Source organism: Megalops cyprinoides, chromosome 2 (genome assembly GCF_013368585.1).
Source record: "Megalops cyprinoides isolate fMegCyp1 chromosome 2, fMegCyp1.pri, whole genome shotgun sequence".
NCBI classification, from domain to species: domain Eukaryota; kingdom Metazoa; phylum Chordata; class Actinopteri; order Elopiformes; family Megalopidae; genus Megalops; species Megalops cyprinoides.
The window spans coordinates 27,471,570-27,759,927 of record NC_050584.1 but is presented as its reverse complement, the minus strand read 5'-3'; the positions used below and the strand labels follow the sequence as shown (position 1 = coordinate 27,759,927).

General features: G+C 44.5%; 8 protein-coding genes and 2 long non-coding RNA genes across 14 annotated transcripts; 6 read left to right on the top strand and 4 right to left on the bottom strand.

The window, feature by feature from the left end:
* Positions 1–12,965: 12,965 nt before the first annotated feature.
* On the bottom strand, positions 12,966–62,806 carry cnbd1 (cyclic nucleotide binding domain containing 1). Its single transcript, XM_036518450.1, has 11 exons — positions 62,771–62,806; positions 58,966–59,094; positions 30,628–30,773; positions 28,291–28,388; positions 27,850–28,005; positions 26,455–26,587; positions 20,745–20,854; positions 20,329–20,479; positions 20,102–20,169; positions 19,340–19,399; positions 12,966–13,085 (listed from the first exon to the last, which is right to left on the bottom strand). The coding sequence occupies exons 2-11, from the start codon at positions 58,983–58,985 to the stop codon at positions 12,966–12,968; spliced, it is 1,062 nt and encodes a 353-aa protein (XP_036374343.1). The 5' UTR covers positions 58,986–59,094; positions 62,771–62,806.
* A 2,672-nt stretch (positions 62,807–65,478) lies between these two features.
* Positions 65,479–87,116, top strand: LOC118770678 (cyclic nucleotide-gated cation channel beta-3-like). Its single transcript, XM_036518441.1, has 18 exons — positions 65,479–65,568; positions 67,001–67,061; positions 68,934–69,045; positions 72,610–72,770; positions 72,996–73,343; positions 74,173–74,381; positions 75,277–75,327; positions 75,553–75,639; positions 76,241–76,305; positions 77,362–77,484; positions 79,748–79,889; positions 82,572–82,731; positions 83,192–83,289; positions 84,382–84,465; positions 85,375–85,493; positions 86,232–86,384; positions 86,666–86,816; positions 87,090–87,116. The coding sequence occupies exons 1-18, from the start codon at positions 65,479–65,481 to the stop codon at positions 87,114–87,116; spliced, it is 2,241 nt and encodes a 746-aa protein (XP_036374334.1).
* A 3,105-nt stretch (positions 87,117–90,221) lies between these two features.
* On the top strand, positions 90,222–106,933 carry cngb3.1 (cyclic nucleotide gated channel subunit beta 3, tandem duplicate 1). The gene is made up of 17 exons (XM_036518432.1): positions 90,222–90,300; positions 92,479–92,593; positions 95,045–95,205; positions 95,528–95,848; positions 96,772–96,980; positions 97,690–97,740; positions 98,303–98,389; positions 98,805–98,869; positions 99,509–99,631; positions 100,352–100,493; positions 101,045–101,204; positions 103,479–103,576; positions 104,631–104,714; positions 104,978–105,096; positions 105,379–105,531; positions 105,992–106,124; positions 106,907–106,933. Exons 1-17 carry the CDS (start codon positions 90,222–90,224, stop codon positions 106,931–106,933), a joined length of 2,127 nt encoding a protein of 708 aa, XP_036374325.1.
* Positions 106,934–109,487: 2,554 nt separating this feature from the next.
* On the bottom strand, positions 109,488–129,748 carry cpne3 (copine III). 3 transcript variants are annotated; one of them, XM_036520906.1, is made up of 17 exons: positions 129,626–129,748; positions 128,301–128,450; positions 127,363–127,542; positions 125,205–125,279; positions 123,316–123,387; positions 122,884–122,964; positions 121,763–121,852; positions 118,471–118,569; positions 117,029–117,115; positions 116,525–116,584; positions 115,702–115,835; positions 115,135–115,189; positions 114,809–114,860; positions 113,847–113,980; positions 113,165–113,401; positions 111,449–111,563; positions 110,552–110,629 (listed from the first exon to the last, which is right to left on the bottom strand). In XM_036520906.1, exons 2-16 carry the CDS (start codon positions 128,430–128,432, stop codon positions 111,453–111,455), a joined length of 1,599 nt encoding a protein of 532 aa, XP_036376799.1. In that variant the 5' UTR covers positions 128,433–128,450; positions 129,626–129,748; the 3' UTR covers positions 110,552–110,629; positions 111,449–111,452. The 3 variants fall into 3 exon arrangements, with proteins under 3 accessions (XP_036376798.1, XP_036376799.1, XP_036376800.1); XM_036520907.1 differs by having other exon boundaries at positions 110,555–110,629; positions 111,429–111,563; XM_036520905.1 differs by lacking the exon at positions 111,449–111,563 and having other exon boundaries at positions 109,488–110,629.
* A 3,956-nt stretch (positions 129,749–133,704) lies between these two features.
* LOC118772515 (copine-3-like) lies at positions 133,705–155,007 on the top strand. 2 transcript variants are annotated; one of them, XM_036520904.1, is made up of 17 exons: positions 133,705–133,834; positions 136,775–136,916; positions 137,397–137,576; positions 142,196–142,270; positions 143,716–143,787; positions 144,103–144,183; positions 145,501–145,590; positions 148,695–148,793; positions 149,248–149,334; positions 149,771–149,830; positions 150,142–150,275; positions 150,528–150,582; positions 150,823–150,874; positions 151,605–151,738; positions 152,182–152,418; positions 153,319–153,433; positions 154,235–154,312. In XM_036520904.1, the coding sequence occupies exons 2-16, from the start codon at positions 136,785–136,787 to the stop codon at positions 153,427–153,429; spliced, it is 1,599 nt and encodes a 532-aa protein (XP_036376797.1). In that variant the 5' UTR covers positions 133,705–133,834; positions 136,775–136,784; the 3' UTR covers positions 153,430–153,433; positions 154,235–154,312. The 2 variants fall into 2 exon arrangements, with proteins under 2 accessions (XP_036376797.1, XP_036376796.1); XM_036520903.1 differs by lacking the exon at positions 153,319–153,433 and having other exon boundaries at positions 154,235–155,007.
* Positions 155,008–160,497: 5,490 nt separating this feature from the next.
* On the top strand, positions 160,498–168,160 carry rmdn1 (regulator of microtubule dynamics 1). The gene is made up of 10 exons (XM_036522233.1): positions 160,498–160,679; positions 163,213–163,318; positions 163,511–163,598; positions 164,416–164,575; positions 165,294–165,383; positions 165,819–165,874; positions 166,564–166,651; positions 166,846–166,876; positions 167,038–167,171; positions 168,017–168,160. Exons 1-10 carry the CDS (start codon positions 160,563–160,565, stop codon positions 168,059–168,061), a joined length of 915 nt encoding a protein of 304 aa, XP_036378126.1. The 5' UTR covers positions 160,498–160,562; the 3' UTR covers positions 168,062–168,160.
* Positions 168,161–169,818: 1,658 nt separating this feature from the next.
* On the bottom strand, positions 169,819–203,433 carry LOC118770658 (NEDD4-like E3 ubiquitin-protein ligase WWP1). The gene is made up of 25 exons (XM_036518422.1): positions 203,309–203,433; positions 195,061–195,120; positions 192,740–192,830; positions 192,406–192,544; positions 187,436–187,560; positions 186,807–186,968; positions 186,294–186,357; positions 183,662–183,891; positions 181,972–182,302; positions 181,788–181,883; positions 181,013–181,187; positions 180,373–180,427; positions 180,076–180,160; positions 179,661–179,789; positions 178,726–178,798; positions 178,556–178,627; positions 177,995–178,083; positions 177,647–177,806; positions 177,182–177,315; positions 176,428–176,568; positions 175,491–175,611; positions 174,861–174,965; positions 173,357–173,453; positions 172,955–173,027; positions 169,819–172,165 (listed from the first exon to the last, which is right to left on the bottom strand). The coding sequence occupies exons 3-25, from the start codon at positions 192,807–192,809 to the stop codon at positions 172,066–172,068; spliced, it is 2,826 nt and encodes a 941-aa protein (XP_036374315.1). The 5' UTR covers positions 192,810–192,830; positions 195,061–195,120; positions 203,309–203,433; the 3' UTR covers positions 169,819–172,065.
* Positions 203,434–231,375: 27,942 nt separating this feature from the next.
* Positions 231,376–235,445, top strand: LOC118769041. Its single transcript, XR_005004471.1, has 3 exons — positions 231,376–231,502; positions 231,601–231,764; positions 235,360–235,445. It is a non-coding gene; the product is annotated as an uncharacterized LOC118769041 (long non-coding RNA).
* A 19,348-nt stretch (positions 235,446–254,793) lies between these two features.
* snx16 (sorting nexin 16) lies at positions 254,794–275,744 on the bottom strand. Of its 2 annotated transcripts, none has more exons than XM_036521507.1 (8): positions 275,598–275,744; positions 272,802–273,297; positions 269,769–269,855; positions 264,420–264,568; positions 263,153–263,222; positions 262,281–262,417; positions 261,872–262,000; positions 254,794–258,007 (listed from the first exon to the last, which is right to left on the bottom strand). In XM_036521507.1, the coding sequence occupies exons 2-8, from the start codon at positions 273,159–273,161 to the stop codon at positions 257,899–257,901; spliced, it is 1,041 nt and encodes a 346-aa protein (XP_036377400.1). In that variant the 5' UTR covers positions 273,162–273,297; positions 275,598–275,744; the 3' UTR covers positions 254,794–257,898. The 2 variants fall into 2 exon arrangements, with proteins under 2 accessions (XP_036377400.1, XP_036377401.1); XM_036521508.1 differs by lacking the exon at positions 254,794–258,007 and adding an exon at positions 260,738–260,888.
* A 9,913-nt stretch (positions 275,745–285,657) lies between these two features.
* On the top strand, positions 285,658–286,810 carry LOC118795961. Its single transcript, XR_005005832.1, has 3 exons — positions 285,658–285,734; positions 285,915–286,012; positions 286,096–286,810. It is a non-coding gene; the product is annotated as an uncharacterized LOC118795961 (long non-coding RNA).
* The last annotated feature ends 1,548 nt before the right edge of the window (positions 286,811–288,358 follow it).

Genomic DNA, 288,358 nt, shown 5'->3' with positions numbered 1-288,358 from the left:
AAACCACTGTCAGAATGTGTTTATAAAAATGAGTGCTCACAATGCATTAAAAAAGATTATCTTCAATCCTCCCTATAGAGCTGCAACAGCGTCACCTTCTTTATGTTGCTGTTGGCCAACAGTAAAGCATGTGGGAAACCGGAGCTTCCCAAGCCCACTGAGATGTAGGGAGGATCCGAAGATGGAAGCGTCCATATTAAAGTGTTTAGAGTTTTCCATCTGGTCCACTTTAATCGTCTGTGTTACTGGGGAGGTTACCACTCCAGATACATTATAAGATAGCACTGTATGGATATTAAACTGTCAATCAGCTAAGGGTTAGTGTGTGTGGGCGGGTGTGAGAGAGAGAGAATAAGAGAGCATGTGCATGTGTGTGTGCCTGTGGGTGGGTGTAAGAGGGAGAGAGAGCCTGTGTGTGTGTGTGTGTGTGTGTGTGCCTGTGGGTGGGTGTAAGAGGGAGAGAGAGCCTGTGTGTGTGTGTGTGTGTGTGTGTGTGTGCATGCCTGTGTTCACAGCAGGACCCTAGGAGGCACAGCCATGTCTGCCAGCTGTCGAACCAACAGTGATTAAATCAGCCAGGGTCTGGATACATTTCATTATGGGACTGTTTTCCTCTCCACGGCCTCCAGTTTCTCCAGTCTGAGGATGAAGTGCAGACAGGGAGGGAGGAGGGGAGAGGTGCTCAACTCCAGGCTCTGCCCGTAAGTACAGGTGCAGGGTCTGGGTGGAATTCTACACTCTCCAGCCTGCAGAAGTGGGTCTGCTGTGAGCCAAAACAGCCTCCTGTTTTCACCCAATTCTTACAATTTGTGGTGCAACGTACTTGTGCAGACAAAAAAGCAATCCCTCCCCATACAAGAAAAAGTACTAAGAAGTAGACAGAGTATAGATACCTGGAGACAGGTTCTTAGCATTAAGCATTTTCCAGAAACACTACAAAACTGTTGGTAGAATGTTTGCTTGTGTTCCCCCTTTTCGTGCAGGGAACAATACCCTGGAATAGCCAGTGTGTCGAGAAGACAAAATGTCGAAATGGGTGCATTTGCATAATTGGTCCATTTGTACCTGGTTGACATGGGGACCAAGCACCTGTTCCCTATGGAGCAGCTTGTTTCGGTTGGTGCCGGGGAAACAGAAGTAGGTTAGGCACATTGGACACACTCTCTTGTTAAGGACTTTAAAGTCGTAGAGGTTCCAGTTAGGATAATTCACGCTGCTTCTACCCAGGCTAATAATCATTTAATGAATGATAGCTGGTCTGGGTGTGTCGTTGGTGTGATCACTTATATACCATCTACCAAAAAAAAAAAGAAAATGCTGTCCTTCTTTCAACGAAAACCCATGCTATCAGGAGGACAGCAGAATAAGGGAGGATTGGTGTACCGAAGTCATTGGACAGAGCACACAGCTCGCCCATTCCCATTGGTTGAGGAGTACAAGAAATACTGATGTGTCACTGGTCCATTCCTCTGCTCTCAGAGAATGGAAGCTTGGAGCAGGGTGCCTCCCCTGGGGTGAAGTGACCTTTCGGCCCTCGGTCAACGCCTGATTCGTCAACTTTGCACCAGTCGCCCACCCGCCTCCGCTCACTTTTCATTCCGAGAGTGCTCCCTGTGTTCACACTTCACAGTGTGTCACAGGTGGCTCACCTCCCACAATTTCCCATTGGACCACAGGGCAGAGAGACAACACAGACTTCCATGCCAGCATATAATTCAGAAGAGGGCGAAGCAGAGAGCCACCACAATGTCACATGCTGCTCATGAATCACACCAGAAACACTTCAGTAGGGAGGAAGTGCCTACGTGTGAGGTGAACAGCCCACAAGCTCTCTAGCATCAAAGCAGAAAATACCCACAAGGTCGCTGGGCCCACAGATTGAAGCTAGCTCAATAGATGCCTGTGGTTTTAACACGCCACTGTCAGAACAGCCGAATCACTCACCAACAGCAACACCCTCCTAGGAGCACAACCCCTTTCTGCTGAACTGAGATCAGTCCCCTGAGCTATACTCCTTATCATGAGTACAGTGTATCACTTGTCGTACTTACTCCTGGATTCAGTCACACCCACTAAGCCATCTTAAGGGAAAAAAAATAAATCACTTTGTTGAGATGTGATGCCTGATCAATCTGGGCAGGGTGTGTTTCTCTCATTTCCAGAACCAAATTATCTCTTAACCCCCAAATCTGATAAAAGAGGTTTGTTGAAAACACAAGTTCACACCTGATCTTTGACGTAAAGGGGATTTGAGTGTGCTGAGAACAATTTTTATTTCAGGGGGCTAAGGCCATTTTCAGCTCAGCATTTGTCAGCAGGTTGTCAGTTCTCGGCATTTTTCACTAATAGAACAGGCTATCAGAGAGAGAAGAAGTCCAGGTAGAAAATAATCAGCCGTCACGACACCGTCCACAAGAGTCAGACCATGGCATCATTTGTAATGTTCTTGGCTTCCCTTGTCTAGCCAGGGTGCAGAAGTTAACTTGTGGTAGTGCTTGAATGGTGTTATGCTCACAGTTTTGTTAGCCTGATCTGACACTGTTGCTCAGTCAAGTTGAATGTTGTGCTGGAAGTCACTCTGGATAAGAGCGACTGCTAAATTAATGTAATGTAATGTAATGTAATGTAATGTGACTTTTCTAACCAGCAAACACCACAGTGTAGCAAGGGGAAGAGAGTAGCCCACCCCTTTTGACACTGCTGACAGAAATCCTTTTGTTCTTCAGCAGATTGATCTTGTCACCTAATGAAGCAGCAACAGAAACCAGGTTTTCTTTATAATCCGATGTTTAATCCGATTGAAAAAGGGAATTTAAAAGAAAAAAAAGAAAACAAAACTCATTTTAAAAACCAAGCTCTCTGGGTGCTGCAGCGGCAAGAAAATTAACCAGCTGCTTCTTGCCAGACGGCTGAACCAGTGAATCACAGTCACAGATTTCTGTCATCTCAGAGGAACAAAGAAAGAAAAATACTATAATTGTGCATGGTAAGCACAGGCAGATGGAAGAGACACTCTGCCTCTGTCCCAAAATCACATGACCCGCTTTCAAAGCTAGACTCCGAAGGGCCTGAATGTTGCCGGGTAGGTATAAGACGTAAAAATGCCACTTAAAAAAAAACAGAAGAAAAGACAAGGAAAAAAAAATGAAAGGGCAGTAAGCTATTTAAGTGGCCGAATAAGGGGTAGCAGTAATGTTATGGGTTATATTGCCCAGTCTGTCTTCGGGAAATCCAGCCCTAACAGCTCACTCGAGTTACAAGGAAAGAACACCCAGGTTGAGCCCACTGGGGCAGTGAGGGCTGTCTGTATCCTCTCTCTGTTTCTCTCTCTCTCCCTCTCCATCTCTGTTTAGTTTTCACCTCCCTCCCTCTCTCCTGGTCACAGCCGCTACCATTGCTGCCAAAGCTGACCTTTCCTCAGCGGATCCAAGAACAGAATTATGTTGGAGGTAAAAACAGAAAGAGAAGGAAAGAAGTTATGAGAGAGGGCTTCTGTTGACTCTATCTGACTGGTGCCTGGTCCTCTCAGCCTCTGGGGGGATTTCCAATGCTTTCATCAGCTGAGAGGAGAGAACAGGGCCGTGTGCTTTAAGAGGAAGCTGGACAGAGGTGTGGCAACCCCCCTCCCCCCAACACCCCCACCCCAATGTTCTTGTTCCAATGATTTGTAGATGGACGCGAGGACCCCATAATTAAAAACAGTTGCTGACGAACATCTCTCACCACCACGCTGAAGCAGGGGCCCTTGTTCTCTCCCAAAAACAACAGACACTGGAGAAAAAGAGGGGCTGAGGTCACATGTTCTCACAGAGTGGTGCTGAGGAAATCTCCCGGCCCACGCCGGTCACCCCGGGAAAGAGTGGGAAAGGTCTCAGAGATCTCCCAGCCTTTCGGCAAGGAGGCTGGCACATTACCAAAACACCGGATGGAGCCTTTCTTATTTATTTTTGCTGGCAAAACAAATTTCTTTACAAAATGATAAATCAACGCAGCTACAAACAAGTCCAACTTATCACATCACCATAGAAACCTTAGAATCAACATGCATCTCTTTCTTGAGACTTTTATTGAGATTCATCCAAACTTTATTTGAGCAGTAAATGTCAAAATCGCTTTGGAGGACTTTATTTTCTTAAAATGGATTTAAAAAATACTACACTGTCGATGTTTATTGGTGTTCCCTGTCCGAAATCAACTTACAAAGAGAAAAGTATGTCCAATTGATTTCATCCAGAATACATGAAATTGTCCCTCCTCACTCTGCTATCTTCCAGGATAGAACAAGATTCAGATACACGCCTTAACTGCCCCACCCAAACATAGAAGAGTATGTGCCTAATCCTTAGATGACCCTTGGCCGTGACCCTTGGAGTCAGTGAAGTCATCATACACCCATACACACACACACACACACACACACACACACACGCACACACACTTTCCTTTCTACTATAATAATTCAGTGTACAATGAGAACAAAGCAAATATCAGAGACAGCAAATGCCATCAGCATGGCCAATGAACTGCCCTCATCACCTGCCAGACATGTCATTTGACTGTGTTCACAGACCGCCAGGACCATACATGCATGTACCTGCTCAGTCCTTCATACCCCTTTGCCCCCCCCCCCCCTTTGCTTTGGAGCAGACAAAACAAAGAAAGAGGAAATTAATGGGAATGAAAAAGAAAACACACGCACACACAGACTGCCTCTTTATTTCTCCAGCTTTTGAATTGTTTTTCTGGCGTTCTCCAAGGGAGCAGCACCGAGAGGTTTCTGTGTTTGTTTCTGTCGGAGCTTCAGCACAGCTCATTCGTCATGGTCACAAACGTGTCACTTGTCAAAGGCGGAAACACACTATGAAGTCTGAGCGGTGGGAATCCCCATCCCCCTTCACAACTGTGTCACACACAGCGTCGCTCACCTACCTTCCTAATATTGTAGCCGCATTGAATCTGCCGCTGTTACTATTGACCAATACAAGTTTCATCCGTCCACTCCAATCTCACCAGCTGTTTCCAAATCAAAGACGTTCTCCATTATATTACTATCATTTATTACATTACATTATTGTCTAATCCAGAGCGACTTACATACAGTAGGTTACAATTTTATCCATTTATGCAGCTGGACATTTCCAGGTAATTGTGGGTTAAGTACCTTGCCTAAAGGTACAACAGCCCTAGCAGAGAATTGAACTGTAAACCTTTTGGTTACGAGCTCTGCTCCTTACCACTACACCTTACTGCGGTCCTCCATACCCACGTTCATCAGCTGTTCTTTGATCTGACAACACAGGCTTACAAGAACAAGCCACGCCACCCCCATAAACAGCCCTATCTGTAAAAGTACTCAAAACGCTCCAAACAAAGGTGTCGCAAGAGGACACAAGACTCTTGTCCGGCACGCAGGCCCACAGACGGGCCCTCCTGCAGTGTGTTTTCTTGATTTTTCCTTGGTTTTGACTTTCAAACAGGAAGATGGGGTGTTTATGTGGGACTCGGGCATCTCGGACACACAGTCCTGCTCTCAGCCAATGGCGTCGCTTGCCTCTGACAGCCAGGGGGGAAACACAGCGGTGCCACACTCGGGAGGCACTTTGCAGAGAGACAGACCCTTACGCAAAGCCTCTAATTTACTTTCCGCATAAACATCTGATGGTGCCCAAGGTACCCAGCAGCACGTCTGCCTTCCCCCGCCACAACACCCCCCACTCCGCCCAGCTTCCCCACCGAGAGTCAAACTCAACATCAGTTGCCATTCACCAGCACAACTGTTAAAAAAAAAAAAAAAAAAAAAAAAACTACAGCGTTGCCACACAACATCACAGTGAATTTAAAATATATCACTTAAATAATCCTATTTTTAAACATGGTGGTGAAAAAAAGACAAGGAATAGTCTTGCTGTTATAATGGCATGTCTACCCACAATCCCTCAGTCCGAGGCAGGCAAACACATGCCTGGCTGCTTCTGCTGTTCTGGGCTGATGGGGATTTTATGGCAGTAAAACTGTAAACTGAATTTTATGGTCCGGCTGTATGTTGTTCTCTCACTGTCACCATGTCTCTTTCTCTTTCTATCTCCCTCTCTCCCTCTCTCTCTGTGTCTGTAGACCACTTAAATCATTATGTGAATTGAGCTTCTCTGCATGTACGTTTGGTTTTTATGGCAGGTGTAAAGTTTCTGGGGGACATGGCAGGTTTATCAGCCAGGGACAATGAATGCTTGCTTCCGAGGCATTTTTCTGACTTTAATAAGGCCTGACAGAACATTCCCTCGCCCCTTGCCTCCCAAATCCCACGGAATGCTCACAGAATATTCCTTTTGTAAAAAGGAAAAAAAACACAACTTTTGATTTTAGGTGTAGACATTCTTGGATAAGAGGTGACAGAAATAATTTGCTTGGGTCAGGGTTTTGATCCAGTGGTTGGGAGCTGGTTCTCAATTGACACAGAGATAATAGTCTTTAAGGATCACCACTTCCTTCCTGTGCATTTGAAATAACTTCTTACTTTGTTCTTGTTTCTTTCATATCATATTAAGAATAATCACAACCGATTTCATCACTTAGGGTAGGGCACATGGGTTAACTGTCACAAGAAAGGAATTTGATTTTATTTATTTAGTTTTTTTTCCCCCAAAACTGCTCTTGCCTCAGGAGAAACGAGACTGAGGCACACACAGAAAAACATATTAAAGGATATCTTGCAGTTTGCTTGACTTATGCCGTGTGCTATATCACAACTGTCAATCTCATCTGGAGCAGGAAATGAATTTTGGGTGGGCAGGAGAAGGAGTGGGGATGCAGGGGAGCAACAATACCCTCTGCCATTAACTTGCAACTCCCAGCAAGGTGTTTTAAAAACTCAAAGCTCAAATCTTCTGAGAAATTAAGAGATTCAATGAAGAGTCTGAAGAGATATTTATGTACAGGAGATTTAATGGGGAGCTCAATGAGATACAAATGTAGCAGAGCTTCATTGAACAGTTCAATGAGATTTAAATGTAATAGAGATTCAATGCAGAGTTTAAAGTGGTATTTATTTTATAGGAGATTTGATGGGGAGATCAATGAGATATAATATATCGGAGATTCACTGGAGACTTCAATGAGATACCAATGTATCGAAGATCATTTGGAGAGTTCAGTGAGATGTTAAGGAATCAGAGATTCAACAGAAAGTTTGATAAGGTATACATGTATCAGATATTCAAAAGGAAGTTCAACGAGTTACAAATACATCAGATTATTTGATGGAAATTTCAAAGAGACAGACAAATATCTAATTGAGATAGAGAGTGATCCTCCAGCAGTAGGTCCTCATGCTACATTGAGCCATTGGAGCTTCTCAGAGACGGGCGGGACCATGTCCCCATCATACACCTGTGTTGTCCACAACAGACTAATTGGAACATAATTTACATCCTTTTAAAACAGTCTCACTGTCGCCAATAATAATAAAAAAAAAAGCTTGGGGCAAAAGATGTCATACCCACAAATGATTTTTCATTAAGAACTCATTCATTTGGAATTATGGTGAGCAGCATATTTTAAATGAATAAACACATTGCTTTGTATGCATAAGACATACACTTTCATATGAATGGTGTCCTTGGCAATCTGAAAATTCCCAATGAAAATTTCTCCCAGAGGCACTTCGAAAAAAAAAGATTCTCATGATGTTTATACAGTGCAGGTCATTCAAGCACGTAAAGTAATCACTATATAGCATGTATATTTTCGTAAGGCCTATAAATATACCCAAATTTGGACAGAGAGCGAGACGCAGGTCAGAGACCTTGAAGGAGAAGTGGGCTGACCTAAAAAAAGGGAAGCCTATTCTCACAGACTAAACAATAGCTGACAATTTATCGAGTAAATATTATTCAACTGGTGAGATTTTGTTGCCTTTTTAAATGTGATGGCTGGGGGGGGAAACTTAAGTTTTACATGAAACAGAAATGGAACATTATAAGTGCAATCGCTGAAATGAGCAGGACTGCTAGACATACGTATATGATAACCATCTAACAGACAGGAAAAAGGGGGGAGGATTTTAAAACTTAAGCCAGAAATCCAGTCACAGTGGCATAAATTGGTCGTTCAGCCTTCGTCCGATTTATTTTTCCTACATATTTATTTGATGGATTCGTGCACCGGAGGGCATATAACAGAATGGGTAAGACATGCTACATTTGGACTGAGTCACAGGAAGAGAGGGACTGGAGTTTGTTAAAAAATAATAACGTTGAAGAAAGCATTTGCACTGGAGTCCTTGAATCGCCGGTCTGTGCATCTTGACAAGCACAGCCCACATCTATCAGAAATCAATGTGAAGTTTGATGTTTTTTGGTTGAGGAGAAACTGGATCCTGATTGGTCAGATGGTCCCATGCATTGTTACATCACATTACTGGCATTTAGCAGACGTTCTTATCCAGAACGACTTTCATAGGTTACTCGATTTTTTTCACATTACCCATTTTTATAGCTGGATACTTACTGTAGGGTACCGCAGCAGTGCCCCAGTGGGGATCAAACCAGCAACTTTGAGTCCTGCTCCTTAACACTGTGCTACCCTGCTGCCCTGTGCTTCGTCGTGGGAGAGGGTTATGGTGGGGTGAAGGAGGGGTGGTATTGGGAGGGATTGTCATGACCTCCACAATGTTTCAAAATATGAAATATTATCTGACATTGAGAGGAATAATCCACAGAAGAGATTTTGGCAGGTCGAGAGTTGAGAGTCGAGAGTAAGATGTCACAGTGTCAGTCATCCCTCCGGCATGCCGCAGGGGCTGTCCCAGCATGCAACAGTGATACACCTCCTCCCAATATGTTATAATGTTGATCAATCTCCCAGCATGGAAGAGTGTTGTGCCTCCTGTCAACAAGGATTATTTACATGAACTACTGCTGTGCAGATTCTCTATAGCATCTCAACTGGCTGACACAGTGGGATCAATGCATATGATAAGCCATTCAGATAAGTTAATGATGTGGTGTGCCTCTCCCCAACATGTCGCAGTGTAGACCAATTTCCCAGCATGCAACAGCATCTATCCCAGCATGGTCCTTCCCAGTATGTAGCAGTGACATGGAGAGAAGGTGCAGAGGGAGGAGCTGGGTGGCTCTGGGTGGCGGAGCTGGAGCAAGCCGTGCCCTCTGAGACTTCTCTACTTCCCCATTTCACCGCACTGGTCTGACATACCTTTTCACTCAACAAAACAAAATCTAGGCATACTAGGCAAAAAGAGCGAGTCCAGCTCATATCTACATTAAATTACATGACATTTTTGACAGTTAGCAGTTGCTCTTATCCAGAGCCGACTTACATAGGTTACAATTTTTACATGTTATCCATTTATACAGCTGGATATTTACTGAGGCAATTCTAAGGCCAAAAAAATGCACCCATTGCACAAGCTGTGTTGTTCTTCTTGATAGTTTACAGTGGGGGAATTGAGTGCAGAGAAGCATGCAATCAATCAATAAGAACTCAAACCGGATGGGACTCAAACCCACAATCCTCAGCTCCCCAAGCTGATGCCTTATCCATTAGGCCACTGGGTCTATGCAGAGCTGGCTACTATCATTGCCCTTGGATTGGCACAGTGTCTAGGGCTTGCCGGAGAGGACATGGGGATGCCATGAATACTCTGGGACCAGCATGAGGATGAGGGGTATGTCTCGGTAGCCTGGTGACGTGGAGAGTTAGGACAGTGACTCTGTCTCGCTTAAACAAACCTGACCATCATACACAGTGCATAAGAGATCTCTGCACCAGTAGAGGTTGAAAACCACTGGCAAAAAGAGAAAGAACAAAACACACACAGGGTGATCTGACACCCTCCAGCTTCTGTCCATTCATGTGTGGTGCAGGGGGTAAGGAGCAGGGCTTGTAACCAAAAGGTTGCTGTTTTAATTCTACATTGGGGTACTGCTGCTGTACCATTGGGCAAGGTGCTTGCTCAAGTACACAATCTCTTCAGTAAATATGAAGCTGTATAAATGGGTAAAATTGCAACCTACATGTATGCAAGTCACTCTGGATAAGAGTATCTTCTAAATGATAATACTGTATCGTAAAGTCAAGTGCTACCACTGCCAAAGCACTGTCTACATATTCAATGCATTTCTTAAGAAATCTAAAATGCATCAAAAATGTTCTCAAGTGTCCTTGATATCAAAAAACTACAACATTTCAAAGCTGCAAAAGTTAAAAGAAAGTTCCTGTCTCTTATTTCATGTTTTCAGATCTCAGCAGTAAGATTCAAGACAAACTCCCAGCAGAACAGAAAACCGATCCTTTGGAGAAAGAAATCAACTGAAAGAAAAATACAACCATAGAGATTAATCATATCAAGTTTTAGTGGTTAGTGGTCTTTCTGGTGCAATGGTCGTTGATACAAAGGTCAACCGCACAACAATAATAAATACTGTGTAATATTCCATTTCCACTATTTTAATTAAATTGCATCCTGAGGGATGACCCACTGTCTTTTGATTTGGTTTCTCTCTACAAGTTCAATAGAAGTGCATGTTTCGTATATCATAACAAATTCAAACTGTGTCCACATTCCTGAGGTGAATCCTGCCACAGCCATAGTGTTTACTGACAGACTGTAACACGCTTTGGGTTGTGGGTTGTGGCTAGAGCACAGGACCCTGGACCTTAGAGCCACTGGCATGAATCACAGGTAAGAAACTGCAGTCGGTTCTGAGCATGACACTTTACCTCAAATTTTCATGTACAAATCCAGCCCCATAAATTGGTTATAGGAGGTATGAGATGTCAAACTGCATGTTGTGTCTGCAAAGAAAATACTAATAAAAATCTAGTAGTAGTAGTAATAAAAATAATAATAATAATAATCATCATCATCATCATCATCATCATCACCACCATCACCACCATCACCATCATCTAGATTAAGAAAGCACTGCACCATGGACCATAAGACGACAGTTCTCACACCCCCTTGCTTTTAATATTCAACCTCATTTTTATAAAAATGTGTATGTTCCTCACCTTTGCAAAAACAAGCAATCCACATGGAACAGGGCTTTTTCATTCTGCATGCCAGCTACTGGCAGCAGAGAGGAGCAACGCTGTCAGTTTCAATTGGAATTTTGCAAAATAACGAAAATCCCTGCAAAAAAGCATAAATGACACAGCCGGGAGAGCACAACCAAATGAAAATGCTTTGAGGGCTAACGTTCAGATTAAAAAAAAAAAGAAGAAATAAAAAATGAACTTGATGCAAAGAGTCTGAAGTGAAGTGCTCATTTTGTTGTTCTCATTCACCAGAGAGGGGAAATGTAACATTCAGTCCTCAGAGAAAGTTAAAAACTGAGGGACAAAAGGTTCTCTGTAACCCCCCCCCCCCCCCCCCCCCGGTAAGGGAAAAGCTTAAATATACATTTGTTTTGTCGTTCGCTGCAGCTTTAAAAGACCTGTGGTTCTGGCCACCCTAAAATTCCTCCAAAACATCAGATTTCTCTGAGAAAAAAAAGAGTAAAGAGAGAAAAAGAGTAAAACTGCATGGGCAGAGATCACATTAGGTCTTTTAAACTACCTGCAATTACAAGTAGGAGTGGTGTGTACACATTTAAGCTTAATATGTTCCCCAAAACACCCCGTACAATTATTAACCCAAAAATAAGGCAATTTCCACTTAAAACATGGCAATATTCATTTAAACCTGTCAGCTATTTGTACAGTACTGCAGCAGTTTTGGTACGAGAATAATTACAGCTAATTATATGTCAATATCAAGTGTCACTTTGTACACCACTCTGTGAATGGAGGTAATAATTAAGCAATTAAAATCAACTCCTTTTTTTCCTTCAGTGTGCAGGAGAAATATACTGTCATCACCTCTGGAAATACTGTAATGGTTCAAGTATAGTATCTACTTCAAGATTGTCTTCTCTCACTTCCACAATGAAGTGACAAAGCACAGAAAAACACTGGATAATTAGGCTTAGCCGCTTCCATTCATACCACTGATGTGCATTACGTATGTAACATTTCTGTTGTGCAGCATCACAAAACATTGTTTCAGAAAAAGTAGTGCTTCTATGGTTTAGGATTAGAGGAAAAACATATGGAAGAAACTGGACACAATGCATTAGCTACATGTAACAGGAGGTCTCTTGCCTTTTCCCAGAGGTGTTTTTAATGACTCATTACTGCTATGCTTGTAGCAGCTGTGACTGACAAGAAGAAGCTAATAGCAGAATAAAGAATGTTACAGTGTTACATCACATTACAGCCCTTCTCCACTGCTCTGCCAGTGTGGGTCCGTGTGAACCAGGCTGCAGACCCATGGCCTGGCTTGTATTACTCTCTGTGTGGAGCTGTCAGTCCGAACGGGTCCATTACAGCATTACGCTTTGCATCTCCTCTCACTTGGGGCCCCCTGGCATCGCTTTAGGAAGCAGTACTTGCAGACCGGCTGGCTGATTGAGAGTAATTGCATGTCCTTTCAGAAGCTTTTTCTGGGGAGGGGGGTGGGGTTGCTTTTATGATGACGTGAAGACTACAGCTGGAGGTTTTTAAAATTCTGCTGGGTACAGAAAGTGCAGAGATGAGGACGAAAGTCTCCTGGCGAAGACCAGGGTTTGGTGTTAGCAGTGGGATCAAGAAAGGGACTTGGACTTGAAACGGCAAATTAGGGCTTGGCAGAGGAGGAGGCTCAGCTGCTTTGAGTGGAGAGATTTGGTTTGCATCTGTACCGAGGCAGAGGATGTGTGTGTGAATTCTGCATGTGTGGGTGTGGCTGGTTGTACATGCATTAGCATGAGCATGTGTGTGTATGTACAATGTGGTTGTGTGTGTGCACAATATGAGTATGCATACAACATGTGTGTATATGTGTGTATGAGAGTATGCATGTGTTAGAGTGTGTACATATGTGTGTGTGTGTGTGTGTGTGTGTGTGTGTGTGTGTGTGTGTGTGTTCACATGGAGAGAGTCCCAGGCGCACCACACTTGTCTTGTCTTCTGCCTCTGATCAGGCTCCACTTCCCACAGCCCTGTACGATCCCATTGTAGAACAGAGCATCCGACAGAACTCTTTTCTGAACAAAATACACAAGAGAAAAACAAAACAAAATGATGATTATCCTTATTGCACTGTGTCTGTCTAAAATGCCTGGTGTTTTACATCAGACCCCTACACCCTCCCACAAGCATTTGAGGTCCTGTTTGCAGACGTCATAGAATGTAAAGTACAGATTGGAGCCAGACACAGAAATACGCCCACTCCACTGAGATCAGTCAGTTTACATCATTCACCTTGACTTGGGTCAGCCCATTGTCCCCTATTTCAGCACGTTGTACACATAACGGCTCCACTTGACACTGCCTTACTTAACACCTTGCTTAGCGGTTTCAGCTCGAGCTAAGCTGGAGCTGGCACACACACGCACGTGCGCACGGGGCCGCGCAAGCGCATGCCGTCGGGAAACACAAACAAGGTGAATAAGCAGGTTTAGTGGTTTTGATAAGATATTTTTCCACCCGAGGGGACCATCTGTTCACTATAATTTCAACACGCAGCGGGAAGACACCGTATGGAACTGGCGGAAACAAAATGACGCGCGGATTTATCATCGCGTCAGAGCTCGGGACACGGCTTGCGGTAACAATATGCCGCATCCCACGCGGGGATTAAAAGACGATGACTCCCTCGAAAAAAAATAATAATAAAATAAAACACAGGTCAATATCGCTCGGGTTATTAGCATTCTCATAAAATACCTTATCACCGTACATCACATCAACAACATAAATGCATTTCTTGGAAGACTCCTGTGATAAGTCAGATTAAACAAAGACTTGAGATATAAAGCTTTCTGATTCAAAATACGTCTCCCAGTATGAAAAAGAATTTTTACATTCTGCTCAGATCAGTGTCTCGAATAGGCACTTACCTGCATTGTCTGTATTCAGGAAATATTGATTGCTTCTTGCCATCTCTTTGGTGCCTCTGCCAGAGGAAATCATTTATTTTTGTTTCCCGATCCAAAAAAAAAAACAATATTTGGTGCCAGTTATTCTTCAGAAGGGTCTGAAATGAATGATTTCTAATATATTGGTGGGAGCACAGCTTCCATTTGTTTCAGGAGGGAACGCATTCATTGTTAATACTTACATTTGTGCGTCAACATCTTGGAGCAAGCGTCCGATTTATCAAAATGGCCGCCTTTTTAATGCGTTGCAAGATTGAGCCATTTCTCAATTAAGCAGCTGGGAAAATTAACCGTTTATCATGAATCAGAGCACAATAAATTACCTGTTTACAGCTTTGTCTAAAAAACAACTGGGGCTGCACTGAGGTTCATCTGGGGGTGCACCTCTAAGTGCCCCCATAGTGGCAGGCCTGGGCTGTTGTACCCTTGAACAAGGCCCTTAACCCTGACTGTTTCCCTAAACGTTCAGCTGTGCAGTTAGTACGTCATAAAAAAGTATAAAAGTATAAAAAAAAAACTGCATGCATTTCTATGAATGAGGAAATCTAGCCGGCCAATAGAGAGCACATCATGTATCAGCATATTGTTAATTCTGAAGGCGTGTGGCAAGTTCGGTTTCCTTCCACATCCTTCCTTGCACATCCAGAGCTGTTTCAAGGAGGAAGTGAAAAGGTTACAGAATGTATGTATTACATAAAATGAGATGGAGTGAGAGAGAAAGGGGGAGAGAGAAAAGGGGGGGGGTAGAGGGAGAGAGAGAGAGAGAGAGAGATAGACAGGGAGAGAGAGATAGACAGGGAGAGATTTGGGTAGAAATGAGATTTAGGGAGAAATTACTTATGACACGATGTGCTTCCACACGAGGCGCCTGCTCACAGAGTTAATTGCCTGATGCCGGATAAGGGGGGAATCACATGGTGCGGGAGACTGGAGGGAGATAATTGCCTTATATCTGTCAGGAGGTAAGGACGTCCAAGGGAGAGCTTCAAGCACGCCGATCGCTGCGCTGCTTTTTATAGCCATTTGCTGCCATGAGCGGCATCGCAGAGCAGCGGATTGGGTTGCGGGTTCAAGCCCCAAGACCGTGCCATTGTACCCTCGACCTGAACTATTTCGGTAAACACCCACCTGCGAAAATGGGTAATGCCAGGGATTTAACTCGACTCAGAAAATAAAGTGGGTGTATGTCTGTGTATGTGTGTGTGCATGTGTGCCTGGGTATGAGTATGTGTGTGCATATGTGAGAAAGAGAGAGAGTGTGTGTGTGTGTGGGCAAGCATGGGCAAGAGTGTGTGTGTGCATATGTGAGAGAGAGAGAGAGAGAGAGAGGGAGAGTGTGTGTGTCTGTGTGCGCATATGTGTATGTGTGTGTGTGTGTACGTGCCAAGCAAATGAATCATGCAGCCTGTGCCATGCACCATGAAGCTAACCTCACCTGATAAAAAGCTGCAAAGCACAGAGCTGGAACTACCGATTGTATCACCTTTAATATCGTCTCAGAAACAAAGGATCACAGCAGGCTGAAACACAGTAGAATGGAACGCACCGAGATTCCATCCAGCATGATGTCTGAGATCTTTCATGTTTCCATTACCAAGACACTTGTGTTTTCTTTTTTTTTTTCTTTTCTCTAACACTGAAAGGTTGAATTCTGTACTTGTAAGCCTTCTTGCCTCCATTGGTACAGTACATCTTCTGGAATTAGAAGTCTTGGTACATTGTGGGAATGTACACTACATTAGCTTTGCAGATGACACAGCTGGATATTTTACTGAGACGATTTGGTTTAAGTGCTTCGCCCAATGGCACAACAGTGGTGCCCCACCCAGGAATCTAACCAGCCACCTTTGGGTGACAAAAATAACCTTCTCCTTACCACTACACCACACTGCTGCTGTGCTAAGTTACACACCCTAGAGGACTGCAGAATACCTTATGGCAAATTGGGACATACTACAGTAAAAGGGTCTAATCTTAGAATAAATTCAATCTACTGTACACTTTTAGGGCCAGATCAAATAGGATACTCAAGTTTCCCAAGCATACAGTGGTGTCTTGGTAGAGACCGTGTCCCACAATGCAGTTCTACGGGTATAAGGCGGATTTGCCTGTTCCAGGTTTTGGGTTGCTCTAGCACCAGAGACGTTCTTCCAAACAAAGGACCAAAGAGGACAAACGCTCTCTCTCTCAGCCTCTCTGACCGTGTTTACAAGCTTTCAGCCGGCAAACAGTCCGGCCACAATTACAAGTGCCGAAGCTTTTGTCTGCAATAATTCAGGAACGTACAAATTAAGACGTGATTCATGGCTCATCTCTTTTTATTTATTTCTTTTTTTACCTCAGGCAAAAGCAAAAAATAAATAAAAAACTCTTTTCCTGGCAACTGAAACTTGTAAAGAAAAAAAAAAAAAAACGCTATGGGGAAACCTGACTGCAGAGATACATTCATCAAATCTGCCTGAGCCTTCCAGATGAGATCATTGTGACACAAATAGACTACATGGATTTTAGACAGTAGGAAAATTATACTGACCATAAAACAAACGACCGAGCGCTGTATCATTTGTTAATCTGTGATTACGAACTGTACACCCCTCACTTGCCACTCGATTTGAATATTTTAATGTTTACATCATGGAGGGCCAATACAAACCATTTACTTAGTGTTTAGGCTTCTATGAAATGTGGTGTAGGAGAGGAAGATAAGGGAAAGCATGTTAGCAAAAACCACGAGTCAAAAAAGGGGCCAAATATGGGCCAAGAACTTCTTAGTGTGTGCCTACTTTCAGCCTCCATTTTTCTTACCACTGTTTATGTAAATATTCAGCACCAGCGAATGGTGTTATGACATCATACCCTCACTATGACGTCATAGTGGCATTTGGACACTATGGTGCAGTGCAGACTGCACAGCTAGGAGGCAGAGGACACAATGTTGTAATAAAAATATTTTTTGCTGAAACCTTTTGTGCCGAAACGTTATCGCAAAGGTAGAGTGTTGCCGTGAGAATGGCGAAGGTTTCCTGGACTCCCATAAAAAGATGGGGCTGTGAACACTAGAAGCAGTGCCTGTCGAATTAAGCTCAGGCCTAAATCCTTTCCGTTTGGCCGGCACTTCTTTCCTGCTATGCCACAGTGTTTAGGAAATCCGGGCAGGGGACGCAAGGACCACACACGTGTGACTGACGGGGACAGCTGCGCCAGGGGTTACCCCCCTCCCCCACCTCCCCCTTTCACAGACCCATCACACCTCATTTCTGACAGATTGCACAAAGAGGATGTTCTCACAGCCAGCAAGAGGCGTGACCCTCGTGGAGGGGAGAACATGAAAAGCAATACTCCTGCGAAAGAGTGAAAAAAAAACACACACAGTGAGAGAGAGCGGCACCTGCCGGGTCCGTCCGTCCACCTTTGCTATCCTGGGAGAGCCGCGGAAGCCGGGACTGCAGCGCTGGCCCGGTTAGCATCCCGTAATGAATTTCCACAGTGGGATTTTGCCGTAACAATAAACAGACAAGCGAGAGAGGGAGCCGCGGCGTAATCGTCTTTGAGAAACTGGCACAGGCGCCGCTGCTCGGGGTCCGTGAGAACAATGGGGAAGGTTCCGGGAGACGCGGAGAATCCGTTCCCAGCCTCTGTAAATATTTCTCAATTATTATGAGGTTATACAGAGCCCCTAATTTGAGCCTTTGATTTCAATGTTGCTGCGGGTCCCATCTCAGCAAACTGGAGATAAAGACCCTGCGAACGCTGCTACTGAAGGATTATGTCTCTGTGTACACTGTATGACGCAATGGCTGGTGTTGAGGAGAGAAACACAACAAATCACTGGTTATGAAAAAAAACGTTGAATACATTTCAAAACACATTTATGATGATTATATGCAGTAAAATATCGTCCAAATATATGACGACGCTCGAAATGGAAAGCCCAAAATATAATTCTTTAAAACAGTTCACAGTAGGATCTGCACTCTAGACTGAGTCAGTATTAAAAGTCTATATTTCAACACTGAGGCAGAGGCAATTATATAATGGTAACATTTGGTCCCCTCTTTCATCAATGGTGAGGTTGTGGGGTTCTGAGAGAATAGGATCCCCTGTGGGCAGGGTTCACATGGGGTGACCAATGGCAAAGCTTCACCATACATACCTTCCTAAAACACTGAGAAAGCCATTCACTGTTTGAATTGAACCCCCCTCATAAAATTATACCAATCAGCACTGAATGCTATCTACTCACCCAAATTCAGACAGTGTTTAATGCACAGTTGGAATTTCCACTAGAAGACCCATCACTCACCGTGATTTTATTTTAGCCAACATACTGTGTGTCCTATATCCTTATACCTTTGCATCCAATGCTAGATAATCTAGAAATCCTCTGTATAAAATCATTACAAGACATGTGCTATCTATTTACTACTAGCTGTACTAGCTTTATACAACCTGTACTACATACATAACCCACTGCTCTTTGAACTGTAGTAAAAACACACACCATATTTGCAGATATAATTTAGCTACCTGCATATGCAAATTAACTATTGCACATGCAAATTAGCTACCTGCCAAATAAACTAGTAAACTAAATTTAAATGACCTTTATTGAATAGGGATGTAACGATGTATCTAATTTCGCGATATCGAGATGCCGTTGCAGGACTGTGACGAAATCTACCAGGATATTACATGGTTATTTCGCTAGTATAGCTGCGTTCTACTATCTCTCCTTGTCGAAAATTGTATTGTTTTTGTTTGAACAGCAGAGGGCGCAATCATACTAGTCAAGAAGACAGACTCCCGTCATCCTTTGCGTGCAAGACAGACCCAATGAGAAAATGGCGGATGAAGTAGATGAACGTGGTGACAAACAACAAAATGAAGACTTTCACACATCAACTTTCAGAGCTGATGTGTGGCAGCATTTCAGTTTTCCCGTTTCAAGAAATGACAAGGGCGAAAAGGAAACTGACAAACGCAAAACAATTTGCAAATACTGCCGGATGATGGTCAGCTACAAAGCAGAAGCACTTTAAGTTTATAGGAAAAACAAATTTTATACGAATAAAAAATGCTGATTTATTATTTAATAAAGGACATTTTTTCAAGTCATCATTTTTCTTCGTTTTTTAATATCGTGATAAATATCGTATTGTGGACTTTTATCATGGTATTATCGTGCCGTGAGTTTTTGGTATCGTTGCATCTCTTAGTATTGAATACGAATGCAACATTTATATGACCTGTACTGCAAATGTATGCAACCTTTATATGACCTCTACAATATATAGTCCACCTTTCTGTGACTTATATTGCGTGGTATGTGCTGTAGCAGGTCCGTTTGATGAGCATGTTACCTTTGTGTTTTCCCACTCCCTGTGTCTCTGCTGTGTCAGGTACTCCTTCTCTATCTGCTCCTGTGGGACACACAGAGAATAACACAGATCAGAGACAATTAGGTTCGGCTGGAGGCCTGATGTGATAGAACAGTTGGGACAGACCACATGGGCCAGGCCTTAAGACGCAGTCCTCTTCATAACCAGCAACCCCCTGGATTTTGTTTGCCCCACAGAAAGTTAGCTTGCGTCATCAGCCACCACAATCATATAGAGGGTTCGTGCAGCATTGCACATGCCATGCAAGCAGAGCAGAGGTGTCAGTGAGGGCAGAGCTTCAAATACTACACTGATAGAACAATGCTAGCATGGTACAGTAGTCAAAAACAGGGTTTGGAACCCAAAGGCTGCCAGTCTGATTGCTTTTGTAAATACCCAGCTGTGTAACTGTAAAAATGGTAAGGTATGCAAGTCACTCTGGATCTGCTGCATCAAGAGTATCTGCAAAGCAACTGTAATGAATGCCTTACAGATGGGTGTAAGGGATGAGACTGGGGTATGCAAGGTTTTGGGGGTTTTGAAAGTGGGAGGAGGTATAGGAGTTTGGGTTTGGGGTATGTAGGGGTTTGGGTTTGGATTTGAAGGTGGGGAGGGTGTAGGAGTTCAGGTGTGGGATGTTGGGGGATGTAGCACTTTGGGTATGGGTTTGAAAGTGAGGTGCAGGATGTGGCCCGATAAAGGCCGAGACATTTTAAAGCGATCTGTTTATATTTATTTGTTTACCTGGCTCAGTTTCCGGTACATTGGCTGGGCCGTCTGCACCATCAGAGAGCGTGTCACCACATCCATCCCTGCCCAGATCAGACACACAGCAGACCTTTACCCCACAAGCAGGCAGGCACACAGATAAGCCTACAATACGTCCCCTCTGTAACTGAATGCAGAAATGCATCTCCGACGCACTGACTGCAGAGACTCCAAAACCGCGCAGGCATCGGCCCGGCCCTCACCTTTCAAGGCCTCGGGAAGTATGACCCCCATCTTCACCTCTGTTGCCGTGACGACGCTGCAGGGAGACGGCTGGTCCAGCAGGATGCTGACCTCGCCGAATGACTCCTTCTCTCCCAGCGTGCCCACTACCACGTACCTGGCCCTGCTGCCCTGTGATGAGGAGACACTTATAGGGGTTGGGAGAGAGACGGGCGAGTGCCGAGCACCACAAAGGAAAGGGCAAAGGTGACCCTACCATCCAGGCTCTGCTCTGAAATTCCTATCACCACTTAGACCTGGGCCTCAATGGCTGCTCCATTCAACATTAACACACTGTTCGATTCACATGTTCCTCGTCAAAGCTTCAAGCTGATGTGTTAAGAGTTTCAGCAGAGGGGCAGGAGGGTGGGGGGCCCCTTTTTTTTTGGAAGGTCACCTTCTTTCCGTGTAGTTTCCCCTTCAGAGCTCCGATGTCCTGGAGAACGGTGCAGGCACCCGTGCGGATGTACCCCACGAAGGGACACACCTGCCCCTGTGTCACCAGCACTGCGGAGACAGGAGGAGAGCTTGAACACAAATAAAACACCTTTCCACCTTTGCTTGTGGTGCCTCCCTTTATCCCCTCCCCGGTCTCCTTCCAGGCTGTGCCTGATCTTACTGGATTGGGGATGCGTGTGGTGAAAATCAATCCCAATTCCCAACCCAACACCACTGATGTTGTCACCCCCATGCCACAGCTGGCATAAAAACACAGTGCAGAGAGAGCTAACACAGCAGGCCAAACGAGAGAGAGACGCGCTATAAATGGCAGAGGTGATCTGAGCGTTGGCAGCAGCACCCCCCGAAGACAGAGTCAGGGTTTGGGCTGCAGAGGTGAGCATCAGTCTGATTTACAGAGGCTTTCATCTGTGGGGGAAACACCGTACGTCAGCGCTGACAGCTCCTCTTGCATCCCATCTCTGCAAGCCGCTCCCTGCAGGAACGTTTCTCCTGTCATCAGCTCACAGCAGGTGGGGCAGGACAGGGCGGGGGGCACAAAACGGGACTCAGACAGCCCGCATTGGCTCAGGGCCCCGGTTTTGCCCTGGTCCTCCCACAGAAAGACACAGTCATGCCTCTGCTCCTGCATCTAACCCCTGCGGATTCGCTTTGCCCTGAGTGACAGCCGTGACTCCGTACCACTATGCCACACTGCTAGCCATGCTACTTTCATAGCACCACTGCGCTAATCACCGTTATTAATTTTTCTGCCAAGAGGGGACAGCCAAATGATTCCTCCTCCTCCTCTTCCTGCTGTCTGTTTACGTGGGAGATGGGGTCTTAACATGCACAGGCAGTGGTGGTGCTCTTCTCAATGTTGGGAGGCCAGGAGGGAGGGGGTGGGGGACCAAGGGGACCTGCGAATTAGGGCCTAATTCCCCCCTAATAAGCGCCTATTACCACATTTGAGCCCCTCGTTCGGCGTAATGAGCGTGCTGAAACGATAATGGCCCGGTGATGTATGGCGCTCGCCCCGGTGCAGAGAGGACCCTGGAATGAAGATGGAGTGCAGCACAGTCCGCTCCGACAGCTGGGAATTCTCAGGGAAAGGAATGCCCCAAAAACAGACAGCTTGTTTGGTTAAGGAGATTCCTTACCGGACCCCGTTCCGTCTGGGCCCAGCCAACCCCCCCGCCCCGCGTGACCATCAACCCAACCTCCACCCCCACTGCAATATCCCTTAAAATTGCCTCTACAGGGTGGCTGCTGCAGTCCTTTATTTATCTACCCAGTGCACCGAGACTCTGGCCGACTACCGCTCTGGCAGACGGGCAGCCCAGCCAGCAGACCCGCCGGGTCCTTCAGGCATCCAGCGGACGTCACGACGCGTAGTGCATAAATAAATCCAACTCCGCCGGGCACGAGAGGACAAACCCCCCCCCCCCCCCCCCCCCCCACAAGCATACATTCATGGGGAATCTCCACACAAGATTACTCCGTCTCCACAGTGAGTCACTCCCTGCTCTCAGAAAGCCCTCAAACATGTGTGCCAGCTTCATACATTAAACATGTTTACACCACCCTGTTTTTTCTTTAAAAAAAAACGCTCCACTGATCATGTGAGTAGATTAATGTGTCAGCCATAACATATTTCGTCAACACACACACACCCCCCACCCCCCCTTTCCTCCATAAGAGTGAAATTGAAAACAGCCAGACTCTCCTGGTTGGTGCAACGTGGAGCTCCACTCTCATTTTCCCAGAGTGGGTGTTTGGGGCGCTGAACCAACTCACACTGACCGGGTCTGACAGGGTAGACCATGACCCAGCCTGGCCCAGCCCAACCCAACCTTCTGAGGGAGCCGCTCCGGAACCCAATGCAGGCCGGAGGGACCACTCTGTCTGGGTCGGGAGAAGCCGTGTCGAGTGTGTGGGCTCTGCGTGAGGCAGAATCAAAGCACCGGGCCCTGAGGCTACCTTACGCTACAGGCCCAGAACAGCTGCCGGGCCCGGAGTGGCCAGAACCTGAGGTCCACAGCAGCTGCTGGAGAGTGCAGGCGAGCCAGGGCCGATGATGTCATTGGGGCATGGCGGACAAAGAGCCACTGTTCGATAAGTAACCTCACAACAGTCTCACACTGGCTGAAGGTGTGGAGCGGGCCGGCGGCCAGGCAGACAGTACCCCGCAGGTTTGGGGTCTCAGTCTTCAGGCTTTTGCTATGGCTGGGTGATCCAGGCCCACACCAGAAGGCCACGAGTTACAACCACAGCTTCCACAGACACTATGTAACAGACTGACTTAGAGGCTCACAGACAGACTGAGGGAAACAAAGACATGTCTGCCTTCTTACCACTCTATCCTTGATGTATCTGTGACGACTTGTACTTAAGGCTGCAACAATGACAAGCAAGGCTCCAAAGGAATCTTCCATGACTCCTCCTCAATGTGTGAACACGAACGCATGAAGACATGAATACGATGGGATGTATCTGTAAAAGTTTATCGTGATGCCAAAACCTGACCGAAACGCAGGTATATTTTAGCAGTGCCTATGCAGGAAGGTTTTCTTGCATATTTGGAGCTCGCCTTCAAATACGGACATATGGGTCCAAATATTCCAACACCCAACATTGCCAACGTGCAAGAGCTAAGACGGAACACCTGGTCAGGTAAGACCTAAGCAGGTGGAGGCACCTGTGAAATGACAGAATAACTGATTGTCTTGCACATCTAAATATAGCACGTGTTATTGACTGTAGCTTTTCAAAATGACTGCTTATGAAGATTACACATTAAGTAGACGACAATAGTACAATATTGCTGTAAATTCTCAAGACAATGGATCATAATGTCTCCCTCTCTTTCAGTCGTTCTTTATCAATTTCTCTTTCTCAGTCTATCTCGGTTTCTCCCTGTTATTCTTTATCTCTGTCTTTCTCTGATCCTTATTTCTCTCTTTCTGTTGCTCTTTATCTATCTCCCAATCTATTGTCATTAACTATCTTGATATGTCTCTCTCTTCCTCTCTCTCTCATTCTTTATCTTTTTCCTTCTCTCTCCCTCTCTCTCGATCTCATGCTTTCTTTCAAACTGTTTTGTTCTTTGTCTATTTCTCTTGCTTGTTCTTTATCTGTTTCTCTCTCATTCTCTCTCTTTCTCTCTCTCTCCCTCTCTTGTTCCTTTTCTCTCTCTCCATTTCTCTCTCTCCCTATCCCTCTCTCTCTTGCTCTCGCTCTTCCACTCTCCATCCCTCTCTGGAACATTATGTGCTGGAATTAGGCTGGTGCCATGGATGAGGAGAGCATATACATGGGGAGCATATATGTCTGCTCTCTGAGTCTCAGGGAGCTCATTTCAGTTCATCTCCAGTTATAACCTGCATACCTGCCATGCTCTGGCGAGAAACAATCACAGCGCTCCACCAGAAGGAATCTCATGCCATTGTAGGATGCAAAAGTGCATGGAGAGAAAGCAGATAACCTCCAATCTGCCTGCATTTACATTTACTCACTTGGCAGATGCTTTTATCCAAAGCGACTTACAAGTGAGGTAGAGTACAACACAAGCGAAAAACCAACAAAAAAACAAGATTAGAAGTGCTGTATGACCAGGTTTCAATGGTTGACCAGGCAAGGTACAAACTAGCTGGAAAAGCTAACAAGTGTTTTATATATATATATATATAAATATAAATACATATATATATATATATATATATATATGTGGTGCTCAGGTGAGAGTGGAAGAGCTGTGTCTTCAGAGGTTTCTTAAACACAGAGAGGGACTCGGCAGAACGGATGAGGTGCGGAAGTTCATTCCACACTTCCAGTTTTCTTCTCTTCTTTAAAAGGAGCATACAGTTGTGGCTAATTCCTGCAAACTCTTTCTCATCAGAAAGGGGGGGGGGCAGTAAGCAGTACAGATTACTAGTCCAGTGCTGGGTTCTGTACATGAAAGTAAATAACATAAACACTTTTTTTTTTGGTGGGGGGGTGATAACTATCTAGAGGGATGATGGAGGCCAATGCACAAAATACATGAATTATGTTCACTGACATAATTAATATCTGTAGATTTCTTCTACTTTCTTTGTTAGCTGGATGCCTTTCACAATACAGACACATGGTTGGCTGAAAATGTAAACTGTATTCAGTATAATCTCCTACTAAAATGAAGCAGAGACAAATAGCTTCTGATGTAGTGAACGGACATATAGAGGAAACATGCACTCAGATATGTTTATTTTGGTCACTTTGGTCACCAGCGCATTTTATCTATGATAACTGCATGAATAAATATGTAGTTTCTTCTCATATTTATTTTCATGTGTTCTTCTAGTCATGTTTGTTTGTTTGTTCCCTCTGTTACTTCCTATTAAAGGAAATGGAGAGTTCTCTCTGACAGGCCTACAACTCTTGGAGAAAGAAAACACTCTCTCAGGAACACAAAACCGTAAGAAACAAAGCAGTCTCACCAAAACAAACCTTTCTCTGACAGACACATAGCCCTCTAAGATACATATGACTCTGTAAGATATAGACAACTCTCTGAGATACACACAGTCTTATAAGATACACATAGCCGTCTGAGATACACACAACTCTGAGATACACACGGCCCGCTGAGATACACACAGCCCTCTGAGATACACACAGTCCTCTAAGATACACATAGCCGTCTGAGATACACACAACTCTGAGATACACACGGCCCTCTGAGATACACACAGCCCTCTGAGATACACACAGTCCTCTAAGATACACATAGCCGTCTGAGATACACACAACTCTGAGATACACACGACCCTCTGAGATACACACAGCCCTCTGAGATACACACAGTCCTCTAAGATACACATAGCTGTCTGAGATACACACAACTCTGAGATACACACGACCCTCTGAGATACACACAACCCTTGCAGAGAGATACAGCTCTCTCAGAAACATGAAGCAAACACTCTGACAAACATGCAATGCAGAGGAATGCAGCGCTTTCTGATGCATTTCTAAGTTCTCCTGGATGGATCGTGTGTAGGTCTGACAAGTCACACTATCCCACACATGCGCTTCTGTGCATTCAAATAAAGGGACAGTAGACAGGACAAGGCCAGACTGGGTCTCTCTAGACATGAGAGACTACAGCACGGAGCAGGAGACACTAGAGCTCTGAGATTCGGACACACACCCATCCTGCAAGCGTGGCACCCCTCTGGAGGAGAGCCAAAAGAGTATGACGGCGCCCCCCACAGCTTGCATGAGGCATTTAATTGATAGCGTGTATGATAGCGTGCAAACAGCCGATCTCAAAGCCGTACGCCAGCTCCATATGCCAGCCTGTCGCCCTCGGGGAAGCCAGAGACAGGAGACAGAAGCCCGTTTCCTTTGTTTGTGTTTGTGCTGGGAGGAACGGCAGTATCTGAAGGCTCGCCGACTCAAATTGGCCAACTGTTTCCACGCCACTGGCAGCTTGCGCCACGAACTGGGTCAATTTGTCTAAAGTGTGGTGGACAGCTCACTCTTTAGGGCGCAAGCGCAAAACCCCCCCTTCCCCCCAAACCCCTGCCAGAGCAAGGCTGGATTCCCAGCCCTCTGCCTGAACAAGTTGACAAAACAGTGACCCAGACAGGCCTGTGGTGTGCTGCCCCCATGTGAGGTAAGCTTACCTTGATTTGCAGGCAGGATCCTCATCTGGATGAGACTGGCCAGTTTCTTGACTGACAGCCTGGGCCAGTGGAGGTAGAAAGGGCATGACTGGATGAGTGATTCCCTCAGGCTGGAGTTCTGGGCTGCAATCTCCTGCCGGGGTAGACACAGGCAAGGAACATGACACCTGCATATGGCTGGCGGCACGATTTCATGGTTAGGGAACTGGAGACATAACTAGGGTGCTCAAATAAAAAAAAAATCCAGCTGTATAAATTATTAATACGTAAGAGGTCAGCGGTGTCAATTGACTTTGGCTGGGGTGTCTACTGAGTAAATGGATGATGTAATCAAATGTAATAAAGGGCAGTGGAATTCCATCTAAATTCTGAACCCCCCCTCTCAAACACACACACACACACACACACACACACACATTAATCAGAAATGACAAATCCTGGCACAATTAGCAAAATAGTGTAATTGTATCAGGCTTATAATAATCACATTCAGACAACTGGCATTTTATGTTAATGAATACCAGGTTCGTAAAGAGCGATTAGTGGACAATTATGAGTGTGATTGGATTTCAGTCAATCAAAATTTACATTTATTTTAAAATGAACTGGGCAGGCAAATCACCAGAATATCACATTTTTTTGCTATCTGTTATGAGGACGGTCCGTAATTACACCATCTGTTGAAAGGACGGTTCCAGAGCAGTGCTGTCAGAATAGTCACTGCTTAGACCAGCCACCAGGCAGTAAAACGGCAGATAACGCAGCTGAAGAGCTGCCGAAAATGATCAGCAACATGAAACAATCCTGGAACCGTTCCGCTTGTATAATTTAAGTTAGGTTGAAAATGAAGAGCACTACTGGTCTTCCATCACATTACAGATATACAGTAGGCTGTACCCAGAGACTAGAAATGGGAGACTGAGGTTTTGTGACCCCCATCAATGAGTAGATCCATAATGCACTACCAATGAATCCCTGACCTGAACCAATCACAGAGTTTTCTGTAGAAAGCATAGTGTGTTGATTGGTTAATATGAGATAGTGATTGACAGCACAGTGGCTCCACCCATTCTGGAGTATCCTCACCCTGTATGGGGTCAAATTAAAGGTTTTGAAAAAGGAGGAGAACCGTCTGGATGGTTGGTTGACTGACTGACTCGTAGGTTGTTTGACTGGCCAGCTGACTGACTGATTGAATGACTGGCTGACTGATTTATTGGCTGATTGATTGGCTGACTGGTTTAATGGCTGATCGGTTGGCTAACTGAGTGATTGATTGGCTGTTTGATCGGTTGGTCTGCTGTTGAGTTTATCCATTACGGCATCACTGCGTGTGAGACACAGATCCCCTGGACCCTCTCCACTCTAGGCCTCCTGTGGGCACTTCCCTCTCACCTTTCTCAGTTTGGTGTACCCCGCCTGGGAGATCCTCAGCACCTCGCAGGCGTCCTGCGCTATGGCACAGAGGGTGACCACACCCGCTTGACCCAGGTCCGAGTCCGTGTCCACGCCTGCCTGCACCAGAGTCCCAAAACACCCGCCCACTCCGATCTATGGGAGGTCACACAAACCGACAGCCAATCAACAGCAAGTCTTATTCAGTGAGCTTGTGCTCACAGTGCCCACCCCCGGTGAATGCTGAGGGTTCGAATCCCAGCCAAGTCACTACAAACACCCACCCGCCTACATGGGTTTAGTGTGACAGTAATGGACAGAGGGAGTGATAATTATTTTTGATTGCCTGCGGCATGTAGTGTGTCACACAGCAACATTTTAGTGATGTGACAACATTGCTACAACATCACAGCAGCATTACGACAGTGTTACCACCCTTACCGTGGGAGCCTTCTGATAGGCAGTCACCTTCAACCCCTCTTGGGCGAGCAACTTCACCGACCCCTTCAGAATCAGGTAAAATCCACTGCACCCAAAAACTGCATAGTAGGACACACCAACAGGAGGTGAGGGCTAAGCTGTTGCTTTAGATGACCTTCTTTATGGGAACAAAAAAAGAATTAAAAAAACAAATATAACAGCAGGACATGTGACCTAGATCACACACACCTCCCCCATCGATACACCCCCGGGGCCCAAAGGTCATCTTCTTGGTTGTGTCACTGCAGTGCCACGTTGCCTTCAGGATGACGAGTCACGGATGAGAAGAGCCGACCCCGTTTGCCAGCTTGCCACCGATAGCCATGCCTGACCGCAATTAGTCATGGGCGGTCATCAGCTGAACGGGCCGATTCCCTCCCCCTCCCGTATCGCTGCGAGGATCAACTGCATGGTGACCTCACCAAATACCTCCCCACCGCAGCCCCCCACCATCACCATCTTTATCCTGCACGGCAAAACACAGAGCTCCATTCCCACACACCGCAGGAGAGCTCTCTAAACCCAGGAATGAATGGCAGATTACCTATAACTAGTGTAGAACTTCAGGTGGGACAGCCAGATTTGACCTCTATGCCCTTTTCTCTATCCCCCCCCCCCCCCCCAAAAAAAAGAGAGGAGGAAGGCACGCATGGATGGATGGATGGATGGAGGCTAAGCCCATAATGATCCACACTGCCCACTAAACAGCCACACTCAGAAGCCCCCCCCCCCCCCACCTGTCCTTAGCTCCATCACATTAATCTTCACAAAGGCCTTTAAATCAATAACCCTCTCATGTATTCACCAGCCCAAATAGTGGTGCATGCTCCATTGCCTCCCAGCCTCCCACCCCCACCCCTCCACCTGCTGGCTGCCATTTTAAAAGGAGGCCTGAGGAGTTTCACTCCAGGAGACAGGGGAGAACTGCTCCCTCAGAAACACACGCAACACAAAGTGACACTCTCAGAAGCACACTAATCCCTCTCAGAAATGCACGGCACAAATCAACACACAGCTCTCTCGGGAGCACAGCACAAAAATGACACAGAAATAAAAAATGCACATAATTCCCTTAAAACATGGCCCTCAACAACACAAAACATAACTGTATCAACACAATAACACACATTGGTACACAAAGTACTAAGCAACTTTCTCTCAGAAACAAGCAACATAACACAAAACAGCATAAAAAAAGCATGTTGTAAGATTTTATGGTAAAAAAAAAAAAACTATTGACAGCACGCAGTTTCAACAGAAACACACGATTCACTTACAACAACACAAAACACAATTTTCTTGGAGGAGCATAAAACATTGACAAGCATGTCTGGTACGGTCAATAGCATTGTCGAATTGATATACATGCTGTCTTCAAACGGCTAATGTCTGTAATCAGACAGAGGGCTTCGTTTTTCGATGTTTCATTTTATTTTATGAAATAGCCATCCCTGTCATTATTGGACCAATACCGCAGATGGTCCACGTCCACAGTCATTTGTGCAGGACGAGGCAGGCTAACTGGCCCGAGCCCCTTGCATTTCATTGACTCATAGACGATGATTTGTGTTATAATTCCAATACCGGACAGCGTCTCGTTCTGAGATGAGTCTCGCACACACACCTTTACGCAGGCAAAATAACAAGGAGACAGAGAGCTCCGGTCTGGCCCAGAAACGGTCAAAGCCTTCAGCTTAAGGCAAACTACCTTTTATTACAACAATCTCATCCCTTTCTGGGATCTTTTATTTTACTTATTATGCATCATTTTAGCACAGTCCCTCAGCCTGGGCGACTCGCATAGCTTAAATTATCTTGCCCTTTTATTCAGCTGGATATTTACTGAGGTGTTTCAGGTTGAGTGCCTTGCTTCCAGGTACAACTTAAGTGCCCCACCTGAGACCTAGTACCTGAAACCTGCGTACAATTCAAGCACTCGATCAACCACTCACTGATGCATCTCTCTCATTGTCTTATGGCACTCGATTGAGGTGTGTCTTAATTCTTGGCTTCTGTAAATGTGTTTTTATGAAACTGTCTAATGAGACACTACACTTCCAGTTGTTGCATACCCCAGCCCCCAACACATCCTTTTAGGAGGTGATTACATGGAAATAAGCATCAGGAAACAACAGAAATAACATATACATATGTTCAAATGTGTGAATGTGTGTTATAGTGTGTGAGTCCATATGTGTGTTTGTGCGTGAGTGTACTGTGTATGTGAGTGTGTTACAGTGTGTGAGTCTGTGTGCGTGAGTGTGTGTGTGTGGTTGTGTGTGTGTATACTGCACTCACCGGCCTGTCCTCTCTCCCAGGACTCCAGCACAGTGATGGAGCTGATCTGCAGCAGCTCCTGGCGGGACAGGTGAGCCGGCAGGGAGGGGAATGTGCTCAGCATCCTGCGGATGGCCTGCTGCTCTGCCTGGGACCTGTCTATGGGGCTGCGCGGGGCACAAAAACAGCAGGGCCATCGTCATCACCATCATCATCATCAACATCATAATCACCATCATCATCACCATCATTATTATTATTATTACAGTACCACCGCCATCATCATCACCACCATCACGTTCATCATAATCGTTGTCATCATTATCATTACAATACCACTGCTATCATCATTATCATTACAGTACCACCAACATTTACACAGTACCACCACCATCATCATTACCATCATCGGCATTATTATAGTACAACCCACCCCCATCACCACCAACATTATTACCATCCTCACCACTATCGTCATCATCATTATTACAATACAACCCACCCCCACCACCACCATTATTGCCACCACAACATTACCATCATCATCACCACTATTATTGCAGTACCACCACCAACATCGCCTTCATCACCATCATCATCACCATTATTAATACAGTACCACCACCATCATCTTCATCATCATCTTCATTATTATTACAGTAGTGCCAGCATCATAATCATTATTGCCACAGGCTCAGCCCCATCTTACAGTGGAGGGAAAGCTGACAGCGTTACAGCTGCAGGTTGCATTAAAAGTGTGAGCTAAACACGGCCATTTTGCACATGCAGCTTATTTAGGAACGAAAAACACTGTCACATCAGCAAGTAAGCTAATTAAACCCAGCAAACACTTCTGACCACCCTCAACCTGCCGCTAGGAATTTTGTCAAAAAAATAAAGTGCTCATGTACTCATATTTCAAAAGAAGTTGAAAAATTGCAGCAAAAGTGCAAAATGTTTGACAACTTCAATCAAGTTTTCAGAGGCTGATTCTCAAATAAATCTTTTTTTTTCCTGAAATAACTCAGTCATATCCCACAGGAAATACCTCTGCCACAGAGGGTGGGCTTCAGGCGTAGAATGCCCTCTCTCTCTCTGAGAGGAAATAAAATATAAATAAAACTCTGATCCACTCATTCCAAAACCTGCTTTCAAATTTCAGCAGGTAAAGTGAGCAAAACACCAGCTATTGTTAGCTACTGTTTGAGCAGGTGGGTGGGTCAAAGGTCAGAGGGCATCCAGCCCTGCATTTGTGTATATGACGTAAAGTGAGGTATGACCCTCCAGTGGACTCCAAAGTCCTTCACTGGAGTGGAGGAGGGATCAGATAATAATCAGGCTTATAGATATGCGGTCTTAGGTAGATGTCATCTATATCTCAGGGCTCCTGAGTGATTCAGTCAGTTCCAAGTGCAGGCTGAGCCCTGAGGCCTGGGTTCAAGCTCATATGAGTCACCAGCCAGCAGTGACCCACAGCAAGCTGACTCTGTTCGACTGGGGTAGGAGTGTGTAATGTACATCAGCGGGGTCTCTTTTTGTCTTCCTGCTACTTTCACATATCTTACCACCTGTCAGGCGCCTAAATCAGCTGACATCAAGGAGATTGAAACTGAGGGGGCAGTTTCACCCGTACTAGGTTCAGGCTTGTTTGCTATCACAGTGGGGTGTCGGTCAGGACACAGGAGTCAGGTTCCGGGTTCAGGTGTTTATTGGGGATTTTGAACGGATGGATACAAGGGTTTGTGGTGTATGGGTGTGTGTGGTTCCCTGCAAAGAGTAAGCAGGGAGAATGATAAGTACTGTTGGGTCCATTGAATGTAAAATATACATACAGGGATTGAGGCATACAGACTTAAACTGCGGAATGGCTATGAAAACATTTATACATTAAGGACACACTATCTTAATTAACATGCACACCCCTCTCTCTCTACAGGCAATTATATTACAACCAGTTGAAGTTAGGCATACTACTTACTTAGGCACAGACGCACACAACAACAGCACACTGTTTGGTCCCCAAAGGCTCGGTCTCCCCAGTTCTTCACCTCCCAAATATTGTTCCGGTACTGAGGTGGGGGAGGTCACTGCCACCTTTATCTTGTCCCGTATCCCCGGCCCTATTGAGGCCCTGATTGGTGGCCAAAGGATACGGGCAGGTCCGAGGGCAAATGGTGACCTGGGGGCCGTCCTTGGGGGTGCGCCTGTGCCTCGAGTTACCGGTGGGGGGCCTGCTGATAAGGGGAGCAGCAGGACCGGTTTGGCCAGGTTTCAACTGAGTCGTAAACAAGTGCCTGTGAGAGGTGGGGGTGGTGCGCAAACAAAGACAAAGACAAGGACAGAGACAGAAACATGTGGCCCTTTTCTACAGCCGCCCCCAAATTTCTTGTGGAAATTTGCTCATTACAAAGGGCCACATCATACACGTTAAGGGCGTCCGGTTGTGTTGTTAGGTCTGGCAGGGATCACAACCAGTCGGGCACTGGGCGGGTGTAGGTCTGGTCCTCGACCTGTACCTTTGCAGTCCGAACCAATCCGTCTCTGCCAGCTCCACCGGCGACAACACAGCCTCTCACACGGTGGAGGGTAGGCCATGTTGGTGGAGTTGGGGGTTTGCAGGCGAGCAGGGGGGAGGTCCGTCTCCTTCGGGACCGCAGGCTTAGTTCGCCGTCGCTTCCATTTCACGCTGCTCTGTTGGTGCCGTCGACTGGACCCCCTTCCTCGCAGAGTCCAGGACTTACGTACCAGGCTGAAGCCACTCGACCTGGGCGACAGGGTTGTCAGGTGGCTGCTGAAGGGCACTGGCTTGCCTGCTTCCAAACCAGTGGGCTCTTCCTGAAAGCTGCCTCGTTGAGCTCTCTTGAGGAGCTGGGCCTCTGCCGTTGGGTGCTTGGTGGCTGAGGGCTCACTGGCCTGATCAGCCGCCCCGTAAAGGGACGGTGCAGTCCCTTCCGGTAGCTCTTGGGAGCCACTGACTGGGCTGCCTTCTAGGAGGGAGGGGCTTGTGTTCCTTGCCACTAGCCCACAGAAGCTGGGTTCCTGCCGCTTTGCAGCATCCTCCACTTCTGCTCCACTTGGTCTCGCGGGTCCCTTATTTGCTCCTTGGTGGGGGAATGCAGCATGCTGGCCCCGTTGGCTGGGTTCAGCCGACCCCAACCGGGGCTTGCTGTGTGTACTGTCCTCTCTGGGTTTGCTGACTGAGGTCAGCAGACATTTGGGGGGAGAGGTTCGGCGCTGAAGGCGCTGTGCCGGCCCTTGGAGTGTCCAGCCCAACCGGGTCTTGATTGCTGCTGGGCCCCCTGGTGGGTCCAGACGCACTGGCTCGATGGGGGTGATCAGGTGGGTATAATCCGCCCCGATCAGCAGGAGTGGGCGCACTTGGTTGAGGGACTGTAGCGGGAGGCCTCTGAGGTGTGCATACCTCTTCTGCAGCTTTGCCACTGGATAGGAGTGCTCTGACAAGGCCAGGTGGTCAGCGGTGAATGCATTCCGTATCCAGTAGGTCCTCTTTGGTCCGGATGCAGGGGAGATCGTGAATGACACGGCCGCCGTGTGGAGGATATTGACCTCATGCCGAATGGTGCGGAGGGCCAGATCTTCAGCTTTGCCTTGCAGGTGGAGCTGTTTGGCTGCGGCTGGGAGGAGGATTGTCCGCTCAGAACCGTCGTCCAGTACCGCGTAGGTCTCTGTGGACCAGCCCTTGTGATGCAGGGAGACTGGGATGACTTTGAGCATCACAGGGCTGTGGCCACTCGGCCGGTCCAGGTACAGAGTCTGGACGGCTGGGCGTGTCCTCTCCCCGGATCTCTCATTCACTTCGTGCAGTACCTGCAGGTGCTTGCCGTTGCAGGTACTGCAGGGCCGCTTCAGGGTGCACTGCGCAGCCTGATGAGCGCGAGCACACCGCCAGCACCTCTGGTTCTCTTTGATCCAGGCCACCTTCTCGTCCCTGGAGAACCGCTGGAAGGCGGTGCACTGGCTGAGGTAGTGCTCGGCGTTGTCGCAGTAGGGGCAGTACGCGTCTTTCCTCCCCCTGAGGTTCCCAGCAGGTGGCGCTGCTGGCGATGACTTTGGGGCTGCGGTGCTGGTGGCCTGGTTGGCTCCGTGCAGGATGTTGGCCCTCCGCCTGATGGGCTCTGGTGCAGGCCACTGCTCCTTCTGTCCAGCGGGGGGGCGCTCTCTCCTTGGCTGGCAGCGGGCCTCTAGCTGGAGCCAGGTTGCAAAGTCCAGCAGGGTGTACATCATGGACTCGGGCCTGAGTCGGCTGATGTACCTTTTGAACCTGCTGAACTGCTCAGATGGGAGCTTCTCCAGGAGGCGCTCCACGTGCGAGCCGCAGGCTAGCTCAGCTTGGCCCTGTCCCCCCATAGTCTGAAGGAGTCCCACCAGGGCGTGGATGCGGAGGGCGAAGTCGTCAAAGGCCTGCCCATCCCCTGGCCGGATTGGAGGTAAGGCCATGATGGCCTTAATCTCCCGGAATGCCAGCTGGCGTGGTTGCCCATATCGGTCATCCAGCGCCTTCACTGCTCTCGTGAAGGGGTCTGGGGCCTTGGAGAAGGCGAGTGCCAGCCTCCGGGCCTGGTCGACCTTCAGGTGGTCCAGGAGGATGTGGTACTTGTACTGCTCGGTCTCTTCTGGATCGAGCAGGTTGTCAAGGGCCATCCGGAGCATGGTGTACTCGGTCTCATCCTCCTTGGTCAGGTCTGGGAAGGTCGGACCTTCTACCCTCCTGTAGGACCGTCTTCGCACAGCAGGGGGCGCTGTTCCTGCTGTCTGTGGTGGAGACGTCGTCACTGCTCCAGGGTGCTGCGTTGGCCAGTGGCAGGGCAGGGTGGCAACCGGTTGTGGGTAGGGCGTCAGGTATGAGGGCACGCCCATTACTGGTCCCTGCGGCAGATACTGAGTGGGCTGCAGGAGGACTGGGTTCTGGTCTGCCGTTACAGCCTGCATGGCCGGGGGAAAACTCGGCTGAGGCTGAGACAGGCTGCAGGGCAGCTGAGGGAGCTGGCCCTGTAAGTGCTCCCCCTGGTGGGTTGGGTGCACCTGCAGTGGCAGCAGGGAATGCTGCTGTGGAGGGGCTGGTTGCCGTGGCAACACTTGGCTGGGCGTGGCACTGTCTGTCAGAGTGCCCTCCTGCCCCGGTGGCAGGTGGTACAGGGCACTGGAGATGGACGCTGAGGAGCGGCTGACTGGTGGCGGCATCGGGGGCGATGGTGGCAGCTGCATCCGATGGAGGTGATCTGTCAGCTCCTGGACAAGGGCGGGGTGTGTTCCTGGCTGCACAGGCTGGGTGCGAGCCGTCTGGGGTGATGGCTGCCTTGAGCTCCGGCGTGAGGACCTGGCGCTGAAGGGAGTGGAGGTGGCAGAGCGCTGCAGCATGCGCTCCATGAGCTCGCTCTGTCGCCTCACGGTTTCCACGAGCTGCTGCACCAGTTTATCTTGACTGTGTGGGGCTGTGGGTGATTGACCCTGCCGGACTGGGGAACTCCTCTCTGGCGTCCTGAGGGGGGTCATCTCGGCCTGTCCCTCCTGCTCACTGGCATGGACGTCCGCAGGTCTGTGGGTGCTTTTCCCCACATACTGGACCTCGTAGCTCTCGTGGTGGACCGGGCGACGGGTCTCACGGCGAGCGCGGCTTGCGGATGGAGGAGCTGAACCCGGTGTGCCTGACATTTCCACTGCAACAGCACTGATCCGGCTCGAAGGACCACTGAAACTGAGGGGGCAGTTTCACCCGTACTAGGTTCAGGCTTGTTTGCTATCACAGTGGGGTGTCGGTCAGGACACAGGAGTCAGGTTCCGGGTTCAGGTGTTTATTGGGGATTTTGAACGGATGGATACAAGGGTTTGTGGTGTATGGGTGTGTGTGGTTCCCTGCAAAGAGTAAGCAGGGAGAATGATAAGTACTGTTGGGTCCATTGAATGTAAAATATACATACAGGGATTGAGGCATACAGACTTAAACTGCGGAATGGCTATGAAAACATTTATACATTAAGGACACACTATCTTAATTAACATGCACACCCCTCTCTCTCTACAGGCAATTATATTACAACCAGTTGAAGTTAGGCATACTACTTACTTAGGCACAGACGCACACAACAACAGCACACTGTTTGGTCCCCAAAGGCTCGGTCTCCCCAGTTCTTCACCTCCCAAATATTGTTCCGGTACTGAGGTGGGGGAGGTCACTGCCACCTTTATCTTGTCCCGTATCCCCGGCCCTATTGAGGCCCTGATTGGTGGCCAAAGGATACGGGCAGGTCCGAGGGCAAATGGTGACCTGGGGGCCGTCCTTGGGGGTGCGCCTGTGCCTCGAGTTACCGGTGGGGGGCCTGCTGATAAGGGGAGCAGCAGGACCGGTTTGGCCAGGTTTCAACTGAGTCGTAAACAAGTGCCTGTGAGAGGTGGGGGTGGTGCGCAAACAAAGACAAAGACAAGGACAGAGACAGAAACATGTGGCCCTTTTCTACAGAGATGCACCTATCCACTGGTTGGTGTCTGGTCTCCTGATGCATTAACACGACTTGTAAGGTAGAAAGTAGTTGTCGGTTACATAGAGCAGTTCAGCTCTGTGGTTCAGGGGTTACCATGGCAAAGGTCAATTCCAGAGTGCTTGTACAAAGGTGAGAAAGGTTGATTTCACCAATCAGAGCTTTGTCTGGCCTCTTCTTGTGAGAAGACACGGAGTTGTATCACAAACCACTTTTGTTTCCTGACCCCTACATCAACCAAGAAAAACTCCTTCAGTTTGCCTTTTGAGCGAAAAAAAATTAAACTGTTTATTCAATTTCTTTTTTTGTGAACATTTTTTTATTGGGTTTCAGACAAATTGACCGTGAACACAATCACTGCCTCAGACCCATAACAGCAATGTACCATGCATCAATACATCTTCACAGCCTTGTGAACTGTTTGTTTATTTTTTTTTTTATTTTTTTTTTTTAGTATCAGTGGCTGGGCTCCACTAAGCTGTAGAAAAAAAACTCTATTACAGAAGTCATAAACCATATGCAACCCTTATTTCCCTGTATTTTTCATTAATGTGAGCGTATGCATGCATCGTACTATATTATGCAACATGAAATGAGGTATTTAATCTATTTTCACTTGAATTTCCATAACGAGCTGCTGCAGCTCATGAGTGAGGGTGGAGGTGTGGCAGGGGGCAAGGGGGGGTTGCAATAAGCATCTGCAGTGCCTGTCATCTGGAGAGGGCTGCCTGCACAAATATACCACACTGCACAATGATAGCCTGACTACAGCATTAAAGACACTCTCCTGGGGATTGGGAGGCACCCATTCAATCTAACTGCAAAACACTCTCTACTTCTTTTTGGCTTTTAGGCGATGCATTTACACATGTTGAACTGATAGTTCAGTTGGACTCAATCCCAAAAAGGGGCTTTTTTTGGCATGAATGGGGTGCAAGTGTTGAAGAAACCTATGCCGCACCTGTGGTTGTCTATGGTGAGAGCAGTATTTTGCTGGACAGTAGTCCCTGTTATAGTATTTAAACATGTTACAATTTCTGTTTTTGCCATTAACTTTGGAGACCAGCAACCCCGTCACACTACACAATAAACAAGTGGAATGAAATTTTTGCTAATATTTTTTCACGGTCAAAATGTATTGATTTTTCAATAAAAACAGACCACAGCTGAGTTGTGTTTTTTGTCCTCAAAAAAGACGCTTAAACCATAGACCGCTTTGAGGAGCTTGGAAACCAGATGCTTTTAAAAAGACGCAAGGAATGCCAGCAGCCTGTAATTACCACATTGCAGGACCCTTGGTCACACCTTGAGCACTCACTAGTGACAAATTTCCTCAGATGTGGTGGCCTCATAGCTCTCAGAGCTACAGCTGAAGGTGGTCCTCATTCTGAAGATCCGCAAACCTTGGCACCCAGTAACCTCATCTGTGTGTGAAGCGGGTGACATCCAACCTACAGTGCCAGTCAAAAGTTTGGACACACCTACTATAAAAGGTTTTTTTTTTCTTTACTTTTTCCTGTTTTCCACAGTTTAGAATAACAGTAAAGACATGGAAAGAAATTCATACATAGGCATAAACTACACTATGTATATTTGTCTAAGAAACACATTTCAAGCATGTCAGCATAAGTCTTCAGATCAAAATGTCTTTGAGTGTATGTATCCCATTATCTTAAGCAGGTGTGTCCAAACTTTTGACTGGCGCTGTAGGTCTGTCTCGATTGTCTGGCCCATGCGCTAGCAGGCAGTCTTCCATTAGCGAAGAAACGCCACGCCGACAACAACCTTTGTCTCACCCAAAGATTTAAGTGGCAGATCAATGCCAGTAAATGGCGGCGGGGGTCAGAGCCGACAAGACCAATTACACAGCTTCGTATTTGCTCTGTTTGCCTTGTTTGTTTTTAAACAATCACCTGCATCCACCCCCTTCCCCAACTGAACGCTCCCTGTCCCCGGAAGGGGCAGAAAATGATTTCTTCACAGGCGCACAAAAAGGATTCCTTCTCCTTATCTTATGACATTGTTGTTGGCGCCGGCATTGATTTTCTCATTGACGGAACGCACGCAAAGACGCCTGGCTGTGATTTTAGCTTGTGCTGCACTTACAGGGACGACCGGGAGAGATTGGAACGCCCGCTGTCTCCATGGAGGAAAGATTACTGCTTCCCCATCCGTGAAGCGGATGAATGAAGGCAATTCTTCCAGGGAGGGGGGATGGAGCGCGAGAAACAGCCATCCGCGGGAACGAGGATGGAATGAGAGCTTTTTACTTGGTGGCAGCACTGATGGTCTTAAGAGGGGCAGCAGGTTTTGTGGACCTGATGGAGCACTTAAACAAAGGCGCAGGGCTGAGATGGCTTCCCTTTATCTAGTACTTAAGACTCAGCACCAGAGACACTCTCTGTGAAAGTCCAGTATTGTAACAACTGTGTAACATTACATTACTTACTTAGGAGATGCTGTTATCCAGTGATTTACACAGGTTACAATTTTTACATGTTATCCATTCATACCGCTGGATATTTATGAAGGCAATTTTGGGTTAAGTACCTTGCCCAAGGATACACAGCAGGAAATCGAACTGGAAACCGGTTACGAGCCCTGCTTCTTACCACTACACCACTCAGGCCTCTATGAGAGTTAACAATAATTAATAACAATTTTAAAAAAAACATGGGGATCTACTGAGAAAGCAACAATATATGTGTGGTGTACATCTGCTGTCATGTCTTTGTAGTTTCATAATCATAATCATCATTTCAAATTTAACAGCAGGTGAGGTGTTTAACTTTAACGTCTGAGACCTCCTGATTATATGCACAGCATGGCTCTTCCTGTGTGCCTGTTTTCTTTCCCAGTGAGTCACTGTCTAACGTCCTGATAATTAAAATTCAGAGGCTCCATAAAAACACCACCTTCCTGGCCTATAAAACGAGCATCTGGTAAGCCCAGAGAATGCAGAGAGAGAAAGGAAACACCCCCCCCCCCCACCACCACCACCACCCCACCGACACAGACAGACCCGACACACCACAAGCGGACCTTATTATTGTGACGTTCACTGACTCAGAATGAATCGACTCAAGCCGCTTATCGATCGATCTTCCTTTAATTGCTCGGTGTTAGACGTTGAGGAATGCTAAACTACAGCGTCTCGCGAAGTTAAAACTCTGTGGATCCGTGAGACAAATCCAAGCTTGTCTGCAGACCAAAGTCACACGTGCACAGACTGGATTGAATGAATGGGGCAGTGCAGAAGCGTGATAGGGAGTCACTGGTCAGGCCATTATTTTGCATGGGGGAGCCACCATCCCCAACACCAAATCTGTGTGCTGCAATCGGAAAGGGCACCTTACATTTTAAACCCCCCCTCAAAAAAATATAGGACGAACCTAAAATAATAATAATATAGTAGAATAGTAGAATACATCATCAAACATGTACCTGTGTCAAATCTGGGGCTTAGAACTGTTTCTACCTTATCTCCAGGATATGTGTCTGCTTGGCTTGAAGTTGTTGATCCATGATTAGTTGGACACCTCCAGCCAATCTCTGTCCCCAACTTTTAAGCTCATCTTGTTTCATTGCTAATGAGTTTGGAACGCTCACTGGATACACACTGCAAAGGTTTTGGTAAGTCCAGCCAACACCAGAATTTGTGTGTGCTCTGCAAAAAGGTAATACACATTTACCTCCATGTCAGCTTTTAAAACAAATGTTGACTGAATCCAGGGGTGTTTGTTAGGTATTTAACACAACTTTATACTTCATGACTGACTCAGCAAAAAATATGCACGTTCATGTACATGAGTTGGTCTCAACTCTCTGCAGCAATCATAAATTGCAATGTACACAGTTGAGTTTGTTTTTTCCTTATTTTGTTGTTTCTGAAGTGAGGGGAAAAATAAATGGGTTTATGGTGCAAATGTCATGTTTAACAATGGCAGGGAGCACCGAGCCGTTAAATTAATTTTCCTGCATTGCCCAGCCTTGCTCTCAGGCGTCCTACAGCAGGTGAGAGAGGGCCGGTCTGCAGTGAAGGCCAACCATGTCGCAGTTTTACCCTACAGTCTCACAGCCTTTACTGTGCTGTTGGCTTTTAAAGGGAGTGATAGTGAACATCAAATAGAATCCTCTCTGTAAAAAGGCATCAAAAATGTATACAGCATTCGTATATATATATGATCACTTATAAAATTACAGTTTCTATATAAGGAAAGAGTAACAGTTTGTATGTCTGTAAAGAAATACAATGTTGTGAAATGGCTGTCGGTTAGTCACAGCACATTTTAAACAGTTCTACTGTTCTGACAAAGGTAGAAATCAGCACTCGGTGCTACCTATGTGCACACGGACACTGAAAAATGCAGTGCTGAGATGAAGGGGACACGGCCCTCAACCTGTGTGACTGCACTCTGCTGCAGCAGTGTCATTAGTAAGACCTTCACAGAACACTGTGGTTTTACGCTCCGGCAATGTTCGTGCCATTCTAAGAAGGGAAATTGATCTTTGTGCTACTCTAAATTGCTTTTCCTACCTATACTGACAAAATGGACATAAAAATTGTGACTAAAATATAAGACGGGCACATTACGTGACAGCAAACTCCTGGTCAGACAGTTTTGTGTAAACGGATATTTGAAGACTAGCTATTGATGGTGAGCTAAATCCTTGCAATGAAATGCCATTACAACACTGTAGCTATGTACAGCAGCATATAAGTGTTGTGATAACATGAAATGTAAAATTTTGCAACCGCTGTCACAATGTGTAAAAGAAATGCTATTTCACCACAACTTGAATGTAATTAACCATAATTTCAGCACTTAGCAAAGCCAGGAAAGTAATACTAACAACATACAACATTACAGTGGAAACAGCCTTCTCCCAAACCTGCATTAACATTACCTGTCTAAATACAGGCTTCTCTTTTTTCCCAGAGATCTATGTTTATGTCCCATAATGCATTTGGGAATTTTTCAATTATTTTTCAGTCTGAAATCCATTAATAACTTGTGTATGGTCCGCTTGTCTGTGTTCTGAATATCGTATTCCATAATGAAGCCTGTTCAAAATGTAAGCTCTCGGTAGCCAGGTTTCCCTCCAGCGACCAGGGAAGAATGACAGAGGTGTACATTGCAGCTGACTGGACGCAATGGTCAACCCTGCCAAGCTTTCTGCCACAAGAATGATCACATTGTTTTCGGAGGAAAATTTTATTCATGTATTTAAAAACGGCCACACAGTAAGCAGAGGGCCTGCTGAGCGGGTGTCCCAGCTAGCTCCACTCAACACCCGTGCGGCAGGAAAAGGCCCTCAGGGGAAAGATGGGTGCAAATGCTGATTTCACCAGCAAACAGGGTAACAAGCCGCATTTCCCCTGACCTCTCCCACCCTTCATCTCTGCCGGCTAACGGCTAAAACCCTGAGCGACACGTCTTTCCCTTGTAAAACGCGGTGAAATGATTTCGCGGCCCAAGCCCTCTTTGGCAGCTGAATTACCGTGATGTCTCGTGGGCGGCCCACGCTCCAATTAATTTGTGAAAATTCTGGGAACTGTTGGGATTTTAAGGGCAAAAAATGAAAAGAAAATCGATCAAGTGTCCCCTGTTGCTTGCTCCGCTGACCCCCGTGAAACTCTCTAGAAACGGGAACATTCTGCTCTTCGCCTCTGCAAAGCACCGAAAAGGCCCAGTCAGACACACCTGAGCAAGCTCATTACTCTACATAATCTAGCCAGAACATTACTCTTTCAGACGGTCGCCAGACTCGACCTCCCCGACACTTTGAAAGTTCAAAAAAGAAAAAAAAAATAACAGGCAGCAGAGTTTTTGTTTTTTCCTGCAGAGCCTCAGAGTTAGAGAATGATTCGCCCCTGTGTGTGAATTTCCCTGCCTTGATATTCAAATAATAACATATTTTTAGCCTAAAATAATGTTTATGTAAGAGGGTGCAGTGTGTATCCATAGTTCTCTGATCCTGTGGTGTATTGCTACTTGTTGGTTATGTTGGGAGCTGAAATGTGAGACTGGGAAACTGTACATGGGTCTGTATTAGCTGCCCACTCACTACATGGGAGCCCCTCTTTCTCTCTCATTCTCTCTCCCACCTTTTCTTTCTCCCTCTTTCCCTACTGGGCATTGATTTGAACCCCTCTCAATCCCAATTTCCACATAGAAGACCCCCCTTAGTCATTTCTCAGTTACTCAGAGGGGAAATCATAGGCCTTGCCCTGGGCAGGTTTTTCCCACAATGCAATGCTGCTCTGCTGAATCTAACTCCTCTGTTGATTGCCTCCCAATTTATCATCTGTTATTTATTATTTATTTCTTACACACTCTCATTGAGGGTGATTTACAGGGCCATCACAGCGAGATACATGTACAGCTCATGCTGTAAGAGCAAACAAGGCACAAACTGGCAGGTAAAGCATCAGTTTAAATGTGATCTGGCTGGAAAACAGCGCTGAGACACAATCAAAGCTGTTTCAACCGCATGCTGAACACAGTGCTCCCTGTGATCATAAAAGGAAAAATCTTATTGCAGAGACACAGAGCCCAGCTTCCACTAAACCCAGCAACTTAAACTGACATCTCCCTGTTATTTCCAATTCTGATATGAATTTACTTGCATCTTCCATCATGAAACTGTACCAGCTACTGCACTTCTTACTCAGTCTTAGTGTATTTGGTGAATCCATCTCAAAGCTACACTGTAATGTATACGCTGTGACCCTGCACATAAGCAGAGTGCTGGTCTTAGTGTCTATGGTCCCTGAGTACAGAAGGTACCATTGAGTTGTCATCACCCCACTATAGCAACTGTCACGAAGCTCCACCTTTTTCCTGCATCCCATGACCAGACAGTGGTGAGTTGGGCTAAAGACCCAAGTACCTTGCCAAATGAACCAATCAGGCTCTTGCATTTAGGGAGTTCCATGACCTTCTGTTATGGATTCACACTTTTCTCTGAGCTCGGCCACAGTAACCCTGATCTCTGACCCCATGTCGCATCTGAACCTGACTCTCCTGTGTCATTCCTGGTCCCCTCATTCTCCCAGAAAACCACTTCCTGTCACAGCCGGTTGCAATCAGAGATAACAACATGGCTGGCTTGGGAAGCAAATGAAGTTGAGCTCTGTTGGAGATAAATGTCTCTTCCTTTCCGCGCAATTAAAGAAATAAGCATAATTAATACAGAGGAATAAGCGCAATTAGAGTGAGTGATTACATGTGATTGCAGTTTTCATTGTAAGTATTGCATTTAAGAAATCATATTAATGCCCTCACCCCTAACCCCAACACACACACACATACAACCTCTATTTCAGCAAAATGACCTCAAGCTGTATTTGTTGACACAAGCCATCCTGCAACTGACATGAGATCCAGAGAAGTAGTGTTGTGTAGTGGTACATTGCAAGGCTCGTAACCAAAAGGTTATAGGTTTGATTCCCTGCAGTGGTCCACTGCTGTTGTATGCTAGGTACTTAACCCAGAACTGCCTCAGTGAATACTAAAGGTAACAAGCTATATAAATAGATAACATGGATAAATCTGTAACATTTAAATTGTTCAGGATAAGAGTGCCCACTAAACTAAATGTAACTAAATGTAAATGTAAATCTGATCCAATAACAATGTGGATAAAAAGATCTTCCTCTCAATGGAAAAGAAACACCAGGAGTCACAGACAGTATATATGCAGACATGTATACATTGAGCATTCAGAGCAGAATTCTTTCTTTCACATGCACTGCACTCCAGCCAAAACCATTAATTCTCAGTTGATAATCCCAATTGTCATCTCTAATCCCCTCCTAATTTCCAGTTAACTGGATAGAGTTTTATCATTGTGTGAAGGGAGAGCTTAAAAATGGTGATTATCATTCATTTTTTCATGGAAAAATTCCATTTCTGCAAGTGTGATTGTCAAGCGGCCTGCAGGCCTGAAGGTAGCCTGAGGTTCACACACGCACGCACATGCACGCACATGCACGCACGCACGCACACACACACACAGGCACACATGCACACACACACGTGATTGTGCATACAAACATATCCAAACACACACACACACACACACACACACGCGCGCGCACACGCACACATGCACACGTGCACGCACGCGCACACATACACACACACACCCTTCGCCCAGCTAAAAGATGAGCACTTGCAAACAATGTCCCTGCAAACAGGACAGCAGGCTGTTTGCGAGGGCAAGCGCAGTCCCGCGGGTGGCGTGTCATCCTTCCCCTTCCCTCACACAGAGAGGACATGCACCAGAGGGACGGTCACCAGGATGCCGCTGAAGCCTCACCGCCCCAAATCCTCAGAGTGCCCCCCCACCACCCCCCCGCTCTCACCCCACCCCTTCTGGGCCCCATAGGAACACCCACAGTACTGACCTACACGAGAGACAAGAACAGGCAGTACCCTGGGCCTGCCACAGCTTCAGATGCACCTTGAGATGCGGGCACTGCACTTAATTTAAGGGGGGCCTTTATACAGTCAGCAAGGGACACCACCTCTCCGAGGACTGCCTGTTCACAGCCAGAAATACCATCAGCAGCTTCCTGGCTCGTGCATCTTGAAAACAAAGAACAGAACAGGTTCGTTCCTTGCTTTCCCCTGGTACCTGCAGACAGACTGCAGCTGTCATAAGTAAGGACACACAAAGGACTGGGAATCCTGTGAGAACACCTCTTCCATTGCAACAAAACAAAGTTCATAAAACTGAGCACACGTGGTCCATATTATGAAATACAAACCCTCATGGGATGCATTAAAATTAGAGCATTAAAAGTTTCGGTTTTTCTTTTTTGTGCATGTGAGCAATATTATAATTCAGAGCAGACAGTGTGATTCAGAGTGACTTACATAGCTTACATTTCATCCATTTATGCAGCTGGATATATACTGAGGCAATTCAGGTTAGGTGCCCTTGTTAATGTTATAGCAGTGCAACAAGTGGGAATCAAACCAGTAATCTTTGGGTTATAAGACCTGTTCCTTACCACCATGCCACACTGTTGTGACATACATGAACACACATTTCACCAGTGGGTTTGCGGCAGTTGTAGTCTGAAGGTTACAGATACTTTCTTGAACTTTCACTTTTATCCGAGACTGGGGTGGGGCGGTATCTGAGCGGGATTGGTTAAGGGGTTTCCACAAAATTCTCGCTGATCACCGGACGACGACAGCTCCAGCTCCACTACAAATATCTGTAATCGCCCCCCATCTACAACCCACCACAGGAGGACCAGGGAAAATTGCCACAAAATCTAGACCGTCTGCCGCCATAAATCACTGCGATAGAGTGCCGTTGATAAGAGCGATCTCACAGAAAGTTACAGTAAAGACGCAAAGCGCTTTTTATATGTCGGGTGGTGGGGGGGGGGGGGGCAGTGACTTAATTCAAATTCAAAGTGCCACTTTATTCTGGAGATAGTGCAGAAGTGTCCCAAGGTAATCAATTTAATCTGCAACCATGAAGTGCTGATAGCGTCCATTACTTTTTTTTTGTAGGGCTGTGTTTCTAAAACTCCTTCCACCCCACTGATGACACGTATATCTCTCGGACACCGTGAATAAAAAGAAAGTAATCGCCCTGTTAGATTTCAGAGTTCCCCAGTCTGTAACTGCATTTCAATTCCCTGGCTGAAGGCGATCAAACCTGGAGGCTGAGACATGGTTATTGGGAAAACGGTCGCTCCAACTAGTCCGGCACATCAGAATATTGCGCTAAAACCGTAGGGTCAGGTGAGCTTTTACCTGCTGCACTCTTTCTGAAAGAGGGATAATGGGAGAGATGTACATGAGAGAGGTTAGACGTCAAGGAAACATGTAGCAGAATACAGAGAGAAGAGGGAGATGCAGAATACAGACAGACAGACAGAGAGATTTAGAGCACAGAGAGATGGGGGAGATTTAGGGCACAGAGGGATGGGGGAGATTTAGAGCACAGAGAGATGGGGGAGATTTAGAGCACAGAGGGATGGGGGAGATTTAGAGCACAGAGGGATGGGGGAGATTTAGAGCACAGAGGGATGGGGGAGATTTAGAGCACAGAGAGATGAGGGAGATTTAGAGCACAGAGAGATGGGGGAGATTTAGAGCACAGAGGGATGGGGGAGATTTAGAGCACAGAGGGATGGGGGAGATTTAGAGCACAGAGAGATGGGGGAGATTTAGAGCACAGAGAGATGGGGGAGATTTAGAGCACAGAGTGATGGGGGAGATTTAGAGCACACAGAGATGGGGGAGATTTAGAGTACAGAGGGATGGGGGAGATTTAGAGCACAGAGAGATGGGGGAGATTTAGAGCACAGAGAGATGGGGGAGATTTAGAGCACAGAGTGATGGGGGAGATTTAGAGCACACAGAGATGGGGGAGATTTAGAGTACAGACAGATGAGGCAGATGATCCAGCGTGCTCTGCTGACCTCCATCTACACTCAGGATGCAGGAATGCAGGAATGTGGGGGCTGGGGTTGGGGGGGTTCACAGCTTTTAGGTTTAATATACAGAGCAATGAAGGTGGACCTGGTATTGTGGCGCTAATAACAGTGCATATGTCATGTGTGCCTACATCTACAGCGCATGTGCATGCATGTGCGTGTGTAGGTTTATGTGTGGTGTGTGTGTGTGTGTATGTGTTACGTGAGGTTGTGCATGCATGTCTTCAAATGCATGTATTACTAAACCTTGCAAAGGGTCAGCGGTTTTGCATGTATTATACACTCGGCGCACCCAACGAAGCCCTTCATGTAAATGCACCAATTTGCAGCTGATGACCGGAGGGGAAATAAGTCACAGTCATCCAGCCAGCCAATGCCCGTCCACATCACCGCAGTCTCATTATGGCAATGCATTGACCACAGAGCACCTCAAGGCATGACATCATTCTCTCAGAACCTGATGAGTGTCAATCGGGTATCTCTGACTGAGATTTAGCTTGACATTTGGCTCTTGGAGGAAAAGTAGCAAAAGCAGGCACAGTAAATGTGAATATGGCTGCTCTATTACCTTCATATCAGGCGTAAAGGCCAACACACTGCAGGCCCACGCAGGCTGTGCTGATGACCACTCCGCACACTCCCAGCACAGCAAAGCCAATTGCTCCAAGGCTGTCTCATGCTGACTGAGGATGACACCGAGGTTTATTAAAATTCTACTGCATTTCCTGTAAGTCCACACGCACCTTGTAAAGACCCATTGGCGGATAATAAGTTACGACCTATCTATAAGGATGATTCTGTAAACTAAAAAGAACAGAATCTTAGTGTTTTAGTAGCAATGAAATGGAGTCTTGTCATGGAAGCATGGGGGACATTTCAGCATAACCTCTGATGGCCGGATTATGTTGAATACAGATCTTGGAATCTAGGGTTCCAAGGAGAACACTGGATTCTGACAGCCCATCTAAAACTGCTCAAGGGAGATGGACCTACTGTGCTCCCAATCTTCATCCCTGATTTGAAATCGCCAGGTGGCCATGTTCCACTTGACTCACTGGTAGTTGTGTGCACTCCTTTAACACACCAACCCTCCACACTGGCAACTGCGGTTTATCATACAAGCCACAGTGGGCTGCAGGACAGTAAGCGCCCATTCTCTCATTGACTTTAACCTACATGCCTGCAGGTGCCTGGTGAGCCACTAGGGGGCGATGATAATGGTGTGATTCGAGAAACACGTAAGTGGCTCACATAAGCCCACCTTGCTTTGATGAGATGTAGTCAATTATGTCTGATGATGGCAAGTCTTCAGTCATAGACAGCTAAAGACTCAACTAAAAAGTCCAGACTCAACTAGCAATGTCTGGTCCAAAGGGCTCACCTTACACTCTGACATGGTGCCTTTGCCAATGAGGCCACTATAAAACCCATAAGATGGTCATCATTTTTTTCCATTGTATTTCTATCTACATGAACTATGCCCAACTCAGTTCAAAATCACTCCCTTATTAAAACGGCTACACGGATTCAAAGAATCATATCCTAGCCGCCTTGGCAATTTAGGCCATTACCTCCCTACTGGTGAGGGCTTGCGCTTGGGACTTAAACAGTCCTTCAGAGCTTGGCTCTGCAGACTCGGTACATGGGTTCATGAGTGCATATGAATTTCCTTCATTTGCACGGCCTTAAAAAGCACACACACAAAAGAGGTCTTGGAAATACCCCTGATTAGGGAGTCTTTCACCTCGGTGCCGTAGGCCTTCTAAGAAGTCACACATGAGGCCCATGGGGGGAAACGCGGTCAACTCTGAAAGTCTCCATGATTCAGCCCGGTGCCCGGAGGGCAGGGCCAGAGTGGAGGAGTGAAAAGGAGATGCAGACAGAGCCAGAGACGGCCCCCGCGGGAGCCAGCTCCCTTCGGCTTGTTTTTCCCTCTGTTTTCCTTTTGTTTTTCGGCTCCCAGCTCCCAGCTCCGGCTTTAATGAGTGACATCGGTTTGGCTCTGGCGGGAGAAGCGGAGGTTAACGGTTTTGCGATCACTGAGCTGGAAAACGTAAGGACGAGGAGCGCTCGGGGGGTGGGGGAGGGGCGGTGGTGGTGGTGATTAATGCACTGGGCGATGTTATTGTTTGGGAGACAGAGAGGGGGAGAGAGAGGGAAAAGGAGAGAGAGGGAGGGAGACCCACAGCAGAAGTGCAGAGGCACAGAGAGAGGTAATCCCGTTCACTGTATCTCTCAGCAGCTGTCCGCGCCTGGAACTCCGTCTCAACAGCTGGAGTGAGGTTATGCATCTCCCTGCCAGGAACCTACGGTCTTGACAATACGCCTCTTAAAACACAGATTATAATGATTATAACTCAGCTAAATGAGACTCCAGAGCCAGTCTGTGTGTGTGTGTGTGTGTGTGTGTGTGTGTGTGTGTGTGTGTGTGTGTGTGTGTGTGTGTATATGTGTGTATATGTGTCATCGAAGCTGAGGACATTGTTTATGGACCAGAAATGAGGAGTGGACTCAAACAAAGCCGTATTTCACAAACACATCCCTGGTAGAGATTGCATATGATTTTGCTAAACAAGCAAACTTAAGTGTCTTTTCAAACAAACCTGAATTGTCTTCGGGGCCCCTTAATCTTACAGTACATACGGGACTGTGTCATTTGCATATCTTATACACATTTTAGCCTCTTCTGCACAATGCAAAGGCAACTGTAGTATCATTAATGCTCAGGAAAGAAAGACAGTGTCATCATAGTCTTAAAATCACAAAAGCTGTGCCTGTGAAAAAAAAAATAATTATGGTAAGAGCAGTTGGTCTCTTTCAGCGAGTCTGTGGACTTTTCATCACACATGAACGAGGTTTTGCCTGGTCACCGCCCGCTAACGCCAAGTTCTGAATTTGAGGTTCTGAAATGATGAATTCTCAGTTCTAAGAATGTCAGTGTCAATGAGTTCACAACTTCTGGAAGAGCACCGATCGCTTCCCAGAAATGTTTTTTCTTTATTAATATTGTTATTATTCTTTTGTGTTGTTTTCGCCTGAAGTATGACACGCGCCATCGAAGTGCCACCAGTCCGTGAGCCGCCAGGCGGGCGCATCTGACCGTCCCCGAGGTCTGGCACGTTCCTTGCGGGGGGAGAAAGAAGTCGTTAAACCATGACGGCAGTCCTCGAGGTGAGTCACCAAGGACGAGCACATGGGATTTTTCCGAGCGCCCTCGTTTTTCCCCCTCTCCGAAACAAAAAGGCAGACGTCCTGCGATTGTTGATGTTTCCACTCCAGTGCAGACACTCGCCGGTATTTATGTCCTCTTTCTCTCCTGTTTTTTTACCTAATTTTTTTATTATTTTTTTCCCCTTGCAGCGTGCCAGGCTTTTCAGAAATACGATTTACAGACGGCACAGTGTGTCTTCTTGCACTCTCGTGCAGTTTCAAACCACTTCAGACCGAACCAGGTGCGTGGTGTGCACGCAGCCGCCAACCACCTGTCCCTGCATGCAGGGAGTGAAGCCAGACAGGCTGGGCACCCAAACCATGGGAAAATCAAGCAGACGGGTTTCCATAGTACTTGGATCACTGGATTGCTGAAGTGTGGCTCTGCCGCATGCCACAGACTTATCACATGAGCAGCCTAAGGGTGGGGTGGGGGACAGGGGGGTGAGGGGGGCAGTGTTTCAGGAATGATGGCCCGAAGTGAACTGCAAGGTGTGGGGGGGGGGGGGGGGGGGGGGTTGTGGGAGGGAGAAATGCTTCCGGGTTCAGAATACCTTTCTGGCCAAAGTCCATGTATCAAACCACATCTGCCGGGCCACATCAGCACACAAAAACAAAAAAGAAAGAGAAAAAAAGTGGGAAAAAGGAAAACTGGAGGGCTTTCTCAGAGCAATAAAAGCTGCCGTTCAGGTCTATAAGCGTTCTGGGGACAGTAAAAATCGGGGGAGCGTGATTCCGTGATGGTGTTTTCCTGAGCCTGCCGTCCAACAGAAAGGGCGCGGCGGCTAGTGGAGACGTGACTTACTGTTATTTATTGGCTGCAGAGCCTGTCTTATCCAGGGCAGCAGCCCCCGTTTCAAACATTATCCAGTCATGTGGCTGGATACTTTCTGAAGCAATCCAGTTAGAAAGCCTTGCTCAAGGCTGCCACGCTTCCAGAAGGTTGTAGGGTTGATTTCTCCCCCATCCGAGCATCAACCCTGCAAGCCCCTGGTTCCACCCACAATAGCATATCTGAGTCCTCAATCTCCTTTCCCCAGGGGATCCCTTTATGTTCCTGTCCTCTACACTGCTCTTCCACACTCCTGGGCAGCAGGCTAATAAGTTTGTGAGCCGCTTCCAGCATGGCTGAAGACCTACGATCTAAGTAAGGGGAATATCAAGTTTGTCCGGTGCTCTTAGATAAGGCAGCCTTCAAATCACTAATCACTCCATTTTCATTCTACCAACCACAAGATTCCAATTTTTACATACCGTTCACAGTCCGTCCTAATACATGGGTCTTGGCATATTATTCTTAAATGGGTCTTTACGGGGTGTATTTTGATGAGCAATACCTTACAGTTCTAATAAACCTCAACGTCATCCTTAGTCAGCATGAGACAGGCAGCATCTTTATCATAAACTTAAGGAGGTGTAGTAACGCTGAATCAGATCTGCATCTGGTTAAGGCCTGGCGTCTAAGGAGCAATAACACAACCCATTTAAGAGTCTTTGGCCGTCACTGCGCTGGACAATGAATCACCAATCCAACAGCCAGAGTGCTGGTGATCCACGCTCTCCTTTGGGAGAGTCCATGGAAACCTGTCTGCTTGATTTTCCCATGGTTCGGGTGCCCAGCCTGTCTGGTAAACACTGTTCTACAAATGCTGCTGGAAGACATTCAACAGGCAGACAATAAACCCGGTGAGGTCATGGGCTTGCGCTCCTTATTGCTGTGAGCTGCTGCTGTGCTCCATCCTGTACCACTCTGGCTATAACTTCCACTGTGGCTTCCTCATCTTTATCTTCATCCTCTGTCCTTTAACAGGTCACTGGGAACAGCTCCGCCACACTCTAACATGTCGAGCAATACAATGCTCTGTTGGTGCAGTTCTCTGTAACTGAGGGCAGAATTACATACATGAACATGTGCGTGCGCATGTGTGGACACGTACACATGTACACACACGCACATGCACACGCACACACACACGCACACACGCACGCACACACACACACACACACACACGAACAAATGCACACATGCACGCACACACACAATACAAAACACAAACACACACACACATCCACACATACACACACAGACACACACACATACAAAGTCAAACAGAGACACGCATACACAGACACAAAGAAACACACACACAAACACACACACCAGCTTTAAAACGTGGCTGGCAGAACATAAACCTAAATAATAAATTCATAAAGTCTAAGTAATAAATAACACTACTATAGGCTGTTAAAGAGGGGTAATCCAACATACGCCCTGGTGTTAGACATCATTACACCGTTCTTGTGTCAGATACTTCAAAGCCAGCAGGACACTCAGGTTCTGAAAACAGACGAGGGAGCGCACAGAAGGACCTAACGGGGGGACGACACGGTCTTTCCAGGTCCCAGGGCACCCGCAACGCTGGGACGGTCAGAAAGAGGAAGCCGTCCGGGGATGGAAAGCGGAGAGAGGGGACAGAGAGCTGATTCATAAAGAAAAATAAATAGGAGAAATAAAGCAAAACACAAGGAGGAGAAGTGCTGAGGCAGCAGATCACTCTCTCCCATTTCCTTCATAAAACAAGTGGAGGGTTTCTGCTGGCTCCTGCTCTGCCTGGGCCGGAGAGCAGGGACCAGTGGGGGGGGGGCTTCCTGAACACCCCACACCCCCCGAAGTGACACAGTGGGAAGCTCTCACGGGAACAGAGAACAGGGGCAGGAAGCAGGTCCTGCTCTCTCCTTCATCTCTGCTTTCAGTGTAACCGGTTCAAAGATGCACACGCACTCACACCCTACTCAGACATACTCACACACACACTCGCACCACACACTGGTTAGACACACACACACACACTCACACACACACACACACTCGCACCACACACTGGTCAGACACACACACACACATTCACACACTGCTCAGACATACTCACACATACGCACACTCACACACTGGTTAGACACACACACACACACTGCTCAGACATACTCACACACACACACACTCGCACCACACACTGGTCAGACACACACACACGCACTCACACCCTGCTCAGAGATACTCACACACACACTCGCACCACACACTGGTTAGACACACACACACACACTGCTCAGACATACTCACACACACACACACACTCGCACCACACACTGGTCAGACACACACACACACATTCACACACTGCTCAGACATACTCACACATACGCACACTCACACACAACCACACACATATACATCTACTTGCACTCTCACATACTCACTCGCACACACTCTCAGATGTACTCACATATACACATATACATGGACTGGCACATAGTCCCACACACACACACACACACACACACACACACACACAGGCCTGTGTCGGTGGATGAAAAGCTGGCTCTTTCATCCAGCAGCTCTTCATTAGGAGTGAGGCAACAGCCCTGAGGAGAACCAGAGGGAGGGAGAGAGGAGGAGGAGTGGGGGAGGGAGAGAGAGAAGGAGAAAGAAGGAGAGAAAGGGAGGGAGCAAGAGAGAGAGAGGGTGAGGAAGGGAGAGAAAGATAGAGGGGGGAGGGAGGAAGAGGGAGAGAGGGAGAGAGAGAGACAGTGATAAAGACAGAGGGCTGGGGGAGAGAAAGTGAGTGAGGGAGAGAGATGAAGAGAGGGACAGAGAATAATAAAAAGAAAGAGAGATAGATGGAGAGAGTAAGAGAGAGAGAATGAAAAAGAAACATAATGAGAGAGCGAGAGAGATAGTGAGAGCCCTGACTCAGAGATAGCGTCTTCTGATGTCATCTTCCTCTTCATATCTTTTAAAACAGCCTGCATAGTGCATACGCCATGCAGCCTGGCAATCTGGCAAAATCAGGTAACCAGTTTTACAACAGTACCGGTGACTCTCAGCTGGGTTGGGTTTCTGTCAGCTGCAGGGGAGCACGCTTCCGCTGTGCTGCTGTGCACAGCTGCCTGTTTCATGTTTAGCCCTGACATCCCTACGTTTACATTTACACATTTGGCACACGCTTTTATCCAAAGCGACTTACAAGTGAGGCAGAGTACAACACAAGCGAAAGCCATACATGGAGTCACAATATTAGACGTGCTGTGTGACCAAGGTTCAATAGTCGGCCAGACAAGGTGCAAGCTGGCTGGTAGAGGCACAAGTGCATTAAACCATTTTTTTAATGGAACACAGGGTCTAGGACATTGCATTAAGTGGTGGTGATTCAGGTGATTAGGTGAGTGCGGAGAGCTGTGTCTTCAGATGTTTCTTAAAAATAGTGAGGGATTCGGCAGAATGGATGACATGTGGCAGGTTTTACACCATCATGGGAAAAATTCAGAGAAAGTTCTGGATAGTGATTTTGTGCCACTATGTGATGGGCCCACCAGACGCTTTTCGGTAACAGAGTGCAGTGGTCTGGAAGGAACATACACTTGTAGTAGTGAGTTCAGGTAGGTCCCTCTGATACAGACACTAACAGAGTCACACTGGTGGACATGGCAACTTACAGTGCACACAATCAGGTATACCCCACAGACCTCACAGCCTTCACCTCTCTCCCAGTGAGGTGACAGTGTAGCGTAGTCGTAAAGAGCAGGGTTCATACCCAACAGGTGGCTGCTTCGATTCCCCGCTGAGGCAGAATTTCCCCAAGAATCTAGAATTGCCTCAGTTAAATATGCATCTGTATAAACGGATAACACCTAAAAACTGTAGCCTACGTAAGTCTCTCTGGACAAGACCGTCCATGCTAAATGGCTATTGGCTAAATGCCAATAATGTAAGGTAATGCAATATAACAAGCAGAGATAATATCTTTCCTCTGAACCCCACACTGACATCCTTAACTCTATCCTTAACTCTGTCCTTAATGCTACCCAGCATCAAAGAGGAGCGGAAACCGGGGAGGGGTGGGTGGAAGGAGGCCCCGGGGTCAGAGGGAGGGCCGAGCGATGTCACAGAGATGCGCGGCATGCACCGTAATCTACAGCCGAATCTACCGCAGCCGGCCGGGAGGAACACCTCACCTCATTAACCTCCACCTTCCTCAAATTGTCTCGAGGAACACTCCACCTACGCTTTGATGCAAGGCTCACACATCAGGCCCAGCCCAGCTTTGGGGCACTTTCGCACACAGCCACGGCAATCAAATGCACTTCTGTTTGCACCCAGCATTCTAATGGGTAATAGCTAAACTGAGTTTTTGGCTATTAAAGTATGGATTAAAGTATGGACAATTTCAATTAAAATTTAATTAAATAAGTGTTTTTTATGGTATTCACCAGTTTATCAAAATAAGTATGCTTATGTAATTACCTTATATTAAGGTAATTAAGTAGATGCTTTTATCCAGAGCAACTAACACAGGTTACAGTTTTTACATATCACCCATTTATTTGGATATTGGATTCATATGGATATTTTTACTGAGGCAATTCTGGCTTAAGTACATTGCCTAAGGGTACAGCAGCAGTGCCCAATAAGGGAACTGAACCAGCAACTTTTCAGTTATGAGCCTTGCTCCTTTCCACTACTCTACACTGCCATCCTAATTAATCACTTGCTCCTGATATACATTTCCAAACCTTTAGCCTAAGCTTCCCCACACCAGCTTTCCTGGCACTTGCTAGCTCAGACACACGGAGCACAGCATGTCCAAAACTTGACTTACACTACCACCTCAGTCAACAACATGACTTACACAACCATTCTATTCCATTTTTTTGGGGGGAGGGGGTGTTCTGGTGGCACCATTTTTCATAAAAATGAGCAGTCTCATTGCCTCGGTCAGTGAAGGAGTGAAGGGTTGGAGATTTTTTGGCTATCACTATGATGGAACAGGTTAAATTCAGACAGGACCTGACTATCCTGTAATGTGCAAGCTCTTTGCTCTCATCATTTCTTATGAGAATCATTTATTTGCAAAGCAGACACCTTTATTTAGGGTAAACTGACATCCCACCCATTCATACAGCAGCATGTTTATTGATTTCATTCACAGAGTCAAACCTACAAATCTTTAAGCTCCAGAAAACAGCAAAGCAATTGAGGAGATCTGACTCTCCAATAGGTCAGAATCTCACTGCTAGATATACAAAAGATTTTTCAAAAGTAACAGCTGATAAATAACAATAAATGCCAGCGGAAGTCAAGCTTGTAGTCTGTTAAAAAACAGTGAAAGTAGGGGTAAAAGGTTTCCTCCAATGGTGTTGGTTCTGAATGGTGCTGCTTGGACATATCCAACCATAGACAAACCATGTCACTCCAGTGGATTCGCACACCGATTTATTTTAGTGATATTTCTGCAAACATTGCATCAACACAGCAGTCCTCCCTACAATATCATATACATTGTTGCACTTTAACTGGGGCTCACCAAACAAGGAAATGCATCATATGCAACAGGTTAAGGCATGAAATACAATGCACATGCAAGAGACCTGCAGTTCAGTTCACAAGGACAGCATGGGCCTGTCAACCTTCACCCCAGCCAAAACAACCAATTGGGACGCTGCACCTGGAGCAGTCAACCAATCAGGCTGAGCACAGCCTATTCACCTTGTGGTTCTACTGTTGGAATGTGTCTGATAGGCAAATGATCTGTCCCGCCACGCATTGTTCTGTTGAAAAGAGAGCACTCCTGTACAATGCAGATTACATTACATTACTGTCTTATACAGAGTGACTTACATAAGTTACATGTTGCCTATTTATACAGCTGGATGTTTACTGAGGCAATTCTGGATTAAGTATCCTGCCCAGGCAGATTAATGCTCTGATTTATGGAGTGTCCCCCCCGAGACTTGTGAGCAAAACATCTCCCTGCCCTGCTCGCTCTGTGGTCCCTGTCAGACCCAACCCAAGGAAAACCAATAAAAAGGGCATATGGTAACCTTGGGAAACTCCTGAATCAAAGCGCGAGATTAAATAAATACATCCATGTTAAAAAAAAAAGATAATAATCACAAAAAAGTATCACAAATCCCAGAAACCCCAAGGAGAAAACAGGAGGACAGGGCTGCTCCTTCACCAGGTTACTCTGACTCAGAGATCAGCTTTACGTGTGGCCAAATAAACCCAAAAAATCAAATAAACATGTCTCCTCTTGGCGCGGTCGGGCACTGCTGTGGTCCCGAACAATGACAGTGGGGTGGGGGCAAAGAAAGGCGGGAGACCCCTTTTTATCAAATTTAATTAAAAAAATGTTTCTAAAAAGAATGAAAGTTGCTGAGAGCTTAATAATTATGTCTTGTGACAAGCTCCCTTTGTCAAGCTTAGACCAGATGTTACTGATTTTCTGCTCTCTGTGTGTCAAGCTTGCTCTCCGAACAAAAAAATAAAGATCATAGAATACATCTCCCTAATTTTAATGAAAACAATGTCTTACTTTTCTGGCCAAAGAGAATTGGAAATGCATGTACAGTACAGGAGAGACTTCAAATACACCGGTGAAAGGTAATAAACTGCCCTCTTCTGGCTACTGAAGGAAATGTAGTTTGGTGTGAGATGAAGAACTTAACATTCGTTTTATTCAATAAGATTAACAGTCATCTGCTGTTATATTTAAAACACTGTATACAATAAAATGTGATATTTATCCAAAATGTATATCCACCTCCATGACCACACCCACCCAACCTGTGCCCCACCCCCAATGTCACCCCTATCCCCTGCCACAGACACACATGGATTGTGTACTAATTTTTATTTACTGAAGTACTTTGCTTAATGGTACAGTGTAACAGCAGCAGTCCACCTTGGAATGGAACTGTCAGCCTTTAGTTGACAAGCACTACTTCACGACTGCTAAGCCATACTGCTACTACTAGCCAGGATGCAGAGAGGTATGCAAGCTGATGCCCATCATGTTAAGTACGGTCCTCAAACATGGGTATGCTGGAAACAGGTCGGTCCACGTACAGAGATTCCCTGCATGTGTTTTCACATACATGATACTTCTGAGGACCAAACCTGAAAGTATGCTTGGAAGCAGTATGTTTAATATTTAGGAAGGTGGGGTCAATTAGCTGGTTCAAGACAATCACTAAGATAATGACAAAGTTGTCTGCAATTAAATCAATCGGAACAACAGTTTTGTGGATGGGTGAAGGCTTCTCCTTCCCAACCCATGACAGCGTTATGACATCACTGCAGCGTCACACAACCCGCACCCATACCCACCCCTGGGTACTCACAGCTTCCTCAGTGCCTTCATTGCGTTGTTGATCAGGTGATCTCGAGCCAGCCTACGGTGCGCCCGGCTCCGGATGCCAGCCCATGATGCACTGCGGTCAATGCCCCTCTCTCTCCCAGGAACTTGTGTGCTGTTTAGGAAACAACAGCTTCTTTAAAAAAATCTTTTTTATTTTTGCACAGTAGATCTGTCTAGCATGGGACAATAAATCCCTCAGTATTCATGCAGATTTTTTAATTCTGCAGCTCAACAACTGATTTTACTTGATCGTGTTTAGAAAGACACCAAATTACTTACTAATATACCGCCACACTTGAGTGATTCGCACTCGTCTCTTTAAGGCCGTTAATAATGAAGGCAGGTAAGGACCCCACCACCACTCTCTGCGTCAGACTGGGTTCCACCCTGATGCTTTTGCCGGCTCCCACTAATCGAGGTGCTTGGCAGGCGCGTTTTCAGAAGGGGTGGGGCTCAACTTAACGTAAATGGACACGGCGGGCACAGGGCCCCCTAAGGCCGTGTAAACAGACCCCCGTTAGGCAAACAGACACCACCGAAACAGGAAGGAATGAAAACAAACGTCTTAATGAGTTTTAGGCAGCTTCCTCTCTAACTGCCTAAGTGTATGTGACACAGGAACAGACCCCCCACACGCACGCACGCACACACACACCGAGCTCATACGTGGCTTTGCTGCTTCACTGCGGAAGCGAAATACAGGGGGGTGCTCACCATTGGAATCCACGCGATGAATCACCCCTTTCAGCGAGGCCTCTCTCCTGGGCCCTCCACCTCCCACTGCGAACGGATCTCCACGCAAACCAATTAAAGCCGTGACTCACGCGTCGCGGCCCACCACGGCGCCCAGATTTTTTCACAGCCGGATTTATTCACTTATTTGTTTTCAAAACGGTACACGACAAACGCTACTGCCAGGTACTGCTGGCAGCTTTATTGTCATGTCGCGTTTGACGGGGAGGAGAAGCCGGGCTGTGCCGCTACGCTCTGGGAGTTATGGTTTAACTTAACTTATGCTGCTCTATTATACTACTCTACTAGCGTGGCAGTGTGGCGTAGTGGTAATGAGTACATTACAATACATTATTGGCATTTAGCAGACAATCTTATCCTGAGCAATGTACATAGGTTGTCCTTTTTACGTGTAATGTATTTATACAGCTGGACATTTACTGAGGCAATCTTGGGTTGAGTACCTTGCCTGAGGGTACAGCAGCAGTGCCACAGCAGGGAATCGAACCAACAACCTTTTCTTTCGGTTATGACCCCTGACCCTTACCACTATGCTATACTGCCACCCACAGTAGGGTTTTTAACTGAAAGGTTACTGGTTTTATTCTCTGTTGTATCCTTGGGGAAGGCACTCAGCCATGAATTGCCTCCATAAATACACAGCTGTATAAATGGACAATATGTAAAACTGTAACCTATGTAAGTCACTCTAGGTAAGTGAATCTGCTAAATGACATTAACTGAATGTACTACCATTATGTATAAATAAATGCAGTGCCCTCCATATTTATTCATATCCCTGATTAAACAGAAACAAAGAGAGATATAACAGAGTTAAACCAGTTAAAATATGTTCTACTTTAGTCGTAAAAGCATTGCACAGAGCAAAGTCGTGTTTTTCATTATGATGATGAATTTCATTCCAGAAAACAAAAAGGTTGCCGCTGCATTCTTCACAACAATATCTGAGAATTAAAGCCGATGTATATTATACAGGCTGCTTTTTCCCCTGCGAAGCTTCCTCGGCGAAGCTCGCTAAACGTGTTATAAGAGCGCGTAGGGACAAGCTAACCTAATGGACGAGTACTCTGACAGGTAGGAGTGGCTTACATTCAAACAGCCTAATCTGATTAAGCTAAAGGCTTGGGAGGTGTAATGAACTTTCTCTCTTGGCACCAGCGCACACTGGAGAGCGGGACGTGGTTTTCAGAAAGCGTGTCTGCTAAAAAAAAAAAAAAAACGTAGGCAGAGTTGTGCTGCTTCAGAAGGAGCACAAACGCTCATGACACACAACAGTTCCGCGATCACCTTGAGGATAACTGTTCGAGGCAGACGATCAGCAGTTTCGTTCCGTTAATCAAACAGCAGCGCACAACACGAAAGTAAAGATATTGGGTAGTTAGCGCAACCCCCGCACGTCAGAAACAAAAACACAACAGGTTATTATCATTTCCAGGTGATGGTGCGTAGAACATAACTTGTAGCCTAATTTAAAGTCAAGTGGATTTCCCCTGTGTCCACTTTAGGCAACAGAGGAGAAAAGCTATGTGATTCATGACATAGAGAGGACCCGCTCAAATCAACAGCTTCCAGAGAAAAAGTATTCAAAAAAGTATTCACATGATGCTGGGACTGAATAAGAAATACAACGACAGAAATACTCCTGCACGCGTATCTGTATGTTTCTTCATGCACTGACAGACTCCATAATACCAAGGTTCTTATAAAACAGTTGTTTTACACATTGTGTCTTTGCTGTCAGACTTTGGCAAATAGAGTAGTACACAGAGTATCCATCAATGAGCCCTGGCCATCTATCTGTAAACGTGTCACCTGCCTGTGAGGACAAAGTTACAGCACTGCCATCTACTGGACACTTTAGGAACCACAGGTGCATGAACTAGAAATGGTCTTACAACCTGCAAACCTACAGGGGGTTACCATGTGATAAATGATTCAGAAGAACTTGGGAATGTGTCATTCATAAGTTATCACATTGAAAACTATCTTCCACTTGCAAGTCACCGTTTGTCATATTGAGATACTGCAAGGTATAGGACGCGGCCAGTTGACTGGAGGTTGGGCCAGTTGGTCATAGTATCAAATCCCTGATCGAATTCCACAGCTGTGCTCTTGAGCAAAGAACTGAACTTACTTTCATTTGACCTGGAAACTTCCATGCAACTGAAGGTGGCACACGTAAACTGTATTTCCGCTGAGACGTGCACATCTGTATGGCGAGTAAATGTGGTATTAATTAATCAATATATCAAATTTGACTTAGCGTAGCATCTATATCAAAGTCACGTTGAATTGATTGGTAATAATGAATCATCATTATGTTAGAATATGCAGTAGGAGTATAGTAGTAGTAACATCATCAACTTCCACAGGCGTAGTACTGCATTATGCTACATTTCAAGCCTGTCAGTATTATTTGAGTTTCCAGAAAATCTAAGACTACTACGAGTTAACCTGACAGACTGTTGGGAAATAGGGGGCTAATACTCCGTAACGAGTTACAATACCAGAGATTCATAATGTGTATCAACGCCTCGGGACTTGGCAACAATTTCGGAGCCATACTGGCCGAGCACAGGTCACCGACGCTGCTCCAACATTGTATAAGGGCATAAAGCAGTTAACCATAACTTCAGGACACACAAAGTCACCTGCTGTTACTATCAAGCTGTCCGTCTATCTGTTCTTTTCTATTTTTCTGCCAGATTATGAAACTTGCAGTTGCATCAAATTGCAGGAGCAGAGAAATCGCCCTCACTCATAGCGGCTCAAGCCAGAGGCACAATATTAGCATGCACGTAGCGAATTTATCCTAGAATCGCAGCAAATTTGAAACGTTGTTTCAGTGACTGGCCTTTATTTTCTAGTTCATGCCCTGGATTAAATATTCTCAACTATTCCAGCTCAAAGGCATTAATGCTTAAAGAGGCCAAGTGAAAGCTGATTGATGATGCATGATCAATTTGCCGTTTATGAGAAGATCAATGTCTCGTTTAGAGGTGGATGTCTACAGTCCGGGTTTGCTCGTTACTTACGTTTTTCTGTCTGATGGATTCGGGATATACGGGATCGCTTTCTTCGGCTGGAGAAATATCTTTTGATAGGAGCTCATGAAATCGTTATGGGCCTCTTCTGTGGATTCAGAATTACTGCTGTAAAGAATGTTGAAAAGTTACACTCCACAGTAAAATGCGATAAAATCAGAGTGATGTCGTTGAAAAGTGCATTACTACAATTAAAGGTTAGCCTATAATAAGCAATGACTTGTCAGCTTTTTCTGATTAAACCACAATATATAGCACCGGTCTGATTTGCTTGGTGAAGTGAGTTTTGAGACGCTGCTGCTGTAACACTGATTTACATGGCAACAGTAAGAACCATAAGAAATGTTATGTTGCAGTATATTTCAGCATGACTGTGGCACCAGCATTAATGTCACGCAGTAGACTTCATTGCCAGCGGACGGATTTTCCGTTACGAATTTCAGGTATCCTCTTACCCATCTCTCAGTCCGCTGATTCTGCACAAGGCCTCCAGACGGGAGTAATCTATTCTTGTAATAATATGATTACCTGAAACAAACATTCAATTAATGGAATAGAGGTCCGCTGTTAAAGCCGGGAAATAAAGCAGGCTGTTTTTACTTGCGATGATGTAGCCTATATGAAATACTAACTGTAGCCGACTGGAGTAGTAAAACGGCTATTTATCGTGCTTATTTTTAAAGGAATTTATTGCCAACTTAGCAATGGCAGACCAGGCTGCAAGAGTATTTTTAATGTAGGCTGTTTGGTTAGCTAGTTAACATTAGTTGTCTACTTTTTCCCATAGCGCACGCATGGCAGTGTCCAACAAGTTAAGTAGCTGTAGCTAGCATTGCCGGTTTTATATAGATTTTCAACACAGCCATTTCATTTTTAAGACCATATGCTGTGAATATGTCCATTTAGCCTACTACTGGTGTTTGCGACTCCTGGATGATCAAACCCAGAAAACTGTCTTGCTAGTTCACAACAGCGAACAAAGTTACAGCTGCTCTGTAGCTATAGTCTAACTTAGCTAGTGTATTTTTTCTAGGGAAGTCCAAATGTTTACATACCGGTGCACTCCGGGCCGAGAGCGTTGGTCCGCAGAGGCATTGTATATCTTACCAGCAATGTAAATATAGCTAAAAGAGGAAAGAACCTAAACCGTGCAGACCGGGGCTCCCCTGTAAACCGGATACTGTTGCTGCCTGCTTCTTGCGCTGAAAAGACTTCATTCACACACGTGTTTTGGGTGGCTTCCTTTCGCCATGGCAACATACGGGGTCACGGCACGGCGCTGTTTTGACGTCGCGCTTTGGGTAAGGGACGAAATCGGGCGAAGGCATCATATGTGTCAGAGCAGACGTGCCCGAGATAATTACTGTCAACAAATGAATAATCGAAAGAGAGTAAAGAATTAAAGAACTGAAATAGAGGTTTGGCGGCCTGGATTTCGAATTGCATATTTTAGAATGCGGAGTCAACTGATCTGCACAGAGAGCAGCTCGTGTGAAAAATAAGATGGGAGCGGGGTGAATATGAGTCATGACATGAAACCTTGGACCGCGGATAGAGTTCCCAAACGTGTATAGGCGAGTACATGATATGATTAAAGGGCCCACTAATTAAACGATAACAGTTCATGGAAGCAATAACTGAAACTGTGTTTTAAAATCGGTAGCCAGCTAAATCTCATATAGTCCATGTCTCACAACTGAAATGTGAATTTTATAGATTTTCTTTAAGGGACCGTGCCGATGAAACATTTTCATATTTTCATAGAATATAGCCGGGGAAAAACAACTTAACAGAGCCTCTGAGCATTAGCATAATGTGGCCTAAATACAGAAGCAGGCTGAATAGCTGCTTAGGAGATATGTCCGCAAAAGCTGAAGAGCCGCGGGTCTGCTCAACCTGAGAGACCATAGCTCTAATCCTCTCACGAAAGATTGCGAGGGTTAATTAACTAAGTGGTGTATTTGTACGCGTACACTGAAAAAGCACTACGGAGAGAGTGAGAGAGAGAGAATTACAGTTTGAGACAAAGAGACATAGATAATTTCAGTTTGAGATTGGTAAAGAGGGAAAGGACTACACTGTTCTGGGGGGTGTAAGGGAGAGACAATTGAAGTTATTAGTATTTGAATTTGAGAGAGGTGGAAGAAAAAGAGTAGTACTTATGAGTTATTGGAAGAACTGGGCTGAAGAGCTGGACACTTCTGTATACATTGCTGCTCATCAGGTTTATACAATGCTGACCCCAGGGGGTTGGGATTGCACAGGGACTCAACAGACAAGCAGTCTTAAGAGATGTACACAACTGGCATAATGAACAGGGAAGGGCCGAAAAGCTCACAGGCAAAATCTATCCTTCATCAGGTGACAACAGATGAAGAAATCAAATAAAAGCATGGGAAGAGGGAAAAAAGTTATTATGAATGAGCTCACGTAGCATGGGAGGAAGGCATTTCCCATGGCACCAATGAGGGTCTTTTGTGAACAGTTTCCGGGCCCGTGACAGCGGACAGGGAGAATTCAATAAGCAGGGTGGCCACTGGGGGATGAGGGGGGGCAGGTATTAGCGGGTCTAAAAGCACTAATTGCATCAGGCTGTCAGGTTATGAGGGCAGCTGCCTGACAGGGGCTGGTGGGGATAAACCTGCAAGGGTGACAGTCTCCTCGTGCCAGAAGCCATTCTGTCCTCCAGCGCAAGGGACATGTTCAGCAAGCTGACGCAGCGGCTCAGGGGCAACTCCGTGGCTGCCTCGAACCCCGAGACTCCAACCCCGGCTCCAGCACCTGCCCAGGTGAGAAAACACCACCCCATCACCAGGTATATGCCTCTGGGCTCCCCTTGAGAAAAGCTCTTCTGTCGTCTTCTCGTCTGGTACTTCTTTTCTAGCTCTGCTCATAAAAAGTTTCAGAAATTGGAAAATGAAAACTTTATTCTGTAGGAATTGCTGTTGTAATATCATATTTTTTGCTTTGATTCTGTTTTTCTATAAACTGCTTTGTAGGGTTTCTCAGTGGGAAGTGGTGCCTGTGGCAACTCTCAGTGCATTTAGGCTGGTAGGGTTAACATCTGGGTTCCAAGAGATTCAGGGGTGTATGACTAAAAGGAAGGGTTTCTGCAGACAGGTCAATTGTCAATGAAAGATGTGTGTATTATAGCCTCATTAGAAGCTGTGAGGTTGAGACACAGAATGCGAGTGTATTCTCACACTCTGGTCAATGTTGTCACCATGGTTTTTACAAAAACAAAGCTCAGCATATTTCAGATGATGTTGTCAAGTATTTAATCAGTGTAGGTGCCAGTGTAGAATAGTGCACAGGGCTCATAACTGAACGGTTGCTGGTTCAATTCCCCACTGGGGCACTGCTACTGTATCCTTGGACAAGGTGCTTAACCTAGAATTATCTCAATAAATATCCAGCTATATAAACGAATAACATAATAATGTAATGTATGTAATGTAAATCAACCTCTGACTCGAACTGTCCTTGAATCACTGGCCCCAGCGATTATAAAGAGAACCCCAGGTTTCATCTCTGTCCTGTAGAGTCCAGATGAACAGCATGACTGTACTTAGTTTAACAGTGGAATTACTAGTGTGTTTGTTGCATCGCTAACATGATGGTCCATGCAGTGGTTTTGACTGTTGCTTATTAGTGTCGATGGATTGGGGTCAGTTCATGTTAAATGTTCTTACATGTACAATAATGACAGCAGAGAGAGGGAGAGAGTCATTTCTATGCTGACTAAAGAGTGTGTTTTGTGGGTGTCCTTCTAAAGTCCCCAGAATCTCTCTCTGATCTATTCTAACAGTAATGTGGGGAATACTCTTTGTGTACAAGTATCAATCATTTTGTAAATGGTGTAATCGCTGGTGAGTAAATTGTTTTACTAACAGTTCACATTGTTTTGTCACTCAAGACTAATCAAGCGCAAAGACCTTTTTCATTGCAAGGCCCTTTTAGTCACATATACCTTTATTGCTGTGGAATTTGTTTTAATTGATATGAAGTTGTTTGTCCGTGTTTATGCTTCAGGCAATAATTCTATGTCCTGAGAAGAGGCCGAGCATAAATTTGTTGATGGACATCTTTTTCAAAAAACAAAAAATAAAAAATAAGACTCATCCTTTTGCCCATAATAAGACCTTTGATTGTTCAACATGTAATTGAAATGTGTCCTTGTTACTTTTTGTTGCTGAGCTCAGTGTGATGTTTTCCCTTCAGGGAGAGAAACCTGCTGAAAAGAAAGATGAAGCCAAGAAAGGGGAAGAAGCCAAACCCGCAGGTGAGTCATTCGTTCAGGTGCAACTGGAGAACATGGGCACAGATATGACTGGGTCATATCTGGGGTGGCACTGTAGCATAGTGGTGGAGAACAGGGCTTGTAATAGAAAGGTTTGTGGTTCAATTCCCTGCAAGGACACTGCAGCTGTACCATTAGACAAGGTACTTATGCCACAATGACCTCAGTAAAAATCCAGCTGTACAAATGGATAATATGTAAAAACTGTAACTATTTAAGTCCCTCTGCATAAGAGTATCTGCTGAACAACAATAATGTAATGTATATAACTGGGAGGCTTATGTAGATGACTTATGTCAGTTGTCCAGTTGGAATTCCTACCCATAATTTAACTGAACCAGCTTTTTGAAGATCACAGCCACATGTCCTGAATATTTCAGCTCTTTTTGAAATGTGCCTCAGTATTGATTTGGGCTCCGAGGCGAGGTAACGTTTTTGTGCCAGGGCTTTGTTCCAAATTTGCTTTGCAAAATCAGAGAGAGGAGGGAGTCGTGATCTGCCAGGCTGTGAGTACCGAAAGTGGGGCAGAGAATTTTGGGAAAGTTTGAGCTGTTCAGGACGCAGGGTCCATCTGGTTTCCAGTCTGTTGCTGTAGTGGCTGCAGACGTGGAGCTATTGGGCTTCTGAGTGTCATTCAGCCCTGAGAAAGCAGGCTAGCAATGGGAGAGAGGGCTTTATCGTGTCCTATAAAAGGTGGAGCTCTCATGTGCCATCAATCACTGACTTGTATGAACCAGTCAAAATGCGTCGCTCCTCATAGCAAATCATTATAAGTGGTTCAATCAGCTGAGTCCCTGATGACATGTCATAGCTCCACTCATTTTGTGTATGATAAAGCTTCACTCTCACTTTCATGGAAGCACCCAGCTGGATGGCCACCTGGGCCAACCCCAGAAAATCATTTATTTCAATATATAGAGTGAAACTAAAGTTACTTGGCAGTTGGACATAACTTTTATTCTTTTAGAAAGGTATCACATTCTGATTTTGTAGGATAGTATGCCAAACATGATAGTGTCATCTATGTACAGGAATTACATAGTATTATGTTTTACGTTTGCTTCTTATTATATGATTTAAAGTGTGAGACTGGAGTTGAGACTTTCACTTCACCCTGTATTTGAAACATCTGTCCCAGAAAACACAGAGTAAAGGTTTTACTTATTCATTAATTCAATTCTTCGATCAATAAATAATTCAAACACAATGTGGTATTCAGCCAATGCTATGAGTTAGTGTACTGTGAGCAAGCACTGAGGAGACAGCGACCTCTAGTGGTAAAAAATATTGTTACTGCTGAAGTCTCTTGCTGAGTCCTTCACTAAGTTAGTTGGTCACAAAGTCACTGACTGAGGGACACTATTGTTTGTAGGGCTTCTTTCTCCAGTTGCAGCCAGAATTACGATGTACATTTTAGACTGTATACTGTGCATGCAGGCAAATGGTTGTTCAGCGATGTGTGAGGGCATTAGACTGTCCACCCCATCACTCCAGGCCCTGGCCTCAGAAATACAGTAATGTTAGGATTGAATATGTTCATATATTTGCACTGGAACATGATAAGACTCTATACAATGATCATCAACCGCACTCCCTCCACCCTAACTGCCCCACTGCCCATCATCACCACTGCCATCAGAGTATACTGATTCTTGTGTATTGGGAACTGTTCACTTTGAAGAATACCTACTGCAGCTGTGTGTTTATATGTTTGTATGTCATTTCTGTTCTTTTGTGCAGGAAGTCTCTGTGGATAAGAATGTCTGCTAAATGAATGTAATGTAAGGTAATGTAATGCATGTAATTGTTTTTAATTAAATAACAACACTGACCCCTGCTGGCATGATTGCATAGGGCCTGCCCCTGCCCCTGCACCAGCACCAGCTCCAGCACCTGCGCCTGTATCCAAGAAGCCTGAGGAGAAAGCAGCCGACCCTGGCATAAAGGATGCAGGAACTGCTGAGGGGTAAGAGGAACACAGCAGGCCTCCCAAAGGACCTGGTGAAATTTTGAAATTCAGTTGATCGAGTGACTGATTTATGGTAGTATTCTTGGATTCCCTTGTCTAGTTACGCAAGTTAACTTGTGGTAGGGCTTGCATGAGTGCCATGCTCACACTCACAGGTCTGGAAGTGTTGTTAGCCTGGTGTGACACTGTTGCTCATTCAACACAAATGGATACACCTCTGTTCTATTGTGCTGGAAGTCGCTCTGGATAAGAGTGTCTGCTAAATGAATGTAATATACTGTATTATGTAATGTAACTTTTATCCTGACGGAGGGACTTGCCTTCATTTTACACATAAATACACTCATTTATCATGCTTATGCAGGTGCACAATTACAGAATCTTCAGGTTAGTTTCTTTTTTTGTTAAAGGGTATAGTGGCAGGGTTGCCACTGAGATTTGAGCCAGCAACCCTACCTCGAACAAACATACAGCAGAGTGTGGGTGAATTAAGGCACGGCTGGATACTGTGATAATTGGTTGCATACCGATAATTGGTTAATGATCAGTTTTCTTCAACTTTATTTCCTTAAAGCGTTCACATCCAAAACCCAATTTATGGATGCAATCTCGGTTGCCAAAATACACCGTTGTGTTCTTTAATTCAGTGTGGCAGTTCCAAGTCACTGAGCCGTTAAATCGTTTTTTTAGTTTCTGATGATCAACGGCGTGCTTGTATTGGCACATGCTTTGCTGTAATTCAGCAACTGACTCCAGCAGGGGGTAAACGAAACCTTAGTACAGGGATCGGTCTCCTGTAAGAGGAGATGGCGATTACAGTACAGGAGCCAAAAGAGGCTTATAAGATTTGCAGTATTTGTGATTTAAGAGGATCCCGGGAGCTACTTAATGCTAAATCAATACAAAAAAAAAAAAAAAAAAAAAAAAACGCACACACACACATACACAGGGACAGCGGTAAAGCAAAAGTGACCTGTCCTGAGTCTTTTTTGCAAAGACATGCAGTATTAATTAAGGTCTGACCCAAGTTTGGCTGAGGAACTCACTTGAAACGTTGTCGCCTAAGAATTTGTGATTCTCATAGCCTCATCAGTGTTATGTCACAGGTCAGGACACACCAGGGCAGGCAAGGCTAATATGTAGTTTCCCGAGGCTGCGAATAGCAAAATCAACACTCTGGAAGTCAATCAAGCAGGTTATTTTACTCCCATATCAACAACAAAGGCTCAACTCATACAAACATAATATACTGAAAATATTGAAAATATATTTTAGAGAATGTATGTTTTATAACTCAATCAATATTTTAAAAATAAGCACATTATTGTCATTTTGGTATACTGGTATGTTCTGCTTTGTATTAATATGTGAATATATTTTAAATTTACCTGCAATATATTCTTGGGCTGAACAAAATATTTCTCAATCTATTATGATATATTTCATTTTTGTATGGGAATAAAGAAGTCTAGGTCTTCAAACTGTACCTCAGACTGTACACACATTGTGTTATGGTGATGGCTGGGAGGGCAGAGTAGATGCTACAGGATTTTATTTCTAAACAGGGGTCTGTTTAATTGTATCGTTTAAAACATGAGCCTAGTCCTGTGCTCATTTGAACCTGAGCCCTGCTTTTCGACACTCACTTCAGATGATTTTTAAGAGACCTTACAGTGAGGAGAGGAGACCTTGTCAGTTTCCTTTCATTCTCCAATAGTGTACGCTCATAGCCCAGGCTGAGGCTCTGTTGTTTCCACTGTAACATTAACTTCATGCTGAAGAGATCATATGATTAGCTCACTGCTCTTGAAGAAAGAGACTAGTAAATATTACCATGTGGATGTGCTTTGTTCACATAAACACAAACACACACACGTACACACATGCACACACACACAAACACATGCACACACACACAGCTCAACACATGGTACCATGAGCAGACAGAAGAAAAATAGCATCGTAGGTACATTTCCAGTACTGAAATGTAATAATACTGCAAATGATTTTGCAGTAACACTCTTTGTAATCTTTGTGTGAAATTGGATTTTACTCGACCGAACACTCACATAAGCCAGTCCTGGCCTCTCTGCTCCTCGTGTCAATTCGTTACCATTGCATGATAAGTGGTTTTGGCCAGCAGAAGTGATTACACCTGTCAGAACACTCAACAATCACCAATAAAGATGCACACAGACGTACAACTCATGACGACTTGCATGGAGGCAACTCGATGCAGTTTAACACTGTTGATAGGACTTACTGCTGGACATACCAAACTGCAAAACACACATCTGCCTGATTAAACATAATTGGATATTATGGACCACTTGTTGAAAGCACAGCATCTGCGGAAAGTGAGATGGCCTTTCTCGAGTGTAATGGGTCATTCAGCTGTGTGAGCCAAAGTGTCTTCATTGCTCTTGGAAAACAGGTGCAATAAAAAAGAATGAACAGGGCCTCTGAGTCCTCCAGGCCTGCAGTTACGCATTTATATTTACGTTTAGTCCGCTGTCGGGCAATCTCACCCGCTGCAGTTTACAAAGAAAGGGACATCAATGCATTTTGTCAGGAATGCAGCTGCTGTTTGCTGGGCTGGACACCAGATGGCCACATAACTTGCTTGTGTTCTCTCTGTCTCATTTAGTTAATCGTCTTTCACCTGTGGTGATGAGTTATTGTTCACGTCTGCCTTCTCTGTTAAGCCCTGCCCTTTGTTCACGTCTTTGCTCAGTCTTGAGTTGCCATACATTGTGTGTGTGAACTCTTACCTAAACCTGTTTGTATTTCATGAGTGTTCAGTAAAGATAACTTTATTTTTGAACCTGATCTCCTGTGTCTCGAATCATCTCTGCATTTGGGTTCACTCTTCTCCTTGTCACACATGTAATGAGGGGGCATGTACAAGAGTCTCTACAGACTGGGTCAGAAGGAAATGAACAAGTGTCAGTGTGTTAAACAGTGCTATGATACACAGGCCATTCTGAAAACACAGGTGACTGCTACAATAATAAAACTGTGCCTTGTCAATATTTAAATCAGAGTTATGGCATCCCCAAAGTGCTATACAAAAAGGCAAGTCTTCAGTCCTATAACAGTATGATGGAGAGAAAATTATTAGCAATCTTGCTAACAGGAAAGGGTGCTACCAAGCCATACCAAAGTAATCGTATGGCTTGGCACGGCAGATCACAGTGATGTTTATTTGGGAGTTTGGCAGCAGTGTGGTTTACTGGTAAAGGCCATCAATTTTGTGTTGAGAGTTCTGTTGCCATGCGGTAGTACTGCCTATGTGCAGTACTACCGCATGGCAACAGAACTCTCATGCAATAACAGTAAACACAGTTGATATAGGAGGACAGGCCTGTAATGTGATGGGCTGGGCTTGTAATGTAATATTGGAAAGTTTAATGCTGTAAAATGGGTCACATGGGTACTATCATTGCACCTTTGAACATGATGAACTGTTTAATGGATGCTGTCATGTAAAAATGTACAGCATGTTGATATCAATAAAGCACTGCAGCAGAACCGAAGCTCTGCCTCTACCTTCCTCTCCAGACAGGAAGCTGTCCCTCCCCCGCCATGCCCCATCGTGGTGAACAAGTACGCGGACAACCAGGTCCGTGACATCATCAAGCGCTTGAGGGACCGGACGGAGTTCTACAAGGAAAAAGTCACTGACCCCACGGCCTCCTCACCTGAGCCCAGCCCACCCGTCAGTGAGTGCCTTGCCCTTGGTGGCGGGAGGCCCATTCACATTGGTGTCAGTGCAATGTGGTGTGTGTGTGTTGGTGTGTGTGTATGTGGGCGTGTGTATGGGGCATGTAATTATAGGTTTATTATGTCATCAGTGTTATTAATCAATCAAAGCCGTGTTGCCTTAAGTGGAGGCTGATTGGTTTGAGTCACTCAGTGACTCTTTTTTTCTTTTTTTTCCTTTCTAGCTCCAGTGTTGAGGAAGTGTGATTGGCTAAAGAAACAGGAGGAGGAGAGGATCAAAAAAGAGGAAGAGGAGAGGAAAAAGAAGGAGGAAGAGGAGAGGAAAAAGAAGGAGGAGGAGGCCAAAAAGGCTGCGGAGAAGAAGGAGGAGAAGAAAGAGGAAAAGAAAGATGAGAAAAAGGATGAGAAAAAGAAAGAGGAGAAGAAGGAGGAGAAGAAAGACGGAGCGGCGGAGGAGAAGACAGATGACGCCATATGCCCGACAATCAGCTGTACCTGCATCGACACCCTGTTAAAACCGCTGGAGGACAAGATGGATGCAGTCCTGGATAAGTCATTAGACCCCTTCACAGGTATAACATACCCTGGACCTCACCTATACCTCCCTTCTCCCCCTTCACACCCTCTCTCCCCTCCTTCCCCTCTCTCTCTATCTATCTGTTTCTCCTCTCTTTCTGTCTCTCTGTCTCTGTCTCTCTCTGTCTCCCCTCTCTCCTCTCTCTCTGTCTGTCTCTGTCTCTCTTCCTCTGCCATACCACCCCTTTACTGTTAGTAAAAAGAGCTGCCAGTTTGCAGTAGAGGGTAATTCATGGACTCATTGCAGTCAGTGCCTTAGTGTCTGTTACTAACCCTGTAGCGGAAGACATATGTCCTTATATTGTAAATAGAAATATAAAGCATTGTCCTCAGAGGAGAGTGACCTGAGTTTTAATGTTGGATCTGACTTTCATATCATTCTTCTCGTTTCCGTCTCACTCATCAGAATTCCTTTTTCAGTCAGTTGTGGAATACACGTGGTATTGCAGCAGTGTGCCATAGTGGTAAAGAGCAGGACTTGTTACCACAATGTTGCTGGTACGATTCCCTCCTGGGGCACCACTGTGGTTAGCTGGGGCAAGGGTACTTAACCTATAATGGCCTCAGTAACTATCCAGCTGTATAGATGGATAAGATGTGAAAACTGTAACCCGTGTAAGTCACTCTGGACAAGGGCATCTGCTAAATGACAATAATTGGCTCCCTTTACTGTTCTGCTTCAATGACCAAATGAAGCTTTGCTAAAACTCAGACTCTTTCTCATTATGATGAGCTTATAAATTTAGGGTGATAAATAAAATTCAAGCTTGATTCTCTACCCCCCCCCCCCCCCCCTCTCTTTCTCTCTTTCCTCTCTGACTCCAGATCGCAGGTATATCGCTTGGCTAAGCATCGTCACTCTGGCCTACAACTACAACGCCTGGTTCATCCCTGCTCGCATGTCCTTCCCCTACCACACCACCAAGGCCATCCCCTTCTGGCTCCTGTGCGACCTCCTGGTGGACCTCATCTACGTCCTCGACGTCATCATTTTTCGGCCGCGTCTGCAGTTTGTCAGGGGAGGCGATGTCATTGTGAGTCACAGTATGCAAGACTGCTTTTTTTTTAGCTTAGTTTATTTGCATATGAAAAATTGAAATGATAAGGTAATGTAATGTATACATGAATCTACAAGTGTGTGCGGATGTGGGGAAAGCCCAATCAGGGTTTATAAGGAACCGCACAGGAAAATTTGAATGAATCACATCATCATAAGGACGTACATGAAATATTTAATAAAATACACAAAACATTCAGAACTAAGTTAAACTTAACAAAAAATCAGTTTCCAATATCAGCTGAGAGACAGCAACATAAAGTTTACATTTCACAATGTCAAATGACTGAAATGATAATTTAGTTTTTTGTCTGATTCCTAAAAATAAATAACAAAGGACTTTTTCATTGTTGTAATTCTTCATTGGTTCTGTATTAAAATATCCTGGTATAATAGAGTTCTGGAATAACTTTCGTAAGCATTTTAGAGGCCTTTGATTATGCTTTACATTAAGAAAGTATTACTGAAGCCTATATAAAGTATCTATAGCACCTTTGTTACCGCATCATGTGTTTATGAAGCATTAATAAGCATGTGCATAGGAATCAGGGAAGGGGGTTGAGAGCAGCATTTTACATAACGTGTTGTATGGCATCCCACTCAAAGCATTGCATTTGGTTATGAATGACTTATAAAGGTACTATTATGCGTTAATGAAGGCGTCATAAATGTTTCACAAAAGTTTTAGGAATACACACTTTACACAAAGTGTGACCATCATGCAGAGAGGACAGAAGCTTAGTGGAGGAACTTCATGACGATTATCAGTTTGCTTTATCTTGTGAACTGGTGCAGTTAATGTAACATTTGTGTTTGTGTGTGTGTGTGTGTGTGTGAGACAAAGAGATATAAAGCTATTTTTTACCTTTCAGACCGACAGGATTTTAACAAAGAAGAATTACAGGGAATCTCCAGGGTTCAAGGTAGAGTGCTGAGTTGATACTGTAAACCTAATATATTTTATTTTAAATGATTGAATATCTCTTGTTACCATCTTTCAACAATAACTTACCAAATCTCATACCTCTTGAGCTGTTCAAGTTTTCATCAAATCTTCAAGCACAGCTTTACTCTTTTTAATGCAGAGAATGAATGTTATTTTTAACATCATGCCTCCAGCATTAATGTTTGATTTGCTCCCTGTTTAGTCTGACGTCATTGCTGTCATACCCTTTGACCTGCTGTACTTCCAGTTCGGGTTCAAGTCCTTCTTAAGGGCCAACCGTCTGCTGAAGGTAAGTGTCCTTCTATCAGTCAGTGAAAGTGGTTGTGTCTTTTCCCTACCAGCAAGAAGGCTGAAGGAGAGAGCTGTAAATTATTTGTGCGCTGTGTTTTACTCTGATTAGGGGTCACTTTTGCTCTGTCGCATTTAGAGATGAAATCCTTATGTGTTTCAAGTTACCTTTACTATAACCCATGATCACAATTTCTATGTGGGGTCCTAATATCTAAACAGTACCTCTGTTAGCATGACATTAAGTCAGTGTCGCCTGTTCTTGTTATTATATTATAAGTGGTCATAGGTTGCACTGTTACCATTCTTATCATAAATGGCATCACCATAATATAAAAAAGTCATTATTGTCTCATATGGACACAAATTGAAACATAGCAATGCCTGCAACAGTCTGTGTCTGGTTGATCATTATGCTCTGCTTATTAAATAGTACTTATGAAGTCTGTCTGTGTGGGTTGGATCTTTATGCTCTGCTAATGAAGGCGTTACATAGTGCTTATGAAGCCTGTATGACACTTTGTCAAGAGTGTTATTAATTATGATGGTCTTTTCTCCCCTTTGAGTACAGCAATATCTAATCTGACTGCTTTTTTTTTCAGTTTGATTCATTCTTTGAATTCAGTGATCGTCTTGAGAGCCTCATGACGAAGGCTTATATCTGGAGGTAAGATGAGTTGCTCAAATTAAAACATACAAAATATGACCATGAATCAATTACAAGTGATTTATTTTCGTTAGTTCTCAATTTTAAACAATGCGGTGAACAACTGAAGTAATTATTGCAGTAAAAGCTGGAAGCTGGCAAATGACCATTAATTGACCACAGTTTGACCGTGATCCTGTATTTGCTTATAAAACCCCCTGCAGTAAATAACAGGGTTAGGCGGGACGGAACAATGAAAGCTTTCACTACACTAAAACCGGAAGCATGACATTTTGAAGGACCCTGAAATTCACATATGACCTTGAATTTACCGTGGTTTAATCATGACCCTGTATTGGGTTATAAAAATGCCACAGAGCATGGCATTTTGAAGGACCTTGAAATATATTTGCAGCAGTATAGCATAGTGCAGTGTTTCTCAACCCTTTCCTTGAGTACCCCCTGCCCTGCATGTTTTAGATCTCTCCCTGCTCCAACACAGCTGATTCAAATGATCAACTCGTTATGAACTCCTGAAGCTGCTTAATAACAAACTGATCATTTGAATCAGCTGTGTTGGAGCAGGGAGAGATCTAAAACATGCAGGGCAGGGGGTACTCCAGGAGAGGGTTGAGAAACACTGGCATAGTAGATGGGCAAACCACTTGTAACTGAAACGTTGCTGGTTTGATTCCCCGCTGGGAGCTGCTGCTGTACCCTTGGGCAAGATGCTTAACCCAAAATTGCCTCAGTAAATATCCAGCTATATGAATGGATAACAGGTAAAAACAAGTAATCCATATAAGTCATGATACTCCATGCACTGGTTTTGGCAGTTGCTTATTAGTGCTGGGTCAGTTCATGTTGAATGTTCTTACATGCAGATTAATGACAGCAGAGAGAGGGAGAGAGAGAGTCATTTCAATAAAGAGTCTGTTTTCAGGGTGCCCTTCTAATGCCCCCAGCATCTCTCTGTAACCGATGTAATAAGAGCATCTGCTAAATGACAGTAATGTAATGTAATTTGCACTGCACACTGTTGCAAGCATGACTAAAAAACCTTCTCCACTCTTGCAGAGTCATCCGCACCATTGGCTACCTGCTTTTCATCCTGCACATCAACGCCTGCCTGTACTATCTGGCCTCTGATTACGAGGGCATCGCCTCCACCAAGTGGGTCTACAGTGGCAAAGGCAGCGCGTACGTACGCCTCCTTAATTATCACTCATCGTTATGCACCTGTCCTAGACGCTCGGTATGAATGAGAAACTGTGGTCATCAGAAACATTCAGTCTCTACACTTCACACTGTCATGTTCTCCTTCAGATGATTTTGAGTCGTGTTATTTAACAGCATCACTCATCACCATCATTTCAAATGATTATTTTTAATCATCTAACGCATCATTCCATCATGTAATCATCATGTAATTTAACACTGTACTCATTTTAGCTTTCATTTTTAAGAGGTATTCCGTTTTTTATATAGAATATGTATTATTTTGTTGTGTCCATTTATTGAAAACCTTCCAATATAGGCACAACTGGAGACACAAGGAAATTTACAGTTAATCATCTAAAAACAGGTATATTGCACTGACATTTACTTGTACCTGTTAATTGTGAGTGCAAGTTGATGTTGAGTTTAGTTTTTGAGAAAAAGAAGCAATTGTAAATTTAAACCATCAGTCATCAGCAGCTCATAAAATATATGTGATAACAGGGCCTCCTAATTTTTTCATAACTTTTCTAGTATCACTCTTACAGATTTTATTCATTTTTATTTAATTATTTATTTTGATTTTTAATTTTCATTTTCTTTCATGGTGGCATTTGGTGGACACCCATGTAACACATAGCAGCTTGGTTCTTCAGTGCTGATTGATCAAGAGTGGGATTTTTTTTTGTTTTTTTTTTTTTTTTTGCTTTTTTAGCTACCTGAGCAGTTTCCTCTATGCGGAGAAATCCCTCCTGATGATCGCAGAGCTGCCTTTGCCCAGCACCTTGTTTGGCCAAATCTTTCAGATGACAAACTACTTTTTTGGGGCCCTCTTTTTATCCACATTTCTTGCTCAGGTATACACCTGTCTGTGTTTTTTCTATTTTTGTTTTTCATTTTTTAAGTATATCAGACAATATGATCCAAAGGAGACAATTTTACGTTTGGTTGTGTAACAGTTAAAGCTGTTGTAGAGGGCACTGCTGATTGGCTGTCATCAATCTCCATTGCTGATTGGCTATTACCAGTCTTCATGACTTGTGATAGGAGAGTGGGGTTTTGTGACCCCCCCCCAAAAAATGGAACTATCACAAGTTATCAATGACTCAGTAATTTAAACCAATGCTAATGGTTTGCCATGGAGAGCAAGATTGTTTGATTGGTTCATACAATTTCATAGCCCCACTCACATTGGGGTCCAGGATGCCTTACTTTCTCAACACTAAGGTCTGCTGAAAATATTCTTTTTAGCTGACTAAATAATGCCTGATTGATTTACAGCAAGCCCCAAGATGCAGGTGCTAAATGACATCTTACTTAACATTGTAACGTCATCACAGCAAATCAATATTGTAATGACTTTATGATGTGAGTAAAACCTTTGAATGAGCATTGAGTTCAGTTTGGATCATCTTGGATGAAGGAGCTGTAGGACAGTAGTCTTTGTATTTTTCATGGTTAAAAGGCTCACTTTTTAATTTTTTGTCTTTATTTTGCTTTTTTCTTTGTCTATGTTTCATTTCTGGTTTCCTAAGCTTGGTAATCTTGGTTTTTCATATTTCCTTTCCATTTTTTTCCATGTTCCTGTTCCATCTTCCATAGTATCTGGGCTGCTATCTGAAGAGATTATGTAAAGCTCACAGACAATGCCACAGAAATGAGCACATTTCAAACAGTCCCTGTGAAGACTTATAAAATAAAATAATGTTCCTCTCAGACAAATCTGTTTAAGTCAAGAAGTCAGCATTTGCACGCATGGTCACAATTTCATCACAATTTTTTTTCATGTTTGACGTTGTCAGTTACTATAATATTGTACACTGTCTCTCTGCAGCTCTGTTTTAAAAGAACAGTAGATCCAACATGAAGGGAAGTTCATCTGATACACATATTTACACCTGTCCTTGGAACAGTAGCACACTATATGTTGCTGTCAGATCGTGGCTACACTTGTGTGTTTAATGGTGTGTACCTTAAGGCTTTGCAGTTGTCATTTTATAAAGTAAGCAAGGGAATGCATACACACAAACACACAAATGCACACACAAACACGCACACACTTTCACACACATACATGTACGCACGCACACAGATATGGCACACATGTATTCACGTTCACATTCACACACATACACACACATGCATGCACGCATGCACACACACATGCACACCCGCATGCACACATGCACACGCATGCCAGCATGCACGCAAGCACACTCTCACCGCTCCGCCCCCCTCTCCGCAGGTACCTGCGCTGCTACTATTTTGCCGTGCGCACGCTTATCACCATCGGCGGCTTGCCTGAGCCCCACACTGTGTTTGAGATCATGTTTCAGCTGCTCAACTATTTCACAGGTGTCTTTGTGTTCTCCAGCTTGATCGGACAGGTACGAGCACGCAGTGTAGGGCAGGTAGAGGCTGCCATCCCCAGGTGTACTTAGAGACAACAATGTAGAATAGCCTGCTCCGTGGACCACATGGTAGTCTCTCTCTCTTTTCTCTCTATCTCTCTCTTGTTCCCTCTTTCTCTGTTCATATCTCTCTATCTCTCTTGAGACTTAATTCTCTCTCTCTATGTCTCTCTTCATCATTATCCCTGTCTCTGTCTATCTCTTGCGCCCTCTTTCTCCCTCTCTATATCTCTTTCTCATTCCTTCATTTTCTCTCTGTGTCTCTGTGCCTCTTTCTCACCCCCTCATTGTCTGTTTCTCCCTGTCTCTCAGATCATTCTCTCTCTCTTTCGCTCTCCCTCTTTCTTTCTCCCTGTCCTTTTTGTAGCCATGTCAGGTTTACCTTAGGGTAGAAAAGGTAGAAAAGCGTAGAAGTAATTAGCAGAGGTAGACTTGTGCAGTAACCCTAGGCAGAGCGGTCGCCAGCTCATATGGGCATCTAAATGAAACTTGTTGCTCTGTATGAAAAGGCTTATGCTCCACGTAAACACATTCATCCTCCGCATGAAAACATTTACACTGGATTCCGTGGTGACGCTGAGGATTCTGCAGCCCATACCCGGAGATTCCACATTGTTTGTTGTTCATTTTTTGTTTTTTTGACGTATTTAACTGGCTACTCATCATAACCTTCTTCTACTCTCAGCACATGCCAGACCCATTCGCTGTGTCTGCACGTGTTAGCATTTGTGCACGGCAGTTGTGCCTCTGCCAGGTTAGGCACAGTTTGGTACAGGACCATCACGGTGTGTTTGCATTCTGAGGAAGTGTTTTGCTGCGGCATCAACAGATTTTTCCAGGGATAGCTATATTTGCTTTTGTGCAGAGTAGCTGCACTTTTGCCGAGCTGGGCATGTCTTAGTACAAGACCATTGTGCTGAACTTTTTGCAGTGGCATCAACAGATTTTTCCAAGGATAGCTAGAATTTCTTTTGTGAACATTTCGACTCACGCTAGCTAAGTCATCACATAGCGCTCACACACAGCTGTCAAGGGTTATCTGAATGTAACCAGGGTTGTTTTCCCTGTGCAGCACTGCAGAAATGGAGGGCAGATGGTCATATATGATGGATTTTCTTTCATGTGCTAAAATTATATTCCACATCTGGTAAAAAATGAACTCCTGTGCTCCATCAGAAGCATTTTTATTCTTTATGTGGCCTCTGCCCCTGTCGTTTTGTCACCCAGCTCATTTTGAGGAGCAGTCTCCATTTTGAACACATGATGTTTCCTAGATGTTTGGGTATGAGGTTGTAATGAGGAGGGATCAACAAAAAGCAAAGAAATCAAGTGTCATCTGTTGGGTGAAGCTAAAGTTGACATTTTTATTCCTGTAACACGGAACAGTGTGAATCCAAATGCAGTGATCACTCAGACTCAAAGGTTCTTGGTATAAAAACAGGCTTAATGCACAAGAGCATACACGAAACATCGCAGCTCAAGACAGAGCAATGAACAAGTGAGCAGGCAGGGCTTAAATAACAAATTTAAGTATATAAATAAAAAGTATACATGACCAAACTAAGTAGACGCAGGTGTCTGACTCTGTATAGTTTTTCGCTTGTGTTGTATTGTACCTCACTTGTAAGTCGCTTTGGATAAAACCATCTGCCAGATGAATAAATGTAATGTAATGTAATGTAAATGTGTGACATTAACTACATGAGATGGCGAACAAGCAGGAAGCGAGGACATCTGGTGGTAGTCCTCAGAAACAGCAGCCGGAGACCCAGACAGGATGTTATGAGGATACCCGTTGTCATTGTGGAAAGCAGCAGCCGGAACCCTGACAATTTCACCTATGCTTCAGTTAATTTACATGAACTTTCTCAGTATCTCTGCCACTAGTGAGGAAAGCAGATCCTCTCTGTGTTTTTCTCTGTCTGTCTGAGCGCACAACCCCTTATCACTTATTACATCAGCAGTTTCCTTCTTTGGCTTGCCCAAATTGCTAAACACTTCACCTCTGCATGCATATGATAGGTTCTCAGTACTTTAAGCCTATATTAGAATGTAGCCCCAATAGATGTATTGTATACCCCTTGGAACTCAACCAACCATTCAGCTAATATTTGGTATCATGCTTTTGCATCAAATAGTCACTGGGCGCTTTGCCACGCACTATTTCCAGAAGGAATAATAATAAAAATAAAAAGCATTGATTAATGGAAAAATATGACCCCTTGCAAAATCCAATCAGGATAAACTCTAGGAAAATATTAGCAAAATTATATGAAGTTATTGACAGGGCCAATGCTCTTTAGAGTCAGTTGACCTCTCCTCATTCGTTGAGGAGTAGGCAACATGTGAATCTGCTGTCTGTGGGCAGCTGCTGGAAAGAGCACCAATCTGGAAGACTTTCATGGCATTACATTACATTATTGGCATTTAGCAGACACTCATATCCAGAGCAACTTACATAGGTTACAATTTTTTGTTACCCATTTATACAGCTGGGTATTTACAGAGGCAGTTCTGGGTTAAGTACATTGCCCAAGGGTACAACAGTACTGCTCCAGCCAAGAATCAAACCAACAACCTTTTGGTTACGAGTCCTTACCATGATGTTACACTGCTGCCCTTTTCATTTAGCTTTTTTGCACGCCTTTGCTGTTACAGATGAGGGACGTTATTGGAGCTGCTACTGCTGGACAGACATATTTCCGCACCTCCATGGACAACACTGTGGCCTACATGATGAACAATAGGATCCCCAAGCTGGTGCAGCACAGGGTACGCACCTGGTACAACTACACCTGGGACTCGCAAGGCATGCTGGGTAAGAGCCACCTATGACTCAGTACACTCCACAATACTGTGATTTAAAGAAGCTGCCCATCCACAGACATGCAGATTATCTAGCTCGTGTGCAGGGCAGTAAGAGCTGTGATGTTCACAGTTTTTTTCACCTACTGTAGAAGGAATGACAGTTTGCCGTCCTTTTTTTTACATAAGTATAAAAAACAATATCTATTCAAAAAAGACGCTCATTTGTTGATAATTATCAAAAAATCATAACCTCGGGCAAAACTCTTGCTTCTCTGTTTTTATTTAATATTACAGTTACAGTATTATAGCTGTTACAATTATACAGGTAAAATAATAAATTTGCTGGGTCCGTGCAACGTGGCGCACAACGCAAGCACAGACAAATGGTTTTGCGCTTGACAGGAGATAAGAGACATAGTAAGGGAGTGGAAAGCAGTGTTTTACATGTGACTCACTCCTGTCCACCACAGATGAGTCTGTGCTTTTGGAGCAACTTCCCCTGGTCATGAGAACCGCTATTGCCGTGGATATCAATCTCAGCACCTTCCAGAAAATTGATCTCTTCAAGGTGAGCACCCAAAAACACAGACTCCCCTTCAAACACGCCACACCAGACTTTAAAAGCTGGTGCTGAGTAAGCTCTGAGTTAGAGATGGTGCACCATATTGCTGTGTAGTACCAACAGGTTTTGGGGCTGGAACTTATACTTTCAGATAAATCTATTTTAAAGGCAACAAAATCATAAATAAATTATTTTTAATAAAAAAAAAACTGACTAATAAGAATAAACACTGTAGAATTGTGATAACGAATAAGACTATGACTGCACATCTGTACAGCTACATAACTACTGGAAAGTAAGCTTAGCACATCATATTTCCACAAGGCTGAGTTTCAGCCATGTATGATCTCACAGCAGAAAAAAAATAGATAAAACAGTTCAAGGTAGTCTCCTTGTTCCAACTTTTAAGATCAGAGAGAGCTTTCATGTTTTTGCTCAGCTTCTCCCAGTCGCCTTGTTACTTTAATTAGGTGTGAAAATTTCGTGAGACTGCGTGATTATGCAGAGTAATTCTCCGGTATGAGAAATTACAGTACAAAAATGTACCTGTTTTATAAAATTGCCACATTGTGTGAGAATTTTCTTCCCTGATCAAGGTAGAAAGAGTTTTGGATTGAATAAACAGTTTTAAAGTTTATGCAGTGAAAGGCATCCCAGACAGAAGCAAGCATTTTTTATAAGATATGATTGAATGTGAAATGGTCAGAGTGTACTAGAAGCACTGGGCTAGGAGTACCGATTGTGAATGAAAAACTGTGAGTCCTGCAAGGGGAAGGACAGACAGCCCCTGAGAGCCTGCCATAGCCTGAGAGACAATGAATAACCAGCAGTCATTATTAAATATTTGTAACCAGTTTAAGGCCTTCATTAAGTACATTCATTAGCTCAGATTAGTAGACAGTATTTTTTTTTCATTTTCTCTTAATTACCGTGTGTTGTATGTACATGTATATATGTATATCTCTACCTGGGCTGGTATATCTGTATGTGTATGTACACATGTATATTTGCATATTATGTGCTTTTGCAGTATGATCATAATTCATACCAGTAAAACAAATTTGAATTTGAATTTGAATTTGAGTGTGTTTATTTCAGGGCTGTGAGAACCAGATGCTTGTGGACATGTTGCTGAGGCTGAAGTCCATTGTGTACTTACCCGGGGACTTTGTGTGCAAAAAGGTGAGAGTGAACATGTCTGTATCAGATACAGGTTGAATGTCAGTGGTGATCCGACACCTTGCGGTTATTAGTTTGATGTCACTGACAGTCACAACGTGTGAAGCATGTCCTTCATTGGATGAGATTGACAGCCATGTGATGCATTGTGAGGTACCCCTCACAGTTTCATCTCTTTCCCGTGCTGTTGAGGATGCTTTGTGTCCTTGCTCACTTCCTGGTTTATTGTTTATTAGCTGTGCCCTTTATTACTTTCTGGGCTTTCTTTGCCACTTGGGTGTCCTCTTTTGCCTCTCTTGTTTCTGCTTCTTTGCAGTGTAATGTCATGTCTTGTTTCCTGGTTTCTACTTCTTTTTGGTTTCTACTTCTGTTCTCAATCCCTGGTTTCTGGTTCTCTAGAATCTCATTTCCCAGTTTCTGGTTTTTGACTATGTTCTCTAGAATCTCATTTCCCAGTTTCTGGTTTCTGGTTTTTGACTATGTTCTCTAGAATCTCATTTCCCAGTTTCTGGTTTTTGACTATGTTCTCTAGAATCTCATTTCCCCATTTCTGGTTTTTGACTATGTTCTCTAGAATCTCATTTCCCAGTTTCTGGTTTTTGACTATGTTCTCTAGAATCTCATTTCCCCATTTCTGGTTTTTGACTATGTTCTCTATATTCTCAGTTCCCAGTTTCTGGTTTTTGACTATGTTCTGTAGAATCTCAATTTCTGCCTTCTGGTTCCTGACAATGTTCCTGGGTTCTGGTTGTTGAGCAAGTACTGTAGTACCTCTTTTCCTGTTTTCTAACTGTGTACTGTGGTATCTCACATCCTGTTTTCTGGTTCTCAGCTGTGTTCTTTTAAACGTCCTAGTGTCCGTTCCATTCTTGGCTCTGTTCTCTCTGACTGTGTCTCTCACTCTGCTTATAGGGAGACATTGGAAAGGAGATGTACATCATCAAGGCCGGAGAGGTGCAGGTGATAGGAGGCCCCGACAATAAGATCGTGTTTGTGACGCTGAAGGCTGGATGCGTATTTGGAGAAATCAGGTACAGAGCTTACAGTCTGATTAGGATCACATTTATATTACCTGTATATTGTTGTTAGCAGTACAAACTACCAAATGAAAAACCTAGAGATATCTTGTTACAGTTTGTACGGTCACAGCAGTGTTTGTACCTGTCTGTTAAAGATGGACTCAAGGCAAGTTTACGTTTACTGTGGTGGACAGCTGGTTGAAAGTCATCTGTCCATGTAGCCTGTATAGGAGGTGCAATTCCAGCTGGGCAAAGCTGTCACCTAGTGGTGGGAGGGGACTGGGGGAAGAAGGGGCCCCATCCAAATGACAGTGCCTGTGGCTTATTCAAAGGGATTGCATTTAATTATTGGCATTTAGCAGACACTCTTATCCAGAGAGACTTACAATCGGTTACAGGTTTTTTTTTTTGTTTACAATGTTATCCATTTATACGGCTGGATATTTATTGAGGCAATTATGGGTTAAATACCTTGCCAAAGGGTACAGCTGCAGTGCCCCAGCAGGGAATTGAACCAGCAATCTTTTGGTTACGAGTCCTGCTCCTTAACCACCATGCTACACTGCCACCCCAAGGGGGGGATTAAGGGGGGTCATAGCCCCTCATGTTTGTGTTAAATATGTTTGCCAGACTTTGCCATGCTGGCTTCACCTCAGAGGTCATGTGTTAGAGTGTACCTGAACGCATGCTGTGCTGTGCCTGGGCTCCCACCCCTTGGCTCTGAGCCTGACTCTGAGCCTCGTCTATCAGTCTGCTTCAGTCCTCCAAAGACGGTGGGAACAGGAGGACGGCCAACGTGGCGGCCCACGGATTCGCCAACCTCTTCGTCCTGGACAAGAAGGACCTCCAGGACATCCTGGTGCACTACCCTGAGTCTCAGAAGGTGCTGGCCAGGAAGGGAAGGTGAGTGTCAGGGTAGGGCGGAGGCCTGGGCCCTTGACTTTGTTGCTGGAGGGTTACGGGTTCAAATCCCAGGTGGAGCTGCAGACACCACCTGCATGGCACTCAGCCTGGGAAACCAGCCATGTAAATGCACCTAGATAAAGGCCCCAGCCGATCAAACACATGAAAGGAAATATAACTTCAAGCTGCTCTTTTGACCTTTTAAGTTTTTATATCATAGAGTTTTTATATAGTATAGTTTTAGTATTTTATGGCTCTAACTTCCTAATCCTTCTCTAAAGGAAACTACTGAAGGCCAAGGGTCCGGCCGCAGCAGCCGCTGCCACAGACAAGAAGACGGGGATGGCCCTGTTCACCCCGCGACCCCCAACCCCAAAGATGCTCCGCGCCTTCGGCCGTTTCAACAAAACCGGCTTCATGGAGAAACTGAAGGTACCAACCCCCCAGAAGTTAAAATGCTTTGGCTCTCTGATGTCTGTTAGCCTGTCTTCAGCCTGATTCTGGATTTGCATACTTTTCAGTCCAAGGCTTTCACTCATGTACCCGCTAAGACTGTACGTATAACTTTTCCCTGCATCCCCATTGCCACAGTGAACTGCTCAGGATTTGTTGCCAGGCAGCTGATTTTCAGAAGCTACGGCCACTGCTTTGTCCAGGAAAGAGGGACATGCCTCAGGTGATCCGGTTTGTTTTGCTCTTTTTCAGGCTTCTGCCACCGGAGACAAGAAATAACGGAAAACATGCCACGCCTTCTTGTCTATCCTGGAAGCCAATTTGATTTCCTTTTCCCATTCATAACTTGGTTGCTCTACCGCTAAGTGTAACAGGGTACTAATGAGGTAAGAAAAGTGTAGTAACATAATAATAAGTGGCGGTTACCCTGAAATTCCCACAGAATGAGTGGACCATTAATGCAGAAACATAAAGGAGGGGAATGACACTGATTATAAGTGGCATCAGTTGTGAAGTGAAGTTATTATTAAAAACTGCATGTATATTTGTGTATAAAGAGATACGTGGAATACTGCCCCTTAAGAAAAATTACTCTGTAATTTAGATTTTGAAGTGAAGCTGGTATTGTGTTACACACTGTGTATTACTAAGGAAAAAAACTGAAAATATAACCGCAACTCTTTATGTACTTGTATATATACAAAAAGAGAAATGGCACAGCTTTCATATATCACATATGTGCCATCATTACTTTATTTATTTCTATTAGTAAGCAATAGTAGCAAAACACTGTATCTGATGGTAATAAACTAGTTATTTAAATAAATTTTTGCTCATAAAACTGTTCACAGTCAATGTGGGGTTCAATTCATAGACCCACTTGTCACAACTGGTATTGGATCTGTGAATAACCCTTTGCTGTTATTGGTCAGGAAGATGTTGTTCACTAGCCAATCACACAACAGCCTATACTGGGTTAAGGACTGCCGTGCCTCTTAAGTTATAAAGCTCTGAATTTCTCCAGCTTTTAATAGGAGAGAGAAGCAAACGTTTGCAGCTACCTGACTCTTTTGCTTATCATTTTGCACTTGATGTGGGTTGTTTGTTTACTTTGAAATAAAACTCCAATAAAGTTTAAAAAAAACATGGAAGATTATGAGTAATTGAATTATTTGCTGTAAGAGATTTTTCTGGCATAGGTTGTAACAAGTAGATCTGTCTCCTGGTATTTCCTTTCTTTGAATAGTTGCTTATCTGTTTGTCACTCAGTGAGTAGATAACATTGCTGGTCACCCAGCAACTTGACAGTGTCACTGGGAGACATGATGGAGACTGACACATCGTTCTTGTGGGTACACATGACCTGTCAGTTCTCCAAACTGGTCTAAACCATAGACCATATGTCCATAGACAATACAGGAATACCATCAGCTACAGAACAGTGGATGGAGGGAACACGGAAGATGAATATCTCATAATAGCAATAATAATAATAATAATAATAATAACAATAACGATAATAATAATAATAGTAATTGTGATACTGCTGCTCATTTGCTCATTCATTCTGAGATAACACTTACTTTACTCTCCATTTCTGGAAAAAAAGAGACCCAGACAGACATTTTTGCTCTGCATCATCTCACAGCATTCACATTCACTTGATTTAATTCCATCACCAGTTTATCTTTATTAATAGCATTGGTTGTGGTATTATTTATTATTTACTGTTTTTACCTTTTTACTTCACTTTTTTACCTTACTTATTTATGTGAGCTACTTCATGTAGAATTTCATCCACATGCCCCTTAAAACCTCGTAGTCTATGTCCAGACAGCTCTAAAGCCATACAGTCCACAATGTGGTGTATTCTTTGTGCTAATCCTGATGTAATGCTGCTACTATGTCTCAAAGGTATAGCACAAATAGCATTATGCGAAAATGGGTGCTGGGTCTTCCCTGAATCACTTTTTTCAGGGTTACTTTTCTTGCTGATAATAATAATTGTTACTTTACTAATAATTATGACTTTTATTGTATGAGCATTTCAGCACTTCTTCCTGTAACTTTTCAACTGACAAAATTCAGCTTTCAAAACTCAGTCAAATCATGGTTGATCCAAAAGTGCTGAGTGATTATTCAATTACTCTGCTGAATTAATCTGCTCACCCCAGCAACCCTGGCCAAACAGTTAATCTGTTTAGTGGCTGTTATCCCACCAAGGAAGAAAGAAAGAAACAGAGAGAAAGAAATAAATAAAGGATAAAAGGAAAAAAGAAAGAAACACGTGGTAAACCCAGTGAGCAGCTCTTTGCAGGAATGGCAGAGGTGACAGGGAGGGTACCCTGCGTCGGTCTTTAACGGTGTGGCATGAAGCCTGGGACAGCCCTCGGAGGAAGTGGGAGTTTCCCTCAGGGGAATTAATGGGACTAAAGGGGAATTAATAGCATCAGGCTGTCTATCAGGCTGCTGCCGAGGGGGGAGAGCTGGCAGATAAACCTGGACAGGACATCCCTCCCCGGGGTAGACGACACCAGGGAAGACAACGACGGGGACGCTGCTTCCAGCCATGTTCGGCAAGCTGAGGAACCTCTTCAGGTCCAGTTCGGTGGCGGCCCAGGACGACGGGGCTCCACCTCCAGGCCCAGCACCTGCTCCTGCCCCTGCTGCAGCCCCCGCACCTGCCTCTGCACCTGCCCCCGCCCCGGCGGCACCCCCACCTGCACAGGTAAGACAGCATCACCCCCAAACACAGAGGCATAGCACCAGGCTAGAGCATAGAAACAGCACCAGGCATAGAGACATATGGCACCAGGCTCAGCATAGAGGCGTAGCACTAGGCTTCAGCAAAGAGAAACAGGGGTATATAGAAGTACTAAAAATATAACTTTGAGAGTTTCCTCCTGATTGATTTTCTGTGAAAAATCCATTCTGTTTGGTATGGGTTTTGAGAGGAGGCACACTAAAAAAAAATTGTGTCAATACATTATGTTATGACCTACAATTATAATCCCAGCGTTTCCTGTAATCAGTGTAAATATTATATAAACCTTCAAACATCAAGTAACAAAACACTGATACATTTTATTTCAGTTACATTCTCTAATCGAATGTGTACCCTCAGCATGTTTCAGCAGCTATAGAGGTCTTTATCATTCTTTTTTACTATACTTAGGAGGTATCTTGTTAAACGGCAAATTTTCCTCTGTAGGATCTGAATACTGCTTGTTAACCTAGTGGGATGAACTGAGGATTCATATTCACAAAATATTCATTGCTCACATTATGTTTGTTTTAGATGTTATTTTAAAGCAAATTCGGTGTATATCATTTAAATATAATTGTGTGCCAATGTGAACAGTTAGGCGTGAGTAACTTGGCAATATGGCATTTACCCCACAGGAAGAGAAACCCGCCGAAAAAGAGGATGGGACAAAGAAAGACAGTGAGGCCAAGCCCCCTGGTATGTCATTATTTTATTGTATCTTCCCCTTATGGAATATTTGTCCCTGTTTGTTAATCCCTGTCTGACAGGGTGTCATGCACAATGCCATGGCCAACAAACACATCTCTATAAACAATACAATCTGTGCTCTTAAATGTCTTTCCAAATGGCTGTGATTGCTATCATGCATGCACTGTACCAGATATATAGCATTAGCTCCTTTCAAAGCAGAACTGTATTAAACCAATTGCATGGTGATTATATTTCTGTAGTTGTTATGGTCATTTTTTATTCAAGATTTATTTTGATATTATGAGGATATAACACTCATGGGTTACTGAGGAGGTAGAAAGTTTGCTTGTTGGAGCTGGGAGTCAAATCCTGATCTGATCCACAGATAAAGACCACTAAAATCCTGGGCCTCTTAGGGAGGCTGAAATTCACTGCTGCCAGACTATTCCTAGCTCCTTCATCCTGCACGACGTGCCATGATCACTATGTTATAAACAAACCTACAGTAGCACACCTCAGTACTCAGTAAATGTAGTCATATTTACAGTACTGTATGCAGTTTTGCCTGTATAGGTTCAATTTCCTGGGGAGTTTTACATTTATATTGACATCCAACACACACAGCTTACCATTTTCTCATGTTATCCTTTTACACAGCTGGATATTTACTGAGGCACTGTGGATTAAATACCTTGCCCAAAGGTGCAACAGCAGTACCCTAGCAGGGAATCAAGCTGTTAACCTTTGGCTTACAAGCCCTGTTCCTTATCACTACACCACACTGCTGCCCACCTGACCGTATAATTTTGGCACATTATGCAAAGTTCAGTTATGAATTTCTTTTCTTTGTAAAAGCTACCTAAATTGCTTCAAGAACCTGTTTGCCGGTGCTTCCCTGTTATTGTTCCATTTACGTTCCTTTTTGCAGTGAACAAGCTGGTCGAAAAAGCATTCCACTCCCATCAAAATCATTTCCGTTATTGATTGATCTCCCTAAAAGAGACAGTACAGTATTGCTGTATTACATTACTGTATTGAGGGTGATTAGAAATAAGGGGAGAGTATGATCTGTGTGTCTTTGAGTTTTGAATGTGGGGCAAAGAATTCTGGGAAAATTGAGCTGTTAAGGATAGAGGTCCATCTGGCTCCAGTCTGTTGCTGCGGTAGCTGCAGACACGACTGTCAGCTTCCCAAGTTTAATCCAGCCCTGAGAGCATAGCGGTACGTGTTTACATTTCAGGACACGTATCCCCGCCTGTATTTCCTTAGCGTTTTGGTGCTTCTGGTGTGCTTTGTGTAATCTATTTATGAAAGAGGTACACGGTCTGCTCTACCCAATGACCCCCCGCCTTTTGACTGTCATCACAGCCTCCATCCACTGACATTCCGGGAATATGTCTAGAGTTTGGATTAACCATTTTTAGCCAAACTAAATGTGGAAAATGTGGGACTATTTTTGGCACTGGCACTTGTTAGTGGCTTTGTGTTTGTGCAACCTTTCATGTCACTTTATTAGATGCACTATCTAAGTCACTGGATGACAGCATCCTCTAAATGACAGTAATGCAATGTAATGAAAACAAATATGAGTCATGTGACCATGTTTGAACCATGGTAGTTAACCTTCCTTGCCCCGCCCCCACACCCAGGCAAAGATTATGCTGTGGTATATTTCCAAGGCAAGAAAGAATTGGCAGCTGAAGTCTTTCGTTCTTTGAAGTTTTTATATTCAGTACCAGTCAAAAGTTTAGACACACTTGATTAAGATAATGGGAAACATGCACTGAAAGACATTTTGATCGAAAGATTTATGTTTAAATTATTGAAATTTGTTTCTTAGACAAATATAAAGGGTGAAGTTGATGGCTAGGTATGAATTTCTTTACAAAAAAATTGATTTTGAAAAAACATTTTTTGCTACTCTGAAGAATCTAAAATTTAAGATCATTTTGATTTGTTTAACACTTTTTTGGTCACCACACAATTCCGTTTGAGTTATTTCATACTTTTGATGTCTTTACTATTATTCTAAAATGAGGAAAATAATAAAAATAAGGAAAAACCCTTCTATGTGTGTCCATAGTTTTGACTTTTGGCTTTACATAGCCTTTTGAACAGTGCGGTACAAAGCAGCTGTGGTACCTGTATGTGACCTGTATGTCATGTTTCACCATGTAATTACAGAGCCTGGTCCTGCTCCAAGTCCTGCCCCTGCTCCCCAGGCCCCTGCACCTGAACCCCCAAAGCCTGCAGAGAAACCAGCCGACCCCCAAAACAAAGAGCCAGGCACTGCTGAAGGGTAAGAGGAAGTGCGCACAGTCACTGTGATGCAGACAGGGGTAACGATTATAATGTGTAATGTGGAGGGTCATTACAGAGCTGTAATAGTGAGACACAAGTGGGATGTAACAGGGGGTAATGGTTATGAAGGAAGGGGCATTAATACAGAGCCATAACAGTAAGAAACAGCTGGAGTGTAATGGGGGTAATAGTGCGAATGGAGGGGGGGGGGGGGTGTTATTACAGAGCTGTGACAGTGAGAAACAGGTGGAGTGTAACACGGGGTAACAGTGAGAATGGAGAAGGGGGGAGCTGTAACAGAAGGAGTTGTCATGGGAATGTAAGATAATAAGAATAAGAATAATAAGAAATACTTTATTAATCCTGAAGGAAATTTGAGTGCCACAACTGCACCGTCCGGCACACATCAAAAACAACAAAAGAATAAATTGAATACAATATATGTGTATGTGTGGGAGGGGGGGGGGGTTCTCAATGGCAAGTTTCATCCTGCCACAGACACAGAAGTAAATATTTTTCAGCTCCATTGATATGCTCAGGTATTCTACCCTCATACTGTGCTGCCTGTCTTCGCTCGATTCAGAAGGCTGACAGGAACATTGCTCACTGGTTCTGTGCTCTGTGAGAGACATACACTAAAGACTCCAGGAAGCCAGATCCACTAGTGTGCACACAACAATGATTTCCTCTCAATAATGAAACACTGTGTCTGCTCCTTTTCGCTTTCAAATCCGCCCTCACTGTCTGCCTCAGTCGCCACCCGCCCAGAGATGCTGAGAGCGGAGGAAAGGAGATTAGAGGATTGACAGTATTTCTGACTTAAGAAGATCACAGGCCAGGTGTCACATGTGAATCAGAATTTTCAACCTTGTTGTTGTTTTTGTTTTTGGAGCAGACGTGATATTCTCTGTGGCTTCATTGTTGCATGGGGAAATGCTCATCTGTAAGGTGTATTTACCTTGACACAAAAACACATTTCCTGCAGGGAACTGTCACTCATACAGTGGAATGATTAGGTTCTCTATGGTCTAAAAGACAGCTTCTCCAAGCTGCTGTGACAGCATGATTATTGTGTGATAAGTCCCCATAGTAATTTTAATTCCTTTTTTTCCCAGAAAAAGAAAAACTGTTGATATTGTTGAAAATAAGCATATAATTGCACTACTACTATTTAATACTTCTATGTCTGCAACACTACTCATAATATTTTTAATGAAATAAAAACTTGCCAATATTGTTAAGAATAATGACTTTATTACAGTGACAGCAGAAACTACAGCTATTACTACTGAATAATAATAATAATAATAAGAAGAAGAAGAAACAGAAGAGGAATAGTAATTAAATTAGTGAAGTATGTTTCTTCAGACCCCAGAGCGTTCAACACTTTGCTCTGATGATTCCCCATGGCTTCCCCTAACAGGCATCTCCCATGATGCCCTGGGAGCTGCCACTCAATCAATGAGGCAAAGAGAGCGGCCTTATTGAGCTCATTACCGTGGAGATTCCTGGGAGGCCAGGTTGAGAGATGCAGATTACGATCCGGGCCAGGACTGTAGAATGCCTGTGGTTGCTCTTTGCCAGGAGTACAGCATGATCTTTAATGGTCATGATTTCATCACCAGCTCCTAAAGCACAGCGTTCCCATCATTGCATGGGGGGGGGGAGAACACTGAGCTGACCCAGCAACCTATGCAGGTGCCCACAACAGCCCCTGCTAACGATTCTTTGGAACTCATTTCCTCTGAGCCAGCAAAACAGCAACCAACTCTTTGAGATGAAACGTTTCAAACAGGTGTCAAATATTTGAAAATATTTGAAAAATCTATTTTGGGTTATTATATTTCAGTCAGGCACTGAGGAAAAAAATGTTTAGAAATATTATACTGCAGTTTTCCTAATACCCATTTTCTCCAACTTCCTTTGAACACTGATTGTAAGATCTATAGCCCAGTTATATGACATTTTTACAATTTATACAAGTTCTGTTATTTGATGAAGTGGCTGTTTGTGATTGGCCCTTTTCATTGCTTTCAACACATTGGAGCTGAGCAAAGACCTACAGCAGACCTGGCAAATTGAGCTGAGGGAGGAGCAGTGTGGCCTGTTTATCTGGGCTCTGTGGTTGTGTGTTCAGATACCTGACAGTTTTCTGCTGGTTTAAAACAGGCTGGGGAGGGAGAGGAAAGAAAGGAAAGAAAGAAGGCAGGAAGGAAGGAAAATGAGAAAGAAAGAAAGAAAGAAAGACAGGCAGGCAGACAGTCCAATAGATCTGTAGCAATTGTACAAATTCTTATTAATGGATACTTAATGTACCATATTACGGTACTACAGTGATGTATTGAAATAATACACTTCATCCTTGGGGTAAAGTTTTTATCCTAAAAATAAGCCAATGAGTAGATGACCATGGTAATACAGCTGTGCTAATGTCTGTTGGCCCCCTCAGCCAGGAGGATGCCCCTCCTCCCCCTCCTCCCGTCGTGATAAACCACTACTCAGACGATCAGCTGAGGAAGATTGTCAAGAGCATGAGGGAGAGGACCAACATGTACAGGGAGAAGGTCATCGACCCCTATGCCTCCTCGCCAGAACACAGCCCACCTGTCAGTAAGTCAACACGCTTGCTGAGTGCAATTTCGAATGGCGGAGACAGGTCATTTTCTGTTCCCTGTTTCCTGTTTCCCGTTTCTTGTTCAGGGAATGGGAAAAACCCCCTTTTCATGTTGAAAAGATTAGATTCATCAGGTTCAATACAGTGTGGTGCTGGTTTGGCCAATTCTACATTCCATTTGTCTATCTTATTTTTTATTTTATTTTATTTTGTGTGTGTGTGTGTGTGTGTGTGTATGTGTGTGTGTGTGTGTGTGTGTGTGTGTGTGTGTGTGTATATGTGTGTGTGTGTGTGTGTTTGTTTGTTTTTGGAATCTAGCTCCAGTGTTGAGAAAGTGTGATTGGCTAAAGAAACAGGAGGCGGAGAGGATCAAAAAAGAGGAGGAGGAGAGGAAAAAGAAGGAGGAGGAGGAGAGGAAAAAGAAGGAGGAGGAGGCCAAAAAGGCTGCGGAGAAAAAGGAGGAGAAGAAGGAGGAAAAGAAGGAGGAGAAAAAGAAAGATGAGAAGAAAGACGGTGCGGAGGTGAAGACCGATGGCTCTGTCTGCCCAACAATCAGCTGCTCCTGCATAGACATCCTGCTTAGGCCACTGGAGGACAAGATGGACCAATACTTGGACAAAACCCTCGACCCCTTCACAGGTGAGTCTGGATGGGTGAATACCTGGACAAAACCCTCGACCCCTTCACAGGTGAGTCTGGATGGGTGAATATCTGGCCAAATCCTTCAAGCCCTTCACAGGTGAGTCTGGATGGGTGAATACCTGGACAAATCCTTCAAGCCCTTCACAGGTGAGTCTGGATGGGTGAATACCTAGACAAATCCCTCAAGCCCTTCACAGATGAGTCTGGATGGGTGAATACCTGGACAAATCCCTCAAGCCCTTCACAGGTGAGTCTGGAGGGATGAATACCTGGATAAAACCCTGCACCCCTTCACAGGTGAGTCTGGATGGGTAAATACCTGGATAAAACCCTGCACCCCTACACAGGTGAGTCTGGAGGGGTAAATACCTGGATAAAACCCTGCACCCCTTCACAGGTGAGTCTGGAGGGGTAAATACCTGGGTAAAACCCTGCACCCCTACACAGGTGAGTCTGGAGGGGTAAATACCTGGATAAAACCCTGCACCCCTTCACAGGTGAGTCTGGAGGGGTAAATACCTGGGTAAAACCCTGCACCCCTACACAGGTGAGTCTGGAGGGGTAAATACCTGGGTAAAACCCTGCACCCCTTCACAAATGAGTGAATGGGAACTGTGTGCATTCACTTCTGTTGCACTGGGAAATATGATTACTAAGGATTAACAAAATCCAAAAAACAAAATATTATTGTCTGTCTCGTTCTCTTTCAATACAGTAACATTATGTACAAGACAAGTAAACATCCAAAGCAAACGAAGCATTCCTACACAAACAACACAAGCACTTTAACAGAAACAATAAAATGTATACAAAGTTCAGTATTGTATTATGTACCTCCCTGTAATTATGTGGCCTTACACCCAATAAAAAACCAAACCACCTTTGTTTCTCTCTCATTCCCCCTCCCCCTCTGACTCCAGACCGAAGGTACATCACCTGGCTGAGCGTCGTCACTCTGGCCTACAACTACAATGCCTGGTTCATTCCTGTCCGCATGTCCTTCCCCTACCACACCGAGAGGAGCATCCCTTTCTGGATCATCTTCGACATCTTGGCAGACGTGATATACCTCCTCGACATAATCATATTCCAGCCCCGTCTGCAGTTTGTCAAGGGCGGGGACATCATTGTGAGTGAGGGCAGGGACTCCATCAGGGCTGGTTAAGATTTGCCCAATTTGCTCAATTTTTTCCAGAAATTTCCACTGAGGTAGATAGTCTTTTTTGCAAGGCAGCCCTGCCAAAGGGGGAAGCTGATGTTTTCCTGAGCATGACATATAACATCCCAGAACTGTCTTAAAACCTTTACGTGTTTCAAAATAATTGTCAGTTAATAGACGTGGTGATTGGATTATTAATTCAACTGGAAATATATTAAACACAAGACTTTAAGTTAAAAAGGTAAAAATTTTAAATTTAGCTGTCCCCTGTTTGAAGGAAAGAATCGTGTGTATGTGTTTTCCTGTATTATCAGACCGATGCTATATAAATACAAGGTAGCACCTACATTAAATAACATTCAAGGGTAAAAACAGAGTCAGAGACTTATTTCTACTGTGATCCTTTGGGGGCAGACAAAAGGTCTGTTAATGGAATTTGTGGAATTTATTTGTTTATGTATTTGGATTATGAGCTTGTTACAACTTGCTTAAATGCATGGTAAATTACTTTGTTGATTCAGTGTAAAGTTAAGCATGAGGCAGTATTAAACTTGCAGAAAGCATGTTTAAAATGTTATGTTCATTAAAAATGACATGATTGTGCATGTGCAAAGCCATGTGTGATAACGGTAGAAAGACTGACAGATTGAAAAACGTAACAATGGCCCTTCTCTTTCAGAAAGACAGGACCATGACAAAGAAGAATTATAGGGACTCCCCAAAATTCAAGGTAGGGAAATGTACACAGCGGTAATGACAATGTTAAAGAACCAGCTGCCATGCGAGTCGATAAGGCTTTTTGTCATTCAGTCTTTGCATTGTCATATAGCAATACAGGCTCAGCACCAGGAGAAAATACAAAGGCGTGCAATTGCAATCCACGTGGGTACACAAATAGTCATAATACTATACAGACATCAGGATGTAAGGAAGAAAATGGCATACTGAGACAACTGGGGGTGCACTAAGGTCCATCTGGGGGTGCAATGCACCCCTTATCACCCCTATAGTGCCAGGCCTGTGGCAATATACAGTGACTTCAGAAAGTATTCAGACCCCTTCACTTTTTCACATTTTGTTGTGTTATAGACTTAATCTAAAATGGATTAAATGTGTTCGACCGTCAATCTACACACCATAACCCATAATGACAAAGCAATTATTTTGTCTGAATTATTTCTAAAGTCACTGTAAAAGCCATTAAAGTTCATGTACTGTTGAGGATAACTGAATTGCTGGCCCTTCACAATAGTTTCAGTTAACGTTTCACTGTCTCTTACTCACCTGCTCAGATGGATCTGTTCACCGTCTTACCCCTCGACTTGCTGTGCTTCCAGTTCGGATTAAAATCTGTCTTCAGGGCCAATCGCATCCTGAGGGTAAACATTTTTACGGAAGTCAGTGAAGCTGGATGTACATTATCATTACTGATTGCAAAGCATGAAGGCTTATCCATGTTTAATCTTATGGGGCAGCAGTGTGGTGTAGTGGTAAGGAACAGGGCTTGTAACCAAAAGGTTGCCGGTTTGATGCCGCTGGGGCACTGCTGTTGTACCCTTGGGCAAGAAACCTGACCCACAATTACCCCAGTAAATATTCTGAGTAAATAATATTGGACTAAATTGTAATCTATGTAAACCGTAATTGTTAAAAGTGTAAAAGTTGTGATCTATGTAAGTTGCTCTGGATAAGAGCTTCTGCTAAATGACAGTAGTGTAGTGGTCTGTATATTTCTCCACAGTGGAGCACAGCATGCAAAGTTTCAGTAACACTGGATTTTCTCACTCTTTCCAGGTTGACTCTTTCTTTGAGTTCAGTGACCGTCTCGAAAGTATCATGAGCAAGGCTTACATTTGGAGGTACACTACTGAGTAAAAACATGGTGTAATTAAAACTAACTGACCAATTAGTTATTCATTTAACCTGAACTGGGTGCTATGGTAAAGACACACATGAAAGTATGAAACCAGCACTTATTTGTCCTTCAGAAGTTTCTGTACATCAGAACACCTGCTGTATAATCCAGCATTAACAGCAGTGTGGTATCTGATTCAGAATACCACAGCCTCCATGTGTGGCATTCTACACGTTGTATGTATAGTACCAGTCAAAAGTTTGGACACACCTGATTATTTTTAAGATAATGGGAAACATGCATTCAAAGATGGTTTGATCTAAAGACTTAAGCTTAAATGCTTGAAATTTGTTCCTTAGACAAATATAAATTGTGAAGTTGATGCCTATTTGTTTTTTCTTATAATTTCACTAGTGTTATTTCATAGTTTTATGTCTCTACTATTATTCTAAAATGTGGAAAATAGTAAAAATAAGGAAAGAAAAGTGTGTCCAAACTTTTGACTTGAACTGTATAGGAACAGCAGATGTTCCTGAGTTGTTCTGGTGGCAGAACAGTAAATTCCATTTAACGCCTTGTCTTCTGTGACATCACCGGTTCCCGTTAGCCAATGAGATGGCAAGGCTGTCCCTGTGTTTCTCAGAGTGACCCGCACCACCGGCTACCTGCTCTACAGCCTGCACCTCAATGCCTGCATCTACTACACGGCCTCTGACTACGAGGGGATCGGCTCCACTAAGTGGGTGTACGACGGGCAGGGCAGCGCGTACGTAAGCTTTCTTCCTGTTTCCTGCTTCCTGCCTCATAAACAGTAATAGCTGAGGTGTGTAGGTACTGTCATGCCAAGGAAGGCCCAGGCTCTAAAGGCCATATTACCTGGAATGACATCCATTGCCTTGGCAATACATTGGGTCCAGAAGAGGTCAAAAAATTAAAAATACACAAGTAATAATATGAGCTGTTGGTCCCTTGCTTTTCTCATTAGTTTTTAGCTTTTTTGCTCATTTTCAATTTTATTTTTTACTTGTAACAGATTAATATACCAAGACCCATTAATAAAGAATAATGCTAATAATAATACAGCTTCATGCAGGAAGTCATGCACAGTGCTCTTGACTGAAATGTACTGCAGATCACATTTAATTTCAAGGGCTTTAAAACAGAGAACACCCTTTAATCAAAGAAATCAGTGGTGTAAATTTCGCCAGTCATGCATGAATGCTGTCTGTGTACCTCACCTTGTTTCCTATTTGAAATTTTGAAACTGAATTTGACCCACCTTATCAGGAGGCAGTTAGCTTTTCAGGGATGTCGAGGGTGGCCGGGAGATGTGGCTGGTCTGACGTGTTCTGTGTGGGTCCAGGGGTAGCCGGGGGGGGGTACGTGGACAGTGACGAGTCTGATGCGAGGGGTAGAGAGACGCAGGTGTGCAGTCTGCTTTCCTGCCCAGGTGACCCCACTCTCCGCCCCGCCCCCCTCTCCGCAGGTACCTGCGCTGCTACTATTTTGCCGTGCGCACGCTTATCACCATCGGCGGCTTGCCTGAGCCCCACACTGTGTTTGAGATCATCTTTCAGCTGCTCAACTATTTCACAGGTGTCTTTGTGTTCTCCAGCTTGATTGGACAGGTAAGAAAATGACAGAGACAGGTACAGATAGATAGATAGATGGAGGGAGGGAGGGAGGGAGGGAGGGAGGGATGGATATAAGCAGACAGACAATGACAAAGTGTGAAAGGCAACAGAGATGACTTCACTGTACATGTAAACCATGAAAACTAAATGTAAAGGGTTTCAGCAGCACTGCAGTGAGTGACCTGCACCACAGGAATTAACCTTCATTTGCCTTACTTAGAGACTCTTCCTGTTAGCTGATCAACAGAAAGCAGGGAGAGGTTGTACTTGCAGTTAACCTGTAGGACCTTCATGCTGACCTAATGACCTCAGGGTGTGATTCAATCAACACTGGTCCTTAACTTTGACTCTTGATGAAACACAACCATTTTTTTCCTTAAAAAACAGTTTGACATTTTCAGCAATCATCAAAAACAATTAAATAAGTTCATTTTGTATTTACTAAAATAAAATGCCACCAGCATTTATTTGTGGGTCAAACTCAGGGTCAGATGTTGATTAACTCCAGACCTTAATGACATCTGTCTGTTCCATCACACTTACAGATGAGGGACGTTATTGGAGCTGCTACTGCTGGACAGACATATTTCCGCACCTCCATGGACAACACTGTGGCCTACATGAACACATACAAGATCCCCAAGCTGGTGCAGCACAGGGTACGCACCTGGTACAACTACACCTGGGACTCGCAAGGCATGCTGGGTAAGGACCTGTTTTGGCTGTGCCTTTAAAGCCTCACAGAAAGGCTTTTGGAATTTGTGAGACTAAAAAATGCAGGTAATCCCCTCATCTTTGGTACACAGGCTGAATTCCCTTGAAGGCAAATTACATTCTAAACTTGGAATTAAATGCATTGGGAAGTCTGCATAGCAAATCAGGAAACCGCGTGAAAATCCGGAAATCCACATAACACTGGAATCAAGCTAATCGTTTCACACATGAAATTTGCATCTGTATGACATCATCGACAGTCCAGGCAGAAGTGTCTTTCATCCAAATCATCTGATATCAACTTCTCAACTTCTGGATGCAAAAACAAGTAGGAACCCCCCCAAAAATGTCTGCTTTGCAGGATTACCAGACCTTCCCAGGATGGTCTTGTTCCCTGATTTTTGTGCTGAATCCGTTTATGAGGCCTTGCATTTTCTCTGCCTATCAGGACAGCCATGTGGAGCAGTGGGTTGAGGCTAGATAATTAAGCTCCTGAGCTCTGAAAAGTGGATGCAAGTTCCTTAAACCACATTGCCTCACTCAACCCCCCAGCTGCATTTAAACAGTCTTAATCTGATGACCGCCAGCCACATGGTTTTTGCCAAGGGTGTTAAACACTCACACAAATCACACAGTGCGGGCCAATCCTAGCAACCGTGACAGCAGCTACATCACCTGGTCACTGGCGTAAAGCACAGCACAGCCATGATCTCATCCTGACCTTTATGTCTCTGTGGCAACAGAATTTAACAAAGATGCACCCTGGGAAAAAAGGCTTATTTCTGACAGCAGGCTTCAATGAATGGCTTGCAAGTCTCTCCATTATGAGGAGAATTTTCTCTTGGCACCTTGGGAGTGAAATGCTTCTTTTTAGTGTTTTTCTTAAGTCTCGTCATAAGTGTGAAATTATTTGAGTGTATCTTGTTTTAGTCCGATATTTTTGTATCTGTGATGTTTTTCTTTCTTTTTCATTTGGATAAAGTCCAATAATTGTGACTGCACTGTATAAAAAAATAAAATTACTGTGTAAAAGTACTAGGCATTGCTTACATTATATTTACAGTTTATTGTGACATTTAACATTTGAAAAGTGTTTAAAATTATGATCAAGTCTTTGTTTTAAATCAGAAGATCAATCATGATTTTGTTTTGTTTTTATCATTTAATAGTTCCATTCTCCACACAAAACAAACACGAGTACAAGCACTCACACCAGCACACATGGAGCCATTTTTCCCACAGAAACCTTGGCTGTGATTCAGCGTCAGAGAGATGTTCGTTGGCTCAGCATGTCCATCTTGGGATGCATCTGCATTGTATAAAATCTGTGAGCCGATCAAATAGCTGGATTGCTGTTGCCCTGTTCATTGCAAAGTGGCACTGCGCCATGTTAGTTCTTAGACGGCCCTGTAGGAGCTTATCTGGACTTTTACAGGACAAATTAGCTTTACTTACAAGAACACTCCCTGAATAGATAGTCTGCTCTAGGGTCCTTACCCACAACACACCTCTGTGGTTCTGAGTTCCTTGCAGAGAGGCATCAGGGTTCCATTTTGGAACACTTTTCTGTAACTGGAAAGGGGGATGGACCCCTCAGCCCTTGTCATGTTATGCATCAACTGTGTGTTGCTTGGTCTTAAAACATGCAATACATAAGCATTACAAAATTACATGTGAGTGCTGTGTAGCTGTGCCATTTTGTATTTGTTGCACATGTTGTGTAATTACGTACAGGGTTAGGGGGTCATCTGTGGTTAGATTTCGCTGAGGAATGGCTTGACTTAGGAGTAGAGTTGGAGTCAGGTGAGGGTCAGGTCACATGAGAGACAGAGCAAGGATTATTCATATAACCCTTGCAGGTGCACAAACCACTCAAATCCCTTCCATATGCATTACTGCAATGTGCTTTTGCTGTTTAACAATATGCTAAATAACAAGAGTTCATAAAGCAATCACAGTGTTGCTATACTGGAATAAGATCAAATTAATCAACTGGTCAGACTTTGTCCCTGTCAAATATCCCTGTTGGCTTATTAAACGTAACCCCACCGTCTGAGGGAGAGGTCAATCAGATAACCTGTGTAGGTGCACAAACCACTTAAATCTCCATACTCCTCACTGTAATGTGCATTTGCTACATAACAATACGTTTTAATAAACTGTAGGCAGTGTTGCTACATTGAAATGTGAAATGTGAAATTAATCATTTCCCTGTTTGCTGATTAAATGTGTTGTCGTCCCCCCCCCCCCCCCCCCCCTTCACAGATGAATCAGAACTTTTGGAGCAGATGCCTCTTGTCATGAGGACTGCCATCGCCGTGGATGTCAACCTCAGTACTTTCCAGAAGATCGACCTCTTCAAGGTTAGAACCAAAAGACCTCTCCAAGCCCTCAGGACCCACTTCAAGCACCACAGTATTATGTTGGCTTTGCATATATGATCCTCTTGTCTGGAGCGACTCATAACACAAAGTGCTTTGAGACGATGAGAAAGACTACAAAGGAGTCGAGCTGGTTTTGATTGGGGAGATACAGATACAGCGTTGCTGATACCAGCAGCATTCTTTGATGCAGACAGATATCATTAAAATATATTTAATATTGGAAGAAACTTTTAAAAAAAAAACTAAGCTAGTATATTCAACATGAAGTATTTTCATGTTTAATTGTTTTCCATTGATGTCAATAATTCTATAACAAATTGCACTTATGGACCCTCCAGTAGAAAGGTATCCAAGTTATGTTCATTTGAAACTGCAGTCTGTGAACTTCCACTCTGAGGTTCGTCACCCCATACCACTTGCCCAGATGACAGACAGATTTTTCGCAGGCTCAGCTTTTTCTACTGTCTTCAGTCTACTTGTATCTGCTCGTAGATAGACTGCCCTCTGCTGGTGAAATATGTTCATAACAACCTCTGGGGAAGTTGAATGAGAAAAAGAGCGGTAACTCTGATCTCCTGCAGAGTAGATTACAGGTTTTAAACATTGTTTTTATCATTTAAATGTAGTAATTTGGCAACTGCTATTATCTACAGCAACTTGCAAAGCTGCAAGTTACTATATTGTATTGGTAAGGTATAGAAGATTTTGGTATTGTGTGGTTGGAGCAAGAAATCACTCGATTACCTCTTCAGATTGCGTGAAGGCTCTTCCTCCAGTTAGTGGCTGTTGGGAGTGGGTGTGTGAGCACTTACCGAGCCCAGCATAGTATATGTGCAAGGAGGATATTTTGCTCAGGGAGATCTGCCAGAGAGGGCTCTTGAACTTAGGAAGGAGGGGTAAAAATATGTGCAACCAGCACCACCCTACACAGATCTCTTTGCATTATGTCAGAAGTAACTGACTTGCGATGTAAGCGAGCATTGTTAAACGGCTGATGTATTAGCTGCAAACATTGGTTCTCAATGTGTTTCAGGGCTGTGATAACCAGATGCTTGTGGACATGTTGCTGAGGCTGAAGTCCATTGTGTATTTACCTGGAGACTTTGTGTGCAAGAAGGTGAGAGTGAACACGTCTCTACCACATGTAGGCTGAATGTCTGTATGGAACACAGGCCAACCCCATCTCTAGCTTACTTCACTTCTTTATTTACTCACTCATAGCTGATTATGGACACTAAAGTTATGAACTTCTTGCTGTGCTTTGGTTGTCTTCCAGTATTTCCCCCTCCCACCTCCTAATGACAGACAGAGATGTCTGTCCCCTGAGCCCTCTCTCACTTCCTGGTTTCCGTTTCTTGGCTTCGTCCCCTCTCTCTGCAGGGGGACATCGGGAGGGAGATGTACATCATCAAAGCTGGAGAGGTGCAGGTGATAGGAGGCCCTGACAATAAGATCGTATTTGTGACATTGAAGGCTGGATGCGTGTTTGGAGAAATCAGGTACAGGAGCTTGGAGCTGTGGTCTTATTAGGGGCACATGTAAATCTGTCAGTGGAAGCTAGCTCAGGATGAGAGGGATAGTATGTGGTTGGGAGAGGATGCTGACTGGATAATACTGGCTTCATACAGGTGGGTGATGTAGTATATGGTTGGAAGGGCGTGTGTCTGGATGTTATAGGCTGGATAAAAAAGTGGTCTATCTGAGTGGGCGGGGCTATGCATAGGTAGGGCATATTGCGTTCACAGGTGTAGGGGTCTCTTAACTCTGAGCCTCGTTATCAGTCTGCTTCAGTCCGCCAAGGATGGGGGGAACAGGAGGACAGCCAATGTGGCGGCCCACGGATTCGCCAACCTCTTCGTCCTGGACAAGAAGGACCTCCAGGACATCCTGGTGCACTACCCTGAGTCTCAGAAGGTGCTGGCCAGGAAGGGAAGGTAAGGGTCAACTTGAATGGATACACTTACATTTGATTGCGGTGGAAGTAGCTCTGGATAAGAGCGTCTGCTAAATGAATGTAATTTAATGTAATGCATTGTAAAGGTGGTGGGGGTATTCTCCCAGAGCTCCATTTACGGCGCTGAACACATGGTCTATAGGTCATGGGTTTGAGTCCCAGCTATAACCAGCCTTGACTGTAGAGACTTCTCGTGGGTGTTGGTCTTTTATGTAATGTTAACTTGCTCCTGCTGTGGCCCAATAATATCTCCCTCAGTGTTCAATTTTCTAATAATTTATTTTATTATTTTATTCCTTGGCACTGAAATTGCTATCCAAAGTAGTCCATTTGAAGGGCACTACCAACAGGACTTATGGAAACCACCTGTAAACCATCAGCTCTTTGCATGCTTTGCTCTCTAGCTAAACTCTTCCTCACATCATGATCTTCCTCCGAAGGAAACTGATGAAGGCCAAGGGCCCAGCTGCTGCAGCTGCGGATGCGGAGAAGAAGAAAGGGCTGGCCCTGTTTGCCCCCCGACCCCCCACCCCAAAGATGATGCGTGCCTTCGGTGGCATAACGAAGATCAGGGTAGGCACCCCCCATGCGGCCTTCTACATGCCCTGTTGTCCCTTCAGTGACCTGCCAAAGCCCAGAGCCCCACACAAACACAGGACCACAGCTGGGCTGAAACCCAGGGCCCCACACAAACACAGGACCACAGCTGGGCTGAAACCCAGGGCCCCACACAAACACAGGACCACAGCTGTGCCAAAGACCCAGGGCCCCACACAAGCACAGGACCACACAACCATTCATAATGAGCCTGCTGGCTCACCACAGGCAGCTAGCAAGCATGTAAAGCAGTGGCCACAGTGGTTGCACCAGGTTCTGAAGGCTCAACACTGGAATTGGGTTGTCAATTAACTGTGTCACAGTGGTCAGTTTACTGTATACAGTATACTCAGTATATTCTAGTCTCAATACTTTTTTTCCACTGTGCAAACGCAAGATATGGTAGAGCTTAGTAAGTTGTGTAAAATTTGAATCAAGTGAACTGAACATGTCCTCAAGAAACTACTGGGACCCCCCCCCCCCCCCCCCAATTCCAAAGGCCAAAAAAAGAAACACACCAGCCATTTGGTGAGGAAGTTCTGTCAGAAAAGTCAGGCAAACTTTTTGAAAGATACATGACAATTACATAAACTAGTAGTGTCGAACATGCCCCACATACAAACCGTTTTATAATCAGTTATAATTTGCGTACAGATTGCTGCTATATGTAAATGTAAATATGGAAACACAGGAAACAAGACAATATAAAGTGTGTATCTTGTGATGCTACTCATGCGATTGCTTTGTCCCTCTCCTAGGCCATGGCTGCCGAAAAAAAAAAGTAGCTGGGAGACAAAGAGAGCCCCTTCACTGTGACCCTGGAGAGAAAAGCAGAGGTGTCCCCTTCACACTTTCCTCACTTATTCTTCTGTTACGTGCTGTCCAATAAGCAGGGAGGGTGGGCGGGGCTAGTCCATCACATGTCTATAGTCTGCTAAATGTCCAATGAGGAGTGCGGGGTTGGGACTAATCCATGACATGCATTTAGGCTGTGAAATGAGGCACTGCTCTCTTTATCCTCTGAGGCAAAGTTTCCATTTGCCTGCAATGTGAAAGGATGGTGCTGCAATCCTCATGTATAAGGTGTTTTCCACAGAGGATTCTCAACCATTTGTCTTTGCATCTTGCTGTTTGTAAATATTGTACGTTAAGAACATGGATGTACACAATACGAAAAATAATGTTCAAATTATTTCCTTCTGAAAAACATTAAAAAAAGGGGTTTGCAAGTGAAACAAGGTTAAATAAAATAAAGAAAAAATTCCATGTTAATGAAACTGTGGTTGGGGGGCATGGGTGTTTGAGGAAAACAGTCTAACAAAGGTCATAGGGCAGGGAGCACCCTGAATTAAAGGAACATATGAAGGTGACAACACACAGCGCAACTTCTGTAGCCACAGTTTTTATTTATAATACTTATAATTAAAAACATACACTTGTATGCAAGGTTTGTCTTGGCATTTTGAATATTTGTGCTTGGCTAATCAGGAGCAGAACAGTAAGAAACACAGCAATGCTGTATCTACGTCTAGCTGAAAAACACAAGATCAGATAGAAATGTGTACAATACACATAGCGCCTAACAATTACTCTCAATAGGATCATAACACTGTCTTGCTACCATTTACATACAGCGTACTAGTACATTAACAGACATCTTGCTAACACAGTAAGAGTGACTAACAGAGACCTGACAGAACTGCATTTTAGCTGCTTTATCTGATTTCCCTTTGAGGTTGAAGCGATTGCATTCTCAGTGCTTGGCATAGGACATATCCATGTTCTGGGACCCACAATGAAATGTGAACAGAGGCGGTCTTTGCTTTGTGCCCGAACAATGGAAGGAGAGATTTGCGTGTTTGCAGCAGCCATAGAAAGTGAATCGAGGTTCACTGAAGGCAGAGAGAGGCGCAGTAATGAGGCAGAAGTTTACAGCCAGAGAAGCTGTAAAGACGATATGAGTCACAAGTTCGTCCCTGAATTAAGGGGGACCGAGCAACTGGGACAAGCATCCAAAATCGCGGTTCTATCCCAATGCCAGAAAACAAGGGCTTAAAAAGAGTTCCTAACCTGCCCCATATCAGTCTAAACCACAACTCTCCCTGAAACAGGTAATGAGGTTAGCAACAACATCCTCTTCACCAGAGCATTATACTGATGAGAATAAAAAGAGATGGCATGGAAAGGTGTGGACATCCACACACAGACATACTAAAAACAGTCTGTAAACCTTACAGAAAATCATGAGCGTATAATTAACACTGCATATGCAAATTTCTCTTTGGTCTGATGATGTCATTAGTCATGTGATTATGGCACTTCAGCTGGCACCCATGCATAGCCTTTAACAGCTCATAACAGTTACACAGAAACTCCCAGCCCTGATCAAGGGTCAGCCAACCCTTATGTCAAACCAGACCCCAACAACTTTGTGCAAAAAGCTCAAACTGTGTGTGGGGTACATTCTGTCTACACTCCCTATACTGTGCTGACGAGTTCTTTCAGTGTAAGGGATAAGCCCATGGAAACACTTAGGGTTTGTCTGACTACTTCCACATGAAATCATACGAAGACCAGGTAACCTTTACCCGATTTCACTTTCCATAACCAGTACTTTCTCTTTTGAGGTCTTCAGTGTTTATGATGAATATGATTGCCAAATGCACCTCAGATTACCAGGAAAATGGGGTTCACTCTGGGAGTAGAAGTATCCCTAAACCTCAGAGAATATCTGGGAAATGGGGTTCACTCTGGGAGTAGAAGTATCCCTAAACCTCAGAGAGTATCTGGGAAATGGGGTTCACTCTGGGAGTAGAAGTATCCCTAAACCTCAGAGAATATCTGGGAAATGGGGTTCACTCTGGGAGTAGAAGTATCCCTAAACCTCAGAGAGTATCTGGGAAATGGGGTTCACTCTGGGAGTAGAAGTATCCCTAAACCTCAGAGAGTATCTGGGAAATGGGGTTCACTCTGGGAGTAGAAGTATCCCTAAACCTCAGAGAATATCTGGGAAATGGGGTTCACTCTGGGAGTAGAAGTATCCCTAAACCTCAGAGAGTATCTGGGAAATGGGGTTCACTCTGGGAGTAAATGCTTTCTGCATGCTGTCATTAATGAATAAAAGGTGCCTCTGTGTTCAGGAAAGTGCATAAAAATGGCATATATATATATATATATATATAAAATCTACATACATAGCTACATCTACTGTAAAGAATAGCACTGAAATAAAAATGGCACTAACATGTCAAATAAGCAAAGTTTGTAAAAGCACAACCCTAACAGATAACTGCAGGAATTGAAATATTTTTTTAGGTAATACTAGAAGATTTTGAGGATTTTAAGCACAAGATGCAGACAATGATGTTGGAAGAAACAGCCCATTAAAATCTGCTCACATATTTCCAGTTAACAACAATAATTTGTTACTAGCAAAAATAACACAACACAGATAAAACCTAGACTTTGTTGTCTTTTCTATGTTTTATACAGATATACCAAATAGCAGGTCAGTTGTGTATAGGGCTCCTGTAATGGAGGAGGAAGTGTCTGTAATAATTTACCCATGATTTTGTATGTAAGCTCAACTATGCAGGGATTGGTCCACAATGGTGACAGTAAAGCAGAAATTCACCAATCACTACACCCGGCTGCTTCTCTAAGGATTGGATAATCTGAACCACCCAATGATCTGAGCTAAGGGAGTGGGGCTGGATTTAGCAATATGGTGAGGTCAGATCATTGATTATCACTGTAGTGATCAGTATCGGTCACGGCTGTTCCAGTCACAGGTGTCTGGAGTCCAGCCCGTTTTAACAGTCACCTGTCAATGCCCAAGCCCACTCACACCTGGGGATACCAGGTGAGTTGACCTCGTATCCAAACAGCAGTGCCTTTTCAACAGCTGTGAGCAAAGTGAAGTGAAGCAACAGATACAGCTGCAGGTATGCACCTGTCCTTCCCTCACCTGGTGCCAGGTTTGGAAGTGAAGACAGGAGGGGGCACTTTGCTGGTTCCATAGTGATGGTTGCTGGAGTAAAGCACTTCATTTCAGGATAAATTGGTGGGAGTGGAGAGCTCAGCTCTGTTAAGGCTGGTCTACAGTGCTGGAGTGGGGTACACGATATCAGAACAGGGTGTGGGATAAATGCTACCTAATCACTGCAAAATCAGATGGAGGGGGTGGTGGGAATGGGGGAGGCACTTTATTTTGCGAGGGCCGATCATTCAGCTCTGTTAAAGCTGACCGATTTAGGGATGGCAAGTGGAGAGGGTAATTTCTCTAAGTACTGTAAAATGTGTTGGGTGGAAGGGAGGAGGCCCTTTCTTTTGTAAGGGGGGGCTCAGCTCTGTTGAGGCTGCTCTGTAGAGGCTGTCTTGGTGGGGTTGTTGGGCGGGCTCAGTTTGCACATGTTGAAATAGGTCACCACCTGACCCGGGATTTCAGCCAACACGGACTGGGCCAGTGCCTCCTTGGGAGCCTGTGTGGGGAGGAGGAAGGAGAGAAGACCATTTGAGCAGGAGAAACAGGGGACCAGTCACCTAACAGCAATGGCTCATGGGTATTAGGAAGAGTTAACACGTACACCCAAAGAACAGGAAGTGTAACCACAGATATAGAGGAGCTACAGTGGTTCTGCTCTCTAAAAGCAAAAGTTACTACCAAGACCAGCTGTGCCACACTGGATGGGGTCAAATCACTATCTTTGTTCAAGTTCAAACGTAACCCTTTGTTAAGGATGGATTCTAGAACACTAGGTCACTATGACCTGTGTATGAGCATCACCATTCACTGGCCTTATCTCCAATCTGATTGGACAGTTAAAGATGGTATCTGTGCTCACAACTGTCAGCACTACATCGTTGACAGTTCAACGACAGTTCTGCTGGAACTTCTGACCAATCTACTCATCCTATATCTATGCCCAGAATATTCAGCATTCCATCATTGACCCCATCCAACGACAGTCACTGGGCGTCAGAGAAACAAACAAGGCTGCAGCAGACAGAGGCGAAGCCAACAGGAAACGCTCCATCAACACTTCCTGATGTCTCCGACAAATGGTCGCGCGTTCCCAACAGTTGCACTTCTGCCCAGTTTTAAGCAAGCACTGTGAAGGATGAAGGTCACTCCTGCTCTTAGGGTTTTAACGATGTGTCCATGTCACAATACTACAGAGACCACATTGTGCATTATAAGTCAGGCATGTAGTCAGACAGACACAACAGCCATGCCATCAACATGCAATCAGCGAATAGCTTAGCAGATGGAGGAATAACCATAAAGCCTTTTCCCCTACACGTCTACTCAGCGCTGGGCTCGTGTGGTGGCTGGAGTTTGTATAGATTGAAGTAGGAGACCACTTGCTGAGGCAGCTCGGCCAGTACGCATTGGGCTAGAGCTTCTTTCGGAGCCTGAAATGAGACGGACAGACAGCAGAGGTAACTGCACAGCTCCCTCTAGGGGAGAGAGGGAGGAGTTCAAGGCAGAAATGTTCAGCTTGGGGGCACACTGTCAATAACTGTCAGTTCCTACAGTCAGGGTGAAGCTGTAAGCATGCAGACTGCAGGAGTAAAAGCCTCGATAATCTTCAATAACCTTCACAGTGAGAAAGACATCTCTCACTGCAGACTATGGAAACAGAAGCCTCCTGCTTCAGTTGTGGATCATATTTGTACCCCCTTTTGAACATGGTTTCATTCTCAAAAGTGTATTACAGTTACCATGACAACTAATCAACCTCAGCTTTCCTAGCAGGACTCTGTTAAACCTGTCTGACTGACCAATGCACAGAGCAATGATCACATCCAACATCTAGGGCCTATATTTGGAGTGATAAGCACAGATGCACCAAACTAGCACCAGGTAGCACCAGCAACTACAGCTAGCACCAGCACCTTAGACATGTGAACACGGAATCACAATGAAACAGATGAATCTGGTTCAGTCCACACTGAAAAAAGGTATGCTTGAGTATCCATGATATTCATAATCTAACCTTGTTAGCCACAGGTGACACGCAAACCTGATCCATGTGTTCCATGTGAGCTGCTCGCTGCATGCCATTGTTTCTGAGTGAGTAAAAGCAAGACCATTTAAAGTATGACATAATGAGAAGACGTAAAGCTCCCAAGTGGCTCAGTAGCCAAGATGTTCGATCTGAACACAAGCTGAGCCTGGGTTCGATCCCGGCTGTGTCATCAGGCAACGGTGTACAGGAGCCCATAGCTGCGGAATAAAATTGGCTTTGTTCTGCCAGGGATAGGGGTGGGAAGGTTGGCCAGAGTATGTCCATCTCATCGCTAACCAGTGTCCTCTGCTGGTCACTCGAGCAACCACAGCCTGCCTGTGTAACACCGCGCTCATCCTCTGCACTCTGGGGACGGCCGTGTGAGAAGCAGCAGCGAATGACATCATGCGTGTCAGAAGAGAGCACGGTTTGTCTGCGCTCTCCTGGGTACAGTAATGAGCAGCAGGCAAATGACATAATTAGGCATTCCAATTTGAAGGGGAAAGACAAAAAAAGACATTACATTATTAGCGTTTAGCAGACGCTGTTATCCAGAGTAACTTAGATTGGTCACAGTTTTTTCATGTTATCCATTTATTCAGCTGGACATTTACTGAGGCATCTGTGGGCAAGTACCTTGTCCAAGGGTACCGCACCAGTGCCCCAGTGGGGTATCAAACCAGTAACCTTCCGATTATGAGCCCTGCTCCTTACCACTGTGCTACACTGGGGCACATTCCATTTTTTTTTTAAATAAGTGCTGAAGACATTCCGAAAACAGAATCTGATATTCCGTTAGGCTGAGGCCACATGCAAACATGATCCAGGTGAGTCAACCCAAGAGCATCAGAGCAAGCAGAGCCAAAGGCCAAAGGCGCCGGAGGAGACGTGGCCAAAGCTCAGAGGATTAGCCAAGAGCAGCCCAAAGCATCAGCCATCAGCAGTACTCCCCCCCCCCCCCACCCCTCACACCCCTCACACCCCTCACGGAGCAGCACCACTCACATTCTGGAACTTGCGGTACGGCACAAACTGCACGATGTCGCGCACAGCGACCTCGCCCATTTGCGACCGCAGCCGCCCATCATCTCCGTCCAGTATCTCCATGGCACCGAAGTCGGCCCCGCCCACCCCGACAATGATGATGGACATGGGCAGCTTGGAGGCGTTGACGATGGCAGCGCACGTCTGGTCCATGTCTGTGATCACGCCGTCAGTGATGATGAGGAGGACGAAGTATTGCTGCGCCAGGAGGAAGAGGAGAAAAAACAAAGGCACGCATCACTGGCCTGCACACTCGCCCTCTCTCAGTGAAACACTCTCTATGCAACTCCTACTATGAGCCATGCTTTAGAGAAACACCACCGGCAACCTGACTCAATACCGGATAGACATGGGTTTGAAACCCAGGCAGAGCAGTGCAGCCTTGTAATCTTAAGCAAAGCCTTTGAACTGAATTTCTCCTGAAGAAAAGCAAACAGTACGCAAGTTGTAAAATGTAAGAAAAGGAGGGCTGAGGGGGCTTTGTGTGGGAACAGCAGGGAACTGTGTTTGTGAGGGTCACAGACAGACAATTCGTAGGTGGAACTCTGCTCTAGCCTTGTAAAGACACGTACTGAACTTGGAATTGCCTGCTGTGTAGGTATATGACCACAAGTTGGCGGTATGGCCGGTAAAGTGCACTCACAGAAGCAGTTTTCTGCTGTGTTGCCTCGGCTCCAAAGCGGGCCACGTGGTTGATGATGGGGGAGAAGTTAGTGGGCCCGTACAGCTTGACCTGGGGCAGGCACATTCTGTAGGCCTCCACCACGCCCTCGATGCCTGAGGGTGGAGAAAGAGTTTAAGACATACATGCAATTTAACATGTGTTCATACATGTTTATTTCACTCTGCTTTGGCAACACTGTTTAATGTGTCCTGCCAATAAACTGACTGGAGAGAGAGAGTTAGAGATCGAGGGAATTAGAGGGCGGAGTACAGAGAGTAAGAGAGAGGAAAGAAGACAGGGAGGGGACAGAGAATGAAGGAAGGAAGGAAAGAAAGACAAAGGTAGGGAGAGAGACTGTTCAAGCCAATGAATCGAGTAAACAACACTGCTACAAAGCAAGTGTTTCTTTCCAAATACCTCATGTCAGAGGGCGGGATATACCTCGTCACAGACAGAAAAGGAGAATGTGACTTGATTTAAGTGACACACAAAATCATCAAACAAGTCACAAGCAGACACATTTGAGTCCCTAAAGCAGCGGTTCCCAAACGTCTCCTGGAGGACCCCTTGTCCTGCCTATTTTAGATCTCTCCCTGCTCCAACACAGCTGATTCAAATGATCAACTCTTTATGAACTCCTGAAGCTGCTTACTAACAAACTGATCATTTAAATCAGCTGTGTTGGAGCAAGGAGAGATCTAAAACATGCAGGACAAGGGGTCCTCCAGGAGAGGTTTGGGAAACGCTGCCCTAAAGCACAGAAGGAGTCAGAACCCTGTCCAGATCTATGACTCGAGTCAGCAACTCCATTACAAAGCAAGTGTGTCTCTCCAAGTAATTGACATTAAGAAGGAGGGATGTTATGAGTGGGAGGAAATGAACCAGATGCGATTGTACTGACAGGTTAGGAGTTAACCATAGAGACCACAATAGTGCCATACCTGCACAATATGGATTTGAGGGGTTGAAGTTAAGTGGGAACTCATGGGACACCTGCAGAACAAAAATCACAGGTTAGGAGGCTGGGAGGACCCTGCCGTTTACCTTTGAGACAAGCCTTACCTGCCTTCCACAGCAGGGGGCCATTTTTTAAATGAATCTTAAAATCAATCAACAAGCAAATCTTGCACGATACTTCTTGCATTACTCACAATGGTAAAATTAGGAGTTAAAAAAAGTCACATCCTGTTAAAATCAATGGTGTTTTGCATATCACCACTAGGCTCTTATCCAGAAATGCTCTCAGCATCTTAAAGTCTCTCTTTACCTGCCAGGTAGGGGGGACCTGGGCTCCAAATCCAAACGCAGGGAACATTTTATCACTGGGGGGAGAGAAGAATGGGGACAAGTCAAATATTACTGTGAACACTGACCTCAATCCAAACAAATATGTACGTTCTAACATACAAAAAGACAGGTTATTGCCACAGGGAACCCGCCTAAATCAAACAGAGAGTTAACAGGCACCTCCACATTTTATAAACAGAGGAAAAGCTCAATGTGACCTGTTAGTCTGATGGCTGATGTCTCGCTCATACCACACATGACGTGAGCTGAGCTCCCAAAATGGCCACTGAAGACCCAAAGAGCAGAAACAGCTCTAGGGTAAATATTCATTAATCAGATTACGAAGCAAGGCTACATGGATCAGGGATTACCTTCCTCTACTCAGCAATACAACAGCGCTGAATGTCAGGCTCTTTTACAGTGTATTAAAAGTGTACCTGCCGTAGTCCTGTATTACCTGTACGGTATGCTAACATGAGGAGAGGATAGTACCTGTCATTGTCCGCCATCACCTCTACTGTATGTTCAAAATAGGAGGGGACAGTACCTGTCGTAGTCCTGTATCACCTGCCCCACAGACCAGATGGCGGACAGATACTCATTGACCCCGTTAGGGCTGATATAGTGCAGAGAATCGGGGGACTGGGGGTTCCCGTTTGACCCAGTGAAGTCCACCCCAACCTGCACGCATGGGGGGGGAGAGAAAGAAACCACAGAGACAGTGTGAGGAAAAGTTGTATGCAGCCAACGCTGTTTCTTTTCTGCTGTTGCATAAAATACCAGGATGTGTCACATCAAGGTTCGTCAACACATACAAGCGATAATTATCTTTCCACATATGACCTCAATGTGAGGGAAAAACACAATGTTCAACCCTTTACATGTTTGTTTGAGAGTAGTGCTCTTACACTGAATTGCCTGTGTGAAATGAACTGGAATGATGCTAAAGACTCCTCTCAGACACAATCCCTGTCTGTGCTTGTCCTTCAGTGGCGGAATGAACTCCTCATGGGGGTCAGGACAGTGGAATCACTGGCAATCTTCTGACACGGACTGAAGACCCACCTCTTCAGACTGCACGCCGGTTCTGCTTCCCCCCAGCACCTGCTACTTGTTGTACTTGCTATTTATTTTACGTGCAGTATAGAGGTGTGATTTCGATTCTTTGATCTAGTGAGTGATGTATGGTAGTATACTTGGCTTCCCTCATTTAGTCAGGTTGTACAAGTTAACTTGTGGTGGGGCTTGAATAGTGTTGAATAGTAGTGAATAGTGCTCATTCAACTTAAGTGGATATACTTCAGTTCTTTTGAGCTGGACGTCACGCTAGATAAGAGCATCTGCTAAATGAATGTAATGTAATGACTCACAGTGAAGTTGATCTGGCAGCCCCCCATTATGTAGTCCAAGAAGGAGTACTCCTTCACCACCTGTGGGGAGGAAAAAATGTCAGAGAGCAGCAACATCTCTCTCTCTCTCTCTCTCTCTCTCACTCACTCACTCACTCACACACACACACACACACACACACACACACACACACACACACACACACACACACACGTGCACAACCCTGTCTTCAGCCAGCACCTGCTTCCAGATTCAGAGCAGACAGTAACTATAAGCATGAGGCTGCACTCTACCCTTCTACTGAAGCACAAGGAGAATCAAACTGAGTTTGCCTTTTTTCAGTGAGGATAAACCAACCAGACCAGAGTTTGCCTTTACTCAGTGAGGATAAGCCAATCAGATTGGAGTTTGCATTCACTAAAACAATCAGAAGACAATTTACCTTTACTCAATGAAAATAAACCAATGCCTTTCTGAGCCAGCTGCTGGGTGAATGAGTGATCTGACAGTGGGTGCGGTGTTACCTGGCAAAACTTCACGCTGACCACGCCTGAGTTCTTGTAGTTCTTCTTCTTCTGTTTCTTCTTAATGTTCACACAGTCAAACTCTGCCTACAAGGTGTGGGGGTAAAAGGGGGACTGGTTTGTTACTGTGAAGGTATGCTCTGCACTGGGAAAGACCACCCTAAACACATCTCAGTACAGCCTGAGACACAAAATATGCAGGGTCACTTCTTATGCTGATTGTGCTCTACATGATGTAACTATACCTCACAGTCTAACTGATGGTTGATAACTGATGCCTGTTACACTGCCTAAATGAGCACTGTGGAAGCAACGTACATAATGATAAACACGATAGACAGCAGCCCACAGGACCAAAGAAACTCACAGGAGCTTGAACACCACAAACATAAAAAATACACAGCAGTCATAACTAGGGTTGGGTATCGTCTGGGTTTTTTCCCATACTGGTGCTGAAGTGCTACTTTTAAAACTGTACCGGTGCCTGAACCGATACTTAAAAAAAAGCACAAAATGATGGTCGACGACATTAAAGAATTTATTGCTAAGGCAAATTTGAACTTGAAATTGAACAATATATTAACTGTTAACAGTTTAACCCTCTCGCACGCAACTTATTTTTATGCTACGTAGTGCGTGTTACGTTACATGGTTTGTTATGTTTTCATTAGCATTATTAAGCTTCTCATAGTTTTCAGTTAGCATTTGCTATTTTTTTTACTGTTAAATTGCTGTTTCCTCAAAGCTAAAATTAGCTAGATTTTTTCCAATCTAGTGCTCTAATCGCACCGGTTTTAGCATACGCACTAAACGGCAAATCACACCGATGTGACCGTACACGTGAAAGGGTTAAAGTATACTTAATATATAATATAATAATATTAATATTATTAATAATAATATTAATATACAAATATAAATAAATACAAAACACTTAACAAATTTACATAACAAATTCACACAATAAATAAAACCTAACCCAACTACAATAATTTAACACTAAATAACAGTTATAGTACTGTAACATCCGTTTCGGAGCAACAGAGGGCAAATATTTCAATTGACAGCTGACTCAGGCATTTCCGAAATGAGGGACCGAATCAGGGACCAAATTCTGCGTTGCGATTCGATCCAATAGATGCCGGTCGCATAGGAACCAGTGCCATATTGGCAGTGGGTTTCGGTACCCAACCCTAGTCAGGACACAGAAACAAAACCCGCAGTAACAAAACCAAAGTGACTAATGCAAAATGCACAGACTGACTACCGTACAGCAACTTACTCACAGTGGCTAAATGCACTGGCTAACTCTACAAACTGGCCGAAACACAGCAGCTAACAGACTCAGGGTAACATGTAGCAGCTAACACATACCGACTAACATGTAGCAGCTAACACACAGGCTAACACACTGATGTGTAGCAAGCTTCTCTGGGACTCACCGGAGCACTGCGTGAGGCTTGCTGAAGACGCTCCATATTGGTCTCAAAGATCCCAATGAGGTCATGTGACCCATCACTGTCATAGTCATAACACTCCACCTGCAGGACAAAACAGGAACAACATGCATAGACCATTTAAAGAGGAGCTGAGGGTGTTCTCTGAAAAAATGATCAATACCTTCCCTTCAGTGCATGTACCACAACTCACTATCTATGCAGTGTTTTAAAACTCTAAGATCTATATAAGAAGGATTACAAATGTCTGGATTAAATCTACACCCAGGGATAGTGTTTGTTTGGACAAACTAAGTGGATGGCCTTTACAAGCACTGATCATTATGACACGGATCATTAACTGTTGTGAGACTGAGGCTTCATGAAGCATATAATGGGTGGAGCTACCATACACTGTCAATCACTGAGCAGTACGTACCAATTAAAAGACAGTGCTCTCCATGGTAAAACCATCTGATTGGTTCGAATAAGTGAATCATTGATAGCATTTGACAGCTCTACCCAGTTCTGGATCCAAGAAGCATCATGGCCCTATCACTGAAGATAAAGGATTACAAGACCAACCAAAAGCTTCCCTAGAGTTTCCTTTGCCTCAGAGAACTCTTTTTCAGGATCGTAAGAGAAAATACAAAGAGATTACAGGTAGCCAGTACAGGTAGGGGACACATTCCATAAAAACAAGAATTCACAATGTAAATCGGACAAACGTTTTCTGTAGACTTGTGGATGCATTCAGACAGGCTAGACTAAATGAAGAATCACTTAATTATACGAAACTTGCTTAACAGGTGAACAAAATGAAGAAAGAAAGACAGTGAAATAACCATGGGGTGAGTACTGCCAACCGGCCCAACAGTAACCGGAAAAAAAGGCAGGGCTGCGTGGACTACTTGCTCTTTCTTAAACTACACAGCCCCGGGAGCAAAGACTGAAATCCTAATTTGACTAACTCGAGTTACTAACTAACCTGAACCTCAGCTGAACCTTCCACTTACGACACAGACAATGTTTCTGGCGAGACATAAATCTGTAAAATATTTACAGGCAACTTACAATTTGCCAAGACACAACTTATAGTGAAATGTATAATATATATTTGTTAATATTATATCAAAGGGAACATTATATCAAAGGGAAGCCACTGGAACCCATGTAAAGTGATGGCTGTAATGAGCGTTACCAGGGGAGATCTCCATTGGAAATAGTCTGTAACAATATAAATCACACCTGGCAACACATGAGTCTGTTAAAGGAGTCAGAGCTGTTAGAGCTGTTAGCATTACTATAGCAGCATCTCAACATGCAACTGTGGTAGCAAGTGAAGAGACCAGGTGAAGGTTAAAGCTTGATGAGAAATAATTTGTGTAGTAATCACTGCTTATTAACCGTCATCATCTTTCCTTTCTCAACAACACGGCAAGGCAGGACCTAGGAAACACCATGGGCTGAGACAAGATGACTGAAAACTTGAAACAAACACGCTCTCGCTCTCTTTCTCTCTCTCACACACACACACACACACAGAATGAGAAAGCACAGACAACACAGCAAATCTCCTACTGTATATTGGTGCAGATAAGTACACACAGCACAAATGTGTCACAGAGGAATGATCTGAAAACACAAATGCACAGCAAAGGATGATGGGAGAAGTGAGTCCATCATTCCACCATCTTAGACGCCACACCAGCCCTGGATATCACCCTCTGCACGACCTCACGTGCTGCCCACGTCCGGCCTGTGGCGGCCATCTCTGATTGACTCTCTCTTTGATAGACACCTGGGCTCTGAGGTCTATGGTGCTGTGTGATAACAACACTAGACATCATAACCAGTTCTGCCTGTTTCAAACCAAATCAGGGAGTGACTCAAAGAGGTGTGGTTCTGGCTCAGAAAGGAGTGTCACAGTCTCAAGTGTAACATTTTATAGCAGTCATAGTCATAGCAGTCAGTCTGCTACACTGTTTATTGTGTCTTACACTGTAAGCCCCTCACTTCAGCTGGAGGTGAATCACTGGGGCCAGCAGCTGGCTGAAAACAATCTAAAGATGGTTTTGTCTATTTTTCCCCACAATCCCCCTCTCTGGAGGGCATGTGGTGGAGACACACGCTGCAGGGCACACTGGAACTCACGTAACATTCTCTGAGGGCCACCACTTCCTTGTGCGCCTGTGTGGGCTTTTGCCACTCAAAGCTGGAAATTCAACCGCCAACGTCAACCCCATGCCCTGTACAGCACGGCATCAGCACTCATACCTGCTGCCACAGTCAACAGGCTGGAGAGTGTGAACACATCAGCACAACACCTACATCACTTACAGTACACAGACACACTTAGGCTCAGGAGGACACAGTTAACAATTAATTACTACCATTAGCATGCACAGAGAATGTTCATTATTATTTGTTATGTTATTATGTGAAAGAAATGACCATTTGTGGTCACTAAAGCATTCCACAGCATTTAATAAAACACATACAACTTTAGCATTTATGCTCTTCAGCATGCTACATCATTAAGGCATGTACACATATATCTTGTACCAAAACATTCACCATAACCACTCTGCAAAGGAAGTGGGACCCCTCACTGTTATTTCTGGGGGAGGGGGTAGAGTACACCAATGTACACATCTATCAAAGAAAACAAACTATACTCCTGCAGGCCTCCTTTATAGATTAAGCAGCTAAAACAACCAGTTTCAGCAGGAAGTGGGACAATTGGTTCTATTTCTGGGGATGGAAGGGGTGTGCACCAATTATACTAAGTACAGTAAACACATGCACAGCACAAACCATACTCTCACAGACTTCCTAATGGATTAGCCAATAAAACAGAGGTATTTAACTTAAAACTCTAACAAGGAGTGCCTTGATCTTTTGGAATGATTCTGCTTCCATTTATTGTTCATGAATTGTCACTTATTATTACTGCTATGTATTCATTTAGCAAATCATTGTCTCTTACACAGAGAATCATATAGAGTTGTCACAGGAAGACACATGTAAGGCGTATTGTTACAGTTGTGCAAAGGGTATTTTCATTGAGCTTCGCTGTTTTGCAAGAATGTGATCCAATTGGACATACAGAGGAGGCTAGTGTATGTACTCTGCTAGCCCTCCCCTAAACTAAGAGGTGAGGGCTGGAGGGAGGTGCTACGTATTTAAAGCCTGGGAGACCCCATGGAGCAGGAGTTTCCCTCAGATCATGGCCGGGTAGGCTGTGTGTGTGTGTCTGTGAGTGTGCGTTGTGAGTGTGCATGTGTGGGGGACCCACCTTGATGGGCTTCTGCATGTCCCCCCCACACAGAGACTGCAGGGGGATTCGGAATGGCCTCCAGGAGGGGTTCAGGTTGTTTTTGACCACCTGCACAAGAGGAGACACAGAGATGGAGCATTATACAGAAAGCAGCTCTATTCAGCAGCCATAGACCTTGCTGGAGACTCAGCCCAACTGACATGGTTAAATTAGAGTGCCCAGATCATGTGCTGTAGGGAGCAAGCACTGCAGATAAGGAACTATACTCATAACCAGATGGTTGTGGGGTCAAATCCCAGGTGGAGCTCTGCCAAAGTCTCATACAGGTACAGCCAGCAAAGATCCAGCCCTACAGAGATCTGATGTGTAAAAATGTAAGCTGTGCAAGCCACCCCAGATAAAGATCTCAGTAAACACAGAGTTGAGTGCAACTGACTGTCCTCTGAAATGTATGTGACCTAAAAAAGAAATTTGTTTCACCCTTGAAGAAAAATATTCTGCATGCTGGATATAAACCAGTCATGCGGATGTTTCCCCTAATTTTCACCGCTGTCTGTGAATGATCCTATGAGTCAACAGAAATCGACACTCAATAAAGCAATGGCCCAATAAGCTGTCATGCAATGTTCCTGATTACAACAGTGAACCACAGTTTAACCGTTGTGTACACAACCCCCCTGATTGACTCACATGAAAAAAGGAAACAGTAAAAGTCATTTAATTTAGAGGAACTTGCTAAAGCTCTCGGGCCAAGAATGTTTCCATCCTTCCACCACATACTATCCATTTTCCACAATAAATCTCAGAGCAGGATGAGAGGTCAAAGTTCAGTTCTGTGTTTTTATATATATACATATAGTTTATTTTTTTTGGGAACGCATTGCACATTTGTTGTACGGGTGGATGGGTGCAGTACTGGTTCTGTTTGGGACAGTGTTTGGGGGGGTGCAGTACTGGTTCTGTCTGAGACAGTGTTGGGGGGGTGCAGTATTGGTTCTGTCTGGGACAGTGTTGAGGGGGTGCAGTACTGGTTCTGTTTGGGACAGTGTTGGGGGGGTGCAGTATTGGTTCTGTCTGAGACAGTGTTGGGGGGGTGCAGTATTGGTTCTGTTTGGGACAGTGTTGAGGGGGTACAGTACCTCTGTCCTGTGGGCGAGCTGCCATCCTGTCTCGGTCTGCCTGTAGAACTCCAGGTAGGGGTCCGACTTGCCAAAGAAATCCTGAAATGATGCAGTATTATGTTTGCTGTCACACTGAATTCAGATTAATTACTTGCTCACACAACCAACGCATTTGTTGTAGTTTTTAATGTAGTTTTTTTCCCCAGTGGCAGTGGATCATGTTCTTATGTAGGCCTTTAAGCAGAGAGGAAACACACTGCTACATGAGGAAGACATTACCTGTCCAAACATGTTTCCTCATCACAAAGTAAAGCCATTAAAGACATTTTATTTTTATCGGAATATGAATATAGTCGTACAGCTTATAGTTTGTGCTTGAGGGCACTCCATCCTGTTTCCCAATGTTTGCGTTATGTGCCATCACCTGCTTATAGAAGTCACCAGTCTTACCTTGTTGTCTAGCTTCCTGGCTTCCACCTCAAAATTCACCACCCTGTTGTCCTTTATTTCTTCAGCACAAATCTATAATAAAAGTGAAATCAAATGGCACTGAAAAAATATAATATAAAGTTCTACTTGATGTCCGAGTTTCCACTTAGCATTTGTTCCACACTTACTGGGACTGATAATCATGGGTAGATAATTTCAATCCAATCCAAAGCTGAAAATAACAACTTTGTACTTAGTCCTCTCCGGATGCAAATGAGCACAAATTACAATGCACAAACTGTCAGAACTAATGCTCAGAAAATCAAAATTTAAACAGCATACTGACGAGTGAGTAGTATCCATCACAGGCTTAATGTTAATAATTCTATGGCAGACAAATCATTGTTTTCTGTTCCTCACATTTAGGAAGCTAGACGCCAAACTTTTTCAACACAATGACTCAATGTGGTGCTATATACGCACCAAATGTTGTTCTGCAGAGTATTAAGAGATTGACTGTGCTGGACCTTAATCTAATTTAACTAAATTTAATAACTGATAAATGCCTGCTGAATGTTTGTACAATTATGTTAGAAAACAATGAACCAAGGAATGAGAATTACCTATTTGAAAATCCCTATGAGACAGGGAGTATAAACTACCAGTGCATCAGGCAAGGCATTTATAAGGAGCTGATGAGATAATTATGCTTAATTTCAGAGAGAACAAATTCACGAAGACACGCTAAAAAATGCAAAATGTTCAACGTTGTCTTACAGTATCACAAACACATATCTAATACTGCATGCCTGTCACAAAGAGTTTACAGCAGACTGAAATAAAGGGCATCAGATAAAGATCACTGTACAGTCAGGGGCTCAATCTAACCTAAATACCTGAGAGGAAACATTGTAGTGGTAAGGTGCAGGGCTTGTAGCCAAAAGGTTGACGGGGCACTGCTGCTCTAGACTTGAACATGGTGGTTGACCCACAACTGCATCAGTAAATATCCGGCTGTATAAATGGATAACATGTAACAACTGTAACATATGTACGTTGCTCTAAATAAGAGCGTCTGCTAAATGACAATAATGTAATGTAACATACTGAAACACTAAGGAGCATCCATGGATGACCCCTGGCCCTCATGTGCGGAACGATGCTTGAATATGCCCACGCCGGGAAGGGTTTTCTGCCGTTACCTCACTCTGCGAAACCTTTCTTCACCATAAATGCGCCACATGGATGGAGAATTACTTAAGATTACTTAAAGCAAGAACATATTCACAAACAGGTTGCCACACTGTGAAACCTCTCTTCACCATAAAGGTGCCAGACAAATAGAGAATGGGTTTGTTCACATTGTTACTGACAAACAGCTGCTTGACAGTTTGACTTTGAAATACCGCTGGCTGAGTGACGGGGTTCTGCATTCTACAAATACAGCATTACAATGCCTACAAAAGCTACACTTTTCACATGTTTGATCCCACTGGCCATCAGTCACAGTGACAATTTTACAGTCATTAAACAGAATCGGAAGAACAATATAAAATACAAGAAAAAATCTTCCAAGCTCCAACTTCTGCTCCTTGTTAGTTAACTGGGCATGCTGCCAAAGCTACACTTTTAAAGAGACAGCTTAAAGTGGAAGAGCAAGGCAACTCTCTTGAGGACCCTGACCAAAACACACTGTTCCTTCCAGGCATTCCTTCATAACTGATGAACAGACGCTGGACGGGGCTCTGCAGATTTTCTCTGTGTGTTAATGGCCACACGCAGAAGCCCTGTGTAATATTAGCGCTGCGGTGCACACTTCGCGCTACACTTTCAGAGGGAAACAGGAAGCTCACAGCCGGGGGTGAAAGTGGACCCAGCTGAGTGTGTCTCCAGCGCAGGGTGGTGCTCACCGTGATGGTCCCTTTTCCTGCGGGTTTCTTGTTCTTCAGAACCAGAGGTCGGGTCAGCTTCCTGCTGGATACGATCTGAAATGCAGAGTCCAGCCCAGGTCAGTTACCTATGTTGCAGAACTACCAGCCTCGTTAATGACAATGCAGAGAAGATTTAAAGTGTAAATGTGGAAAATCAACAAGCAGACATCCAGTCAATAAGCAAATGTTGTATTTTTCAATGCCTTGCAGTAAACCCAGTTCGGCAAATACTGGCATTGAAAGAAAACAATGTAATGTAATGTACATAAATATATATTAAAAAAAAAACATACAATAATGACACAACCTTACGTTCCTCGATCAAAGTTAAGGACACAGACAGGACAGAAGCCACAGTGTGCTTTATGCATCCTAATATTATTTCTACATTTTAAAGCTGAAGTGACTGCAATTAATGCATAAAATTAAAATGAGAACTCAGATCTCTCCCAGTCAGTCACTTCTCAGTGAAAGTGAAAGTATCCCAAGCATCCAAAATATAAGATGATCCTTTATGTAACCGGGGGATCCCAGCACTGGAGAAACACCGGCTAATGGAAAGTTGTGGTGTCGGGTTGCAGATGACACAGCCTCAGTAAAGACCCGTCTCAGTTTTCTGCAGGTGAGATCAGGGCAGTCCGTGGGTGTGGCTGATTTTCTACTGAGCCTTTGACAGAAGGGTGGGGCATCGTGAGCAGAACTGGTCTGTTGAACATTACCCATTTTATTGACAGTGCTCATCCTGCACAGGTTAAGACTATAGAGAGGAATGAGTACAGTCTTCATCTTTTTCCACAAACACGTCTATCATTATCCTGATGTATTAACCTCCAGAGCTTTGTGAGGCATGGCAAACATGTGCCAGCAGGTGCACGCTCCTGCACAGAATCCATGGTGAAAGATCAGAAAGATGGCAGCACAAAAAAAAAAAAAAAACAGGACGTTCACACTGGATATGGCCATAGGGTACATACATATAACAAACAAAAGGAATTAGACTTTGCATCACACAAAACTATTCATGTGTTCATAATAAAAAGGTAGGATATATCTATGGATTGATTTCATTGCCCCCATGAGACTGGCAGGAATATTGATAAGATTATTATTACACGATAGAGTACTTGTAAGAGTCGTCTTACTTAATTCAAATATCATGTAAGGTTTCAACCACCTGTATCAATTTGTCTGTGTAATGCACAATGGCATGATCAAAAAGAGGCATTAAAGTGAGGTGAAATGTACGAGGTAGGGCTGGGCGGTATAGCCATCGCAGTATATTATATAGCTATTTTTAGCGCAATAACAGCTATCCCCAGTATGCGTCATTAGGTTTCTTCCCGTAGTGTTTTCGCTTTAGTCATACCTGATGTGGGAGCACACCTCCAAAGTTCAGTGAAATGTTTCCGGGGCAGAAAAATATTGCTTGTATCTATATGTTGGTTAACTTACCTATTAGCTTTGAAAAACACATAGCATATGTTTTCACTCTTTATCTTTGTAGCCATGTGTTTCTATCTACCACATGGGAGCAACATAGTGCTGTTGCTGTGATATCAACATTGAATAGATATGAGCAGTGGTGGCAGGTGAGCTGGAAACAGGGTAAGCCTGAACACTACCTTTAAAACTATCATTACTTTCAACCTGTTCCCCTTTATCCTCCTTGATTAACAATAAAACAAATAATTCACAGAATAATCTACACCAATTAGAATAAATGATTATGCTCGTGAAACACCACAGATTGTCTGAAATTTGTTTGCTATTGTGAAAGCTACAGCATGAGATTGTTTAATCAACAAGGATGGCAATTTGAATAATTAAGTGGCAAGTAATCCCAAAGCTTTCTCTTGTATAATGTTTCACATTATAGCTTTCTTGTGTTACAAAATTCAAATTACAAAACGGAGCTAAATTTAGTTAAATCGATTTAAATCACTAAGAATAAACTTTTAGGTTAGGTTGAGTGCAATGAACAATAACGTTTCTCGACCTCACAAAAGCTGTGTTGTGTCATGAGCATTTAACGTAGTTTAAATAATTTCACCCTGCTGAAGAGGACACTGCCAGGCTGCAGATGTGGAAGACCAGGCCTGCCCCGTCTCTACCTGTGTAAAAAGCCGAGAGGTCTTACCTGACCCAGCGTGCACTCCAGCTCCCCCAGGAAGTCGTCATCGCTGAGGTCGATCGTTTTGTTGTCGATGTCATAAATCCCAAACTTCATCTTCTGCACCAACTCGAAGTAGTAGTCGACGACAAACTTCTTAGCAAACTTTGGACTCAGGCAGTTCTTAACTCTCTCTGTCCGGTCGATCTGCACAGAAAACTTGTTATGAAGTACTTCTGTTTGTCATCTAATGAAACTGTACAACTCTGGTGGTATGAGAGCAATTATGGATTATTATGAGCACAAGGCCTTATTCCTTGAATAATGTAAAGCTGGGAGAAAGGGCACAGCTGGACACAACTCTAACCTGCTTTGAAAAGGCCCCATCAGCTTGGGTCCTATTACAGACTGTTTTTTACCTCCTCCAGCATTCAGTTATTCAGACACACCGACTGAACAAGACAGTCAAGCACTGTTCTACCACATCACCAGTGTATTACCAGTACAAAGCCTCATTCCCTGAGCAATGTAAAAATCAGGGGGAAATGATTAATCGGATATGCCAAGCCTTTACTTACCTGCTTTGAAAAAGCCTGCTCCTATTCCAGACTGTTTGTTCACCCCTTCCAGCATTCAGTTTTTTCAGACATACTAAACAAAGCCTCTCACACACAACCCTGAAACTACATTCACCCTGTCACACACAAACATGGAACTGTATTTACCCTCTCATACACCAACCTGGTATTGCATTCACCCTCTCACACACAATCCTGAAATGACATTCACCCCGTCACACACAAACATGGATATGCATTCACTCCCTTGCACATGAACCTGGAACTAGATTCAACCTCTCACAACAAAAAGACTTGACCTACATTCACACTTTCACACACAAACCTCAACCTACATCCAGCCTCTCACACGCACAGTTCTGAATCCCACTCCACTCGGACACAGACCTCATACCACTGCGCCCCTGAGGTGTTCATAAGGAGGACACACAGGGGATCCGATTTGGAGCCCACATCCATGTCCAGCAGATTCTCGCAGGACATGGTCAGCTCCACCTTGGTCACACACTGCGCTGCCATTGCGGCTTTTCTGAAAGTCTGACAGACAAACAGGCCAATATGTCTTTTATATTTATGTAAATATTTTATATTTATGTTCACACACACACCTGTGCAATATACCTGTGCAATAAAGCACCAACATTACCAGCAAACACTTGTGAAGTAATGTAGAGTCAGCATAGGTATTCTATTAACAGCTCAGTGGTAGGTAACTAAAGTTCAATGACGACGTTCGAGCAATTCACATCGCTTTTACAGAAAACATTTGATCGCGATCTGCAACAGTAACTTACAGATACCTGCTGTGTTTAGGATAATAGTTAATACCTGGCCTCAACCACTAAGTTAACTCAGTATGTTCATACCTAGGTTACCAAGCTGAGGGCTGTGATCGGGAAAACTAGATGCAGGGTTGATGATACTCAATCTCCAAGCTCGGAAAAGACACGCTAGCTGGGAAATGTCTCACTTGTGAATTAGCTAATTTATAGCTAGGATGCGTCACCTAATTCACACAACAAATACTGCCCCGCCCCTTTCCTGACTTGTGATTCCACAGTACCATAGCTACCTAACTCCTCCCGCGGCAAATTAACTGCATTGAAATTGCAAAATGAACGGACATATAGTTAAAATGAACACGTTCTCTAAAATGCTACACTAGGCTATCTACCTACTTTACCACTGTAGCAACTCCAGGATAGATTATATAGCTATCTAGCTAGCTAGCTCAATGGCTAGTTAGCTAACGTTGGCAACTTGTGATACAAGGATCTACCGTTAAGTGGGTAGCTCAACTACTACTGGCTGTTCTCTTCTTGGCGTATTAAGTCCCATCCAACAACCAGCAATCCTTCATCATGTACTGCAGCTGAACACACCACCGGCTAATAAAGTCAGTTAGCTAAATTATATTGAAGGCATCACAAGATGGAAGCGAAACAACATGGCTATAAAGCTATGCAAGCTAAATCTTTCAATGAGCCATACTTGCTGGCCCACCACTGTGTGGTCCTTTTTTAACAAATACGGTCCGCCTGAATCATACAACGTTAGCATCATTTTCCCAAACAAGCAGGCAGGGCTAACGTTAACGCTACGAGCTACCGTTAGCTAATTAATTACAGGTTTTGTTCTTCTGCAACAGGATAGCTAGTCTCACCAGCTAAGCTTGAGAACGATTTGACAGGAACTAACAAGCATGAACTTACCTAGCTGTCTAAACAGGTCTTTGATATGAGACGGAAAAAGTCCAAATGAAACGAGGCGATCAGGAGCGTAGAGGAACGCAAACAACCCGAACCACTCCCCACGTTACGAAGCGTAGGCTACACTTTGCTACGTCTCCGCCTCCAGTCCCCAGCGCTCGGCCCACCCTCGCATGGTGGAAGCGTTCCAGGTGACGTCACGTGGAGCCCCAAGGGCGAGTTCCTGCTCTTAGAATGCAACGTGTGTGTGTGTGTGTGTGTGTGTGTGTGTGAGAGAGAGAGAGAGAGAGAGAGAGAGAGAGAGAGAGAGAGAGAGAGAGAGAGAGAGAGATCGACCCACTATGAAACTGTACTCTCAAATCCTACAGTTATGGCGCAGTCTAGGAGGGGCTGTACAGTACCTGACAACTGCAGGTGGAGCAGCAGCGCCCCAAAACTGGGGCCTACAGGGGTACTTTTACTGGAGAAAGAACCTTATTTTTAGACGTTGGTCACACGGCATAAGCTTAGTGAATGAATTGCTGGTGTGAGAGTTATGAAGGTTTTCCATTGCCTAGCGGTGGGGCAATGATGAATTCGCGGGCACACAGTGAACCAGTAAAGACTTGCGCTGCCAGTCTGTAACTTACCGTCAGCTCTGTATATTGTGCAAGTTATATATATGTCTATCGTTGTATTCAAATAGATTACACATTTACGCACGTTAAAAATGGAACACAAGCAGACACAGACAGGACCCCGTTTATTTGTTTGTGGTTAAATGGATAGCGTGCTAATCTGTGGATTTTGTCTCAGTGAACTCAATTAGATGAGGTATGTAGGCCTACCAAGCACCTCATCGAGGTGAGAAAAACAGGATCGCGTCTGTAAAGGAAGCGAAGGAATGAATGCCGATATAATTGTAGCGCCTAACCGCGGTGATTAAACCAGAACATAGCTTTCACACGCTTGGATGAAAGCCTGTACAAGGACAGACACATCCTGTCTGCTGTGGATGGAAATACTGGCCTAGCTCGGTCAACGAAGGCTTCCACTGCTGGGTGCTGGCAGATCCCGCTATACGGACACTCAGCGCACTTATCAGACCCTGAAGGAAGGTATCGTTTTAAGAGACTGCCCTGTGGCATTTCGTCGGCACCTGAGCACTTCCAGGACCAATTAACATAGACGACGTACGGGCTGGAGGGGACAGTATGTCAAACAGATGACAGTCTGGTCTTCGGAGCAGTGCGCAAGTAGCGTGAGAGCAGGCGACACAAAGTGAGACTTCAACAGCAGGGAATGACGCTAAAAGAGAAATATCAGTTTGCTGTGAAATTTCCGGGGTAAGTCATTAGAAGTTACACAGGCAGGCGCAGCCGTGATCCGAACAGAAATGAGAATAGATATAGAAGTCTAGAAGAACAGTGTCTTGCTCTTATATTTTTAATCATTACACACCTCAAGGACTTCGTTTTGGGTAGAAGTGGAAGACTACCGGCAGAGACTGTAACAGCCTCCTCAGACAGACGTGGTTTACGAAAACTCAGATTACCACATGGCCACCTCACACGCAAAAATGAGGGGCGGCGTTCATAACCAAAAGCTTAGTGGTTCGATTCTCCGCTGGGACACTGTTGGCTAAGAATGTCTGCCAAATGCCAGTAATGTAAATGTCAATCAATTATGTTAATGATCTTAATTCCTATAAAACTCAAAGGTATCGTGCTTCATAGCAAGAGAGTAGGCCTACCATTCAGGCTGGGTGGATTCTGTTTCTTGTAATGAACTCAGGCCCGGGTGTCAGTACTAACTAATATTATTTGCACTACACCAACTGTTAAAACCAGCAGTTAAAAGATAGAAGCCTAGTATAAGTTACCGTTCGTCTATCTTATTAGATGGTAAATGGTCCGACCTATATGTGAGTCCACTATTATTTATTTGTTTGATAGTTATGCAAACTAATATGACATTACGTTGCATTGCTCGTGACGTCAAATAGAAATCGTGTCAATGTGCTTGGAAGTGACAGGGCAAACGACACTGTATATTTAAACGTTTGGGTAAGAGTGAACTGGTTTAGAGTAGCCTATGCTACCTGCTTCACATATAGGCCTAGTGAACTGGTTTAGAGTAGCCTATGCTACCTGCTTCACATATAGGCCTACTCGGTACACTTTTGACGGCTTAATGAACGCTACACGTAACAAACCGATGTTATTAAATTTAACCTACCTGTAGTTGAGGCACTGGCTTGACAAGTAGTGTGCGGCCGCCGCATCTTGTAGCCTACAGTATGGGTCGGTAGGAGTCGCCAGAGTACACTCAATATACCGACCAACACAGAGACAATTTATGAAAACAGACATCATTATTGCGTATGTTCAATTAATTCAAGTCATACCCTATAGGCTACTACACATTTACATTTATTCATTTGGCAGACGCTTTTATCCAAAGCGACTTACATAGGTTACAGTTCTTTACAATGTTATCCATTTATACAGCTGGATATTTACTGAGGCAATTGTGGGTTAAGTACCTTGCCCAAGGGTACAGCAGCAGTGTACCAGCGAGGATTGAACCGGAAACCTTTCGGTTACGAGTCCTGCTCCTTAACCACTATGCTACACTGCCGACCATACCCAGGGAGATTACAGGCCCTTCCAATACCCAACGCTCTGGTCGCCGGGATACAAGAGTAGACTACACTGCCCGCACTGCGACACACTTAATGACAAAAAAGTCAAAACCATAGCCTACTACACCTCAAGATCAAACTGCATCACACAGCTTTGTTCGCACTGTCGTAGTAAAACCACCGGTAATATTTAGGATCTGGTACACTCCGCATGGAGAGCCCCATACACCGATCAGGACTAATTAATACAAAGAAATCACATCATCAGTACAGATTCCTCGGTTAACGGACCACGAAACCCTATCGCCGGCTCTAGAAATGTCACTGAGTCGGGCCGCTCGAACGGGGCGACGGGGCACCGAACTGGGCGAGTGTGGGAACAAGCTCTGGTCCAGCAGAATTAAAAACGCAATACAAGCAGCAACCCTACTCTCAGAAACCTCTGTAGGCATCGTCTCCCTGGTAGCTGAGTCTACCTCAGCGAAGGTATAGCTGCAGACGAACAGCATCCACGAACGCCACTGAGGTTGCCCAGTGGAATGGGTGCTATTGTACTACAATTGTTGGTCCCATGTCACAGCCACATAATCCAAGCCACCAGCAACCCCGTCATCGTTCCTCCTCCCCATGCCTCACGATTGTTTTTTTCAAGCACTAACACAGAGTCTCGACAGTGAGCGCAAACAGCTATGGAAAATTAGTCTTATAAATGAATGAACAACAACATATAACACTCTTTAACAGATATATTATACTTTGAATGAATCGCAGTTACCACCTCATTATTATGGTGACTATTATATTAATGTTGGCCAATGGATTGTGCTGTTGAGATGGGGTAATATCACCAGCTGTATCATTCAGACTCTTTACTCAGAGATTTATAAAATAGCTCAAACAGATCCGGACACGTTCTGTGCCCAATGGATCATTTTGTAAGTAAATTACTGATGGAACCATTCCATATAGCTTCGGCGCTTTTGGGAGCCAAGATGTGTGTTCAATAAAGTCTAGGAACAGTTTGATCGAGTATGACCATAATGGTCTTTTTATTGATGTATTTCTCGGAACGCAGCAAAGATTTTCTTTCATATATAAAAATTATAAGGTTCACATGACACATTGTCACATTGCAGGTAATATTTAACTTAACGTTAATGCGGAACGGTGAACATTAGCAATCCCAACCAGCACACAAACAGGATGCGGCGCAAAGGAGTTTAATGAACTGTCCCAAACAGATGAGAATTTGACTAATGTAAACTAGCAAAGCTGTCGGCAGTTCTGTTAGAGTTATCTAGTGGCCATGGAAATCCCCATTGTAGAGATATTGCAATACGGTATACGATGCAACGCCAAAATATAATGACGCGAGACACTTTCCTTATGCCACTTGCCATACAGATCTGAACCTTGAGACTGACCCTCCCACCGCGAATGCAGATGTGGGGTGGATGGAATTGTTGCGTGAACGTAGGCTAGTGTAGCGGGGAGGCTAAGCAGTTGATTTTCTTGCAGTCCGGATTAACTCGAACTGTTTTTCTGGGATTTTTTTTTTCGCTTTAAATTCGGGATTTGAAAAAAAATCGGTAAGTAAACTCATACGTTTTTACTGATTATCAAATCTGTCGAAGGTTTCGTCAGCTGCGATAGTGGAAGAACCTAAAAAAAAAAAAAAACATGGCTAAGGTTCTCTGCAAAACTAGCGGTGTACGATGTTCCTGAAGAAAGACCGCACCGAGGTGGGGCAGCAAAATTGGTACATTCGGATATTTCGCTTGCCAAATTCGCTGTTTTGTTGTCACTTTTGTGATCCCAGTTACATAACGAAAACTAGTGATAGTTTGATAGGCTAACGTGGAGTGTGTGGCTATTGTGGATTACTGGTTGTTGGATTGGCCACTAGGCTATACACTGAAAAAGAGGTGACGTGAACATTACATCGACATTTGACTTTAAATTAGTCTAACTTCTTTATGGCTGTAATAATAATTTGTTTATTAGTTAGCTGGCTGCCTGATAGCTGGCAAGAACATATTCATTGCTAGTGTATGTAAACAGACATACAGTCTTGTTACGAGATACCAAATAACTAGACTGCGATCAAAACTCGCTAACCGGTCAGATATCTGTCTAGCACTTGTAAACCGTGTTGTCAACATGTAGCAAACTAACTAGATAAGTGTTACAACACCGTCAGTTTTCAGTGGGGGCAGTTCACATGAGCTGGATACATTCGCTGTGTGTAAGCAAGTCACGGGAGGGGCGTGGTGTAACTGGGAAAAAGCAATAACTGGAAGTGACGTGGTTCCAACAAGGCTAAAGCTCGTTCGTTTCTATTCACAACAGCTAAAAAAAATGTCTGAAAGTGACATACTTCCCAACAAGGCAGAAACTGGCTCCTTATTCACAGAAAGTTGTAACTTCAGTCTGGAAGTGACACGGTGCCAAACAAGGCTGAAACAGGTTTCTTACCCACGGATATTTACTCACATGTTCCGAGCTGCAGCGCCTTTTTCTGTGACGCAATCAACACATCGAAACTGGCTTTTGCATAGCAAGAAACGTTTTCGATTGGGACTTGTTCAAAACACATCGGCAACAAAAGTCCAAGAAATGGTTGTTGATTTGCGATGTACCGAAAACGGTTTTGTGGTCGTATTCACGCGGTTCTGGTTTGCGCATGGCAATTTGGCAGATATGGCCATTATGTAGTCACAAAGGAATTTTCTGTGTTTAAGGGATTAATTCATGCCATTTATCTGCCTCCACCTTAAAACGCCTACGCAATCTGGCAGACGTCACTGCCAAATGTCAGGCTGCTTAATTATGTCAACATTCCTTTTAAAGCAGTGAAAAATTGATGTCAATTATACAGTTACAGCTGGCTACCTAGTTTTTGCAAAACTCTCACCTAAGCTAGCTTACTAACTCAATAGCTGCTTACAAAGTAAACATATTGGTAGAGGCCATAAGTCGATCACATGATCCTAAACACACCAGATACTCATATGATGACTGTTGCAGTGTACAATTGGCCACATTCAATAAAAATGAATCACCTTGTGACTGTAGTCATCTTAACCGAGAAGAATCACCTCTGAATATGGGCAAGGTCATATGGTAATGGAGATAGACTACCACTATAAAACACTGCAAAATCACTGCCTATCAAATTGGTTTGACAACTCAGATTAGTTTTGAGAGAATCACCAATCACCATCCAGGGCATTTCTCTTAATATCTTATTGTGTATAGTATATGTAAAGGCAAAAGCACAAAATCAAACATACTGTGTCACTTTAGCAGTCTGTTTCGTTGTGTATCTAGGCAGCAGTTGTCACTGAGCTTTATGGTCACTGTCAGATCAGGACAGACAAACAAGATCTTGATGGGCTCCACACACACCCAGCACAAAGGCCACACAGCATATTAAGCAGTGTTCAGGATCTGTGATAGTGTGCAGTCGTTTATACAGAGTGCACGCATGCCGGGGGCCAATCCTCGAACCCAACTCCTTGTTCAATTGTAAATGGAGCTGTGTGAACACGCTCAGAGACTGCAAGAGGAGGGCTCTGGGATGTTTTCTCTTCTTCTTTGCCAGTTATAAAAGAGCTTTGTCATCTGACAGTGTTTGAATAAATGCCTTTGTGTACTGTACCATTTGTCGCCTCTTGAGCCTTTGTATCTGAGACACCTTGCTCTAGTCCCTTTTGCCCAGAACCAAATAAAAATTGATCACACTTTTGTTATTTTATCATTACATACCATAAATTAAAATCAGTTGTATATTTTCTGACATAAGAACTGAGTAATTTTAGGTGAAATTATCAAATACATAATTTGCTGAAGCCAAAAAATATTAAAACTATACACATTCTTATATTAACTCTTTTTCTTGGAGTTACAACAAAGGCTACAAAGATAGTCAGTGTCACTTAAATAAAAAAAATCTTTATATCTACTTTTCAGTAACATCCAGATTATTCAGAAAAAAAGAACTGCTGCACAATCAAGCTTGATATTGCTACAAATTACACTGTTGAAACCAGCAGAATTTTTAATAGGGGCCAGGTACAAACATAATGAACCATGGTCCAGAAACTACATATTTTCCTTTATTGCCATATTGCATCAAGTAGCTCTGTAAATTTTTTTTCTCATTTAGATGTTAACCTTGGCTTAGTCTAGCCTGTATGCTGGTTTTCATTCCCAACGAACTCTTACGTAATTAATCTTTATATCACCTAACAAGCATTGGCTGGGAGTTCTTTACTGTATAATTTTACAGATTGTCTTAGAAATTGAATCTAATGTTATAGAACTTTTTGGAAATGTTTAGTTTCTGTGGGGAAAAAGTATTCACTGAAGGTGAATATTTTGAGTATTATTTAAGCCTCTTCAACAAACAAGCAATGCAAACAAATGATTTATTTCCTTGATTGAGTAATTCATTTCTACCAATTCATGTAAATCTATAATATATTGAATATATTTTGAATTATGAATATATTTATTTATTTTTTCAGATCAGCTCCAATGGCAACACAGTGTGTGACCAAGGTGGAGCTGACCATGTCCTGCGAGAATCTGCTGGACATGGATGTGTTCTCCAAATCGGACCCCCTGTGTGTCCTCCTTATGAACACCTCAGGGGCGCAGTGGTATGAGGTCTGTGACCAAGTGGAGTGTGATTCAGAACTGATTGTTTGAGATGTTGAATGTAGGTTGAGGTTTGTGTGTGAAAGTGTGAATGTAGGTCAAGTCTTTTTGTTGTGTGAGAGGTTGAATGTAGTTCAAGATTTGTGTGCGAGAAAGTGAATGTAGTTCCAGAATTGAGTGTGAGAGGTGATTCTGGTGTGTCTGAAGAAACTGAATGGTTGGCGGGTGGGGGGGGGGGAAGGGGGCGTGGGGAGGGGGTCTGTAATGGGACCCATGCTTAGTTGGTGGGGCCTTTTCAAAGCAGATTAGACTTTGTATGTCCAGCTGTGCCCTTTCTCCCAGATTTACATTATTCAGGGAATAAAGCTTTGTGCTCATAATAATCCTATAACATGGCTGAAGGTTGCTTGACTGTCTTGTTTTCATATGACCAGAGATGTACAGTTTGATGAGATGACAAATGGAAATGCCTCACTTTTTTCTGTGCAGATCGACCGGACAGAGAAAGTTATGAATTGTCTGAATCCAAAGTTTGCCAAGAAATTTGTCGTGGATTACTACTTCGAGTTGGTGCAAAAGATGAAATTTGCGGTTTATGACATCGACAACAATACGTACGACCTCAGCGATGACGACTTCCTGGGGGAGCTGGAGTGCACGCTGGGTCAGGTAAGACCTCTCGGCTTTTTACACAGGTAGAGACGGGGCAGGCCTGGTCCCCTGGTCAGGCCAGGCCACATCGGCTGCCTGGCAGTTTCCTGTTCAGCAGGTTAGCGGTTCTCATTCTCATTCTCTCACCAACGAGGGCCCTGGGCTGAGGCCACACCCTCTGTAATGAGTGCCATTTATCGTACAAAAGATGCTGTTGCTGTGTCGTGAACCTGAATTTCCCTCCTCATAGAGCAACATAATGCGATTATGATAACTCTGCCCAAAGTAAGGCAGTGGTGGGTCATTCAGCCAGCAGAATTTCAAATACAGTGTGTTTCTGTGCTAATTAGGGTACAGGTTGAAAACTGTGGTGTTTTGGCTTGACTAGTGCAGACAGGTGGTCAGCACGCTGCTTTGGAAACAGAATTGTCTACTCATGAACTTAAGGAAATTATGGGTCATCATAATTGCTCTTTGTCTTATTTTAAACTTTAAAATGCACACTCCCAAATAGCCAGGAATGCTCCCAAGTCGTTAGGTTGCCAAGGTGCTTGTGTGGAGTGCAGGCCTGTGGCTCCAAGCCATGTTTTCTGCCAACATTGACCAGCACCTTTTAACTTAAATAAATAAATAAAATGTAAAACTTCAAACCCCTTGAAAGTAGCTTGGATGATGTAGGCAGTGTAGCACCCATCCTCTAGTTAGCCTCTACTACCCTGTGGTACACTGTAGGACTTGTAGAATTCAAAAAGTCACATTGGCGTGTATGTGTGTCAGAGACCTTGCCCTGTCCTTTTGCTGAGGTTGCTGTGGTGAGACAACTGCAATTGGTGATCACAAAAACAGTTACGTGAAAAGGGGAAAAAATAAATCAACAACAAAAGAAGAACCATGCGTAATGTTAGCTGAGTGCTCCGCAGTATTTGATGTACACTTTAAAACAAGCAGAGCACATACATTGTACATTGCTCATTGCCTGCATGGCTATTTGTGATTGTGGAATTGTAGAGCAGAGCGACACCGATAGGTAGAACCTTTTGAAACATATGGATATGCGTTCAAATCCTGTATGTACAGAATGCTGTATATATAGCCCTGCACAACATGACTAATGCAGACAGGTGGTTGCAACACCATTAGAGAAGCAGGATTGCTTACTCATGACTCCAGAGACAGGACATGACATCATGGGTTGGTCTTGGTCTTGTTGTAAAGATAAAAATGCAAATTCCTATAGAACAGAGCTCATACCCCTTGCATTGTACAATGACTCTTTTGATCACACCATTGTGCATTTTACATTGTACAGGAAGCTGGTAAAGATTTAAGTTAGGACTGTAAGTACAGCATTTTAGTTACTTCATGTGTATTCACCCTTGATCATGTGCATGAATGTGCACCTGGTGACACTTGGTGAGTTTCTGCCATGCCTCACAAAAAATGTGGAGGTTTATACATTAGGATAATGATGAATGCGTCAGGGGAAAAGAGTGCACTTGTTCCTCTAATTGACATTTTAACTTGGGCAGGGCAAGCAATGCCAGTAAAATCACTTAGTGTTGAACAGACCAGTTCTGCTCATGATGCCCCTCCCCTCTCACAAGACTCTAGAGAAGTGTCTCTACTGAGGCTGTGCCATCTGTAACCTGACACCAAAAGTTTCCATTGGCCGGGGTTTCTCCAGAGCTGGAATCCCCGGTTACATAAGGGATCATCTTTACTTTTGGGTGTCTGGGTTACTTTCACTTTCACTCAGCAGTGACTGATTGGGACAGATCTGAGTTCTCATTTTAATTTTATGCATTAATTGCAACCACTCACAATGTAGAAATAATATCAATGTACAGGTTTAGAATGCACAGGGGCGCAGTAGAGATTTTTGAAGTGGGGGGGACCAAACTCTGAGCAAAAGGTCTCAACTTTTAAGTTTTAAGCTTTAAGCACAAAGGTATCCCAAGTGGCAGACTTACATGTTTTTTAAAAAAGATGTCTGAAATGAAATGTTTTAGAAACTAAACTTGGTGTATGGGTTATTTATACTTCATTAAATCATTAGGGCATTGTGATAGTGAAAAAAAAGTTGCGGTTAATAGCATAGCCTACACTCTAAAATGTCTAGCTAGTAAACGGGGTGAACGGGAGACAGCAGGAAATGTGTGTGTTTGGTGTTTGAGTGGACTATAGCAATCACTTGCTGCGAGTAGCCTAGTTCGTGATGGCCATCACAGTAGGCTAAATGATGAGGTCAAAAATGAAGAGATCCAACCGTAATGTGATACTGCTCATTGGAAGTTTTTTTTTTCCTCAAAAGTGGGGGGGGCAGATTGGGGGTCCTATGAAACTGGGGGGGACATATCCCCCCCTGTCCCTGCACCCTGTATCTGCACCCCTGAGGATGAATAAAGCACACTGTGGTCTCCATTCTGTCTGTCTTTAACTTTGATCAAAAAACATAAGCATGTGTCTTTTCACATTTATATATATTCTTGGAAGGCTTTCCACAAGATTTTGGAGTGTTTCTGTTGGAATTTGTGCTCATTCATTCTGTAGAGCATTTATGAGGTCAGGCACTGATGTTGGATGAGAAGGCCTGGCTCGCAATCTCTGTTTCAGTTCATCCCAAAGGTGCTCGATGGGGTTGAGGTCAGGGCTCTGTGCGGGCCAGTCAAGTTCTTCCACACCGAACTCATCAAACCATGTCTTTATAGTCCTTGCTTTGTGCACTGGGGAACAGTCAAGTTGGAATAGAAAAGGGCCTTCCCCAAATTGTTGCCACAAAGTTGGAAGCATAGCATTGTCCAAAATGTCTTGGTATGCTGAAGCATTAAGATTGCCCTTCACTGGAGATAAGGGGCCTAGCCCAAACCCTGAAAAACAGGTGTGGCCAAATACTTTTGTCCATATAGTGTATGTATTCTTGGGCACGCTAATATGAACCCCTAAGATATTTTTGATTTTTTTCCATGCTCCTAAAGTGTTATAGTTAAAGTTATTTATGATAAAACTAGAGGTTCTGATTTTACATTTTGTGAACATAGATTAAAACAAGTTGTCCAGCCTAAGCTGGTAGTCCTCTATACTTATCCATGGTTCCTCATCTGATCTATTAATGATAAGGTTGATATAGAAGGCTCATGATGCATAATAGTACAGCTCAACATTTGGAAAATTAAGACCACCTTCTCTTCTGGTGTTTTGAAGACATTTCGTGCTAAGTCGATGGGTTTTGTTTGACCAAATAAACAAAGTAAACAGCCTATTAACATCCTTAAATAAATGCTTTGGGGGCATCACTGGTATTGCCTGAAAGGTAAATAGAAATTTAGGCAACCGTATCATTTTGATCAGATTTATCCTACCATTTAGATTTATGGGTACATCTGCCCATTTGTCTAGGCTTACTTTAAGTTCATTAATCAAGGAAATATAATTATCTTTATATAGTTTTGTTTTGTCAGAACATATGTAGCAGCCAAGGCATTTAATCCTTTCCTTTTGCAATTTAAACCTCGTCAAAACTCTCTGGAATGTTAGATGAGTCTCTAGTAATTTGCACAAGTTTAGTTTTCCCCACATTTATCTTATGACCAGATAGTTTAGAAAACTCCTCTATGACATCCGATAGCTGTGGAATAAACATTTCAATATTAGTACTTAAGTATAACATAAGATCATCGGCATTCTAATTCATCCCAAAGGTGTTCAGTGGGGTGGAGGTCAGGGCTCTGTGCAGGCCACTGGAGTTCCTCCACACCAAACTCGTCAAGCCATGTCTTTATGGACTTTGCTTTGTGCACAGGGGCGTAGTCATGCTGGACCAGGAAAGGACCTTCCCCAAACTAGGTAGCGCTCTTCTGGCATCTGCCAAACCCAGATTTGTCTGTCAGACTGCCAGATAGTGATGCGTGATTCATCACTCCAGAGAACACATTTCCACTGCTCCAGTGTCCAGTGGCAGTGTGCTTTGCACCACTCCAGCCGTCACTTGGCATTGCGCATAGTGATGTTGGGCTTGTGTGCAGCTGCTCAGCCATGGAAACCCATTTAATGAAGCTCCTGATGCACAGTTCTTGTGCTGATGTTGCAGCCAGAGACAGTTTGGAACTCTGCAGTGAGTGATTCAACAGAGGATAGGCGGTTTTTATGTGCTACGCACTTCAGCACACTGTAAGTTTGCAAGGGTCTACCACTTTGTGGCTGAGCTGTTGCTCCTAGACATTTCCACTTAACAACAATAGCACTTACAGTTGACCGGGGCAGATCTAGCAGGGCAGAAATTTCGCAAACTGACTTGTGGCAAAGATGGCATCCTATGATAGTGCCACGTTTAAAGTTGATTTTATGCACCTGTTTAGAATCGGTGTGGCTGAAACACCTGAACTCAATAATTAGGAGGAGTGTCTACATACTTTTGGCCATGTAGTGTATATATATGTTTTCTGTTTATGCCATTATGTGTCAAACTGGGTTTACTGCAAGGCATTGAAAGATTTGTTTAAGGACAGTGCCCATTGTTGACTGGATGTCTGCTTGTTGATTTTCCACATTTACACTTTAAATCTTCTCTGCATTGTCATTAACGAGGCCGGTAGTTCTGCAACATAGGTAACTGACCCGGGCTGGAATGTGCATTTCAGATCGTATCCAGCAGGAAGCTGACCCGACCTCTGGTTCTGAAGAACAAGAAACCCGCAGGAAAAGGGACCATCACGGTGAGCACCACCCTGCGCTGGAGACACACTCAGCTGGGTCCACTTTCACCCCCGGCTGTGAGCTTCCCGTTTCCCTCTGAAAGTGTAGCGCGAAGTGTGCACCGCAGCGCTAATATTACACAGGGCTTCTGCGTGTGGCCATTAACACACAGGGAAAATCTGCAGAGCCCCGTCCAGCGTCTGTTCATCAGTTATGAAGGAATGCCTGGAAGGAACAGTGTGTTTTGGTCAGGTTCCCAAAGAGCATTGTTTTGCTCTTCCTCTCTAGTCTGACTCAGTAAATAGTTGGAAGTAAATAGTTTTGGCAACACCTAAGCAAAATAAGCCACTTTTGAGAAGTATTTGAGCCTGTAAGTGCCCTGCTCAGTTAATTTTCATTGAACAAAATTTGGGGCTTGAAAGATTTTTTCCTGTAGTATACTTTATTCTTCCCATTCTGTTTAATGGCTGTCAGTTTGTCACTGTTATTATTGACCAATGGTGGTTAGATATGCTAAAAATGTAGTTTCTAGCAAACTCAAAATGAAAGAAAACTGGGACAGAGAGGCATTGTGACGCTGTATTTGTAGAATGCAGAACCCCGTCACTCAGCCAGCAGTATTTCAAAGTCAAACTATCAAGCAGCTGTTTGTCAGGAACAATGTGAACAAACCCAAGGTGTTTAGTAATTCTCCATTCGTGTGGCACCTTTATGGTGAAGAGAGGTAACCTGTTTGTGAATATGTTCTTGCTTTAATTAATCTTAATTATCTCATCAGTGGATCACTCTACATGCCACACTGGTAGTTCACACTGACACACTGGTAATTCATATGCTCTCTGTCTCATAGGGATTTTCAAATAGGTGGTCATCAATTAATCATCCCTGGTTTATTGTTTTCTAATGTGATTGTATAAACATTAAGCAGGCATTCATCATTGATTAAATTAGATTAATTAAATTACGGTCAAAGACAATCTGTTAATACTCTACAGAACAACATTTGGTGCATATAGTACTACACTGCTACGTTGTGTTGCAAAATATCAGCAGATAGCTTGTTAAACATTAGGGACAGAAAACAATAATTCATCCATCGCATGATTAATTTCCTACATTTACATGTGATGGATGCTAAACACGTTCATAGTTTTCACATTCTGAGTATGTTTAGTCAGTCAGTTTAGTCAGTCTTGTCAGTCTTGAGAACTTTGTTACTGTATAGATTTTTTAGCATTTGCACCCAGAGAGGACTTGGTTCAAAGTTGTTTTTTTTCTCTTAGAATTGAGTTTATCTGCTCATCATTATCAGTCCCAGTGAGTGTGGAACTAAAGCTGAGTGGAAACACAGACATCAGATACTGATATGAAACTCTTTTTCGAGTGTTGATCATGAGGGCTTATTTCCAGTTTCTGTTTGCATACAAATTTTGTTCAGTGCCTAATGCTTTTGCTTTCATCATAGATCTGTGCTGAAGAAATTAGTGACAACAGAGCGGTGAATTTTGAGGTGGATGCCAGGAAATTAGACAAGAAGGTAAGATAGTGATTTTTAGAAGCATTTTTAGAGTGCGTTTAAGTTACTCACTGATAGTTTATATCGCCTCATAACAGCACAGACTATAAACTGTAGAACTGTTCTCATATTCTGATATAAATAAAATGTTTTTAATGGCTATACTTTGTGAAAATGAAACGTGTTCGGACAGGTAATGTCTTCTTCAGGTAGCAGTGCATTGTGCCTACGTAAGAACATGACCCACTGGTATTTCGGAAAATGCAGTAGTTGTGTGAGAGTAAATAATTAATCGGAATTCAGTCTGACAGCAAACATAATACTGCATCATTTCAGGATTTCTTTGGCAAGTCGGACCCCTACCTGGAGTTCTACAGGCAGACCGAGACAGGATGGCAGCTCGCCCACAGGACAGAGGTACTGTACCCCCTCAACACTGTCCCAAACAGAACCAATACTGCACCCCCCCAACACTGTCCCAAACAGAACCAATACTGCACCCCAACACTGTCCCAAACAGAACCAGTACTGCACCCCCCAACACTGTCCCAAACAGAACCAGTACTGCACCCCAACCCCACTGTCGCAAACAGAACCAGTACTGCACCCCCCCAACACTGTCCCAAACAGAACCAGTACTGCACATCCTCCACCCCAAAATAAATCTTCATGAGTGATGTATATATTACATTCTTAAATGGATTCCAGCATGTGTTTGAATCCAAAAGAGAACAGCTGTGTTTTCTACCATTAGAAAAGACATCACTCCTTCATTCAGCTATCAGCTATTCAGCTTACGGAGGAGTAGGGACCCTGCAAAAGGTATTTGGCGCATAGCCTACCAGTGTGTGGACATGCCCTCGCCCTATACCAATCCCTACCTCAGCTATGAGTCAAATAGCACTGCTGCCTTGCAGCCCGACCCAGTCAAGGTCAAAGGCTAGGGGACCAGCCCCGACAGAGAAGGGTAGCTGAAGGAGTTGCGCCCTCAGTTTCTCATAGCAAGTCGACAAGATACGTCGCAGCAAAGCTTTTGTAATACGCAAGGGAGAACAAACTGCACCACTTCTGGCAGTCTGACATTTTAGAACAAACAAAAGCAGCTTCCTTCAAGGCATGGAGAGCATCCTGCTTTTTGATCTTCAGGATAGGCTTGGTGGCACCTACACAAAACTTCTCATGAGGATCAAGAACATATCCTGGCGAGAACATCGATTGGTGATGTACCACCAATTTCCACCATCATAGCACAACACAGAGCTAGATTTGCTGGTCACTTCTTGCGGGCCAAAGAATAAGTTGTCTCAGGCCTTCTATTATTGAGGCTCCCCTGCCATAACAGGGGTAGGAGATCGCTCAATTACATCGATGCCATTGGCAGAGACCTTCAGCTGCCAGTGGAAGATCCGGCCAGACCGATGGCAGATATGGATGCCTGGAGGCTTCAGGTGACGTCGATCTCGGCTGCGGCTGAAGGATGATGATCATGATGATGATGAGCTGTGTGCATTTCAGAGGAGACCTGGTTGCATTCAGTAATGTGTTTACTCAGCAGGGGTCTTTATCTGGGGTGACTTGCATAGCTAACATCATTACACATCAGATATCTATAGGGCTGTGTATTTACTTAACACACCTTTTAAAAGACCTGTGGTTTATTATTCACCAGCCAGGCCTGTGGCTGCTGAAGAGAGCTGGCTTCCTGTGTAACGCCCTGTGTCTCCTCCTGTGCAGGTGGTCAAACGCAACCTGAACCCCTCCTGGAGACCATTCCGAATCCCCCTGCAGTCTCTGTGTGGGGGGGACATGCAGAGGCCTATCAAGGTGGGTCCCACAAGCACACACACACACACACACACACACACACACACACACACACAGCCTGCTCTGTGGGGGGTCTCCAGGCTTTCTCCATGTAGCTTTCTCCATCTTCCCCCTAACCCCTACCTCCTCCAGTCATAGGCCAGGGAAGGGCTAGCAGACTGCATACACTAGCCTACTGTTTATGTCCAAATAAATCACATTCTCCTAAAACAAGAAGCTGGATGAAAATACCCATATGTTGCCCTTGCAGCTGTAACAGTATGCCTTACATGTGTCTTCCCGTGACAGCTTTGCAGGTTGTTTTGTGTAAGAGACAGTGGTCTGCTTAATAATAATAATAATAATAATAATATATAAAGAGGTGAATAATAAATAATGGCAGAATTTTCCAAAATGACTGAGGCCCTTGTCTTTGGAGAGGTCTAACGTAAAAAGCCTTTTTTTGGCTAATCTGTTAAGAAGCTGTAAGAATATGGTTTGTTTGATTGGATGTGTGGTGTGTGCCCTTCCCCCAGAAACAGAATAGTCCCACTTCCTGTGCAAAGTGGTTGTGGTGAATGCTTTGGTGTAAGAACTGAAATGTGCATGTCTGTGGCATAGCATGCCAAACAGCATGATGTTAAAGGGGCATGTGTTATATCCAATGCTGTGAAAGACTTCATAGACCACAAATGGTCATTTCTTTGATAATAACATAATAACATAACATGTAATGATAAACATTCTTTGTGCATGTTAATAGTAATTAATTGTTAACTGTGGTCTCCATAGCCCTGTATAAGTGTGTCTGTGTTAGTGATGTAGGGGTTGTATGAGGTATGAGTGCTGATGCCGTGCTGTACAGGGCATGGGGTTGACGTTGGCGGTTGGTGAATTTCCAGCTTTGAGTGACTAAGGCCCACACAGGCGCACAAGGAAGTGGTGGCCCTCAGAGAACGTTACGTGAGTTCCACTGCACCCTGCAGCGTGTGTCTCCACCCCTCCCACACACCCTCCGAAGAGGGGAATTGTGGGAAGAACGAATCCCAGTCAAAACCATCTTTAGATGTTTGTTTTCAGCCAGCTGCTGGCCCACCTCCACCTGAAGAGAAGGGCTTACTGTATGAGACACAATAAACAGTGTAGCAGACTGACTGCAGCTATTATAGAAGTTCCACCTGAGGCAGAGCCACGCCTCTCTGGATCAGAGCCATACCTCTCTAAGACAGAGCCACTTCTCCTCAAGCCAGAGCTGTCCCTCTCTGAGCCAGTACCTGATTTGGTTTGAAACAGGCAGAACTAGTTATGAAGCCTAGTATTATTATCACACAGCACCATAGATGCCAGAGCTCAGGAATCCGTCAAAGAGAGAGTCAATCAAAGTTGGCTGCTGCAGGCCGGACGTGCAGCACAGAGGTCGTGCGGAAGGTGATATCCAGGGCTGGTGTGGCATCTAAGATGGTGGAATGATGGACTCACTTCTCCCATCATCCTTTGCTGTGCATCTGTGTTTTCAGATCGTTCCTCTGTGAATCCTTTGTGTCCGTATCTATATACTTTTCAGGTTTCATTACCAGCACTCTGTATAGAAAGTAGGCTTTGCTGTGTTTTGTGCTGTGTGTGTTTTAAGCTTTCATGCTGCTTGTCTCTGCCCATGGTATTTCCTAGGTCCTGCTTTGCCATGTTGTCAGATAAGGGTTGATGGTAGATGGTAGAGATAAACAGTGATGACTACATGAAATTTCCTCATCAACACTCATCTGGTCCCATCACCTGTTACCATGGCTGCACTTTCAGATGGTTTTGCTCCTGAGTTTTAATTCTGTAAAATAAGGACAGATAAATGCCTTGATGTTATCTTCAGAGCAGATTCATTCTGCTTACTCTCATGACAGCCATCACTCAGTATTGGCTTCCCTTGATGCAAACTGAAAAAATACACAGTACACATTTCAGTGTAACTTGTGACCTGTCCAGTTATCCATAATGTAAAAATAGGTTCAAATCTTTTTTTAACACTATCAATGTTATTTGACTCTTTCATTTTCATTATTGCACATGTAGTGCAGAACATTCCTGTTTCACTTGCTTGATTTTTCTTGGTGAAACTGTGAAAGTAATTTCTTGGCTTTATATCACAGGTTGAGATCATGCCAGAAACTGGACAAAACTGGAAAGTTTAGTTAAGGTTCTGAAAAATCTGGCCATTTCTGTATGGTTTAAGAAAGAGAAAGCAGTCCAGATACTAAACTTGTGTGTTCAGGTGACGAGTCTCGCACATCATATTTAGGCAGGCCGGCCTCTCTCTCCCCACCTCTAGTTTACAGAGAAGGTGGCTTATATTCACCCTATGGTTATTTCATCATCATTTAATTCATTGCTGTATGTCACTTCCTCATTAGCCCTCATAATTAAGTGATAAGTTTCATTAGTTTATGCTGTCTGAATGCATCACCTAGTTCTAAGAGTATCAAAAAAGTGTGTCTGAGTTTGTCTTGTGTGTTGCTTTCATGGAATGCACCCCCAGCATAAATCAGCGACCTGTAGTCTCAGGTGATTTCTCTCCGGAAATCACCTGAGACTACAGGTACTTAGAGTTCTCTGAGGGGAAGGAAACTCCAGGAAAGTTATTGGTTGGCTTTATAATCCCTGATATTTAACGATGGGATTGTGATGCTTCTTTGATCCTAAACTGGGTGGAGCTGTTATGTGCTATCAACAATTCACTTATTCAGACCAATCAGATGCTTTTACCATGGAGAGCACTGTGTTTTAATTGGTTCATACTAGTCAGTGATTGACAGTGTATGGTAGCTCCACCCATTATAGGCTTCATGAAGCCTCAGTCTCCCAACACTTTATGATCCGTGTCATAACAATCAATGCTTGTAATAGCCATCCACTTGGTTTGTCCAAACAAACAGTATCCCTGGGTCCAGTTTTAATCCAGATATTTGTGATCCTTTTACATTTTGTAGATCCCACAGTTCATTTTAAACACCAGTTAAATTTTTGGTAAGTGGTGGTACATGCGCTGAAGAGAAGGCATTGATAATTTTTTTCAGAGAACACCCTCAGCTGGTCTTTAAACGATCTTTGTGTATTGTTCCTGTGTTGTCCTTCAGGTGGAGTGTTACGACTATGATAGGGATGGGTCACATGACCTCATTGGGATCTTTGAGACCAATATGGAGCGTCTTCAGCAAGCCTCACGTAGTGCTCCGGTGAGTTCCCGAAAAATTTGCCACATGTCACTGTTAGCCTGTATGTGTTAGCAGCTACATGTTAGCTAGTGCATGCTAGCTGCACTAGCTAACATGTAGTTGCTAACACATACAGGCTAACAGTGACATGTGGCGAATTTAGCTTGTGTTTGTTAGCTGCTGCACGTTAACCAGTGTGTTAGCTGCTACATCTTAGTCAGTGGGTGTTAGCAGCTGCATGTTAGCTATGCATTAGCCTATGTGTGAAAGCCCTTGCAAGTTTTATGCTGGTGTTTCATTTCTGTGTCATAGTTATGGCATGTTTTTAATGTTTGTAGTGTTTATGCTCCTATGAGTTTCTCTGGTGTTGTGGGTTGCTATTTATCTTGTCTCTGTCCTTGTATGCTACTGCATGTTGTTTCCACAGTGTTCATATACGCAGTGTTACAATGAACTTTACCTGCACACCTTGTAGGCAGAGTTTGACTGTATAAACATGAAGAAGAAACAGAAGAAGAGGAACTATAAGAACTCGGGTGTGGTCAGCGTGAAGGTTTGCCAGGTAACACCCCTACCCGCTGTCAGATCACCCGCTCACCCAACGGCTGGCTCAGCCTCAGGTCAAAAGCATTGGCGTATTCTCACTAAATAAAGGCAAACTACAGTCTGATTGATTTATTGATTCTGAGTAAATGTATACTCCAGCCTGACTGGCTTAGGCTCACTGAATAAAGATAAACTCCAATCTAACTGGCCTACTCTCACTGAATAAAGGCAAACTCCAGTCTGACTATCTTATTTTCACTGAATAATGGCAGACTCTGATCTGATTGGCTAATTCTCACTGAGTGAAGGCAAACTGTGGTCTGATTAGCATATTCTTTCTGCGTATAGGCAAACTCCAGTGTGATACTTTTTGACATGACAGGACTGTCATGTGTATGTGTGTTTGTGTGACATGTTGATGTTCTCTGACATTTTTCCCCCCATACCCTCAGGTGGTGAAGGAATACTCATTCTTGGACTACATAATGGGGGGCTGCGAAATCAACTTCATTGTGAGTCTTCAGCAGCACCGCAATTCATTTCACACAATCAATTCAATATCACAGCAGTCTCTCAAACAAGCATATAAAGTGTTTGCGTTTTTTTTCTCCCTTCATACTGTGGGGGTATCTGGAAAGATAATTATGTTTGTATGTTTGTGTGTTGCAGAAATGAGAAATCCTGGTAACTTTTGGAACAGTGGAATATCAGTTACATGGTTGACTGTACAGACTTCTGTTGTATTGACAGAAATGGAGGCTTTGTGGTTTTAAATGGTTTCATTTTGTACCCCCCCCCTTCCCTCTCTCCCTGTGTGTCCCAGATTGGGGTGGATTTCACAGCATCAAATGGGAACCCCATGTCCCCCGATTCTCTGCACTACATCAGCCCCCAAGGGGTCAATGAGTATCTGTCCGCCATCTGGTCTGTGGGGCAGGTGATACAGGACTACGACAGGTACTGTCCCCTCCTATTTTTAATATACAGTAGAGGTGATACAGGACTATGACAGATAGAGTAGAGAAAAGTAATCCATAATCCATGTATCTTTGCTTTGTAATCTGATTAATCAGTATTTACATTTGAGTCTTTTCTGCTTTTTTGTTTTTGTGGGTTTGTTTGTGGATTAGAAGATATGTTTGTTTGTTTGGATTGAGGTCAGTGTTCACAATGATATTGGAGTTGTTCCCGCTTTTCTCTCCCCCCCAGTGACAAATTGTTCCCTGCGTTTGGATTTGGAGCCCAGATCCCCCCTACCTGGCAGGTAAAGAGAGAGTTTAAGATGCTGACAGCATCTCTGGACAGTTGACTGGAAAAGTGGCAAAGTGGAAGATACCATTGACTTTAACAGGATGTGACGTTTTCTTTTTAAAACTTTTAATTGCAGGATTTGCTTGTCTAATTATTTTAAGTCTGTAAAAATGGGCCCTTCTGTGGAAGGCAGTTAAGGCTTGTAAACAGCAGGGTCCTCCCTGCCTCCTCACCTGTGATTTTTGTTATGCAGGTATCCCATGAGTTTCCACTCAACTTCAACCCCGCCAATCCATTCTGTGCAGGTACAGCACTATTGCAGTCTCCATGGTTACCTCTTACCCTGTCAGGACAGTTGCACCTGGTTCATTTCCTGCCGCTCATAACATCCCACCTCGTAATGTCAGTTACTTGGAGAGACACACTTGCTTTTATACCAGAGTTGCTGACTCGAGTCATAGACCTGGACAGGGTTCTGACTCCTTGCGTGCTTTAAGGACTCTGTCTGCTTGTGAATTGTTTGATCATTTGACTTGGCTTAAATCAAGTCCCATTTTGTCCTGTTTTGTCTGTGCCCAGCTATGTTGTGCATTCTAACATAAGTTATTTGGAAAGAAACACTTGCTTTGTGGCAGTGTTGTTGACTCAGTTCATTGGCTTGAACAGGAGTCTCTCTGCCTCTCTTCCTTTTTCTGTGCTCAATACTTTGGTCAAACGTGTGGGAACTTTCCAGAGGATGTGCTGTACACTGGGAATTCTGTTTTTGGGGTGTGAGGGTTGGGGGGAGTGGGGGGGGTTGGGTTGACAGGACTGTGGCTGTTCTACGTCCTTGTTCTGGTTAGATTGTGGTTTTCTGAAGAAGTGCCTTATTTACTGCTTTCGGAACCTAATTGAATAGCATAACAATTCAGTTCATCTCAGTAGTGCTTTGTTGGCAGGACACACTGCGACAGTGTTACCAAAGCAGAGTGAAATAAACATGCATGAACACATGTTAAATTGCATGTATGTATTAAACTCTCTCTCCACCCTCAGGCATCGAGGGCGTGGTGGAGGCCTACAGAATGTGCCTGCCCCAGGTCAAGCTGTACGGGCCCACTAACTTCTCCCCCATCATCAACCACGTGGCCCACTTTGGAGCCGAGGCAACACAGCAGAAAACCGCTTCTGTGAGTGCACTTTACCGGCCATACCGCCACCTTGTGGTCATATACCTACACAGCAGGCAATTCCAAGTTCAGTATGTGTCTTTACAAGGCTAGAGCAGAGTTCCACCTAGGAATTGTCTGTCTGTGACCCTCACAAACACACTTCTCTGCTGTTCCCACACAAAGCCCCCTCAGCCCTCCTTTTCTTACATTTTACAACTTGCGTACTGTTTGCTTTTCTTCAGGAGAAATTCAGTTCAAAGGCTTTGCTTAAGATTACAAGGGTGCACTGCTCTACCTGGGTTTCAAACCCATGTCCATCCGGTATTGAGTCAGGTTGCCGGTGGTGTTTCTCCAAAGCATGGCTCATAGTAGGAGTTGCATAGAGTGTTTCACTGAGAGAGGGCGAGTGTGCAGGCCAGTGATGCGTGCCTTTGTTTTTTCTCCTCTTCCTCCTGGCGCAGCAATACTTCGTCCTCCTCATCATCACTGACGGCGTGATCACAGACATGGACCAGACGTGCGCTGCCATCGTCAACGCCTCCAAGCTGCCCATGTCCATCATCATTGTTGGGGTGGGCGGGGCTGACTTTGGCGCCATGGAGATACTGGACGGAGATGACGCACGGCTGCAGTCACCCACGGGCGAGATGGCCGTGCGCGACATTGTGCAGTTCGTGCCGTACCGCAAGTTCCAGAACGTGAGTGGCACTGCTCCACGGGGCGTGTGGCCGAGGGGGCGGGGTCAACACACACAACATAACCATGACAATTGTCAGTTTCCTTGACGTTCATGAATGTTTTATCAGTTTTTCTGCAACATTACAGCACCTTTTAAAGGACACTGCATGCTGGCTTCTGTGGACCTGTAGATCTTGGCTAATTCTCTGAGCTCTGACCACGCCCCCTCCAGCACCAGTCTTTGGTCCTTTGGTGCTTTACTGTGCTTGTGCTGACACTCTTGCTTTCACTCACAAACAGAGACCTGTACCATGCAGCTCACCTGGACCATGTTTGTGTGTGACACGTAGCTAACAGAAGATTATGAACACCTTAAATACCCAAAGAAGCCTTTTTTCAATACACTCTGAATCAGACGCATCTGTTTGCGTTATGGGTCTATGTTCACAGTTGTATGGTATGAACTGGCGTTAGTTTGGTGCATCTATGCTCAACACTCCAGATACAGGCCTGGTTTTTAGATGTGATCATTGATCTGTGCAGTCAGTTAAATGGGTTTGATGAAGTCCTGCCAGGAAGGCTGAGGCTGCTTAGTTGTCATGGTAACTGTAATGCACTCATGGATGAAGCCATATTAAAATGAGGGTACAAATATGATCCACAGCTGAAGCAGGAGGCTTGTTGCCGTAGTCTGCAGTGAGAGATGTCTTTCTCACAGTGAAGATTATTAAAGATTATTACTTTTACTCCTGCAGTCTGCATGCTTACAGATTTGACCTGACCCTAGAAAAGAGAGAGTTATTGACAGTGTGCCCCCAGATGGCACATTTTCTGAAGGTGATTTTCTGCCTTTAGCTCCTCCCCCTCTCCCCTAGAGGGAGCTGTGCAGTTACCTCTGCTGTCTGTCTGTCTCATTTCAGGCTCCAAAAGAAGCTCTAGCCCAATGCGTACTGGCCGAGCTGCCTCAGCAAGTGGTCTCCTACTTCAATGTATACAAACTCCAGCCACCCCACGAGCCCAGCGCTGAGTAGACGTGTAGGGGAAAAGGCTTTATGGTTACTCCTCTGCCCACAAAGCTTTGCGCTCATTGTATGCAGTATCGTCACTTAAGGTTCTACCAACGGCACTTATGACCTGTGAACACTGCCACATGCCATCATTAACTAACTAATAATTATTAACACTTACTAAAAACAGAAGTGAGCCTCAACCCTCACAGTGCTTGCCTAAAACTGGGCAGAAGTGCAACTGTTGGAAATGCACAACCATTTGTCAGAGACATCAGGAAGTGTTGATGGAGCATTTCCTGTTGGCTTCACCTCTGTCTGCTGTAGCCTTGTTTGTTTCTCTGAGACCCAGTGACTGTCCTGTCCAAGGACGGAATGCCGAATGTTCTGGACATAGATATAGGATGAGTAGATTGGTCAGAAGTTCTGCTGGAGCCACACTAAACTGTAAGCAATGCAATGCTGACAGCTGTGACCGTAGATGCCAGATTGCACTGTCCAGTCAGATTGGAGATACAGCCAGTGAATGGAGGCACACAAACACAGGTCATTGTGACCCAGTGTTCTAGAATCCATAATTAACAAATAGATTAATTCGAAGTTGAACCAAGAAAGTGATTTGACCCCATCCAGTGTGGCATAGGTGGTCTTGTGTGTAACTGCTTTTAAAGAGCAGAACTGCTGTAGCTCCTCTACATCTATGGCTATGCTTCCTTCTTTGGGTGTACGTGTTAACTCTTTTTAATACCCATGAGCCATTGCTGTTAGGTGACCAGTCCCCTGTTTCTCCTGCTCAAATGGTCTTCTCTCCTTCCTCCTCTCCACACAGGCTCCCAAGGAGGCACTGGCCCAATCTGTGTTGGCTGAAATCCCGGGTCAGGTGGTGACCTATTTCAACATGTGCAAACTGAGCCCGCCCAACAACCCCACCAAGACAGCCTCTACAGAGCAGCCTCAACAGAGCTGAGTGATCACCCCTTCCAAAAAAGTGCCTCCCCCCTGCAAACCAACAGATTTTACAATACTTATAGCACTCATCCCCTACCAGTGACCCTCTCCACTCTCCATCCCAAATTGACCAGCCTCAATGGAGCCTACCCCCCCTGCCTCCTGAAATAAAGTGCCTCCCCACCCTCCAGCACATTTCAAGTGTCCTGCTTTGGCAGCTGCTATAGGTCAGCCTTAACAGAGCTGAGCTCTCACCCCCCACCAGTCCATCCTCAAATAAAGTGCCTCCCAGCAACCACCACTATGGAACCAGCAAAGTGCCCCCTCCTGTCTTCACTTCCAAACCTGGCACCAGGTGAGGGAAGGACAGGTGCATACCTGCAGCTGTATCTGTTGCTTCACTTCACTTTGCTCACAGCTGTTGAAAAGGCACTGCTGTTTGGATACAAGGTCAACTCACCTGGTATCCCCAGGTGTGAGTGGGCTTGGGCATTGACAGGTGACTGTTAAAACGGGCTGGACTCCAGACACCTGTGACTGGAGCAGCCGTGACCGATACTAACCAGAGATCAGAGACTTAACCAATGAATCCACCATATTGCCGAATCTACACACTTCTTCGTATATTCATTTTAGTGCATTTTCTTTAAACAATATAACAGACAAGAAATCTAGTTTTTATATATGTTCTCATGTTATTATTTTTTACTTTAACTTTTAAAATTATTTTTAACTTGGTTTTTGCAAACTGGAAATAATTTAGCACATTTTAATATATTTACAAGTATTCTGTATTTGTATTACTACATAAAAAAGTATTATTTGATAGTTCTTTAAAAAGTATGGCAAAATAACATTGTAGAATTGTACTAACATTTAATGCCTTTTTTATCCTAGCACCATTTTGTACAGTGAGTGTAGATGTATGAATATGAATGAATACATATATATATATAGTTGTTGTTTTTATTTCTTTCCTGTGCTGTCTTTCATACATCAGTGACAAAACTCATCTATTCCTAAAGTGAACTGCATTTCCCTGATATTCTGAGGTGTCTTTTGGGCCATCATACTCATCATAAACACTGAAGGCCTGAAAAGAGAGGGTACTGGATCTGGAAAGTGAAATCAGGGAAGGGTCCCTTGGTCTTAGTATGATTTCATGTAGAAGTGATTAGACAGATCATAAATCTTTCCATGTGCTGGTCCCTCGCACTGAAAGAATTTGTCATGGCTCAGCACTTTATGGTTTCAGTCTGAGCTTTATGGTCTCAGTTTTTTGCACGTGTTTAGATTTAGGGTTAGCTTATCCTTAGCTTCAGCAACAGTCACTGTAAAACCTCACGTGGTTTAGCTTTTCAACATTGTTACATTAAATCTGGATTTTTATTTGAATCGTCTGAGACAGTCAGTTCATCCAGCCCCACCCACCTGAAAACTCACTCCACCCTCCCACCTTTTCAGCTCTTTAGCAGTTTTTCCATACAGTAAATCTGTGAAACGGAGGTTACAATCAAACTTCTTTAACATGTCCCCAAAAGGCCACAAGGTTCAGTAGTCTACATCTATTTCATTTTAAATGTCATTTCCCCTATTGTTGCCGCTCCAGTGTCTCCCTTATCCAGAATCTCTGTCCAGACTTCTGAATTCCCCATAGCTTAATGTTTTTTGCCCAGGATGTATATTTTAGTTCTGGTAGGTGTAGTTTGAGCCTGAGCTTGCTACAACCACCTTCAGGTACCTAGGTATCTGGCTGGACAGTGCTTAACCATTACACACACATTAATAACCTTAAAGCTTAAAAATCTTGGTTTGGCTTTCTGTTTTGAAAACAAGGCCTCCTATATCTCTCCACAGAATAAACCTTAGTGCAGATGGCAATTCTCCCCATCTCAGACCATGGAGACTTTATTTACAGATTCACCTCTAGAAGCGCACTTGAGGAGCTTTTCGTTTAATACCACACTACCGTTTGATTTAAAAACCTCACTTCTTATAATACCCACATCTGCACACTCTGCAATATAGCTAACTGGCCATCTGCATATGCAAGACAATAAATACAATGATTGTCCTTTGTGCCTAAATTGCTTCTTGGTCTGACTTCCTCCTGCCTGAAAAACCTGCTGCATATTTGTGCCAGAAACCATATCTTGAGATCAGCCAATTACATACAGCCAAAGGTTCACACAGTCTCTGGCTGCAGTTGATTACAGTGTGCTGGAGCTAGTGGCTGGAATGAACTGCAAAAAGGTTAAATGAACTGGCCTCATCTCAATACCCATTTTGAAGTGAACATTTGTAAGTGTTGTCCTAGTGGATTAGTTTTAGCATGTGTCATGCATATAGCATAATGTAGATTGTGTATAGTGTATAGAGGTCTGGAAATGTACTTGTTCATATGAGTCTGTACATCCTGCATGTCTTGGCTACTTTGTTTTCATGGCCAGCACTTCATTGCAAACCAGAACTGGTGCTCATCTGACCCTCCTGGTTAAAGAACAATTGAATAAAAATAAAATAAACTAGCCATCGAAGGCTATTGCATGGGTACAAGATAAAGTGCCATAATTAGGTGACTGCTGATTTGTTTACTAACCAAGGAGAGAACAGTAAGTATTAATGAAGTATATGCTCACGATTTTCCGTAAGTACAATTGTCAGAGATTTTTTAATATGTCTCAAATGGCATACGTACCCAGGCCTCTGCAGAATGTCTGGTTTTTGTGAGCAACAGTGTCTGGTCTGTATAATGTATAATACTCTGATAAAGTAAAAAGCTGCTAAACTGACCTGTTTGAGGGGGGAGTTGTGAGGTAAGACTAATATAGGGAATGTTAGAAAGTGTATGTAAAACCTCATCTTCTGGAATTAAGGTGGAGCCACAATGTTGTGAGGCTCCACACTTTTGAGGTGTTTTGTACATCTCTGTATTTGCTCTGTATTTGTTGTTGACTTAGCTGATCATATCTATTTGGCGGTCCCTGTGATGTTTGTTCACAAAGAGTGCTTTCCTCTTGCTTCTGTTTTACTGTTTCATGCTTGTCAATAAATGCAGACCAGAAAACTTTATTTCCGTCCCACCATCTCATCACCGCACAGCCAGGTGTGTAATGGTTCCCTATCAGTTTCTGTGACATTTAAGTTAGATGAATTGCATGGTTCAAAGATAGCCAGGCGTGAATGTGGTCTATATTCTATGCAGAGACATTCAGCCTACATCTCATACAGACGTGTTCACTCTCACCTTTTTACACATAAAGTCCCCGGGTAAATACACAATGGACTTTAGCCTCAGCAACATGTCCACAAGCATCTGGTTCTCACAGCTCCAAAACACACACACACACTGTCAGTGTTAGTAGCCAACAGCCAGCACACTAGACTCCAGCCTTTGCGAAGTACTAGCCTACATCACAAGTCAATTCCTTCTCACATTTTGAATCACTGTAGGGTGGATGTGGGTCTTTACATTTTTACCTCTTTCTCTGTCTCTCAATTTAAGAGCCCCTTTTTTCAGATCCACCAGGTAAAGTAAAAGTTTTAAAGATTTGTAAATGACATACCCAAGGTGATGATTCAGGCCTCTCATTTGAAATGTTTAAGATGTTTTCACTGCTCTACCTGACCCTACTTGTATGAACCATTACACAAGTAGATTATAATACTTTACTAAGATAAATACATGTATGCAAATTAATTCAAGCACACACTTTTGATATCAAAATTATGAGAATTATATATAATTTCATGTACATATCAACAGTGATATCTTCATATGTCACAATTTTTGATATTATACCCTATACCTAGCTCTATGTGTCATTGAAACATGTTTAAGTACAAATTGCCAGACATGAGTCTTGTCTCAGAGACAGAGCTTGATGACCTCTAAGTTCAGACCTTCCTTTTATTATGTTCATTAACAACATTTCTCGAATGGCCTTCTCACATCTCGGGATTTCAAGAACTTTCTGTTCAGACAGAATGCTGTAAAACTAGCCCACACCTTTGTCAGGTCAGGACTTGAATACTGTAATACCAGACTATTTGCCCATTCAACTGCATAATTAAATGTTCGTCAATGGAGCCAATATGCAATATTCTTGAGGGGGGGGGGGGGTAGAAGGTGAAAGAGAGAAGGGGAGAGAAACAGAGAGGAGAGTGAGAGAAAGAGGCAGAGAGATAGAGAGAGCGAGAGAAAGAAATGAAAGGAGAAGAAAAGCAGAGTGAACACTGGGAGTTTCCCACACTGTCGGGGTTCGTGTTGGGACTTGAAAAGAGAGAGAGAGAGAGAGTGCATCGCTGAGGGCTATTCCAGCACTGCGGCATCTCATTAGGGCCCGGCGAGCACGCTTGTTTGATAAGAATTTAACACGAGCCGAGCTTTAGCTTTAACACGAGCCGAGAATATGATCATATTACAACTGTCCTGTGTTTATTCCACTGGCTTTCCAGTAGGAGGTACTTGGCTGGCTTTTAGGTGTTGCTCTTAACATACAAACTGTTTAAGAGCTAGTATTTTCCTATAACCCTACATGATTGCTTGGTTCAGCCAGCTACTCCATAGTCTCAGAAATAAATAAAAGTAAAACAGGACTAGTCCCAAAGTTTCAAATCAACTACATCTTCAGTCTTTAAATCTAGAATAAATACCCATGTATTTAACCTGTCCTATGGCTGAACTCATAAAATCTTGAATTAGGGCACCATTTCAAAGTCTTAACGTGCACCACGTGGAGTTTGACTCTTAACCTTGTGCTAATAACTGTCAATTTTGGTTGTAGTGGGACCTGACTCCCACATTGTCCTAAAACTGAATCAGAGTCACTTGAATGTGGTCCAACCAGTAGGCAACTAACGTGACTAAAGTTCTTCAACTCGTGCCACACTTTTTTTTTTTTTTTTTTCTGGGACGTGGGACCACTCTGTCTGAACTGCGGTTACCCAGAATTTTACACTGACAAAGATAGTGCTAAGATGCATAAATAATCTAATATATAGGGATGGTTTATAAGGAACGGTGTGATAATTCATTGTGAATTATTGTTTTGGGGGACATGGGACATCACATGTACTAATACATATAATGCATAACCCTGACACTCGGTTATTCTGATGACTGTTGAAAGTTCTCAACCACTCCTCTTCCATTATGTCACACATTTGAAATAACCAATGCTTCATTAGATAAATGTAAACGCGAGGCTAAGCCACATAGACTATATAAATTAAAAGGTGAGTAAACATGTCTGCAACTGATATGCTAGTCTGGTTGCAAACTATCGATTTGATCACGTGAGTTTATAGTTACTAAAGTTTGTCTATCACAGTAAAGGTCAATTCTATTCCAATTCAGTTATTCAAGAAATTCGTTGCAATTCAATTCATTAATTGCTAAATAGGGGGAAATGTTAAATTCATTAATTTAGTTTAAACTCGTTTCAGAAACTGAGTGAATTGAAATGGATTCGACCTCAAATCTGTTCATTAAAAACCTTATCGATGATTGGATCTTAAAAAAAAACTAACGAGATCAACGAGGTTTACAGGTCAATTAACGTTCAGAGATCAAGGACTCGGAGAAAGCCGGCCTCTATATTACCATTGATACAGCCGCCATTTCGCAACAGACCAAAGCAAATCAGGTGCAAGACACTACAGTGGAGATTATGTTCGCCTGTGGATTGCAACCAAGTGACTTAACTCTGTATGAAAGTGCACAACGTATCTCTAACTCAGCCAGCTAACGACGATGGATGTTGCAGATGGCAAATGGTGAAAATGAAGTCCGTCAGTACATTGACAATGGCATAAAAGTACAGGTTAAAACTTCAAAAAACCCATGTTTGTCTGGCTCGACTGACAGAGCACCTGTACCTAATTAGGGTTTGGGAGCGGTCACCTCACTTCGCACGACAAGAACGATTTAGCAGTCCACAGTATAACTATATTTTGTCATCACAAAATGCACAAATATGCACACCTCTATTGACAGTGAGTCTAATGATGTAGTCCCTCGAATCTGCTTGCAATCAAGAAACGTAACCGACCTTTGCCCTACCCCACCCGGAACGATGTTAGCTGGTTATTGTTTCCCGTCGTGACAATTGGGAGGAGGGGACGCGTTCGACAAACAGACCTTTTTAAAGCTACCGTGAGGAATGCTGTCTAGCAGTCATCAGCTGGTTTCTAACTGAGAAAGGGACATGGCAGGGGTTACAACACGGTCCATCGCTCGCTCCCTGCTGCCCGCTAGCAAGTACGTCAGGACCAAGGGATTCGCCAGACAGCACTGGACCGTCCGCAAGAAGCCCGTTCTTACAGTAAATTTGAAAACAACTTTTTTTTCTGCTTATCCAACTTTAAATTGCTTGGTAATTTGGTTATAATAACACTTGGTCTAGAGCGATCAACCTTGTCTCAAAACAGTCTTAAAGTTAATTTTAAGAGACTGGATGATCGAACATAACTGGCTGGCTATTTACACCGCGTTGTATGTATCCATCTAGCTGGCACCTTGCTAGCAAGGTATCTAGCTAGCCAGGTATACGTTAGCTTGCTAGACTACCTAACATATTTAACTACTTCTTGCCCAAGTTAGCCGTGCAGCTGGCAAGCTCGCTGGACAGCTACTATCCGATTATCACCACAGATGTGAATGATTGCAAGTAGCTAATTAAGTGGTTCTGTAGTCTAGTTGAATGGGTGTGTAAAAGAGTGTAGCCTTTGCAGTGAGCAAGTACAAGCTTTCATTTTACTGCGATAGCTACATTTGTCAAAATACTGTAATTTATATAACTAATGTCTAGTTAACGTTAGCTAATTGTTAATACCAAGAACAATTTTAACGTCAAGTCTCTTCGGGACAACAGTTTCTTAATTGGCTAATTAGCTACTCATAAATTCTGTCTGTCCTTTAGATCCATGCGTTTTGTTGTTAATTATGTGAGATCTTACAGCCTTGTGTTGCTGTGTACGTTATTTAATAACGCTTAATAACTGAACACCTTGTGCCAGAGGGCAGTTCCAGCAAAGTTTGGTATGTCAGCCCCGGGGAAACACTCTGGTTACCATCTGTATCGAACCAGTGCGTGTCATTGCGGGACAACTGGCAAGCAGCCTTGCTTTAAAGTTGCCTCTGAACTCTCGCAGTGTCCCGGCTACTCTCGGTCAGCGAGAGGTGATTTGACTCAGTTGAATCAACTACTCTTCCAGTCTGGCCGAGGTCCATTCCTAGGATTAACAAGCTTTTAACAAGGCTTTCACTTTGAATGAGTGAAATGCAGGCCATCTCAATGGGCAGTTTTGTAGTTGCGTGTGGAGGCTGATTTGTGCCAAAACGAACAAAAGTAAGTGAAACAGTGAATTTTTTAATCGGCATGGGGGGAAAATAATTGCAAATGAATATTGTATTATGGTATGCTCATTCGCATTGTTTACTATGTTGATGTACTTGGCTTTGCTCTTCAGTTGAAGTTGCTTGGTGGTTTATCCTGGTTACTCCTCTGGAGCAGGTAGAGATTAATATTCTAACCAGAGCGGGATGTGCTGGGACAGTGTGGTGAGTTCATTAATCCCAGAACCTTTGGACATCCATGAATCATACAGATCCACTGATTTTGTCTGAAAGCATGGTAATGTTATGTCCATTAAAATAGTGCATTTAATTCATCAGAGATGGGACATGTTGGATTGAAAGATTCTCACCGCTGTGCCATAATTTGACAATGCACAATGAGCAGAAGATGCAGTGAGTGAATATTTTGCTCTATATTGAGTTGAGATGTTGTTGGAGAGGATATGGCAGAGTATAATGGCTTTAACTGATGACGATCTCCTGCAAGGTGTAGTATCTCCTTTTCGGCCGCATGCAACACACTCTTCCCAGATTCACAACAGAAGGTGAAATTGTTGTGCTGGCAGCTGAAGTGACATCGACTCCAGCGTCCAGAGTTTTACAATTCTGTTAATGTGCTTGGGAAGCAGGCTGTCACAAGCCAGAAATTTATTCCAGGTCCTGAAATTTGTGATGCTGCTGCAGCCATTGCTGCAGGGCAGTGCTTTACATTTGATTAAGACTGCAGAGCAAATAAAGGAAAATATTTTATCTTCCAAATAATTTGAAAGACAAAAAGGGTATGCTGCTTTATTTTACATAGCCCTTCACCAGCTAGCTTTCTAGGTATTAAGACCAGACTTTACTGCTGTTATAGAAATGCTTCACTTAAATGGCCCTCCTTAGTTTGAAGCCAGCTCTCTACTTGTTATAGAAGAGAATTTTAATAACTGTCGAGGAAATTATATCAAACCACACTACGTTACATTATCGGCATTTTTAGCAGACGCCCTTAGCTTTTGTTATACATTACCTATTTATACGGCTGGATATTTACTGAGGCAAAGGTGCAGAGGTAAATCTTTAGTCTGTGATGGAATGGGTTTAATTGAATATCTATCATTAGACCTTGATAGCAGAGGCCATGTTTATGTGAATGTCTTGTGGATTGCCCCTCTGCTACTCTTGATGTTTGTAACAGAGTTCTCATGAGCAGTACAATAGCATTGGTGGTGTCATAGTTCTGTCTTTCCTATCTTGTGGGAGTGTGTGTGGGGGTTGTTTTGTAGTGAATTAAGATAATATGACACTGCTAACACTATCTTATGTCCTTCCTATCTTGTGTGTCTGTGTATGTGTGTGTGATGGTGGGGGTGTTTTGCAGTGTTAACAGTGTCTCAGTATCCTATCTCCTGGATTTGGGGGGGGGGGGGGGGGTACACAGCTATTGTAAACTGCTTTGTTCCCTGCTGGACTTTGACTTCCTTCGTAGCTCATTGTCTTTCTTGCTGTCCAAACAGGTTGGAAGAACTACATTCCTGGTCTCTCTGCCGGCCTTGACTTACCTGGGAAACGAGGCCTACAAGAGAGTGCAGAGTAGCACTGTGGTTTATGCCCTGGACAAAGGTAGATACCAGGCTCTCTGCACCAAAAACTGACTGAAGTGTAACAGTCAGAAGCACAGTATAGAGCAAACACAATAGCAGTGTTTCATTTTGATCATTTTGAGTGTGGCACCTATGCCCTGTTAGAGGAAGATCGCAGGTGAGATGTGGCAGCTCTGATTATGTGATTATCTTTCTTTGTGTGGTTTTCAAGCCCAGGAAGACTTGGAGCAGGCGGACTACCTGTACAGCTGTGGAGAGACAGAGAAACTCTACCAGCTCCTAGTGCAGTACAAGAACAGGTATCCTCTCACTGTATCACACACACAGACAGACAGACACATCTTGCCCCCAACCACCTTAGCATACTGGTTCTCGGAGTATATGCCCAGCACCGTGATGCAGGGTTTTGAGGAACGTTGGACACAATCACAGTAGTGTCCATCCCAAACCCCTAATCACTCAGTTGGATAAATTACACATATAATTAGTCCTAACAAACCACAGAGGCTGGTCCAACTTTAAATGCAGGCTTCAATTGCAGTCAGACCAAAGGAGATCCAATGGGGAGCAGAGAAAAACGTGGGTGTACTTTGAGCCCGCTGAAGTGGAGGGGCTGTTTTTGAGGAGCAGGCCAAAAAAAGCAACCGTGGCACCCACTAGGTCAAAGATGGCTTCTTTGCAGAAATGCATTTGTTAAATTGCTTCCATTGGAAGGGCCGGATACTCTGGATGAAATGTGTGCAGTTTTTCAATCGTCCAGCTAAAACTGAAGAAAAAAGGGATTAGTTTGATTGGAGCTTGTGCAGAGGCCAAACAGTCAATCCAAGATCAGCTTACTCAGAGCTGATCCTTGCTGCTTATCACTGTTGCCTTGTGTGCAAAAAAAAGGAAAATATCAGTAAGGAAAAGAATGTATGTGATGTTTTGTGTTAATGTTTTGCTTAGCTTATTATGCATGCTTATCTGATTTAGCACATTGCTCAAAGGTACAACAACAGCTCCCTGCCTTGGAATTGACCTTTGACCTAAAGTAGCCAGGCCTCTTACTGCTACACCGCACTGCTGTGAGTCTCTGGCCTCTGTCACATTGACCTCATCTCTCCCCCCCACCTCCAGTGATGATGCGGAGTTCCTGTGGCGTCTGGCCCGGGCGTCCCGGGACATGGCCCTGCTCCCCCATATCTCCGTACCTGAAAAAAAGCGCCTGACCTACGAGGCCTTTGAGTACGCCAAATGGGCCCTGGAGAGGAACGAGGCCTGCTTCGCTGCGCACAAGGCAACGTGAATCCTCTTCTCGAAGGGGAAGGGGGGGGGGGGGGGGCAGCTTTTTCAGTCCCAAAATGAGTGGTGTTTTATTAGTGACGAACCATACTTTCACTGGAGAGAAATCTCCGTTCAGACAGTTGGGGAAGCCTCACTCTTCTGAAAAACACAGCAAATTTGTCTTGCCTTTATGCCTGCCTAAATTACATCACGTTACATTGTCATTTAGCAGATGTTCTTATCCAGAGTGACTTAAAGATTACATTTTTGCATGTGATCCATTTATACAGCTGGATGTTTACTGAGGCAATTGTGGGTTAAGTACCTTGCCCAAGGGTACAGCAGCAGTGCCCTAGAGCAATGTGGAGCATTGTTTCAGCAATGTGGTTGATTGTAAGTCACATCGATGATGACATGTACACAGTCTCTTTATGTCATTGGTTTAAGGAATGTAAGGGCCCTGAGACCTTTTTGTGTCTTTTAATCACCACGTGATCAAGGTCTAACATCAGGCCAAATGCACAGCATTAGCTGTTACTTACACAAGAACATAAACCATTTCTTTGCTACAGTAGTTTGCTCATGTTATGCATACTTCCATAGATTTAATCTCCATCCTGGCTTTAACAATTCATTATTTTAATATGAAATGACTTTTGCCTGTGATGGCTTGGTGATCTCTCTGTGACGAGACAAAGTCTTTAAAAGTGGTATTTCTTTTCTCTAAACAGTGGTATGCTGTCTGCCTTAGTGATGTAGGAGAATATGAAGGAGTCAAAGTAAAAATTGGGAATTCCTACATTATTAAAGAACATTTAGAGGTAAGCTGTTCTTCTTCATTCCATGCATTGACCTGATTAAAAACATTTGTATGCTTTATTTTTGTTTGATCTTTATCTTACAAGGAAGTTCCCTTTGAAGTAAGGAATCTCTTTTACAAGGGAGACCTTACCAAGAAGCAGCACAATTGAAACATTTACCACAGAAAATTAGTACAAATAATATGCTTAAAACATGACTCTTACAAAACAAACTGGAAACTAGCATGGTTTAGTAACACACACGTGAAATTAAAGAACTTGCTGCCTGAAGCAAGATCCGCTTTCAGAGAGAGTGTCTTTTAAAATCATTCAATGAAATGAGGGATATACACAGGGTGTATATGTATATCTACTGTATTATGTAAGTGGTTAGTGGAAGCAAGATTGGCTGTATGTTGAAAACACCCTATAGCTCATGACCTCTCCCCTCTCTAGAGAGCGATTGAGCTGAACCCAAAAGATGCAACATCCATCCACATCTTGGGCTATTGGTGAGTCTGACTCCCCTCAGTGGAAAACCTTAGTGTTCCACATGGGTAATGTCTCACTTGGCCTCACAAGTAAATGTTGGCAGATTTTGTTTTCTTCGTTCAGTGAAATAACAGGATATCATTGATCAAAGGGATCAAACTATTACAATTTTCTCACCAGCTTTCCCAAAGATTGGATCCTCAGTCTTGTGTCACTGGTTATTCCCGCTTTTTTGGCGTGACAGAATTTCCCCTCTGCTATTTGCAAGTCAGCCAAATGAGAGTGCAGGATTCCCAAAAAAACAGCAGAGTAAATGTCACTGAGAGCAGCTAGTCCTGCATTTCATGGGATTTTAAAGGCTGTCTTTAAATGACACTTTGAGATGCAACGCCCCCTTAAATTCAGTGAGACTGGATCATAGATGGAAGATTACATTCTAGTCATTTAGCAGACGCTCTTATCTAAAGTGGCTTACCTAGGCTACAATTTTATCCATTTATACAGCTGGATATTTACTGAGGCAATTGTGGTACTTGCCCAATGGTACAGCAGCAGTGCCCCAGCAGGGAATGGAACTGGCAATCTTTTGATTTCTAGCCCTGCTCCTCACCACTATACCACACTGCCCCTTTAAGCACAGTGAGAATGGATTAGAGATGGAACAGGGCATTTCAGCAGTTTTTCCCTCTCTTTCTCTGTTCTCTCTTAGGTGTTACGCCTTTGCCGAGCTGGCGTGGTATCAGCGCAAAGTTGCCGCCATGATCTTCGCCTCCCCTCCCACTGCGACCTATGAAGAGGTGATGCTGACATAAGGGCACCTTAGTCTCATGAGAGAGCTAATTCCAGCTCTCAAGGTGGCTTAGTCTCGGGAGAGCCAATCCCATTGCTCACGTAGGCAGCTAAGACTCAGAAGAGCCAGTACTGCTTCTAGATTTATCCAATTGATTTTCTTCAGAAGACAAATTAAACTTACTGCGTCTTGCTTTTCCAGGCCTTGGAGTTCTTCCTGAAGGCAGAGGAAGGTATGGTGGAATAAAAAAAAAAAAAAAAAAAAACAACTTATGAACTTTAACATGAAAAGAATCCATTTTGAATGTGCTGCAAAAACACGCCCATTTGACCATCCTTGACCATCAGTGACTCGGTCTCACCTGTTTGTACCCTGTGTCTTTCCTCCCCTTAGTGGATCCAAACTTCTACAGCAAGAACCTCCTGATGTTGGGGAAGACCTACATGATGCTGAAGGACCAGGACAAAGCTGTTCTCTGGCTGAGCAAAGCCCGGGACTACCACGCCCACACCGCAGAGGACAAAGAGGTACCGGTGCCCTTGCACATCACTCTCACAAGGATGAGTGTGACAGCCAAAAGTCTCCACGGGCTACCCCTAGGCTTTTAGTTACCAGTTTGTTGCATGCATATCTACATTACATTTCAGGTTCCAAGGGTTACTTACCATAGGAACATCTCAAATGCCAGAGTATATGAGATCCACTAGATCATGTATATAGCAAACAACAAAATGACTGAGCCTTTGTTCACCGCACCACACAGACCCACCATGAAGCTGTTGCCTGACAGTAAGCATAGTGTGTTACAGCTTGGTAGCTAGATGCCTAACATTGAGTTAGCTACAAAGTGCACAGAACACACCTAAAACAATAATTTGTTCTTCAATTCATCTTGACAAAACGGAGTGAATTATAGCATGATATAAATGGTTAGTAAATTAGCTAGCATGGTGTCATGCTCTGAAGTGGAAATGTGGTGTGGATACAGGCACCTTTGCTAAAGTACTAGGGCTGAACACCAGCCAGGAATTTCCCTTATTCAAACGCTGTGTGAACTACTGAGGTGGTCCAAGCCGTCTCATCTGGACCAGTCACTGACGCAGCATAATGAGAGACTAAAAACAGTAATGGATTACATTTACACATAGGCCTCTCAAGGTTTTCAAAGTTCTTTACAGTGAAAAGGGGGGGAGGGGTTACTTGCATCAACCACTGATGTGTAGCACCTAACTGGGTGAAGCACTGGCAACCATTTTACACCAGAGCACTCACCTAACATCAGCTAGGCTGGAAAGGGAGTGAATACATTTAAGCATTTCCGCTCACACAGCACTACAATATTGCTTGCTTTCCTTCTCCATCTTTAATGCAGGTTCACAAGGAAGCCCTGGATCTTCTGAAGAAACTGCACGCATGAGGAAAGCAATTCAGGCTGAGAATCATGAACTCTACCATGGGCATTCAACCACTCTGAGGAACGACAGGCTCAAAACTCACCATTTTTCATCTATAAATGAAGCGGAATTCATCTTCTCATTCTAAAACACTTTGAGAGATTTTAAATAGCTTTTATAAAAATAAATCAACTTACTCTGAATAATGTATAGATATCAGTTTATACTTTTGCTGTAAGTACTGTATAACTTTAATAAATCTTTAATTGTACTATTCACAAGGGTTCTGCACTTGTGACAATGATGGGGATTTGGGCTCTGAACTCTTGGGTGAAATATCATGTAAGGAGTCCACCCAAACTGCACTACTGAATTAACCGCACCTGAAGTACAATAACAAAAGGCCAATGAGGGAAAGCATTCAGTCAAAACCCAATAACAGAGAGAGAGAGTAAACTAATGATCAGATACATTTATTAAATATGGTTCTTTCCACAGGCAAGTTTCAACACAAAAAAAAAAGAAAACATAAAAATAAAAAAAAAAGCTAACAGGGTGTATCCTGAGCCAGGAGCAGAGCAAAGTCTCCACCCCAACACCTGACACTCACAACGGAACATGGAAGGGCTTTAAAAAAATCAAACCAATTCATAAAACGGGCAAAGCAAATAGACATTCTGATTTCCTGTACGCATCGTCCAATGAGAACGCAGTCTGTACAGCGGTCCTGCTCGCAGCATTGTGGTTTAAACTCGATATGTTTCAGAGCTCTCGCAGCTAGAGAAATAGCCAAGCCAAGCCGTGCTGATGGTGCAGCTCTAGGGGCAGAAAATAAATATATAATCTCTACAATTTCCACCTTTTAGATTCTATTTTGATATAAACAACTTAAAGTACATGGTTTTCATTCAGAAGGAAGCACATTACTTTTAAAAAGTTTTTTGTATGGCAATTCGCACAAATGGCTTCAAAGTAATATTACTTCTTTATTCTTGAGCAATTGCGTATTGTCTGTTTTCAGAGTCGCCACCTCTGTATTTTAACATCATGACTTAGACTGGAGGATGAGTCTGGTGGTCGTCTACGAGACCGAGAATTCACTGTCCTCAACCTGTCCTTTGAATGTCCCTTACAACCCTGTGACAGAAAACTGAAGCTGAGGGTAACTTACCACAAGAGGAAACTGTCCCTTATGCCGGGGAGATGGCCTTCCTGTCATAAACCCTGAGGCACCAGACCAGGATTTGGTGGCATTTCAGAAACATCCTGACAGATGACAGCGCAATAGGTTCATTTCTTCTAGACAGACATGAAAATCCACAAAGATCAGCTGGAAAAATGTAGAGGTATCTTTCCTGTTGTTTTTTTCCTGCCTGATCTGACTGTCAAACAGCCTCAAGACCGGTAGGGAGAAGCAATTTAGAGAGGCAAGTTTGCATTTACTGTCTTTCAGGCCTGTGGCACAACACTAGAAAGATAGATCTAGATCTGAGGAGATGTGTGTCTGAGCAGTTACAAAAAAAAAAACAAACTGACTGTTCAAAAGTTCCAGGCAACAGTTAGAAAACAAAGGTGCTCATCTCTTAAAGTGAAATCATTTCTACTCTCAGAAAAGAAGAAACTGAAGAAAAATTAATTTAAAAGACTTAAGTCTCAGTTGATGTCAGCATCTAATCATACAACAAACACTACAGTGACATCCTCGCTCTTGCGCAATTTCACATCAGCCAAAGTAAACTTTTTATTATGCTAAGATATGAATTCACTGACACTGCTGAGGATAAGGATGATGATGCTCCTTCTGTTAAAAAAGGTGAAATTTAAGATATCATTTTATGGAAATTACCTAACGCCTACAATCTGTTATAGTCTCAACTTCAGACTATATGCTGTAAAGCATTATGTAGAAGAGCCACACAGTGTCCATGGAAAACTGCCATCAAGCCCAGAGTCAGTGTCTATTATTTTATTTTTGTTTCACCCGGGAAATTATTGCAAGATTTTCAGTCAAGGATTTTCATTACTCCAGTTCATCACTGTGGAAACGCACGTCACCATAGGCTACCGTTGCGGCATATTTAATATCTCCCACCTGATATTTCACCCATATATTATCTGCTGTCCAGAGAAACTCAAGTATCTGGAAAACACTCAACCCAAGGAAAGCAAATGGCCCTTATGCTGTCTGATAGAAAAGAGGTACGTTCCAACCAACCACTTTGCCTGAGTTGCCTTTCAGAGTAGTATGCTAGATTCCCTTTGGATCTCCACAGAGCGGTTTGTGCAAGAGATTGTTTTTATTTTGCCCCCCAATAAACACAAAAAAAATCAACAATACTGTAATAAATTAAAAGGAAATAATGTAAGAAAAATAAGTGAAACAGCACGCTGTAATGGCTTGAGTAAAGCTTAAGAGTGCCAGTCATCAGACCTGCCACTTTGAGATAAACCCCCTTTCCCGGTTTTAACTCCGACCCCCAACCCCCAACCCCATGTGTGTTACCCGTAAAGTCTGCTATATTAAGGGCTTTGCACACTGTGCCTAAGGGGCTTCAAGAGCCACCTTCAAGAGCTACCATTTGCTGTCAATCACTGACATGAACCAATCAGAAGACACTGCTCTCGACGGCAACAACACTATGATTGGCTCAAATCTTGAGTCACCAATTGCACGATATTAACGAGGTCTCGTTTTCTCATCATTAATGTGTTGCAGTATCTGTGAGCGTAACTATCGTGCAAAGATTTCAAAGAAAGAAAAGCCTCTGCTTTATCATACATCTTGCGTGCAGAATCCATAACTGCAGCATGACGCCATTTCAATTTCGTTTCTACAAAAATCTAAGCAGTGTGATTTGATCCAATCTGGATCAGTAAAAAAAAAAAAAAAAAAAAAACGGATGCAGTGACCTTAATTCTGCACCCATTTAGCCTAGTCCCACCAAAACTTTTGAAGAGGGGAAAACTGTAGATACTGTGACAACAGGCTTCTTCATGTGACTTACTGTATGTGTTCACAAGCCCTGCCGCACACAGCTGGAAGAGTCAGGCTCCATGAACCCTTAAAAGAATAGTGCCATTGTGTGACCAATGACCTACTTACTGTACACCAATCACAGTGTGTTACACTTCAGAGCAAAGTCCTCCGATTGGTTCATCAGAGTCTGTGACTGATAGCACACTGTTGATCCAACCATCACAGGGATCGTAGAGCCCCACTCTCCTATCACACACACACACATCAAGACTGAATGTATTTAAGAACCAGCTTATTGGTCATGTTTAAGTATGTGTGTGTGTGTGTGTGTGTGTGTGTATGTATGTGTGTGTGGATGGGGGGCATGGGACAACAAGGTAAACTAATCTTCCAAATAAACAAAAGAATGATAACAGTGCTTTGTCACAGTTCCTTATCAAAACAGAGATATGAGACTGGACACATCCGATATGTAGAGCCTGCTGTCCTGGGAACGTCTCCGGGGTCAGGGGTCGGGGCTGACGTAAAGAGGGCGGTCCGTTCCTCACTTTGACAGACAGCCAAGAAAGCACAGGGTCATCGTGGTAACAGTACACAGGACCGGTCCGAACAGGCCACGGCGCTAGAACCGGGGCCAGAGAATTGCCGTTAAAGCTCTATAAAACTAGAGCCACAGGGCGTGTTTCAGCTATAAAATCCTTTCTTGTTCTTTTTAAAAACCAGGCAAAAGAAAATAAAATATATATAGACTGTATACAGATTCCTGCTTTTAAAAGAGGGGAAAAAAAGCTGAAATGGTTTGCATATTTATGAGGAAGAGGTAGGGGGAGGGGAGGGGGGATTGCCAAACGAGGTTCTGAAGGAAGATTTAGTTTTAAATGAGAAAATAGCTTATGTACATTAGTAGTTAACTGTGCAATTTTCTTTTCTTGTTTTTTTCTCTCCACTTGGCTGGGTAAACTGCAAAAGAGCATCTTCTTTTCATCTTTTTTTTTTTTTAGATTCATTCAAACAAGGTCCTCGATGTGAAAACCCGACAAAAATCCCTGTCTACTCCTGGCCGAATCCTTCAGTCTCCTCGATAGCAAAGAGCAGCTTCTCCTTCAGTTGCTCGAAGCTTTTGTACGGAGGCAGGTCCAGTCGGTTAAAGCTGTGGGCAGAGAAGAAAGTCACATGATCCATTTGCTCCAATCACTCTTGAAGGGGCGTGTTCTAAAAACAGAACATTAGCACTAACAATAGCATGGGGCTGCAGTGAATCATAGTAGTAAGGAGCAGTGTTTGTAACCAAAGGGTAGCTGGTTTGAATCCCCTGCTAGGGCACTGCTGCTCTATCCTTGGGCAAGGTACTTCACCCTCAGTAAGTATCTACCTCTCTAAATAGCTAACATGTCAAGTTTTTAACCCATGTAAGTTGCTCTGGAGAAGAATGTCTGCTAAAAGGAAATAATGTAATGTAAAGCATGAGGACGCATACAGCCATAAGAACCTCCCTGCCGACAGGAGGGAAAGCTGCAGGAGCTGTTATCTGCTAATGATTAATGACATAAAACCCGATTAAAAAATGCACACTCAATTAAAGCAGCTGGCAGCACTACCCTGGCCTGGTGGTCGAGGAGCGTCTGGGGTGCTTTGTTCCATCTCAGCACTTAACTTCATGAATCAGCATATCTGTCCCTCCTGAGAGCCAAACACCCCTGCCTGCCCAGTGCTGAGAGCTTGTCTTGGCGCTGACAGCGGTGCGGCCAGGTTTAAGAACCAGTGCATTGTCAGAGCCTTAAATGATCAGGGCAAAGGCTTGCTGGATGGAGCTACATCTCTGCAAGTCCTCCACAGCAAAGCACCCCACCCCCCAAACCGCTGCAGTGATTCTCCCACCCAGAGAACCGCATAAATAAGCGAATCAATGAAGACATAAAAGTGGAAAGCGAAAACTCACCAGGTGTGACTCCTGGGTAACCAGGTGTCCTTGCCAACCTTCTCTATGCAGAATTTCTGAGGCCCATTGCTCCCTACAGAGGGACAGAGGGGAGAGGTAACAAGAGGGACAGGAGAGATGAGGAGGCAGGAACCAAGGGGTGGAGGGAGAGAGAGGTGGAAGAGGTCTGGGTGAGAAAAGATTGGCACCTGTGGGGCAGCAGTGAGGTGTAGTGGTAAGTAGTAATGAACAGGGCTCATAACTGAAAGGTCACTGGTTCAATTCCCCACTGGGGAACTACTGTTGTGCCCCTGGGCATGGTACTCAACCCACAACTGCCTTGGTAAATATCTAGTCATATAAATGGATAAACCTGAAACATACTGTATGTAAGGTGCAGGGGTCAAGTAATGGAAAACTCACCCATCAGCTCAGCGAAGCCCCCTAGTGGCAGCCGACAGGTCCCTGTGACAAACTGCATCAGCCGCAGCCGCACCTCGTTGTCCACCTCCTTAACCAGCTGCGGGGGGCGACAGAGAGACAGCCTTTTCAGTGCCCGATACTCACAGATGGAGAACCAGGCCTTTAGTGTATGCTTCACAGAGACAGACCTTCGGTATCAAACACACTCACAGGTTGAGAAACAGGTCCTTCACTGTCTGACACACTCATAGAGATGGGGCCTCAGTATCTGATCCACTCACAGACAGACAAGCCTTTAGCACACTCACAGAAACTCGAGTATCTCACACACGTACAGAGATAAGCACTCCCAGATGGACAGACAAACAGCTCTCCCTCCAGCTAGCACACAGAGAGAGACGGCTGTGACCCGACACACTCATTCAATTGGAGCTGGAATTGGGATGGAATGAGCTGGAGCTAAAGCTGGCTGATCCCAGTACAGCGCCAACACTTCTGCTGCATTACCAACAACCGCACCTGTAGAGAGCGATGTCACACTGAACTCTGGAATCAGAGACACACTGAGACAATGGGCTGGACTTTGATTTGGACTTTTGTCCGAGGCTGAAGCTATCCCTGTAAACAGCTCGGCTCTGTGTAACTGCTGTCTCTCTCCGGCAGCTCTTGGAGATCCCCGATGGCATTACATTCTCCATTCTGCAGCCCAGGAGCTCCAGCGGGCTGAGCTGACACGGCTCAGCAGGTCAAATTAAGAGAAAGAGTGATGGAGACTGCACTGCAGTAAAGCAAGCCAGGCTGGGTTCAGCTCGACAGGGGGATAAGGGGCTTGGAGAGAGCGCTTTCAGAACCACTCACAGAGAGACAAGCCTTCAGTATCACACACTCACAGAGGTAAAGGCCTTTGCTGACTGACAAACTCGCAGACAGAGCAAAAAGCTTCAAGTAATTAGTATACTCACAGACAGAGAGACCTTCATTGTCTGACAAACTCAGACTGTGACAAACTTTCAGTATCTATTACGCTCACACAGAAAGGTCTTTACTAGCTCAAAAAACTCAAAGACAGAGACACGCTTTTGGTATCAAATACACTCACAGAAAGAAAGGCCTTCTGTGTCTTAAAAACTGAAACAGACATGTTTTCAGTATCTAATACACTTACAGGCAGAGAGAGGCCTATACTGGCTGAACAAACTCACAGACAGAGAGACAAGCTTTCAGTATCTAATACCCTCAACAGACATAGAGACTTTTACAAGCTAACAAACTCACAGAGACTCACTTTCAGTATATAATACCCTCACAGACATAGAGAAGCCTTCACTGTCTGACACAATCAGACAGAGACACAATCTTTGAGTGTCTGGGTTGATTAGATATGTGGAGCTAGAGGAAGAGGGGTATTTTGCAGAGCTCTCTAGGTCACAAAGGGGTTTTGCACCTGTGTGCATAAACAGCGGGGTGAATAACCGGGTTGGATCCAGGGCAGGATAAGCCATACCTGCCAGAACCAGATGATCTGTTTGCTGTTCCTGGTGTAGTGCCGGTAGACTGTGTTCCTCTGCCAGTCCTGCAGGTCAACCTCCTGCATCCCACACAGCATCACCTGTGTAACACACACACACACACACACACACACACACACACACACATACAGGTGAGTCAACAGCTTATACACACACACACACACAGGCGAGTTAACAGCTTATACACACACACACACACACACACACACAGGCGAGTCAACAGCTTATACACACACACACACACACACACACACACACACACACAGGCGAGTCAACAACTTACACACACACACGTTTGCACCTAACACCTAATCCCACACCTCCTGCATCCCACCCCACACAGCATCACCTGTTTAACACACATTCACGAAAACAGCTTATACACACAGAGACAAAGACACAAGTGAGTCAATGGCTAACAATCACACTTCACATAAACACAACTGGTCTTAACCTAAAACACAAAACAAATGCATACCACACAACACAACATCCTGCAACCCCAGCCCACACACAACACACACCAGTATCACCCACAGTCACATGATCTGAGACACCCAGGAGTGCATGTACAACAAACACAGCTGAAATCAAATCAAAATCACCTCCAGCTCCTTCTCATCAAAGTACTGCAGCCACTGCAGCGGTACCACCTCATTGAAGCCATCCAAGAAAGCTTTGGTTTGTTCCTCCACCCCCCGAGAGAACCGCCACTCTGCCATCAGCCTGCAGCAAACATGAGTCCTCTGATTAGCCTCCAGCATACGCACTGAGTAATTAACATGTAATAACTCTGCATCACACAGATATAAGGTCAGTAATTATGTAATAACTATGTAATAACCATAAGGAATAAAAGGAGCACAATCAGAAATTATTGTAATAATCCTAGAACTAATACGTGCTGAATCAGCAATTACTGTGTGATAAACACAGCACAATGGCACATAGTGCAAGAAAAAACAGGATGCATATGACTAATTACAGTGCAAGAGCCCATCAGCACACAGACAGTCAGTAATAACTGTAAAATAACCCTGGAGCACAAAGGAGATAATTACTGCATCATAACTGAACTTGAGAAAAAGAGCCATGACAATGGCCACAGCATATATATAATGTGTAAATTACCAAATTTGCACCAACATGGTCATGCTTAGTAAATACAGCATACTAAGTGAACAGAAAACTACATTTAAAAAACCAAGACCAACACTGCAACACTGTTTATTACGGTAATAACAGCAGCTGAGGAGACCACTTATAGCATTGGACTCTGACTTCTCTGCTAGCTCTTACAGGGGGACACAGGGTAACAGTGATAACTTGAGTGCTTTCCAAAGCTAGGCCTTTACAAAGGAGAATAAGTAGAGAGAGAATAAGTAGAAGGACGAGTAATTTTCCAATTCCATGCAACACAGCAGGAATACTGAGCTTAAATTCAGGTCACACCTGCACTTCACCTAGTCTCCACAGCAACAAGGACACCCCACCACATAGCTGAGGGAGAGGAATGGGGAAATTAACACCTCCCCCCCTTACCCAATGTACTCCTCTTTGTTCTCCTCCGTCACCAGCACATTGACGCCGTCCGGCTTCAGGTCATGTGAAGTGATTTTTCCCAGGATCTCCATGTCCACGGAGAAATACATCTCAAGGCCGCACTCCTCGATGTTGTTGTCCCTGTGTGGGGGAAGGAACCAAAAAAACAGGGGTGTGGGAGATAGCCGAATGCAGGAATGCAAGACAATATCGCACTGTGCCCTGGGGGTGTTTCTCAAACTGCTCTCTCTCCCTTTCATTCCGACAAACCAGACACAACAGCAGAACAGCAGTATAAAAAGACACATTATCATCTGAGGGACAATCAGTCAATACGCTTATTTATTCAGTAAAGCACACATTCAAAATCAAAATCAAAAGTTTTAAAAAATTCTGATTTTTTTCCCCCTGAGCCCTTGCAAAAGGCAATGGAGATAAACATGGAAATATCTGAGAAAAGACATACAGTATCTCACACATACTCATATATGCGATATGAGTCATAAAGCTACAGTCAGTCTGTCACAGAGTGATGACTTAGGAACCCACACCAGGCTGAACTCTGGGAGATTAGTATTCAGTTAAAAAATGCTAGCATGCTAATGCTAACAAATCTGTGAAGACTGTGGCAAATCATACTTCTAATGTAATCATCCTCATGATGACAGTCAGGTGACCGACATGGTTAAGACAGAAAAGGGAAAAAAAACAGGCAAGCAGAAAGGTGGGCTCCAGGCCAGTGCCTGTGAGATACCTGATCCAGATGAGGGAGTTGTAGAACTCGGGGTCGATGGACTCCAGGTCTTTGATGGTGAGCTTCTTGTTGAGCATGCGCTTGTAGAAGGGCAGGGAGAAGCCTGTGTCAATGAACTTGCCGTGAAACAGCGCCTGGGGGAGGGGGGAGGAAAATGTCACTTCATGTTCAGTCAAGAGGACAAGAAGAAACAAAGCAGTGTGTGAACACATGAAGCCACTTTAAATGGAGAAGGGTTCAGTGTGTGTACGTTTGAGCAAATGTGTGTCAGGCTCTGTGTGTGTGTGTGTGTGTGTGTGTGTGTGTGCGCACATTTGAGTGTGCGTGCATTTGAGTGTGTGTGCGGGATTCTGTGTGGGTATGTGTCCGGTGTGTGTATGCGTGCATGTATGTCTGTGTGTGTGTATGTGTATATGTGCATATGTATGTGTGTGTGCGCATGTGTACGCCTGCGTTATGACTTGCCATGGCGATGAAGCGTCCAATGAAGCAGAAGTAGGACAGGTGGTCGGGGTTGATGGTGGAGGCGGGGTTGATTTGCAGACAGTAGTTGCTCTTGCCGGCATACTCAAACAGGCAGTACATGGGGTTCAGGACCTCGTGGGACAGCAGGAAGAACCACTCCCTGGGGACAGAGAAGGAGTGCGCACAGGCACATCACCCCCATGCCCGAGCACACACACACAAGCACACACAGAACCCCAATCCACACCCACATGCTCGAACAAGTAATCGGACAAGTAATCTCTCCGAAGAGTCTCAGTAATACTCTCTGAAAGTAGTTTCATCACAAAAACCACTGTGCCAACTGACCTTGCCAGGCCACCGTAGTCCAGCCCCTCCTCCCCCCTGAAGATGACATACAGCCTTCTCCTCAGGTCATATGGCTTCAGGGCCATGATCTGTGGAAACACGAACATGCAGAGAATCAAACACACAGGAAAATACACAGACAGACACACCCAAACATAAGGAAACACACACCCACACACTGCAACGAACACAGAAAAACATGCACAGACACAATTATTCACCACTAATCTTGTGTGATAACATTCTGTGGCTGAGTGACATTTCACATTTACAAATGCGGCGAATGCAGGAAAGACACGACAGAACAAATGCGGCGAATGCAGGAAAGACACGACAGAACAAATGCGGCGAATGCAGGAAAGACACGACAGAACAAATGCGGCGAATGCAGGAAAGACACGACAGAACAAATGCGGCGAATGCATGACAGAACAAATGCAGCAAAGACATGTCAGATAAATCCAGAAAGCACAGAGTCCGTGTGTTAGTGCGTCTGAGTGTGTGTGTGTGTGTGTGTGTGTGTGTGTGTTAGTTAGACACAGGACAGGATAAGGCTCTTACTTGCTGGAAAGAGTCTTCAAACAGGGTCTGCCGAGACACCGTGATCTTAACATGGCTGGGAAGGGCGTTGGACTGGAAATGAAGAAAAACAGACCAAGTTTTATGTGACATTTACTGTTTGGTTTCAGATCAACTCATAAAAGTCGGTGAATAAAATGAGCAAGCCTCACCTGGCACAGGTAACGGAAGTGAGCTAGCTTCCACCTGAAGCTGCGCTCATACGCTATCTGTGGGCCTTTGGTTCTAAAATAAACAGGAAATGACATCAATGTTAGGAAAGGTTAAGCAACGTGGGCGCTGCATCCTTACTGCAGTGCCCTTATTTAAAAGTTCAGAAAATGGATACAATCTTCAACCCTTTCGTACGTGACTTATTATATGCTATGTAGCACGCGTGTTAAGTTACATGGTTCATTATGTTTTCATTAACGTTATTAAGCTTCTCATAGTTTTCACCGCCGTATTTGCTATACTTTGTAACGTTAAATCACTGTTTCCTCAAAGATAACATTAGCTATAATTTTTCCAATCTAGTGTTCTAATCACACTGGTGTGACCATAACTGCCAAAAGGGTTAATTGTTATCTTGCATTACATTACATTATTGTCATTTAGGGTCTTATATAGGTTACAGTTTTTACATGCTACCCATTTACACCGCTGGATATTTATTGAGGCAGTTGTGGATTAAGTACCTTGTCCAAGGGTACAGCAGCAATGTCCCAGTGGAGAATCAAACCAGCCCCGCTCCTTACCACTATGCTACACTGCCACTCTTATTCTGAAATTGTGTGTGTAATTATGTAAATTTATATAATTGATCTAGTGACTGTGATGTATGGTAGTTTGTGTACTTCCCTTAGTTTCTAGGACGTCTAGTCAGGTTGCACAAGTTAACTTGTGGTGGGGCTTGAATGGTGTTATGCTCACACTAACTGGCCTGTGAGTGTTAGCCTGGTCTGATACTGTTGCTCATTTAACTTGAATGGATACACTTCTGTTTCATTGTGCTGGAAGTCAGTATTTTTACGAGGATGGGTCATTTTGAACCCTGTCCGTTGTTCGGACTGGACTGAGATGACTGGTGAGGCGGGCAGCCACTCACACGGAGGACTTCCCAGTGCGCGGATCGCTGAAGGTCGTCGTGCGGGTGTTGTGATCCACAAAGTAGCGGACGCCCTCGCGAGTGTAGCGGATCTCCCAGCCCTCGGGCAGGGGGTCCTCATTCTGCAGCCTAAGGAAGATTCGTTCGGGTATCACAAACACCATTATGAGAAACAAAGTCTAAAACCGAAACAAGATGTGCCACCTCCGACTCTGGACTTCAACTCCCACCTCCCATCATCTCTCACCCTGGGTGCTCTAGAGAATATCAGAACATACACAGCCACATACACACACACACACACACACACAAACACATTCTTATTTGCACACATGCATGTACGCCCACCCACTATCTGAATAAGCAGCATCAGAGAGGATTATGGGATTCTGAGGTCATTACAATGGGGTCTTACCCTTGTGTGCGGGGGTCTTCCCACTGTGTGGTCTTGGTGTTGTGGTTGACGAAATACACCCGATCGTTCGAGTCCACGCGGCGCTCTGGGGAAAAAGAAACGCACACAACCACGTGTGAACAACACGCACCTGGAGACCGAACACAACACAAGAACCACGCAGGCTGGCACGAAAAAACGCATCAAAACTCCACACAAGCACACACGCGCACACACATTCCCACACCAAACTTTACCCCCAGAAAAACAACAAAGGCATAGATGATGTATGCAGGTCACATGATCTACCATACTCACCCCAGCCAGGGGGAAGGGGACCAAGGGGGTCATTTTCCGCGGACATCATCGATGCCTGTCAGAGGAGGAAGAAAAAAAAAACAGGGAAGAGAAAATATATCACTTCCTGTTTTGGAGGGGGCAATGACAGAAGGGGACAGAGCTATGACAGAAGAGGATTTGCATTCATTCACTATTCCAAAACCAGTAAGAAAGGTCACAAACACACTGGGGTATGCAGCAACAAGTATCACTGTGGCTGACTGCAGCATGATTGGTCAGTAGATGCTGCAGTGCAATTCGCTGATAGACACATAGGTGTGGCTTTACTGGCCAATCACACTGCAGCCTGTAGCATAATTGCTGGGTAGATACTGCAATTTGACTGGCTGAGAGATATTTAGGCGTGGCCTTATAGAAGTATCTCTGGTTGAACTGGTGCATAGCTACCTACAACTAGCTGCTACACACTGCAGCGTGATTGGTCGACAGACGGTGCAGTGCAATTGGCTGACAGATATTTAGACGTGGCCTTACCAAGTACAGGTACCTGGCTAAATGGGTGCATATCTTAATGTATCTGGCTGCAATAGACTACGGTGTGATTAGTCAATAGGTGCTGCAGCGTGACTGGCTAAGAGATATGCGGGTGTGGCCTTACTGAGTAGAGGTATCTCTGGTTAAACTGGTGCATAGCTCCCTGCAGCTGGCTGCGCTGGGACTGCCACTGCTCAAAGTTGCGGACTGACTCCATGGTGGGCCGCTGCCAGGTGGTGGTCCTGGTGTTGTGATCCACGTAGTAGATCCGGCCCCGGTCATCAACACGCCTCTCCCAGCTGACAGACAGGGACACAGACGGGAACAGGTAGGGGGACACACAGACGTGCACAATTGGTCAGGAATGGGGGACAGACATTCACGGGGGTACAGGAAAGGCAAGGCCCTCCAATCACACACTAAGCCCATGACCCTGAACATTCTATGAATGTTAATGCGCATGATTCATGAAAATGAGTAGGAACAGTTTTATTAGCTTCAAAGTGGTCACTCTCCATTGTCTATGTATCACTTTAGACCGTATTAAGGTCATTCCATTTTTGCCCAAGGTGGAAAGTAAAGACAAAAGAGTGAGGATTCATAAATCCCCATGACAGGCAGAGCCACCATGTATAATCAAAGCCTGGTTGAACTGAACAAACCCCAAAATGCTGATTGGTCCATTGGTTGCTGACTGACAGGACTTGGTATCTCGACCTGTACAGGAGCTCATGAGGCTTCACTGATGGTGGGAAGAGGCCCCTTTTGTGATGGGAAGGGCCGAGAGAGGAGCACGGGGGCTGTCCCATCAGGCTGCACTCTATAGGTCAACCAGCAGAGCCTCCGGACATTGTGTCAGAGCTCCCAGCCAATCACGCCACGCGGGGGGCGGGGCTCACCCTGAGGGCAGCGGCTGTGGCCTCTCCCAGGTGGTGGTCCGGGTGTTGTGATCCACGTAGTACGTCCTGCCATGCAGGTCCTTCCTCTGCTCCCACCTGGAGGGGCATAACGCAGTCAGGTTAGCGCTACATGGAGCTGGAAATAACGCTGATTATGCACTGCAAGACAAGCCTGCGGTCTTACCCCGGCGGGAGAGGGTCCGTGGTGGCGATGCCCGGCTGCGCTCTGGGCTTGGCTCCATCCTGCGCGGTCTGGGCATCCGCGTTGGAGGTCGCCGAGGTTGAAGGTGCGGGGGAGGAGGAGGAGGATGAGGAAGGGGTGGCGGCCGCTGCTGCAGCCGCGCCGGCGGCTGGTGATGAGGAGGCGGGGCCTGGGGCGGGGGTGGAGTCGGCTGCCGAGGTTGACAAAGCACCGTTACTGCGTTCCTCCGAGCCGCCAGGAGGGGGCAGCTGCTCCTCAGCAGCAGGAACAGAAGCAGCCGCAGCAGCAGCAGCAGCAGGTGGTTCTCCATTTACTACAAGGAATAGCCACATATCACACACAACAAAACACACACACACATAGACACACACCTCACACACACACGTGCAAACGAAACACACATACACACATGCACATATACACAGCGCAAATGCAAAACGTCTCCAGGGACCACAGCAGTGGACACCTGATGGTGTAGCAGAAAGGTGGCAGTGTAACACAGTGGTAGGGAGCAGGGCTCGTAACTGAAAGGTTGCTGGTTCAACCCCCACTGGGGCACTGCCGCTGTACCCTTGGGTAAGGTACTTATCCCACACTTGCCTCAATAAATATCCAGTTGCATAAATGCATGAAATGTAAAAACTGTACGCTATGTAAATCACTCTGGATAAGAGCATCTGCTAAATGCCAATAATGTAATGTAATGAAATCACAGCGGGTCATGCCCTCAGCTTTCCCTGTGGGATGTTTATGCAGACAGGAGCCAAGCAAATTCCTTTTATTTCTACTTATTCAGCAACAAGCCACTGTGCAGGATTTCCAACACAATTTCCTTCGTGTTCCGCCAAACACGAGAGCTCCTCCCCCTCCGGTTTCCAGGAGACAGTGAGGGATCACGCGTCCATCAGCACTCACTAAACAGAGAGTGCAGCCGTTTCATGAGCACAGGAGCAGCGCCACATGCTAACACCCCGAGAGCAGAGCTCAGAAGGGGGGAGGGGGGAGAGCACGCTGCAGATATAACCTTTCCCAGCAGTGATTCGGACAGGTGTGACCCACCTCCAGCAGTAGGGCAGTTTCCAGAGCCCAGGAGCTAGCTTCTCATCACATTACATCACATTGTTGTCATTCAACAGACACTCTTGTCCAGAGTGACATACATAGGTTACAGTTTTACCCATCTATACAACTGAATATTTAATGTGTTAGTTGTGGGTTAGTTTGAGAAATGTATCTAAATATAACAAGCAAATTATTTGAAATGCCTAATGTCTAGGCTGCCACTTTTCCTGTCTGTTGGTGCTATTATGATATTCACTACACAACAACTTTCCTGATTTCTGCCTTATGTGGACTTAGCATTTCACTTACATCATTGCCATTTAACCGACATCTTATCCAGAGCAACTTACGTAGATTATAATTTTTACATCATCCATTTAAAAAGCTCGATTTTTACTGAAGCAATTCTGGGTTAACTACCTTCCCCAAGGGTACAACAGCAGTGCCCCAGTGGGAAATTGAACCGGCAACCTTTCAGTTAAGAGCCCTGCTCCTTACCACTATGCCACAATGCTGCCTCTAGTCTATCTCAGCACTCAGCTCTGTCGAACAGCTAAAATACTGAGCAGATGAGCACCTCAAAAACCACACGCTTTCAGAGCGCACTCACCTGCCCCGTTCCCATTGGCCACCTGGGTGTCCGTGGGTTTGGGGGCAGGGGTGGGGGTGGGTGTGTTCGGGGGGCTGGCTGTCTGGTGGGTGGGGGAGGAGGAGGAGGCGTCGCTGTTGCCGTTGACGACGGGGGCGGCGCCAGAGTCGTTCTGATCGGACGCGGAGGATGAGGAGGAGGGGCCCGGGCCGTCTACCCCGCTGGAGCCGGAACCAGGACCGGGGCTGGACCTGGCAGAGAGGGAGATGGGGGAGTTTGAGTCATGGAAGAGTCTGTACAGCGGAGCTCCACGCTGCACGGTGTTTAAAGCACCAGCCATACACACAGGTAAGACAGCCTTATCTTTCAGTGACCACAACCCTCCTGGGGTGCAAATTACGACTTCTGCCCAAAATGTGCAGCAGAGGGACAAAACCGAGACCCGTCAAGGCCCCCTGTTCACCCCCCCACCACAGGGGGCCCCATGTCTGGGTCAGTCTGTCAGTCCATGACCATAATTACAGCATCCCAGCCAGGCCGAAGTTGTACTGGAGGAGTGAGGGTCAGCTCTCTCTTACATCAGTTTTGTCATAGGTCACTACAACCTCTGTTGGGGACAACCCACACACAGTGAACAAACGCAGAGTGACCCTACAAAAATGCGAGCACCATATCTGAAAGCCGGGCAGCAGCTCTGATCTGGGAACAGATGCCAAGCTGGTATTAGACCAAAGGGCGAGTTTTAGTCAGAAACCGTAAACCCAGCAGTTCTGAACCGGCAGACTGAGTAAGTCCCCAGGTGTTATCTCACATCGCATTGTGTCAGGAATTTAGTAACAGGTACATGGAACTTGCAGTACCATCCTGTACCCATAGTCAGGGAATCATTTGCCAGCTTTCCGATTGGCTGTGGGTTTCTCGGCGCTGCACCCTGCCCGCTCCGATTGGCTGCCCGACTGGTACAAGGGTTCAGGGAGAGGACGCCGATGAGAGCGGAGGAGCTCTCAGACCTGCGTTCCCTCTGCAGTCAGCCGCTTCCTGTTTGCGTGACCGCGCTCTCCGCCTACAGCTCTGCATCTTCGCAGCTGGGGCTTTGCTCAGTTCAGAGGGGGTGTGGGAGAGGCATTCTTTCCTTGATGTGGCTGCTGCTCTCTAAATCAATACTAAACACACTCAACTGAACGCTGCTCCACACAAAGCAGCTCTACACTCTTAAACTCTAACATTAAGGGACTGTGAGAAATTCCTACATCACTTTGATAGATTGTTTCAGATACCTCCTGCGTTGTGACCATTTCTTTCTCAATGTGTTTTTTTAACCGCCATAAATTCTACATATAAAGCACTGCCACCATCAACAGTAATCAAGCTTTCGATGTAATGTGTTTACTTCAGTCTGTGCAACCATGCAGTGAGCCAGTCAGCCATGTTGCGGTTATCACCAGTAAGGGGGGTTGGCAAAACCAGGCTTCCTCATAGAGTGCTGTGCCTTTTTACAGCCCAGGCAAAAATGAGAGGAAAATCAGCCTCAAGGTAAATGAGAAACAACACAACCTGGATGAGAAAGCAAAAATACTGTGGGTATGAGAGGTACTCAAGCTTGAACCACAACACTGCAAAGAGTATGGTCATATTCTGTACAGGGCTAAAGAGCACAAATGCAGGGCCAATGGATCGAAATCTGGGTGCTGAGAACCATGCCAAAAGACACCATTTTTACCGAGGAGACACAGACTGACTGGAGTGTGCTGTGTCCGGTCAGAAAACCACAAAAAGTGTTTCCTTTCCACATCCATACAAGGTCAATGGCCTTCACAGCAACGGCTGCTGTCACTGTGGTGTCTCTGTGGCTTCTGATTGGCCGTGTGAAGGGTCATGACCCCTGGGGCACAGGCACAGGCAAGCGCGTGCAGAGCAGTGTGTCTGTGTTGACGGAAGACAGCTGGGAAAACACACTGTTTAGCGTGCACGTGTGGTGTTTGTGTGTGTGTGTGTGTTCTCTCTGACAGAGGAGGCAGTGGGGGACTAGGGAAACACTTTTCAGCTGGGACAGATGAGGACAAGGGAGGACGGGGGAGAGGAAGCTGAGAGGGAGTGTACTGCCAGGCTCCACAGCCTTCCACAGAGTTATGTGATGGCGAGGAGGAGGAGGAAAAGAGGAGAGGAAGAAGGGAAAAGGACCCGCGGGTCCCGTGAGGTCAGCGACATCAGCCGTCAGTCAGCTCTCCCTCCCTGCTGCCCGCGCTGCGTAGCTGCTTTCATTAAAGCGCGCTGTGCATTTCTGCGTTTTGGCAGGGGCGTGCCTCTCCAAGCAGAATCACGCTCTCAGCCCAGCTCTGTTCTATAGCTCATGGCTTCTTCTGACGCAAACCTCTGGAACTTCATTAGACTAGAGCTGGTTCCAAATTACTGCATGAACGAAAACACGTAAGGTTGCAACAAGAAAAACAACTTTACTGAAATCTTTTCGAAACAATCCCCACAGACATAAGACCAAGCTGTGGTCAGGCAGGGGGACGTTACCGGGTGAACACTGCCTTTGTGTGTGTGCATGTGCGGCCCGGTCACCTCCCCTTTCCTCTCCTGAGTGAAGGGTCAGATCACAAAAAGGAAGAGAGGAGTGGGGCCAGTCAGTGCCCCTGACAACACTGACCTGGTCCCGGCTCTCGAGGTCTCCCCGCTCTGCTCGTGGATGGCCTCCCCATTCTGCTGGACTTCTGTAGAGAGACATAATTACACAGTATTCATTATAATTACAATACCTCTGTATTCTACTGTTATCCCTACCCCCACCACCCCTTGCACACACGCACACACCCATTATTCACTTAATTTTTAGATGACTTTAAATCCCCAGACAGCAGCTATTAATTCCCTGCAGAGAGACGTGTGCTGATTTGGATGCTGAGCCTAGTGCAGATAAGGAAGGAGGAAGAGAGGAGAGAGGAAAGGAGGGAGGAAGGGAGGGAGTGAGAAAAGAGAGGGAAAGAGAAAGAGGAAGGAGTTAGGGAGAGAGGAGGAAGAGAGGAGAGAGGGAATGAGAGAGAGGTGGGAATGAGGGAGTGAAGAGAGAAGGAAGGAGGAAAGAAGGAGACAGGGAAGGGGGAAAGATAAGAGAGAGTACAGGAAGAAGAGTCAGAGGAGAAAGGCAGGCAGACAAACTCACTGGTGGTGATGGTGGTTCCGGTGGCAGTGGCCGTCCCAGCGCCGTTGTGCTGGGTGTCCTGTTCCACTGCCAGGCCGTCCAGGACGACGATCAGATCCCCCGCCGGGACCACGCCGTTCTTACTGTCCAAGGTCAGCTTCAGAACCTCCTTCACATTCTCCACTGAGGGAGTCAACAGCACACACAGTCAGCCGCAACACAAAGCATCCAGTTATTAATGAATGTAACCCAGAGAGTAATTACCTTCCCTGCGGACAGAATTATTACTGTGATACCGTCACCGTTCATATGCTATCCAGATATCCAGCTGGACAGTTTTAATGAAGCATTATAACAATGTGTGACCTTGCTCAAAGAAACAAGAGCAGTGTCCCATATAGGATATGTACCCATTACCTTCTGGATACAAGCCCAGAGTCCTAACCATTGGGATCAAAGGAATGCCTCCCTTTCTCTGTGTGGGGTGAGAAGTCTTACCCATGTTTTTGGATGTGTCCCCTACAGGATTTGCACCTGTGACCTTCTGGTTATAAGCCCAGAACCCTAACCACAGGGGTCCTAGGCATGCCCCTCTGTGTCCCCGCCCCGTGTCTGTCTAACTGAGAGAAGGGGTGCGAAGCGTCCCGTACGTTTTCGGTCGTGCTGTTCCAGGACCTGGTGGATGTCCAGCCCTGCCCTGCCCAGCAGTGCGTCGGCCTTCAGCGTGTGGTGGCTCCACACCTTGAAGTCCAGTTTGGTGTTGGGCGTTACATTCCTGAAATACAAAGCAGGGCCCAGGTTACCACGGGAACACACCACCCCCTCACGTTTAAAGAAAAAACACAGGAAGCACGCCGCTATCGCTAGGAGATACGGCTCAGTTACAGAGGATAATGCAGCTGATAGACTTTTTTTTATATCGCTTGGATCTAAAGAAAAAACTACATTTTTTTCTTTACACTACACTACTCAAAGTGTGTTCCTTTAAGCAGCCTCAGTGTGTCTGTGCTCCCTCTCTGCAGTAAAGGCTGCTTACATCAAGTCATGCATCACAGTCTGGTTTCTTTAATAACCCTGAAACTTTCGGGGATGCTCTCTGACTCCACCTCCAGCTTCACTGCAGTAGTGCAGGGTTAATATTCGGCACACGAGCAGGGACTGCACTCTCTGCTCCTTTGCTAAAACCCCCTCCCACACCGCACCCCCCATCCCCATTCGATCCTCTTAACTCCAAACAGCAGGGGAATTACTCTGGTAACACTACTGCATGTGACTGCAGTTTCCCCCAGGTCACACACCGTAATGCATATACAGAGGAGAGAAGAAGAGAGAGAGAGGGAGAGAGACACACAGAGAGGGAGAGACTGACACATGGAGAGGTTGGGAGGAGAGAGAGAGATAGAGACTGACACAGAAAGAGACAAACCGACAGTGAGACAGAGAGAGGAGAGAGAGACTGAGAGGAAGACAAACAGAAGAGAGAGACTGACAGGGCGACAGAGAGAGAGTGGAGAGAGAGAAAGAGAGATGACAGTAATACAGAGAAGGGGTGGAGAGAGGGGGAGGTAGAGAGACTGACAGTGAGACAGAGTGGGAGAGACTGGCAGGGAGACAGAAAGGGAGAAGGTGGGAGGAGGGAGAGAGACACTGACAGAGAGAAGGTGGGAGGAGAGAGGCTGAAAGTCTCTAACTATCAGTATCAGAGAGACAGTGAAAAGGACAGCCCATGCTCCTTTGATGTTTCTGTCTGTTACATCAAAATATGAGAATCCCTTTCATACTTCTACTCCATTGACTTATTAACTGCTCCTTTTTAAGCAGGCGGCAGTAAATTTGAGAGCTCGTCCTGCTAACGGGGGGAGGCCCGCAGAGAGGCGGAGGATGAGGAACAGGGGGGTAATTTAAATCTGGCTGAGAAGTGTTTTCGGCACAGAATCCATCACACAGCACATTTGTGCAGGCACTGAGGACACCGCGACTTTACAGACTAATGAGTCATCCGCAAGCCTGTTTTTACACAAAATTCACAGTGCTCCGCGATAAACAGTAGCTGACCTGCAACCATAAGGCAGTGGGTTCCAGTTCCACAAAGAACAAGCTTGCAGACTCATGACTAAAAGGTAGTGGGTTCCAGTCCCACATAAGACACACTTGCAGACTTGCAACCAGAGGGCGGTAGGTTCCAGTGCTATGTAGGAAACATTTGTAGATAACTGCAAACCCCTGAATGGCTCTGGTAAAACCCTGTGGTGCACAGTAAGAAAGGTGCAGGGGTGGAGCCCGCGGGAATACCCTTGAGCAAGGTTACAACAGCAGAGTGAAAAAACCGCACCCCTCTGAGGGGGATGAGGATGCCCATGAGGGCCAGTCAGTGATAAATGAGCACGATCGGCCAATCGGAACCGAACAGGCAGCGGTGGCGCGAGTCATTATCCCTGCTCTTTAAACATTAGCGCTTTTTTCAGGGCCATTAAGCACACTTCGCTGTGCAGTACCAGCGGCAGCAATGCGGAAACAGAGTGTGTGTGTGTGTGTGTGTGTTTGAGAGAGAGTGTGCTTGTGGGGCACTGGACTCTGGACCTCTGGCCTGTGGGTTTGGCACCCTCCAGCTTGCCTGCGTGTAAACAGGGCTTTGGTGAATGGTTAACAGTTTGTGTGTGTGTGTGTGTGTGTGTGTGTGTGTGTGTGTGTGTTTGTGTGTGTGTGTGTGTGTGTGTAAAACTGCTGTGCCCCTGTGTGGGGGCTCCTGTGGGCCTTAATGAAGCAGAGAGCAGAGCCTGCAGCCTGCGGAGGCAGGACAGAAAGCCGCTGTTCTGAACGCCGCGCAGTCCGTCTCGCTCTGTCAGACCAGAGCAAGAGGAGGAGGCGCAGGGTGGGAGACGCAGAGGGGGGGGCAGAGAGGGAGAGGCAGGGAGAAGGACTCCGAGAAGGAGATGCAGAGAGGGAGAGAGGCCATCAGCAGGCAGATGGAGAGGGGAGACTCAGTGAGGGAGACGCAGAGAGGGAGATGCAGAGAAAGAGTCAGAGAAGGAGACGCAGAGAGGGAGAGAGGCCATCAGCTCGCTGAACGTAGGCTGCTGGTCTGTGCCTCCTGACCAGATCACACAGAGAGAAAGCAAACTGCCCTGTTCCTTTCACAGGTTGCACTTCTCACTTCTTCGTCCATACATTTACATTTACACGCGGTCAGATGCTCTCATCCAGGAAAACAGCACATGCAAAATGGTTTGGCTAAGAGCAGAGGTGATACTACATCCTAAATGTCACAATCTGAGAGTGGGGGTGATTACGTAACACACCACACTCTGCTACACACATGCCTCAGAAGGTGCCAGAGGATGGATGATTTTGACTGACTGTCAGACATTGACTTCAGGTCTCCGCTGCTGTTTCTCTTCTTAGACATACTCTGAGCAGCAATGAATTGCATGCAGTTGTCACTAAAAATCAGTGAAACCCTCAGTGCAAAGCCCCCGGGGCTGGCGGAGCGGTCTTTTACCAGGCGGTTGCAGGTTCAAATCCCTGATGAGGCACAACTGTTGAAGCGGCTAAAGATCCATTAGTGTAGACAGTCTGCTGAGCAAGTAAACGCTAATGACTATGTGCAAACTGCTATGAGAGAGAGACAGAGAGACTGCAAGGGCTCGCTGCACACACACACACACACACACACACACACACACACACACACACACACACACACACACACACACACACACACACACACACACACACTCCTCATTGGAAACCATCTGACTCACAGATGCAGGCATCTACATCCCAGCCCCCACCGAAGCACGCCCATGTCCCGCCGTTTCAGACGGCGATCCGGCACTGCCTCCGCAATTCTGACTGGAAGAGTGACTAACACGCCTAAGCGAGAACCGTAGCCTCCCAGAGGCGCAGGGGGGTGGGGTTGGGCCCGTCTCCAAAAAACAATCAGGCTCACAATTACACTTTCATGTACAAACTGCATGCTAGATTACCACATACTGTGCTCTACTGCATACGTGATAACCACATATTGTGCTTTACTAGATACTGGATAACGGTATACTGTGCTTTACTGTGAACAGGATAACGGTATACTGTGCTTTACTGTGAACAGGATAACGGTATACTGTGCTTTACTGTGAACAGGATAACGGTATATTGTGCTTTACTGCATACAGGATAACGGTATACTGTGCTTTACTGCATACTGGATAACGGTATACTGTGCTTTACTGTATAGTGGATAACGGTATACTGTGCTTTACTGCATACAGGATAACGGTATACTGTGCTTTACTGTATAGTGGATAACGGTATACTGTGCTTTACTGCATACAGGATAACGGTATACTGTGCTTTACTGCATACAGGATAACGGTATACTGTGCTTTACTGCATAGTGGATAACGGTATACTGTGCTTTACTGCATACTGGATAACGGTATACTGTGCTTTACTGCATACAGGATAACGGTATACTGTGCTTTACTGCATACAGGATAACGGTATACTGTGCTTTACTGCATAGTGGATAACGGTATACTGTGCTTTACTGCATAGTGGATAACGGTATACTGTGCTTTACTGCATAGTGGATAACGGTATACTGTGCTTTACTGCATACAGGATAACGGTATACTGTGCTTTACTGCATACCGGATAACGGTATACTGTGCTTTACTGCATAGTGGATAGCCACAAACTGTGCTTTACTGGATCACCACACACACACAGCCCATTTTAGCACTGCTGATTTCACTCTACTGTGATATTTAATGGGTCCAAATCTCTATGCTTCCCGTCACTGGAACACATCTACCCTGAACCCACTGACTGCTCCCACATGTTTGTCTTGGGAGAAAGATCCAGGACAGCATATCAGTACTCAATAAACTTGTAATACGCACAACGTTTCAGTTATAACAAGTTTATTAAGCACTGTGCCACAGAGCGGCTTGCAATGTAGGAGTCATAGTGACAATGGGAAGGTGAAGCTGTGTTTAAGGTACCAGGACCCGATATGACAGACAGAGCTTTCTCTGTAACGCTGCTTTAGTAACGTCGTACACTGTATTTGATAGGCGAGACTCTACAATGTCGTGGCTCCTAGCATACTGAATCTTGAGAGACAGAAAGAGAGAGAGGGAGAGAACAGAGATAGAGACAGAGAGAAAGAAAGGGAAGGAGAGATGGACAGAATAGAGTGACAGAGACAGAGATACACACAGACAGAGAGAAGGGCAGAGACTCAAAGAAAAAGATAGCTAGAGACAGAGGGGAAACATAGGCAGGCAGAAAGAGAGGGAAAGAGATGGACAGACATAATGATAGAGAGAGAGAGAGAGAGAGAGAGAGAGAGAGAGAGAGAGAGAGAGAGAGAGAGAGAGAAGAAGAGAGAGACAAAGACAGCTAGAGAGATAGAGACAGTGCAGCGAGATAGACAGGAAGATAAACATTGAAGAAGAGATGCACAGAGAGTAACACTGAGACCAACAGAGAGAGACAAGTAGCCAGGGAGAGACAGAGGAGATGACAGAGAGAGAGCGGCAGACAGAGACAGAAGGAGAGAGCAGCAGAGACTGAGGCACAGGCACAGAAGACGACGGAGAGCAGGAGGCCTCCTTACACTGTCAGCCTCTCCTCCCATTTGGGGCTGGAGGAGCTGTGGGACTTGGCGGTCCTGCAGGTCTCCCCCTCAGCTGCCAGCTCCACATAGACGGCCGTACCGAACCAGTTCTTCTTCCGCTTCAGTTTGGCACAGGAAACTGCGGGAGAGATTCAAGTTTCACAGCCACGCACCAATCGCCCTCGCCTACAAATAAAGCCCAATGTCACATGACCTTATCGCCCAATCAGGAGTCTGGTTCTTGGTTAGAGCCAATCAGAGTCTTGGTGTTCGTATTTACACATGCAAGACACCAGTGAGGATTGGGGAAAAATCAAGAGACGCCTCCGCTCACCGGTGACGTGTAGCTGTGACCTCCCACCATGGTTATTGCTGCAGTCCGTCCTTGACCAGCCTGTGGCCATGTCACACTCCACTGCGAGAGCCTGGGAAACACACACACACACACACACACACACACACACACACACACACACACACACACACACACACACACACAGAGTATTAATACATCAGCAGAAGAATAAAGGTTAGCCATGTGGGGCTGCTGGACTCTGCACCTAAGGATGACTGGTTCAGAACCCATAAACGTCACTAAATGTCTCCTCCATAAGTCAAGCTCCTCATAGGCAATGCCTCACAGGAAAGAGATGCAGATGAGCTTACCTGCCAAGCAAAAACACAGAGGAGCTTCAGAGATACATGAGGACAAGCTACCAACATACAGTCACTGCCAGGACGAGGGGGTTACATCAGTTTGTCTATGTGTGCCATATACCACAAAGCCGTCTGACTGACTGTCACCCAAGATCCTCTCAGATATGATCCCTGTCTGCACTGGTCCCTCAGTGGTGGAATGAACTCCCCGCGGGGGTCAGGACAGCAGAATCACTGGCCATCTTCCGATGCAGACTGAAGATCCACCTCTTCAGACTGCATCTCGGTTCCACCTCAATCCCCGCCCCCTAACACCCGCTACTTCTACTTCTGCTGTTTATTTTATGTGTCATATTGTGATGTGTTTTGGACTCTGATCTACTGACTATGGTAGTATACCTGACTTCCCTTGTCTAGCTGGGTTGCACAAGTTAACCTGTGGTAGGGCATGAATAGTGTTATGCTGACACTTACTGGTCTGGGAGTGTTGTTAGCCCGGTCTGACACTGTTGCTCAGAATAATAATAATAATAATAATAATAATAACAACAATAGTCAGATACTTTATTGATCCCCATGGGGAATTTTGTCCTCTGCATTTAGCCCATCCTATACACAGTCAACAGTGAGCACACACACACCAGGAGCTAGGAGCAATGAGCAGCCATAGTGCAGCACCTGGGGACCAACTCCAGTTCTTCTGCCAGTGCCATGGTCAAGGACACTGACAGGGGTATTAACCCTAACATACATGTCTTTGATGGTGGGAGGAAACCAGAGCGCCTGGCGGAAACCCACGCAAACACGGGGAGGACATGCAAACTCCACACAGAAAGGACCTGGAACAGCCAGGATTCGAACCCAGGTCCTTCTTGCTGTGAGGCAACAGTGCTAACCACCGTGCTGCCCGTGCTCATTCAATTTGAATGGATATGCTTATGTTCTCTTGTGCTGGAAGTTGCTCCGGATTAGAGTGCCTGCTAAAAGAATGTAATGTAATGTAATGTAAAGGTGAAGCACACACCCCTTGCCTCTGCTAAAATGCCACGGCAAAGTCGCATGCAGGCACAGGCCTGAAAACACCAAATGAAAGCCTCTCCCGTTTCCGTGACCACGCCTGCCAAAACTCAGGGCTGCAAATGCCAGACCTCTTGCCACATCGTTTGCGGCGTGCTCTGGATGCATGTCTGAGGTCACGCTCTCTGCCAGGGCATCGCGGGCATGCCCACTGCAGTTCACCAACTCCCCGCCGATCCAGCATCCAGGAACGCCCATTCTGGTGAGCGGCGGCAGGGTGTGGTGGCTCTAATCTGCCCTCTCAAACGCCTCCCTGGTGTGGTTTCATTTTGGGCCAGGAACATCGCCCTGATGTTTCGGAGGTGAATCCATCACTGGTCATACTGGATCTGCTACTTTCGGGCCTCTGCGCTTAAAGCTGCTGTTTAGCCACTACTTTAATGATGTTTAACCTGCACTGCTGGGAACTTGCTTATTAGACATGAGTACTTTGCCCTGTCTTTTCTAATGTTGCTGGATAAAGGTATCAATCACATAGATCAGCAACAGTACATTACATTCACGTAACAGATGCTATTAACCAGAGTGACTTACAGGACAAAAGAACAGAAGTGTATGCATTCAAGTTAAATAAGCAACAGTGTCAGACCAGGCTAACAACACTCCCAGACCTGTGAGTGTGAGCATAACACTGTCCAAACCCTACCACAAGTTAACTTGTGCAACCTGACTGGACAAAGGAAGCCAAGTATACTAACATACATCAGTCACCAGATCACAGAATGCAAAACACAAGTAATACAAGCAGCAGGTGTTAGGGAGTGGGGACTGAGGTGGCACTGAGATGCAGTCTGAAGCAACAACAACGATGATGACAGTAAATTGTGAAGTAGTCAGGGCCCAGCCCGGGGGATCCGCTGGATCTCTGATGTGATCGGGGTGCTGGCAGGAGTGGGGACATGGAGGATGGGGTGTACTCACGTTTGGTTCGTTCGCAAAGCCCTCTGGACGTTCAGCTAACTCTGTGTCCCATGGTTCTTGCTGGAACAGGAAACAGGAAGTCAGGGTGAGCGTGAGCGTGCCAGCAGCAGGCTGTGGGATTCACTGCAGCAACTAAGGTCGAAAGACGGTCAAAACCACGCTCTCTCTCCCTCTCTCACACACACACACACACAAACACACACACACACACGACAGACGACTGCATTTCCCACACAGTCTGGCTGTGTGGGCACAGACACATACACACAGACAGACACAGGGGTAATGCAGGTGTGTGGTTCTGACAGCACCGCAGAGAGCTCCCCACCTGCAGGCTTGTATTTTTGCTGCCTTCATGAGACTCAGAACCCCTTTAGACCATGAGCGAACCCTGTTCAAAGGACCAAACAAAAACACTCTGCACACAGGCGCATAGGCACAGACACACACAGGTGCACTGCCACAGACAAACACAGGCACACAGGTACACAAACAAAGTGCGCAGGTGTACACAAACACAGGTGCACAGGCACAAACACAGGTGAACAGGTGCACACACAAGTGCACTGCAACACACACACTACACCTGCAATCGAAGGTCCACCAAAGAACCCTTCGTTGGCACAACAGGGCCATGTGCACTGTGCTGTGTCACTGTCCCACCCCGAGCTGGGGGCGGGGGGCGGGGGGCGAACCGTGCCCTTTCACTCATGCCTTAATTTAGCAGCCGGGCTCAAGTTTGGGTTTCAAGATATTGGGTGACAAGCAGCCAATGGGAGGAGTCAGAGACAGAGACCAGTCCTGACGGTGCTTCACAAGGTTACAAACACCCATGTAAACAAACACACACAGGCAGGCACACGCACATGCGCACACACACATACACACACAGAAACACAAACAGACACAAACACACTTACACAAACACACAGACAGACAAACACGCACGCATGCGCACATATGCACGCACGCACACTTACACAAACACACATATACAAGCGCGCAGACACACACACATTGCAGGAGCAGCAGAAAGGGCTATCGGACCCTGCAGCTCCCATCACAGAAAGGCTCCTTTGTCCCTTTGATTGCGGCGGCGCAGACACCGACCTCCGCTGTCTCCGCCTGACCCCACGGCGCCACGAGGCAGCGGGTCACTGCGGCTCCGAGTCACCCGCCCACGCACCCACAGCCGCCTCGTTAAGGAGGGAGCCAATTGTTTCGGTCTCCTTAACGAGAGAGCAATCAGGGGAGATTACACTGGGACAGAACACCAGGTCAACAGGCAGGAAGGGGGAGACGTGCTCACTGTCTGGCTATTGAACCCCTCATTTCAGTCACCTTTATCCTCAAAAAAATCTAACAATCAAAAAACTTAAATGAGACAATCTGTTCTTCTCACTGCATTTTCAGCCTGAAAATTAAGCTGATCACCCCCCCAATCACAGAGTGTAATTTTCCCTATAGAAATATAGTTCAATCATGACCCTTTTGACCTCTGACGGGACAGAGTGGAATTGTGGGTATCGCCGATGGACAGGAGCGCATGAATGGGCTGGGAATTAGCTCTGTGGACGCTCTGTTCCCAAATGGCCTGGGAAGGAATAAATCTTCCAGATCTGATCTGGGCCGCTGATGAGGCACTGGGGGCGGGGTGTAGGGGGAGGATTTTGGCTGTGGCTCCAATGACACAGCACTCTGAAGCACATTGGGGCAGGGAGCGAGTGCAAGTTACAATCTTATTGCAGTCCTGCTGTCGGGTCTTCTGTCGGTGAACAGCAGCACTGATGCTAACGCATGCAGGCAGCCACAAGGACAGGGGTTCATAACCGAGGGCAGCAGTGTAGCATAGTGATGAGGAGTAGGGCTCGTGATCAAAACGTTGCTGGTTCGATTACTCCGCTGGGCAAGGTACTTAACCCACATCTGCCTCAGTAAATATCCAGCTGTATAAATGACTCACTGTATAAAAAGTCACTCACTTTCAGTAGTGCTGCCATCCAAGCGAACATCGCCACTCTCCGACTGTTGCCGAAAGAGGAGAACTACTCCGCATGGATCTGTCCCGCTGGGTTTCCCTACCTGTAAAGACGCACTTGATAACTTTTGCAAAGTCTACATTACATTACGTTATTGTCATTTAGCATAAGCTCCTATCCAGAGCAACTTACATAGGTTACAACTTCATCCATTTATGCTGCTGGATATTTACTGAGGCACCTGTGGATTAAATACCTTGCCCAAGGGTACAGCAGCAGTGCCCCTTCTCTGGAATCGAACAAGCAACCTCTTGGTTACAAGCCCTGCTCCTTATCAATGGGCCATCCTACTCACTCTAGGCAGTCAGAAGCAGGCCACATGCACAGGGGGTCGTCCCTGTACAGCCAATAATGTGTTAAATACACCCCCAGCATGACTATGCTATAGGCATAGATGCTGAAACCCCTGAAAATGCTCTAAGCAGAGGCTGTACAAAATTGGCACCCTCAGCAGTGGAGAGCCCATTACGGCTGCTGGGGGGAAGAACAGACCGCTTACACAGCACCCTGCTCCCATCTTCCTCTGTGTTTCAGACACATGGAGAGGAATGGGCCTCGGAGGGCCTGCTGAGCCGGCACCCGAAACCCCGCGCTCAACCACCACACTAATCCGCCAACGGCTTCCACTTGCCGGTGCTAATTAACGGAAGCCGAAAACTGCCTGGATGCGTGGCACCCCCCCTTTCCAAAAATCTGGGGCCAGAGCGCAGGGCGGTCCTGATAGTCAAGGAGGGAAGCCGAAACCCTATCTAATTGTCAGTACTGTTATCAAGCCGACGCTTGATATTACCCATAAGATCCAGGGCAAGACTGGGGAAGCAAAGACACCAGACACACAGCATTCACAGAGAAGGCGTGATTGGACAAGCTCGCTCACTGGTGATTCAGTACTGAATGGTATGTGAACCAACAATCGTTCCTTACCCTGCCCTGGCCTTTACAAATACTGCCACTAAAGCCATGAAGTTGCTCTCAGATGTCTACAGCATCGAGCTCTCTATCCAGCGCTCTCCTGTCTTCGCTGGCCTTAGCTGAACCCCCGCCTGGGCAGCTCGGGCATGTGGACATCCTTGCCAACCCTGCCTGGCACTGAACAGATTTTGTCACCAGCTCGACCCTCTCGGGGGGTTGGGGGGCAGGACCCCTAGGCTGGGACCAGGAGACCTCTCACACCAACGTCCCGACACTATGGCTAGCCTAAAGCTGAACCATTTCAAAACATTTCAAATACTGTAGCGAGGGTTTAATATAAAGGATAAGAAGGAGCAGTTGTGAAAAATCTTCCATCCGCTTGCTACACACACACACACACACACATATAACCAGAGACAAAAACACACTGAGACACGCGTGCACACACAACCAGACAGACAAAAACACACAGACAGATAGACAGTCAGAGAACTAGACATGGAGAAGCAGACCTGAAAAGCCAATAACATAAACCGGGATAATCCACAACAGTCCTGCCAATCATCCTCTAACACTTCCTGCTCACAGAGACAAACTTCCACGTCTTTGTAACCGTCTAGCATCTATCCGCTCCTGGCGCCATCCTGTCAGTACAAGAGCGTAGGACTTCTACTGGAACACAGTGCCATTTTCTGGAAATTCCTGCCTGCCCCCAGTTCCCCCCACCTCCGAAAAAAAGGGGGGAGGGGGGTTCTTTTGCCATGTCCAAAAGGTTTCTGAGACTCACAGAGGAAAATCACCATATGCACCTTTAACATAAATTAGATCATAATAACCACCTCTGAGGGAAGACTCAGGCGTGTGACCGTTTCTGGTCCCCTCTGGTAAACTGCTGACTAATAAGAGCACTTTTTCACGGGCTGACACACAAAGCTGGCAGGGTCTGGAGCTCTGGAGCAGCCACGCTTCTACACAACACAGGCTTTCTCCTGCCGACCCTGGGGTCATTTCCAAGAATAAAACCTCAGCTTTCCGTGTGAAACACAGCTTCCTGGTCACACGGAGGACATTCTTTTGGGATTACTCCCTCAAGCCATCTGGGTGATGGGCGAAGCCGCGAGGTTCCCTTTGACCTTGAGGGCGAATTAATTAAAAACTCTGAACCAATCCGTGAATGATAGATTGGCAACCCAAAGCCAAAAGCCACAACCAAGCGTACTCTAGTAGGTAATCTAAGATTTCACACACACTGGGCTTGTCCTTTCTGCTTACATTTGGGTATTGCATCTTTTTATTTCTTTCCTGCGTTCCAGTACATGTGTGTTGGACCACTGAACTAGAGTTTTTGGCCACTCCCAGTCACTGTCATGGCTGCTTTATGACATCACAATTTTATTGGGGCTCGTAATTGATCCTTGGAGGGTCACAACCCTCCAGCTGCTTGGAATTTAACTTGCTTTACAGTCAGCATCAAAAAAGCAAGGGGAAAAGCTCCCGAGTGGCTCACTCAGCCAAGGAGATCTTCCTGAGCACAGGTTGAACCATAGAGCTTGGGTTTGACCCCAGTTGTGTCAGTCATCGACAGTGACCATGAGTCTAAGGCAGGGGAACAAACCGGCTTTGGTTATGTAGTCCCAGTCTCCTAGCCTCACCATTCTCAGGCACGCTGCAACTTATGAGCCACTCAGATGATGTCAGTGGAGACAAACCTCTCTTCCAATCAGCATTTGCTTTGCTGTGGTGCACTGTGGGACCTATAGTGTTAAAAACCGTTGCTATCCCCACTGTTCCTGCGCAACTCCAGAGGCTGTTGTGTCAGGATGAGCCTGACATACAGTTGGAGGATTTGAAAATACAGGGTGCAAAAAGGGAGAACAGCGTTACAAAAAAACAGGAATACAGGGGGAGGATACAGAGTTTATATCTCCCATCTGAAAAAAGAGCAAAAAGAAAAATGCTACCATTGTTTTGATTTATGACTGTACTATAAAGAGGCGCTGAGAACTGGATAGTAATCACAAACCTTACGCAAGTTCGCTCTGACTGTCTGGAAATGAATTCCTTTTCATTCCAACAAAAACAAACTCGTTTCTGAATCCCGGCAAAACACTCTTTTTATCCAGCTCAGATTTCCAATGATGATAGGCCTTTCTGTATCGACATCAAAGGCAGAGAGGGAAACTTCAATCTCACACCTCTGTACTGTAACAGAACAGGGCAAGATACTTCAATATCACAGATGAATCAGCTTTGTGGTTTGAATGGACCAACTTCTGGGCTTCTTCTCTAAATCCGGCCACTGTGGTGACTTCAGCAAACTAGCTGACCAAATGATTGTGTGTGTGTGTATGTATGTGTCTGAAGATAAGAGACCTGAACACACACCGTTTCACAGAAGTGGCAAAGCATGCGCAAACACACAGACGCACACATTTCCACAACAGGAAATGGAACCAGATGGAACTAGAACCACCGATCAAAATGCTGGCAGGGTTCTGTATTGTGTTTCCATGACATTTCTTTTCACAGCACTGTTCCCCCCCCACCACATGGCTTAGCCAATCAGGGGAAACCGCCATGGTATCCAGTATCATGACACCACGGTATCAAAAGAGATATCATTTCTCTAACAAGACTGTGAAGAATCCCCTGCGATACAGGAGGTAAACACATGTTCTCTGAATAAATTTCTGCTATTAGATAGTTAGAGAGACACTTTATATACTTTTAACTAATCTATCTTTGATCCATCCTGAGATTTGCTAGCGAAAATAGCTTGCCTGTAAGCTCATGGCTCGTAAGAATCATAACTTAGCCGCTCTGTAGGAAGGTCACTGCTTGCTGTCCGTCTCATCAGTGCTGCTGATTCGTCTCCTGTTGTTCCAGAGGTAGATAAAGCAGGTTCGCTGTTCCTGCTGAGTGCAACACCAGCTAAGCCCTTCCGGCCTGGTAATAAGCGGCACCAACAGGGGAACATGGTTATGTAGCCTGACAAATGCTCTCATTGCCCTGCTTCTCACAAGCTGCAGCCAACATCCTGACAGGTCTGGCGTACAGCAGCACATTCCCTCTTTGTGCATCTACAGAAGACAGCAGATAAGCATCTTATTCCCATTCCAAGAGTGAAGACGGTGCGAGACAAATGTTTTCAACCTGCCGGCCTTGAGACACAAGCATGCTGGGAAGACAAAGCAACAGCAGAGACAAGGGCAGTGGGGGTCCCGATGCATCTCCAAATCAGAAGCCACCACACCTTTCAACCATAAGCCTCCCCGCGTCCAATATGCAATTCAAAAAAACAAAAAAAAAAAAAAAAAAAACAAGGACACAAAAGTTGCTTGAAATATAATTCTCAGATTCAACAGATGTAGGGAAATAAAATCGGATTGCCGACATGAAGCTGACCCACAGAGAAGATCCCCGTCGCCAGCTTTTCAGTGGGAGGGGCCATCACCTTAATTCATTGAGGTGGATCACCTCTCACACCGCATCCGGTGCAAACATTAAAAAAGCCTCCAAAAAGTGGGGCGATCGAGGATTTGCACCAACCAAAACAGACACGGTTTTTTCGGCATTTCTTTATTTTGGCATCAGCCGCCGATGTTAAGCCATCGGGCCGACGAACCACTAGCAGATCTGCTAACAGCTGTTTCACCCCCACAAGGTCAAGGAAGGAAAATAATCAGAGCGCAGGCAAAAAAGTGCAGCAACTTCCTGTGACTAATTTCTGCACAGCGGGGGATGCTAAACTGACGGGTCTAATGTCAACGGCAGGCAGGACCGGCGAGACTGCGGGCCTACGATACGATCACCCGCTTCTGCTTTGCGGAACGCAATCAGCGGCTAGCCAAATTAAGCGCGTCATTGGCGAAATATGTTACAAACAATTTGACCCCATTAATGTGTTTTTCTCCGCGGAGCCTCGCAAGTTCACAAGGAACCTGACATGACCTTTTCATCACTCTTTGGGTGTGTCGAGCTCCGTCAAATGCTTCTGTATTATCTTGCTGAAATAATGTTATGTTGACATAGTCGTTTCGTCAGTCACAAGGCATGCCGTTTCAGCCAAAAGTGGCTATCAGCAAGAAATAAAATTCCATTTCCAACTAAACTGATGGCTGTCGGAAGTTACATTTGGCTGTATTGGGCCACATTTCTAAGCTTTTCACTTGTAAAGCCAAAAACCTTGATTTACTGCTCTTAAACAGTAGGCTATGTGCAGCTGAAGCACAAAGAAATAAAACAGCGATCCAGATTGCTAGACTAACGTTAGTTAAGTGTGTTTTAACGACTCTGACACGGTTTCTCACCAAGGTAGCAACAGCAGAGGATACGGGTGCCTCTCTCTTTCTCTCTCCAGCTATTAAAATCGTAGCACGACAGCCGAAATATCTGAACTTTTTCCCTCGCCCCTTAGTTCTGCAAGGCTTGCAGATTACACCCCGGCTCTCTCCCCTCCTGCTACCCAGAAGACAAACAGACGCGATTACTGCTACCGTAATGTGGCCACAATAGCACTTGTTTTGTTACAAATCATAAATGTGTGTTCGGTTCGGCTAGCTGCATTTGAAATAGCGACCTAGCCAGCCAATCACAGGTGTGTCCGGTGCTGGGATTCCTGTGCGTTATGTTTGTATGGATCCCAAATTAACGATATACCCTTGCAAACCTTCCCGGTGCATTTTCTCCGGACACCACGCTGTAACTATCAGCTAACAAGCTGACACTAAACGACTGCAGCGAGAACTTCGCAGTGGAACGGGAAGAGGCCGACAGCGTAGCTGGCGGACAACCTAACCAACGTTAGTTGATAAAAAGTTCCTCTAAACAACACGGTGTGTAGCGTTAGATTTCTATCTTTAGGGGATTCGCAGCTAGCTTGCTAAGGGTTTGGTTGTAAGAGAAAACGCTAATGTGTGCAATTTCATGCCTTCCGCCTGCATTATTGCGACCCCCCCCCCCCCCCCCAAGTGTCATTGTGCTCGTAATCATTATCTCTCGGACACACTGTAATCCAGCACTGGAGAGATTAAACAACCTGTGCACTCCCCGGACAGGCCCGCAGCAATCACTTCTACTGTCGGCCATCTTTAGCTAGGCAGTCGCATAGTATAACACAAGCGATCGCAAACAAATCTCAGAGCGGAACCCTCTTTGGAGCTGACGCGACCGTGACCGCACGGCGCAAGGGTATATAACTGGTTAAACGCACTGTTGCAATGACTGCAGGCGAGCGAGGAACGGAAACAAAGAGACGGCTTTTTTCATCGAAACTGCAGTGCGAGTGCGCGACTTACCCTGCCCGATCACTCTCCGGCGGGGTAATTCAGTGCCTTCTCTGCGGTAATTGCGACTCGGCTCTGTCCGCCTGCTTCGTCGCCTCTCTCAAACTGGGCGTGCAACTCCGATTGCCATCTCTCAAGCCACGGACAGGTTCCTACCGCAGCGAAAACAGACGTGCTGCGTCATTACGCACACCAGAGCTACGTCACGACGCCTTATCGTCCTGCGAAGCCTCTGGCTGAAAATAAAATTGAATGAATTTTGAGATTACCTTGAATGACTGAGTGATTGGTGACAATATCTTGCTTCACTGTTATCACTTACCAACCGTAACATAAACTCTCAATGATAACAACACCAGTAAAAGAGCCTTGTCAACAATTTAACACGTCTGTTTCTCTGCGATGTGCACAAGGTTCCAAGCACAGTATATGGTTCTTCAAGACTGACAATAAAACATTCTGGTCTCATAGGCTGTTTGGGTAGCTTGAGTATGTCATGTGAAATACACAGCCCCCTCACAAAAGAGCTGTCTGTGCTGAGCGCAGCTTGTAACCCAAGGGTTGCTGGTTCTGTCCCCTGTCAGGCTGCTGCTTTTGCTTGGTGCTTCACCTGCCTTGTTCAAGTAAACATCCAACTGCATAAATGAATAGCATGTATAAATCTGAAGTGTTGTAAGTCCCTCTGGAAAACAGCATTTGTTAAAAGAATGCCCTGAAAAAATTTACTAAATAAGAAAATTTCACATGCCGCACATTTGATATCTCAGGAGGGAATTTTTTTTTTTAGACAAGAATTCCTTAATTTATGGATCAAAGTACGATACAATACAAATTCCTGGTGATTCCTGGTCACCAACGGCTCTCCACATAAAAGGAACTAAAATACAAAAGAAATTGATAAAACTAAAGCCCCACAATGAAGAAAGCACTCAAATGTCAATGCTTTGCTGTCTGTGTGTCTCTGCTGCTTCCTCTGTTGATCACTTTCACTTTCATCTCTGGAGTCATCCCTGTGACAGGCTAGAGAAAAAGGACCCCTAGCGTGAGACTTATCTTTACTAATCAATGCTGACAGGGACCTGATATTCTGATCTCATAGCATCCAAGGTCAATGTCTTAAGCCGAAACCTTAAAAAGCTGTGCTTTTGGTCTATGATATGCTAATTTGTTGGCAAGAGCCCATACCATCGCTTCCAAATAATCTCAGTTCCAAAATTTTGAATAAAACAATGAAAAGGCCTATAATTTATTTAAGATACCTCATGCCTGTTTTTACCTGTGTGAACACATCAGCTGTGTCATGTCACAATTTCCATTGACGCCCAAAGGTGTCCTTTTCCAGTTTTATGTCTATACAGCACCAAGATCTTGGACTCAATGCTCACATCCAGAGTTCATTGCTCTCACCACATAGATGTCCCCGTGAAAGATTATACGCACGATGATAAATCAAGGGAAACAGAAAACGTGAGGAGCAAAATTGCCTCAGATCACCACACACCATTATGGTTGTTACTGTTGAATGGTGATCAGTACAGAGAGCAATTGTTCGTTTTTTACTCTGTTCTTCTTTGTTGACATAGTAGAAGCTGTGGTCATCCCTTTGACCGTTAATGAGCACAAACTCAAGAGAACAAACCACAGCGAAGACTGACAGCACCCAGATCAGAACCCCTTGTGCATGGGGGCTGGGGTTGGGGGAGTACAGAGACACCCTGTGTCTGGGTTGCTAGGGTGTCCTGTTATGGTGCGTGCACCTTGAGATCCGGACAATCATAGGAGGATGTCAGAAACAACCGATAAACAACCATCCCTGGTTTGATGCAACACAATAGACCTATAGTCCACTTGTTTTGGCATCGCTGTTACGCGCTTAACACCATGCTTGTGTAATGGCAGTTGTGAAATTTGCCTAACACATTTACACTGTGCATCATATCGGTCTCATCTCTAGATAGGGAAGTTTGCTGTCAAAGCAGGCCTGGCCCTGTTGTGCGACTGACATCGTTCAAATTAAAACTCCCGTCCCGAGGAAAACTGTAAACAACATCATGCATGGATTTATGGTGGAGCTTTTTTTGTTGTTGTTTGTTTTGCTTCAAATTCCAGAGTGGCGTTTGACAGCTGGCGGTCAACTGTTTGTTTGGTTCTCATGCTCGTTCTGATTGCAACAAGACTTTTCAGACTCAGCAAGCTCAGCGAACGTGTCTGAAATCTGAGAACAACTGAGTTGTCCCGTGAGTATTGTCCATCGTAATCATCCTTCCCATGATTCATCGCTCACATCTGCAGCAGCTGCCTGCACAGACTCTGGATCATTTGATTGGCCTTATCCATTAAATGCGATGGTCAAACGTCTACAGATGCACAAATGCCATTGGACAGGATGAGGCAGAATTATAATGTTGTCTTGAATTCACGTGTAATCTTCTCTATACAGAGCTAATGTAATCTGAGAATAGGAGGTGGCTAGTCAATGTATGTGGTGTATATCCTTTCAAGGCAACATATTGTGCGGCAATGCAGTGATCAGTGGTATAAAAAAGATCACTGCAATTGGTCTAGTAATTCTATATCTATGGCCCTCCCTCTGGTGGTAGTGATGAACGAAATGACAGTTGCCTTGGTGACTGAGTCAGCTGTCATGTTCTTCTTGCATTTGCTCTCTCCTGTCTGGGTACAGGGGTCTAATGGAGAATCACCATTCTCCTCTTCTACTACTGCAGCAAAGTGACACATACACATACACACACACACACACACACACACACACACACACATGAACAACCACACAAGCATGCACACAAGCACTAAAATAATAAAAAAAATTGTGATCAAAAATGATTGGGAAGGTGTTTAAATTTGTCATGATTACTCACTGTTGTCAATAGGTTCTCTTTGTTGATGAGTTCTTTTCTCCCAGGCTTGATTCTAATTCTACATCCTCAGTTTACTAGTCCAGTCTGCTCTTCAGTCTGTTCTACACTCTGTGTTAGAAGCCTGAGTTACCATTTCCCAGATGCCTGTGGGATTGCAGTGTGGTTTTGTAATTTTCTGCAACTCTGCCTTGAGCAATACAGGACGCAAATGGAGTCACAAAATCAGATGGTGAGTTGTGCCATTTCTGACTATGAAATCTAAATCTGCACTTCACTTACTTTCCTGAAACATCAACGGATGCATCACTCTTATGCTCTGCATCACTTGGTCAGGTCAAATTGAATCAATTTTTAAAAAGTGACTTTTTTTGCACGTTGTACTCTTAAACATTTTTTTTTTTCTGAAAGGGGCGACGTGAAACCAAAATTGATTGACTACTTCTCATGACAGGACTTCTGTGTGCCCACCAAGGTCACCTAAAGCCAAACAAAGCCACAGAGTTTACATTTACATTTATTCATTTGGCAGACGCTTTTATCCAAAGCGACTTACATAGGTTACAGTTCTTTACAATGTTATCCATTTATACAGCTGGATATTTACTGAGGCAACTGTGGGTTAAGTACCTTGCCCAAGGGTACAGCAGTAGTGTCCCAGCGCGGATTGAACTGGCAACCTTTCGGTTACAAGTCCTGCTCCTTAACCACTATGCTACACTGCCGCCCGGAGTAACCACTCAAATACTTATTATTTCTATTATTATTATTATAAAGTATCAAGCCATTATTATTGTTATTTCTCAGCAAGCATGTGTGGGGCAGTGAACAGCCATGCATGCTTCTAAAACCACAACACTCTCTATGTGTGGAGTCTGAATGTTCTCTCTGTGCATGTGTGAGTTTCCTCGACATGCTCCTATCTCCTCACACAATCCATTCTGTCTTGGTTGACTAGCATGTCTTAATTGGAGTGTGTGTGTGTGTGTGTGTGTCCTCCAGTCGGTTAGGGTACTGCCTTGTGCCCTGGGTCTGACAGGTTGGACAACAGCTGAAAAAATGGATGACATTCCAAGCTGCTTTTAAGTTTGTAATAACTGTTAGTGACCACAGAGGGGTGCAGTTGCATAAGCATCTGTTGCTGTGAAACCATCTTTCACTAGAAGGCATCAACCTCTGTATTGTCAGATGTACAGCATCTGGTCGAAAAGGTTTGTGCCAATGTGAAATTTTGATGTTGATTGCTGCCCTTGCATATTGTGGTTTGGGCATATCTGGGTTTGTTTTCACTTTCCCCTCTTCACAGTCATCTGCTTGAGTAAAAACTCCTTGTCCCGAAAGAGAAGCACAGAGAGGGGAATCAGAGCTGGCTTAAGCCCATGGCTCTGAGGACAGACAGAAATAGGATCTTTGTAAATCGGTTACAATTGGATGTTGTAATTTTGCTATATTTTACTGAGTAGAGGTCAGGAAAGGAGACAACTCTGTGAATCTTACGGACGATTTGCTTATGCTTATGTGAATTACAATTTTGCTCTTGTGTATCATGACAAAGCAAATATACATAAATATTGTTTGCAGCGAAATATCACCGTTTGGAATAATAGCATGAAAGATGTAGTATTGTGATTATTTCCGTCAGTACTAAATATGGAAATATTACGATAGTCAGAGAATGATTCATTAAAATGACACCTCCTCTAAACCTTACCACTACACCACACTGCTGCTCCTTACCGCTACACCACACTGCTACTCCAGGCCATAGCCTTTAAGTGGTCAACCCACAAAGGCACAACCTTGCTCTGCAAAGTCCAGAGTACTGTCCTGTGGTTGTCAAGTTGAGATAAGTGACCAGCAGGGTGTGCTATAGCTACCCATTACTGGGTTGCCAGCTCTGCTGTTGCTGGACCTTCTCAGCTAACCTCATTTATGAAAAGTCAAGCCACAGTTGTCTGACAGATTGGAAGGAACATTAATCCATTAAATTAATCCACTTTCTTTTAACCATCATGCCATAACCCCAATCTGCAGGGAAATCTGCAAGTCCTGGTTTTTCTTTTATCAGAAAATTAAGATTAATCGGGGAAACTCAAACATACTGTATTTCCCTGATTGCACCATTAACAAGCTCTTAGACCTTAAAGTATCAAGCCACCAGGTTTCAGAATATCAGTTCATCACTCCTGTCTGTCTCTGTAGTTTTCCCTTGCTTAGTATAGCTTTCTCATATGTGAATACTGATTACCCTCTGTTACATTATAATATGTTGTAATAAAGCCTGTATTTTGAATTAGTCTTACATTAAGGCCAGCAATGTAGCATAGTGGTGAGAAGCATGGCTCACAGCCAAATGGTATCTGGTTCTATTGGGCGTTTATGTAGCCCTGTGGAATGCATTTTACCTGAGTTGCTCCATGCATACTCAAGGTGTTCAAACAATTGATTTCCATCTGCAGTACAGCCATAAACCTGACCTTGCACATAGCCTGAGAGCAGCTGCTATGCAGAACATCAAAAACCTGTGATGGAATCGGTCCGGCATTTCACATACCCAGTCAACGGCTCGTAATGTCTCATGTCTTGATAGCACAAGAAGTTAATGAGACAGGTTGTCAGCGACCAAATCTTTGCACAACAAAACCTCTGAATTTTTTTTTCTAAAAATGAAATGTTCTAATCATTGTTGGTTACAACACATTTATTAACTCATTTAATCCATAACTGTAAGGAGAAGGGCTTGGAACCCAAAAGATGTGAAGGAGCAGGGCTCTTAACCCAAATGGTGTAAACGAGTAGGATTTTTTAACCCAAACAACATGAAAAAGCAGGGCTCGTAACCCAAAAAATAGGAAGGACAACGGTTCTTGACCTAAACACCTGTAAGGAATAGGGCTCTTAACCCAAGTGAGTCCAAGGTGGGGCATTGCTGTTAGACCCTTGAGCAAGGTTCTTAAACCAAAGAGTTTAATTACATCCAGCAGTATCAATGGATGCTGTGTTAGTTGCTCTGGATAAGAGGGTGTGTCAAGCAAATGTTGTTGTGTAATGTGGGACAGATCAGCATCCCGTCTCCACCTCTCTCTACACACGGACCAATGACGTTCTAGATATGCATTGCACACTTGACTCTCTATCCCAGAGGCCCCTCCAATCACCACACCTCTGTCTCTCTCTCTGACTCTCAGGAATTATTCAAAAGTCCCTGACCTGTTATACTCCAGCTATCATTTCCCACGTGCCTGTGGGATTGGTGCGTGGTGCTCCTCTGGGTTGAAACTCATGCGCATCTGGTTTGATTCACCATTTGCCTCCATTCAGATCCAGCAAACTCTGCAGCTACTGTCTGCACAGTCTTACTGCACGGTCGCCAGGGACAGAGTATTTTCCACATGGCCTGAGACAAACCAGGTGCATGCTGTTGAATAAAACTGTCAAAAATGTTTTTTTTTTTTTGTCTCCCACAGTGTTGTACTCATGCTGTGCCTTTTAAACATGTCGATAACACCTGTGGCATCTGTGCTAACAGGACATTGACATTCCACCCAAGTCTGTTGTTTGAATAATGGGACCCTAACGCTTTGGGTCGCCCATGAATGTGAACAGGCCTTGTGTTTTACATTCATCATTTTTTACCTGGGGAGGGTGTTTGTCTCTCAAATGACTCTCCATGCAAAGACAAACCCCCTGTCTTGATTAGCAGGGGAGCTTTTCTTATGATTTGTAGATTCAGGGTTGTTGACATTCGGTCAAGAATGCTCCTGGACATACCCATCAGACAGGTGAACGCTTCCAGTGAAGCGAGTGCTGGGGGATTTCAGATGAACAAAGTCTGGATTATTTTTTTTTTCTGGCACCAGATGAAGGATATCAAGTTTCTGTCATAAATAGCTGGTGGTTTGGCTTGATTTATCCACCTCTGGCGTGCCCCCAAACATTTGTATCTGGATCCCTTTATGAGGAGGATGGGATTCAAACACTCTAGCAGGTGAAACGCTTTCATCAGGTCATTAACTGGAACGTGTCGAACTTAGAGGTCTCACATTCTCCCTCACGTACTGCATATGCGCTGGGTTTATGAGGGTCCCTCTCTGCTCACTTTAGCCGTGTGGAGAATCAGCAAGGCTCACGTAAGCAGGGAGTGTATTCCTGCTTTCTGCTCTGTCCACTGTTTGCTTAATGTGGGGAGGGATGTGTAAATCAGCAAACCAGGGAACGCGGAGACCAGCCAATAAGGAGGGGAAAAATTGGCTCATTGTTATGTGACGTGTGTTGTCACAGTTGTCTCTCTGGTCTTCCCTCACCCCTTGACAGGGTCATGTGAACGACCAAAAAAAAAGTGGACATGGGCCTTTCAGTTCTGTTATAACTTTGTTCCTGGGGGTCCTCAAATCCAGTCCAAACAATGGAGCTATTCAAAGTAACATGACAGATTTTTATGGGGTCTGCTGGCAGCACCACAGTATTTCATTACTGTATGTCAGAGAACATAAGATAGATCTGTGTATTTCACTAGGGTTTGCGTTTGCCATTTATGGACAGCAGTGCAGCATAGTGGTAAGGTGCAGGGCTCGTAACTAAAAGGTTACTGGTTCCGTTCCCCACTTGGCCAGTGCTGCAGCACCCTTGAGCAAGGGACCTAACCCAGAATTGTCTTGGTAAGTGTCCAGATGTAAAAATGGATAACATGTAAAAAAGAAATTGCAATAATGTAATACTATGGAATACAAAGTCATGTGTATGCTGTCACAAGCGTCTTTTGCTGGGGTGGTAGTATGGTATTATTGTTAAGTGTCGTAAATGTTCCATATTTGCCTTCCCAGGCAGGGCACTGCTGGAGAACCAGGTAGGGTTAATTACCCTGCCAGTTAAGGTTAATTACAGTAAACATTAAGCACCTTGCCCAAGGGTACAACAACAGTGGCGCACCTACAAATTGAACTAGCAAGGGTTATAAGCTCTGCTCCTTTCGACTCTGCTGCATATAGAGCACTTTTCTGTAAGGTATACAAATATGATCAGAGCCATTCCCTCTCTACCTGCATCCTGCCTGCTGTCTCATGCCCTATAAAAACACATTCGCTGAAGCACAGTTACAAGAGTGCACATTAGTGTGGTATGTGGGCAGCAGTGTGGCGTAGTGGTAAGGATCAGGACTTATAACTAAAAGGTTGCTGGTTCAATTCTTTACTGGGACACTGCTGTTGTACCCTTAGGCAAAGTACCTAACAATTGCCTCTGTAACTATTCAACTGTACAAATGGATAAAGCTGTAACCTATGTAAGTTGCTCTGGATAAGAGTGTCTTCTCAATGACAATCATGTAATGTAATATAGCAGCAGCAGCACAAGTGGGTTCTTTCATCCTGGTCTTGCATATCTTTTTGACTGGTACGTATGGATATTTGCATTAACCTGAACTTCCTCAGGAAAAATGGACATCATTCAAAAAATGTGAGCTCTGTAAGCCAGTATGCTTTACAAATGTAATATAATAAGGAGAAATGCAAACAAATGAGTTATGTTAGAGGGGTAATCACAATTGCTGCATGATTCAACCAATGAAATCCTGAGAAGGCAGTTTATCTGGTCTGAGGCGATCAGAAAAAAAAATATTGCTCTGCAAAGTTCACAGCTACCCATCTTCTAAAAGACTGTAGGTAAATGTATCCCACACCCATCAAACTGTGTGCCTGGATGCATTTCTGTGTGCTCACATGTGAGGTTACACTGGAGGTAACAGTGGAGATGCTACAGTTTTTGTTCCTGTTGTTAGGTTTTCCATATGTCATTGAAAAATGGCATGCACATACTTACGGACTCTTCATAAAAACCCTTTTGGCCCCGGAGAAGCAGCACTCGGAGACTATTATAGTACAAGGACAGCTGCTATTCTGTCACAGTACACGGACTATTGCCATTCTGTTGTGGTACAAGGACCGCTGTCATTGTGCTACAGAACAAGATGTGCTGGAGGGGACAATGCCGATACGTCCTTTCCTGAATCCGCTGTGAATCAATGCAGGCGGAACAGAGTGAACACTCTAGAACAGTGGTTCTCAACCGGTGTGCCGCGGCATACTGGTGTGCCGTGAGGCAAAGTGAAGCGTGCCATGGAATTCTGAGGAACCCAATGCGTTATGTGTGCAACATTCTTCATAATCAATAATCGACAATCAATTTGGTGTGCCTTGACGTTCTGGTTTGACCTTTGATGTGCCCCAAAAAGATTGAAAACCTCTGCTTTAGAAGGCAGCAAAGCGGCCCTTTTATTTTACTCTGATCTCCGCGGCCAGAGGTAAATCAGCCAATTTAGGTGAAACCCGAACTCCCTGCTCCGCAAGCGGCAGACGCAATCGCGACCTCAGAGGGAGGTCAAGCTGGGTTACGGGTCCCTTCGAATTTAGCTGAAACCGAGGTTCCGATTGACCGTATAATTGAAAACGCGAGCCAAACCATGTGCTTGTGTTTGTATTGGAGTGCCTACACGTATGTATAAGCCCCTCAAATAAACCATTCCTTTGATTTTGTTTCTTTGGGTTGTGAGTCCTAAAGCTCTGCCTGCACCTTTCCTGCTACACTGTTTGCTTCATCTGTCATGGCCTCCTGCTCCCTGATTAACTCGGTGGTTTACGGCTATTTGCAGAAGGTGAATGAAGACTCTATGTGTAGTGGTAACAGTAAGGTAGTATACTTGGCTTCCGCTGCCTCGTCAGGTTGCACAAGTTAATTTGTGGTAGAGCTTGAATGGTGTTGTGCTCACACTCACTGATCTGGGAGTGCCGTTAGCCTGATCTGACACTGTTGCTCATTCAACTCTAATGGATACACTTCTGTTCTACCATGCTGGAAGTCAGCACACACTCTTATCCAGAACAACTTACATAGGTTACAATTTTTATACATTTTCCATTTATACAGCTGGATATTTTACTGAAGCATTTGTGGGTTAAATATTTTGTCTAAGGGTACAGATGCAGTGGCCAAGTGGGGAATGGAACCAGTAACCTTTTAGTTACGAGCCCTGCACCTTACCACTATGCTGCACTGCTGTCCATAAATGGCAAACACAAACCCTAGTGAAATACACAGATCTATCTTATGTTCTCTGACATACATAATGAAATACTGTGGTGCTGCCAGCAGACCCCATAAAAATCTGTCATGTTACTTTTAATAGCTCCACTGTTTGGACTGGATTTGAGGACTCCCAGGAACAATGTTATGAACGGACAGAACCGAAGAGCTCACATCCACATTTCTTTGTTGTTCACTTGACCCTGTCAAAGGGTAAGGAAAGACCAAAGAGGCAACTGTGATAACACACGTCACATGACAATGGGCCAATTTTCAGCTTCTGTGATTGGCTGTTTTACACATCCCTACTTACATCACATTGTGGGCGCATGGTCTTATGACATTCTAACAGGTAACACAGCCGAGAATGCCATCCAACAAGCTGGATAAACTGATAGCTGCGTAGCAATTAAATGAATCCTGCAGCATTATTCTGGATAAATATGATTTTTTAAAATAAAGGGAATTAATTAATTCAGCCAATAAGGAAATGGAAAGGCCAGCCACAGCCAACTGAGTGCCTGATAGAGACCAATCAAGAGAACCATTACACAATAATTCGAGATCATAAAATAACACTAATTACTGGCCAGTCCACTGACACATGGTTGGAAAAGTTATGTAACAACTTGTTTCCTGATAGTACCACATATGATGTTCTGGAACTAATCTGGTGGTAGTTTGTTACCCCATCTAGGTGCTACACGCCAGTGAAGGAGGTGAGTTACTCCTGCACTCTGAAGCGTTTTAAGATTCCAGGACAAAATGGGCTGTGATTTATGCACTCATCTGGCACAAAGGAGAGCAGCTATGAATTTTCACACCCTTCCCAAACTCCCTTTCCAGTATTCATGGAAGATCGGGGAATCACTAATTTATCTTCAGACATACACTTACATCACCCTGAGGCAGACTGTCTCATATATAAAAACAATAAATAAACATTCAAAAACAAGGCTGAAGATTCACTACCGCTGCCGAGGAGGTGACAAGGAGTCAGGCTGAAGGCCGTTCCTTCCATACACCCTGGACATAAATGCACTACAGACTAGTGAAAATAAAACACAAGAGCATACATCAGCTGTCGCATTACGGTTTGTAGTGGTAGGGACAGATAGAGACCACTGCACTTCTTCCACACAAGAGAGAGGCTGGCTAACTTTCTTCAATCTCACCAATATATGCAGGCGCAGCTGCTAGGACCAATAGGCAATGCACTCTTAAGGGCACAGCACATTATAACCGTTACAAACCTTCTCTCTTTCGTAAAGTTCCCTTTTTCATTTGCTAGCTCAGGTGAAGAGGGGGCTGGGTTCAGCCAGGTGTCCTGCGGTTGGACTTGGCCGAGAATGTGATGGGCCTGTGCCGGGTGGAGTGCGAGGAAATTTTAGTTTACAATGATGTTTGTCAAAGCAAAGGCCTTCTGTTAAGAGGCTACCAGCATGGGGTCTGTTTGGACAGACTTGCAGTTTTGTTTCCCAGCATTTCCCAGACAGCACTTTCCAGGGCTGATAACACCACTTACATTTTAACATGTTATCCTGTTATATAATTGGACACTTGACTGAAGCAATTTTGTTTGTATTCTGTTCCCAGCCCAATGTACTTGCAATGGCAGTACATCCCCACACTCAAACCCATAATTCCCCAGGCCACGAGTCCATTTCTGTAACTGCAACTCCACCCCACTGCCCACAATCTGTCAAAACACACAGATGAAACAGCGAATTACACACAGGAGGACAATAAGCAGTTCCAGCATCTGTCATCCACACACATTCTGTTTCACATTAGGTGTCTTGTTTAGGAGGAGGTGTTAAATTGATGTTGACACAGGACCAAATCATAACCAGATCATCGGGCTTGTTTTTAAGGTGTTGTCATTATTGCTGGTAGCCTTGGTCTAAAAAGACTCATCCAGGCCTTGGTCCACTAATCCTCTGAACTCCATGAAATCAGCATAAATCCATGATAAGTCAATGCGAGGGAAAATATAGAAAATTCAAATCTCCAGCTTTCAGAACTCAATACTTGGCATTAGGACTTGTTTAGCTTTCAGTTATACATGGAATATATCATTGTTTGTGGAAGACTAAGTGATCCAAGCCAGTAAGTAGGAAAATGTACATTCCAAAAAAAGGTCTTACATGAAGGGAAGGTGGGGAAGCGCTGAGGGGTGGGGGTGAGGCTTTAGGGAAATAATAACGGTTGAGAGCAGCTAGCTTCAGAATATCAGCCACTGCAGTGCAACTTCACTGACATTTCTCAGTGTTGCAAGGGAAGCAACTTCCACAGGAAATTACTTCACTTATGAGATTTAAAAACACCCCCATACATTTTTAATTAGGGCTGTCAACGCTAACGCGTTAACGCTCGTTCGCGATTAATCTGGAAACTTTAACGCTTTAATGTTTTAACGCAAATTAATCATATTAACAAGTTTGACCGCAACTTCCTTCCGTAATTATAGCGCGGATCGTTACCTGGCTGAATTACTGAAAGGCGTGGCAAACGCAGATGTGCTGAATGGCAAATTTTGTTTTAACCCTTTCACATGTAACTTATTTGTTATGGTATGTAGCGCACGTGTTACCTTATATGGTTTGTTATGTTTTCATTTGCGTTATTAAGTTTCTTATAGATTTCAGTTAGCTGTTTCCTTAAAGCTAAAATTAGCTAGAATTTCTCCAATCTAGTGTTATACTCGCACCAGTTTTAGCATATGCGCTAAACGGCTAATCACACCGGTGTGACCGTACGCGCGAAAGGGTTAACGCGTTAACGTTGACAGCCCTAATTTTAATCAAACAGGGATTAAATATCAGTGACATGCTGAAAGTACCCAAGCCATCGACCAGTGGTGAATAAACACAATGAGTTCATTTTATTTATTTCATTGGCTATTTTATTATTGAATTGATAAATGGACTGATTGATTTGTCTATAGATTGATTGATTGATCTCCAGGACAAGATTAATAGCTTGCTGGAACAAAGCCTTTTTCAAAACAGTTTCTCTTTAGGTTACAGCCAGATACTGAATCCCCTTAGGTTTTCCCAATTACCTTAATAAATCACTCATTGAATTAGGGTCAGGGTAAAATGTTCTGACATGAACTGGACATTCCACTGCCGATTATGTCATTGAAAATAACCTAATTTTAATAGATGGGATTTGTACTTACTGTGATGAGAATCCTACTATTATAGGCATTTCCAAAGCTCAGTTCATTTAACTGAGTTTTTCTTTGCAATGCAGAGGCACTCAGTGAAACTTCAATCAAAGGATCACTATTACTAATCATCTTTAATTACTTAGTGGACAGTATCACACAAAGCTGTAATTATGAATGCCTTCTCAGACCCACTAAGACTTGTAAACAGAGAGGGGAGAGCAGGGAATCAAGATTCGTCTCTGGGCCGCCGGTTGTGAATTGCTAAAGACTGGGATGCTCGGAGTCACCGTGCTGGTTGCATTACAGCAAGAGCGTTCCAGCTGAAAGACTCTGAGGAAGTTGCCCTGGAGCCTGTCCATGGCGATGCGATCCCTTCCTCTCTCTCGGAGTGAGGCCCGTCCGTTCCGGATCAATCAAGATGTCTGGCGTTGCCCAGCATTCTGATGGACCCCCCTGTGCTTGTTCAAACAGAGGGGAGCTGACAGAACCCAGCATGGTCTCTGAGGGAGAGCACTCTGCGGTTCATCATGTTCAACCAGAGCCCGCAGGCGCGCGGTGTGGGGCATTGACATCTCGCCCGGTGTTCCTGCCCTTGGGGCCCGTTTCCCTCTCCGCTGCGTGTGGAATCCACTCCCTTTTTGACCTCTCACAGCTCTGCCTCCTGGTCACTGGTGTGGCTCTTCCACAGCAGAGCTAGAACCAGTCTGGCTCTTTAGACCAATTTTCCACTGTAGATCTGGAACCAGGCTGGGTCATTCTACCTATTTTCTATTGTAGAGCTGGAACCCATCTGCCTCATTACACCCCTTTTCCACTGTAACCATCCTGGCTCATTATACCCCTTTCCCGCTGTAAAGATGGAACCAGGCTGGCTTATTGTATCCATTTTTTTCTTGTAGAGCTGGCTTACTAAACCCCTTTCCCACTCTAGAGGTGGACTCGGGATGGCTCAGTTACTTGAGATTATGGGTTATTTTCAGTGTTTTTAGTCATGTTGGCCATGTCAGCCCAGCCTGCAGGTGTTACTGGTGTTGACCTACTCACACAGGAGTGTTGAGCTACACTCCTCCTATTGGCTTTGGTGGTTCTAAAACAGAAACAAAGTCCAGGCAGTTGTTTTGATTTAGAGAGATCTGCCAGCATTTGGTGTCGCTCAGTTTGCTAATTCTTCAGTTTCCTGCAATGTAATACAATGTGGTCTGCCAGCTTTGGCTCCAGGTTGAGCTAACTGGGTCCCAGTGGAAAGGGAGTGAGACCATGAGAGGTCAAACAGAGGAGGGGAATAGAATATCTTTACAAGGAACCCAGTGTAATGCAGGCCTAAGGGTAAGCCATGAGAGCAAATATATGGAGGAAATCTGTTAAAACATTTGAAGATAAAATTTTGAGATTGAGATGAGATTGTGCAAAAGGATAAAATGAATAATGATGACCTTGATTGATGTAAATTAAAGATGTACTAATCCCAGCTGAGCTGTTAAATCCAGTGAGTGCTCATAACTCAAGTATGAATATGTTAATATGCACTCCATATCGAAATAGTAGCATTCTTAAAGTGCATGTGGCGACTTAATCTTGAAAAACCTGATCATAAAAGTAGAACATAAATCATAGATATTAGACCTGAATTGATGATATGAAAAATGATCATTTGTACCTTCACAATACATATTGTCACAGAACAGTAGAAGCACAGATCTGGAAATGAAACACATTGAGTGGGTAGATGTGACAGCACAGCGGCGCCAATGTTTCAGGCTCTCATTAAAAGATGACACAAGACTGACAGCTCAAACCCTGTTCAGTTAATTTGTGGAAAGACAAAGGCTGACCTTTCCTAGGGGGCAGGGTGTTTGGGGATGGGGTGCCAAAAAAAAAACAGTGCGGGCAACATCCAGGGACTGTACCCGGTTACACAGCCTGGACAGGGGAGGATTTTTGCAGTGTGTACAACAAGGCTGATTCCTTGGCAATGGGGACCAAGCATGACACGCTTCCAATTAGGGTGAACTTGGGGAAAATAAGTACATGGGGTGGAAAGTGGGTGAGTGAGGGTCCGGGGGAAGGAGATCCTAGTGTTTCAAAGAACACAGACAGAGGAGCGCACTCTTAACAGATCACTAACCCTGCCTGAAGGAGCGAGTTTGTGTTTTTAGGTGAAAGGCACAGGTTCATCAAAGAAAAATATACATGTACAGTGTATAGTTTAGTTTTGTTTCAGCCAAACTGTGTGCCTGGAAAATGTGAGACCGAAGGGCTGGTGGGGAAGGCAGTGCTGGAGCAGATGGACGCAGTCTGTGTCTGCTTTTCTGCGCTGGCACTCACTGTATGCGGGTGAGAACGGCCGAGGCCAGGTGAATGCAGTCCTCTGATATACCTGCAGAAAGCCAATGACTGTTTTTCACACTACAAGCCATACAGCACAATACACTGGAGTGGAAACTGATTGGATAGAATGGATAGGTTTTGCCCTTAGGTGTTGCTGAGTTGTACTGACATCATCTGCACCACTCAGAGGAGGAATAATTCATGTATAGCAAAAAATTGTATTATTGGTCACAATAATAAAGGTCTTTTACACACTAAAAGTTATATGGGCATTTATTGTTTATTACAACATTTGGACTTACAAAATATCCATACATATATTTCTCTCCTGGCTGTTCCACCAATGGAAAATAGTCTTGGGAATTTAATTTAATAGCATGCCTTTTAGGGGAAAAAATTGTCTTTGTCTTAAACATAAAGTTTGGCTGGCCTTCCCCAGTGGTAATCTTCCCTCTCCCCATGAATTTTGCATGTCAGTCATCACCAGCATCATTAAATATATCACAAATGCTGCACTAAGCGGTTCACTCACTCCGTGTGTTCCAGTGCTTATTTGCTTGGCAGATGCCCTTGTCCAGGGTAACTTATATAACAGATATTTTTTGCATATTACTCGGTTGCACAGCTGGATCCTTGTTAAGGCAATTTAGACCAATTCAGGTTAAGAGCTGTACCTCATACGAGACTACAAGTGCAGGGCCTCAGGGCCTCAGAAAACAGCCCAGATCCTTTCAGTTCAAAGCCTTTTTCTTCCTCAATCAGGATGGTAAAGACATTATAGATTTCTATCTTTCTAAATTTTATCATTCTGCTAAACAGTGGGTCAAACATGTACTTAAATCAGTCAAAGCTTATTAGATAATAAAACAAAAAGAAATTTGCTACAGCATGTGGTTCAAAATGTCAAAGACATAATGTATAAAAATTGAAATATATGCCGAAAGTTACCTTTTAAATAATAATTTCTCATAATATAACTACTATACTTAAATTTCCTAGAGATTTTTACTAGAAGATGATTATCTAAGCAAAAGACGTTGGACTCCTTTTCCATCTTTGACATTTGGAATCCGTCTTGTATGCTTTCCCCATCCCTGTAGCCATCCAGCACTAGGCTAATGTCACGTACTTCACCTGAGCCTCTTGGTTCAATTGTGTAAGCCAGTTTTGACTTAATCACATTCAGGTAGTTGTTCTGTAGTTGTTGCCTTACTGGTTTTTCTTTCTTTTCCTCATTGGCAAATCTTTGGGAAATGATTCCCCCCCACAATTGTGGCTCAATATGCATCTTTTTCCAGGAATTGTAGTTGTGGTCATTGGGGGAAATTAAGTTTCTTTTCTTGAGGTTGACTGAATGTGAATTTCAAGGTGATACTGTGCTATGAGAATGTGGTGCAGTTTATTGAGAATGTGTGTGACAGCAGTTTTTGTGTCCAGCGGCTCATCTTACTCCTTAGTTGCCATCAGAAGACCTCATCCTGAATTTTAGCAAACGCAGGTACGGTCTGCTCCTCTTCAGATTCAAGGAACATCACTCCAGTATGTTCCTCTTCACATACAGGTAACATTACACCAATCTGCTCACCTTCTGATACAGGTAATATCACACCGATCTAACCCCCTTACATACAGGTAACATTACACCAATCTGCTCACCTTCTGATACAGGTAATATCACACCGATCTAACCCCCTTACATACAGGTAACATTACACCAATCTGCTCACCTTCTGATACAGGTAATATCACACCAATCTAATCCCCTTACATACAGGTAACATTACACCAATCTGCTCACCTTCTGATACAGGTAATATCACACCAATCTAACCCCCTTACATACAGGTAACATTACACCAATCTGCTCACCTTCTGATACAGGTAATATCACACCAATCGAATCCCCTTACATGCAGGTAACATTACACCAATGCACTTGCATGCAGATACTGAAATATTCTATTTCCAGCATGACATTGTAGGCTTTCTTTTGTATCCACGTCAGGACATATGTGGACAAAAAGATATATATATATATATTTTGATAAATGTTGCCTGAAATTGAGATTAATTATGTGGAAAATGCTTATGCTAGACTTTTGTGTCACATTTGACCGGAGGGGTATGACGGGAAGAATATTCATCTACTAAACTGAGAGGAAGACTTGAAACAGATGTGGCTGATGGCTACGGCTTAAAAAGCAAGCCTAGGACTTTGTACATGATAATCAGGGCATTTGTGTTATGTTAAACATGTTCACATTCACCATGGAATCTGGGGAGGGGCAGACAGCTGTCCCGAAGAGCAGGTCTGGGTTTTGACATACTGGAAGTAAACAAAGATGCCTGCAAAAAACAGTCATGCACATTGTTCTGCCTGTTCGTTTAAAGATTGCTGTTCTGCTACCACCCATCTTCCAGGAATTAAGCAATACCTATACAGTGCATATACAGTACATATATATTACAGTAGTTGTTTGTCAGTTTCATTATATAACATTGCTGGTGGCAGCAGATGGATGGGGAAGGATGGACACTTCTCATACAGCGCATACCATACCTGTCAGCCATGCTTTGGAGGCCAGAAACAGAAGAATACAGATTCAATCAGAGCCTCGCATTGGGGTGCCCAGGCGGCCCTCCTCAGTGGCTGTATCTGTGACAAGGAGCAGGGCGAACCCAAATGCAGAGCTGACCCGCGGCACAGATCAGGTGCAAAAATAAAGTTACCTTTACTGAAGACTCACGAAATAGAAACAAGCTTTGGGCAAGGGTGCACACACAGACAGACGAGGTATGACAACTCAAGAATGAGCAAAGACATGAACAAGGAGGAGGGTTTAAGTAATAGAAAACACAGATGAAAGACATTAACCAAATGAGACATGGAGAGCACAGGAAGTTATGTGACCATCTGGTGGTCAACCCGGGAAGCAGCAGCTGCATTCCCGACGGTATCGTGCGATACGCTAAGCGCCGGCACACTTCTGCAGACCGCTCCGGGTCACGTTGAGCGGATGCAGTTCTGGGGTTGTCCGCATGCGTTTCACGGTTCCCCTTGAAAAGCACATAACACGGTGGCTGCGGGGTTCGGTTTCTCACGGATGAACCTCACCAACCTGCCACTGATCAAATGGAGATCAACAGAGTTTAATGCAGAAGGCAGCCACAAAACCCTTCAGCTGTGGAAAGAGTCTTGTCTGTTATGGAAGACCTGCAAGGTTATGTTAAATGCTGGGGTTATGTGTACTGTTCATCACAGATGAGAAGTCTGTTATAATTACCATACCAGTCAAAAGTTTGGACACACCTACTAACAGAAGGGTTTTTCTTTTAGTTTTACTATTTTTCCACATTTTAGAATAATAGTAAAGACTTCAAAACTATGAAATATCACAAATGGAATTATGCGGGGGCCAAAAAAGCGTTGAACAAATCAAAACTATCTTGTGCTTTAGATTCTTCAAATTCAAAAAATATTTAAAAAGTTAAAGAAATTCATACATAGGCATCAACGTCACTATCTTTATTTGTCTAATAAACAAATTTCAAGCATTTAAGCATAAGTCCATAGATCAAAATCTCCTTGAATGCATGTTTCCCATTATCTTAATCGGGTGTGTCCAAACGTTTGACTGGTACTCTATGTGTTATGATTGTTATTTCTCTTTTTTAATCCTTGGCTGAGTTTACATATTTGAAACACATGAAGACCATCTAATCCCCACTGAGAGACCTCTTTCACCAGTGCTATATTAAAGTTTTGCATGAGAGCTGAACTTGCCAAAACATTTCTCTCTGCTGATGACAGACAGGAAGGTCCTTCTGGGGCAGGATGTTGTAAAAAAAAAAGTAATCACTCCACATCCTTATTTCATAAATAATCTTGATTTGCATAAATAAATGCAGTTGTAAAAAATTGTTCACTGAGTCACAGCAGATTGATACTGACTCTCACAAATGCTGTTGCAAGAAAATGACAGACTATTTTTTTCTTTGGTTTCTCATGTATAGAATGTACCCTAAACAGATTAAATAGACCTAGACAGATTGTTGCAAAGCACTGCATGTGATAATGACTCGTAACAGCTTAGCTTCAGTGAAGGAGTCACAGGATGTAGAGTTAGCATCAGGCTTGAGGAGTGCAATATGTGGTCTTTGACCAAAAATACGTTTTTACACACACACACACACACACACACACACACACACACACACACACACACACACACACACACACACACACACATTAGAGGTTCTGCAATAAATGTTGGTCATTTGCTCTTTTCAATAAGAATAATGACCTTTTGTTTGCATCCCACATAGACCTGTTTGAAAGCCAGCAATCTTATGTTGATGGATTACAAACTAATGAAATTATAAGGCCAGAGGAAATGAATTTGCTCGGGTCTTTGAACACTTTGAAGTGTCATAGAGATGGTGTGGCAGCAGTGTATTGGAAGATGTACAGTAACGATCATGTGATGTTTCAGGTGCATATTAATGACTACATTTTTTTCTATGTGGAATATTTTTGTTTCCTGGCCGTTTCCTCCTCAGATTCTGAAGTGCATTTAAAAGGAATGAAATTTGGAACGGGTCACAGTTATGCAACTGTTCATCGTTACTGTCAGAAAGCAACCCTGGAAATGGTATGGATTCACTCACTTGTTTGTCTGATGCTTCCATGGTGATTGAATCTAATTGCCCACTTCAGTATTTGCCAGCCAGAGAAATCACACTTTGCAGACCTGTTCCAGCTGGCCGTGGCTCTGTTAACACGTACATGCCGATCTTTTCACAAAAGTCTCCATTTCTGTAGCAGGAGACCTCAGACCACTTCCAAACAAGATTTTTCCCCTTACAGTTTACAGTGTCTTCATCTGTGCACAGCCCCATTGTCTAAAGCTGTTAAATGCTGACAGCATCAAATACCAGACAAGGAGCTGCGCGCAAATACTGTACTTCACTTTGAAAGTCTGAGTTCAAACCCAAAACAAATGTAACAAAATTCAAGCAAATACTACGTCTGTATTGAATAAGCAAATATATACTGTACCCTCTACATTTATAAGTCTGTAATGATGTGGTTTATGAACTTGATTTATTATAATACACCATACATCTGTGTCATTTACAGGTAATTACATTATCACAGTGAGTGACTTCACAATATAAATATATAATATCCATTACAATATATATAATATGATCAATTTGTTATTTTGGTGGAATCCATTTACTTATTAGTAAAGTTCCAAAATATTTTCCATATGTTAAAAACACAGTTTTTCTCATTCATTTTTGAAATTATTTTTCTTCTTTTTCTTCCTTTTTCTACATCTATATCAAGGGTACCAATAATTCTGGAGGTGTCTGTTTGTACATACAAAAATACATGCATACATACATTCATATGTGCATACATACCACTACTATCATTTACATTTATTTATTTGGGAGACACTTTTATCCAAAGTGACTTACAACACAAGCAAAAAGCCACATAAGGAGTGAATCTACCAATCTTCATGTAATGGAGTGTTCATACATTTGCAGTCTGGATTTCCTCTAATGAACTATTTTGTTTTTTTTCCCTCTCAGGGCAATGTAATGTTAATGGACCTTTTGTTAGTGCAATCCACCAGGGAGAGAACATCAGGAGGTTAACTGCGTCAGGTAGCAGATGGTCATTAGTCACGATGAAGGACGAGCGTGCGGAGGTATTTCACCTTTCACCACCTGGGAAAATGATTAGACCCCGCCAACCCCCCCATGAGAGCACTGGAGGATCAGAAAGCCAGTGCTCCCTGTGCTGATTTGCAGAGTGCTTGATTTGAACATAGCTTTTTCAACACATTCAATCCTGTGTTTAAAAATGTTTTTCTGTTAGCTCGTTCTTGTTCTCCTGCTCTAGCCTCTCTCCTTCTGCCCCTAATCCTTCATTCTCTTTCCTCTCTCTCCAGTATCACTCCATTTTCTCCAGGCACTGCTGCAGTGCCCACGCCTGTTCTGTTCTTGTCCTCTTTTTCCCTTCCTTACCACCCTTCGTTTCATGATCACACCCTCCTTCCCTCCCCTTTCCCTCTCTCCATCCTTCCAACACGAACGATCAACACTAACTATTTCAGTCAGCTACCTATGCTGATACATTTGCTCAATGCCTAATATAATATTACAGAATTCCTGGAGCTGCATCTTGCCCTTCCTTTGAGGCTAAACAGGAGTACAGCACAATTATAGAACTTTCTGCTGGAGGCAGAGGATGGCAAGGGATTCAGAGTGAGAAAGAACAAGGTGGACAAGGTTTTGTCATCTATAATGTTTGCCATTGGTCTGCACAGAATGACCCGATTGACATCATCAGGAAGATGGGAATGAATATTACATTACATTGTTGTCATTTAGCAGCCACTCTTACTCAGATCAACTTATATGTGTTACAATTTAGGACAGCACTGCTTTTTACAAAGCCACCTGTGTCCTATTCAGTAACTGGATACTTACGACCCCCACCCACCTCCAAAAAAAAAGAAAACATTCTGGTCAGTGTGTCTGTGCTAGAGGGGCACCGTTCTGAACAGGGTGCACCTGATTGTGTTATCGATAAACGCTGCTTTGGCAAATCATTCCACATTTTAGCATTTTGCCATTTCACACACTGCGTGATAGTGTGTAGTAGCCTCTCCTTTGGGTGACTGTGCACAGTCTCTGTCAGTAAAAGTAACCCCCACTGCTCCAGCTTCACAATGAAGTCTGCATTCAGCAGGCATATACTCTTCCATTACCTCTATTTGCCTGCTATCCCTGGCCTAGCTTTCAGTGCATATTACCCACAAAAGATTTTTACCAGCGGGGGTAAAAATGCTGCCAGTTAGAGATCCATCCACTTGCAGTAACTACATTCTCCTGTAGAGCAGTGAACCTAAACTGACATGCACAAGGCACGACCAAACCCTGGATGGAACAGTGCTCCGTAGGAGGGGTGGATGCGCATGCATGCACACAACGATGCAGTTTGGAGATTCCAGGTAACCCAGTCAGCACGCCTTTCTGCTGTGAGAGGAAACCAGATATGCTAGAGGTACATTACATTACATTATTGTCATTTAGCAGTCCAGATCGACTTACATAGGTTACAATCTTACATGTCATTCACCGCATATTTACTGAGTAAATGCTGGGTTAACTCCTTACCACTACATGGATGTGGGGAGCATTCAAACTCCACAGGGGCAACGCCCGGCTCCAAGTCATAATCAAATCCAATAAAGCAGAGCTCAACATCCTGGGGATGTGAGGAAAGAGCACCTACCCTCTGTGCTAACCCTAACCCTAACCCTAACCTGCCTCCACATCTTTGGTTTCCCCGTCTGTGAAGTGACAGAACTGCTCAATGTGCTGATCCATGTAGCAAACCCTACTCTGATATCCTTTTCATCTACAGTGTTGTTTAAAGTGCAGTGCTGTCACCAACTTTGCTGGGATGAACAGAAAGAGTGGCAAACTATGTTGGATCCTATTGGTTAGTCCTGCTGACCAAAGGAATTGTAAGACAGCTTTTTTATGGCACTAGAATGCTGAAAGAGTACATGTGTACCTCAAGGAACATTACCTGTTATGGTGCCTTCGTTACTGTTAATTGATTTTTTTTGTTTCTAAAAAAAACAAGTTCTAAAAGAAGATTCAGGAGGAGAGTTGTCAGACAATCCCTACACATTTATCCAAATTTACAGAAACAGATCTCATTCACAGCTACAAAAATCCCACTCACCACTTCCTTTCTGTGTCAGCTACTCAGTATCCCTCCTCCACCTCATCTCCCCCCATTTCTTTTCCCGGTTTAAACAGGGGGTTAACAACCTTTGCCCATGGCCAAGTGTGATCCAACTGTTAGACTCTAAGCTAGTACTGCTGTAACCATGTAAAACACAGCCTTCAGGATTTGATTGTATAGAAATTCATATCTACTGACGTGCGATGATAGTCATTTTCCTGAATGTCTGGTTATCTTCGAAATGGTGACTTCTGCAGTGCATTTCACCTACTGCACAATGAAAAGCTAGATAACATCAGTCATTACAGCCAAGAGCACTCTTCAAAACAATCCATGAGAGATTAGAAGACACACAATCAAACTTGAAATTTCAAGTTAACAAAATATAGTATCACATTCATACACACAAATATGTACATATATTGCCAGATAGATTTCACAGTACTTGCACTTTGTAATATGTACTATACACTCAGTGATCACTTTATTAGGTACATCTCTCTAATACTGGGTAGGGCCCCCCTTTACCCCCAGAACAGCCTGAATTCTTTGTGGCATGGATTCAACAAGGTGCTGGAAACATTCCTTAGAGATTCTGCTCCATGCTGACATGATAGCATCATGCAGTTGCTGCAGATTTGTCGGCTGCACATTCATGCTGTGAATGTTCTGTTCCACCACATCCCAAAGGTTCTCTATTGGTTTGAGATCTGGTGACTGTGGAGGCCATTGGAGTACACTGAACTCATTGTCATGTTCCTGAAACCAGTTTGAGATGACGTGTGCTTTGTAGCATGGCGCGATATCCTACTGGAAGTAGCCATTAGAAGATGGTAGACTGTGGTCGTAAAGGGATGCACATGGTCAGCAACAATACTCAGGTAGGCTGTGGCATTTAAACAACGCTCAATTGGTATTAAGATGCCTAATGTGTGCCAGGAAAATGTTCCCTACACCATTAAACCACCACCTCCAGCCTGAACCGTTGACACAAGGCAGGATGGATCCATGGATCCATGTTGTTTACGCCAAATTCTGACCCTACCATCTGCATGTTGCAGCATAAATTGAGATCAGACCAGGCAATGTTTTTTCCAATCATCTACCGTCCAGTTTTGGTGAACCTGTGCCGACTGTAGCCTCAGTTTCCTGTTCTTAGCTGACGAGAGTGGTACCCGGAGGGGTCTTCTGATGCTGTAGTCTATCCACCTCAATGTTCAACATGTTGTATATTCAGAAATGCTTTTCTGCATAGCACAGTTATAACGTGTGGTTATTTGGGTTACTGTCACCTTCCTGTCAGCTTGGACCAGTCTGGCCATTTTCCTCTGACCTCTGTCATTAACAAGGTGTTTTCACCAACAGAACTGCTGCTTGCTGGATGTTTTTTGTTTTTTGCACCATTCTCTATACACTCTTGAGACTGTTGTGCGTGAAAATCCCAGGAGATCAGCAGTTTCTGAGATACTCAAACCACCCCGTCTGGCACCAACAGTCATCCCATGGTCAAAGTCACTTAAATCAGATTTCCTACCCATTCTGATGCTTGGTCTGAACAACAACTGAACTTCTTGATTATGTCTTTGTGATTGTATGCATTGAGCTGCTGCCAGATGATTGGCTGATTAGATATTTGCATCAACAAGCAGGTGTACAGCTTTAGCTAATAAAGTGGTCACTGAGTGTATGTATGTAATATAATTGACACTACATGCATAAACGTGCTTAAATCAGCTTGTATTACTCATATTTTAACATATGGGATACATTTTTAGCCAATGACAGCATGGATGAAAATAGGAAATTCACGGGCATTGTGTCCAGGCTTGAGAAAAAAAAATATTCAGAAGATATAGAAAGGCCTGAGATGTCAGCAAACCAACAATCGTGTTCAATAACAAATATATTTTTTGTTATTTGAAAGAGAATGCCAGTCTTGCCTACATTAATCCTACACACACATTGCAGAAACCATTTTTGAAAATGTACTGCGTGTTCCTTCCAAACCCCCTCTTTATTTTTGGATCACCCTCAGCAGTTGTACATTACACTATGCTGTTTGTTTTTTCTGAGCAGCCGCTCTGATACAGAGGGGGGGATCTGTGCAGATAGCTTACGATTCACACACAATCCGTTCTGTTCAACGGGATGTTTGGCTGAAGCAAAATGAGGTGGGGCCCTTGCTCAGCGGTGCAAGCGGCAGCGTCCCACCCGCGGCTTTAGATGTGTTACAAATGTGTTTCGGCTCGTGTTGCCAAGGCTGTGCCAGCAGGAGCACTCGTTCCTATGGAAAACAGCCATCCTCGTGCCTCTTTCAACCCAGATGGAGCAGAGGCAGAGAGTTGGTGAACGGTTTCAGCTTTCATGTTCAATGTAGCTGGAGAAAGTTATTCAAGATCACGTACCCGAGATTCTGAACTACCCCCCGCCTTTGAGCCTTTGAGCCAGCCTTGGAAATGGAAAGCAAAGTCTTTCGATTGGCTTGTAAAAAATGTTTGATGTACAGCACATCGTAGGTCCACCCATTCTGTGGTTCATCAAGCCTCACTCTCCCTTCACTGCTTACCAGAAGCAACAAACCTTTAATGGACAAGCGCTATAAACCACTTTACTGCCGTGAGAATGTAGGAGGGCTAAGAAGCATGAGTATGCATGTTAACTTCCACTACAGAAAGTGATGTCACCCCCTGGAGCTTAAGTGTGATTATCACTTAACTGGGGACTCTGGTCATGAACCTATTGTATCTGTTATTGTGCCATAGGGATGGCAAGGGTCGTGTTTGCAAACCCACTGCAGATCTACCAAGGGTTACACTTCAATGGAAAATGACTAAATGTAGACCCAACAACACCCCTCAGCCACCCAGGAAGTGACACACACCCTGCCTCATCTCTACATGAAGGGCAGCATTGTAGCATAGTGGTAAGGAGCAGGCCTCATAATGGAAAGGTTGCTGGTTCAACAAGTTTTTGTGGGGTGACTTGACAAGGGCATTTAATCGAAGATCGATAGATCCCGCCATTTTGCTCTCCCACACACTCAAGTAACCTGCACAACCCAGGATACACAAACATACACACTTACACACACACACACACACACACACACATGTGTGTATGTGTGTGTGTGTGTGTGTAAATGTATGTATATATGTTCAGTCACATACAAGATCATCATGTGTCTCACACCATGATACCAGCCCTATGTCTTTACAGCTCTAGCCCTGACAGCACAGACACTGCCTGCAGATAGATGGCTCTACACATACATGAAAGGATGCATCAAAACTGGACGTACGAGCAGCAGATTCTGGGGTACTGCCATGCATTACATGTTTTTTCCCCACTGTGTGGGCATGGAGGAATGCCTGTTTATGAGCACAGCTCCTCAGAAGGATCAAAGGATCAAAGTAAGTACATGGAAGAAACTCTAGAAGATGGCCTGCGAGCATTCCCCATAATACTACAACAGTGAAACAACCCTCTGGAATTCGCCATTAAGCGGAATTAAAGCCGTCCAATTGAAGATATGGCCAAGGATAACAGCAAGCTTTTAAGCTCTGTGCAAGGGCCCAAGACGCACTGTAATGTAGTGCAGAGAACCAGCTGCTTCTTTTCTGCAGGAATGCACCAACAAACCTGGTCTCAAATTTATGGATCAGCATAATGAATGAAATTAACAAGTACCTGACACACCTGCTTATGTGTGTGTGTGTTAGTGTGCCTTTATGCTGGTATGTGTCGGTGTGTGTGTGAATGTACAGTATATTTGTGTGCCTTTGTGCTGGGATGTGCGTTTGTGTGTGTGTATTTGTGTGATTGTACATCTGTGTGCCTTTGTGCTGGGTTGTTTGTGTGTGTGTATTTGTGTGATTGTACGTCTGTGTGCCTTTGTGCTGGGATGTGTGTTTGTGCGTGTGTATTTGTGTGATTGTATGTCTGTGTGCCTTTGTACTGGGATGTTTGTGTGTGTGCGCATGTGCAGGTGTGTCATGGTAGGATTTTTATGTCAAGCATCTCCGTCTTGAAATTTCCCCAACAATATAATATTGAAATGTGTTCAGATGAGTAAACACAGGTAAGAAATGAATTTCAATGTTTGCGAGGATGTAATATTTTTTGATGTACATAGCATACTGCTGAGGTCACTACTGATATGCAAAGATTGTGCAAAGTACAATACTAGCTTTCAATTTATGCCACTCCAGATGCATAGAATGAGATCAAGTGGCCATAAAAACATTGACTTGATAGAATATACAGTATATTTTAGTAATATTTATATTTTTGTTCACATGCATCACTTCAGTAAATGAATTTATATGCAACTCACTACACCTTAAGGCATATGCCAACTTGTAAACCTATTCGCAGAATAAATGACAATCCTATCAAAAGTTCATTATACTAACAAAGGTAAAATACGCCTTTAAACTTTTCAGTTATGTGGTTGCTATCCATAAATCCCGTAAGAGGCAACATCAACGTGTTGAAACGCTTATATTGAATATAGCACAACTCTCACAGGTGGACTGAATACTACTACTACTACTTCTACCGCTACTACAACTACCACCACTACTGCTACTACTACTACTACTACTACTACTACTAATAATAATAATAATAATAATAATAATAATAATATTGCTCAAGTAGATGAGCCGCGTGTCTTTCTCTTAATCACGGTTCACCGGACGCACGCGCACCTGTGCACCCATCCAGCCCTTTGAGCGAGGTGTCGGCATGGGTCGTGAATAGTGAAGAGCGAATAGATCTTCGTGATGTCACGCTCCCACAACCACCGAGAGATGCCATCGCGAACGCTGTGTTTGGATTTGCCTATTGGAACCCGGGAATTACTGGGCGGGGGGAACGAGCTCGGTTCATAAATATGTCGGGATACAATGCTCGCCGATGTGAGTCACCCTAAAGGAGAGTCAGAGACGATTGGGATCTGTCATCAGCCGAGAGTAGGTGTTCGTTTAAATTCATATTTATAGAGAAGGGGGTTCTTTTGATCTTAGGATTCTTCCGTTTGTTAACTTCATTGTCTTCCTTATTCCCCCAGAAACCCGAACGTTTGTCTACTGGAAAGCGAGATGTTCTGGATCGCGGTTCTCTGCGTTTGCCTTCTCCAAGCGGCGGCTGTTCAGTCCATGATGGACCCGCGAGATATGCAGAAGAACACTGACGCTGATGAGTCACTCAAAGATCCTCCGTCAGCGGAAACAGGTGAGATTCCCGTTGTTTTTCACAGTTTTTCTTACCTTGTTTTAGGGAATAAAGCTTTTTTTTCACGTGGTCTATAGCCAATCGGTACTGTGATGCAAATTGCACATTTTGAGCAGGATAATGTTCTTTTAATTATCATGTGATTATCTGTTTTTGCTATGAATTTAGTTTTAATCAGTTCAATATTTCTTTAATTGGATCCATTGAATTCATGCATGAGTGGTTTATTTCTGTGCAGTGCTCCGAAACGTTCTCAAAACGACCTAGCGAAAAAGTCGGTGAATCACTGAGAGGCTGTTCAAATGATGTGAACCAGGGTTTATAATCATTCACGCAATGTGCACTGTATTATGAACACTGAAACTGAAATAGCTCATTGTTAAAAGGTCAACAAGGCAGAGAAATTACTGGATCGAATCATTATTTTGATTCGCGATTGGTTTTCGCGTTTAACTCCAGAAATTTTGTTAAACGTGTCAACGGATTGTTCAAGTCATGAAGAGATATATGCAGATTATGGGGGTACGTAGAGGGCTTGTTGAGCGAATTTGACTTGGCATAATTTCTTAAATTTCCTTCTCATAATTTTGCAAGGTAATGCACAATATTATATTTGCACAATACCGGTGGAAGAGAAAAATACCGTTTTGCACGCCGTTTTCATGGTAGTAATGTGTTTTTACTCGTTGCCTTTTGCAACTATTTTAAATTGCAGTTAGAATGAAATGTACCCAGTTTAGTTTGACAGGATGGTGTTGTACTTTAACATCCAATAGGATTTTTTTTGTGTTTTAATAATGTGGGAAACTTTTCTGATGACTGAAATGGTAGTGGCCATCACTATTAAGGCTGGAGTGATGACCTGGAATCCTGGGTGAGACATTGCAGAACAAAGCACTTACCATGAGTTTCCTTGGTAAATGTCCATTTGTGTGAATGGATAATTCGTATACGCTATGAGCTATGTAGGTCGCGCTGGATAAATGCGTTTGCTGAGCAAATAAATAGCGTAATGTAAAGCAGAGCACAAGTGGCCACTGATTGAATTTGTCCAATTTGTTTCACGGAACTGCCAGAAGAGATTATGAACGCACGCCGTCCTATACTGCGCATCGTGTTGGTTCACCGGTTTGCATGTGTGGCGCCTGTGGTGCTACTTTCCTCGGTATTGCTCAAAATCACGCAAGTTGTGGAACGGCGTTCCGTCGAGCCATGTTTGATTCAATGGTTTCTATTTATTGGCGCACACGGTAGCGTGTGTGAGGTACAGCCGCTAGTGTATTTATCGTCCCCTTTTGTAGTGTGCGGAGTGGGTGGATAAAATCGCATGATCTTCCCATGAATCATTTTGGCCCTTGCACTACGTGGAAAATTCCCGTTTGTAATTTTTAACTGCTGCATTCAACTGTGATCCCAGCCTTCCCAGGACGTCTTTGTATAACCCCCCAACACACACACGCTCTCAGAGAGCTGTGGCACACGCGCATACACAAACATACCACATCACAAAGCTCCCCTAGGACTCCCCCTTTGATTTCGGTGACAGACCTCCTGTTTACGAGCGGTGACTTGCATACTCTTCCTAAGTGAACGTCTTCCCTCGCCTATTGTGTAGCAGATGAATTAAATTCCGTATCCTGACATACTCTGCCCCCCAGGGCATCTCTTATTAGATTGCGGCGACTGCTGCCGCCCGTGACTGGTGGAACGGATAAACGAGACGTACAGTACACATGACAGCCAGACGCAACAGCCTTCGGTGTCAAAAAAAAAAAAAAAAAATCACAGGACAATTCAGTTTCCTTTTAAGCTTTTTAGTATGAATACATTAATCTCGATTCTGGTACTGCCTCAAAGTTCTGCCTGTGAACTAATCTTGCTCAAAGCGCGTAGCGTATCGCCCACCGTATCTGCACAGAACTACGGAACCGCAGCTCCGTAGTTCAAACTTTTGTTTCAACCTGTTCCACTCCAGCTCTAACCCAACCTATCCCGTAGGGTGAGCGTTTGCGATGTGTGGGGGTGTGACCAGCGTGTGTGTGCCTGCAATATCGAGCATGGTTTAAAACAATTCAACTACAAGACATGATCAAAGAGCCACACACAGCCAGCCCTTATTACAAGTCAGTTTATGTAAGGAAAAGCATGGTCACTAGATACCCTGTGGTTGAAATACCCTGATCTTGGTCAAAAGGAGATGAAAGAAGGGTCCAAAATCTCTGAACCTGTTTTGCCTGACACTGTGGTTGTCCCATAGCTGTAGAGACTGTTGGCACTTAAAGCGAGCTCTGGACTGATGGAGGCCCTGGCTGATGGCCGTGTGTTGATTACAGGGTGTCTCAGCCCTTTCCCCTCTGCTCTGATGATATAGATCCTGATCTTTTTTCCTTCTCTCTCCTTTTACCTGCCTAAAGCACCTGTCCCTCTATCTTCCACCTGTAGCACCTGTCACTTTATGTCCCACTTGTAGCACCTGTGCCTCTATCTTATACCTGGAGCACCTGTCCCTCTCTCCCTCACCTTTAGCACCTCTACCTCTATCTTCCACTCCATCCTCTACCTGTTGCTGATCCCTTCCACGCAGAACACAGTAAAAGACACAAACAAAGGAAAAAAAAAACAGACCATGGTTATCCATATAGTGAGAGGGTGTGTCCACTCCTGGTACCAAGGTCAAGGGTTAAGTGGCCTGTAACTGCTTCCTTCTGGTCACTTAGCCCTTTCTCTAACCTCCATGTCACTGTGTCGTAAAAGAGAATGCTCTGATTGTAAAACTCTGTCTCACACCCACTGCTGTCATTTAAACAACCACCCAGCATGCCCTCGCTGCATAAATGTGAACGACCCAATGGGTCCAAGGGGGATCTTTTCATGGTCGTCAAAGGCAGGAGATCTTAGCAGAAGCTTTCATCCACGGCGACTTGCATAACTGGCATTTCTCCACACAGCTGGACATTTTATTGTGGCACTTCAGGTTAAGCACCTTGGGTACAACATCAGTGGCCCACCGGCGAATCGAATCAGAAACCTCTGGGTTATAAGTCCTGCCCCTCACCACCGCACCGCACTGCTGCCTGCAGAATACTGCTCTGTATTGGGCCGCAGAGATGATCAGAGCCACCCGCTCTCTACTTGCTTCCTGACTGCTGTCTCATGCCTCATAAAAAGACATTCGCTCACATACAGTGGCAACAGCTGCCACATAAGTGCTCCACTTGTTTTTCTCCCTTCCATTTAGCAGAACTCTCTGTGCATTAGGGCTGTATGAAAGTGGGGCAGCAGTGTAGCATAGTGGTAAGAAGCAGGGCTTGTAGCCAAAAGGTAGCTGTACCCTTGGGAATGGTACTTCACAAAGAATTGCCTCAGTAAACATCCAGCTATATAAATGTATAATATGTAAATACTGTAATGTATATAAACTGCTCTGGCAAAGAGCATCTGCTAAAAGACAATAATCTAATGTAATAATGTAATGGAAGCATGTGAAGGTATTTGAAGATGGGAGCATTTGCTTGGCATGTTGAACATAAAAAAGAGAGAAACCAGGGTATGATGGTTAGGGGTGTGTTTGTAATTTTGATATGGTTTCCAACAGGAGTTTGGATCCAGGGGAAAACGAAGACGCTGTTCGCCAGAAGAGGAGTCCAGGAGCGGCAGAGACTTCGCGCCACGGTAGGCAGTTCATCACATCCCTGCACATCTGTCCGGCCAATCAGAGCTTGCGTTCACGTATCACATGACTAGCCCCCATCAACCCCCCAAAAATCCAGCGTTTGGGGACAAATGAATATCCTGCATGATTCTATCCAGTAGGCTGAGGCCAACTATGGGAAGCGTGTTGGATTTCTTTAATTTGTTTTGTTTAGAATGTCAAAATATTTGATGATACGCCACATATCTCAAGTACACTTTATCCTAGGCATAAACACTCTGCATTGTTCTCGAAAGGTACCAGGAGGGTTTTGCATTAAGGTTGGCTGGTCATCTGGAGGGCTGCCACCTAGACCGGTGGACGCCACTAATCAAGGCAAAAGTCTCAGTTTCATCGGATTAAAAGACAGAAAAAAAAGTTGGCGAGATTTTGTACATGAGTGGGGTACTGAGATGCATTGTGGGAATCTAAAGATTTGCTAAAACTCCCCTTTTTTCCTCCCAAAAAAGGCTTTGTCTCATATCGCCCTGTTCTCGGAAAGCTGATTGGTGTTACAGCAGAAGGTCATGGTTACGTTTCATTACATTACTTTACAGTCATTTAGCAAATGTTATTATCCAGACTGACTTACATACGTTAAAATTTGTACTTTTTATCCAATTATACAGATGGATATTTACTGAGGGTTAAGTACCCTTGCAGCAGTGCCCCAGCGGGGAATCAAACCGGCAACCTTGCCACTATGCTACACTGATGCCAATTTCATTAACATTATTGAAATGTGCTAGATGGGGTAGGGAGGCAGGAGGCATAGCCACAGAGTGCCATGCCTATTAAACTCCAGACCATTATTACGTGTGGGGTGGCAGTGTGGCATAGTGGCAAGGAGCAGGGCTCAAAACCAAAACGTTGTTGGTTCAATTCCTCCCACTAGGGCACTGCTTCTGTAGCCTTGGAAAGGTACTTAATCCACCATTGCTTCAGTGTAAATGAATAACAAATTTGTAATCTAAATTGCTCTGGACAAGAAATGGTGCTCAATGACAATAATGTAATCGTTTAATTCACTAAACTGGTGGACTTTCTCACTCGGCTAATATGTCATGATGTATTCTTTGCATGCAACAGGAGCTACAGTAACAGGTACAGTGCAGCAGGGCTGACAGCCAATAGGAATCATGCTGAAAAAAAGAGCTAAAATGAAAAACATAAGACTGCATTACATTCATTTAGCATACGCTCTTATCCAGAGTGACTTACAGCACAATAGAACATAAGCATATCCACTCAAGTTAAACAGTGTCAGACCAGGCTAACAACACTCCCAGGCCAGTGAGAGTTAGCAAAACACCATGCAAGCCCTACCACAAGTTAACTTGTGCTAACCTGACTGGACAGCCTAAAGACTAAGGTAAGCCAAATGCACACACTATCATACATTTTAGTCACTAGATCACTAGTAAAAACACAGTGCCTGATAATTATCCTCAAGAGCAATGTACATCCATTTTACCTAGTGTGACATCCGCATGATTCCCACAATTCACTTGAAACAAGACCGAACAACTGCCTCTCCCTTAACGAGCCCTGAAACAATGAATCATGTGGAACTCCTTATACAGAGGCCACACCCACTAGTAGACAGGAAAAGGTTGTCAAATCTACGGATTTATGTCACATTAAAAATACAAGGTTAATATGAACAGTGTGATGTATAGGGTGGTAGATGAAGGCCGGGTCAGGATCCGTGCTGCCCTTGTAAAGGACTGAGATTTGCGTGAAATTAAATAGCCGGGTGGAATTACACGCTTTACCAAAAAACCCCACATTACTCTATTTTCTAAAAAAAAAAAAAAAAAAAAGTGAAATGAAACACTACAGCAATTCAGACGGGCCACGGCGAACATGAAGCCGGAATTAAATCAAAGCTGGAACACTTCCGTCCCTTCCTGCTGCTCCTCTTCACTCCTGCTGTCAAAGCTGGGGCAGCTGCTGTGCCTCCTCCAGGTCTGTTTCGCCCACGCTGTGCCCCTGTCGCTCCACTGGCTCCGTGTCATTCCTTATCAAAAGGTATTGACTCTGTCCAGGCCCATTGTGCGAGTGGAGCTATAGGTCACAGGCAAGCGTCTTGTGTGCTATCTGAAAAAGCCAAGCTAAAGGCCTTTACATGAGGCCTGCCTTTGGTGGGGCAATAGTGAAAACTGGTAAGGAACAGGGCTTTCTACCCTAAAGGCTGCTGGTTCGATTCCCTGCTGGGAGAACTGCTGATGTGTGTTTGCACAAAGTACCTAGCCCACAATACTGCCTCAGTTAATATCAAGCTGTATAAATGCATACAACTGTAGCCTATTTAAGACGCTCTGGATAAAAGTGTCTGCTGAATGACAATAATGTAATGTAAAGATAAACAATGTTCCCTATTGGTCCTCTTTTCAATAAGAGTGCGTGTATATCTTCTAGTCTCTATGGCAGGGAAACATATTAGCTCTCAGACATTTTTTCTCCCCCACGGGAATCCATGAGTGTTCAGCTATCCTTTATTCTAAAACAACACAGTAGCTTTGCAGAAAGTTGGCATAACACAATGTTTCCTTATTAAAGTATGCTAATAAAAAATTGAATAAACATATCAGTCAACCACGGTATCACAATGTAAGATCTCCTTAAATTGTTATGAACTGAGCCTTGTCACGCTTGTCCTCACCACACTTGAAAAGCAGTGAAACTGTGCTTAATGGAGTTATGAATATGACTATGAGACCGGTTTGCCACAAGAACGAAATGATTGCAGCATCAGTAAACAAGTTAACCTAATTGAATCTGGCCTTCAAATTCAATTTTATTTCACCTGCATAGGTCACTGAAGATCCTTATGTAACTAAATCTCTGCTAATTTTATTTAATTTTTTTATTCTCGAGCGCAGATGGTTATAACTCCATTTGACCTGTGCGGTAATCGCTTTATAAGTTTTTGAAGTGAGAGGATATGAAACTGTAAGGGAGAGTGCTTGTTTTTTTCCTGCTGGGCAGTTTTCTTCTGCACAGCTGTATGGGTTACATGTCTCTGATGGACCACCGCCAACTTAGCATACCCTTGCTTTTCAGATTTAACTTAATGTGATTCAGTCTTGTACCTATTAAGGTGTCAGGGCTTAATAGGCAGTTTGGAACACTCGTGTACTCAGTAAGACAACATATCCAGTCCAATGAGTTCTGTCCTACATGCATAGCTAGCCGTTTGGCTTATGTGAGTTTGTGACCATGACTTTGGTGGAAATGCCACTGAAGGCCAAGAACACGTGAAATAATGGTCAGTTACGCAAACCGATAGACTGTGTTCTGGAACACGTTTCATTAACTGTGAGTCACACAAACCAAGAGACTATTTTCTGGAACACGTGTTGTAACAGTCAGTCACACAAACTGAGACTGTTTTTTGGAGAATGTGTGAGAATTGTCAGTCACATAAACCGAAAGACTTTTCTAGAAGGCGTGTAATAAAGTTCAGTCACACAAACCAGGTGCTCCATTGGAAATGACACAACGTCTCTGTGGTCAATGTCTCTTTCAGAAGATCAAGCCCGAGCTGGCAGCCCCAGCGAAGCGTTGTTCCCGGGTTATGGAAAGCTGTGTCCCCAACACACCCTGCTGTGACCCCTGCGCCTCATGCCACTGCCGCTTCTTCAATGCCATCTGCTACTGCTGGAGGTTGGGCCGTCACTGCCAGAAGAAGACCTAGAGACCCCAATCCCACTCCTACTCCCACTCTCACGCTCTCTCTCAATCATCTGCTACTGCTGGAGGCTGGGCCATCCTTGCTAGAAGGAGACCTAGAGACCCAACTCCTACACCCACACCCACACCCACACCCACACCAACTGCTACTCATCTTCTGCTACTGAAGGCTAGGTCATCACTGCCAGAAGAAGACCTAGAGACCCCACTCTCACTCCCACACCCACATCCACTCCCAATCTCATACCCTCTGCCACTTATTTTCTGCTACTGGAGGCTGGGCCATCACTGACTGGAGAAGACCTAGAGACACAACTCCCACTCCCTCTCCCTCTCCCACTCCTACTCCCACACCCACTCCCACATTAATACCCAATGCCACTCCTTCAAAAGATCATTGAGAAAGTCCAAAGGAACCATATGCATGTCAGTGATTTAATCATAATGGATGCCCTTACCAAAAAAAAAACCTCAGTAGGACAGGTCAGTTACTCATCAGGCCATTTCCATAAGGGTAATTACCAGAGATAGCTGGCTTGGCATGAATAAGACAGAAAGCAGCCAGTGCAATACTGTGCACAGTGCTTGGGCTGCATGCTCACTTCAATCCAACATCAGTACTAAATATCTATATTCCAACTCCCAACATCAGCCTGTATATCCCATGAGACCAAGTAGCCCACTTTGGTGCTGTGGGAATTAGGCATTACTGTGGAGCTGCACTCTGAATTGAAATCCCAGGTGTGACACCATAGTCTGGCTTCTCAGGAAAGCCCTTTGCCTCAGAAGCTGCAGTGAAGTCCAAAGTATGTACGAACGGGGCGCTAGAGACAAGGGATCATAAGCACTGGGATTCGTTCCTGTCAGGGTTACCACTGAACTAATAATTCATGTAACAGAATACGTCAAGCGAGGCTCTCTGTCTTTCTGTTTTTGCTCAGCGAAACAGGAAATAGCAAAAACAGGAAAGATAGCCAAAAGCCTGATTGCCTCTCCCTTGCTGATTTCCTCTGCGAGCCTTTGCTTTCATTTTATACACAACTTCCAGGATTTCCAAAGCATGAAAAAAAAGTCAGAACTTAACAAGTCGACCTCAGTGATTCAGTCAAAGCGCTTCGGGGTACCTTAGCGAAGAGGCACTGTATAAATGCAAAAATGAGCCATTTAAGCTTGTGGATTAAATAAAATTCAAACCGTGGCAGAGGCACTGATTTGTGGTAATGTGCAAAAAAGTACTTTTTTTCAATTAGTGGTCCAAATCCAGACACAAAGATCAGTCAATTGAAATGTACACAATTTTTACACACACATACACTCACACACACACACACACACACACACAGTCTTGGGTCATATTGATCTGATATATTGATACACACTACTCCCTCTCGCTCTCTCTCTACACACACACACACACACACACACATATATATATATATATATATATATATATATATATATATATATATATATATATATATACATATATATATATGTAGAGATAGAGAGATAGAGAGATTATTTACTATATCATTACCATTACTATAGTACTATTAGTACTACTAGTAACAGTACTATATATATATATATATATATATTTCCACAACTGAAGAAATGTGGAAATGTGCTTTCTCCATTTTAGTGGCATGTTTGCTCTAAAGTAGACTTTGTTTTCTGTGTTTTGTTTGAAATATATAATGGGATATATTTGAATATGTATTCTGTTATCATTCTGAATATGTGCTGCAGCTAGTTGACTTCAGATGTGAAATGCACACATCTGAAAGCAAACCCCACATAAAGAATAAATGAAGATTCCAGCTTTTAAAATATTATTTGTTACTATGTTATTGGCTTGTTATAGCTAACACCTGACTACATATCACTTTAAAAATGTATAAGGCACTAATCTTTAAACTGACAATTTAATCTGACCAGTTTTTCAGCGTCAATACATGTAAAAATAACAGTAGCAAAGTCTGAGATGATGTGAAAAAATATATATTTTTTGTATTTCAAACTCTGTCAAAGATGTTTTTTTGTGATTCAATGTATGTTCATTCTTACAAATAAGACGTGTTTTATCATTTGTACAACTTGTTTTAAAATCATCCAATTAACTTGTTTTAAAATCCTATTAAGGTCAAAATACACTAAACGCCAAAGCTGTTCAGATGAGCTGTATTATCTGTAAAACATTTTGTAATAAAAAAAAATTAACATTTACTTGTGTTTGTTCAGAGGTGTCAGGAGTGAGGGGAAGGTTCATGCTAACTTTAGTGCAACATCAGCAACAGCTGAGGACTCCCATTGTCCAAACACTGTTTCAGTCACAAATCAACACAACTATTATGCTTTTATTTGTTTTGTTTCCTACATGTTTAATTTCAACGATTGCAGGAACTGCAGTGTTATCTAAGGAAGGGAAAGAAAACCTTTCAATCACCAAAGATTCAAGTCAACTTCACAAGGCTTTCAGGAAGCAAACATAATTTTTATGAAATAAAGTCACTTATGATGGCTGGTACAGTGGACTTTTAAGTAAATCCGAAACAAAAACAACAATATATTACTTGTCAATTTCTATAAAGCACAACCCTGGCTTACAGCTGCTTTATAACACAGTAACACCGTGCACCTGAGGGTGTTATGGGTGCTGAAGGCTGTGTAAAGTTTAAATGAATGAAAAATGTGAACATAAAATGAACATTTTTGTCACACAAAATTGAATATACGGTAACCTGAGGAGGACAATATGAGTAAAAGGGATGACAGACAGTACTAGTTAAAAGTTTGGACACACCCAATTAAGATGATGGGAAACATGAATTCAAAGCCATCTAAACCCAAGCTTAAATGCTTGAAATTTGTTTCTTAAGCCCCTTTCAGACATGGAGGAGCTGTATGTGAGAACACAAATGTCCAAATCAGATGGACCGGACATTAAACGGACTTTACCCTGCCAACTCCCCAGTACAAAGTCCATGTAATGTCTGATTGAGTCCATGTGTGAATAGAGCATTGTCTGGAGAATTCACAGCGAGCAAGCGGGCGTGTTGATGATGTTTCTATCATGCGACTGGCGCGAAACTGGAAGAATACAAAATTCCAAGGGTGAAGAAGAAGGGTCATTTACACGAAGACACCTGCTTGCCTGTATATTGCTTTCCACTCTTTTGTGTATATTGCGGATACGTCAAAATACATGTAGTATTGATATCAATGCAAAAACAGTCATCGATACAGATGAGTCGGCAGCCTCATCCGCCATCTTCGATGTGCTGTAAACAAAACACTGTGATTTCCACAGCGTACTTTTTCATCATGTCCTGCCTCCTGCACGCTCTACCCAGGCGCCACCCTTCGCCTAAACCAAACTGAGTATTTCCAGTAGGTGAGAACACGTCTGACATAGACAATCTCCTGTTGTATGCCACAAGTGTGAAAGGGTAACTCCGGATGTCCAAACCTGATTCTCTGGATATTGTCCAGAGTTCATATGAGAAAACAGCTTTAGACAAATATAAAAAGTGAAGTTGAAGCCTATGTCAAATTTGTTTCCAAAAAAAAAAAAATAATTTTCAAAAATATTTTTGGCTACTTTGAAGAATGTAACTGAAGAATAAATTTGTTTAACACTTTTTTGTTCACTGCATAATTCTGTTTGTTCTATTTCATAGTTTGGATATCTTCACTATTATTCCAAAATGTTGGAAATAGTTAAAACAAACAAAACCCTTCTACGAGTAGGTGTCCAAACTTTTGACTGGTACAGTAATTCTGTCTTTTTATGCATATAGCTTAGTAAGCTCATTAACTTACCTCTGTATATACCCTTATTTAAATTCCTTTTTACAACACAGTGATTCATGCTCGGTACGTTACTGCAAAATTAATCTGGCTTAAAACACAAGTCAAATAACCAAACCATCTACAATCATTATAAGCTCATCACATCAAAAGCCAAAACAAACAAGAGGGCTTTCTGCACCTCGCTGCCTAGTTCCCATCCTTGTTTAGCTGACTTCATTCTAAGCGGCCCCAGTCTCTGGCTACAGCTTCAGCAATATCCTAAATTAGGATTCACACATAAACACAACACTGTCTGTGGCATTTTGTTTGCTTGTATTAAAGGGTCAAACATTATTCAAAATGACAGTTTAGTTAAGAGACAACACAACATTGATATAACAGCGCTTGTGGAGAATGCATATCTCTGTAACAGTGGCAACAATGGAACTACATGTGGTAGAGACAGGGAATGACAGTCCCTAGAGCACCGAATCCAAAATACACCACAATACTACATGTAAAATAAGTATCAAAAACTAGAGGTATCAGGTGTTAGGGAGCAGGCATAGAAATGGAACTGAGATAGTCTGAAAAGGAGGGTCATCGGAATATGGCCAGTGATTCTAATGTCCTAACCTCCACAGGGAGTTAATTCCACCACTGAGGGACCAGTACAGACAGGGATCATGTCTGAGAAGAGCGATCCTGTGGGGTCGGGATAGTCAGTTGCCCTGTTGATGCAGAGCGCAGCGATCTTGAGGGAACATAATGTTTTAAGAGTGGTCATAGGCATGAGAGGTCTGTCCCATTCACTGTCCTGTATGCCAGCACCAAGGTTTTTAACTTTTACATTAAAACTGACCCCGTATCTTTCATAACACTCAAAATAACTGATTGTTACCCAATCTCTTCGTAATGACTGACACCTATGGTGAATGCGCAACAGTAGTGTGCTGGTACATCAGATACAAGTGAGCGAGCTCACACCTAACTTGGCAAGTTTGTTAATAATGACTTAAACAAATCCAGAACAGCTATCCATTCAAAGAGAGGCCCTCTGCCTCCCCTGTTTCCTTCTCACTGGCCACCTCTGCTCTGTTCAAACATAACAAACACAAACACCCCATTTTTTCCCCTTGGCTTTCACTGTGCGGAGTGTTGTGCAACCTTTGCGCTGGTGTGTATATGCACTACTAGGAGAACGTGACAGTGAGAGGTTTATGCAGCGGCGAGGAGAGTTTACGCCGGAATAAACATCCAGTGCGGCGTCGGAGGGAAATGCTCACACGTGTAAACCAATCAGGCGAAACAGAGCAGATCCTCCAGGATTGCCATGGTGACAATCTGGTTCACTCCTGCAGAGGGTGAGGGGGTGGTTGGGGGGGGGGGGGGGGGGGTCTGCATTTCTGCACATTGGTCGCACAGGAAACAGGAAACAAACTGACGGCCTGTGCTGTGAAAGCAGTCACCTCATCCATGCCAGTGAAGGAAATCATACAAAAGCTTGGATGGAAATAATGGCAATTACAAACAATGATGTCAGTGTTATGGCTTCATGAACCAAACAGTGGGTGGAGCCAAGATGAGCTGTCAATCACTTACTTGTCTGAACCAATCAAAAGACTTTCCCCCTCCACAGAAAAAAACATTGCAATTGGTTTCAAGTCAGTAAGTCACCAAAAAACACGCCATAGCACCATAGCTTTGCCTGTCCTGGAGTTTCTGAAGCCTAACTCTGCTGCCTGTACCTGCAGGCCTGCAGGAGAGAGATAGTCATGACTCGCTACGCTGTGACACAGCTCTCCCAGAACTTGGAGTCAGGAAGAGAGTGACCCATTGATTTCCTATTCTACAGGATTTCCTGAATCCACAAGAGCACCCTGTCATTTTGGGTCACTAATGGATGTAGACCCCACAGTCCATTTGAATTGACTGAAAAACACCCACTGAATAAATTGCTTTCTGGCATAGTTAGTGGAAGTTGTTTTCAACCCATGACACACAGTACTGTGTTATATATTTCATTTAATGGCCAGAAATGATGCTGTAAACAAATGCATGTTATGACTTCATCTTATCTGAAATCTTTCGATTTCATTTCCAAAAGTCAGGTTCATGGGCACAGGCAGAACAAATTTGTAATAGGAGAATGGGACTCCAACAACCCTAAAATGGATGGTAGTAAGAATAGCAGGTCCAAGGGAATCTCAATTTTTCCCCGTAATGAGCAAAGTTGTTTGATTGGTTCACATGATTCAGTTATTGACAGCGCAATCCAAACCTTCACTCTCCCATCACTGAAATAAACCCATCTGTCTTTCTGAGAAAATGGCTGATAAAGACAGTGGACACATTTAACTGCATTGTGTTATCTTACCTTACATTACATTACATTCCATTATATTCATTTAGCAGACACTCTTATCCAGAGTGACCTCCAACACAAAAGAGCAGAAGTGTATCCATTCAAGTTAAGTGAAAACAGTGTCGGACCAGGCTGACAAAACTCCCAGTCCAGTGAGTGTGAGCATAACACCGTTCAAGCCCTACTGCAAGTTAACTTGTCCAGCCTGACTAGACAAGGGAAGCTAAGCATACTACCATCCATTTGTCACTAGATCACAGAATCTGAAACACGTTAGGTTACTACACATAAAGTAATCAGCAAGTACATAAAACAGTGTCGTTACATAAAACCAATGTACTAAATCTCTCTGCAATCACACAAACGCTCCCAGATGTAATTTCTCACATCTTATATCAAAAGGGAGTCTTAATGCAAACACCAAGAAATTTAAAGCAGGGACATTTGGAGCTAATTTACAGCACAGCCGTTTTTTATCCCCGCATTACGTAAGAACGTTTCTCCTCTACTCGTCTAATTTACACATTCTATAAAAGGATTTTTTCCTTTCTCAGCTTTTTACATGATTTTACCCCTTTTGTCAATGGTTAAGACGAGAAAATACCACATGATTTAGTTAATGTAACCAACTAATAGAACCAGCAACCTTTCGGTTAGGACCCCTACTCCTTCCCACTATGCCATGCAGGTTGCAGGTTCAAACCCCTGGCTTGGCGCTGCGGTTGCATCTTCGGGTAAGGTACTTCACCTGAACCGCTGAGGCAGGCATCTGCATATAGAAGTGGGCAGTATGTAAGACCCTGGCTTCGCACAGGCAAGTTGCTTTGGATAAGGGAGTCTGCTAAACAATCAAATGAATGCCTTCCCAGCGATATTCATTATCAAAAACTAGTGGGGAGAGTAGTTTGACTTGTAGTGTACTGATAGGGTTGGAAAGGGGTGGGGGGGGGGGGGGGGGGTAAGACAGCTGAGGGCATCTAAGAGCCCTTCTCCAGAAACCACAGCTTCTGCAGAAAGTAAATGTACCAGCCTTAAGAGCACTGCACTAAATCTGGCCTGAAACATACAAGACAATTCCCCCTGAGAGGGACACTTTATACAATCCATATGTGATTTTTTTTTTGTAAAAATTTCCATTTGTGATGTACATTATAAATAATATACAGACCCAGAAGCTTTTGAAATTTGAAATGAAATTATGGAGGTTTGTGACTGAAGGAAACGTTGTGTGAAGTGACCCTGTGTTAGGAACTACGAAGAAAACAACGTCTGTCTGTGTTGGAGTTCTGAGCCTATACTCTAAGTCTCAAGGCAGCGTTGCCCAATTCAGACCACTTCCATTAAGAATAAATAAATATAATAAATAAATATAATAATAATGTATTTCTTTTATAGAGAGACTTCAAGGATCTCAAAGCACTTTACAGTGAAGGGGAAATGACTCATTTCAGCCACTAACATGTAGCCCCCACCTCAGTGATGCATGTCATCCATTTTACACCAGAACTCTCACTGCACATCAGCTAGGCTGGAGAGAGGGGAAATTATCCAGGCAGTTAGACTGGAGGATGATTAAATGGCCTGATTGAGTCTAATTGGGAATTTAGTCAGGACACCAGGGAATGCCCTATTCTATGCAGTAGATGCCAGGGGTCTTTAATAACCGCAGTGAATCTGGGCCTATGTTCAAAGTCTTATCTGATAAATAGCATCTCCTACAGCACAGTGTCCCTATCACTGAACTGGGGCATTGATCTCCTGTGAGGTCCAGAGGGAAGGGTGCCCCTTATTGGTCCTGCAACACCACTTCAAGCAGCAAACTGGTTTTCTCTGTATGTCTCTTGATCAAGCCCAGCCCTACTTAGCTTCAGGCAGGAGAGAGTTGCAAAGTGGTATGCAGAAGCTGCTGGTTAATGCATCAACACCTGTCACCTTTACCCACAAACCTGTGCATGCGTACACACACGCACACACACATGGACACACACACACACACGCACACGCACACACAAATTCAGCTGGAACAGCAGACTAAAAGTACGGTCCAGGTACTGCTAGCACAAGGCATCTCCAGAATGCCCAGATGCCAGGGAGCGGGACAAGGCTCAGAGGGATGCTGGCAAAGAAAACAGCGCAAAGGGCTACCTGAGGGCAGCCAAGCCTTGTAGTGATGGGAGACAGAAATACGCTCACACACAGGCAGGTCAGGAGGGAAGCATGATGCTCAGAGAGTCACGCAACGTGCTTTCACCTCATCCACCCCCCCCCCCCCCCCCCCCCCCCCAACCCCTCCATCCCTCGTAAATACAGCTCCATCATGACAAATAACCGGCATCACCTCCATCTCTGTTTTTCTCCATCTCATGTCCGAGAAACATACCTCGTAACTCTGCTCCTTCTTTCCCCCCCCTCTTTCTCTCTCACAACTTGAGCACGTTCGCCCTAAATCTTCTCCTATTCTTAGCTCCGGCTGTCTCTCTTTTATCTTTTTCTTTTTCTTCTTCTATTTTCAGGGAGATCCATTCAGCAGCTGCAGAACTGAAGCACGGAGACGTCCCTTCATTTTCCTGAATGGATAGGTGAAAGCCGTGAGGTGGCCCGGACTGTTACTCAGAATATTGGCTGGGTGTGGGTTTCCATGTGGTTTGGATTTATTCAGTCCTGTGAGATTGAAAATACTTTCATGATGACATGAGTGATGGAGGAACATGGATGTGTTTTTTTTACTCAATCTGGCAGCCCCTTCTCTTTCCCGCCTCTACTGTTCAGTTTTTTCTCTTTTTATACCTTCTCACGTCTGTCCCCCACAGCTTTCAGATGCTGAAATGTAAACTGTGGCACCTCAGAGGGCATGTCACTCTGTTAACCGTAATGTATAAAATTAACGTTTTTCATAAGCCAGGCATCTTCTCATTTTTTGCATAGTGAGAACGACGGTACGCAGCATGGCATACATTCAAAAACCTTGTTGAATTCATTGTGTCCTGAGTTTCAGAATCAGTTCCTGTGAAAACCACCAAGGCTGCAATGGTGCTTGCTTGCTTTACTATGATTCTTACTGTTAGCGAAACATGCTTCTGAAGTAATCCCATTTGATCACATCAAAAAAAAACAAACCCACATGATGTAGGTGAGGTAAAGTGAATTCATGATTCACTCCCTTGTTATGAGTAATGAACTCATATTGGTGGAAGTGTAACACAGTGGTAAAGAGCAGCGCTTGTAACCAAAAGGTTGCTGGTTCCATTCCCTGCTGAGTCACTACTGCTGTACCATTGGGCAAGGTGTTTAACCCAAAACTGCCTTAGCAAATATCTAGCTGTATAAATGGATAACATGTAAGAAAACTGTAACCTATGGAAGCTGGTCTGGATAACAGTTTCTCCTAAATGACAATAATATAATGTAATCTTTACTGTAGCTGAGGACTGAGAGTGATCCAGAGGAACTGTGGTAACAGTGTCTTCCTTCTTGAGTGACAGTGAAAAATGAGTAATCATGTAGTTTATTCATGCAAGAATTTTTTTTCCCTCCCTGTAAGCAACTCTTCTTTGGAATCGCCATTTGCACAGTAGGTTTGTCTCACTGTGACGGCCTCTGGAGTGCAGAGGCCAGGTGAATGAAATTGCTTGCATTGATGTACTCACACACAGCCAAGCACACCACAGCAAAGAAAGCTCTCATTGGAAACTAGGGTGCTCAGCCCAGTGACATCATCTGAGCAGCTTGTAGATGCCTGATGAACTGCTGGGTGCCCGAGAGTGCTGACATGAGGAAGCCCTGGTTGACCTGTGCACCCCCATCCCTGGCAGAATAAAGCCAATATGTTCCGCCACTGTGAAGTCCTGTTGATTGTCGGCAAATGACAGTTGGCTTCGAAACCGGGCTGTAGGGCTCAGCCTGCTCCCAGCAACCACCTTAGCAACTGAGCCACTTAAGAACAAACTTAAGGAACTTAAGGATTCTTAAGGAACTTAAGAACGTTTTAAGATGCTTTTTATGAGTTTTAAACGTTTTATTGGCGGACATCATCAAGCATTTTGGGGGGGATTAGTGTGATCACATGTTCTCTGATACATAGCCCAGCTGGATCCCTAAAATACCAGCTCATGTTTTCTGCTGAGGGTTGCATTCAATCCTTCCTGCATTCATTCAAATAAACCAGCCCGGGGAAGGCTTTTCTGAGACATACTGTGGTTCTCATTTTTTTTGAAGTGCTTCCCATGAGTCTTACGAAATGCTATGAAGGCCTAAATCAGGCATTAAACAGGCTATAGAGTGAAAAAAAAAAACTCAGACTGAACAATGTAACTCTTAATAACCATATTTTCTTTTTTCTTTTCGGAAAAAAGGGAGTAACACTAGCGTCTTCCGCGTACACGGTTGAGTTACAGATCCCCACAAACTGTTTAGAAATAAATTCACTTACGTTCACTGCGTAGAAGCTGGCCAGTGATCTATGGCCTCTCCTTCCAGAACTGCGAAAGGTTATTAACAACAGTTATTAATAACATAAAAGGAGCCCAGAAGCAGGAAATTCCCCCAGCGCAGATGTGTGTGTGTGTGTGTGTGCAAGGAGAGGTGCGGGGAACAGATGCTGGTGTTTGAAGAACAGAGCCTTTGCAAATGTACTCTTTTTATACCTCAAGCAGCTGAAAGTAGCCATAAACTTGAAACATGCAAACAATTTACATTACATTGCATTATTGTCATGTAGCAGATGCTCTTATCCAGGGTGATTTGCACAGGTTATGATTTTACACATTATCCATTTATGCAGCTAGATATTAACTGATGCAGTTGTAGGTTAAGCCCCTTGCCCAAGGGTACAACAGCAGTGTCCTGGCAGGGGATCGGGCCAGCAACCTTTTGGTTTTGAGCCCTGGTCCTTACCACTAATTACACCGCTGCCCTTAGTGTGAGACTAAGTCAGAATACAGCCTTAATTACAATGTATTAAATGCCACACTGTTGCCTATTTTAGTGTGTCTATCGAAACAGCTTGGGCACTGGAGTATTTGATCACCCCAACACCTCATCCCTTCATAACCTTTTTAAGGTGACTAAGAAATTGTAAATGTGATATCCCCCGCCTCCCCTCCACAGTACACCCACCCCAAACATCAAGCATGCTGAAGTGCTGCAGTCTCAGCAAAGAATGTAGAAAATGCCATGAAAGAACATTAGAACCGCATGTTCCCGCTATGGATCGATGGAGCCTATAGGTGTAAATATTAATGAAAGAAGTCAAACAATAAAATAATAAGTCTACTAAAGAAGTTTTCAGCTAAACCATGGCACATAGCAGAGAACGCCCCCCCGAGTCAGTCCCACCGGAGTAACATGAGGGAATGCTCAGGTAACTATGCAGGGAATGCGTGCTAGACTGCCTATTAGCATACGCCCGCATGTCTACCGGCCTACAAGGGCTTGTTTACCTAGAATGTTGGGGCACATGAGCCTACAAACTGCACACATGTGCCATGCAGCAGCGGATTCCCCAACACCTTGACCCTCCCTTCCGCTGTAGCGGGGCCACTTCTGTGCCAAGAGGCGACTCGTCTTGACAAAAAGAGTGACACCTATTTCAGGGTTAAGAGGGAACATTTTGCTGATTAGACTGAACCGGGGATCGAGATAAATCCACCTGAATTCATACGCACAAACACTCCATTGCTTTATACAGAATGAGCATGCATTGATACTCAGATAAACTGGTTCATTTAAAACAAAGGCGTTGCTGGTCCCAAAAGTGAAATGTTCCTGTGAACCAGAAAAAGGGCATTCCCGGATCAGTATTGCTTTGCCATACTAAAAAAATGATGGCGAATGATGGTGAGAAAAATGAAATGGTTTTTACAGTAGAGATGGATTTTTACAGTCAAAGTGTGAAGGAAAGGACATTGAAAATGGAATTACTGTATATTTGAATGGTGATAAGAGAGCCATGATGTTATTAAAATACACAGCAAGATAACTTTGGAAGCCATCTGAAACGTAAAGCTCACTGATTTCACAAAAGGACAACATTGGTCTCTAAAAAGTTGTAACACATATCATTCCGTCTGTCAGATTAATTTGAAAGTGTATATACATCGCCATCTTGTGGAATTACAAAAGAATGTAGAAAGTCCACTACATTCCAACACTGAACACTTGAGAGATCACTCCTCATCATTACAGAGGTTTTAAGGTTGCTCCCTTAAAAAAAAAAAAAAAAAAACAACTTTCAGCTTTTTACCTTGCTGTTACAGTTGAAAAGACACATCTTATTAGATCGCATCTGATTTCTGATTTTAAACTGTGTAATTCTAACAGCGGAGGTAGAAGGCCAGGCCTATTTGTGTACACCTTTGGGGTAGACACTCAGCTGGTTTTCTCATTTCTGAGTAAGAAGACCATTCCTCACAGATGTAATTAACAGGAACCCATCCGTTTCCTCACCGATTCGCGGACCCAAAATTTGTGACACGCAATGCGACAATCACAACTATCCCAAGTGAGTCGCGGCAGGAGAATTTGGCCTGGAACACGTCTCGGCAGTGAGTCAAACATGGTCGATTTAGGGGTGTTTTTTTTTTTTTTTTTTTTAAATTCCCCCGCTGTTCGCTCTCCCATCACTTTCCAGATCATGTTTCATTTTGGGCGCTAATGCCGTGTGAAGGAACAGCGATGCCATTCTGCCGTGACGGTAACATGAAGCTCGTGTCAAAAACATGTGCGAGGGCACGCAATTCCTCTCGTGATGAGAATATTAGATTTGATATAAATAGGAAAAACGGAGTTAAGGTTATGCTCCGAGCTGGACAGATTGCTGTTTTCATCTCTGCCCGCATTAAGGGCAGTTTGAGAAACACGTGCAGACGCGTTTATAGGCAAGCCCCAAGTTACATAAACTCACCTTTATGTAAACCTCCTAAAACACTAAAATATATGTATCTTATTTATGTGACAGCCGTATGAGTAAAATGATGCGACATTAACATAAAGTTTGTGGGGTATATGTATATTAACCTGGGGCTCAACGACGAAACCAGTTACGTACCAACTTAGGGGCAATCTGTTCCTGTAAATTTAAGTTGAGGGAAAATGCTGATTTAAACCTAGTTTGTCTCACGGTAAGTGGTATCCGTATCCAGACTTACTGTATATAATAAACTGTAATGGTCACCGCTAAAGTGAAAAAATTAAGCAAAAAAAAAGTTCCCACATGTCCCATAGAAAAACTACATTTCATTAGCACATATAAAAATAACGGAAGCTGAAAACACAGCATGACAAAGTCACGGCATTTTCATGGAAAATATTTATTACTCTTTTCCAACAGATGACACGATTCAAAGTACGATGTGAGAAATATCGCTCCATAATCATGTTTATTAAAAAAAAGAAAAAGAAAAACCATCAACAAAACAAAAAAACAAAACAGTTCTGAGTCAATATAAAGTATTAAAGCCCATATATATTAGTTCCTGAATGAAGTTTACCGGTATTTTCATGCAAATAAGAGCTCATCCGTGATTGTATAAGTACCCGGGATGGGGGTCTTCAAACCTTGAGTGGCGTTGTAAGCTCTGAGAGAGGAGCGCGGCTTTATGTCCACCATTACGTGATGAGGTACAGCCTCCTGACATGAGACCCAATGCCCAAATGTCCAAATGTCTGACCACAACACTGCAAATCGATTTGGACCAGTTTATTCTTAAGTATGTAATTTAACAACAAAACAACAATAGTTTTATTTTTGTGCATCAATATTCACAAAAGAATCCAGTATAAAATAATAATATATACATAAAAAATCAAATACACCCAAATTATTGATTTTTCTCCCTTAAAGTGAGTGAACACAGGCCTTTTTTGTTGTGAGTCACTATTTACACAGAAAAAACTGGAGTTTCAGACAGTGTGAGTGGTTATGTGGTTGTGTATGTATAAATGAAAAGTAAGATTTTCATTACTCAAATATTCCAACTGCGCAGGCCTTCAAACACCTCTACCAAAAAAAAAAAAAAAAAAAAACAAAACAAAACAAAAAAGTAAACGGGTACAACCATGCTACAGGGTGACTTCCTTTGCTTACTGGAGCACTCTCCTATGCAAATAAAGAAATACAGAACAGACACTCTTATTCAGAGATTTACACAGGTTACATTTTATGCGTAATCCAGTTATACAGCCGATTATTCACGGAAGAAATTCAGGTTAAGTAATGAAGAGCACTAAGTGCTGAAGAGAGCAACGAGCGCCTAACCTGGGAACCACCCTGGCAACTTTCCCAATATGCCGCACTGCACTCCAAAGAGGCGCTCTCCCATTGGCTCAGGAGCTTGCTACTTCCCAATGTGCCCCACTGCACTCCAAAGAGAAGCACTCCTATTGATTTAGAACCTAGCTCCTTGCCAATATGTCACACTACGCTCTGAAGAGAAGCACTTTCATTGGTTCAAAAAAAGCCCCATATTAATCAAGCGGCTCTAATGGGTGCAAACAAGAGCGCCGTATTCCTCACTAGGTACTACCTCTCCCATCCCTGTGTTGCGTTCAATCCTCACGCCTGCAGTGTGACCTTGGGTGACACTGTGTAGCCAGACTGCGTGTCGTCCTTTGCTGTACACAGTGAAAACACAAGACCGCCGGTCTGGTGTGGGATGGGTCTGCAAAGGTGCCCTGAAAGTGTGCTCAGACAGGATCAAAACGGCTCTTAGCACAATTACGATGAAAGAAATCATACCAACTAGTTAAACTGACAACTTTCTCCCCTTTCCCCAATAGTACAAGTATATATTTGATCTGCACTGAGTATCAGAGACTCAAATACGAATACACATCTTTACAACATGTCTCCAAATGAGGCTCTCAAACGTAACTCTACAACATGTGAGATGCTAAGCACAATCACACAGTGATGTTTTACACTACAAGGCAATTACCCAAAGAGGTGCACACACTCAATAATGGCAAGACTAGCAAGGCACTTTCAAACATGTAGGGACATTCACATGTGTATACACACGCACACACACACGTACGCACAGCCAGAGCAGTGTCTGATGGCAGGGGTATGGTGACAGAAGGCACTCTGCTTCTGAGGAAGCTGGAGCTGAGCGAAATTAAAAAAAATAATAATAAGATGGAAAAAATAAAATAAATGTGGAATCACAGGACTGCAGCCCTGAAAGCACAGCCTCCCTTGTGGGAATTTAAAGTGCATCAGGCCACATGCCTCAGCCATTTTCAAACACGCCTCAGCCCTTACATGGGAGGTGAAAACATGCACACACAGACCCTACACACAGGGCAACTCTCTGAAGCACCTGCAAGCAGAGCTTTTAGAGAGACGTTCTGAATACAGATGCACACAATTAATGTACCCAACATGGCTTTTAGTGACATTAGCAAACATCTATTCCTGTACTAAGTTTGGCTTTAGGTGACGTTTCTGATGAAAAAACACACACACACACACACACACACACACACACACACACACACACACACACACACACACACACACGTGCAGTGTATTTTTGAGTGACATTGGTCATTAAAACGCTTTCGTGTTAACATATACACGCACGCACGCAAGCACAACAGTTGTAAGGTTGTTAGCGAAATTTTAGAGAAGATGCAGAGAAGTAAAAGATGCACAAGGGCAAGCTGTCTGTCTAGCCTGGTGTAGGTGCCACCATACGCCACAGTGTCACTGAACACCAGGCGCGTGTATGGTAAACTTCATGTAACATTTAAGGAGGGGCAGGGGTCACCTGTGCCGAGCTCGGCCGTTTTCTGACAGAGTGGACACAGGGCAGAAGTACAGACACTGTCGTCAGGTGTTCTCAGGCGCACCAGTTGCCAAATCAAGATGGCTGAAGACGTACGTGATGGGAATTCAGCCTAGACGCAGAAATGCAACCTGAGGTCACGGGACAAGCTGTCTTTTCCTTGCTGAGGTAAGCAGAGGTGCTGCTTACACTCTTAAGGTTTTAGGGTGGGACACTCTTTACACCATCAGCTTTTGAGGGCTGGTCTCGTACAATCACATCACAAATCAGATCCACCATAATTCTGGACCGAAAGGTCAAGAACGCGACCTATATTTTATGATCAAAATTGGGGAAAATAAGGGGGAGTGTGTTCTGTCACTTCTCTCTGGCTTCTGATTGGACCACCAGTTGTGATCAGACTTTCAAACACAGGTCTAGCACAAGATGAAACACCAACTCCAAAGGGAAGAGCGGTTTGGACTGTCACTGTCAGCCTGGGTTAAGCATGTTTTTACCTGCTCATAGCAGGCAACACTTGCTGTCACTCACTGACCCATACCAGCCAATCAGGAGGCTTCCCTCCCGGCAGAAATACTCCACTATACATCCAAATCAGAAAAACAACTGACAAAACAACTCCACCCATTCTGGGGTTCATGAAGCCTCACTCTAACTCTCACGACACGGCACGCTTTGTATCCAACAACAACAACATCAACAAAGCAAAAGAGGGCCGAGATCAAACATTCAACCATGAGATCCCCAATAAATTATGTGTACAGGTATTCTAACACTTCTTCCAAAAAAAACATTAAAAAAAAAAAACATTAAGGAAAACCCAGTTTATTCCTTCTGACCAATCAGGAAGGAGAACCTAAGAAACCAGCTTAAAAAATGAGTGTGCATTAATATGACCTACCTGAACGTGTGAGTGAATGCACATCTCATTTTTTACATGGAAACAATAACAGTTGGGGAAAAAACAGTGGGGAAAAATTGCTTGATTATCAGGTCTTGGGAGCCATATTTTATTCGAACGTCAAATTATTCGAAAGGCACATCCCTAGCTGTCTTGGTCACTTTGGTAGTAAAACCCAGAGTTATGTTGGATGTTTTTCATTTTTGGCCTGGAATGAGCCTTTTAAGTTCCAATGTGTTTGTGTCCATTGAGCATGTCTGATCAGGTTACATGTTCATGGAGTCTGATGGCTTAAATCATCGCATTGTTACTGTAATCATAGCTACATAATAGCTACATTCATTAGAGCGTTATACCAAATCGGTAACAATTGCTAATTTATGCATATATAATATCTACAGTGCTATTTCAGAGTGCCGTGTCTGTTAGTCCAAGGGTTGCAGGCTTTGCTTGGTTAAGGTTCACTTTGTGTTTAGACCGTCGCGGTTCGGACCGTTGCGGTTTAGTCCGTCACGGTCCCAGACCGTTGCAGTTCAGACCACCGCGGCACCCCATAGTTTTAGTGCCAGCAGTTTTGCGGTGTCCGAGCGATGAGGAGAGCCACAGGGATGCGTGGTCAGGTCTAACGAATCAGGAGAGACAGGGCCAAACCCGCTGGGAACGCACGAAAACTGAGGGTGGGTCCATGTCTGTTTGGGTCTCTAGGGATCAGGGGAGACAGAGGGACAACAAAAGCGAAATCCAACATGGCGGCCACGAGGCACGGCTTGCTCTTACAGGCAAACGAGGCCTCTGTTGAATCAGGGAGGCTCTACCTGAGCTCCCCTTGAGCTAAAAGGTAGGGTGCAGACTGCAACACCTGCTTAGCCTACCATGCTCTCACAGCCTGTGTGTGGACCGACACATTACAGGAGGTGGTTCCCTTTGCTCATCAGATTAAATATTCGCCCCCCTCCATAGAAAGCTCCATGTCCAGAGCACCACACTAATTTGCTTTGGAGGCAGACTGCTCGTTCTTGGAGTGATTTTGGTGATATAGCACTCTTGGAGCACTTGATATGACCCCTTTCCTTCTTTTCCAAGTGACAATGATGGCAGTGACGAAAGAAGTGGCGAAAGAAGAGTCCCCCCAGGAGGTCTGGTGACCTCACAACTGCCAGAGAGGGAACCAGCAGCGACATCAGAGCTCCAGCTGAGAGACAGATCACTAGGCCCCATAGAGGAGATCTCATTGGTGTCTCTGGTGAGGGAGCCTGTATGATCCTCCTTCCTCCCTCTCACCTGATCAGGGATCCACTTGGGCAAACAGTGGTCAGAACTACATTTCCAATCATGCACCAGTGCTGTGCAGCAGCTTGGAGTAGGGAAAGTGGAGGGAGTGGTGTTGATCACATGGCCCAGTAATTCCACCACCTCCACTGAGACAGAACTTGTCATTAGTTTTATCCCTTGTTGAAATGTCGTGGGGGTGTCTCTGAGAAAATATCCCCTCCCCCTCCTTACACATCCCACTACAGAGACATAGTCACCATCCACACGGCCCCCAGGAGGAGTAAGAGGAGATTCTCTTGAAATCTTATCTTTTCAGGGGCACTAGTCCACACAGGGAGAAAAGCAGAACCTGTATCCTTTCTCTCCAAGGACAGGGGAGGTCCATGGCCTAGACTTGCACTGGGAAACCATTCTAGAGATCCAAGGCCTTCAGGGGGCTTAAAGAAACGGCTCCAGACATCCAGGGTCTTGGGCAGGCTCAGAGAAACCACTCCAGAAATCCAGGGCCTCCAGTAAACTTAGAGATGGGATGGACAAGGATGGAGGCGGAGAGAGAGAGATGAGCTGAGAGAGAGAGGGGAGGGAGGGAGCAGGGCATCCCTGTGCTCTTCCTACTCAGTCCAGGGCCTGGATCAGTGCTCTGGCAGGGCCTCGGACAGCGCCGCCACCTGGATGACCGGAGGGGAACTGCTCAGTGGTGGCCCACACCAGCAGGAGTGTCTGCCGGACTGCATCTCAGAGCTGCAGGGGAGAGAGGAGCGAGGGCATCAACACCACATACACCACTGCATACTACTGTATACCACTGAGGACTACTGTATACCACTGTGGACTACTGCATACCACCCCATAGTACTATATACCACTGCGAGCTACTGTATACCTCTGCGTGCTACTGTATACCACTGACTACTACTGTATAACCCTCCATACTACTATATACCAGTGTGCATACAGCAACAGACAGTAGTATTCAATACTGTATACCAGTACATATTACTGTGCATCTCTGTGAACTACATATATCATGGTGTACTACCGTTCACTTGTACATTTAACCGTATACCCCTACATACTTCTGTATACAGCTCCACACTAATGTATACCACTACATACAGTGCTGGCCAAAAGTATTGGCACCCCTGCAATTCTGTCAGATAATGCTCAATTTCTCCCAGAAAATGATTGCAATTACAAATGTTTTGGTAGTAATATCTTCATTTATTTTGCTTGCAATAAAAAAATACAAAAGAGAAAGAAAAAAAAGTCAAATCAAGTATCAATTTACACAAAACTCCAAAAATGGGCCGGACAAAAGTATTGGCACCCTTTGAAAAATCATGTGATGCTTCTCTAATTTGTGTAATTAACAGCACCTGTTACTTACCTGTGACACATAACAGGTGGTGGCAATCACTAAATCACACTTGCAGCCAGTTAAAATGGATTAAAGTTGACTCAACCTCTGTCCTGTGTCCTTGTGTGTACCACATTGAGTATGGAGAAAAGAAAGAAGACCAAAGAACTGTCTGAGGACTTGAGAAGCAAAATTGTGAGGAAGCATGGGCAATCTCAAGGCTACAAGTCCATCTCCAAAGACCTGAATGTTCCTGTGTCTACCGTGCGCAGTGTCATCAATAGGTTTAAAGCCCATGGCACTGTGGCTAACCTCCCTAGATGTGGACGGAAAAGAAAAATTGACGAGAGATTTCAACGAAAGATTGTGCGGATGGTGGATAAAGAACCTCGACTAACATCCAGACAAGTTCAAGCTGTCCTGCAGTCCGAGGGTACAACAGTGTCAACCCGTACTATCCGTCGGTGTCTGAATGAAAAGGGACTCTATGGTAGGATACCCAGGAAGACTCCACTTCTGACCCAGAGACATAAAAAAGCCAGGCTGGAGTTTGCTAAAACTTACCTGAGAAAGCCAAAAACATTTTGGAAGAATGTTCTCTGGTCAGATGAGACAAAAGTAGAGCTTTTTGGGAAAAGGCATCAACATAGAGTTTACAGGAAAAAAACGAGGCCTTCAAAGAAAAGAACACGGTCCCCACAGTCAAACATGGCGGAGGTTCCCTGATGTTTTGGGGTTGCTTTGCTGCCTCTGGCACTGGACTGCTTGACCGTGTGCATGGCATTATGAAGTCTGAAGACTACCAACAAATTTTGCAGCGTAATGTAGGGCCCAGTGTGAGAAAGCTGGGTCTCCCTCAGAGGTCATGGGTCTTCCAGCAGGACAATGACCCAAAGCACACTTCAAAAAGCACTAGAAAATGGTTTGAGGGAAAGCACTGGAGACTTCTAAAGTGGCCAGCAATGAGTCCAGACCTGAATCCCATAGAACACTTGTGGAGAGATCTGAAAATGGCAGTTTGGAGAAGGCACCCTTCAAATCTCAGGGAGCTGGAGCAGTTTGCCAAAGAAGAATGGTCTAAAATTCCAGCAGAGCATTGTAAGAAACTCATTGATGGATACCGGAAGCGGTTGTTCGCAGTTATTTTGTCCAAAGGTTGTGCTACCAAGTATTAGGCTGAGGGTGCCAATACTTTTGTCCGGTCCATTTTTGGAGTTTTGTGTAAAATGATAATTGATTTAATTTTTTTTTTCATTGTCTTTTGTGTTTTTTCATTGCAAGCAAAATAAATGAAGATATTACTACCAAAACATTTGTAATTGCAATCATTTTCTGGGAGAAATTGAGCATTATCTGACAGAATTGCAGGGGTGCCAATACTTTTGGCCAGCACTGTATATAATGGGAGTCAGTGGGGTATGCAGAAAAACACTACCATACACAATAATGTACGCTACTGCACACCTCTACTTATTACTGTATACTGCTGCACACCATTCTATACTATTTTATAATAATACACTACCATACAGACACCGCTGTACACCTCATACATAAATATGTATCACAATATCATACTCTATAACAATGTGCTTGTAGGCTTGTAGGTGGTTTATCAAAGTAATTAACAGCATACGCTTTACGCCGATGGACAGACACCACCCTAGATGCCCTACATTGCCCCAATCGGAATGTACCCCTGCCAGACTGTCAGAACCACTCCTCTGGGGGTGGGAGCGGAGACCACCTCTTTCTATGCAAGAAACGGCCCCTTAGGGGTGCGACAGACACTGGACACACACTGCAGCAAGGGATCATGGGACTGGATCATGACTGCACCGGGGGACAGACAGAGGGGACCATAACTTCACATTTTCAAGATGTTACCCACAAGCAGGAAAAACAAACACAAGCGTGCGTGGTGGTGGCGGTGGTGCTACAGACCTCCACTAGATGGCGACAGAAGGGTTAAAAAAAATCATAGCAGTAGTAATGGAGGAGTGAAACTTCATGAAGTGGGTGACTGACTGGTAGCTCTACCTATGGCATTCATGAAACCTTATTATGCTAACCCTAAAGTTCAACAATGATTACACAGAGGCGGGGGAGGGGGGCACAAGGTACAAAGCTTTTTTGGGGGTTGGGGGTTGGGGGAGAGTGGAGCACAGGAGCAACAGGGTCAGACACATGTCAGACAGACCGCAGGGATGACACAGAGTAATCCATTCAATACCTCCATCGGGTCAGAGACGAGGAGCAGTGCAGCTGCAAGGGGGGGTGGGCAGAGGGAGGGCAGGGGCAGAGGTTACAGGTCATAGGTCAGATGTCACAGGTCAGACACACATCCAGGCTCAGGTTCAATAGCGGATCCGTCTCATCGGTATTAAAAAGCTCCCTCCCCTCCACTCGCCCTTTCAATCAATGACAATGGGAAATTTAGCAGAAGTCGTCTAGGGTTGAAAGAATGAAGGGAAGGAGGTAAAGGGAGTCCCATGCGCCTCCTACTCTGCCCCACCCGACCCCCTCCTCATAGAAACCCCACTGGAGCCCGACTCACTGGGGCCTAATTTCACTCAACACTGAAATTAGGTTAAGGGGAGCCGCCATCTTTCTCTCAGCCCTGTAACTGCATTTGCGAGGGGGGGAATTTCTGTAGAAATCCATTTCTGAACAAGGGTGCATTCCAGATTGAAGTGCCTCTTGGACTTCACCCCGGCCGCCGCAGAAATGCATCAGTGTAATTGAGAGGGAAAATCTGATTTAAGCGGCAGATGCATGCAGAGGCACAGAGATGAGGGGAGACAGCAGGTCTCTGGGAACAGCTCAGCATCTTTAACGATGTCTCACTGAACCTGGTATGCAGTAATAATACTGTACACCATAATGTATGTCATTACATTTTGGGGGGATGGTTGCTTTCAGCACACAGGTCTTTTATTCCAGCTGCCAGAAACCTGCCACATGAAAAATGAAAGGGTTTGTTTTAGTGTGCTTACCTGCAACTGCTATGCTAGTGACTGCGTACGCCTTCTGTATCCTACTCTTACCTGGACTTATGCTACATTCAGACTGTGGAAAGAGCATCCTTATGTGAGGGCTATACGGCAATAGCATCGATTCAAATCTTCACACTGGCCAGTTTATCTGGCGCCTCTGTCTCGAAAAATGTATTATTGTTAATAGAGCCAGAACCCTTGCCACGCGGCTTGGCCTCGCTGCAGTGCATTGTGGGAGCGTGAGGGCGTTACCTGCTCTCTTCGCCCATCTCCTGGTCGGCCTCCACAGCAGAGCACTCCACGTCTCCATCCACATCTCCGCTGCTCTCGCTGCCCTGCCCTGACAGAACGCAGGGGCTCTCCGGGGTCAGTGACGTGCCGCTGTGCAGGACAAACACACCATTACACACCATTACACACCAGCACTGCACACCCAAGACACGCCCCGTTACATACCCAACACTGCACATGCCCCATTAAAACACCAAAGACATGCCGCATTACACCCCAGACACTATACACATCTCATTACGCACCCAACACCACACACACCTCATTACACAACCAACATTGCACATGCCCCATTACACACCCAAGACACCCCAAACCCAGCACACTTGGCAATGTGGACAGTGAGGACACAGTGAGGACAGAGCTTTACTTGATCCTTTTCTCCAGTATGTGGATGTAGAGCTGCTTCTCCTCCAGCTGCTTCCTGAGAGAGGAGATCTCCCTCTGCTTCTCCACCAGCTCCTTCTGCAGCCGATAATTACTCTCTTCCAGGGTCTCACAGAAGGCCTGGGAGAGAGGGATTGAAAAGGGGAAAGAAAGAGAGAGAGAGACGAAAAGAGAGAGGAGGGGAAAGAGAGAGAGAGAGAGGAGAGAGAGAAAAGAAAGGAAACACTAAGTACCAGTAAGCCAACTTGGAAATACAGCACTTACCATTATTATAATTGTTGTTACTGCTGTCAGTTACCATTTCTTTTTGTATTGTCTTTTTGTAATGTATTTTTTATACCCACATGCCAGTATATGTATGTAGGTATGTGTTAATTTTTGTTTTGCTTTGATTATAATCAAAATCAAATGAACATTATGTTCAACTGTTGTTCGTAATTATCGTTTATTATACTTATCATTATTTGTTATTTACGTTATTTCTGTATACTGCATTAGCAGTACAAATATTGATTTTGTCATACCAGTACAGCGCTCTGAACTGAAGTGAACTCTCAGCCCTTCTCCCGCTCCAAATGCCTCAAAGCATTATGGGTAACAAAGAGATTCGTGCCGCCTAGCATGTGCATGCTGGCTCCGGAGTAAACAAATACTGTTTAGGTCAACGGAGCGGACTGTACGGATCTGCATGAGATGTGTAAATACGCTCCCGTTGCAGGGAGAGTGGCTTTGGTGTGTGTGGGTGTTAGCGATGCGTTTTAGTGCAGCGTCTCCTTCCAGTGTTGTCTGTGGTTTCAGCAGTGCTCAGTGTTGTCTCATTTCATTGGTGCATCTGGGCTTTAGCTGGGCCCTTACCCGGCTCTCCTCCAGGCTGTCAAAGGGACCAGGGGGGTCATCCAGACACAGGAACTCTCGTACCGCCATGCTGGGGAGAGCGAGCATGAGGACACAGTCCATTAGAGGAGACCATAAAAAGACCAGAACAATCCACCTTCCAGACCGTGAAAAGACCAGAATATTCAACCTTCCAGACCATGAAAAAACAGAATAATGCACATTCTGGGCCATAAGATTGTTATCCAGACTTACCACTTACTTATCTCCAGACTTACCAACCTAAATCTATAAATGAAACTATAAGTGGAGGTAGAGCTTTCAACAAGCTCATGCAAGTTACAAACAAGTGAAAGTTCATAAGTCAACCGCAAATGCTGTCAAGCCTGTCTACAGATGTGATACGAGTGTGCATGATCACTTTCACTATGTGTAGTATGTCATAAAGACACGTTTCTCTGGTAGCTGATAAGCGTGAATTAATAACCGCATGCTGACTCTACACCTGACACCAGGAGCTAACTTATGCAGAGAGAGATACACCCAGCATACACTTTGTGTATGTGCTTGCATTTATGTGTATATGTGTGTGTGTGTGTGTGTTTGTGCGTGCATGCGCGTGTGTGAATGTTGCTGTGTGCCTCCAAGGCCAAACAGCACATGACCACTCATGCCCTCTCCCTCAGGTTTGTCATGTGATGCCCTTCAGCCAATCTGGGCTGAAAATCCACCAAGCTGTCTGTGTGCCCTTGGGTATGCCTGTGGGCTTCTGGGTAAAAGGGGGGGGGGGGGGGGGGGGGTTGGCAGCTACACATGCACGGTGGCCCACTTTCAGAGGGGTTTCAAATACACCAAACAGAGAGCCACTGTCTGCTGTGTGTGTGTGTGTGTGTGTGTGTGATATAGCATAGTGTATATGTACTGCATGCTGATGGACTGCCACAAAAGAGCTTCAATGGAGAGGTACCGGAATGGGGAAGTGGGCCATCCCGGTGCAGAGAGACAGGGTGCTTTCCAACACAGCGCTACAGAGAGCCCAAACTTAGAAACCCACAGGCTGAGAAATACCTGCTTTTGCATGTTTCAATTCCTGATAGAAACACTACAAAAACAGGTGAATTCTCTATAAATAGCGACTGCAGCTTTAACAGTCAGAAATTCACAATGTAATGTGACCTAACACATTCTCTAAGCATGTGAGATATTCACACATGCATGCATAAACGCACGCACGCATGCACGCATGCACACACGCACGCATGCACGCATGCACACGGAGCGTGCCTACCTGTTGGCGATGTCTTTGTGCGCGACTATGTTCTGCAGGAAGACCTGCAGCCCGAGCTGTCGGTCCTCCAGGAAGTCGGTGTTGTAATTGTCTTTAAACCATCGCTTAGGCGGGAGAGACAGTCTGAACCCTGGGAACATCTCCTTCAGCTGAAACACACACACACACACACGCACATTAGAGTTCAGGTGCAAAAACGCAGCAGAGGACATTCGTATTGCAGCATTACACAAATGCAAAACCATGAGCATTGCACACTAACTTTCTGAAGTTTGTCAGAACCCTACCCCAAACACATAAAGACACGCAGACCAGTGTGAAATATTTAAGCACTATGTGCATATACAGAGTTACCTGCACACTCACACACAAACACTCAGACAGACTGACATGGATGCACGCCCACACACGTGCATGCACACACACACACGCAAATAAAAACTGACATGGATGTACACACACATGCACATACACACTCTCTCTCTCTCACACTCACGCACGCACGCGCAAAAACTCACTCACACATGCTGAGGACAGGGTATGATGACAGAGTATGAGAAAGGCGCTGCCTGGCTCAGGGGGGCCAGGAATCCGCAGGAAGGTGCAGAGAGGCCTCGCCCAGCTTTGCTCGGGCCAGAACCCAGCACTGCAAACAGGGGAAGCCAAAACAACAATAGCCGTTTGCATTGGTGACCTCAGATAACCACAACTGGCACTACATAATCCCTAGAGTTCTCTAAGCGCAAACACAAAACAGGGCGTGAGGTTGTAATCCGGTAAAGTGTGGACTGAGGTGACTTTGTGAGCGATAATTTTAAAGCCACACAGCTCAGACTCTTATTTGGGACTGATCTCATAGCAGTTACCTGCAAACTTCAGCGACCAGAGGATCGAGCACACTGGAATGTGTATTAACACAAGGTGCATATATCCTGATTCTCAAGTGCAAGACCATTTTCTCAGCCTCACGGATCTCTTACTCCCCCAGGCTGTGGAGTACTGAGAGAACCGGTTTCTCCCCCGCACAAGCCCATCATACAGTGTCAGTGAACAGGAGGGTAGGCTTCTGTGCACTGCTTTGGCTTGTCAGCTGAAGCCTGTTATTGTTTTGGGGGGACAGGGTGTCTTTGTGTTTCTGGGCACACAATCACGCCCCCAAATTACAGGATGACAAGGACAGCTCTCACGCTCCCCACCCACTCTTGGCCTGCTTTTACACGACACGAATAAACAAAGGACAAAAAGTGTGGATGAACAGAGCACCAACAGCAGGTTCACTGGAGCCGGCCCTCCTTTGTAAAGCTCCAAAAGCCGCACCACCAACTTCACTTAAAAAACGTGTCCTTCCATCAGAGTACGCTCAGGCACAAGAGATGGAAGACAGACCTGTAGGGTTTTGGGACTCGAGCTGAAACCTAAATAAATGTTAACTACAGGCATGAGATGAAAAACTGTACTATAAAATCTGGCGAAATCAGAAAACAGCTAAATGTTTTACAGGTCTGAGAATATGCCGTGAAATCGCAATACCACACAACTTAGGTTAAAACTGGCTAGAATGAAAAAAAAAAAAAATCACATCGGAGGAATTTTTCCCTGCTTTACTTATTCTGTCCATTACTAACAGCACCAGCACAGTAATGCTACATTCAGCAGAGAAATACAGCAGAACGGCCATCAGCTCTGGTAAGACTGACACAGGCAGCCTGAGGTGTATGTCACTAGTATAATTTTAGGAAAGGGTTTCAAAGTTTGTCAAAAGTGAGATGAATTGAGACTGAATTTGCACTGCCACTTCTCATTTAAGCTGATACAAGAACAAAAGGAAAGAAAGAGAACTTGTATACAGTGCTGTGCAAAAGTTTTTGCCCCCTTACTGATTTTTTACCTTTTTGCACCTTTGTCCCACTTAACCTTCTCAGATCATCAAACAAATTCAAACATTACACAAAGATAACCCAAGTATTAAAAAAATGCAGTTGTCCTGTTGTGATTTTATTTGTTAAGTGAAAAATCCTATCCAAACCTACATGATCCTCTGTGAAAAAGTAATTGCCCCCTTGTTAAAAGGTGAGGTAATTGTGATAAATCCTATTATTGGGGAATGCTGAGTTCAATTTCATGGCCACACCCAGGCCTGATTGCTGCCAGACATTTCCAATCAGGAGACCACTAACATAAAACCTGTCTGACAAGGTGAGGTAGGCCATACTGAACACACATCATCATGCCGCGTTCCAGTGAGCTTCAAGAGCAAACAAGAAAGAAGATTATAGAGATGTCTCGGTCTGGGAAAGGATACAAAGCCATTGGTAAATGTTTGGGACTCCAGCGGAGCACTGTCAGAGCCATTATCCATAAATGGAGAAGGCATGGCACAGTGGTGACCCTTCCCAGGAGTGGCCGACCTAGCAAAATTACTCCAAGAGCACGCCGCAGACTAGCTGCAGAAGTCCAAAAGGATCCAAGAACCACGTCTAAACAACTGCAAGACTCACTTGCCACAGTTAATGTCAATGTTCATGACTCCACCATCAGAAAGACACTAGGCAAAAATGGCATCCATGGAAGAGTTCCGAGGCGAAAGCCACTGTTGACCAAAAAGAATATCAAGGCCCGACTCACTTTTGCCAAGAAGCATCTTGATCATCCCCAAAGCTTTTGGGAAAATGTCCTCTGGACTGACGAAACTAAAGTTGAACTTTTTGGGAGAAATGCATCCCGTTACATCTGGCGCAAAAAGAACACTGCATTTGATAAAAAGAACATTGTGCCAACAGTGAAATATGGTGGTGGAAGTGTGATAATCTGGGCTTGCTTTGCTGCTTCAGGACCTGGGCGACTTGCCATTATCGATGGAACCATGAATTCTGCTCACTACCAAGAAATCCTGGCAAAGAATGTTCGGCCATCAGTTCGAGACCTCAAGCTAAAGCGCACCTGGGTTCTGCAGCAAGACAACGATCCGAAGCACACCAGCAAGTCCACTTCTGAATGGCTAAAAAAGAACAAAATGAGGGTTTTGGAGTGGCCTAGTCAAAGTCCCGACCTGAACCCTATTGAGATGCTGTGGCATGACCTTAAAAAGGCTGTTCATGCCCAAAAACCATCCAATCTGGTTGATCTTAAACAATTTTGCACAGAAGAGTAGGCAAAAATCCCATCACAGCGATGTAAAAGACTCATCACCTCTTATCGCAAACGCTTGACTGCAGTTATTGCTGCAAAAGGCGGTTCAACCAGCTATTAGGTTTAGGGGGGCAATTACTTATTCACATGGGCCTATGTAGGTTCAGATGTTTTTTTTTTCCCTTAATAAATGACATTGGCACTGAAAACTGCATTTTGTGTTTACTTGTGTTTTATCTTTGTATAATCAGGTTTGCTTGATCTGAAATGGATGAGCGTGACAAACGTGCAAGAAATGTCAGAAATTGGTCAGGGGGCAAATACTTTTGCACAGCACTGTATATTTTTGTTTTCCTATCAGCATTATTACTCGCGGGGAACAGTGCTCCATGATAACCTTGTGAGCTCCATTCTGTGAACTGCATCGTACTGTGAGAGGAATGCATCGTCTCATAGGTGTTAATGTACGTTTCAGAAGCGTCTCCAGGTTCCTCACTGTCCTCCATTCCGTTCATCCCCCCAAAGCCCCCCCGGTCCCTTTCCGCCCTGAAGCTCGGGCAGCTGCGTGCGCCTGGTGTTGGGTGTGTGTGTTCATGCGTGAGATTCACTTCCCTCTGGAGCTGGCACAACCCCACTGTACACGCTCTCTCACACACAGACAAACAAACACAAACACACACACACACACACACACACATACATACCAGTAAACACACACACACACTCTCTCTCACACACACACACACACACACACACACACACACACACACACGGACACACACACACACTCTCACACTCTCTCTCTCACACACGCACACGCACACACACACACACACACACGCGCACACACACACGCACACACACACGCACACACACACGCACACACACACGCACACACACACGCACACACACACACACACACACACACTCTCTCACACACACACACACACACACACACACCACCAGTCAGCGCTTATGCCACACACTGAAGCAGGAGAGCAGATGCTCTCTGTGAGTGTGTGTGTGTGTGTGTGTGTGTGTGTGTGTGTGAGTGTGTGTGTGTATTTATCATTCAGAGGCACATACTGTAATGGGATAAGTCTTAACTGCTGTAAAAACATTATAATTCTGTGGCACTGGGCAAATTTGTGGGACCTAATGAAGCACTGAATGATTTTAGTTAATTGCTTGTTAAATATTGACTGATATTAACCAATTGGAGCTCTCCGAAGTGGAGAGGAAGGCACTTACACGTTGACAAATGAATTTACGGCAGCAGCACGTTCAGGTTAAAAGCCTATACTCGGCCTGCACTCAGTCCTCTGATTCAATCTGCAGATGGCCTCACTGGGGAGGGCCTCCCTGCCTGCTCTGCATATCTCACTCCCTGCAGGAGAGCTTCCACAGCTGGGCCTGGACCGCACCCAAGGCTCAACACAGCACCCTGCTCACTGCTGCCCTTTCACCTCTGACCTTTGAACCTACCTTGCTAACACCATCAATGATTGGCTAATTAGCTAACTATTTTACTACATGACAACAACACCAATTGTTGCTGGCTTGCAAGTGATTGATTGGTAGTGACCTGTTAGTCAGCTAAGCTCATTTATCATGTAGCTTTTTAGCAGTTTATAGCTAACTTTGCAAGGCACTGTGAGCTTGACCAGCCAAAGCCTCCGCAGTCTCTCCGCAGTCCTGAGTTGCTGCTGGAAGCTTCAAGAATGATTTCTTTCAGCTTCGCCTCCCCCTCCCTTTCCTGACACTGCTCTGGCTGCTACGGGTATAGGCAGTTTGGCTGCAGGGTTTCAGTGGTGGTACAGTCCATAGCACTAATAGAATGTTTAATGTAAAGTAAATGTGAAACAATTTCACCTTTCACATTTTCAAATAAAATTAGGCTGTGTTAAGAAAGGCTTTTTAATTAATCCCTAGCAGCCATAGACTTCTCTGGGATATCGCTCAATGTATAATAAAAAGTGTTGCAGTGTTATTTGGCTCATCCCCTTGGACGGCCTGCTTGCAAAAAGAACACATTTGAGAATTTTGATATGTTCCTTACTTTCTTCCCACGATGCAAGGCAGCGCTCCATTTGTTTTTACTGTATTTTCAAATTTTAGTTTGATATCTTGGTACCATACAGACTATTTGAATAACCCTCCCCTTCCAGGGTTCCACACACAGAACATGGGGAACATTCCGCAATGCACACTGGAGCTGACCTTGTCGTTCAGCCTGGAGAAGTCCGTGTATCTCCTGAAGACCACCCAGCTCTCCTCCTGGCTCTTCCTCACCAAGATCTTATACACCTGCGACAGAAAGAGGAAACTACTGTCAGCTGACTGGGTTACCAGTTCCACACCCATTTCAGAACAACACAGGAGGACATGGTAAACATTCCCAGAGCAAAAATCAAAACTCAGCTACCATCAGCTACTTATGAAATGTCTCAAACACTGCACCTCCAACAAACTCTCACCCCCCACCCCCACCTCCCATGAGGACACCCCCTACAAATGACTGACATACCTGAGACCACACCCAGGGCCTGTCCCACCAAGGTTATCAAACAGTTACACAGCTCACGGTCAACAGATTTCAGTTCTCTTTAGAGAACATGCTGTGGCCTGCACTGAACTGCAACTTCAGCTGCTTTCAGTTCACTACTTACAAACAGACTTTGGTCCAGTGGTTTGTAGCTACCAGTTTGAAGCAAACCAGCTTCCTCCCTGAAGACGGCTGAGGTGTCATTCCCCCAGCATTCTACTGGCAACTTCACAGCCAGAACACAGGCAGGAGAGTCAGGTTTTTTTCAGCCACACAGGGGCATTTTTAGAACATTTTGCTTCCTACATCCAAAAAGATAGATCTCAAAGCTACTTCATGACATTATTGTCATTTAGCAGACACTTTTATCCAGAGTGATAAAATTATACATTTATACAGCTGGATATTTACTGAAGCAATTGTGGGTTAAGCATCTTGCCCAAGGGTACAATGATAGTGCCCCGGCAGGGAATCAAACTAGCAACCTTTCGGTAACGAGCCCTGCTCCACACTACTATGCTACACTGCCGCCCCTCAGTGCAGCCCTGCGGTGTGTAAAAACGGCTCCTAGTAGGAGCTGAGGAAGTTTTGGTGGGAATGGATGGGGTGAAGCTGATATAAGCACGATGTTGCAAAGCACACGCCTCTGTGGTTCGAGCGGGATCGCCAGGTAGCATCTGTGCCTGGCAGGTGTGACGAGCATGCGAACGGCGTCTCCCTGGTGACGTGCCGGGCACAAAGCCTGGGCAGGAGACAGCGCTCAGGTGATGATATGGCAAAAACACAAAACCCAGATTACCCACACATGGTGTCTTGACCACAAGCTGTAATAAAGGATATTGGTCTCCTTAAGCAGGCTTAACCAGGCAGCCCAGCCATACAGGAGAGGCTTATGTTGAATTACCAACACTAGTATATATATATATATTATACTTTATTTGATTTTACATTAAATTATTGTCATGTACCTGATGCTCTTATCAGGAACGACTTACATGGGTTATGCTTTTATCCATTTTTACCGCTGGATACTTACTGAAGCAACTGTATTGAAATAACTTACTGAAACAAAAGTATCTTGCCCAAGGGTACAACATTAGTGTCCCAGCGGGGAATCGCACTAGCAACCTTTCGGCTACAAGCCCTACTCCTCACCACCATGCCGCACTGCTGCCCATTTCAATTAAATTGAAGGCAAGCTGCACCACCACGGTGACAGTAACCAGTTACCATAGCGCCTAGGTGACGTGATGACATCCTGCAGGTGGGGCGTCCTTCGTTACCACTAAGTGGAGAGGTTGCCGGGGTGCTGGGGTTCCCCCGGTAACTCTTTAGTTAGTCACTCACCCAGAGTCACCTTGGTAAATATTAATGAACGATGCGTGAAGCCCACAGAGTGCAGGCCTTGCTATCCTCAGAACAAGGCCAGCCGCTGCACATATAAATAATACAGTGCTCTGTCACTGGAAGTGCTGTCTGGAACTGTAGACCGTCCCGGCCCCGCCTCTGAAGGCTGTCAGAAGAGGTGCTGCCTTGCCCCTCCCCATCACACTTTACCTCCACCACATCACCTCGGTGGCGCACCTCAGCCAATCACAGGGCCTGTCCGAGTGATGAAATATTAAACACAGCCCCTCGCTGCAGTGTCAGAGCCAATCTTATGCCATCTTTAGCCACCAGAAAGGCCTGCCTCCTTCCCTTTGTCAGGTCTGTCTTTCTACCCAATCAGCAAGATGACCATTGTTTGAAGGCAATTTCTGGCTGGCTGTTCAGAAAACCTCCTCTGAGGTGGGTGGAACTAAAAATACCACTGGATGCAAAGCATTCTGTACCGTTCACTATTATGGTGCAGGTCGAAATTCCTGAAGCAAACCTGCCTCTTGTTCCAACCCTTACCAAACAAAGCAACAAAGCTAATGTAAATACACTATGGTGCAAATTAAGTACTTATGAAAAGAGGAGCACCCATAGGATTCCTGTCACACCACACTACACCCAACTCATATTACATCTATAGGTACAGTACCAGTCAAAACTTTGGACACACCTAATTAAGATAATGGGAAACATGTATTCAAAGACATTGTGCTCTAAAGAGTTGTGCATAAACGCTTGCAATTTGTTTCTTAGACAAATATAAATTATGAAGATAATGCCTATGTAGGAATTTCTTTCCAAAAAATTTTTAGCTAAAAAATAAATTCTGGCCATTTTTTAAGAATTTGAAATATAAGATAGTCTTGATTTGTTTATGACAGTTTTTGGTCACTGCATAATTCCACTTGTGTTATTTCATAGTTCTGATGCCTTTCCTATCATACTAAAATGTGGAAAAGAAAAAAAAAAGTGTGTCCAACCTTTTGACTGGTACTGTATGTACCACGCAGGTTGCTCCATTGGAAAGTAAACCCCAGGGAAAGTGTTTGGTTGGACGTAATTGGCATTCATAAGCCAGTCTTGTAAGGGTGACTGACTTAATGTCCGATTAGTAAGTCCAAACACAAGCTTTCCCCCAGAGCTCATTTTCCAGCACGCACTGACCCATTAACTCTTGGAAACTTCATACTCCTTTCAAGTCCCCCTTGTGAGCTGCTTATAGCATAATGACTCAGAATGGATTAAGGCAGTTAATTAGTTATTAGTATTTAGTTTATCAGAATACAAAAGGGCCAGTATTGGCGTGCCCTCCAAGCTGCGGCTCTACTCACGGTGAACTTGGCGCGCTCCTCCATGACCTCGTACCCCAGCACGGTTGGGGTGAGGGGCCTCTCCTCGGGGTCGCGGCCCAGTGAGCCCTCGTCCTGGGACAGCGAGCGACTGGAGTACTCCATGGAGCAGTCCGCCCCGTTCAGGCGGGCCCGGGCCGTGGGGCTCTGGCACTGGGGGGGTGGGGTGGGAGTCGGGCATGCCCGCTCCTCTGTCGGGGCTCCCTCCCGCCCCCTGGAGGAGGAGGACCCCGAGCTGCTGGAGGCGCTGCCGAGCGAGGACGCCCTCTGCGCGCGGGGCCTGCTGTTGCCCAGCAACCCCCTGTCCATGGGCACTGCTACTGGAACGAAGGGCGTGGCCATCTCCTCAGCTCCTCCTCTTCCTCCTTGCCTTCACGCGACCAGCCCCTTGCAGGACCACCCCTCACCATAGGGGGCGCACTACAGTTGGGAAGAGACTTCCACTGCGCTGTTGGTTTTTCTTTAGTCTCCACACCACCTACGAAGGGAAAATGCACCAATCAAGTTGTGGCTATATGGAACAGTGCCTTATTGTGTGTGTCTGTGCGTGTTTTTTTTTTTACAGCTCAACCGTAATTTCAGTCACTCTGGAAAGATAAACACTATTATACACATACAGTAACGGGTTAAGAGAGGTAGGTCGTTCCTTGGTCTTACCCTAACGAAAGCAGAGCAATCACATGAGTAGGGTGCAGTGGGATTTATCACGTGTGCGTGCACATGGAATTGCTCAATAAAACCAAAAAGAACAAGGATAAAGGGGAACAGCGGAAAATAAAACCATAAAACCTACCAAACACACAAAGCTCACGTGAAACCACCCACTTACGAATTGAGGGCTCTGGGGTTCTATTCTGTCCAGTCTACTGGAAAGAGGAACGCAGAACCATGAACAAAACCCTTCCGATGTGCCTCGCTAAAAAACGCGAATGCATGAACTGGTTCGCAAGCGAAGGAAGCCTGACCTCGACAATCGCCAAGTCCGTGTCAGTGCGACTGCTTAATTCAGTTGCGCATCATGTCAACCCCGTATGTCTTAAGAGCGTGGGGAACGAAGTGCGGAGTTATGTTCTGAGGGTGTACAGCGGCGTTTTAGCAGCTCTTTCATCATACCATTAAGGAACAAAGGATGACGAAAAAAAAAAAACATTCGACTTTCTTTTACAGAGACAGTTATACTTCAGCCGTGAGTAAGCAAGCATTCGTGAGCTGACAGCTCCAGTTTAATCAGAGCCCTGACTGTACACAAATTAATTACTTTACTCTATCGATAGAGCTTAATTTGATGCGTGCAGGAGCTGTGTATTTCTTTTTTTTTTAATTCAGAGAGCTGTGCTTTTGTTTAATTCCCTCCTGCAATATTGATTCGCGCTTTCTTCCTCGCCGAGACTTGCGCCCAGTCAGTTCAATTACGGTACTCAGTCTGATGATCTATATTTATAGTGGGTCAGACCACCGATCCGATAAAAAATTAGTACCTGTTGAAAATGAACTGCCCGAGACAGTCTCCAGGACAAAAGCCAGTCTGTTCTACACCTTGCTACTAACTGATGACCGTCAAGCTTTTCCAAACACGGGTCTTTCTCTGCCTCTCTCTCTCGCTCGCACGCACGCACACACACACACAAACGTATACACAAACCGTCAATCGATTGACTGTCCAGCTAGTTTGCCTTCAATGTCATGTTTTCACTTGTAGACAAAACCAGTCGTTCAGGTTTAACAACTTTACGATGCCCTTGAAGCATTAATACGAGCAGAAGACAAGTTATGTATGTTTACCTTACTGACTGGAAAGGCCAGAATTCCGTTCAGAAATGGATAACAGTTACACCTATTTCCTAGTATAGCGGAGGGAAATTGACCGATTTAGATTAATTAACTGTAAAAGACACCGCACAACATATAAAGCCTGAAACACATTTGGTGGCACTTTGTGGTCCTCCTTCGCTTGCGTGGGGGAGGTCTGGAAAGTTCTAGCCAGTTAACAAGATCACATTAACGACAGATCCTTAACCCGAGTTGGCCAGCCTATGTTGCTAAGAGAAACAGCCACCAAAAATGTGCCACTGAGCCATCAACCAAACAATATGTGAACCGACTGCTTACATGCTACGTGGCTGGCTCGCCATTAATTTCAACGCAGTCGTGTTTGACATAGCGATTAGCGGGCTAATTGATCGCTGCAAACGGAATTAAATAGCTAGGTAGCTATACAGTCTAGTTGCAATGTACATAGTTGTTACCTTTCTGTCTTATGATCAAAGAGTTCCTATACTGCCGACCGCGAGACGCTCCACAAAAGGACACCACAATGTCATGTTTCCTATTTTCTTTAATTTTTTTAAACAGAACTAGCTATCCAACTATTCCGAAATTGTACTTTTTTCCAATCAGCAGCCTCACCAGTTAGCTAACGACATGTTTTTCACCTGACTGTTTTATAGCTATTTCTGGGGATTACAGTCTGCTATCTCGCTTGTTAATACAGTGATAACTATCAAAATCAGCAGGCTATCTGCTATCTGGGTAGCTATAACTGTTAACATAATCAGACATGGAGCTTGGAAGTAATCACAAGCTGGTGCATCAGGATAGAAATCTATTTCGGATAACATGCAATGTTAAAAGTGCTAAGACAGATAATGTTTAGATGGATAAATATTTGCTTCCTGTCCAAGCTAATAAACAGGATCATGTGCTTCTGTGCTTCACAAGCAGGCAAGCTATCTGACACCGACGCTTCATCCAAACCCAGGTTTTGAGTGTGTTACCCACCTGATTTCCCTTGCGGCCCCCTAAGGTCTTGTGTTTCATTACCAATAATCGGTCCGATTTTTGGCTGAACTTTATGTTTTTTCCCCCCAGCTAGCTAGTTACATTCCACTTTCCACCGCCTCATCTCGCTGTGAACGCTGCCATCTCCTTCACTGAAAAGGACGCTGAAAAACGTCACTACGTCCCTCGTACGTCATCACGCAGTGACTCATTACCATTGAGGAATAAACAACCAATCAGATGAGACAAGCGCTGACTAATTCTCCAGGGAGCTGAAGTACCTTGGTGTTTGAAAACAGACGCAAACGTGGCGGTGTTTTTGATCACCTGTCTTTACGATCTCGAATACTGAGCCGGTTTAATGACTTAGGGTATTAAAACTGGCCTATATTTCTTTTTGTATATGAGCTGTAAAACGATGTTTTTTGACAAACCTCTTCATTAAGATTGCATCACAACACATCTTAGTCATAGCTAGGAGCTTTCTTCATCGTGATGACGTTATCGCTACATTTTCCGCTTTATCTTCCCGTGTTTGGACTAAGATATGGGACGGAGTTTATTTTGAGCTACATCAGAAGCACAATATGTTTTCTTGGAAACACACGCACCCAAAAGCAATCAAGCAAGCACATGACTTTGTTGTTGACATTCATAGTGACACCCAGCGGTGGTGACAAGACATTAAATGATCTTGAATGATTTATAATACCTGGCTTGGAAACAAAATCTGAGAGCCAATCCAATCTGCTAAAACAAGTCTCACCGAAACACTCATAAGGGTGGGATTCGAAATTTGTTGAAGATATGGCTGAATAACTCCCGATATCAGAAGATCGTCACAATTACAGTCTTGGATTGTAGAGAGATGATGGAGGCAAAGGAAAAGGGTAATATTTGATTGGTTTTAATTGAATGGCTGACTTGTAACTGATAGCTCAGCTCCAGACAACACACAACCAGAAGGCTTTAGCCACACACGTCAAAATAATAATAATAATCATAATAATAATAATAATAATAATAGTAATAAAATCATTACTGAGTCACTGAGTAAGTAGCTCCCCTTGTCTGGGGCAGGGATCCTGTCACTCTTAAAGCCTTCAAAGGGAGCCTTACCAACTTCCACTTAAGATGATGTCATAGAGGCAAGTCCCTTCCAGTCCAACCCCTGATGTCACTATCTGGGACACTCATCCACATACACATCATACTGCTGCAGTACTGCTGAGAGATACCGCTGCTCTTAAATTCCCTATGGGACTAGCCTAATAGTACACTAGTGTAATACTGGAGAATATTGATAGGCATGGTCTGCTAAGTCTCATATCCAGCATGAGGACCACATGGTACTGAGACTATTGCAGCTACCTGAACATCACTGTGTTGTCATTGTTTCCCCCTCATTGAAGGTGCATCCCATCCACCATTGAAAGCCATATTTCTCTGACTGGATGGTGCACACTGTCATCATCAAACAAACCTAGTCCTATGTTTCCCTACTTTTCTTCTTTCCCTGCCTGTTAAGATTAGCTATTTTCTATGTACATCCATTCATGCATCTGCCTCATGGGCAGTAGTGTGTTTGTATGCTTTTCCTCTGTGCTTTTTAGTGTGTTCTATAATAACTGCGCTGCTTAACGTATCATCCCGCACAGCAAATCTCCTGTGAGGATAATGAAGCCGTACTTATTGAGGTAATGGCTTGATTCATTCTAAATCACTGGCAGTTATAAAGTTCATATCTCCTTAACATCAATCACTCATACTTTTAGTGAGATGAAGAGTCAGGGCCGGTGAAATGTTCTCTCACCAAAGTTTGCCTCTATAATAGCATAATTACCTCCAGACAGGTCGGCACGCTGAGCTACCTTGGTAATAAATGGGAGCAGGTGTCTATAAAGTGATCGTTAAGTGTGACCCCCAAATGCAGTTTACAGGGATAGCGCAGTGTATGTTTTAAAAACACTACTTGGTGTGTAGTAGGTTTCCCACTGGGGGTCAAGCAGCAGGGCCACTCACTGCTGACTGCTCTGTATGAAAGATGCAACCTTATCATACTGGGTACAGGATCTCCTCTGTAGCTCTACATGCGGATGGGGAGCAACATTTAGGCTATTGGTGGATGCAGTGAGACACCTGAGCCTCCTGTAAGGTCTACTGTCAGTCAATTCAATGCATGCCTCCAATCTGTTGTTTGAGGATGTCATCATTACATTACATTACATTACCTTAATTTAGTAGACGCTCTTATCTAGAGTGACTTCCAGCACAATAACTGTATCCATTCAAGTTGAATAAGCAGCAGTGTCAGACCAGGCTAACATGCGGGCTAGCAGTGTAGCATAGTGGTTAAGGAGCATGACTCGTAACCAAAAGGTTGCCGGTTCGATCCCTGCTGGGACACTGCTGCTGTACCCTTGGCCAAGGTACTTAACCCACAGTTGCCTCAGTAAATACCCAGCTGTATAAATGGATTACATTGTAAAGAACTGTAACCTATGTAAGTCGCTTTGTGAATAAATGTAAATGTAAACAACATTAACCAGACCAGTGAGTGTGAGCATAACACTATTCAAGGCCTACCACAAGTTAACTTGTCCAGCCTGATTAGACAAGGGAAGCTAAGTTAAGTATATTACCTTACATCAGTCACTAGATCACAGAATCCAAAACGCATCGCAATACTACACATAAAACAAACAGCAAGGAGTACAAGTAGCAGGTGCTAGGGGACAGGGATTGAGGCTATCTTCAAATGAGATGAGTTTTGGGTCCTCCTTGTTGATTATGCGTAGGATACCACACCTTGAAAATCAACAGATGCCAGCTATTTTATGTTAGTGGTTTCCTTTTCCTTTCTGTAGTGATCTTCTTACCCACATAAAAAGCCTGGAAAATCACTAGCCTGGAACCCCGTCCCTTCATTAGGATTATGTATTCTTAGATCTTCATCAGGATGTCCACCTGGCAGCAATCTCCCTCTCCCTCTTTATTAGACTGCCAGGGCGTCCTTTAGTGTATGGTGGAGTAAGGAGCCGGCTGTGGATAGCTGAAGAAGTCAGACTGGCTAAAGAAGCATGCAGAGTGACTTTGGAAGGGAAACTGAGCCGTCTGGTGGATTATGCCTGAGCTGTAAGAGAACCTGATTAGCATCTGATCCTGGACTGTTTTCTGAACTGCCTTGCCGTTTAAACCCCCCCAACCAGTCGTAATTACCAGAATAAACGGGTTTAAAGAGCTAATGATATTTCATTATCTTGGCTTGCTGTTTTACACAACATTCACTCAGCCCTGTTTGTGCAACTATATATAGATAGACACACAGATACACGCATCCAATCATTGTGACGTCTGATTTGTGACTCCTGAATACAAGCCAGCAGTTACTCAAGCCAGCAGATTCCCCTGTGTGCATTTATGAGAAAAGGGTTTTGAGTTACGATGTGAAATGGAAGACAGGGCTTCCGTTTGAGCTTAACGACCCTCCAGGACACATCTTACCCTAATGAAGCTGCACAGAGAAAAAGGGCGCCAGCGGCAAAGAGCTCCGAGGTGGAACCGAGGAGGAGCGAGCGCATCCGCGGGGAGCGCGTGTCTGTAACGGAGCAGCGATTTCCGCAGCAGCACGACAACCAGCTGAGTTAAAAGGATCCCTGATGCTAGGAGGAAAACCTTGCATACAGGGAACGTCACGTTAAAAAAACGCTGTGCCCGCTAACACGCAGGCAACCTTTACATTACATTACATTACATTTATTCATTTGGCAGACGGTTTTATCCAAACCGACTTACAAGTGAGGTACAATACAACACAAGTGAAAAACCATACAGAGTCAAAAATATTAGAAGTACTGTATGACAAAGTTCCAAAGGCAAGGTACAAACTAGCAATGAGTGTGTTAAACCATTACAACCAAACCATTACTTTTTTATAGTTTAGTAGGTGATGGGGGGAGGTGTTTGAGGTGCTCAGGTGAGAGCGGAAGAGCTGTGTCTTCAGATGTTTCTTGAAGACAGAGAGGGACTCAGCACAGCAGATGAAGTGTGGACGTTCATTCCACCACCAGGAGACAACGGTGGAGAAACTCCTGGATAGTGACTTAACGCCACAATGCGATGGGACCACCAGGCGCTGTTCGGTGGCAGAGCGTAGCAGTCGGGAGGGAACACAGGGTTGCAGCAGTGAGTTCACGTAGGTGCAGTTCTGTTGGTCGCCCTGTACGCAAGCATCAAGGCCTTAAACATGATGCGGGCAGCTACAGGGAGACAGTGGAGTGAGACCAGCAGAGGTGTATGTAGCGAAAGGCGAGAGCAGTCACCCCACCCGGCCTTGAACCCGGGTCTGCAGGGTACCAACCATGCGACTTTGACCGCGACGCCAAAGAGCCGGGCTCGTTGGTATGGCAGTCAGAGCGCATACTCAACCGTAGTGACGGCCCTCCGTCACACTGCCCTCCCCTTCGGGAAGCGCGCCCATGCGCTTCACGCACCATGGCGTCCCTCACGCATTGTAACATAAGCCTTTATTGGTTGGTTGAAAACCAGACGTGCAGCCGCGTTCTGCATCAACGTCAGAGATTTAATAGTGCATGCAGGTAGGCCGGCCAAAAAAGCATTGCAGTAGTCCAATCTTCAGATGACCTGGACAAGTGCGTGGACAAGGAGCTGTGCAGTACCTGATTTTCCTGATATTGTACAGCACAAATCTGCATGATCTGGTAGTCACAGCAATGTGGTCGGTAAATTTAAGCTGGTCATCAATCACTAACCCCACGTTCCTTGTAGATCTGGATGCAGTTAGTGTCACTGAGCCTAGCTGAATGGTGATGTCGTGCTGGGTCAACGGGCTGGCTGGGATCACTAGGAGCTCAGTCTTGGATATGTTGAGTTGAAGGTGGCACTCCTTCATGCAGGCTGAGATATCTGAAACACAGGCAGAGATCAGCGCTGAGACAGTGAGGTCATCAGGTTGGAATGAGAGGCGCAGCTGGGTGTCATCAGCATAGCAGTGGTAGAGAGATCTTTGTCCAAGAATGGTGGGCTTCAGATGTACGCAGTTTTGCATCATTTAGCGGCTACACTGTCCCGAAAGACCCATTTGTCCTAAAGGACTGCAAGTCTATTCAGGTCTGTGTTTGAATTTTTAACCCACTTTTCCCAGTTTAATATTTTATGGTTATTTTTCTGTGTGTTCCTTTGCACGCTTTATGGCTGAGCTCTTTATAAGAAGATGCATTAGCCCAACCACAGGCTACTCCGATTTGGTCATCCTCTTGTCTTCCCCCTGGTCTTACCTCACTGGTCAAACCTTTAATTAAAAAGGTGATCATTGTTCCTGTTCTGGAAACGGCAGTGTGAGATTGGGAAAAATGTATGGAACTTAATCCATGCTCTGTGAATGAATTCCACCACTAGATGGCATCACAAAACAGCTTTAACAATAATTCAGGCTCTCAAAGTTCTTCTCCCTCACACATGTTCACCTATACTTATACAGCAAGATACAAAATGTGAGCTTTCATGTTCGACACAAACCTGAATAAAAGATCATTACAGCCATGAGGTTTTTATTGGATATCATAGCGAGAACTTACCAACTACATTCTATGGATGTCAGTCAGAAATGGTAGACTAAAAGCAACATTAGGTGTCGGTGCTGGGTACTACCTGGCCAGGAGTACCAAAATTCATATGAATATTTGAGATCATATGCACTCATGCTGGGTCCACCTCTCACCTTTTTTTGCGCCTTACATGTGAGGGGAGCTAGCCCCTATCCAATTCTTGACACCCCAGATAAAATGACACCAACATTCTCTCTTGGTGGCCAGATTACAGTGCGTTTACACACATACCTCATTATTCCATTTCCCACCCCCACACTATTGTGACCCACTCTAACAAACCAATGAACCTCACAATACCAATGTAACGCTGATGCTTCATTGACCCCAAATTGGGTTCTCAGTGACTCGCTGATTTGATCAGATCAACATCAACATCACAATAGAGAGCAAAGTGTTTTTGATTAGTTCATGCCAGTCATTACTTTACATTACATTATTGGCATTTAGTAGATGCTCTTACCCAGAGCAACCTACATAGGTTACTATTTTCACATGTCATCCATTTATACAGTTGGATATTTACTGAGGCAATTCTGGGTTAAGTACCTTGTCCAAGGGTACAGCAGCAGTGTCCCTGCAGGGAACTGAACCAGCAACCTTTCGGTTACAAGCTCTGCCCCTTACCACTACACTACACTGCCATCCCAGTTGGTGATTGACATCACATGGTAGCTCCACTCATGGGGTTCCTGAAGCCTCTCTCTCTCACTAATACCTGGAATTTGGAGCAGCTGCACTTATGGCCAGTGGTACAAGGCATTCAGTCTGTGGCCACTGCGTGATTTTGATTCCTTCAGCTGTGAAGTCTGTGTTAATAAAGGCATTCAAATTTTCACCTTCAGTCAAACTACCTGCAATCTTTGTGCAACAAATTCATACAATTGTTTCTTATTTATTTTTAAACTCAACATTATAGCACATATGATATTTTCTCCCCTTGATTTTGGCACATACTACAATGATTCAACATTTTTTGAAGAAGGGTTTGTATATTTGATGTCTAAAGTAACCTGTTGGTAAGAGATCAATAAAAGGTCTTATACTACTTATCATAAAATTCAGTCTGCAGACCACAAATTTAAAAGCTAATAAAAGAATAATTGACTGAATAAAAGTACATAGAGCAGGACCTAACTCTGACACATCAACTGGCACAGAGCTGACAAAGTTAGCAGGGTTTTAAATGACTGGCATAATGAAATATTAACCTAATGTAATTTCTTTGTGATTTACAATCTCATAAAGTGACAATTCTGTGGTGAAACTGTAAATCATGAAGGGCGCTGTTGTAAAAGCTATATATTTCTGTATTGATTTTGTGATAGAACAGCTTCAGAAGTATTGGGGGTGTTTCTCTCTCTCTCTCTCTCTCTCTCTCTCTCTCTCTCTCTCTCTCTCATTTATCATCACTAACTCCCACTTGTATGTGAGAACAGGTCAGGATTCTTTGTGTGCTGAGTGCTCATTTGTCATATATAAGGACCTATCACAAACCTGGGGAAAGAATATGTATATGTGGCAGTCTGAATAAAAGTGCCACATTCAGAGTGTTTACTTCAGCTGATTGGCTAAAGACCAGTGATGCAATCATTCAAGCAAAATGGCATTTACAGAAAGACAATGGCTCTGTGTGGAAGATACAGAATGATGGTGATAAAATGGTGATAAGATGATAAACAAAATGACAATCATCAAAGATAGAAAGGAGCTAGCTGTACAAATAAAGGATGAGAGAAAGAAGATACAGTATCTTTAATGTTTTATGTGTCCTTTTTCTCTCATCCCACTCACCTGTGTTTGTGTGAGAGAAATAATTAATTCAACCACTACTGGTGATGAAATTTGAATATGCAATTTTACTGGAATTTTCTGGCGGGTTTGGGATTTTCTACTTGGAGTTTAACCCCCCCCAAAAAAAAAAAAAAAAAAAAAAAAAAATTACATATGCCTAATTGTATTACGTTTCACAAAATGTGCGAACCACTGGCAAAATTGCATGAATGGGAATGGTAAGCATATTTTGTGTACATGCTGGGCATTTCAACAAGTGTAAGAAAATGTATCCCCTTTTTCCATTTCATAACCCATTATACATTGATATCATGAAGGCGTGTTCTCCTGAATTCATCTCTGATGATTCTCCTAGCAATGGTTACTGTGCTCTTTTATATGGGCACATGCACTGTGCCACGAGACTATCCGCGGATTGATATCCAACGCTGGTTAACACATGGTTTTGTGGTCATTAACTCCTGTGAGAATCCAAGGATGCCAATATTTGTATGCACGACAACCAAAATGCAAGCAAAACAAAAAATGTGCTTCTTGATCTCTCTGTCTGTTAGGCAATAAACAGTTAAACCGAAACGGGTGAAGAAAAGAATCAATAGAAGCCAATTTAAAATGACAGGTGGTGCCCGTCACTCAGAATCTCTTTCGGTTCTGCTGAACACACAGCGTCTGGTGAACCATCGGCGCTTAGTTTCCGGATCTTCGCAGATAAACAGCACAATCACTTAGATCTGTCAACGTGTTGTGCTTCATTACGGCCTCGGCTGCGGCGAAGTAATGGCCGAGACGTGCGTGTCTCCGGAAAAAGTCGCATTACTGGCTGATTGCTTAGCAAGGCTAAACCACGGCCGCTAAAAGTTTGAGCTGGAGGCGTGAGAAGCCTCGACGATCAAGAGGACCGATTTCAGAAAGACTGGAAATCCAATACATAGCCTATGCCAAAGCTATACGCATGCATGATTTATGTTTTTGCGGGTCGTCTTGGGATGCAGCTGGCGCTATTAAACATTCGAACTCGGTTCGAGATTACTTTTTGAAAAAAGAAAGAAATGAAATAAAAACGTATGGACCTCTTGAGTACGGAGAATTAAGCTGGGGAACGAGGGAAGAACCAAATTAAAAACTATTCAATTATTGTCGTTATTGAGTTATGAGGGAAGGGCCGCTCCCAGGTGAAACACTGTCTGAATCCGTTTCCATGGTGAACCCACCTCTTCGCTCGCTCTCCCGAATCCCATCACGTACAAGACGGCGAAAAGTGACATGCAGTGAAATGCCATCACTTAAATGACAAAAGAACCTCCTGTCATGCTGTAAAAATCAAGAGACGATCAATGGAGCAATATATTTTTTAAAGGTGAAATGTGCCATTAGCACTTGGATATACATGGGTAGCTAATAATTTCGTATGTAATTTTGTCAAAAGCGGGGCTTCTGTGATGACAGTCTATTTTTAGTTTAATTTTTTTAACCTTGGAGAAATGTGATTTCTGTTTGCATATGCATGAGCGTACAGCCGCGGTGCCTGTCCCGGTGTTAAACGGGCAGAGTTAGTAATGACAACGCTGTAAACGGGCACCCGGTAATTGCTAACCATAAATCTTGGCGTCTCCTATCAGCCCTGAGCACTGACGCTGCGCTGCGTATGTGAATGTCCTTTACTCTGTTTGTGTATCATGATGGTAGAGCCAGGAGACCTGGCTTAGTCTGGTCTGTTAATACAGTATAAAAAATAAGCACATTAGAGGGCTGACGGTTTGGAGTGGGACCCCTGTTATTTTCTTTCTGCACACACACACACACACACACACACACACACACAGTACAAGCCTTTCCTGGCCACTCTACCCCTCCATCACCACATCCAGCACTGAGTCTTGCAAAGCCAAATTGTGATTGTAAATTGTTGGATAACAGTGAAAGGGGCTTATTGGGGCTAGGCTTGTTACCAGCAGATTGTTGGTTCAAATCCTAAACGGGACAATGCTGTTGTACCCTTGAGTGAGGCAGGCAGCCCGAATTGCTCCTGTAAAATGCAAAAAGCGTAAGCTGCAGGATGTTGATGGTTTATAGATGATGGCCGCTGTGGAGCAAACAATGAGGTACAATGCTGAAATCAGCCATGCTGGCAAAGCACTGAGTAAGAACTTTCTGTCCCTCGGGCTGTGGCAGCACACACTCTTTGTACATGGGCCTTTGTTGCAGCTACAACTTTTCTGATGGGCTGACTTACTGTGAACATTCCTGGAGGGGCATGGTCTATAGCAGAACTTCCATAGCCAGCACATGAACATAGACAGAATTGAAAGCTCCTGTTACCAACTCCCTCAATGAAAGAGGGAGGAAGTGTTCTGATTTGCTGACTTGTGGACAGTTCTGAAGGGGTGTAGTCTAAGACAGAACATCTCCGGTCAGCATTGGAATGCAAACAGCACGGGAGTCTCTTGTTACCAGCATAGATGGAGGGTGGAGGCAACACAGGAGTGGAATATCTGATTATGAGAGAATGTCTGTGGTGGCAGGCCATGACACACGGTGTCAACGTCCCCTTCCGGTGCCACACAGTCCATCCGTGTGTAACGGAGCGCCTGTACCTTTAAGCAGAAGCAACAGCGGCAGTGCGGCGTCGCATCAACTGACGTCACGGTATGCGACACTTGTCATGCTAATTGTTTGCCGTGGGATCCCTTTAAAAGCCCGGCACTGCTGCAGCCAGGTAGGCGATTTGAATTCTGTTCGATTTGGCATTTTGCGTCTTATGCTCCAGTCGTTATCGTTGTTGAGCAGTAGTTGAGTGCCCACGTCTCAACCGTGAAGGTATGTTGGCCAACACTTGCTTGACGCTGTGATTTTATGCATGCCAGATTCGGGTTGCTAACTTCTGCCTTTGTTTTAGGGCCAAACACTTGAAATATTGCCCTTATCGTGCGTCGCAGTGTGCCGTATTTGGGGTACCACTCAATCGGTGGGTGCGCGTCCTTGTTTAAGTTACCGGTACGTAGCCATTCAGTGTTTTAGAATTATCGTCAGCGATTCTTAACCTGCTTGTCTAAACTACTGCTATCTGCTTTACTTAGGCTGCTTTGCTGTGTTGCGGTGTCAGCACTTAGCAACGGGAGTTCACCTCTCTTCGTCTTCGGCCGTGGTGGGTCGCTTACCGGAAGTACACAAGATCAAGGCTGCATTTTGGTCACCGGCTGCTGTTTTGTCATCAATAACCCTTTTAGTTTTATGACTCTTATTTAGCGAATGCTCTATCGCGGCGGCACCGTACGAGGGTGGCCGGAGCATCTGAGTGGTAACGTGTGATCGTGTGTGTTGGTGCGTGTGTGCGTGCAGGTGATTGTGTGAGTTAGCGTTGAGGGCGCTGGGTGTGTGTAGACGTGCTCCGTGTTGGCGTGGGGTGCATGCTCGTGCGTGTGTGTGTGCGTATGGATATCGGGTATGGGGTTTCCTGGTGGGTAGCATGAGGAATGATCTACTGTGATATTGTATTGTAAACATAACCTTCTTTGTTAGCTGTCTTGGTTGTTGTTGTTGTTGTTGTCTATTTTCGGTTTGGGTGTCTTGCGTCTGATGCTAGGCCCCACCTGTGACTAGTCTGCCCTCCTGGGCCCGTGTGTTTCACCTTGACTTTTCACACATTCCAGGATTGGTTAAGGCACCTTGTTGTGCCCGTTGGGGAAGTGTTGTGTTGTGATTTGTACTGGTGTTATTACCTGTGGCCATAACTGCTATTTGGTTAGCCCTGTGGGCTCAGACCTAACTGGTGGGGCCCTTTTCTGATGTTGTCTTATTATTGTCTTTCTTTTCTTTTCTGGCAGGACTGGGGACATCCAGTAGGGAGGCTTGACACCTGGTGGTGGGTATTTGTGTCTTTGCTCCACTATCATTTGCAGTGTAGTGTCACCGGGGTGTGCAGTGCAGTGTGTGTGTGTGTGTAGCCACGTGTGGTCCTTCTGACCCTCCTTCCAGACAAGGTCTCCCTCTGGTAAGCTCCGCTCCTGTTCATTCTAGTTTATTTTGTGTCTTCGGTATCCGCTATCGGTACGATATTCCTCTGTGTCTAACTGGGTGTTTAGCCCCACTAATGAAAGTGTAACCATCAGACCAATCAAAATAAAGCGTGTATACAATTTTAATAGAACCCCGTCTCTGCTTCATCCTTGCACGAACCTGTGTGCCTTGGTGTGGATTATACAGGAAGCTGGTTGTATTTGGTAACCGGTGGTTAGTTCCCACCAGGCTTATTTCCTACATAGAGATCAGACCTCCAGTAGGTGGCGTAGTCGACACAAAGCTCTAATCATTGCCCCGGCGCCTCTACATTTTGGCGTAGTCGGCAGGATTCGCATAAAAGAACAGAGACGGGTGTTCTATTTTGTGAATTTGTGTATTCCATCCCACCGCTGTAATTCTTCTGTATGGTTGTTGTATGTGTGTATGGGCGTCTGAGAACGACTGAGTAGGTGGTGTGATTCTTGTTTTCCTTTGTAGAGACAAAACAGCAGCCCGTGGTCGGAACGGATTTAGGAAACTACAGTCCTTTTTGGAGTTGCTTCTCAGTCATCTCCTGTGAGTTGGGGTAACTATAAATTTTGGCACAGTGTGTCTTGGTGTGAAATGGCGGAGGAAATGCAAGAGCTTAGGGACCTAGTGGCCCAATTAAGAGCGGAGAATGAGCGTCTTAAAAATGCTGATCTAGGGGATGCCTCTGGCGCGGCCTCTGCTGACCCTAGTGTACCAGTCATATCGACTACTGAACGGTTGGTTTTTATCCCAAGGGAGAAGAAGTGCCCAATTTTTAGGGGTAGCATAGGTATAGGTATAGAGGAGTGGAGGGAGGAAGCAGCCGCCTGTATGCGGGCCCGGCATCTGTCTACCATTGACAAGGCATATTTTCTCTTTGACCACCTGGAGGGCGAAGCCCGGGAAGAGATTCGTTATAGGTCGAGGGAGGAAAGGGAGAGCCCAGAGAAAATTTTTGAGATATTACAGGAGTTATATGGTTGCCCACAATCGTACGTAGCCCTGCAAGAGGCCTTTTTTTCTAGAAAGCAGCAAGAGGGGGAGTCGTTGCTCGAGTTTTCTATTGCTTTAATGACCTTAATGGATAAGGTTAAGGGATGTGCACCCCAAGGCATTATTAATGCGGACGTCCTGCTTCGAGACCAGTTCACGGAACATGTTAGCGAGGGCGCCCTACGTCGTGAACTGAAACGATTTATTCGCAACAAGCCGTTGGCCACTCTGATAGAGGTTCGCAAAGAGGCCATTCGCTGGGAACGCGAGGGCTCTGCTGAACCACCGCGGCCACGTAGTTTCTCCCTCCCGTCTGGT

Coding starts and splice junctions, on each gene's coding strand:
- cnbd1 (XM_036518450.1), bottom strand. CDS start 58,985: ATGAAGGCACTGAGGAAGCT. Junction 20,480..20,744: donor GGAAACTACACGGAAAGAAG/GTGACCTTCCAA, acceptor TCCTCATCACAG/GGCAGCAGGGCCAGGTACGT. Junction 20,170..20,328: donor ACTTCCCGAGGCCTTGAAAG/GTGAGGGCCGGG, acceptor TGATCTGGGCAG/GGATGGATGTGGTGACACGC.
- LOC118770678 (XM_036518441.1), top strand. CDS start 65,479: ATGTTCAGCAAGCTGACGCAGCGGCTCAGGGGCAACTCCGTGGCTGCC. Junction 69,046..72,609: donor GATGCAGGAACTGCTGAGGG/GTAAGAGGAACA, acceptor CTTCCTCTCCAG/ACAGGAAGCTGTCCCTCCCC. Junction 86,385..86,665: donor GTGCTGGCCAGGAAGGGAAG/GTGAGTGTCAGG, acceptor CCTTCTCTAAAG/GAAACTACTGAAGGCCAAGG.
- cngb3.1 (XM_036518432.1), top strand. CDS start 90,222: ATGGCATTTACCCCACAGGAAGAGAAACCCGCCGAAAAAGAGGATGGG. Junction 97,741..98,302: donor GGGACTCCCCAAAATTCAAG/GTAGGGAAATGT, acceptor TCACCTGCTCAG/ATGGATCTGTTCACCGTCTT. Junction 99,632..100,351: donor TACGACGGGCAGGGCAGCGC/GTACGTAAGCTT, acceptor CCCTCTCCGCAG/GTACCTGCGCTGCTACTATT.
- cpne3 (XM_036520905.1), bottom strand. CDS start 128,432: ATGGCAGCGCAGTGTGTGACCAAGGTGGAGCTGACCATGTCCTGCGAG. Junction 118,570..121,762: donor ACATGCAGAAGCCCATCAAG/GTGGGTCCCCCA, acceptor TTTGTCCTGCAG/GTGGAGTGTTATGACTATGA. Junction 115,836..116,524: donor GCTGCCAGATCAACTTCACT/GTGAGTCATTAC, acceptor CCATGCGTGCAG/GTTGGGGTGGACTTCACTGG.
- LOC118772515 (XM_036520903.1), top strand. CDS start 136,785: ATGGCAACACAGTGTGTGACCAAGGTGGAGCTGACCATGTCCTGCGAG. Junction 150,583..150,822: donor AGATCCCCCCTACCTGGCAG/GTAAAGAGAGAG, acceptor TTTGTTATGCAG/GTATCCCATGAGTTTCCACT. Junction 150,875..151,604: donor CGCCAATCCATTCTGTGCAG/GTACAGCACTAT, acceptor CTCCACCCTCAG/GCATCGAGGGCGTGGTGGAG.
- rmdn1 (XM_036522233.1), top strand. CDS start 160,563: ATGGCAGGGGTTACAACACGGTCCATCGCTCGCTCCCTGCTGCCCGCT. Junction 165,384..165,818: donor TTATTAAAGAACATTTAGAG/GTAAGCTGTTCT, acceptor TCCCCTCTCTAG/AGAGCGATTGAGCTGAACCC. Junction 166,877..167,037: donor CTTCCTGAAGGCAGAGGAAG/GTATGGTGGAAT, acceptor TCCTCCCCTTAG/TGGATCCAAACTTCTACAGC.
- LOC118770658 (XM_036518422.1), bottom strand. CDS start 192,809: ATGGCCACAGGCTGGTCAAGGACGGACTGCAGCAATAACCATGGTGGG. Junction 187,561..192,405: donor TGGGAGGAGAGGCTGACAGT/GTAAGGAGGCCT, acceptor TTTGTATTTCAG/GAATGTAACGCCCAACACCA. Junction 173,454..174,860: donor AGATCATCTGGTTCTGGCAG/GTATGGCTTATC, acceptor CGCCCCCCGCAG/CTGGTTAAGGAGGTGGACAA.
- snx16 (XM_036521507.1), bottom strand. CDS start 273,161: ATGGCCACGCCCTTCGTTCCAGTAGCAGTGCCCATGGACAGGGGGTTG. Junction 264,569..269,768: donor TCTCCAGGCTGAACGACAAG/GTCAGCTCCAGT, acceptor TGTGTGTTTCAG/CTGAAGGAGATGTTCCCAGG. Junction 263,223..264,419: donor CACAAAGACATCGCCAACAG/GTAGGCACGCTC, acceptor CGCTCTCCCCAG/CATGGCGGTACGAGAGTTCC.